Genomic DNA, 282,932 nt, shown 5'->3' on the forward strand with positions numbered 1-282,932 from the left:
CTGAGTTCAAGCCCAAGGATAAGAAAGAAAGAAGGAAAGAAAGAGAGCAAGGGAGGAAGGAAGGAAAGAAGGGAGGAAGGAAGGAAAGAAGGGAGGAAGGAAGGAAGGAAGGAAGGAAGGAAGGAAGGAAGGAAGGAAGGAAGGAAGGAAGGAAGGAAGGGGGGGGGAAGGAAGGGAAGGGAAGGGAAGGGCTCCACTGTAAGTCACATATGGGGCTGGTGGCAGAAAACTATCATCCTAGCACTCAGGAGGCTGAGACAGAAGAACTGTAAGCTCCTAGTCAGGGTTCAAGACAGATTTTGTCTCAAAAAAGGAAAAAGGAAAAACAAAACTACTACACACATTATAAGAATGAACATTGATGAAATTATTAAATGAAATAAACCAGCCACAAAATGACATGTAATATGCGATTCTACTTTTTAAAACTACCTAGAGAGGCAGGAATATAGCCTAGTGGTAGAGTGCTCACCTAGCATGCACAAAGCCCTGAGTTAAATTCCCCAGTACCACATACACAGAAAAAGCCAGAAGTGGCACTGTAGCTCAAGTGGCAGAGTGCTAGCTTTGAGCAAGTGTTCAAGGACAGTGCCCAGGCCCTGAGTTCAAGCCTCATAACTGGCCAAAAACAACAACAACAACCAAAACCCAACAGGACCAGGAGTTTGGCCTAGTGGTAGAGTGCTTGCCTAGCATGCAGAAGACGCAGGTTCGATTCCACGGTACCACATACATAGAAAAAAGCCAGAAGTGTTGCTGTGGCTCAAGTGGTAGAGCTCTAGCCTTGAGAAAGTCCAAGGACAGTGCTCAAGCCCTGAGTTCAATCCCAGGACTGGAAAAAACAAAAACAAAAACACCAATAGCTAATAGAGGGAAATGAAACAATAAAACTACTTGAACAATCCAAAAGTAAATAAAATAGAAAGAATAGGGAGCCAGGCTTCCTATTGCTGGCTCACACCAGTAATCCTAGCTACTCAGGAGGCTGAGATCCGAGGATTGCTATTCAAAGCCAGTCCAGGCAAAAGAGTTGCTGTGAGACTCTTATCTCCAATTAACCACTCAAAATCCAGAAGTGGTACTGTGGCTCAAGTGATAGGGTGCTAACCTTGAGCAAAAGAGCTCAGGGACAACAGCCAGATGCTGAGTTCAAGACACACAACCAATCAAAAAAATGGGGAGACAGCAGTTTTGCCTAGTGGTAGAGTACTTGCTTAGCATACATGAAGACCTGGGTTCAATTCCTCAGTACCATATATATAGAAAAGGCTAGGAATGGTACTGTGACTCAAGTGGTAGAACTCTAACCTTGACAAAGCCCAAGGGTAGTGCTCAGACCCTGAGTTCAAGCTCTTAGACCAGCAAAAAAAAAATTAAAGAATAGAGGTAGGAGCATAGCTGAATGGTAGAGTACTTGCCTAGCATGCGCAATGACCTGGGTTCGATTCCTCTGTACCACATACACAGAAAAAAAAATAGCCAGAAGTGGTGCTGTGGCTCAAGTGGTAGAGTTCTAGCCTTGTGAAAACCCAAGGACAGTGCCCAGGCCCTGAGTTCAAGCCCCAGGACAGAAGAAGAGGAAGGAGGAGGAGGAGGAAACAAAGAATGGGTAGGACAAATATAAAACAAAATAGTCTACCAGTAACTAAAACCTGGGAACAAAAATCTGGATATGTTCAAATAGTAAATATGTAAACATTCTCCTACATTTCTTAATAAACTGACTTTTCCCCAAAAGTTCTCTGGAAATCTATACCTTTCACTATTGCCTTTAAGACATTCTTTTGTCTTGGCTCTGGGGTCCAAATTACGCTACACCAGATGGGAGTTGTGGCTGGAAGGATGCTTATTTCAAATACACTGGAGGGAGCCTGGGCACTGCCCCAGGGAAGCTGGAAGCTTCACAATAACCTCTAAGATTCTATTTTAATTGTACCCCTTGAGAGTCACCCTTCCCTCACAAGCAACACTTTTCTGAAATCTCCTCATGTGGTTCACACCGCACTACTTTCAGTTACTCTTCAGCAAAAGTAGCTAGTACATAAAACTTGCTTGGGAAACTTTTACTGTGGAGGAGACAGTGAAAGATCTGGCTATCTGCAGGTGATTGAGGTCTTTTTATACAAATGCTCCTCCATTTACGTGAGGTTAAGTGCTGATAAAGCCATTGTAAGTGAAGAAAGTCCTAAGCAAAAAAAAAAAAAATGCATTAGCTTGACATCCATGGATTATACCTATAATCCTAGCTACTCATGAGGCTGAGCTCTGAGGATTACTGTTCAAAGCCACCCTGGACAGGAAAGTCTATAAACATCTTATCTCCTATTAATTAGCAATAAGCTGGAAGTGGAGTTGTAGCTCAAATGGTAGAGCACTAACCGTAAGGGGGAAAAAAAACTTACTCAAGGATAACCCCTAAGCCATGAGCTCAAGCCCCAGTGCCAGCATACACACCCAAAGTACTTCATTCAGCTAACCTGCCAAACAGCATAACTTAGCAAGTTTCAGCAGCAAGTCTTGAACACAGTTTATCTTCAGAATTCAGAGGCTTCCGAGGAGCTGCTACCCACTGCAGCCTGCTATACTCCTCAGATTCTCAAGGAAGTACCAATCCCATCTCAAGGATTTGTCACAAAACCCTAGCATGGGGAAAGATGAAAATCCAAAGAACAGTCTCTATGGTATACAGCTTTTGCATCATCATGAAATAGAAAAGTGTAAGTAGAACTCAGAGACTGTATAGCCCTAGGTGAAAATATTAGTCCAGCTTAAGGCCCACACCTCAAGGACCCTGCTTCTATTAGCTGTCACTGCTGTGCCACAGTTACCTGTTGACACACCTATGTCCTTTGAAAACTGCTGGAAGAAAAAAAAAGACATTCTTCAATGGTTAAACCTTATATAACCTTAAGATTCTCAAGACCAGGCCTTGGATCTGCATAGGATTCTCATGACCAGGTCTTGAGTCTGCAATTCTATGCTAAGAAAGAGAGGCTCCCTTAAGAAGATACAGGCTTGGTCTCCATTCTCAGAGCTATCCACACCTAACTCCATCATGAAAAGTAAGTAACTTTCTCCCAGTTTGAACTTCACTGGATTTTTTTCTGTATCTAAACATGGATACAGCCCCAATAGAATCCCTTATATGTTCCCATATAAATGTAATTTTTGCCTACATTTGTGTTTCTGGCTATATGCTTTAATCCAGATCATCTTCAGTATAATATGTTGATACTTAGCTACCCATCTCTCCCTCAACATAATGCTTCCTTAAACTTCCTTGATTAATAATTCATAAAATAATGCTTTATTGTTCAGAACTTTGATGAATTACAGAACTTGGTATTAGAAACCTGTTTGACTATCCTTAGTAACTTACTTTTTTAATTTTTCTCAATTAAATATGCCATCTTCCCGTTGTTCTTATGCCTACAGGGCAATAAAATGCCTTTTCTTTAATCATTTGTTTTCTGCATTTAGTGTTATTAATGTCAATGTGATTTTATAACTTTTCATTATATTAGCAAAGCGGTAGGGACGTTTTGTTTTGTTTAGGTGGCAGTACTAGGGTTGAACTCAAAGTCTTGCTTAGTTTTTCTTTTCCTCTCTCTCTCTCTCTCTCTCTCTCTCTCTCTCTCTCTCTCTCTCTCTCTCTCTCTCTCTCTCTCTCTCTCTCTCTTGTCAGTCATGAGGCTTGGACTCTAGGCTTTGGCATTGTCCCCTAGCTCTTCAGCTCAAGGCTACTGCCATACCCCTTAAGCCTCAGCACCACTTCTGGTTTTCTAGTAGTTAGTTGGAGATAAGCGTCTCATGGTCTTCAATGCCCGGACTGGCTTTGAACCACAGTCCTCAGATCTCAGCCTCTTGAGTACCTAGGATTACAGATGTGAGCCACCACACCCACCTTGGCTTTGTTCACTCAAGTCTGGTGTTCTATTTGGACCACACCTCCACTTCTGACTTTTTGCTGCTCAGTTAGAAAAGGGTGTTACACAGACTTTCCTGCCTGGGCTGGCTTCAAACCACAATCCTCAGATCTTAGCTTCCTAAGGAACTAAGATTATGGACGTGGGCAACTGAGAAGCTGTGAGTTTCTAAGTGATTTAAGAAGGTTACTAAAATAAACCTGAGTGACAGAGCCCTGCTCATAGCTTTGCTGTGTGATCATTTTTTTCCCAGTCCTTGGACTTACACTCAGGACCTGGGCACTGTCCTTGCATTTTCTGAAGGCTAGCACTCTACCACTTGTGCCACAACACCACTTCTGGCTTTTTCTGTGTATGTGGTACCAAGGAGTCAAACCCAGGGCTTTGTGCATGATGGGCAAGCACCACCACACTAGGCCACACTCCTGGCCCTGTGTGATACATTTGATTGAGTGACTTCAATCTATTCTTTTAGATCCATATAATTTCATTATTGTTTATTTACAAAGAAACGGATGGAAGCTGGGTATTGTGGCTCACAGCTGTAATCCTAGCTACTCAGGAGGCTGAGATTTGAGGACTGTAGTTCAAAGCCAGCCTGGGCACTAAAGTCTGTGAAAATCTTATCTCCAATTGACCACCAGAAAACAGGAAGTGGCATTGTGGGTCAAGGGGTAGGGTGGTAGCCTTGAGCTGAAGAGTTCAGGGACAACACCCAGGCCCAGAATTCAAGCCCCATGACCAACAATAAAAAAATGAAAAAAGAAAAGAAAAGGATGAAAGATGAAAAAAGTTCTCAGCAAAATAATGACTACAGGTTTGAAAATATGAATGATAAATGATTCGAAAGAAAGTGATTTGAACAGAACATGAGTACAAAGCCTAAGCTCAAACTCCAGAACCACCAAGGAAACAGCGAGGGAGGAAAGGGAAGGGAGGGGAGAGGAGAAAAGAGAAGGAAATGAGAGAGGAGTGAAGAAGGAAGAAGAGAAGATGAGGAAAGGGAACTAGAAAGAGAAGAAAGGGAGGCTAGAAAGAGAGGGAGAGATTTACATTTGTAGTGGATCTTTAACATGACAAGAACATAAGCAAAGGTGGGATAAAGGTCATAAGAGACATCACAAAACATACCCACATTTGTGATTCTCACACACTGCCTATTGATGATAACTAGAGATGGTGGCAGAAATATTCATAAACTCAGAAAGTTACCCTTTTGATGACAGGATTAGCAAGTCTAAAATTCATTCAACAGCTAAGTCACACAAATGCCTACTAGTCACTGAGTCATCTGCTATACTAAAAATAAATACGGGCCAGTTTGTGGTAGAGTGCTTGCCTAGCATGCACGAATACCCAGGTTCAATTCCTTGCTACCACATACATAGAAAAGACCAAGAGTGGTGCTGTAGCTCAAGTGGCAGATCACTAGCCTTGAGAAAACCCGAGGACAGTGCTCAGGCCCTGAGTTCAAGCTCTAAGACTAGCAAAAAAAAAAAATGACATTATTTGAAAGTTAGTTTTCAGTCTAAAGGAAAACATATAAACCCATGACAGTCTTTAGACATACAATACGAAAGCTATACATAATGTTCTATTGGAAATGGGCTTTGCCTTGGTTACTACAGTACAGGATAGTTTTTTTTAAGTATTTGAAAATCTCACAGCTGTAATTCTAGCTACTAGGGGGACTGAGATCCAAAAGATCAGAATTTGAAGCCAACTTAGGCAGAAAAATCCATGAGACTCCAACTCCAAAACACCAGCTAGAGATGTGGCTCATGTGGTATATCACTAGCCAAGTGAATGCAAGGGTCGAGTTCAAATCCTGTATTTGTCTATTAGTCTCTTTTCCACTCTTTGCCTCCTTCCCTCCTTCTCCCATATTCAAAACATGTTTCAGCTTCCTAATATTCCTTTTGAAAATGTTCATTTTAACATTCGAGAACAGAGGAAGACAGCTTTCCAAAAATAAAAAATGTATGTTCTGTTGGGGTTTGGATGCTTTCTATTTTTTCTATATTGTTATATTCTTCATTATTAAACATTTGTTTGTGTTAATTAATTTTGATCATTTGAGCACAGATCAATTCAGATGGCAGGGCAATGTTTTAGAGTATTTGACATGTTTTCCTGAATAACATATTGCAAATAAATTTCTTTGCTGGGCACAGTGGCTCATGCCTACAACCAGTAGCTGTTTGGGAAGCAGATCTGACAACTGCAATTTGAAGTTAGCCCAGCAAGACAGTCTGTGACACTCTTACATCTTATTTTGGTAATTTATTACTACCACAGAAACTGGAAGTGGAGCTGTGGTTCAAGTGGTAGAGTACTAGCTTTGAACAAAAGAAGCTCAGGGATAGCACCCAGGCTCTGAGTTCAAGCCTTCGGACTGGCACAAAAATAAATAAAATAAATGTCTTTTTATTTAGGGAAAAGGCATTGAATTTACTTTTTTATTGTTATTGTAAAGGTGACATACAAAAGGGTTATAGGATATAGATAGATAGATAGATAGATACATACATACATACATACATACATACATACATACATACATACATACATAATAACTCAGGTAATGAGTACATTTCTTTTTGGACAATATCACCTCTTCCCTCACTCTCTCTCACTCTCAATTTTTCCCTCCCATCTCCAACCACAAGTTATATAGTTTATTTTCAACACAGCTACATATGATTTTTTTTTATCATTGAAATGTTCCACAAGAGATACTCTTGAAGCAGGAGTTTGGCCTAGTGGTACAATGCTTGCCTAGCATGTTCAAAGACCAGGGTTCGATTCCTCAGTACCACATACAAAGAAATACCCTTAAAAATGAACTATGCGGGGCCGGGAGTTTGGCCTAGTGGTAAAGTGCTTGCCTAGCATGCACGAAGACCCAGGTTCGATTCCTTGGTACCCCACATACATAGCAAAAAGCCAGAAGTGGTGCTGAGGCTCAAGTGGTAGAGTGCTAGCCTTGAGAAAGTCCAAGGACAGTGCTCAGGCTCTGAGCTCAAGCCCAGGACTGGCAAAAAAAAAATGAACTATGCACCTCCAGAGTAGGCACAGGAGGGGGGAAACGGAGGGAAAGTGAAAGAAGGGGTGACAATGACTTATGAAATGGCAACCTCTTTGTACAACACCTCAATAATAACAATAAAACTTAATGTGAAAGGGTATCCTATCTGGCAAATAGCATGTAACCCTTCTATTAATTACAATAAAAAATATATGAAAAAATACCTCTAGCTGTGTTTAATTACATCATATTTGTGTTTGTTGATTCCTGATCACTAACCTTTTTAACCATTAAGATACTAAGTTTGTGTCTTTCGCAGCTCAGGGATTCATGAATCATTCAGAGCCAAGCTTTGTGACAGAGTTCATCTTCCTCGGCTTCCCTGGTAGTCAGGAGACACAAAGTTTCCTCTTCTCAATATTCTTTGGCATCTACATGTTTACCACTGTAGGAAATGGCACCATTGTCTGTGCAGTAGGGCTGGACAAGAGGATGCATACTCCAATGTATATTCTCCTGGGGAATTTCGCCTTCCTTGAAATCTGGTATATCACCTCTACTGTACCCAGTATGTTAGTCAACTTCCTCTCAGAGACAAAAACCATCTCTTTTATTGGCTGTATGCTCCAGTTCTACTTTTTTACATCTCTGGGTACAACGGAAACGTATTTCCTCTGCATCATGGCCTACGACCGATACCTAGCTATTTGCCGCCCACTGCATTACCCAACTGTCATGACCCCAAGACTCTGCTCCATCATGATATCTCTTTGCTGGGTGTTTGGGTTCCTGAGCTACTCAGTCTCCGCTGTACAACTCTCACAATTGTCTTTTTGTGGCCCCAACATCATCGACCATTTTTTGTGTGACATGGACCCGCTTTTGGCTCTGTCTTGTGTCCCAGCTCCTATCACAGAGATGGTTTTCTGTATCTTGAGCTCCATCATCATCATTCTCACTCTTCTCTACATACTAGGCTCCTATACCCTTTTACTGATAGCTGTGTTAAAAGTCCCATCCACAGCTGGCCGGAGAAAGGCCTTTTCTACCTGCGGATCTCACCTCACCGTGGTGGGTTTGTTCTTTGGATCTCTCTTAGTAATGTATGTGAGCCCCACAGCTGATAATCCAATTACAATACAAAAGATTATGACTCTGTTTTACTCTGTGGTAACTCCTTTCTTAAATCCCCTGATTTATAGTTTAAGGAACAAGGATATGAAAACCGCAATGAAGAAAGTCCTGAGGCTAAAAAAAACATAGTCATTTGCGTGAGACCAAGCAAGCCCACTCCCTACACATGAAACGTTGGTTTCCTGCTACTATGCCTTAATATAGAGTTTAAAGAAGAAATTCTTTCAGTAGAGTGTCTATTGTATTCCACAATTAACCTGACAGAGCTAGACCACAGTTGATTGAGACTATGTTCCCAAATGTAACAAATATAATTTTCCACTTCTGCCACTCCAATGGGGGCAAGGCCATTCTAGCTGCATTATTTCATTTTGTTTGAGTTCTGACTATAGGGAAATTGAAGTGGAAAGTAGAAGAGCAGTAATTCTAGGAGAATACTTAATGGTGGTTGGCCGATGTAAAATATTTAAAATTTAAGACGGTAATATAAATATGGGGGAGAATAATGAAAGAGGTGAAATCAATATGTATTGCATTCATAAACTGACATGTTGAACTGAAACTCCTGGTATAACTAAAGATAATTAAAAAAATTTAAATTAGCTGGACATTGGTGGCTCACGCCTGTAATCCTAGCAACTCAGGAAGCTGAGATCTGAGAATCACCATTCAAAACCAGCCTGGTCACAAAAGTCTGTGAGACTCTTATCTTCAATTAACCACCAAAAAACCAGAAGTGGTTCTGTGAACTCAGAGACAGCATCCAGGCCTAGAGTTCAAACCCCATGACAAAAAAACCTAAGAAGACACTCCAATATTATGGAAACTGAATAAGGAATCAATTAAAATGACTAATGGAGACCATGCATTCTGGACCATGCTAGACAAGCATCCTACCATCGACCTAAATCTCCAGCCTCCTCCTATTCATAACACTGAAAGGAACATGGAAGTACTGACATCTCTATGATATTCCAAATGAATCATATGACAATCCTATTTTTGAGGAACTTCCATGCCAACTTTTGTCATGAACAATACCAAGTACAGTGAGTTCTTTACACCTTTGTGTTTATATTTGTTCTTTAGATAATAGTCATTCTTACCAAATTACATTGTAATTTTAATACTTTCTCATTTTGAGTACTTTTGTGTACATCTGTTAGTCATCTGTATAACTTCTTTTCAGAAATGGCCTGTCAAGTCCCTTGTCCACTGTAAACACATTGTTTATACATTTTCTTCCATAGAGACATTTATGTTCCGATGGAGTTCCACATTTGTAAAGAAATCGAATGACCTGGACAAAAGTATATTAAGCAAAGCAAACCAGACCCAAAGAAAAGTACATTGCATGATTTCCTTCATTTGTAATAACTAGGCTATGTCTATGATATTCTTAACAGAGGATCACAATAGCTCAATTACTAAGTACATAGGACCATATATAATCAAACATATCAAAATCAACTCCAGGAATTGGAAATAAGAGGTTCTTGTTATATCCTGTATGCAATTATTCCTATTTTTTTCTGTTTTAGTTTTCTGTACTTGTATATAAGTTTATCTGATCCATGGAAGGGAAAGCAAATTACAGAAAGAGGAGGACAAAGGATGAACTAATGCAGCAAAGATACTCAGTAGACACTATGTTGGAAATGAACTTTACAACTTGTGGGGGAGAGAGTAGGAAGAGATATGTGAGAGAAAATGAGGGAGGTGGTAACAGTATTTAAAAAGAAATGTAAGCCAGAATTGTTGGCTCATACATGTAATCTTAGCTACTCATGAGGCTGAGATCTGAGGATCACGATTCAAAGCCAGCCCAGGCACTAAAGACTGTGAGACTCTTATCTCCAATTAACCACTAGAAAACTGGAAATGGTACTGTGGCTCAAGGGGTAGGGCAGTAGCCTTGAGCTGAAGAGCTTAGGGACAACGTCCAGGCCCAGAGTTCAAGCCCCATGACCACCAGAAAAAAAAGAGAGAAATGTACTCATTATCTTACTTATGTAACTAAACCCCCTGTTCATCACCTTTACAATAAAGATATAAAAATGAGTTATGTGTGATATATATACAACATACATATTGGATAGTGTATATAGGATACATATGTATTGGACATTAATCTTTTGTGTATTTGTGCCAATATTGGGGGCTTGAGCTCAGGGTCAGAGCACCACTGTCCTTTATCTTTTTGTTCAAAGAGTGTACTCTATCACTTGAGGTACATCTCCATCTCTGACTTCTTTTGGTGGTTAACTGGAGCCTGAGTTGGCATCAAACCTCAGTCCTGAACCTCCTAAGAAGCAGTAGTAGGTGTGAGCCACAGGCACCCAACTATTTTGGATATTAATTTTTATCCATGTACGGCTTGCAAATATTTTCAATTTATAGATTGGATTGTCACTCTTGTTGATTGTTTACATTTCTTGCTTTTGCTGCCTGAGCTTTAAAGCTTGTGAGTGTGTGTGTGTGTGTGTGTGTGTGTGTGTGTGTGTGTGTGTGTGTATGCATAGGTATTGGTGTTAGGGCTTGATTTTATGCCTCATATTCTTGCTTGGCTTTTTCTGCTCTACCACTGGATCCATAGCTCTACTTCCAGCTGTATAGTGAATAATTGGAGATAGTAGTCTCACAAATTTTTCTACCTAGCTGACTTCAGACTGCACTTCTTAGATCTCAGCCTCCTGAATATTTTATTGAACTATACATGCGAGCCTCCAGCACCCAGCAGAGATTAATTTTAAGAACTCTGTTTAGACCAATATCAAGTTTCTCCTACATTTTTTCCTAGTGGTTTACAGTGTGGAATTTTTGTTTGTTTGTTGTTGACAAGGTCTCACTATGTAGCCCAGACTAGCCTAGAACTCAGGATCCTCCTATCTAAGCCTCCCAAGTAGGTGGAGTTAAAGGCATACACCACCATGTCCAGCTATAGTTTGGGGGTTTATATTGGTCTTTAATCCATTTTTGATGATTTTTTTACATGGATGATAGCAAGTGTCCAGTTTCATCCTGTATATGGATCTCCAGTTTTACCAAGACACTGATCTTTACCATGTTTAGGGGAAATCAATATCCTCTACATATCTTGATATCATGAATGTTCTAGTCTATTCCACTCACCAACTGGTCAATTCTTCTGCCAGTACCATCCTGGCTCATTGTTATCATTTTGATTCAGAGTTTGAAATCAGGTAGCATGGGGCTTCAATCTTTTTGCTTTTTGCCCATGATTGCTTTGGCTCTTCTTTGTGTTTGTATATGAATTTTTTGCAAATAATATTAAAATAATATTCCTTTCTTGCGTAATACCTGATGTTTAATATGTATATACACTTAACAATTTTCAAATTAGGGCCAATATAGCTATATTATAAAATATATATCATTTCTTTATAGTTGAAATATTTGAAATCTCTTCCTCTACCTTTAATTACATATATATATATATATAATGTACTATGTTTTATCTATTGCCACTCTTCTCTGCAGTAGAGCTCCAGAACTTCTCTCTCCTATCTAACTATAACTTAGTAGCAGTTAATCAATCTTTCACTCTTTCCTTGGACTAAAACTCCACAGACTCTGGTAGCCACCATTTCAGTGTCTACTTAGATCAACTAGCTAGATAATAAGTTCATATGATTCTATGTATGAACTGGATAGTTTAATACCTGACCTTTGATGCCCACATTTCACTTGGCATAATGATTTCCAGTTCCATCCACGTTGCCCCAAATTATTTTCCTGGATAGACAGATTTTGTCCATTTCATGAACAGACAGTATACATACAATAATGTTTTTACTCTTCTATTAGTTAACATAAACTTAGGTTACCCTCACCTCCTGACCATTGTGATAAGTTTTTCAATGTGCATGGAACCAGGTATCAATGGCTTACCCCAGTTAACCTATCTACTCAGGAGGCTGAGATCTGAAGATCCAGGTTCAAAGTTAGCCTGGGAAGAAAAGCTATGAAACTCTTATCTCCATTAACCAACAAGAAGGTGAAAGTGTGGCTCAAGTGGCAGCCTTGAGTGAAAAAAGACTAAGGGAAAACATCCAGGGTCTGAGTTCAAGCTCCAGTACTGGCATACACACACACAAAATTGAAGATATCTCTTCAACATACTGGTTTCATTTCTTCATACATACATATATATATATATATATAGTATTTGATTACTGGATCATATAGTAGTTTTATTTTTTTAGAGCCATCCATTCTATTTTTCACAACTACTGTATTAATTTATATTTCCCCATAGATTCTTCCAGTCCATAAACATAGGATATCTTCCCACTTTTTTCAATAACCTTTATCAATATTAGGTAAACTTTTTTTAATGATCACTCAGTTCTTTGGTGAATTTCATTCTTAGATATTTTTTATAGCTGTAATATTAGCCACCCAAGAGGAGGAGCTATGAAGACAGTGGTTTACAGCCAATCTGGGCAGAGAAGACCATGATATTCATATATTTAATTAACAATCAAAAATCTGTACATGAAGACTTGGCTTGAGTTGTACAGCACAAAATACTCAGGAAGAGCTCCTAGGCCCTGAGTTCAAGTCCCAGGACTGGCAAACACACACACACACACACACACACACACACACATACACACACACACACACACACACACATACAACCATGTCATCTGCAGTGATCATTCAACTACTCCAATTTGAATGCCTTCCTTTCTCTTGGTTTATTGGTCTGCATCAGTCTTCTGTCACTGTATTGACCATACGTGTGAATGTGAGCATTCTTGTCTTGCTCCAGATTTTAGACAAAAAGCTTTCAGCTTTTTCTTACTCAGTATAATGTAGCTGTTGGTTTATTAGAAGTGGACTTTACATCATTTAGGAGTCCTTTCACATCTTCATATTTAAATCCAAAACAAGCATTTCATTATCATGAGCTATAGATCTTGTTTGTGACTATTCAGTAGTTGTGATTATTCAGTACTTGTCCCAAAGTCCAATCATGGTAAGCACAAATAAATGTTTGAGACTTGCATGGATTTTTTTCTTAAATTTTTATTGAAGTAATTAATTTTAAAAAGAAATGTGCATTTTTAGAAGAATGAAACAAGTCTAATTTGAGAACACACACATGCATGTCGGGATTTTTAGTCCTCACTCCCTCCTGACCTGCAGAAGGGATAGAGAGAACATGCCCCGGCCAGGACAAGCCGAGAAAGGAGAGAGCTGACTGACCGCCCGCACCCAGTCCTCCCTCACCAGAGGACAATCAGACACATCAGGGAGACCCATCAAGGCAGGAGCTCATTTATTGAGGAACTACATTCAGCTAATATAGGGTGCAAGAGCCTATCAGCATAAAGGTGGGCAGGGCTGGGGAGGTCCACGTGTTCACTCTCACTAAAGGTCTCAGCAGAAAGTGATAAAGCAGTAACACATTGGTACACAATGGTAATCAAGTCTCAGCAGAAAGTGATTCACAATACCAATGATATAGCTCAAAGTTAGGCATGGTGTTCATACATGACAGCTCATTTCTTTTTTTTTTTTTTTGGCCAGTCCTGGGCTTAAGCTCAGGGCCTGAACACTGTCCTTGGATTTTTCTCAAGGCTAGAGCTCTACCACTTGAGCCTCAGCACCACTTCCAGCTTTTTCTAGGTATGTGGTACCAAGGAATCGAACCTGGGTCTTCGTGCATGACAGGCAAGCACTGTACCACTAGGCCAAACTCCTGGCCAATGGCTCATTTCTTTGTGTGATTATCTTACTCAGTGATGCAGATTCATGGGCCAGCCTGACCCTGCACTCAGCTCCCAACACATGCACATACATACAATCACAGACATTCACACATGCACAAATGTACATTAGGTACACATGTAGTCTTTTTCCTCCTCTTCCATTACCTCCCTTTGCTCCCAAGTAGATCAGTTTCATTAGAAGGAAGATATATCTGCAAAAGAGAAACTTTCTCTTTCTTCTCTTAGCCGTGTATCCTCATCCCTGTGCCTCACTAGTCTGACCACAGGGGAAGACAGAAACAGATACAGGTAGAATTAAATATATGCACAGAAAAACAGGCACAGAGAAGGAAGTAAGAGCCTCCAGGCAAGCACACTTGGGAACTGGGGCTCTTATTCAGGAGAGATTTGTAAACTCTTAATAACCACTGCCTTAAACACATTTCCTTTGCTTCAGAGTGTTAAAGGATGCAAGTCCCAGAAGCCACGAAAAAATATTTTCCATCCAAGACTCAGCTTTTAGTGGATTTTCCTAAGGATGGAGTTTCTCTCACATCTTTCTGTTAGAGCCCGATGCACCATCAGGTATGTAAAGGTTCTGCCTGTCTCAGAATATCGGTGCTCCTGCCACACACAACTGCCAGATGCTGAGAACATGTAGTTCCCCAGATCCTTTCGTTCTTCTTCCTTTGTAGGAATAATATATTAGGTTTGTCTCCAGACATATTTCTAAAAGAGTGCCTGGGTGGTATTAAGGACTCATTCAGGAATAAAAAAGACTATCATATAACTCACTTATAGAAAATGCTGTTCAGATATCTTGGATGTTGCAGGGGGTGGGGTTATTTAATCCTTTTCAATAAGAAGGTAGCCTGAGTTTTGTACCACTTTATTTATAAAAATTAGTCCATGATACTTTAGCTGACACATTATCTTTTGACAGAAGCAATTAGAGAAAGCTGATATTTTTTTTCAGAGTTGTTGGCAAGTGACAAATGGTTACCTATAAGCAGAAAGAAACAGACCAGCACACTCTTTTCCTCTCTGTCTCTCTCTCTCTCTGTCTCTCTCTCTCTCTCTCTCTCTCTCTCTCTCTCTCTCTCTCTCTCTCTCTCTCTCTCTCTCTCTCTCTCCTCTGTCTCTCTCTCTGTCTCTCTCTCTCTCCCTCTCTCTCTCTCTCTCTCTCTTTCTCTTTTTCTCTCTTTCTCCCTGTCTCTTTCCCCACCCCCTCCATTCTCTAGGTTTTTTTCTTTACTAGTGCTGAACCTAAGGCCTTATGAATGTCAGGTAAGTGCTCTATCACTGAGCTATAATTCCCAGCCTCCAAAAACATACCTTAACTAAAAAAGAGGAACCTCTGCTCTTGCAATTTAAAAAGAGTTCTTCCCTGGGTAAGCCACTTAAATTCTCATAAGTGGCTGGAAAAGAGAAGAGTCCGGCTCCCTTATCAATTTTACAGGCTCTTTAATCTTCTCCCTACCTGCCCATTTTTACTTTTTCTTTAGATGAACAGATGACGAAAGAGGGAATTTGAATTTACCAAGAGCTGCTGATAGATGTTCTTTGGAAGATGAAGCAATAGAAAGGATGCAGTGAAATTTGAAATCATCTGTGAAATGTATCCATGCCTCTCTGACCCTATATTGTGTGTATAACTGCAATTTCACTTCAGCATGAATAATATCAGCAAGGTCTTGGATATTGTGAAGTCAAATAACTATATCAAGGTGGGAGGCGACTTGAGAAGAGTGGTTCCAGGACACATACCATGAACTGGAATTGTCTTTCTCTTCTTGGTTTCAAGAATTTCCTGGCTATAAATAGGGTAAGTTGATTCATGTCTTAGATCTCTGACTACTGTCTAGAAAAGCCTAAAACATCTATTTTCTGTCAAATAATGTGTATTATATCACCTGTACTACAGAAATTTGTTTTGTTATTTCAACTGGAATAAATACCACGTTGAGGCATACAGATGAGTGTGCTGTTGACACACAGTTCAAGGAGCTGTCTGGTTATATGACTATACAGATTGAGGGGCCTTCTCCATTGTCTTAAGAAAAAGTTCTAAACGAGTTATTTTATTTTTTATGACTTTAATTTTTTATCTTATCAAACCTCAGAAATTAGAATACTATGAGGAATGTAATAAACTATGAGTAATCAGTTGATAAATAACTAAATAATAAGTAAATAAAGTACAACAATTGGGGGTTGCCTTTTTTATGGTTTATTTTTTGGTACTGGGGATCAAACCCAGGATTTCACACTTGCTATAAAAGTACTTCGCCACTGAGTTATATCCCAGCTCAAGCGCAACAATTTATATTCGATATCCAACCTTTCCTTCTTATTACAAGTCTAATAAATTGTATTTTCCAATCAAGAAAGAAAATATAGCATGTTATAGAAAGTGTACCTGAAGTTATATTTCTCTTAGTAATTTTAGTATATATGAGCAACATAATTATAATGCGCTGAACTAAATCACTTGGGTCAAACACATATTTCATAATAATCATGTTTATTAAAAAGAATATTCAGCTGGCTGTTGGTGACTCATGCCTATAATCCTAGATATTCCGGAGGCTGAGATCTGAGAATTACAGTTCAAAGCCAGCCTGGGCAAGAAAGTCCAAGAGTCTGTTATCTCCAATGATCCACTAAAATGCCAGAAGTGAAACTGTGGCTCAAGTGGAGGAGCTCTAGCCTTGAGTACAAAATGCCAAAGACAGTATCCAGGCCTGAGTTTGAGCCCCAGGAGTGGCACAAAAGAAAACAAAAGCAAAAAAATGATAATTTTCACTATTCTACAAGTATTGTTAATATAAATAGCAAAAGTTACTCTGGCATTAAGATGTTTACTGCTCTGAGTTTGCTCCAGGTTTGATGAAGTACTAAGAAGCAGACCTCCTGGTCTCTATAGATTGCATAAATGGCATAAGGATGGAATTCTGTAAGTAACTTGACAGTGACATTAATATAAATACTATGGTTAATGACACTACTTTTTTAAGTTAATGTAGTTGGTACAATGAATGCATGACACTGATCAAGATGGCTTATACTCACAAACTGACATGTTGAATTGAAACACCTTTTACAACTCCTTAAACATAATAAAAATTACATTATTTTAGAATATATTATTTATTCTATTTTAAAATATGCAAAATATCTTATTGTGTTATTTAATTTTCAAATGAATGGAAGAAACATTAATGAGCTCTTACCCAGCCATATGTCCTGAACTTTAACCAGGATATATGAATGAGCCTAGGCCAACAGCTTCAAGAAAGTTGTTAGCAAAATATTCAAAGATTTAGTCTAGTTGCAATTTCTAATTCATTTAATGTAACAAAGACTTTTCTACTTTCTGCACATCTAAGGCAACCCTTCTATTCGTTATTTAATTGATACAAACGCAAGGTAATGACTGTACAAACTATAGAATTTAAGATCTAAGCCAGGTGCTCGAATTGCGGTTCAAAGCCACCCTGAGCATGAAAGTCCACAAAACTCTTGCTTCCAATTAACCACTAGAAAGCAGAAATGGCGCTGTGGCTCAAGTGGTAGAGTGCTAGCCAGGGTCGGAGCCCAAGCCTTTTAAGATGGACCAAAAAACATTTTTTTTAAGATTTAATTGCTAGCAAATTTAAAGCATAGAGTGTGTGTGGGGGGAGGGAGTGGTTGTGTGTGTGTGTGTGTGTGTGTGTGTGTGTTTGCCAGTCCTGAGGGTTGAATTCAAGGCCTAACACTCAAGGGTGGCCCTCTACCACTTGAGCTGCAGCAGCTTCACTTGTACCATTTTGCTGGTTTCTAGAATAAGTTTCAAGGACTTTCCTACCCAAACTATCTTCAAAACACAGCTCTCAGAACTCAGTCTCCCAAGCAGATCTGGGGTTTTTCTGAGACGTTGACAGGGAGCACATTGTCTGAGTAATGAAACCATAGTGCATAACAGTGCAGCGTGGCTTGTAGGAGAGAGTGCAGATAAACCAGGGAAAATGATATAGGCTTCAGAAGAAATCATGTGTAGAGAGCATCACATCTGCTGTCAGTTATTTAAGACTTCAGCATCGCTGTCATGAGAGGCAGCATTGACTTATCGTCAACATCACTGAATTTCTCTATTGACCTATAAAGTTCTCGGATCCGTATGTAGAAGTAAATAAAGGAGATAAATTTGTCTTGGTACTCTGAAAAAGTACTTTAAGAGAACCAGTGCTCCTAGGATGAGAAACCAGCTGGACTGCTCAACAAATCCAGGTGCTGGGGAGGAGGCTGTTGGAGAAGAAACTAGACAGGCAGATTCAAACATTTACAGATTGCACTGCCTCCCCAAAGAGACAAGACACCTGAGTCTCCTAACCACAGACTCATACTTACCTCCTTTTTTTTGGGGGGGGGACTTCTATGTATGAAACTCTGGCTAAGAAAGCAATTTAGCAGCTATCTTTCTTCCAATTTATACCCAGTTTTGTTTCAAAATGAAAGGGTGTGTCCAGAACTTATACTTGGGGTTTTTTTAACCACTTTATATATATTTTTTATTTTTTATTTATTGTTTTGGTTTTTATTGTAATGTATAGTTACAGTTACGTTCGACAGAGAGGGTGCATTACTTCTCACACATTGACACCCCCTCTCATGTTTTTGTCCCCATTTCCCTCCCTTCACCCCCTCCCAATCATCTTGTTTTCCCCCCTTCCCTTTCCTATTTCAAATAAACAAATAAACATACATGCAATATACCAGGTAACAAAGTCAGATACTGTAACAATATGAGATTAACCGGAGCAACAAAAGAGAAGAGAAATAACCTAGTACATTAAGAACAACAATCACATAATATAAAGCTCTTGTTTCCACATCCTGGAGATCCTTTCACTTAGCCTCATCCTATATGGCCTTTTGCATCTGGGTTTTGAGCTAATGTCCTCTGCTAGGAGAGTCCTAGGCTTGTACTAATTATTACAAATGAGGGAAACCATTGAGCCTATCAGAACTTATACTTGTATGTAGACTATCCCAGGAACAATGACCCATCCTTAGAGATAATCCATTACTGAGACTTAGAATCATAGGAATGTTTGAAATTAAATGGAGCTTATTCCAAACCCATCTCCAATACATCTGTGAGTTACTGTGTGAAAGAGGAGGATGACCTACACTTCCTTTTAGCATTTGCATCTAATGAGATAATGTCCAATAGAACATTCGCCAGAAACGTGTTCGCAAAATCTATGAATGGTGATCATCACTCATTTCTTCCTTCTTTCCTAACAGCTTTGGGATCCCAGAACAAAACAAAGCATTTTGTGACTGAGTTTATTCTCCTGGGTTTCAGTGCTCAAAAAGAGATGCAGAGCTTTTTCTTCTCAGTGATATTGATTCTCTACCTCTTGACCTTGCTGGGAAATGGCGCGATTGTCTGCGCTGTGAGATTGGACAGGCGACTCCACACACCCATGTACATCATCTTGGGAAACTTCGCCTTTTTAGAGATCTGGTATGTTTCCTCCACCGTCCCGAACATGCTACTCAACATTCTCTCTGAGACTAAGACCATCTCCTTCTCTGGTTGTTTCTTCCAATTCTATCTATTTTTTTCCCTTGGTACAACAGAGTGTTTCTTCTTATCAATTATGGCTTATGATCGATATGTCGCCATCTGTCGTCCACTACATTACCCCTCCATCATGACTGGAAAGTTCTGCGTAATCCTGGTCTGTGTGTGCTGGGTGGGTGGATTCCTCTGCTATCCGGTCCCCATTATTCTCATCTCCCAGCTTCCTTTCTGTGGACCTAACATCATTGACCATTATGTGTGTGATCCGGGACCACTGTTTGCACTGATCTGTGTCCCTGCCCCTTCCATTCAGCTTACATGTTACACTTTCAACTCCCTGATTATCTTTGGGCCTTTCCTCTCCATCTTGGGATCCTACACGCTGGTCCTCAGAGCTGTGCTTCGTGTTCCGTCTGGTGCGGGTCGAGCGAAAGCTTTCTCCACATGTGGGTCCCATCTAACAGTAGTGTCTCTCTTCTACGGGACCCTGATGGTGATGTATGTGAGCCCCACATCAGGACGTTCCGCAGGAATGCACAAGGTTGTCACTTTGATTTACTCAGCAGTGACTCCATTCTTAAATCCACTTATCTACAGTCTTCGAAACAAAGACATGAAAGCTGCGCTAAAGAAAGTCCTGGGATTAACAACTAACTGAACCTGAGACGGCGTCAACAGAGAACAGAATGGATGCCTTACATTTACTTTTTTTAAGAGTGAAAGAAGTATTTTTATTGCACCGATGAACGGAATTTACGGTGGTTTTTTTTCCATGTAGGGATACATTTGTGAATTGGTTATGTTCATCCACCTCTCTGCTTTGAGCCCACATCTTCTACTTTTAAGTCAATTTTGAAATCTAATTACTAGCTTCTGTTTATTGGGTGAACTTTTTTTCTTTTTAATTTCCACCCAGGTAAAATAACATGGAATAATTGGCCTTCTGTGTTCAGCTTACTTTGTTTTAACATAATGTCCTCCAGTTTTGTTGTAAATGACAAGCTTTCGTTCTTCTTTGTCTGAATATTCCACCATATATGTATCATGCATGTATGTATACATATGTAAACATACACGTGTGTGCATATGCCATATTTTTATCCATTTATCCATTAACAGTCACCTACACTGATTATATAACTTAGCTTTTGTGAAATTGTGCCACAATAAACATGGAAAAGCAGGTATCTCTTGTGTATGTTGACTCATTTTCTTTCAGTTTATACCTAGTTCGCACAACTAGATCACATGGTCATTTTATTTTTACTCATTTGCTTATTTTGTTGTTTGGTTGTTTTCTATTTATTTTTTCAGCACTGAGATTTGAATTCAGGACCCTGAATTCCTAGGGAAGCACTATACTACTGAGCCACGCCTCCAGCTCTACTTTTACTATAGTCTTCCATGGTGGCTGTACTAGTTGGCATTGCAAATGGATCACTTCTGAGTTTAGTTATTTATAAGACCAGTGGAGAATAACTTCTGTTAAACAGGATATTCTGGCTCACACTTACACAGTTTATGTTCAGCTCAGTTATGGTAAATGTTCAATAAATACTTGAACATGTGTGGCTTTACTGAGACATATATAAACAATAAATATATATATATACTTGTATATACATATATCTATATTATTGTCCTGTGACATATGCCTTTTTACTTGACAGGGTAATGTATAGAGGGGTTACAGTTACATTCGTAAGGTAGAGAGTACATTACTTCTTGAACATTGTTACCTCTTTCTATGTTTTTCTCCTGCTTTCCCTTTCACTCCCCCTTGCTGGTTTTAACTTTAGCTGGCATAAGGAACCAATTATATGCATACCTGACACCTTTCCAAAGAGTGCAATTTTTCAAAATCAGAAAATATTCCTAAAGGCAAGGGGCAAATGGCCACATAAATAAAACTAGCAATGGGTAAAATACATTCCATGGTTTCAGGTTATCTTTTACACCAAAATCAGAATAGGCTTCATACCTACAAACTTCATACCAAGAAATAAATATTTTTTTAAAAAAATCTTCCTTTTGATCATCCAAAACCCTCACTTAAAATTTCTCTCTTCAGTCTTCTGTCCTGTGGACTCATTATAGAGCTTCATGGTCAGCCTCTCATTCTATTTCAAACACATTTCTTTCTAGGCAGGATCATAGTCTAGTGGTAGAGTGCTTGCCTAGCATGCACAAAGCCCTGGGTTTGATTCCTCAGTACCACATAGTGGCACTGTGGCTCAAGTGGCATAGTGCTAGCCTTGAGCAAAATGTGTCCAACAACAGTGCCCAAGCCCTGAGTTCAAGCCCCAGGACTGGAAACACACACATACACACACACACACACCACACACACACACACACACACACACACTTATTCCCAACCATTTTACTCATGGTGCTTTGCCTCAAGTCATTATCACATCCCCAATATCACAGGCAATACAGAATAATGTATTTTTTAATTCTATACTACAGAGAATAACATGAGCCTCTCAGAAGACTCTACAGGACAAAGTTTTAGTCAGTAGAATATACAGAGAAAATGAGGACTAGAACAAGTTCTATTTTTGTAGCCAAAGCCTATGCTAAAAAAGGAAAATCAGTAGCTGAAAAACCAGCGTGCTCAAAATACGAGCACAACCTTTACATTCTGGCCACCTCGTGATGACTTAGAAGTGCAACACAGCCTGCCAGTGAGGAAGATGAAATACTTGAGTGTTTTCTTCCAACCATGTTTAGTAACTGGGGTCCAAGGACACTTACAATTTGGGGATTTTTTTGCCTAAGCTCCACATGGATGTACGAGAGTTATGATTGAACATGTCCATTTATATGTTTCCATTGCTTCTGATTAGTCACCCTTTCTCACTGTCCTCCATCCTGTCTGTCCCTTGCTTCCAGAGTGATCTCACATCTGACTTCCTTTATCACATTGAGTATTCCAGCTGCATTTGTTTCCTGTTCCCTTTTTTACTCAACCACCCCACTACCACCATCCCAATCACCACTCAAACTTGTCTCAGTTTCCTGTTACGAATTTTTTTTGCCAGTCCTGGGCCTTGAACTCAGGACCTGAGCACTGCCCTTGGGCTTTCTCAAGGCCAGAGTTCTATTACTTGAGCCACAGCACCATTTCTGGCTTTTTGCTATGTATGTGGTACCAAGGAATCAAACTCAGGTCTTTATGTATGCTAGGCAAGCACTCTACCACTAGGCCAAACTCCCGGCCCTGATAGGAAGTTTTTTTAACTGCTCATTGTTCAAAAGGCTTAGGCCATGGACTTTCGTTCCTGAATATGCTATTCTTTAATCAGTTTAATCCTGCATATGCCCCTGTTTATGTTTACATAAGAGGTTGTATTTGAAATCAAAGATCCATTTGTGAGCACAAACGTGTTGGTTGTCTTTTGGGGCTCAACATATTTTCCAGATTCATCCATCTCTCTGAAAATGACGTCATTTCATTCTTCCTGATGACTGTATAAATTCTGTTGAACAGCTGAGCAGTAGCAGCTCGTGTCTGTTACCCTAGTTACTCAGCAGGCTGAGGTCCTGAGGATCACAGTGCCAATCAAGCCCAGCTAGGAAAGTCCTTGAGACTCTTATCTCCAATTAACAACAACAACAAAAGCCAAACTGGAGGTGTAGCTCAAATGGGAAAGCGCTAGCCTTGAATAAACAATGCTAAGGGACAGGTTTGCAGGCCCTGAGCTCAGTAGCAACACCATTAAAACAAGTCCATTGTAAATCTAGATCAACAGGTAAGATAGAGCAATACTATATTGTTATGGTTCATTCATCTGTTGTGGGACATTTTGAATGTTTCCATAACTTGACTACTCTGAACTCTACTGCAATAAACATGTATGAATAAGCTCTTGTCTTTTTAGAGGACAATTGGAGGAGAAAATATAATCATAAATTATACTTTCTAATGCACTACATACAAAGTTATCTAAGTCAGGAAAGAGGCACTGTGGCTCAAAGTGGTAGAGCACTAGCCTTGAGCTAAAGAGCTGAAGGACAGCACCCAGGCCCAGAGCTCAAGCCCCACAACCAAAAACAAAAAACAGCAACAGAAAGTTATCTAAGTCAAATTGGAAAAACATTACTTGGGAAACTTATGGAGTCTCGGGCACAAAATCATATTCCTTCTTTGAAAACCACAAGCTTCATATACCCGCAGGGTATACACCTCTACCTACTTAATGTAACACTTTATTTTTAATAATCCCTACAGATCAATTTATCACAAACATAAGGAAAATGCAGGAAGCAAGAGGGTACCTAGGGATTACATGACAATTTAGAGACTCCTTTGAAAAGAGACCTGAGAATTCCTAACAGGCTAACAAGAGGCATAAGTTAGGAGGAATAATCCACCTCATTCTGGACAGACCACTGGAATCTGTGCATACACCAGAAGCAAAATTAGCTGTATCTAGCACCACCAGAGCCTCCACATCAGAGCCAGCAAAGGAGACAAACTCAGTGACCTCCATTCAGATTCATCCAGAATGGCCTAGAAGAACCCCTCCCCGAAGAAAGAGGAATCTCCTTTGCTGGACATGGCTGCATTTCTTCAGTCAATGTGGTATATTCACGCACTCCAATACCAGTGGACTAAATGTTAATGAGGTCTTCCCTTCCCAAGAAAGTGGCTGAGGCAACCAAAAAAAAGGCACAGCTTTTGTAGATCAAGTGAGCAGAATAGCTTGGGGACAACTGTAGCAACAGAGTGAAACCAAATAGAAAATTCCCATTTGCTACTGTTGTTGTTCTCCTCTCTGAGTTCTAACCCCCTTCAGATTCATCTCATTATTCATCTGCACTTTTAGGAAAAGTAAGATTAGGAAAAAGAAGAAAAGAGCCAGGCATGGTTGTACATGCCAGAAATCCCAGCACAGAGGAGGCAAAGGTTTGTGAGCCTAGACTATATAATGAGACCCTACTTCAAACACAGGGGGGTGGGGGGAGGAGAGAATCAAACGTGTTTTTGTGAAGACTAAGAGAACACACGCAACTTAGTTGTGAATGTACTTAAGATTCCATTGAAATGTAGCTATGAAATACATTCACTATGTTTTTCCTGCAAGGGTTTGTTGTTTTAAAAAGCAAGCTGTAGTTCAGACAGCATGAAGCTCAGTCTTTGGGTACATTAATTTGCATGCATGCTGTTAGTTGAGTGCAGAATCATAGCTCTTACTGCTCCCTTCCTTGAGTACCTGCTCTCTCCTTTTTCTTCTCTCCCTTCCTCTTCTCCCTCTCTTCCTCCTCCCCCCCCCCCATACCTTGCTCTCTTATCTGGCTTAGGAGAGGTTTGTGGGGGATCTGGAGACTGTAGCATCCTCTAGTGTAGAACTCTTCTTTCAGGATTATTTACCAAAATGACCATCGTTGTAGGTTAGTTTTTTCCCTAGTCCTCATCCTAATTTAAAAAATTAAGTCATCTTTCCGTTTCCTTCTCTTCATAGTTTTGCTTTTGTTGTTTGTTTGGGTTTTGTTTTGCACACTACCACCAGGACTTGAACTCAAGATGCTGTAGCTTTGATCGCACCTGGCACTCTACCACTTGATCCATGCCTCTACTTCCACTTCTTTGCTGAATAATTGCAGATAAGAGTCTCTGGATTTGTCTGCCCAGGCAGGCTGAAACTTCAATCCTCAGATCTCATTTTTGTGAGTAGCTAGCCACATTCAGCTCTTCTCTTCTGCATTCTGCTTTGGCATAAGCAGATCAACAGGGAGGCCACACTGCTTCTGGTGGGTACGTTCACAGTTCATCTCATACATCACCGATTGCTGACTCCGTCATAGCTGCATATTATAAATACATTTATCTTAATTAATATAACCTCAATAATAGAAGGACATTTTCTATTTAATTATGTGCAAGTACTATATATACACTTCTTTCTCAAAATGGCGTTTAAAGTAAATTTTCCTTTTTATCAATCAAAAAAGTTTAACGTGTTGTGCTGAAATCCTTTGGATATTACAATATGTTAAAACTATCATGGTGGCTGGGAATATGGCTTAGTGGTAGAGTGCTTGCCTAGCATGCATGAGGCCCTGGGTTTGATTCCTCAGTATCACATACACAGAAGAAGCTGAAAGTGATGCTGTGGCTCAAATAGTAGAGTTCTAGCCTTGAGCAAAAGAAGCTCAAGGACAGTGCCCAGGCCCTGAGTTCAAACTCTAGGTAAAATGTATAGATAGACAGACAGACAGATAGATAGATATTCCTTGATTATTAATCTAAATGTTTAGATATGGGTAATTTGGGAGGATAGTTATATTTGAACTTGGAGCCTCATGCTTGCAAGACAGGCCTTCTACCTCTTGGGCTATGCCTTAGCCCAAAATGTAGATAAATTAGTGTTTTAAACATCTTTTTTGTGTGTGCCACTTCTGGGACTTGAACTCAGGGCCTACTATTTTTTTTTAATCAGTCATGGGGCTTGAACTCTGGGCAAGGCTATCACTCTACCATTTGAGCCACAGTACCACTTCTGGTTTTCTGGTGGTTAATTAGAGATAAGAGTCTCACAGACTTCCAACTTCTGTGCCCAGGCTGGCTTTGAACCACGATCCTCAGATCTCAGCCTCCTGAGTAGCTAAGATTACAGGCAGAAGCCACCACACCCAGCTTAAATATTTAAGATTTTTAAGATACATTTTATTTTTTAATTAATTTTTTATTGTAATTGGTAAAAGGGTTACATGATATTTGCCAGATAGAAGGTGCATTAATTCACATACACTGATACCCTTTCACATGTCTTGGTACCCATTTCCCTCCCCCTTTAAGATACATTTTAATAAAGTATAATCTTCTAAATAATTAACTCTAAGGAGAAATTCTATAATAAGACTTTAGAATGTAATTTCTTGGTAATTGCAAATTCTCTCCTTAATATGTCATAGATGTATATTTACGTTCATCTTTGATGAAATTTTTTTTTTGCCAGTCCTGGGCTTGAGCTCAGGGCCTGAGCGCTGTCCTTGGACTTTCTCAAGGCTAGAGCTCTACCACTTGAGCCTCAGCGCCACTTCTGGCTTTTTTGTATGTATGTGGTACCAAGGAATCGAACCTGGGTCTTCGTGCATGCTAGGCAAGCACTTTAACCACTAGGCCAAACTCCTGGCCCGAAATATTTCTTTTTAAATAGAGATAAATCATGAGAATGTAACAGGTAAATGTAGCCACGGGGAAGTGAATAATTGTGGCTTCTCATTTATATAAACAAAGTATTAATTATAAACTTGTAAATGAGCTATAGTTGTTGGAGACAGGGTTCAGTGATAGAACCTCTGCCTAGCAAGCAAAAGGCCCTGAGTCAATACTCCAAAACCACCAGAAAATAAAAATCTGAATTAATGATCTGTTGTGTAAGTTTTATCAATTACCTATCCTTGTCCACTTTCTTCTATTATTTTTTTTGTTGTTTTTCTGGTCCTAGGGCTTGAATTCAGGATCTGGGTGCTTGAGGATTTTTGCTCAAATCCAGTGCTCTACCACTTGAGCCACAACTCCACCTTCAGGTTTTTCAGAAGTTGGAGATAAGAGTCCCAGAGGCTTCCATACCCAGGCTGGCTTTAAAGCACAATCCTCAGATCTCAGCTTCCTGAATAGATAGGATGACAAGCATGAGCCACTTTACCCTGCTATCATAAATAAATTCTCCTAGTACTGATGGCTCACATCTGTACTCCGAGCCACTCAAGAGGCTGATATCTGAGGGTGGCAGTTTGGAGCCAGCTGAGGGCTAAAATCCGCAAGAATCTTATCTCCAACTAGCCAGCAAAAACAAAACACAAAAAAAACTAGAAGCATGACAGAGCTCCTGAAGAACAAAGCCTTGAGCACAGAAGGAAAGAAAGAAGGAAGGAAAAATAAATTCTCCTAATGAAAATAGGTCCACAAATAATCTGAACTAATGTTAAAGCATAAATTATTCAAATTTGCAACAAGTCTTACACTGAAATCTATTTAAAAACAATAATATACATGCCCTCATATTTTTAAGTGACTAGCACCTAAGTAATTACCTTTGTGAGGAATGTTCACTCAAACAAAGAACTAGGTGTAAAGCAAACTATTTTCAAGATTTTTGTATGTTTGACTGCTGGATTTGGGGTTGTTGGTTTGGGTTGAGTTTTTACAGTGCCAGAGATGGAACTCAGAGACTTGAGCTTACTGAACAAGTGTGCTATCATTGATCTAAAGATTAGTTTAACTGATTTTTGTCTACCACCGGGTAAATTCAAACAACCTAGAGTTTACATTTTTAAAAAATTAAAGCCATTGTCAGGCACTGATGGCTCATTTCTGTTATCCTAGTTACTAATGAGGTTGAGATTTGAATATCAAGGTTCGAATCCAGCCTGAGCAGAAAGTCTGTGCAACTCATCTCTAATAAAGAAGCAAAAAAAATCTGCGCTGTGGAGGTATGTCAAGTGCTAGGATGCCAAAACAAAAGAAAAAAAAAAAGTCAAGTGAAAGCACAAGGCCCTAAGTTTCACACACACACACCCGTTACCAACACACCAAAACAATTGCCTAAAGGCAAATTCGAAATATAAGATTAGTTGAAGACATGTTTTAGAACATCCAATACATTCCCTGCAGGCATCAACCCTTGTCCCAAGGAAAACCTCAAAATGCTTCAGCAGCAAAGTACACTAAGATTATCTGTCTTTCTGTCTTCTCTCCACAGTCTGAGGACCATGAATAAGTCACAGACATCCACCGTGACGCACTTTATCTTGTTGGGCTTTGCTGGTTCCTGGGAAATGCAAATTACCCTGTTCTCACTGATATTCTTGGTCTACCTGTTGACTCTGACTGGGAATTTGGCCATCCTTTGTGTAGTATTGAGGGCCCACCAACTCCACACACCTATGTATGTGTTTCTGGCCAACTTCTCCTTCCTAGAAATCTGGTATGTGACCTGCACAGCCCCTAATATGCTGGTCAACTTCCTTTCCAAAACTAAGACCATGTCCTTCTCTGGCTGTTTCATGCAGTTCTATTTCTTCTTTTCCCTGGGCACAACTGAGTGCTTCTTCCTCTGTATCATGGCATATGATCGGTATCTGGCCATCTGCCGCCCCCTGCACTATTCCGCCATCATGACTGGACAGCTCTGTGGTATTTTGGTGTCTCTTTGCTGGCTTGTTGGTTTCTTTGTGTATTCAATTCCCATTTTCTTCATTTCTCAACTATCTTTCTGTGGTCCCAATATGATCGACCACTTTCTGTGTGATGTAGACCCACTGATGGCTCTGTCCTGTGACCCTACCCCCATTGTAGGACATGTCTTTTATTCTTTGAGCTGTCTTATCATCACTCTCACCATCTTGTACATTCTGGGATCCTATGCCCTGGTGCTCAGAGCTGTGCTCCAGGTTCCCTCTTCAGCTGGACGGCAAAAGGCCTTCTCAACCTGTGGGTCCCACTTGGTTGTGGTTTTTCTGTTCTACGGAACCATAATGGTGATGTACGTGAGTCCCACATCTGGCAGCTCAGCTGTTGTGCATAAGGTCATCACACTGATATACTCTGCAGTGACTCCAGCCTTAAACCCTTTCATCTACAGCCTCCGCAACAAGGATATGAAATATGCCCTCCGCCACATCTTCTGTGGAAGGAAAATTATCCAAAGCTCATGAATAGAGTTTCTGTAGCCCAGCTTCTTTCTTCAAGCAGAATAACCATAGGAAGGAAAGGAAGATTTATTAATCTAACTATTTTGATGAGCTTCCAGTGCTCGTCATGTGGCCCAGTAAAGAGCTTGACCTTCAACCCAATGGTAAAAATTGTTCTTAAAAATTGCATTATTTATTTACATGCTTTGTCTCTCAACACAATTTTGTAAAGAGATATTAATCAAATGGGTTCATTTATATGATTGTTATCATTTTAAGACATACAATACAATTTTTGGTGGTACACTTGAATTCAGGAGCTTCTGTGTGTTCTGCTACTACAATACCTCCACCCTTTCTACTTTAAGTATTTTTCGGATAAGAGATTCATGCATTTTGCTTGACCAGCCTTGGACCATGATCCTCCTGCATACTTGGAATTACAAATATACATTACCACACCTGCCTTATTTGTTGAGGTGGAGTCTTATTCATTTTTATCCAAATTATCTTTGTGATATTCCCAAGTGTAACATCCAGAGAAGCTAAGATTACAGATATGAGTCCCTGCATCTGATCCTGCCCTGAATTTGGGGCAATCCATCATTGCTGGATTGTGAATGAGAAGTGAAGTAAGAGACACATCTTGATCTGGGAAATGTTTAAAGACTGTGAAATTCCTGGCTCTGAATATAGAGCAGAAGGCAGAACACTACATTTCTATAAGGTAGAGAACACCATATATGCTAGTTATTACTTCAAGCAGGAAAACAATCCCACAAGTGAGTCTAAGTCAGGTAGGTTAACAAAAAACAAAGGTGGGTGGTAGAACACCACCCTTAAGCAAAAAAGCTAAGCAAGAGCATGAGGCCCTGAGTTCAAAGAAAGAAGAAACAGGGATGAAGGAAATGGTTAGTCAGCCAGGGAAGCATTGCCACGTCAAGGAACCATAGCTGGTGAACCCATCTGAAAAGGTAAGCCTATACATTATAAGAGAAAAGCCACTATTCAGACTTAGGTTAAACCCATAAGGAAATAATACCTGGTTATATCTACACTACCCAAGGAAAAATCTTTCTGCCTTACTACTCCCTGATCTCAAACCTAGAGAAGAGTAATGAGGGGAGGAAGAAGAAGAAAGATTCATTCTTTGCCATGGTGGCTCACGCCTATAATCTTAGCTACTCAGGAGGCTGAGATCTGAAGACTGTGGTTCAAAGCCAGCCCGGGCACTAAAGTCCACAAGACTCTTATCTCCAATTAACCACCAGAAAACCAGAAGTGGCACTGTGGCTCAAGGAGTAGGGCGGTAGTCGAGCTGAAGAGCCCAGGGACAAAGCCCAGGCCCTGAGTTCAAGCCCCACGACCTACCAAAAAAATTAATTCTTAGCAGTAAGTTTTAACTTGAATTAACAATTGAAATTCTAGGTAGGGCACTAGTGGCTCATGTCTATAATCATGTCTATAATCTCAGGAGGCTAAGATCAGAGGATCCAAATTCGAAATTAGCTCAAGCAGAAAAATCTGTAAGACTTACCTGCAATTAACCAGCAATAATCCAGAAGTGGAGCTCATGATAGAGAGGCAGCCTTGAGTAAAAAAGCCTTAAGTGAAAAGCACTTGACCCAGTACTGGCACAAAAATAAATTGATAAATAAGAATTGAAATTCTACCTTTAGACTTCCCAACATCTGTATATGGAGTTGAATGTGTCAATACTAAACACAGACATAAAAGCTATTATATTGGCCAAAAATGTGATTCTTAGGTGGAGCTAAATAGAGTATCCAAAAGTTGTTTTAAAATAAACATGTTAAAGCCTGGTGTCCATGACTCATACCTATAATCTTAACTACTCTGGAGAATGAGATATAAGGATCCTGGTTCAAAACTAGCTGAGGCAGACAATCCAAGAGAGATAATCTTATCTCCAATTAACTAGCCACAAAAAAAAAGTTGTGGTTCAAGAGATAGAGAGCCAATACCAGCACAATAAAATTAAATTAAATAGTCATGTTGAACCTGTTGGAGATCCTATTTCTTAGAGGTAAGGGTGCAGGGAGTTTGATAGGGATAAAATTGATTAGAATATAATGTAAACGAGTAGAGATGTAATAGTGAAATCCCACCCCTATATAACTGATATAAGCCAATATAAAAACACACATGTTGAGAAAAAAAGTAAGTTCTTCTATGTTTATTCTCTACCAAGTCCAAGTTATGCAATAAAATAGTTATAGGTACAATTTTTTTATTTTTAAATTAAAAAAAAAATAAATTAAAAGGGAAAACTGTCAAGTGTTCAAATTATGAAGAAATATTTGAAAACCCAGAGAGGTACACATATTTAAACATGGTCATACATTGAACTCGGGGCCTTGGGTCCATACTTGTTTTTTTCACCCAAGGCTGACACTCTACAGCTTAAGCCACAGCTCCACATCCAAACACTTTTCTTTTCTTTCCTTTTTGTTGCCTATCTTAGGGCTTGACCTCAGGACCTGGGCACTATCCCGGAGCTTTTTTTGCTAGCACTCTGCCACTTGAGTCACAACACCACTTTCAGCTATTTCTGTGTATGTGGTACTAAGGAATCAAACCCAGGGTTTCATGCATGATAGGCAAGCACTCTACCACTAAGCCATATCCCCAAGTCCCAAACACTTTTCTTAAGCAAACTTCAGCTCAGCATCACTACTGCTCGAAAGCCACTGTGCATGCCAACCTGATCTGTATCCTTCCATGAGACATCTGGAATGCACAGACCACGTTCCGGTTCTTCACCCTTGCGGATTCTTGTTGATAAGTCTGCTGTATGTCTGTATCTCTTGCCCTAGACTCCAAATCTTTGAGACAATGACAGTGTCATACCTTTTTGGTTTGTTTTGTTTTTTTCATATATTTTTATTGTAATTAATAGAAGGGTTACATTATATTTGCCAGATAGAAGGTACATTCATTCACGTACATTGATACCCTTTCTCATGTCTCGGTCCCCATTTCCCTCCCCCCACCCCCACCCCTCATCTTGTTTTCACCCCTTCCCTATCCAATTTCAAATAACCAAATACAAATATATCCAATATATCAGATAACAAAGTAAGATACTGTAACAATGTCTCATACCTTTTTTATCCCCAGAAAGTAGCATGAGCATGAGACTTGGCAAATTTATAGACAAATTTATAGAACTGAAGTGAATGACAACTCTTGAATTAATCCTCACTAGAATTAAATATATTCTATTTAATTCTAAATATTTTGCAGGACACGGTGGCTCATGCCTGTAATTCATAGCTGCTCAGGAGATTGAGATCTGAGGATCAAGATTTAACGCCAGCCTGGGCACAAAAGGACCTAACACTCTTATCTCCAATTAACCTCTAGAAAATGGGAAGTGGGGCTGTGGCTCAAGGGTAGGGTGGCCTTGAGCTGAAGAGCTCAGGGACAGTTTCCAGATTGGGTTCTAGCCCCATGACCCACAAAAAAATAAATAAATAAAGTAAATAAATGAAAAAAATATTTTATTGTATTCTACAGAGAGAGAGAGAGAGAGAGAGAGAGAGAGAGAGAGAGAGAGAGAGAGAGAGAGAGAGAGAGAGAGAGAGAGAGAGAGAGAGAGAGAGAGGGAGAGAGTCTGTCCATATGCAGGTCCTAGAACTTGAACTCAAGGCCTGGGTACTCTCCCTAAGCTTCTTTGCTCAAGGCAAGCCTCTACTACTTCAGTCCCAGCACCACCTATGGCTTTTAGCTGTTTTCTTAGAAATAAGAGTTTCATGGACTTTTCTGTCCAGGCTGGCTTCAAACCAGAAATCCTCAGATTCAGCCTCCTAAGTAGCTAAGATTACTAATGTGAGCCATGAGCACCTGGCTTCAGAAATATTGCTAAAAACTAAATCTAAAGAAGACAGTCTCAGGAGAAAAACACCAAATTATAATGTCCAAGCACCACTTCATATTACATAAAACATTTTAGAGAGTGAAAAGCAACTCCAAAGATAAGCGGGAGGAGCTTAATCTACGCTGGGTGCGGGTGGAACACACTTGTAATCCTAGCTACTCAGGAGACGAGATCTGAGGAACACAGTTCAAAGCCAGCCCAGGCCAAAAAAAAAAGTCCCCAGGAGATCACAGTGGCCCAAACAATAAGGGCATAGAGCCATATGTAATGAGGCTTATCAAAATCAACTCCAAGAACTGGAAACAAGAGTTTCCGTGTCCGGTATGCAGTCATTTCTATTTCTTTTCCTATTTTAGTTTTCTACACCCTTTGCCTTATATGTAAGTTTATCTGATTCCAGGAAGGGAAAAGGAATCACAGAAACAGCAGAGCAAAGGAAGAACTAATGACACAATGATACTCACTAGACACTCTGTTGGGAATGAACTTTACAACTTGGGGGGTAGGGAGGGCTAAACAGGAGAAAATGAGGGAAGATAAACAGTGTTTAAAAAGAAATGTACTCTGGGGGCCCAGAGTGTGGCCTAGTGGTACAGTGCTTGCCTTGCATGCACAAAGCCCTGGGTTCGATTCCTGGGTACCACATTCATAGAAAAAGCCAGAAGTGGTGCTGTGACTCAAGTGGTAGAGCTCTATCCTTGAGAAAGACCAAGGACACTGCTCAGGCCCTGAGTTCGAGCCCCAGGACAGTTCAAGAAAACAGAGAGATTGGAGGGCCGGGAGTTTGGCCTAGTGATTAAAGTGCTTGCCTAGCATGCATGAAGACCCGGATTCGATTCCTTGGTACCACATACTTAGAAAAAAAAAGCCGGAAGTGGTGCTGAGGCTCAAGTGGTGGAGCTCTAGCCTTGAGAAAGTCAAGGACAGTGCTCAGGCCCTGAGCTCAAGCCCAGGACTGGCAAAAAAAAATGTAATCCAAAAGAGTCACTATTAGACTGTCATCTCCAATTAACCACTCAAAAACCAAAAGTAGAGCATTAGCTCTATATATCCACACTGGTTCCAAACTGATCATTTGAAGTCAGCTGCTTCAAGCATATACATCATCTAGAAATTTATTGTACATTAGTTCATTATTGATTATGAGGTCTCTCAAGATAGCTCCTGCTAGTAGTTGATTTACAATCTGATCCTTATACTGAAGGACTCTGAAAAAATTAAATCACTCTAATTTATTAATGTACGTTTACTTCTTAACTGATAATAGAAAAAAATTAAATGTATTCATATTTATGGTTACTATGTGATATTCTACTTGTATAATGTATAATGTTCAGCTCAGGGTAAATCTATCTCCTCAAAGATTTCTCGTTTCTTTATAATTTTCTTTCTAGCTTTTTAAAAATATATTCTTCAAGCTTTTTAAAATATATAGTATATTCTTATTACTCATACAGTGGCCCAATGCCAGAACTTTTTGCCCCTCTCTAGTGATACTGAAAAATACAATGGTCAGGTCCTTTGTCTCAATAGCCTCCATGAGACACAGAGAAAGAAGTAAAAGGATTTATTAAAGAAAGAGCAAGAAAATCATTTTCCAGCCAGGAGGAGTTCCAGGAAAGCATACTGCCCAGTATATAAAGTTTCCCTAGAAAGGACTCACATGACCTAAAGATCATTGGACAATGTGGGGGCCAAAATCACAGCGCCACACAGCTTTCACAGGCTGTCATCTAGACTTTCTGATTGGATGTCCATTCTAATACTCTGCCCATTGTTCTTGTGCAAGTCTTCAGGGGCAATGGAACATGACATGATGCCCATTGCACTACTGAATGCACAACTGTTCACGACCATGGTATTGTGATATCCAGGGACCTTGTACAGGATCACTCAATGCATTATTGAGGAATGCAGAACCGCTGTAGGAGGGAGCTTTTGCCTTGATTGTCTAGCCAGGCTCTTTTCCTACTGTTGTTCATATACATTAACCAACTTTTCCCTTCCTCTTATTCTCTCCCAAGCCTTGAAAACTTACTTTTTTTTTTTTTTTGCCAGTCCTGGGCTTGAGCTCAGGGCTTGAGCACTGTCCTTGGACTTTCTCAAGGCTAGAGCTCTACCCCTTGAGCCTCAGCACCACTTCTGGCTTTTTTCTATGTATGTGGTACCAAGGAATCGAACCCGGGTCTTCATGCATGCTAGGCAAGCACTTTAACCACTAGGCCAAACTCCCGGCCCGAAAACTTACTTTTATAAGGTTTTGGTTTTTTTTGTTTTGTTTTTTTTGTTTTTTTTTTGTCTGTCCTGGGCTTGAGCTCAGGGCCTGAGCACTGTCCTTGGACTTTCTCAAGGCTAGAGCTCTGCCACTTGACCCTCAGCACCAATTCCAGCTTTTTCCTATGTATGTGGTACTGAAGAATCAAACCAGGATCTTCGTGCATGCTAGACAAGCACTCTACCACTAGGCCAAACTCCCAGCCCCAAGGTCAACTTTTATAGAGATCATACAGTGACTGTATTTCTGTGCTGTGGTTCCATTTACACTAGAGAAAGAAGGTTTTCTCACAAATTTATCTCAGCTTTGGAATTAGAGCCATAGCGAAAGGTGTTACTTATTTTGCCAAAGGGTAATCCCTTAATGCAATGCAGTCTCTTTCTAATAAAAAGCCTCCTTGAATTTGCATTTCCTCTCTTTTCTGAACTCTAAACAACATAGTGGCAACAGAATAAAATGATAAGCGAGCTTACACTCCCACCAACAGTGTAGTAGCAATCCCTCCTGGCCAAATCCCCGCCAGTATCTGTTGTTCCTGGATACATAGGCCATATAGGATGAGGACCTCAAGGACATGGAAAGAAGAGCTTAATTATGAGTGATTGTTGTTCTTAATGTACTATGTTCTTTTTTCCTCTTCTCTTGTGTTTCCTTTTGGTTAATCTCATATTGTTATAATATCTGACTTTGTTACCTGGTATGTTATATATATATATATATATATGTTTATTTGTTTATTTGAAATAGGAGGGAGAAAATGATTAGGAGAGGGGGAGAGGGGAGGGAAGTGGGGATAAAAACATGAGAAGAGATATCAATGTGTGAGAAATAATGCACCTGCTATCTGGAGAATATAACTGTAACCCCTCTATACATTAAAATTAAATTAAATTAAATAAAAAAGAATCTAGTGATAAAGATGTACTATATCTTAGGTGAGTCCCAAAGGTTGGAAAAAGAATGTGCTCCACTGAGACCACTTAGGGAGAGACTTGAGGGTTTTACAGCAATTCCTGAGAGGAAGCACAGATTTGCTATCAATTTGCATGCTAAATATCTGCAAAAACTCATGGAAGGCAAGCCTCTGAGTCTCCAAGCATGAGGAATTGCAATGACCTACTTATGTAACTGTCCCTCCTGGAGTTTCCTCACAGAGCCAGTGAAGAGAAGAAGGCTGGTGCTAAGGTGAGCTCCAGTCCCACATGCCCCTGCCTTACCAAAAGCTGATCCAGCCAAGACTTTCTTTAAAAAACAAAAAACAGGATTGGCCTGGAATTCAGGACTTCTATACTTGTGTGGCATTTTCACTTACAGCTGGTCTTTTGGGTATTTGAGCTATACTGCCAGTCTATCTTTTTGCTGGGTCATTGGAAATTCAATCTTGATGGTTTTTCTGCTGAGGCTAGTTTTGAAGCATAATGCTCAGATCTCAACTACCTGAATAGCTAGAGTTACAGGCATAAGGTTGTCTTAAAAATCACTAAGAAGAGTCTGGTACTGAAATCCAATTTTTTTTTTTGCCAGTCCTGGGCTTGAGCTCAGGGCCTGAGCCCTGTCCTTGGACTTTCTCAAGGCTAGAGCTCTACCACTTGAGCCTCAGCACCACTTCCGGCTTTTTTCTATGTATGTGGTACCAAGGAATCGAACCCGGGTCTTCATGCATGCTAGGCAAGCACTTTAACCTCCAAGTAACCAATAAAACACTGGAAGAGTTTAGCCTAGTGGTAGAGTGCTTGCCTAGCATACACAAAGACCCAGGGTGGATTCCTCAGTACCACATACATAGAAAAGCCAGAAATGGTGCTGAGGCTCAAGTGGTAGAGCTCTAGCCTTGAGAAAGTCCAAGGACAGTGCACAGGCCCTGAGTTCAAGGCCCAGGACTGACCAAAAAAAAAGGAAAGTAGAAAATGGTTTGTGCATAAAGTAATGCAAGCTTATGAGAGATATATTAAAAGCAGAGAGATCTGGGTTAAAATTATGCTTCTGTTCTTCACAGGCTTAAGCCCCATGAATAGATCAGCAACCCATGTTGTGACCGAGTTTATTCTCCTGGGGTTTCCTGGTTGCTGGGTGACCCAAATTTTCCTTTTCTCGTTGCTCTTGGTGGTTTATGTCTTAACCTTGCTGGGAAATGGAGCCATTGTCTGCGCAGTCAGATGTGACCGAGGACTCCACACGCCCATGTACTTTCTGCTGGGAAACTTTGCCTTCCTTGAGATCTGGTATGTTTCCTCCACTGTCCCCAACATGCTAGCCAACATTCTCTCCATAACCAAGACCATCTCATTTTCTGGATGCTTCCTCCAGTTCTATTTCTTCTTTTCACTGGGCACAACAGAATGCCTCTTCCTGGCACTCATGGCATATGACCGATATCTGGCCATCTGCCATCCCCTCCACTACCCTACCACCATGACTGGGAAGCTCTGTGGCATTCTGGTGTCTTTGTGCTGGCTCACTGGATTCCTTGGATACCCAATCCCTATTTTCTTCATCTCCCAACTCCCTTTCTGTGGCTCTAATATCATTGATCACTTCCTGTGTGACATGGACCCATTGGTGGCTCTGTCCTGTTCCCCAGCTCCCATTACTGAAACCATCTTTTATGCTCAGAGTTCTCTTGTCCTCTTCTGCACTGTTATGTACATTCTTCGGTCCTACATTCTGGTACTTAGAGCTGTTTTGCAGGTTCCTTCGGCAGCTGGTCGGCAAAAGGCCTTCTCAACCTGTGGTTCGCATTTAGTGGTGGTGTGTCTTTTCTACGGCACAGTCATGGTAATGTATGTGAGTCCTACATATGGCATCCCAGTATTAATGCAGAAGATCCTCACACTTGTTTATTCAGTCCTGACTCCTCTCTTTAATCCTCTCATCTATAGTCTTCGAAATAAGGACATGAAACGTGCCCTAAGAAATGTCTTCCTTCAAATGAAAGTTAGTCAAAGGTCAATGCATTAAAACTATGCCAGCTGAGTGAGGTAGTGGCTCACATCTGTAATTGTAGCTATTCAAGAGGCAGAGATGTGGAGGATTGTAGTTTAAAGATCTATCTCCAATTAACCAGCAGACATTCAGGCTGGAGGTGTGGCCCAAGTAGTAGAGCACTTCAGGAATGAGCAAGCAAGCCAAGCAAGCCCTGAATTCAAGTACCGTTACTACACCATGCTTACAAGTTCTTATAAGGAACTCGGCAGAGATGATGTTCTCTTCCTAGTCAAAGTAGCTGGAAGCTGTGTGTTTTACCTGGAACTGGACCTACCTTTTGGTACTGGCTACTTAAATGGCTATTTAATACACTGGGTATTTTCAACATCCAGTGAAACTCTTCCAAAGCCTGTCCTTGTTGGAAGGATGAATTGGGATATGAGATGCCCTCACACTGAGATATCTCGGATTCTTCCATCATTCCATCATTACAGATCTTCAGTGTAGCCAAAATAACTTTGTTCAACTAGGGATACAAACTTTACATGATGAGAATCTACAGTAGGATAATACCCGGCATCCACACTTAAAAATGTTTTGGGGAGGGTCCGGGAGTTTGGCCTAGTGGTAGAGTGCTTGCCTAGCATCATGAAGACCTGGGTTTGATTCCTTGGTACCACACACATAGAAAAAAGCTGGAAGTTGTGTTGAGACTCAAGTGGTAGAGCTCTGGCCTTGAGCAAAAATAGCTGAGTGAAAGTATAAAGCTCTGGGATTATATGGTTATAGCCCAGTACTAGCACAGAAAAGAAAAGCGGGGAGGGATGAGGATCCTAAAACAATGAAATCTATTGAAATTCTATAAGAGATGAGAAGAGTAAAGGAGTGATAGAGTCATTTTGATCATTGTATACATGTATGGAAATGGTCCCAATGAAACTTCCTTTGTACAATTAATGTATGCTAATAAAAATGATTGGCCAGGGGGCCGGGAGTTTGATCTAGTGGTAGAGTGCTTCCCTAGCATGCAGGAAGACCCAGGTTCCATTCCTTGGTACCACATACATAGAAAAAGCTGGAAGTGGTGCTGTGGCTCAAGTGATAGCGCTCTAGCCTCGAGGAAAGGCCAAGGACAGTGTTCGGGCCCTGAGTTTGAACTCAGAACTACCAATAATAATGATAATAATAATCATAGGCCAGGCACCAATGCCTCATACCTCTCACCCTAGCTATTTAAGAGGCTGACATCTGAGGATCAAATCGGCAAGCCAGCCCAATTAGAAGAGTGTGTGAGGTTGTTACCACCAGCTAATCAGCAAAAGCTGGAAATGAGACAGGCACTGGTGGCTCACACCTGTAATCCTAGCTACTCAGAAGGCTGAAAACAGATCTGAGGATTGTGGTTTGAAGCCAATCTAGGCAGAAAAGTCCATGAAATTCTTATCTCCAATTACCACCAAAAAGCCAAGGTGGTGCTGTGGCTTAAATGGCAAAACACTAGATGAGCAAAAAAGCTTGGAGACAGTATCCAAGCCCTGAGTTCAAGACCCAAAACTGGCACCAAAAAACAACAACAACAGAAGCTGAAAGTAGAGGTATGGTTCAAGTGGTAGAATGCCCGTGTTGAGAAAAATAGAAAGATAGACAGAGAGAAAGAAAGAAAGAAAGAAAGAAAGAAAGAAAGAAAGAAAGAAAGAAAGAAAGAAAGAAAGAAAGAAAGGAAGGAAGGAAGGAAGAAAGAAAGAAAGAAAGAAAGAAAGAAAGAAAGAAAGAAAGAAAGAAAGAAAGAAAGAAAGAAAGGGCCAGGAGTTTGACCTAGTGGTAGAGTGCTTGCCTAGCATGCACAAAGACCCAGGTTTGATTCCTCAGTACCACATACATAGAAAAAGCCAAAAGTGGTGCTGTAGCTCAAATGATAGAGCTCTAGCCTTGAGGAAAGCCCAAGGACAGTACTCAGGCCCTGAATTCAAGTCCCAGGAGTGAGAAAAAAAGCTGAGCAAAGGTGAGAGACCCTGAGGTAAAGCCCCAGTACTAGAACAAGATAAATAAATAAAAATAATTGTATATATTAATGGGGTAATGTGTGATATTTTAAGAAATATACACTGTATACATTTTGAGTTGTTTAAATGTATCTACTCCTTTTCCATTCCTTATAAGCTACTTTAGTTTATAGTATTTTGTTAAAGGAAATTGAAAACACTAAGACAATTCTCAGAACAAAAGAAAATATTTGATGAGTTTAGTATCTGGAATAAAGCACTTTTATAACTCAACAATGAAAGCTAATACAATTTTTGTAAATACATAAAGTATTTGAATAGGCATTTAACTAAAGAAACTACACAAGCAGGGCCAGGAGTTTGGCCTAATGATGGAGTACTTGCCTAGCATGCACTATGACCCAGGTTCGATTCCTTGGCACCACATACATAGAAAAAAGCTGGAAGTGGTGCTATGCCTCAAGAGGTAGAGTCTAGCCTTGAGAAAGTCCAAGGACAGTGCTCAGCCCCTGAGCTCAAGCCCAGGACTTGCAAAAAAAAAAAAAAAAAGAAGAAGAAGAAGGAAGGTCCATGAGATTCTTATATCCAATTAACCAGGAAAGAGTCAGAAGTGGAGGTGTAGCTTAAGTGACACCTTGACCAAAAAGCTAAGAAACAACACCCAGGCCTGAATTTACTAAAATAAAATAATGGCAGGAAATGCCAAGTGTAAGCTGAGATGTGGAAATTTAACCCTTCACTAGAAATATAAAATGGTACATACCTCTTCACAGAACAATTTGACAGTTCTCTGAAAAAAGAGAGAATTACCATGTGATCCAGTGGTGCTGTGGCTCAAATGGCAGAGCACCAGCCTTGAGCAAAAAGTGCTCAAGGACAGTGCCCAGGCCCTGAGTTCAAGCCACAGGACAGGCAAAAAAAAAATCCCAACAACATTCTTCATTCTTCAATGATACAGATGAAGTAATCCAAAAATTTATATGGAATAATAGAACACATCAAATAGCAAAAACAATCTTATCAGGAAGAAGGGTACTAGAGGAATATTAATACCAAACTTCAAACCCTATCACAAAGCTGTAATAAAAACAGCTTGGTACTGGCACAAGAATAGGCCTGAGAACCAATGGAATAAAATAGAAAAGCCAGAAATAAACCCACTGACCTATAGCCAGCTAATATTTAATAAGGGAGCCAAAAACACAGGATGAAAGAAAGATAGCCTCTTCAACAAATGGTGCTGCCAGAATTGGCTATACACATACAGAAAATTGAGGTTAGAGCCACCCTGCACCAGAATCAATTCTAAATGAATTAAAGATCTCAATGTAAGGCCGGATACAATGAAAATTGTATAAGAAGGGATAGAGGAAACACTAGGACACTTTAACATGGGCTGGCACTTCCTAAGATCCAAAATCACAACAAATTAAAGAAAGACTGGATAAATGGGATTGCATCAAACTGAGGAGTTTCTACATGGCAAAGGACATAATTAGCAAGATAAATATATAAAGCCCACAGATTGGGAGACATCGGACAAGGGCTTCATATCTAAAATATACTTGGAGCTCAAAAAAGTAAACCTCCAGGCTGGAAATGTGGCTTAGTGGTACAGTGCTTGCCTAGCATGCATGAAGTCCTGGGTTCAATACCTCACTACCACATACACAGAAAAGGCTGGAAGTGGTGCTGTGGCTTAAGTGGTAGAGTGCTAACCTTGAGCATAGAGAAGCTCAGGGACAGTACCCAGGCCCTGAGCTCAAGCCCTAGGACTGGCCAAAAATAATAATAATAATAATAAATATACCTCCCCCAAATGAATCCTTAAAGAAACAACCTGAGTAATAAGTTCTCTAAAGACTTAAAGAGAGACTTCTCCAAAGAAGAAATAAGAATTGCCAATGAATACATGAAAACTCGGGTTTGATTCCTCGGTACCACATACATAGAAAACCCAGAAGTGGTGCTGCATCTCAAGTGGTAGAGAGGCCTGAGAAAGCCCAAGGACAGTGCTCAGGCCCTGAGTTCAAGCCCCAGGACTGGCAAAAAAGAGAGAGAGGGGGGGAGAGAGAGAGAGAGAGATCGATCTTACCATTTGTAACAATATTGATGAATCTCAAAGACATGACACGGAGTGAAATAAGAAGCAGGTTAAATATCACATAGAAGAAAATGTAGCTGGAGCTGGATGTGGTGGCTCACACCTGTAATCCTAGCTACTAGGAGGCTGAGATCTGAGGATCAAGGTTCAAAGCCAACCTGGGCATAAAAGGACCTGAGACTTTTATCTCCAATTAACCTCTAGAAAACATGAAGTAGGGCTCGAGTCTAGGGTAGGGCAGTAGCCTTGAGCTAAAGAGCTCAGGGACAGTGCCTAGGCCGAGTTCAAGCCCCATGACCACACACACACACACACACACACACACACACACACACACACACACACACACACACAAAAGTAGCTGGGTGTCATTTGTCCACTCCTATAATCCTAGCTACTCAGGAGGCTGTGATCTAAGGATTGTGGTTCAAAGACAGCCCTGGCAGAAAATTTTATGAGATTCTAATTACCAATTAACCCCTACAAAACTGGAAGTGGCTCTATGGCTCCAAGTAGTAGAGTGCTCACCTTGAGCGAAAAGCATCCAGGCCCTGAGTTCAAGCCCCATGACCCCCTCCCCAAGAAGAAAGAAACTTTAAAAACTCATGGAATCAGGGAATAAAATGGCAGTTCCCTTGTTAGAGAAGGGTAAAATAGGGAAGTATTAGCCAAAGGGCAGAAAGTTTTGATTATACAAAATGAATAAGTCCTACAAGTTTAGTGTACACATACCTCTAGTTAACAAGATGGGCATTTAGAGCTTGTAAAGGATAGATCTTATATTAAGTGTTCATATCATATAATAATAGAGTAAAAGGAAACATTGTTTACTTTCGTGTATAAGCCAATACCAAGTCCTGCATTCAGAATTCTCTGCACTCACTTGGTATCTTTACTCAAGGCTGGAACTCAACCACTTGAGCCACACCTCCATTTCCCATCTTTGCATTCATTAATTAATTTTATTAGCACATATTGTTATTATAAGGGAGATTCACTATGATAATTTCATACATAAATGTGTACGTTATACTTTGAACAAGTCTACCAATTCTATCTCTTTAGCCCTTCTCTTGTCCCTTTTTTATATTTGGTAGGTTCCTTTTTTGCTATCTCCATACATACATGTAACATACTTTGACCTTAAGTACTCTCTCCTTCCTCCTCCATTCTAATGATTCTCCCACAATCCCCCCTTTTACACTCATGTCTATCGTCATTATCATTATCTTAGACCTAGATTCTGAGTATGGACCAAAACATTTGATACTTAACTTTTTTTAGCTTGGCTTATGTTACTCAACACATTCTCCAGTCCATTCATTTTCCTTTGAGCAACACAATTTAATTCTTGTTTGCAGCTGAATAATACTCTATTGTGTATATATGACACACTTTAAGGGGAAGATCTTGTGTTAAATGTTTCTAGCCATAATAGTAACATGGTAGAAGGAAACTTTTTCATTGTGCAAGTCCTGGGGCCTGAACTCAGAACCTGGACACTATCCTTGAGATTTTTTTGCTCAAAGCTAGAGCTCTACCACTTGAGCCACAGCTCCACTGTGGAGCTTTATGAATTCCTGTGGGGTGAAAGACTAAAGTATTTTCTACTTGTTATGATCTAAAAGTGGGAAATGCACATTTGTAAATGTATTCTTGATGTTTGAGTAATCAATGTAGAAAGTTCTCTGGCTCTCTCTGTGTTTGTCTCTGGCTCTCTTCTCCCCCTTCTCACTCTTCATCAATGTTCAGTCAAATATAAGATACTCTCTTTTCTGTATTACATTTAGGTGAGAAGAGTTGTTTTCCCTGTTTTACATCCAAGCATATAATGTTACTACACTAAGTTTTGTTTTGTTTTTGTGCATCTTGGGGCTTGAACTCTGGGCCTGGGCACTGTCCCTGAGCTTTTCAGCTCAAAGCTAGCACCCTATGCCCTGAGCCACAGCACCACTACTTATTTTCTAGTGGTTAATTGGAGATAAGAATCTCTCAGACTTCTGTGCCTGGGCTGGCTTTGAATCAGGATCCTCAGATCTCAGCCTCCTGAGTTGCTTAGGATTACAGGCATGAGTCCCAGGCGCCTGGACTTTTGTGTGTGTGTGGGGGGGGGGGGGGGGAGCTGTTAATTGGAGATAAGAGTCTCACAGACTTTTGTGCCATCGCCGGCTTAAAACCACAATCTTCAGATCCCAGCCTCCTGAATATCTAGGATTACAGGCCTTAGCTGCCAGCACCTGGCAGAAAGAAACTTTTAAAGGTGGTAGAAACAGGTTTGATTCTGATTCTTAGCTCTGTTTTCTGTTAATGGCAGACGGCTTTACCAAGCTACATGTGCTGCCCTCTAGTGGTCAGTATGCTCCGTAGTATGCCTGATTGTAAAACAGGGAAACAACTCTTCTTACCTAAAGCTAAGGAACAGTGCCCAGGCCCTGAGTTCTACTCCTAGGTCTAGGAAAAAAAAAAAAAAAAAAAAAAAAAACAACGAAACTACAAATGGAAGTATGGCTGGAGTCATAGTGTCAGCTTTGAGTAGAAATGCTAATCAAGAGCATGACGCATTGAGTGAAAGCCCCAATACTGGCAAAATAAAATAAAATGAACCCTAATATAATATATGAACTTTCAGTGGTTAATAATAATGCAGTGTAACTCATTAATTATGATGACACAAAATGTGATCATGGGAGAGGCTGGAAATCAGGCAAGGAAGGAGATATATAGGACTACTTTGTGCTTTCTGGGGTTTTTTTTTCCATAAACCCAAAACTTCTCTAAAAGTCTTGGGGCCAGGAGTTTGGCCTAGTGGTAGAGTGCTTGCCTAGTATGTACGAAGACCGGGGTTCAGTTCCTTAGTACCACATACATAGGAAAATCCAGAAGTGATTCTGAGGCTCAAGTGGTAGAGCTCTAGCCCTGAGAAAGTCCAAGAACAGTGCTCAGGCCCTGAGCTCAAGCCCAGGTCTGCAAAAATAAATAAATAAATAAATAAATAAATAAATAAATAAATAAATAAATAAATGTTTTGCTAGGCATGGTGGCTCATGCCTGTAATCCTAGCTACTCGAGAGGCTGAGATCTGAGGATCGTGGTTCAAAGCCAGCCTGGGCACTAAAGACCCTGAGACTCTTATCTCCAATTAACCTCTAGAAAATCAAAAGTGGCGCTGTGGCTCCAGGGTAGTAACCTTGAGCTGAAGGGCTCAGAGACAGCACTCAGGCCCAGAATTCAAGTCTCACAACTGACAAAAAAAAGAAAAAGAAAAATCCAGAAGTGGTGCTGTGGCTTAAGAGCACTAGCTTTGAGAAAGCCTAAGGCCAGTGCTCAGGCCCTGAATTCAAGCCCCAGGACTGGCAAAAACAAAACAAAAACAAAAGCAAAAACCTAATGTGAGACTTATCTGAAGAGGAAATAAGAATGGCCAAATAGGCACATGAAGAAATGCTCAATACCTCTGGCCATTAAAAAAAATACAAATCAAAACAACTTTGAGATTCCACCTCACCCCAGTGTTAGAATGGCCATTATCAAGAAATCTAATAAGAGATGCTGACCAGGATGTGGCCAAAAGGGAACACTGTTGGTGAGAGTGTAACTTGTTCAACCACTATGGAAAGCAATTGCTTCTCAAAAAACTAAACATAGAGCTCCCCTACGACCCAGCAATCTCACTCCTGGGTTTTATCCAAATGTCCACAAACAAGGCCATACTAAACATACCAGCAAAACAACATTCATTGCAACATTATTTAGCATAGCTAAGATATGGAACCAACCCAGATGCTCCTCAGTGGATGAATGGATCAAGAAAATGTGATTTTATAACACACTCACACACACACACACATACACACACACACACACACACACACACACACACAATGAAATTCTAAGCTGCCATCAGAAAGAATTACATGACCACATTTGTAAGGAAATGGAAAAGACTTGGAAAAAATCGCATTAAATCAGACCCCAAAAAACAGGCTGCATGGTATCCTTCATTTGTAATAATTAGTATATGTCTAGGATTTTCCTAGCAGAGGTTCACAATAGCTCAATAGCTATGTACATATGACCATATAGGAAGAGGCTAAAGGAAATGAATTCCAGGATATGGAAACAAGAAGTTATTTCTTTTGCTTTTGTTTTTCCCCCTTATGGCTTATCCTCTGTACCTGGTGTATTGTATATGTTTGTTTGAATTAGGGAAGGGAATGAGAACAAGACGATGAGACAAAGAACAAAGGGTGAACCAATGAAACAATATGTTGGAAATGAACTTTACAACTTGGGGAGGGCAGGGAGGGAAATGGGGGGAAAAAAGTGGGAGGAGGTAGCAATGTTTGAGAGGAAATGTACTCATTACCTTACGTATATAACTGTAACCCCTCTGTACATCACCCTGACAATAAAATTAAATTTAAAAATATATATGTTTTCAAATGTAACAACTATTGGCCAGAGCTACCCAGTCACATTCACTTTCCTCTGGGCAATGAGACAACTAGTTAAGTTTTCCACAAGGTCTGCTATACAGAAACAGTGTGTGGACCAAAATTTCTCCCATTATCCACCAGGACCACTCTGGAGATCCCATCTAGAATCTTCTCTTCCCTTCTCTGCTACCAGGAACAGGTGGTTTAGGGAAAATACAGTAGCTGGCAAAGCCTGTAAGCTCTTGGCAACAATTCAGGCGGCCTCTGAGAAAACAATACCCAAAGAAATCTTGCTCTCCTGGGCCTAATCCCAAAACAAAGTTATTTTAACAGATTAAAAAAGAAACCTCAAGAAGAAAAGTTGTAGCAGAAGAACCTGAGATTCCCCAGGCGCCATTTGGGGGCTTCTGTGCAGCAGTTCAGCCTAGGTTGGTAGGGGGCCCCCTGAGAGCCAATTAAAGAAGGAAGTCAGGGTGAGGGAAGGGAGAAGTGATTCTAGCAATTGCCAATTAAAAGTAAGTGGAAACCACAGCACCATGGGAGAGTGACTCAAAATATTACATCAGCCAAGTTCCAGAATCAACTCCCCGAGCAAAGAAGGGAGGGGAAAAAATGGGGGAGGCAGAGGCAGCCCACTTTCTAGCAAGTTTCCACTTCCATCCCAAGTGCATAGCATCTGACAATTAGGACATAACTGGTGTCTCTTAATTGATCATTAAGAAACCCCAAGTGGCTATGACAGGACATGAGAAACACTTCTTACAGAGTTAGCCAGGGGCTGTCAGCCTAATAGCTGCCCTGTCAACTCATAGTTGCTCAGGTCAGGTCGGATCCCATAAGACCCTTGACATTGTGTAGAGCAATAAACTTCCATGACTAACCCTCCATCCTGGAGGATGATTTACCTGATACAAGTAACTCAACAAATGTACATAAAATCAATGAATGATTCCTGAAAGAATATTTATTTCCATAGTACTTTTCTAGGTTAGCCACAAGAGCACACAAGAGAAGCAACTAGTGGAACAGGAATTCTGTTCCTGCTAGTTCCTTCAAGTCAGCAGAATGGCTTCAAAATTGGTATTTTTCCCACACACAAGTAATCAGCTCCTCTATATTAGCTTTATATGTGTTTTTCAATTACATAATCTATATTTGCCACCATTTATTATTGCATTGGGCAATGTCTAGCACTCGGGTGTATACAACAATGTGAAGAACACAAAGGATGAATTACTTTCTGCCTTCCTTTTATTATTATTATTTTTGATGCTGGTACTGGGGCTTAAACTTAGAGCCTAGGCACTGTCCCTTAGCTTTTTTATTCAAGGCAGGCACTCTTCCACTTGAGCGACAGATCCACTTCTGACTTTTTTTGAAAGGAGTCTCACAGATTTTCCTTCTCAGGTTGGCTTGGAACCTAGAGCCTCAGCTCACAGCCTCCTGCACAGCTAATATTACAGGCTTGCACCACCAGTACCTAGCCTAGGTATCATTTCCTAAATGTTCTCATCCTTAATTTTAAATACTTTTCTTCTCAGTTTGGGATGCCATTGTTTACACTTGACATCAAATCTGTAAATAGCTAATGAAGTTGCAAATGAATATTTAAAATAAAAATCATAATATCAGATATCTAAAAAAAAACATAGCCCATTTAACAAAACTCTCTAAAAGCTGTTGAATAAAAGGAGTGGGGTAATGGAAAAGTGCTAGTAATTTAAGGACTCAATCTGCTTAAAGTATCTATGTATATATTCAAGTAAAATCACTTTGAGCAATTAACATACACCTAAAAATGGACAACATGAGGGTAAAACTGATCCTGTCTGGGTGTGTACTAGTAAGTAGACAGAGAAGGTTGATACAGGAAAAATATGGTGATAATAGTTTATGTGCAAGTGTGAAAACACAATGGCTACCAGCAGAAGTGGAAGAAGATTGAAAGAAAGAGATGAACATGATCAAGTTGTATGCATATATGATATGTCAAAATTAAACTTCCTGTACAACTATACTCATTTCCTGACTTATGAAATGGTAACCCCTGTACAACTTACTAATAACAATAACATTATATATATTTATATATATATATATATTTTTTTTAAGGTGGAAGATACATCTCAGGACTGAGGAATGAAAGCCAGTCCAAGCACGAAAATCTGAGACTCTTATCTACAATTAACCAACAAAAAGCTCAAAGATACTCAAGAGGTAGAGCAGCAGCTTTGAACAAAAAAGCCAAGAGAAAGCACCCAGGGCCTGAGTTCAAGACTCAATACTAGCGTAAATAAACAAGGTTTTTAAATGGGCAAGCTGGGCCTAGTAACTCACTCCTATAACCTTAGCTACTAAGGAGACTAAGATCCAACCAGCCCAGGCAGAGAAGTTCATGAAACTCCATCTCAAAAAGTATAGGAAAAGAAAAAAGAAAGTACAGAAAGCTACTCAAGAGGCTGAGTTCTGAGGATCACAGTTTGAAGCCAGACTCATACCCATTTAACTACTAAAAATATGAGGAAGTAGAGCTATGACACACTTAAGTGGTACAGCACTGGCTTTGAGCACAAAAGCCCAAGGACTAACCGTTCAAGTCCTAAGTTCAGGTCCCAGGACCACTACAAAAAAATTTACAGGCTCATACTTGTAGCCCCTTTACAGGTTCATGCCTGTAATCCTAGCTACTCAGGAGGCTGAGATATGAGGATCACGGTTCAAAGCCAGCCCAGACACTAAAGTCCACAAGACTTTATCTTCATTAATCACTAGAAAACCAGAAGGGGCACTGAGGCTCAAGGGGTAGGGCGGGAGCCTTGAGTTGAAGAACTCAGGGACAGCACTCAGGCCCAGAGTTCAAGCCCCATGACCCACACAAAAGAAAAATTAAATTAGCTGGGCATGGTGGCTCATTCCTGTAATCCTAGCTATTCAGGAGGCTGAGATCTGAGGATGAAGGTTCAAAGGAAGTGGGGCTTGGCTCAAGGATAGGGTGGCAGCCTTGAGCTGAAGAGCTCAGGGACAATGCCCAGGCTGAGTTCAAGCCCCATGACCCACACACACATTAATTAATTAATTTTTTTTTAAATAGGGCCGGGACCTAGTGGTAGAGTGTTTGCCTAGCATGCACAGATACCCAGGTTTAATTCCAGAAAAAAAAGCCAGAAGTGGTGCTGTGGCTTAAGTGGTAGAACTCTAGCCTTGAGAAAAGTCCAAGAACAGTGCCCAGGCCCTGAATTCAAGTCCTGAGACTGGTAAAAGAAATAAAATTAAAAAATAAAGGTTTTGTGATGCATGTGGACTCCAGACTGCTACATGGCTTCCTGGAGGTGATGACTGGTAGATGTCAACCCCCAGTTGATGCATTTCACAATCATTTAAACTTCTTCACAATATCTTTTTCCCACTATACCAATGTAGCTGCTACTTAGCCCAAACCTAACAGCACCTTCATGAGCTTCCTTCCATTACTCAGGCTAGTTTGTATCATATCACAAGTTTCTACTATTAAGAACATTCCGATTTAATGATTTGTGAGGAATGGAAAGGGAATAGCAACATCACTGGAGTTCTACTTTATTCTTAGGACAGGACTGGTCATTTAATGAGGCATAATCCTCTATCCTACATGAGAGGGAAAAAAAAAAACACTCTTTAGGACCTAGAGCATTTGAATTTTTTTGCCTTTAAAAAGTTCTCTACTAGCCAGGTACTGAGGGTCACAGTTCAAAGTCTGGGCACCAAAGTCTGTGAGACTCTTATCTCCAATTAACTATCAGAAAACTAGAAGTGGTACTGTGGCTCGAAGTGGTAGAGTGCTAGCCTTGAGCCGAAGAGCTCAGGGACAGCCCCCAGACCCTGAGTTCAAGCCCCAGGACCGACCGAAAAAAAAAAAGGCTGAGCAAGAGTGAGAGACTCTGAGTTCTCTACTTAGAAATGCCAACTATGTGGGTAAGCAGCACCTAAGGATTTAGGAGAAAATAACAGCTGATTCTGAACATCTGTATTATTTTTTTGCCAGTCTGGCGCTAGAACTCGTGGCCTGGGCACTGTTCTTGTGCTTTCTCAAAGGTAGAGCTCTGCCACTTGAGCTACATCACTACTTTCAGCTTTTTTTGTGTGTATGTGGTACAGAGGAATCGAACCTAGGACTTTGTGCATGCTAAGCAAGCACTCTACCAGTAGGCCACACTCCCAGCCAGTATTAACATTTTTGGGGGGGGAGAGGGGTCTGGAAATGTGTTCAGTGTAGAGGATTCATATTCAACCCATCATTCTATCATTCTTCATTAGTCTAAGCAACAAGCCACAACTGAAAGCGATCATAAATCAACTGATGCCAGATACAGGACTCTCATTCCTTACCATGAAATGCAGACTCATTACCATGACTGATCATCAAATTACAAGTAGATGCTAGATTAAAAATAACTAAGAGACCCGGGTGGGCCTCCAGCCCTTTGGGGCGAAGGGAAGAAGGTTGTGATTTTGAGGCTAGGCTAGGCTACATAGCAAGACCCTGTCTTGATAAGCCAACAAACCAACCAAACACAGAAGTAGACAGGGAGCATTCGGGAGATTCATCCACTTACAGCAGAGGTGCCCAAGGGCTTCCACGGTTATCAGTGGTGTTCTAGTTTTTAAGGCAGATGGATATTCCAGAGATTCTAAATAGCTTTTTTTCTCTTTTTTTGCCAGTCCTGTGGCTTGAACTCAGGACCTGGACACTGTTCTCGACCTTTTTTAGCTCTAGGCTAGCACTCTATCATGTGAGCCACAGTGCCACTTCCAGCTTTTTTCTGTGTATATGGTACTGAGGAATTTAATCCAGAACTTCGTGCATGCTATGCAAGCACACTACCACTAGGTTAAACTCCCAGCCCTCTAATTACTCTTTAAACCATATATTTTGCATACTTATTTGTACATCCTTCTTCTCTAGTTACATTCACTGATTTTTTTAATCTCTAGGCCTATGTAGAATATGTCTAAAAGAATTTATTCAAAATCATCTCAGGACTTCAGTAACAGCTATATCTAAAGCTCATCACTCTCATTCCCCAAGTTGCTTTCGGCCATTTTTCAAGGTAAATTTATATTCGATGTAAGTTCCTAATGACTGTTTTTCAGACCATTTCAAGTTCAACTTATATATGAAAAGACCTTGTTTCATATATGCTGTTAAAGATACACTTTAAGAAATTAGTCTTTCATCTATGGCCACCTAATCTTTGATAAGGGAGCCAAAAAAATAGGATAGAAGAAAGACAGCCTCTTCAACAAGTGGTGCTGGCGGAACTGATTAAGCATCTGCAGAAAACTAAAGTTGGATCCTTCTAGGTCACCCTGCACCAGGATTAATTCCAAATGGATCAAAGACCTTGAGGTAAAAGCAGATACCCCGAAAACTTCACAAGAAGGTATAGGACATACACTAGGTCTCCTTGGCACAGGTCGACACTTTCTTAATAAAGACTCAGAAACACAACAAATTGAAGTTTGAACAAATGGAACTGCATTAAACTACAGAGATTCTGTATGGCAAAGGACATAGCTACAGAGTGGGAGATCTTCACTAGCCATACAACAGAAAAAGGCCTCTTATCTAAAATATATCTACAGCTCAAAAAGTTGAATCTCAATAGCAATGACTCAATATTTGGGTACCCAAGGTTATGGACACAGTCTTGGAGATATAAACATAATTTCATAGACATAAAAATCTGTGATGGGCTATATACTCTTAGACATAATGTTTTGTTACACATACTAACTTTAACCCTAACCCTAACTCTAACCCTAACCCTAAGTTCTAAAACTTTTGTGCCAGTGATTGTATATAGAGATTGCCTTCTTGAATACTTATTAGTTAAACATGACATTTGAATATGATGTAAAAATCAATGTGAATAAATTCTTGAATAAAAAATATTGAACCTCTCCAAAACAAATCTTCAAATAAACAACCATCCGATTAAAAGGTGGACTAAAGACTTAAAGAGAGACTTCTCTGAAGAGAAAATGATAATGGCCTATAGGGCCAGGAGTCTGGCCTAGTGGTTGAGTGCTTGCCTAGCATGCACAAAGACCTGGGTTCAATTCCTCAATACCACATACATAGAAAAAAGCTGGAAGTGGTGCTGAGGCTCAAGTGGTAGAGCTCTAGCCTTGAGAAAGTCCAAGGACAGTGCTCAGGCCCTGAGCTCAAGCCCAGGACTGGCAAAAAAAAAAAAAAAAAAAAAAGAATGGCCTATTGACACATGAAGAAATGTTCTATCTCTGGCCATAAAAGAAATGCAAATCAAAACAACTCTAAGATTCCACCTCATTCCAGTTAGAATGGCTATGATCAAGAAATCTAATAACAACAGATGCTGGCGGGGATGTGGCCAGGAAGAATCACTACTACACTGTTGGTGGGAGTATAAATAAACTCATTCAACCACTATGGAAAGCAGTATGGTAGCTCCTCAAAAGACTCCCTTATGACCCAGCAATTCCACTCCTTGGCATTTATCCAGAAACAAGGCCATACTAAAGCCGCCAGCACAACGATATTCATTGTAGCATTATTTACTGTAGCAAAGATATGGAACCAATCCAGATGCCCCTCAGTAGATGACTGGATCAAGAAGACATGGTATTTATACACAATGGAATTTTATGCTGCCAGAAGGACTAACATGCCCCATTTGTAAGGAATTGGAGAAACTTGGAAAAAATCATCTTAAGTGAAGTAAGCCAGACCCAAAGGAACATTGGCTCAATGGTTTCCCTCATTTGCCATAATCAGTACACATCTAGTACACTCCTAGCAGAGGATTACAATAGCGCAAAACCTAGGTTCATAAGGTCATATAGGATGAGGCTAAATGAAAGGACTTCCAGGATATGGAAACAAGAGCTTTATCTTGTGTGATTGTTGTTCTTAATGTACTCTGTTATTTCTCTTTTTTTTTTTTTTTTTTGCCCTTTGGTTAATTTCATATTGTATCTGACTTGGTTACCTGGTATACTGAATATAAGTTTATTTGAAATAGGGAAGGGAAGGGGGAAAACATGATGAATAGGAGTCGATGGGAAGACGAAAATGGGGACCAAGGGTTATCAATGTGTGAGAGGTAATGCACACACTACCTGGCAAATATAACTGTAACCTCTCCATACATTATCCTGAAAATAATTTTTTTTTAAAAATTAGTCTTTCAGGACCAAAAGGAAAACAACTTCAAAGCGTCATCTTATTATATTAAGCCCTTACAACTTTTTTGGCCAGTCCTAGGGCTTGAATTCAGGGCCTGAGCACTATCCTTAGGCTTTCTCACGGCTAGAGCTCTACCACTTGAGCCACACCATTCTTAGCTTTTTTCTATGTATGTAGTAGAATTGAACCCCAGTCTTCGTGAATGCTAGGCAAGCACTCTACCACTAGGCCAAACTCCTGGCCCCCTTATGACTTCTTTAATCAAAGTTACTCTACCCATTCTCTGAGCAGTCCTCTTCATTTTGCATTCTTTTGGTTTTTTTTTGTTGTTGTTGTTGTTGTTATTGTTGTTTTTGCTAGTCCTGGGGTTTGAACTCAGTGCCTGGGCAATGTTCATGAGCTTTTTTTTTTTTCATGCCAGTTCTGGGGCTTGAACTCAGGGTCTGGGCACTGTCCTTGGACTTTCTCAAGGTTAGCACTTGAGCCATAGCACCACTTACTAAGGAATCAAATTCAGGTCATTGTGCATGCTAGGCAAGCACTCTACCACTAGGCCAAACTCCCAGTCCTGCATTTTGCATTCTTTATCATTTTTTTGTTTTGTTTTGTTTTTCCAGTACTGGTGCTTGAACTGAGCCTCAACTCTTGCTTGGCTTTTTCTGCTCAAGGGAAGCCACACCTACACTTTCTGATGGTTTTTTTGGGGCACTCAGAGCCTGGGCATTATCCCTCACCTTACCTTACTCAAGGCTGGGCTCTACCACTTTGTGCCAAAACTCTATGTTAAGGCATTTTGCTGGTCAACTGGAGATTGAGTCTCACAGTCTTTTCTGTTTGGGCTGACTTTGGAGCCAAAACCCTCAGATCTTAGTCTCTTGAGTGGATAGAATTACTGATGTGAGCCACCAGTGCCCAATCATTCTTTATAAATTTCCATCAATGGCACCAAAGTCACAGAACAAGAGCCACACAGGACCCACCGGACCTGAGATACATCACTAGAAGTCTTCTATACACTCTACTGGTTATTATGTTGTATTTCCATTTTCCATAGATTATTAACAGAAACAAAAATAAAATCATCAGAACATAAAGAGAGGGAACAGAAGCCAGAAGCTGGTGGCTCACGCCTGTAATGCTAGCTATTCAGAAGGCTGAGATCTGAGTATCATTGTTCAAAGTCAGCCCCAGGTACGAAAGTCCATGAGATTGTTATCTCCAATTAACCACTAGAAAATCAGAAGTGGCACTGTGGCTCAACTGGTAGAATGCTAGCTTTGAGCCGAGAGAGGCTCAAGGATAGAGTCCAGGCCCTGAGTTCAAGCTGCGCAACTGGCAAACCAAAGAAAGAAAGAAACTTTTTTTTTAGCCAGTCCTGGGGCTTGAACTCAGGGCTTGAGCATCGGCCTTAAGCTTTCTCAAGACTATTACTCTACCACTCGAGCCACAGTACCACTTCCAACTTTTCCTGTGTACACACACAGGAATGGAACCCAGGGCTTGGTGAATGCTAGGCAAGCACTCTATAACTAGGCCATGCTCTCAGTCCCAGAAATAAACTTCTTTTAAGAATGAAAAAATAAGAGAGAGAGACTGATAATACTCCAAATCACTGAACAGATCCTGAAACCAAGAATCCAAGTCTAGAAAAGAATAAAGCAGACAAACTATAGAGTATTTTTTTTGTCCAAACAATTTTAATTTGGTTCCAACCCCAAAGAGGAGGCTAGAATCTTAAAAATGAAAAACTGTTCATAAACAAAGCCATTTGAAAATGAAGTCTCCACCCTTAACAATAAATACTTAACTGATATATACATATACATTAAAACTTGGGAAGGAGAAAAACCAGAAATTGGGGACTCTGTCCCATGGCAAGATCCCAAACTTCTACCAATTCTGTACTCTTTGCTTAAAACAGAGAGCAGTCAGAGACAGCACAGACCTCTCAGGGAGGGTGCAGCTCTGGAAGAGCTAGAACATGATCAGAGAAAGGACACAAGGTTTCTCACAGAGCAGAGGAGAGACAGCCCACACAATACACATCTCTCTCCCCTAACCCACATGAGTCACTGGTAGATGTGGCTGATCCAGCAGCTGAGTGCCTGGCGCTTGTTCTCCTGCCTCCACTCTCTTCTCCACATGAAGTCAGGAAGGTCATTCGCATTTTGGTCTCGAGGCCACTGTGGCAGCAGCCTGGCTGCTGGAGCCCTGAGGCTTACCATTCACCACCAACAGGAGAGGCGTCTCTACTCGAATGCTGGAAAAGGAGTAGTCCTATAAAAGACATATAATACACCAAGGTTTATTACAAGGACCTAGGTACAGTTAACTCCAGAAAGAGGGTATACCACCTACAACTTTCTCCCCTGCCCTCCCCTTAGCTCCATCTCACGTTAGAGGAAACTGAGCTGACAAAGACTGAATTTTCAGTCTTCACAAGGAAACCCAGGACCAATAGGGTACTGACAGTGCAACTCTAAAAACGGGGCAAGAGCCAGGTGCCAGTGGCTCTTGACTGTAATTCTAGCTCTTAGCAGGCTAGAGGATCACAGTACTAAGCCAATCCAGGTAGGAAAGGTTATGAGACTCTTATCTGCAATTAACTCCCCAAAAAGGCCAGAAATGGAGCTGTGGCTCAAGTGATACAGTGCTAGCATTGAACAAAAAAAGCTCAGGGACAGTGCCCAGGCTCTGAATTCAAACCACAGGATCAGAAAAAAATTAAAAAGGAACAAGATCTTGTAAAAAGCCTTGGTGTATGTGTCTTTTGTAGGACTACATTTATTTTCCCGTAACTTAAAAGAGCTTGCTTCATATTGCCATTGGAACAGAATGTCTGGGGTAAAGAGCTTTTTTTATCAAATATAATTTTTATTTATTTGGTAAGTACTCTGTTCAAATATTATGCTGGGTGGTTTTCTTAGGAATGAGGTATAGCTCTCATTATTTTAATGGAATGGAAAGGAGTCTCATCCAGTCTTGTAAAAAACCAACCACTCTGGAAAGCAAGCAGTATGGAGGTTCCTTAAAAACTAAACATAGAGCTCCCCTATGATCCAGCAATCCCATTTCTGAGCATTTACTCAAATGTCCACAAACAAGGCCATACTAAACATACCAGCACAACCATGTTCATGGCAGCATTATTTACCATAACTAAGATATGGAACCAACCCAGATGGATGCCCCTCAGTAAATGATTGGATCAAGAAAATGTGGTACTTATACACAATAGAATGAGAAAGAATGGCATCACCCCATTTGTAAGGAAATGCAAAGACTTGGAAAAAATCATATTAAGCAAGCCAGACCCAAAGAAACATAGGCTGCAGGCTTTCGCTCATTTGTAAAAATTAGTATATGTCTAGGATTTTCCTAGCAGAGGATCACAACAGCTCAATAGCTATGTACATATGACCATATATGATGATTCTAAGTTGAATGAACTCCAAGATATGAAAACAAGAGGTTTTTCTTTGTGGTTGTTGTTTGTTATGTGGGGTGAAGATCTTTTAGTAACCTATTTTACAACTTAAGTGTTTGGACAAGTACAGTGAGTGGATGTATTCCTTACAAGGAAGATGTCTACATGCTATTACAGTACAGTCTGTTTCCACCTCCTACTGTAAAAAGGGGAATTAACGGGGCTGGGAGTTTGGCCTAGTGGTTAAAGTTCTTGCCTAGCATGCATGAAGACCCAGGTTCGATTCTTGGTACCACATACATAGAAAAAAGCTGGAAGTGGTGCTGAGGCTCAAGTGGTAGAGCTCTAGCCTTGAGAAAGTCCAAGAACAGTGCTCAAGCCCTGAGCTCAAGCCCTGGACTGGCAAAATAAATTAAATAGATAAATAAATAAATAAGGGGAATTAACTTTAACTTTGTGTTTGGCATATGAATTGGGGGCCTTTAAACCACTTGGCCTATCACTTGCCCACAATGTCCTCTGGTCTAGTTGGGTATTATCTATTTCTAGTTGTATGTTAATAAGCATAGTGAGGAAGGTAGATCTATGAGGAGAACTTTCTTTTGAATGTCTGTGGCAATATGGGAGATTGTAAAGCAGAATTACACATCTATAGAACTTTAGTAAACTATTCAAGAAGTAATGTTGTGTCTCTCAAGAGACATTCATGTCACGACATATCAAACATCTGACTTATTCCAGTGCTATCTAGCAGACTTGTAAGTCGCCAACCAGGCCCTACCTGAGAAACAAACTAAAGGAAAAAATAAAAACAAAAAAAGGGGCCAGTAATTTGGCCTAGTGGTAGAGTGCTCGCCTAGCATGCACGAAGACCCAGGTCCAATTCTTCGGTACCACATACATAGAAAAAGCCGGAAGTGGTGTTGTGGCTCAAGTGTTAGAGCTCTATCCTTGAGAAAGCCCAAGGACAGTGCTCAGGCTCTGAGTTCAAGCCCCAGGATTGGCAAATAATAATAATAATAATAATAATAATAATAATAATAATAATAATAATAATAATAAAAAAGGTCTAGGGCTGTGGTTTGAGTGACTGATTAACAAATAATCTTTTAAAGATTTATTCTCGGTGTTGAGACGCCTATAGGGAACCAATTACTCTCTTGCTGCTACTCCCACTTGCACCTGGGCTACCCAGTGACAACTCTATTTCAAGAAGTAAAAAAAAAAAAAATTCAGAATTCTGCTTAGATAACCTTTGGACTCAAGATTTTACACTAAACATCCCTGGGCAGGGGGGAGGCCCTATCTATAACAAAGAAATAATAACTTTAACATGCCCTGTCTGGGAAGTGGATACAAGTGGAAGTGATGGGGTGAAGAAAGGTGGATATGGTCTGTGTGTGAGAATGTTGCAATGAAGCTTGTCGACACCGGTTTGGGAAGGGTAAATGGGGACTCGGAAGAGTGACCCAGTGGGTGAGTCTGATTGATAGATTGGATATATAGGTATGTCAAGATGCATAATCAGTAGGTGCTAATAAAATATATTTTTAAGCCAGGTATTGATGGCTCACACCTGTAATCCTATCTACTCAGGATGCTGACATCTAAGATCTCAGGATCACATTTTGAAGACAGGCAGGGCAGGAAAGTCCATGAGACTCTTGTCTCCAATTAACTACCAAAAAGCTGGAAGTGGAACTGTGGCTCAAGTGGGAGAGTGCTAACCTTGAGCGAAATTGCTAAGGGACAGCACCCAGGTCCTGAGTTCAAGCTACTCTACTAGCACCAAAAAATGCTCTAAAAGGATCACATTAAGCAGTATGCAGTGGCTCACACAGGAGGTTGAGATCTGAGGATCACGGTTCAAAGCCAGCACAGGCCCTAAAGTCCGTGAGACTCTTATCTCCAATTAACCACCAGAAAACCAGAAGTGGTGCTGTGGCTCAAGGGTTTGGTAGCCTTGAGCTGAAGAGCTCAGGGACAACTCCCAGGCCCAGAGTTCAAGCCCCATGACCTACCAAAAAAAAAAAAAAAAGGATCAGATTAGCCAATGGTGGCAATAAAACTCTCTGCAGTGGTAAGCATACAATAAGTGTTCAGTTAATGTTAGCTATCATTATTATCACCACCACTACATAGGGGTGATAATTCAAAAGGACCCAAAACATGTAAAAATATGCAAAATGTTCACAAATATTTCAATCAATTTTTTTGGCCAGTTCCAGGACTTGAACTCAGGGCCTGAGCACTGTCCTTGAGCTTTTCTCAAGGCTAGGGCTTTACCACTTGAGCCACAGCACCACTTCTGGCTTTTTCTCTGTATATGGTACCAGGGAACGTAACCCGGGTCTTGGTGAATGCTAGTCAAACCCTCTTACTATTAGGCCAAACTCCCAGCCCTCAATCAAATATTTTAATGATTCAAATATATATATATATATATATATATATATGCATATATTTCTGAAATGGCAAAAGATTCAAAGTATACATTACATACTAAAGTATTCACAGTAGTAATAGCTGAGTGATAATACTCCAGTCTATTTTTTTGCTTATTAATTTCCTTTTATACTAAAACATATATCCACATCCATCTATATATAGTATACACACACACTAAAGTATACAAGCATCATAGACTAACACTCATACATGTATCAACTACCATTTTGCCTATTTGGGGTTTTTTTTTTGCCAGTCCTGGGGCTTGAACTCAGAATACTGTCCTTGGACATTTTTTTTCTTTCCTCAATGCTAGCTTTCTGCCTCTTGAGCCACAGCACCACTTCTGGCTTTTTCTGCGTATGTGGTACCAAGGAATCGAACCCAGGGTTTCATGTATGCTAGTCACTCTACCACTAGGCTATGCTCCTAGCCTTCTGTCTTTTTTCTAAGACAGAAAAGCTTAAGCCAGGCACCAGTGGCTCACTCCTGTAATCCTCATCAGGAAGCTGAGACGTGAGAACTACAGTTCAAAGCCAGCCTAGCCAGGAAAGCCCATGAGATTCTTACCTCCAGTGAGCCACTGGAAGGGGAGCTGTGTCTCCAGTGACAGAGCACTAGCCTTGAGGGACAAAGCTAAGAGACAGTACCTATACCCTATATTTAAACCAAAAAAAAAAAAGAAAAAGAAAAAAAGCTTAGCTCTACTAGGTTGCAAGAGAATCCTAGCCATTACTCACTCACCTTTCCCTTATGCTGAATTCGATGGAGCCGAAGGCTGGGTTCAGGAATGGCTACAGAGTCTCCAATGAGCACTCCCCAGCTCTGCACTGTATTATACACCATCACTGCATAGCATGGTCCATCGGCATCGACTAGGCCAAATGTGCTGCCAGGTTAAAGTAAGGTAGGAGAGACAGAGACAGGAGAAGAAAGGTGTGTGGGCAGGAACAGACACAAACAGTGGCTTAAAAACACAGCAAAAGAAACATGCAGTCCATAACAGGCACCATTGTTTACTATGCAGATGTGAGTCCTCATCTGTCTGAGGTATTATATATGTCTTTAGAAAATACTCAATAATCTGGTACTCAGCTAAAAACTTAGGGCACAAGTATTCTGTAGTTGTCTCAAAAAAAAAAAAAAAAAACTCCTCTGGATTACACTGTAGGTGAACGGTACTGGCTTAACTAAGCCTCGAAACCATCATTGTAAATTTAGCTAGCTTACTCCCATAAACGTTCACTGAATTTTACAGGAAGATACCAATCTAATTATAAATGACCTACAATGTAGCAGAAGTCAAAACAACAAAACCATGCCTTGGGCTGAAATGTAACTCAGGCAGAAAGCTTGCCCTACATGTGCCAAGTCCAGGCTTTGCTTCCCAACACTGCAAGAAGAAAATTAGTTAACATCACTAACAGTCCAGTGAAATGGATACTCAAACAGTTTTTCCTTTATACTGAATTCAGTGAAACCACAGGTTGGGCTACAAGCCTAACTAGAGGGTTACCTGAGGAATTAACCCTCTACGTGGATATTTTGACTTTTGTACTGGAGTCCCAAGTCAGTGTCTCATGCCTGCTAGGCAAGCATTCCACCACTATAGCTCCACTTCTAGTCCTCAAAGCGGATCTTTTTTTTTTTTTTTGGTCAGGGGGTTTGAACTCTGGGCCTGGTCGCTGTCCCTGAGCTCTTCAGCTCAAGGCAACCGCTCGACCACTTGAGCCACAGACTGAAGTGTTTTCTAGTATTTAATTGGAGATCAGAGTCTCATAGACTTTTTTGTGCCAAGTTGGTTTTGAACCCATCCTCAGATCTCAGCCTCCTGAATAGCTCCGACTACAGGCATGAGCCACAGGCGCCCAGCTTCAAAGTAAATCTTAAAAGGAGAAAAATCATAACGAATGATTGTTGTCCTTAATGTACTATGTTATCTCTCATCTCCTTTGCTGTCCCTTGGGTATCTCATATTGTTACAGTATCTCACTTTGTTATCTGATATATTGAATTTATTTGTATTTGGTTATTTGAAATTTGATAGGGAAGGGGGGGAAAACAAAGTGGGAGGTGGGGGGAGGGTAATGGGTACCAAGACATGTGAAAGGGTATCAATGTATGTGAATTAGTGCACCTTCTATCTGGCAAATATCATGTAACCCTTTTATTAATTACAATAAAAAAATAAACATAAAAAATGGTTAAAAAAAAAAAAGAGAGAAAAATCATTTAGGTTTTCTGGATGTGGTGCCATCAGTCTATAATCCCAACACACTAGAGACTGAAATAAGGGATCTAGAGTTTGAGGTCGGTCTACTGTACACAGTGATTACGTGGTCAACTTGATCTACTTAGTAAAACACTCTGTCAAAAAAAAAAAAACACAAAGAAGGACTGGGGGTGTGGCCTAGTGGTATAGTGCTTACCTAGTATGCACAAAGCCTGTGTTCAATTCCTCAGTACCACATACACTAAAAAAGCCAGAAGTGGTACTGTGGCTCAAGTGGTAGACCACTAGCCTTGAGAAAGCTCAAGGACAGATCCCAGGCGCCCCAATACTGTCCAAAAAAAAAAAAAAAAAAGAGCTGGGTGCCATGGTTCATAGCTGTAAAGCTACTCAGGAAGCAGAGATTTGAGGATCACGGTTCAAAGCCAGCCCAGGCATCAAGATCTTAGAATTATGATTTGAAGTCAGCCCGGGCAGGTAAAGTCCATGAGATTCTTATTACTAATTAACCACCAGAAAAAGCCTAGCCTTGAGCAAAAAGCTCAGCAACAGCCATCTAGGCCCTTCACCAGAAAAAGAAAAAAAAATAGTGTAAAACTACTAAAATCAGTAGTTTAGTAGCTTGCTGAGCTATTTAGAGGAAAGCCCATAGATTTCTGAATTTACTCTGGAATGCAAGAGTAAGACAGATTGGGCTGGAGGTATGGCTCAAGTGGTAGCATGCCATGAGTTCAAATCCTAGTATAAATGCAAAACAAAAACAAAGTAAGACAGATCAATCAATAAATAGATGGAATAAAGTACTTATAGTGTGAATAACAGAGTAGAGGTAACTAACTACCTACGAATAAAATAAGGATTTAGAGTACATAGGTATAGGCATTTGCCAGAATTCTAAGAATTTTCAAATTCTTGGATTGAAATGTTGAATCATGAGTAATTATTCCAGAAGCTATATGATTAGCCAAGCAGATTAACTGAGTAAGATACAAAGATATAAAAATGGCTGTCCTGAAACTTACAAAACAGTTCCATGGTTGGAACAAAAGGCACGTTCAGGAAGTGACAGAAGATAATGAAGAGAAGCAAGGAATAAGCATGACAGCATGCTAAGCTATCCTTTATCCCCCAAACCACAGAGTATCCGTAAAATTTTTTTTTTTTTTTCCAGTCCTTGGCTTAAGCTCAGGGCCTGAGCACTGTCCTTGGATTTTTCTCAATGCTAGAGCTCTACCACTTGAGCCTCAGCACCACTTCCGGCTTTTTTTTCTAAGTATGTGGTACCAAAGAATCGAACCTGGGTATCCGTGCATGGTAGGCAAGCACTCTACCACTAGGCCAAACTCCCGGCCCCCCGTAAAATACTTTTAAAAGGAAGTGACTGTGCTCAGAAGAGCATTTGATTTCTCTATAATAAAACACTGAGGAAAAACCAAAGTTAGGAAAATATGTCTGGAGAAACAAGAGGCTAAGTAAGGTAATGGGGACCAAAAGAATAGACAAAAAGCAAACAAACTACACAATCTGGTAACTACTTCAATGCAGTTGAATGGAAAAGTCTAAAACAATTTCCAGAACTCTTAGCTTTATGACTCAAAAGAAAGGACAGTACCATTTTCTGACAAGAAAATCCAAGGAGTAATAGCAGGTTTAGATACAAAGATTTGATGAATCACTTTGAACAGAGGCAGTTATGTATGTTTGGCAATCTAAAATCTAGAATATGAGACACGGACCAGACCACTGCGCATAGAGACAGCAAACACCTTATATTTATATGACATCACCAAACAAGGTGATCTTATAAATGCCATGGCGAGGAATCAGAGCCATGGCACCCCCTGACATAGCTAAAACCCAGAAAACACTATGATTAAGTGTATATTATCCTAAAGAATCTAGTCCAAGCCTCAAAGCTTTCTACACACTGTAGAAAACTGATAGGCAATTCAAGTTGTCAACTATTGTCCCTCTGGGTTAAGAGAAAAGAAAACAAAAACCAAGTCCTAGGGACCTAATATCTCAAAGTTGGGCAGAAAAACAAAAATGAAGAGTGGCAAAGTAGTTATTTGCTCTCCAAGATTCCCTAAAACCAATACCTGTCAATATTCCATTTCAAAATTCTGTACAACCCATACTGCTCTATCTTCCTCTTCGACTCTTAAGAGTTCACTTTAGTTATTAACCCTTTCTCAATTTTCTCCTTGCTTTTCAAATCACCAAATACAAGGACCTCCCAGAGAAAGGAAGAGAACTATGTATAACTCTGAAGGAATCAGTAAAAGAAAATCAGAATGTCAAGAGCCATGTAACAGAAGCCACTGATTCGGGTGTCTCAAAAACAGCCTGGAAAATAGTCCACTTCAGAAGTAAACAGGAAAAAGAAATCAATCAGCCAAGGATTGGGAAGTGAATGAAGGATCAAGGACTGATAGAGTTAATAACAAAATCCTAAGTTTTCACTTAAAATTTTTCAAAGTAAATTTTCTTAATCCATTCCTCTGATAGACTGTGAGTACTCCTTGCTTAAGTTCTTTGAATTTATTTTTCATTTTTCCTCTCTCTATATATTATATAATTACATATTACAATATATAGACATGTATATGTGTGGTATGTATATATATACATATATATGTATATGTATAAATACACATCTATATGTGTACATATACATACATGCATACACATGCATGTACATAACATAAATATATATATCATGATCTCTGAGATAATTTCACAATCAGACAGTCCTTAAATTCTACCTCAAAGCTTACCTTCCAGAACTGCTAAAGCATACCTAAGTACAATCAGGACTGAATATATACTCTTTCAACTGTTATGGTCATCAAAACTCTAAAAGGCAGAAGTTTAGAATCTCTACAGAGATCCTGCAAAACCATGTGCTGAACTGGAGATGTTGCTCAGTAGTAAAGTGCACCTGGGGCCGAGAATTTGGCCTAGTGGTTAAAGTGCTTGCCTAGCATGCATGAAGACCCAGGTTCGATTCCTCGGTACCACATACATAGAAAAAAGCCAGAAATGGTGCTGAGGCTCAAGTGGTAGAGCTCTAGCCTTGAGAAAGTCCAAGGACAGTGCTCGGGCCCTGAGCTCAAGCCCAGGACTGGCAAAAAAAAAAAAAAAAAAAAAAAAAAAGTGCACCTGGCTAGTATGCACAAAGCCTTGGTTCATCTTTAGTGCCACAGAAAAACAAAGAAAGAAAAACTTCTTTGTAGTACAAAGGTACTACAACGCCTAGCTAAGAAGTTGCTAGAAGGCAGTTAAGACGATGAATTCAAGGCTAGCCTGGATTATGTAGCAAATTCAAGACAATCCTGAACTATATCTAAAACTATAATGCCAGGTGCTGGTGGTTCACATCTGTAACCCTAGCCACTCAGTAGGCTGAGATCTGAGTATCGTGGTTCAAAGTCAGCCCAGGCAGTGTAAGAGTCTTATCTCTAATTAACCACTAGAAAACTGGAAGTGACACTGTGGCTGAAGTGGTAGAGTACTAGCCTTGAGCTGAAGAGCTCAGGGACAGCTCCCAGGCCCAGAGTTCAAGGCCTATGACTGACCAAAACAAACCCTATACATGCCACACACACACACACATACAACTATATATGCCTCCAAACAAATAAGCCAAGCACTGGTGGGTCACACCTGCAATTCTAGCTACTCAGGAGGCTAAGAGTTGAGAATCACAGTTTTAAGCTAATAACCTGTGTATCTGACTTTGTTGCCTGGTATATTATATATATATATATATATATATATATATATATATATTGCATTTGTTTATTGAAACAGGGAAGGGAAGGGGGGAAATAAGATGATTGGGAGGGGGGGTGGGAAAGGGAGACAAAAACATGAGAAGGGAATATCAAGGTTCAAGAAGTAATGTACCCATTACTTAACGAATGTAACTGTAATCCCTCCATACATTATCCTGACAATAAATACCATTTTAAAAAAAGAAAGAAAGAGTTTGTGAGAGTCTTATCTCTAGTTAACCAGAAAAAAAAAAAAGCTAGAAGTAGAACTGTGACTCAGGTGGTAGAGTGTCAGCTTGCATGAAATGCTAAGAGACAGTGCTCAGGCCCTGAATTCAAACCCAAGTACGGCAAGTCCTATTCATAGAACAGTCACAGAAAGGAATCAGATGTCACTACTCTGTGATCGCTGTGGCTTCAACTGCCAGAGAAAGGCCAGGAAGTGAGAGGAATTTGGTTCACAAGGGAAAAATCAAAAAGGTAAGAGAAACTCACAAGGGGACTTTCTCCTCTGTGGTCAGACTAAACACCACCTTTCCTAGGATCACAACACCACTGTTGACACCAGACTGCAGCGCACTCAGTGGCTTGAGCTCCAGCGTCATCTTCTGCCCAGAGGCGGACTGATAGTGCCCGTCACCACAGGGGCCTAGGTGGGCTGGGCGCAAGTTTCCCAGCATGCTCTGCAGCTTTTTGGTCTTTATCTTTCCCTACAAAGGAAGCAGAGACAGGTAAAACACTAGAAACTAGATTCTCTTGGGGAGTCCAATCCTTCCCTTCTACCTACTCACTTCTGTGGGGTCATTTCCTACCAATTAAGCCTGTTCCCCCACCGCCAAAGTACTAGGGCTTGAACTCAGGGCCTGAGCACTTTTTGGGGCGTTCTCAAGCTAGAGCTCTGCCACTTGCTACACAACCATTTCTGGCTTTTTCTATGTATGTGGTACTGAGGAATCAAACCCAGGTCTTTGTGTATGCTAGGCAAACAATCTACCACAAGGCCAAACTCCCAGCCTTTAAGCCCATTCTTTTTGTTGTTGTTGTTAGTACCGGCCCTGGGTTTTGAACTCAGAACTTTGAACACTGTCCCTTAGTTGTTTTTGTTTTGTTTTTGTTGGTCGTGGGACTTGAACTCTGGACTTGGCGTTGTCCCCGAACTCTTCAGCTCAAGGCTACTGCCTTACCCCTTGAGCCACAGTGCCACTTCTGGTTTTCTGGTGGCTAACTGGAGGTAAGGGTCTCAAGGACTTTCCTACCCAAGATGGCTTTGAACCACGATCCTCAGATCTCAGCCTCCTGAGTAGCTATGACTATAGTCGTAAGCCATCACACCCAGCTGAGCTTTTTCCACTCAAGTCTGATGTTCTACTATTTGGGTCACACCTCCGCACCTCCACTTCTGACTTTTTGCTGCTCAGTTGAAAAAGGGTGTTCCTTAGTCTTTTCACTCAAGGATGACACTCTACCACTTGAGCCACAGCTCCATGTCTGGATTTTCGCAAGTTAACTGGAAATAAGAGTCTCACAGGCTTTTCTTCCCTGGGCTGGCTTTGAACTCAAATCTCAGCCTCCTGATTTACATGCATGAGCCACCAGCACTTGGCACCTATTTTATTATTATTATTAATTACTTGAGTGAATCACAAGAATAAAAGCAGGCTTCGGCCCCTTATATATCTTTACCTTGCTCTCCAGGAGGCTGGTTAATCTGTTGAGGAATTCCAGGAGTTGTTGCTCACGTTGATGAGGTTCTGGCCAGCCTGGGTCCAGAGCTGCAGCCTGAGAGAAGCCCTCCAGGGCCTCCCCATAATTCTCTTCATACTTATGTAACTGCAGAAAAGGAACCCAAACCTCTCAATGATATACAAACCAATGCAGAGGCAATGCTACAATGGGCTTGAAATCTAGAGAAATACAACGGCTTTTCTTCCCTAGCAGCTTCCTATCCTACGTGAACATTCATCCTGCCCAAAGGATAACAATGCCACAGAGGAGAGCAAAGAAGCTAATTTCTGATCTCTAAAATAAAAGTTGCATATACTGAAGCAATCTATTTTTATGTATATACATAACTTCAGAAGGTTTTTGTTTATTTATTTTTTTTTTTGTCTTGGGTCAATACTGATGCTTAAACTCAGGGCCTCAACATCCTTGCGTGGCTTTTTCTGATCAAGACAAGTGTTCTTACCACTTGAACCACAGTTCCACTTCTAGATTTTTACAGGTTAATTGAAGATGAGAGGCTCAAGAACTTTCCTGCTCAAAATGGCTTTGAATCACAATCCTGAGATCTCAGCCTTCTGAGTAGCTCACTCCTTACATCAACACCAGTGCCGAGTCACTTCAGAAATTTTCTAAACCATCATCTCATTCTTTTTTTTTTTTCTTTAATTTTTAAATTGTTATTATAAAGGCAATATACAGAGGGGTCACAGTTACAAAAGACACGTAAAAAGTGCACATTTTTTTTTGGACAAACTTGTCCCTTCTCTTGCTCTCTCCTAGTTTTTCCCTCCCATCCTACCCCCAAGTTATGTAATTCATTTTCAACAGCGTCCAGTCAGTACCACTCCTGCATTTGTTCACTTTGTCCCTCGATTTCTGTGCCACCCCTTATACTTAGTAATAATAAACATAATAATAAACAGAACAAAAAGGAAATAAAAGGGGGAAAAAACTTGTTTTCATTTCCTGGAGTTCATTTCAATAAACATCTTTTGTGAGATCAGAAGCACGGAGGCACTGTGCCTTTCTGTCCCTGTCCCCTCTTCCCTAGTCCCCTATCCTTTCCCTCCAGGGATGCCACCAGACACTGCAATCAAACTGAGCAAACCTTTCTTTCAAAGAATTTAGCTTTTCTCCCACAGTCACGACCCAACTCTGTCCCTAAGTATAATCAGTTATCTTTGCAGACTTTTAAGATTTAGATGTCTTCTTACTGTGGCCCTATTCAGATGAAGGTCAGGATTGCAGGAAGCTTTCTTGTCAACCTTCTCCTGTAATGGGATAAAAACATCATTAGTGGATCCTGCTCTAAATCCTAAGAATAGCTATGCCCAACATGTTCTAAGCCTCCTCGACTCAGAAAAATCTGAGGCTGTTCCTTTTCCAAATGTTACCTATGCCATGCACCGCCCAGTGAGGCGTGAGGCCCCATCACACCTGTAATCACAGGTACTCAGGAAGCTGAGATCTGAAGATTGAGGTTTGAAGCCAAACAGTCTTATCTCTAAGTATTAATCAGTCAAATCCAGAAGAAGAAGTGTGGTTTACGTGACAGAGGGCCAGACTTGAGCAAAATAAGCTAAGTAAGAGCACAAGGCCCTGAGTTTAAGCCCAAGTACTGGCATGAAGAAAAAATAAAAGCATTTACCTAGAACCACACTTATTCAGGAACTAATCAGAAGGGATATGACTCAATCTCTGAAACCTCAGGGATATAAAGCCGTCGCATTTGTGAATCTTTAAAGTATAACTATAACTAATCTACACAGTATTATAAAGATATGAGAAAATGCATAAAAGCATTTTTACTTTAAAAAATTAAATAATGGGGCCAGAAACATAACTTAATAGTGGTAGAATGCTTGCTAGTGTGCACAAAGCCCTGGATTCGATTCCTCGGTACCACATTCACAGGAAAAGCTGGAAATGGCACTGAAGCTCAAGTGGCAGAGCACTAACCTTGAGCATGAAGAGGCTCAGGGACAGTGGCCAGGTCCTGAGTCCAAGCCCCAGGACTAGCAGAAAACAAAACAAAACAACAACAACAAAAAACAAAAAAAAAACAAAAAAAAACAGTGACATTTCTACCCAGGGCAGAAATGACGTCAGTAGAAAGCCAAAGCCACTCCTCTTGCCCATGAGCACAGTTAGACACACACACACACACACACACACACACACACACACACACACAGAAATGCTGCAGAAGAAACTAGGTACTGCTTTGTCTTTTAGCCTATGGAGAAATCTAGAGTGATATTACCTAGTAATTAATTTGAAGATCATACTTAAAAGTGTGCACAATATTTTTAGAATTCCTTTTTTCTACTGAACCAAATAATTGGTTTCATTATGTCATTTTCATACAAGTGTGCAATGTAGTTCAATCATACTTAATCCCTCATCATTCTCTCTTATCTTTCTCTCTTCCCACTGTCCACACCCAATAGTCACATAATAAGCATTATTTTAATAGCCTTTTTCCCTATTAATAAAAACAAACCTGTTGGGACTGGGAGGTCTAGCCTAGGTGGTAGAGAGCTTGCCTAGCATGCACCAAGACCTGGGTTTGATTCCTCTGTACCACATACATACAAAAAAGCCAGAAGTGGTGTTGTGGCTCAAGTGGCAGAGTTCTTGCCTTGAGAAAGCCCAAGGGCAATGCTTGGGCCCTGAGCTCAAGCCCCCCCACCCCCACCCCGCAAAAAAAAAAACAAAAACGAACCCTGTTTAAGCTCTGTGATTTGGTTATACGCGCCTGTGAGCAATCTAGACCACTCAAGGAGGTATCTGGCACCAAGGTATCAAACTATATAATTAATTATCAAAGGTCAAGTTATAAGAAGAATGAAATCACCTCTGCAGATGCAAAAGCCATACCTACGAGATGCTAAAATCACTACCCATGCTGCTTGCTAAATAACCACAAGGAATGGGCCAGGTGCATGGCCTAGTGGTAGAGTGCTTGGCTAGTATACTTGAAGCCCTGGGTTCAATTCCTTGGTACCACATATAGAAAAGGCCGGAAGTGGTGCTGTGGCTCAAGTGGCAGAGTACTAGCCTTGAAAAAAACCCAAGGACAGCCCCAGGACTGGGGAAAAAAAAAAATAAGACTAACCCACGATCTTGCTTGTGTTGCTATCTCTATTTATTGTACCTGGTGATTCAAAGTACTTACTGCTTGAGCATAGGCACTGAGAGCTTGCTGGGAGATCTTGGGACTCTGGCCAGTATTGAAATAAAGAGAAAGGTAGGCATTCCCCAAAATATCTGAAAGAAAAACAATGGTAGATCATCTCAGAGCCCAAGTTCAAGATATGACTTACTTTTGCAACCTCTGTAAGTCAATTTGAAAGACCCAACAATTAAGCCCTATTATAACCCAACCTCACAACCTCCTGCCTCCACCTTCCTCAAGCTGGAAGTGTAAGCAGGACAGAATGATTATACATACTGTAATCCCAACATGTGGGATACTTATTAAAAGCCAGTGTGATCCTATCTCAAAAATTTAAAAAGAAGGCTATGGGACATGGTCTTGGAGATATATACATAGACATAAAAATCTATGATGGGCTATCTACTCTATAGACATAATGTTATACTATATAGATTGATATGTACCTATGACATACAAAAACCTCAGCTTAATTTTAATTATTTTCTAAAATCTATGTGCCAGTGACTGTATATAGAGATTCCCTTCTTGAATATGTGTTTGTTAAACATGACATCTGAAATATGATGTAAAAATCAATGTCAATAAAATCTTTTAAAAAAAATTAAAAAGAGGGCCCAGGAGTTTGGCCTACTGGTAAAGTTCTTGTCTAGCATGCATAAAGACCCAGGTTCAATTCCTTAGTACCACATATATAGAAAAAGCCAGAAGTGGTGCTGTGGCTCAAGTGGTAGAGCTCTAGCCTTGAGAAAGACCAAGGGCAGAGCTCAGGCCCCAAGTTCAAGCCCCAGGACTGGCAAAGAAAATGAAAAAGAATAGAGAAAAAAAATTTAAAAGAAGAGCCAGGCATCATGAAGTTTAGCTAGTCAGGAGACTGAGATTTTAGGACTGCAGTTCAAAGCCAGCCCAGACAGGAGAGTCCATGAGACACTTACCTCAAATTAACCACCAAAAACATGCCAGGAGTGGAGCTATGGCTCAAGTGGTAGAACACTACCCTTGAGCAAAAAAGCTCAGCAACAGCACCCAGGCCCTGAGTTCAAACCCCAAAGCTGGCACAAAAAAAAAATTAATTAATAAATAAGAAATAAAAGAGCCAAGCACAGTGGCTCACACCTGTAACCCTAGCTACTCAGAAGGCTGAGATCTGAGGATTGTGGTTCAAAGCCAGCCCAGGCATTAAGTCCATGAGACTCATCACTCCAGTTAACCACCAGCAAACTAGTAGTGGCACTATGGCTCAAGGGTAAGGTGGTAGCCTTGACCTGAAGACCTCAGGGACAATGCCCAGGCCCAGAGTTCAAGCCCCACAACCAACAAAATGAGAAAGAGAGAGAGAGAGAGAGACAGAGACAGAGACAGAGACAGAGACAGAGACAGAGACAGAGGGAGGGAGGGAGGGAGGGAGGGAGGGAGGGAAGAGAAGAGAAGAGAAGAGAAGAGAAGAGAAGAGAAGAGAAGAGAAGAGAAGAGAAAAGAAGAGAAGAAAAAGAAAGATCCCATACAAATCTGATTCGAACCACAGATAGCATGATAGTCAGTATAACCAAAATTCTACTGGGAGAGGGGAATAAATTGTTCTCATGGACTTTGGGGAAATAGACATCCCTGCTCTCCCCAGAATATACTGGATCTGACTTTACTGAAAGCCCCGCTCACTTATATGAAAACCAAAGTCTCTTCTCTTGAATCAACAGATCCAAGAGCTTCAATGGAGCATCATTGAAAAATCTTTCCACTTCTTTTACCCAAAGATGCTCTCAGAATCCAACTCAGTAGCTGTTAGGGACCGAGTGTGGGGTCAGAGCAACCTTGGACCGGCACAGAGCTATGTTAATCTCTTCTTGTTTTTAACGTATTCGAGACTTGATTGCTGTTTTGTACAAATGCAACACCTGGCAGTTTGCTGGTTTTAAGAAAAGTATTTAAGATTGGAACAAAGAAATAAACGAGGCTACAGTCTTAAGCTCACAGCCTTCTAGGACTGCTGACTTGAGCTGTAGACCTCCTGACCCCATCTTTTTCTTGTCTTCTTCTTCTTTTCCAAGTCCTCACCCCCTAAATCAGGAATCCTCATTTGCTGCCGGCTAGTCCCGGCAAATAGCCTGGCTCCAGACAATTCTGAAACACAGCTATGACTGAGAGCCACTATTCTAGAAGCTTATTGGAGGGCTTTGGGGAACACTCACACCAAGATCGGCCATCAAGAACATCCATCTTCACTGCCATCTTGGCTTTCTGAACACTTTCCATGACATAGCGAGAGTGTTCATCTAAAGATCCAGGTTGTAGTTGGCGAAGCACCATTGACAGGTTCTGCAGGGAGACTTTATTCTTACACTGTAAATACAAAAAAAAAACAAAAAACATACTCACCTTCCTAATTCTACCTTTCCCTTCCAAATCAATCTCCATTTTCCTCTCATTTCTCATCATAATTCTTGCTGCAATCTGCATGTTCAATGCCCATCTACAAGGTTCAGTTTGGCTCCTAAATTTGCCTTACCTTGCATCTACCCTAAACCTGTCCCATCTTCTTTATCCTTTCTGGGTCCCCTGTATCTTATTTCCTCATTTAGGTTTGCTCTCCACCCTGTCTCCCTTCTGATTTTCTTCTCTGATTTCAGATTCTGTTCGCATCTGTCATTCTTGTCCTAAGGAAGTTCACAGAAGCAAAAAAATCCCTTCCTACTGGAATGGTCCACTGGATAGTGCGTGGCTCACATGATTGAGGGCTCCAGAGAAGCAAGTGTGGGCGGAGGTGACATCCCCTTTCTTCCAAAACACCTCTCCCAGCTGGTTCCAGGCTTCCACCAATGCAGGTTCCAGCTTCACAGCCTTTGACAGAAGCTCCTCAGCCTTAGGACTATAATCATGAATCACATTCAGTGCCTTCCCTGTTAGCATGAGAGCCTGCGCTTTGCCCCGGACAGAACCTAGGAGGAAGAGAAAAAGATAAAGTGAAAGTTTAAAACCCAGAGGGCTGGGAATTTGACCTAGTGGTAGAGTGCTTGCTTAGCATGCATGAAGACCAGGGTTTGATTCTTCGGTACCACATACATAGAAAAAAGCTGGAAGTGGTGCAAAAACCCAGAATGTAAAAGAGCAAGGCACTTCCCTTCAGGAAAAGCTACATGCCAGCTGTAAGGATGGAGATAAGAAAAATCTTAGCAATAAACCATTTATTAAAAGCCTACTACTGTGTTGAGAATATTATGTTAGGTAATTGGGTAACAAAATACTATGGCTACTTGAGAGGGCTATCAACCTGGTAAAGGCAGAACATATAAAAGGAAAATTAAAATAACAACAAAAGCAAGCATATGGCATATACTCAGGGAATGAATTTATAGGAGTCAAAACAAGATAAGGTGCAAGGTGCCAGTGTCTCACACCTATAATCCTAACTACTCAGAAGGCTGAGATCTGAGGACTGTCCTTCAAAGCCAGTTCAGGCACAATTATCTCCAATTAACCACCAGAAAACCAGAAGTTGCATTGTGGCACAAACTGGTGTTGTGGTCCAAAGTTATAGGGCACTAGCCTTGAGCTGAAGAACTCATGGACAGAGCATAGGCCCAGAGTTCAACAACAACAACAACAACAACAAAATCAACAAAAATAAAAAAAGAAAGAAAAAGAAAAAAGAAAGAAAGAATGCCTTCCAAAAGCCAGCACTGTTGGCTCACACCAGTAATCTTAACTACTCAGGAAGATAGATCTGAGGATTGAAATTCAAAGCCAGTTCAAGCAGAAAATTCTTATCTCCAATTAAACCATCAAAAAGCAAGAAGTTAAGGTATAGCTCAAGTGGTAGAGCTACAACTTTGACCAAAAAAAAAAACAAATCAAGAGGATATCCCCTGGGTTCAAGCCCTAGTACCAGCATTAAAAGCCAAACTAGAATATAAATAACATCAACAACAAAAAGACATAAGTATGTGTGGCACAGGCATGGGAGAACGGAGAATGGGTAATCCACTCTCCCATAGACTGAAATCAAATTACTCAATAAGCAAGAGATAAGGAACAAAAACAATTAAACTAGGCCTCCTGATGCACACTTGTAATCTCAGTACTCTGGAGGTAGAAACAAGAGGATCATAAATTGAAGGTCATCCCAAAAATTTTGAAAATACTTTGTTTTAAATGGAGACTTGATTATTGGTTAAGAAGTTAGACATCAGGGGCCAGGAGTTTGGCCTAGTGGTAGAGTGCTTGCCTAGCATGCATGAAGACCCAGGTTTGATCCCTCAGTACCACATACATAGAAAAGCTGGAAATGGTACTGTGGCTCAAGTGGTAGAACGCTAGCCTTGAGAAAGCCCAAGGATAGTGCTCAGGCCCTGAGTTCAAGCCCTGGGTCTGGCAAAAAAAAGAAAAAGAAGAAGTTAGACGTCAGCTGTCAAACTTAAAACTTTCTTGCAAAAAGGTAGGCAAGCCAGGCACTGGTGGCTCTCAACTGTTTCCTACTTACTCAGAAAGCTGAGATTTGAGGATTGAGACTCAAAATCAACCTAGGCAATCAAATCTGTGTTACTCTGATCTCCAAAACACAGCAAAAAGCCTAAAGTGGAGCCCTGAGTACAAAAGCCAAGCAAGAGTTTGAGGCCCTGAGTTCAAGCCCTAGTAGGAGCACACAAAAATAAATAAATAAAAGGCAGGAAAGAAGATAAGATTAAATGCACAAAGTAATGTGCATATGTCCATCCATAGTACATAAGTTGACTCAGAAGTAAAAAAGTAAGAGGGAAGGCTGGGAACCAATGGCTCACACTTTAAATCCTAGCTACACAAGAAGCTGAGATCTGAGGACTCACGTTCAAAACCAGCCTGAGTAGAAAAGCCCATGAGACTCTAATCTACTTTTTTTTAAAAAAGCAAAAAACGAGAAGTAGAGCTGTAGTACAAGTGGTAGAATGCTAGCTTTGTGCACAAAAGTTGAGAGACAGTGCCCAGACCCTGTGTTCAAACCCCAAGACCAGCATACATGTACATGCGTGCGCGTGCGCGCGCACGCGCGCGCTCGCACACACACGCACACACACGCACACACACACACACACACACACACACACACACACACACACACGCAGAAAAGTCAATTGTAAAAATCTAGGTGCTGGGGCCGGGAGTTTGGCCTAGTGGTTAAAGTGCTTGCCAAGCATGCACGAAGACCCAGGTTCAATTCCTTGGTACTACATACATAGAAAAAAGCTGGAAGTGGTGCTGAGGCTCAAGCGGTAGAGCTCTAACCTTGAGAAAGTCCAAGGACAGTGCTCAGGCCCTGAGCTCAAGCCTAGGACTGACAAAAAAAAAAAAATCTAGGTGCTGGTGACCCACACCTGTAATACTAGCTATTCAAGAAAGACAGATCACCAGCCTGGGCAGAAGAGTCTGAGAGAGCATTATCTCCAATTAGTCATCCACACAGCTAGGAGTGAAGCTGCGGCTCCAGTGGTAGAGTACCAGCCTTAAGGTACAGCACTCAGGCACTAAGGTTCAAGACCTAAGACAGGCACCATAAAAAAAAAAAATAAATGAGAAGAAGAAGCGGGGCAGGAGCAGAGGAGGCTGGGAAGGTAGCTCAGGCACTTTACTGCGCTTGCCTAACATGTATGGGGCCTGGGTTCAATTCCTCAGTACCACATAAACAGAAAAGGCCATAGTGGTGCTGTGGCTCAAGTAGTAGAACATTAGCCTTGAACACAGAGAGGCTCAGGAACAGCACCCAGGCACTGAGTTCAAGTCCCAGGACTGGCCAAAAAATAACAACAACAACAACAACAACAAAAAACCAACAACATTGGGGCTGGGAGTTTGGCCTAGTGGTAGAATGCTTGCCTAGCATGCATGAAGACCCGGGTTTGATTCCTCGGTACCCCACATACATAGCAAAAAGCCGGAAGTTGTGCTGAGGCTCAACTGGTAGAGTGCTAGCCTTGGGAAAGTCCAAGGACAGTGCTCAAGCCCTGAGCCCAAGCCCAGGACTGGCAAAAAAAAAAAAAAAAAAAAAAAAAGCCATTGTAATACATGAAACAAGTGTTTTATTTCATATTATTTGCTACAATCAAGCTTTAGGAAAAGGAGCTCAGGGAGTGAAAGAATATTATTCTGCATAGGAGCCTTAAAACAACCACAAGCAAACAAGATGTGAAAGAGAGAAACTACCATGTCTCGATGAAGGACAAAGGGCTGCATACCCAGTATTTGTTCCATCTGCTCCACGGTCTTCTCCATCTCCTCCCGAATATCCTGATGCTTCCGCCCAGCATCCTCAACACTGTGGGTCTCAAAATAGCAATCTCGAAATGAATAGAGCTGATCTACCAGTTCCTAGAGGGTAGAAGAGCGGCATCATTAAGTGAAGAGCATCTGACAGGAAAACTGGGCGCTCACTAGCCATACTAGCTAGCTCTTGGCCTAGAAATATCGGTTCTTTTATCTCACCTAGGAATGGCACAATAAGCAGGTGGAAAGGTCTATCAAAATGCCATCAGTGTCCCAGGACTACTCTCATGGCCCCAAGTTGTCTTCCACACCACTCTCAGCACAGTAACAATTCTTTTTCCCAGCTCCAACAGGACTTACAATCGAAGCATTTTACATACTACCATTAGAAGGGTAACACTATACAACTGGAGATCGTCTAAGTTAACAGGATCATCATCTGGTTCTAGTCCCAGAAAGAATAAAATTTTCAAATGTATCCCTATAACTGGACTTCCTAAGTTCTGTGGAAGAGATGCAAGAAGCTCTAAGTCTACTACAACAGACTTTGTCTCCACTAGAGACAAAAAACTGAAGCCAAAAATGATGGGATTCCTGGACTGGAGGGTGGTCTCAAATGGAAGAGTGTCTGCCCAGCAAGTACATAGTCCTGAGTTCAAATTGTAGTATCACAAAAGATGGACTTCCCACAAAAATAAACCTATCCTGATTTTTTGTATCCGAACATGTACAACCTTTCTGAATTGGTAAGAGTGTGAGAAAGTCATGTCTTTCCACCACAAACAGACCAATTTAAAAATGAGTCTTCTTTTGGCTGTCTCATACTTTTTTGTATGTGTCTATGTTTTCTTTCCTCTTTTAAATGTCTTGAATTTTCTTGTGATGATACAAAGGCAAAGCCTGGGCCGGGAGTTTGGCCTAGTGGTATAGTGCTTGCCTAGCATGCACAAAGACCCGAGTTCGATTCCTTGGTACCACATACATAGAAAAAAACTGGAAGTGGTGCTGTGGCTCAGGTGGTAAAGTGCTAGCCTTGAGAAAAGTCCAAGGACAGTGCTCAGGCCCTGAGCTTAAGACCAGGACTGGCAAAGAAAATAAATAAATAAATAAATAAATAAATAAATAATGGGGTTTTAAAAAACAAAGGCAAAGCCTTTTCACTATTGTTTTTCTGAAAACAAATAGCAGAAACACACAGCTTAACCCCAATGAGTTTTTTGTTTTGGTTTGGTTGCCAGTCCTGGGGCTTGAACTCAGGGCCTGGGCACTGTCCCTGAGCTTCTTCTCAAAGCTGGTGCTCTACCACTTGAACCACAATACCACTTCCAGCTTTTTCTTTTTCTTTTTTCTTTTTTGCGGGTAGTGGATTTGAACTCTGGGTCTGGGTGCTGTCCCTGAGGTCTTCAGCTCAAGGCTACAGCCCAACCCCTTGTGCCAGAGTCCCACTTCCCGTTTTTTTCTAGTGATTAATTGCAGATAAGAGAATCATGGGGGCCAGGAGTTTGGCCTAGTGGTTAAAGTGCTTGCCTAGCATGCATGAAGACCCGGGTTCGATTCCTCGGTACCACATACATAGAAAAAAGCCAGAAATGGTGCTGAGGTTCAAGTGGTAGAGCTCTAGCCTTGAGAAAGTCCAAGGACAGTGCCAAGGCCCTGAGCTCAAGCCCAGGACTGGCAAAAAAAAAAAAAAATCTGAATTTGGGGCCGGGAGTTTGGCCTAGTGATTAAAGTACTTGCCTAGCATGCATGAAGACCCGGATTCGAATCCTCGGTACCACATACATAGAAAAAAGCTGGAAGTGGTGCTGAGGCTCAAGTGGTAGAGCTCTGGCCTTGAGAAAGTCCAAGGATAGTGCTCAGGCCCTGAGCATAAGCCCAGGACTGGCAAAAAAAAAAAAAAAAAAAAAAAAAAAGAGAGTATCACGGGACTTTAGTGCCAGGGGTGGCTTTGAACCTTGATCCTCAGATCTCAGCCCCCTGAGTCTCAGCCCCCTGAGTAGCTAGGACTGCATACAGGCATGAGGCACTGCACCAGGCCAAAAATTTCCTTTTGCCTTCCAATTGTATGACTGCAAATTAGAACTTAAAGAGTGTATACTGTCTTTAGTTATTAAAGCAAACAGGCAAAAATTGCTTGAGCTCACTGTTTTTGCCAGTCCCGGGGCTTGAGCACTGTCCTTGGGCTTTCTGAAGGCTAGAGCTCCACCACTTGAGCAACAGCACCACTTCCAGCTTTTTCTATGTATGTATTGAACCCAGGTCTTCGTGCATGCTAAGCAAGCACTCTACCACTAGGCCAAACTCCCAGCAGGTGATTTTTTTTTTTTACCGAACAATATCAATATATAAGTGGTTGAAATTCAAGCAAGGATTTACCAGGAGTGTGGCCTAGTGGTAGAGTGCTTGACTAGCATGCACAAAAGCCCTGGGTTCGATTCCTCAGGGCCGAAGAACGAAGAAAATCTCACTAATGTTTAAACTGTGTTGCCAGTCTTTATAAGCTTTTCATAGTTCCAATGTTTAAATTCCAAGATGTCTCAGATCACAAATGTTAATTTTCTGAGACGAAAGGAAAATCTTAGAAGTAGGATAACGACATAACTCCTCTCTACTGGGCACAACAGCCAGAGACAGGGGGTACTGTGGAGTGTGTTAAACTGCGATATGGCACTCAAAAACACCACCAACAAAAACCTATTAACTTGTCAGGGAAGCAACCCGGTGCAGGCCATTATTATGCTTGCTGCTCATCTCAAAGCAGAAAGATCCGAAGGACACGGGCGGGGATGAAAACGTGGTCACAGTTACAGCCGACCTGCCATGCGCCCACAGGTTTTGGAGAAATCCGGGGTGGGGGGGGGAGGTTCATGGGAATGCACGGAAACAGTTTGGAGCAACGAATCCTCTTCCGCGCAAGGCCGAGACGGAGCGCAGCCCCGCCAGCAGCCGCCGCAGGCCCCCGGCCGCCGACGCCGGCGCCCTCGCCCCCCGGGGAGCGGCGGCGGCGCCCTCCGAGTTGTTATAGTAACCGCGCCGACGCGGGCCGCGCCGGGAGCGCCGCGGGACTCGCGGGTACTGCCCACGCTGGATCGCCCCTGCTCCATCCTGGGAAACAAAGCGCGGAGGGAATCTAACCTGTGGCCTCACCTGTAATTTCTGCAAGAGGTGGTCAGCCTCTTCCTCATCAGCCATCATTCCCCCATCCACAGGGCTTCTCCGCCCCCAACTTTATAACCACAGAGACTCAGCCCCATGGCAGTCACGGAGCCACAGCGACATCTAAGGCCATGGAGGCCTAACTGCACCTGAAGGCTGTAGCTGCCAAGCTCAGATGATGGCTTTGGGAGAGGGGGGGCGGGAGAGGAGAGAGGGAGTGGATGGGTGGAATGAGATTCCAGTTGAGGGTCTGGCTTGTTAAGCACGCATTATCCACTTGGAATCCCACCGACCTCTACCGTCGCTTTTGATTTCATATACTTATATTCTGGAAGTCAAGTGTCTTCACATTATGATTACATGTATATGCCTGCTGTTTGCCCATTGTGAAGGGACTATAGAATGTTTTGTCTGTGCACAATGTCTGTGTGAATATATCACTTTGAATGCCCTCGATACATATACTATGCTTGGGGTGATGGCAAAAGATGACCATGTTGTATGTTCCTGTTTTGCATGAAACATAAGCCAAGAAAAGGCATGAGGCCCTAAGTTCAAGTCCCAGTACTGGCACACACAAAAATCAGAGCTAGGACTATGGCTTAATGGTAGAGTGCTTGCCTAGTATGCATGAAGCCCTGGGTTCAATGCCTTTGTACCACATAAACAGAAAAAACTAGAAGTGGCACTGTGGTTCAAGTGGTAGAATGCTCAGGGACAGTGCCCATACTCCCCAAGTTCAAGCCCCAGGACTGGCAAAAAAAAAAAATCCAAAACATTGACAATAGGAACTTTTCAAAATATGGAACTGAGTGGCTAGGTGAATAGAATTTCACCCTTTTATCTACATTATATATTTGTATAATACACAATATTTAACTGTGAGCCTAACAAAGCAAAATGATCAAGGCAGTAATCAAAAATGTACACAAAACCACTTCCTCAAACATACTCAGCAAAACTGAAGTGTTGTGGTTCAGAACAGTAATGGTACTCAGAAGGCTTAAATTTCAGGACCAATGGTGGGCGCAGTGCCCCATGCCTGTAATCCTTGCTACTCAGAGGGCTGAAAGCTGAGAATCTCGGTTCAAAGCCAGCCCATGCTTGAAATTCCGTGACTCACCTCTAACCACCAAAAAACCAGAAGTGGTGCTGTGGCCCAAGTGATAAGAGTTGAAGATCTATGGGATAGTGCTCAGGCCCAGAGTTCAAGCCCCACAACAACAAAAAAGTCAAGAACAAGGTTCAAAGACAGGCACACTATCCCCAATTAATCAGCGAAAAAGGTGAGTTAGAGATGTGACTCAAATGGCAGAGAGCCAGTCTTAAATGAAAAAGCTAAACAAGACCGCCAGACCCTGAAGAGACTACACAGGAAAGAATGCTTTGTATTATCATCTATAAAATCTCATTTGATTTATGTAATGGGGATGAATTTTTCTTTTTAGCTTAGGAGTACAAAAAGGTAATTTAAGAAATTTTCCAGGGCTGGGAATTTGGCCTAGTGGTAGAGTGCTTGCCTAGCATGCACTAAGGCCTGAGTTCGATTCCTTGGTACCACATACATAAAAAAAAGCTGGAAGTGGTGCTGTGGCTCAAGTGATAAGAGCACTAGCCTTGAGAAAGCTCAAGGACAGTGCTCAGGCCCTGAGCTCAAGCCCAGGACTAGCAAAAAAAAAAACGAAACAAAAAAATCTTCAGCCAGGTCCAGTGGCTCCGGCCTGGAATCTTAACTACTCAGAAGGCTGAGATCCGAGGATCATGGTTCAAAAAGCCAGCCTGGTCACATAAGTCTGTGAGATTCTTATCTCCAATTTCCCACCAGAAAACCCAAAGTAGTACTGTGGCTCAATGTGGTAGAGCATATAAACCTTGAGCTGGAGAGTTCAGAGATGGCATCCAGGCCCAGAGTTCAAGCCCTACAACCAACCAAAAAAAAAAAAAAAAAATCTTCCACTATAGTAATAAAATGGTAATCTTGTCAACAAGTTTCTATAGTAATGCATTTCCAAGTAAATCCATAAATAAACAGACCAAGACCACAGTTGACTTAAAATAACTGCAAATTTTATTTTAAAACAATGACAAAACTTTTAGAACTACCAGTGTAAATTATTTTTATATACAAAGAGTAACTGAACATACACATATCAAACATCATTCACTGGCATGAATACACCTTCAAAAAAATGCATCTATATAAACATATCAAATAACACACGGAAACAGTGATTCAATCAAATAGCCATCATTTTACAAGGCCAAACCTTCACATGTACTGGCAAATATTTACATATGTGCATAAATACCAGCATCGACCAAAGATACATAGACATAACACCGGTGCTAATACACATATGCGTTAACACACAAATGGGCCAAAACCTGCCAAGCTGAAACAGTGATTGATAAAGACATACAATGTTGTGACCTTTTCAGCAGTGATGAAAATTGAATTCAACAAGTGAAGAAAGTCTAATAGAATGCTCATGTTTTAAAGACAAGAAAACCAGAAACTACAGCCATCCTTCCCACTAACAGTGAATTTCTTGAAACTGAAAAGTAAAGTCAACTTCAAAGACTTAATAGCATAAAAAAGTGGGTTACTTCTATTGGGTTACTTCTATTTACAATAAAGATCATAAGGACTGAAAGCAGAGAAACACTCTATAAAGTAAGTTAAATTCTTTTCATTTTGAAGGCCCTACTAGACATTTGCTGCTGCTCTGACTCATGACTTTGAGATGCAAAACTAAAAAAGCTGTTACTGGGTTCAGGTGCTGTGGGAGAACCCACAAAAAATGGTCGGAACTGAAAATCTTCATCACCACCCCGATTTCGAACTGGTGTATTGTCCAAAGGAAACTTGGAGTTGTTCCCTAGGGAGAAAAAATTAGGGCAGGGAATAAACATTTATTTCCTCACAGATCTTTAGGAACAAACACAACATTCAATAAAATACTTACAGAACTCAATTATTATGACATGAATAAACTAAGACCTAGTTATCAGATGAAAACTACAATGTCCTCACCCCCCCCCACACACACACAATGGTTCTATCCCTACTATGTATGGTTCTCTACTATAAAGGTGATATAAAAAAGGGGGTTACAGTGACATAAGTTAGATAATGAGTACCTTTGTATTTGGATGTTACAACTTCCATTATTTGGTTTTTGCTTGTTTTGTAGAGTTGTGGTCAGTTGACTTGACCACAGGGCACTGTTTCTGAGCTGTCTTTTGCTCAGTTTGTGGTCTACCACTTTAAGTCACAGCTTCATTTCCAGAGGTTTCTTGTTTTTGGTTTATGTTTTTTGGTGGTTAATTGGAGATAACAGTCCACAGAGTTCTTTACCCAAGCTGTAATACCAGCAGGGCTGGAGATGTGGCTCAAAGGTAAAGTGCCCTGAGGTACCAAGCCCTGGTACCAGCCAATAAAAAAAGTAACCAAAGGAAAGTGCCTCCAGCAAGTGTGGCTAGAGGTGAACGTCTGCAAGACTGTTATCGGTAGTGGAGCTATGGCTCAAGTTCTAGTCTTTCCCCCGCCCCCCATCAGTTCCTGGGCTTGAATTCAGGGCTTGGCCTCGGTTCCTGAGCTCTTTTGCTCAAGGCTAGCACTCTACCACTTGAGCCACAGCTCCACTTCCAATAAAAGTCATGCAGACTTTCACCTCTAGCTCGAGGCACTTTCCTTTGGTTACTTATTTATTGGCCAGTATGTGGAAGCTTAGTCCAAAAACAATGACCCCGTTTTTTTGTTTTGTTTTGTTTTGGGGGGGGTCATGGAGCTTGAACTCTAGGCCTGGACCCTGTCCCTGAGCTCTTCAGCTCCTACCCCTGGAGCCACAGCCTCACTTCCCATTTTTTTAGTAATTAATTGTGAACCATGATTGTCAGAGCTCAGCCTGAGTAGCTAGGATTACAGGCGTGAGCCACCTAGCCCAGCTACAGCACCATTTCTAATAGAATGCTAGTCCTAAGCAAAAGCTCAGAGACAGTACACAGGCTCTGAAGGCAAGCCCCAAGACCTGCACAAAAAAAAAGGGGGATGGGGGTTGCAAATGGGAAATTGGTAAGAATAAGCTCTTGACCAAGTTACATGGCTTTTTTGTGTGTGTGGCCAGTCCTAGGGCTTGAACTCAGGGCCTGAGCTCTATCTTTGAGCTTTCTCAGGCTAGCACTCTACCACTTGAGCCACAGCACCATTTCCAGCTTTTTTTCTGTGTATGTGGTACTGAGGAATCAAACCCGGGGCTTCATGCATGGTAGTTAAGCACTCTACTACTAGGCCAAACTCTGGCCAGTTACATAGCTTTCTGTACCTGCTTTATTTGCACTCAGATCTTTGCCATTTACCTGAAAACATGTGAAACAGCAGAACTGGGCACTGGGCACTTAATAATCTAAAATATACAACAAATAAAAACAATGCTTCACAGCTGAAGACATGGATGAAACACAAGTAAGCCTACCATCACTCTAGATCCCTAGTCATCACTGACTACCTGGAACTAGGTAAGGTTCACTGTTCATTGACTTAAAACAGTCTTCTCTTGCCAGAAGTAGTACTATGGCTCAAGTGGCACAGGGCTAGCCCACGTCCTGAATTCAAGTTCCAAGACCAGCAAAAACTAAATGAAGAAAAAATTAAAAATAGCCTTACCTATTGGGAAGCCAAAGACACCAGACTGTGCAATCATAGATGGCTCAAGGGTGTTGTCTTGGTTAACAATAGTGATATTTCGCAGCCTAAGGCTATCATAGAGGCCCTGGAGCTTTTGATACTGGCGATTTCGCTCCATAAGTTTCTCAGAGATGTCACTAAATTTTTTCTTGTATTCTTCTAGCACTTTCTTCATAGAAGTGACCTCCCCTTTCATAGAGGTCAATTCTACATCCTTGCTCTGTATTTGCTGAGTATATATCTTCTCCATCTGTTTCAGATGGCTCTCAGCTTTGCTGAAATTGTATTCCTGATAGAGACGTTCCTGATGTACCTGTCCCAAGACCAAGAAAGACTTTTTAATATTAAAAAAGATATACTGTAAAACACCAAAAGGCAAAGATCCTGGCACAGAGATATCATAATATTTAGAACTAGGTTAAAAAAAAAATCAGACCAGAAAGATTATAAACAAAACATTATGCCGGGCACTGGTGGCTCACACCTGTAATCCTAGCTACTCAGGGAGCTGAGATCTGAGGATCTCAGTTCAGAGCCAGCCCAGGTACTACTAAAGTCCATGAGAGTCCATGAGACTTTTTTTTTTTTTTTGCCAGACCTGGGCTTGAGCTCAGGGGCTGAGCACTGTCCTTGGACTTTCTCAAGGTTAGAGCTCTACCACTTGAGCCTCAGCACCACTTCCAGCTTTTTTCTATGTATGTGGTACCAAGGAATGGAACCACACACACACACACACACACACACACACACACACACACGAGCGTGCGCACACGCTCTGTCTCTCTCTCTCTATGAGTCTGAGACTCAAAAGAAGTAGCACTGTGGCTCAAGTGGTAGAGTGCTATCCTTGAGCAAAAGAAGCTCAGGGACTATGCACAGGCCCAGAGATAAAGCACCATGACCAGCAAATAATAAGGCCTCTCATTCATAGAGGTCTTGTACCTAAATGTACAATGCAAAACTACCCAACTCAACCAGGGCAGGAAAGGCAGTGAGACTCTCATCTCCAAATAACTACCAAACAAACTAGAAATGGAGCTGTTGTTCAAGAAATAAGAGTGATATCCTTGAAGTGGGTGTGGTGGCTCACTATCTGTAATCCTAGCTATTAGGAGGCTAAGATCTGAGAATCAAAGTTCCACACCAGCTTCAGCACTGCTAAAAAGTCTATGAAACTCTTATCTCCACTTGATCATTAGAAAACCAGGAGTGGCACTGGGGTTCAAGGGGTAGGTAACCTTGAGCAGAAGAGCTCAGGGACACACCCAGGCCCAGAGTTCAAATCCCATGACAGACAAAAAAAAAAAAAAAAGTGATAGCTGTGAGCTCAAGAGGCTTAAGAACAGTGCCCAGGCGGAGACCAAGCCCAGGACCGACAAGAAAATTTTAAAAAGGAAACTACTCTGCAAAAGACAATATGAAATGGGGTACTGGTGGCTCAGGCCTATATTCCAAGCTACTATGGAAACTGAGAGGTAAGGATCACTTTCCAGCCAGGGCAGGAAAGTCTGTGAGACTCTAATTAACCACCAGAAAACAGGAAGCAACACTGTGGCTTAAAGTGGTAGACCACTAGCATTGAGCAAGAGCTCAAAGATAGTGCCCTGAGTTCACGCCCCACAACCAACCAACCATCCAACCAACAAAGAAACTCTGAAGAGCCTAGTTAAGAGTATGGAGGCTAGATCAAAAATACAACTGGACATGGTAACTTATATAGAACTCTAGGCATTCAGTCAGACTAAAGGAGGATCATCTTAAAGAACCCAAAGGAATAACTCCTCTGAGTATTTAAGATACTATTTACCAAGGGATGGAGAGTTTGGCCTAGTGGTAGAATGCTTGCCTAGTATACACAAAGACCCAGGTTGGATTCCTTGGTTACCACACATATAGAAAAAGCCAGGAGTGGTGCTGCAGCTCAAGTGGTAGAGCTCTAGCTTTGAGAAAGCCCAAGGTCAGTGCTCAGGCCCTGAGTTCAAGCCAGGACTGGCAAAAAATAAACAAAATACTATTTATTGAAGCAAATTCCAGAAAATGAAAACATGTTGTCTGCTTTTGCTTTGGGGATTTTTTTTCTTTTTAGGGTGGCAAAGGGGAGTGAAAAAATGGAGGAAGGATAAACAAATAAATGCTGTCATGATTCTCAATAGACACTATGTGTAAAATGAACTCTGTAACTTATGGGCAAAGACAGGAGGGGGAAACTGAGGGAAAGAGAAAGTGACATTGTCAAAAAAGAAATATACTCCTTACCTGACTGATGAAATAGTAATGAACATCTTAGCAACAATAAAAATAAAGTTTAAATTTTTTAAAATTAAATAAGGAACAAAAGTTTTACTCATTTCCTCAAAAAATTAAAATTAAATTCTACTGTGCAAAAGATACTGAAATATCTAGTATGGTGGAGATCAACTGTGACCCAGTTATACAAGAGACAGATGAGAGGTCTGAGATTCAAGGCCAGATACTGTCTGTTATTTTGGTTGTTTTTACTGGTCCTGGGGGTTGAACTGAGAGCCTAGGTACTATTCCTGACTGAGCTTCTTTTGCTTACTCTACCACTTGAACTACAACTCTATTTCTGGCGCTTTGGCAGTTTAGTAGAGTCTCTCAAGGCTTTCCTGCTTAGGCCAGCTTCAAACCGTGATTCTTAGATATTAGCCACTGAGTAGCCAGGACTGGCACCCAATTTGTCCTCTCTCTCTCTCTCTTTTTTTTTTTTTGCGCCAGTCCTAGGGCTTGAACTCAGGGCCTGAGAACTGTTCTTGGGCTTTTTTTCCTCAAGGCCAGCATTCTGCCACTTGAGCCACAGCACCATTTCTGGCTTTTTCCCATGTATGTGGTGCTGAGGAATCGAACCTGGGTCTTCATGCATACTAGGCAAGCACTCTACCACTAGGCCAAACTCTCGGCCCCCTCTCTCTCTCCTTTTTACCAGTCCTGGGGCTTGAACTTAGGGCCTGGGCACTGAACCTGGGTGTCTTTTGCTCAACTCTAGCACTCTACCACTTGAGCCACAGCTCTACTTTTGGCCTTTTCTGTGGTACTGAGGAATCGAACCCAGGGCTTCATGCATGCTAGGCAAGTACTCTACCATTAAGCCCAGCCCTTATTTTTTAGTTTTTAATTTGTGCTGGGACTGGGGCTTGAATTCAGGACCTAAGCTCTATTCACTGAATGCTGACATCTATTAATGTCAACACTGTACAATGCTATGCTTTAACTTAAAACATTTGTGCCACTTTAGCCACAGCTCTACTTCTAGCTTTTCAGTGGTTAACTGCAGATGAGAATCTAATGAGACTTTACTGTCCAGGCTGGCTTTAACCAAGATTCTCATATATCAGTCTCCTGAACAGTTAGAATTGCAGGTGAGCCACCAGTATACACTTAAAATGGTTTTTAATTTATTCATTTTGAGAGTGGTGCTAGGGACCAAGCCTAGGCGCAGCTCACTAGTTTAAGTGTTCCAACAGGCACAACAATTCCTACTCTTGTCAACTAAAAAGGGCATTAGAGGGCCCGGAGCATGGCCTAATGGTAGCATGCTCACCTAGTATTCATGAAAATCTAGGTTCGATGACCTGAAACTACATACACAGAAAAAGCTGGAAGTTGCACTATGGCTCAAGTGGCAGAGTGCTAGCCTTGAGCAAAAAGTATCTAGGCCTTGAGTTCAAGTCCAAGGACTGGCCAAAAAAAAAAAAAAGGCATTATTACACTTAGTGTTAAATCTGGCCTCTTCCTCAAGAAGCTTACCTTCCAGTAAAAGAAAAGTCAGCAAATAACAAAATAATAAGTACATTGACAGGGAAAAAAAATGCTTTGAAGGAAGAGAAAGTAGAATTGGGAAGAGTATGCTGGGGAGGGGGTAACCCAATATATATGCAATGACAAAAACCTGTCCCTATTTTTAGTAATTTTGTAAATAAAGTTCTAAATTTTCCATGCAATATATAAAAAATAAAAACTGGAGCCAAGAGTTTGGCCTAGTGGTAGAGTGCTTGCCTAGCATGCACGAAGACCAGGGTTCGATTCCTCGGCACCACATACATAGAAAAAAGCCGGAAGTGGTGCTGTACCTCAAGTGGTAGAGCTCTAGCCTTGAGAAAGTCCAAGGACAGTGCTCAGGCCCTGAGCTCAAGCCCAGGACTGGCAAAAAAATAAAAATAAAATAAAAACTAATGTATAACTGAAACTCTCAAAGAGGAATTAGCGAAAATACTAACCTGATACGTCCAGAAGGCCAGTGCTCGGGAGCTAATGTCCAACACGATCTCTGGTCTCAGGCCTGCTAATACCATAGCTTTATATTCCTCTGATGGACTGAGTTCTGTGCGGACAATATCTAGCTTTCCAGAAAGGGTACTGTTACAGGCAGGGCAAATAGCTGGTGAACGGCTAAACTCACCACTACCATGCTGATCACAGAAGATGTGAGAGCAGGCAGTAACCCATGCATACCCAGAGAGTTTGCAGCGGCACTTTCGATAATTACACAGCAGCATATCTTCACACAAAGACATGATAAGGAAGTTGCCAAATGCTGAGAAGTCCTAATAAGGGATAAAATGAAAAGGCATGTAGGTCAAATTGTAGTGAAAATATGCATGCTTTATTTTTCCTAAAGTGAATATTTTGTTCTTTTAGTATATTTACAATCAATGTATATTAACTTCAGTAACTTGTCTCTTTTGTACTAGCATGATTTTTAAAAAAGAAAAAGAGGGCCGGGAGTTTGGACTAGTGGTAGAGTGCTTGCCTAGCATGCAGGAAAACCCAGGTTCGATTCCTTGGTACCACATACATAGAAAAAAGCCAGGAGTGGTGCTGAGGCTCAAGTGGTAGAGCTCTAGCCTTGAGAAACTCCAAGGAGAGTGCTCAGGCCCTGAGCTCAAGCCCAGGACTGGCAAAAAGAAAAAATTAAACACATTAGGTGATCCCAAAATTTACCTGAACACAAAAGTGATTTATTCTGAATTTTTTCAAAAGGTTGTACAAGGAGTTACAATTTAATGTCTTCAGTACTTCCTGTACAGTCACGCTGTCCATAATTCTCAACACCCATCAGTTCCCTTGACTCTTCACATTTCCCACTTACATAGGTACATACGTAAGTGTATTTTTCACTGTTCCTTCTCTCATTGTGTTGTTACACTGTTAACTGCTATTTATCATTCACTGTCTAAACTGAACTATTATAATCATTCTTTGCTAGAATGTTTTAGTACTACATCTCAAAATTAGCAAACAAAATTCCACGCATGACTGGAGACATTTCTCTGGAAAAATTACTTGAAGCTACACTACTAGGTTTTTCATATTAGATGGAGACTAACCTAATTATTTCTACTAATTATCATCATGAAGCCTGAAAGTTCTACAGATAACCTGTCTGTGTAATTTCTTCACCAACAGTTAAATAATTTAGCTATTAATTTCAACACTATACACAACTAAGTTTTGACTTACACATTAAAAAAAAAGTTTTGTTTTAAGTCTGTAATCCTATTGGGGATCCTGATTCAAAGCTAGCCTAGGCAGGAAAGGCCATAACTCTTACCTCCAATTAACCACCAAAAAAAGCAGAAATAGAGCTGTGGCTCAAATAGTAGAGCACCAGCCCTGAGGTCAACTGGCAGAGCGCTAGCCTTGAGCAAAACAGCTCAGGTATAGCACTCAATCTGAGTTCAGGCCTCAGGACCAGCACCTAAAATAAAACCTGCATGCAGCCTTGCCCCCGGTGGGTTCACACCAATGCCTGCACCCTCCAGGCCTCACCCAGCAGCCCACGAGCGTGCCTGTACCTCCAGACCGTGGTGTTATGGTCACAGTAAGCAGAGAGCAGCTTTTCCGGGGGACCCCAGCCCCGACGTCTGGGAGTGACAGCTCATTTCCAATTTCCCACCAGTGGGGAAAACATGCTCGTGTTTCTTCACGGCCGTACGAACCAAGGGCCAGGGAGAATTCAACTCAACAGAAATCTGTGAAAAATCCTACCTGCTCTCCACCCGCTGAAAAGTCACAACCACAACAACACAAATAAAATAAATATTTGGCCTGAAGAGGAAAAAAAAAAAAACAACAACTTACGGCCAAACGACACCGCCTCAAGAGCTCTGGCTAACACGAGCTCGCAGCCTCAGAGCGCATGCGCAGAGCCGCGCGCTGCATGCTGGGCAGCAAGTATGCTGGGATGGATGGCTGGGGGGTGGGGGTCGCTAGGGGCTGGATCTCACAGAGCGCAGGCGCGGGATCTGATCCACGGAGTGCGGGTTGGAGGCCTGTAGGACGAGTGGGGCTCAGAGCACGGGCCTGGGCCCGGTGCTGCCAGCATGAGCTGCAGTTCCTGAGGAGTTTGCAGGCCGGCAGCAAAGGCTTTGTAAGTAGTTAAGGATGATTCCTAGAAGCTGGGTGACGCTTGAAACTTTTCCTTGAGTGAGCATTGCAAGCATTCAAAAAGTGCTTTGAGAGAAAGCCATTGGGATCCATTGGTTATACTTGAATTCACAGCCTCAGGCTTGCTCGGCTGGCTTGCTCGCTCAGGTGGTGTGTCACCACTCGAGCCATGGCTCCAGACCTGCTCTCTCTTGGTTATATCTGGAAATGCAATCTCCAGGCATCCTCTGCCCAGGCTGGCTTCCAACAGTGAGCCTCTGTAGCTGGCTCAGTATCCCAACATTAAGCTGGCATGAACCACCATTCTCATTTGGCTTATTGGTAGTCTTTAAAATGATGATACTGCTTGCTCAAGGCTAGCGCTCTGCCACTTGAGCCACAGCGACACTTCCCGCTTTTTCTGTGTATGTGGAACCCAGGCTTTGTGCATGCTCGCTGAGCACTCTATCACTGGGCTATGCTCCTGGCCCTTTTTGGATTGTTTTGTTTTGTTGTTGTTGTTGTTTGTGGGTTGTGGGACTTGAACACAGAGTCTAGGTAACGTTTGGAAGCTTTTACTCAAGCCTGGTACTCTACTACTTGAACCACACTTCCAATTTTCTGGTATCTCACAGAGTTTCCTACCTGGGCTGGCTTTGAACTTCAATCCTCAGATCTCAGCCCACTGAGTAGCAAAGATGACAGGGTGAAGCACCAGTACCCAGCTTCACTGTACTTCCCCACCTCCCGCCCAATCCTAAGGCTTGAACTCCAAGATCTGGCCACTGTCCCTAAGTTGCTTTTTCCTCTCTACCACTTGAGCACAGCATCACTTCTGGCTTTTCCTGTTTTTCTAGTATGAAGGAATTGAATCTAGGGCTTCATGCATGCTAGTCAAGGTACCAGTTAGTATCTATATTGCCATTAAAATAATTGCTATTTCCAAGGACATTTTTAAATCATGAAAAGAATGAATGAGTAAAGACTCAATTCAAATCTGTTATCTATTATGGGTCAGATATTATACTGGAAAATATTACTTTTTCTTGCCTCTTTTTATATGTTCACAGGGTGATTCTGTAAAGCCATTTCTAGTTAAGGACTCGGCTTTCATCTCTTTTTTACATTTTTATTATCAAGGTAATATATAGAAGGGTTACAATTACATGGCTCAGGTGGTGGGTCCATTGCTTCTCACACATTAATATCCCTTCTTACATTTTTGTCCCTATTTCCCTCCTCCCACCACCTTCAGCTTTCATCTGTTTTGGGGCTGGCAACGTAGCTCAGTAGTACAGCACTTGCCCACCAGATGTTTAATTCCCCAGCCACATGCAATCATCTACCTTTATGCTGTAAAGGAAATTACTTTTAAACTCCTTGAAATGTAGCATAAATAAAAAAATACAGTAAAACATTATCTTTCCTCCTTGGCTAGTTTCCAACCATGATCCTTAGATCTAAGTTTCTTATAGGATTACAGGGTCTGAGCCACCAGCGCCCACCTCAAAGGAACATTTAAAATGTACAGTTACTATCTGTGTTGTTTGACTCCGCAAAATTCAGAAGGCACTAATGGACAGACAGCCAATCCGTCCTCATGGTACCCTGAGTGAAGACAAGCCACTTTTGTATATGATGGACCAAAATCCCACTGCCTAGTCTCCAAGCAGTGAGAGGAACAGCCATCAAAGTTTATGTCCAACTTACCTTTGTTTATGAAACACAAAAAATAAAAACACCAAAAAGCACTTCTATGATAATTAGGAAGTAGAAAAGAGAAAGCAAGCGAGGGTGACATTGCTCGAGAAGCACTGTACTCACCGCCTGACTTATGGAATTTGTAACCCTTAGCACAATTTAATTATAAAGAATTAGAAGATAGCATTCTGATTGATTCAGCTAGTAAAAATAAGTTAATGTCAAAAAAGATCAACTAAGGCCAGGAGTGTGGCCTAGTGGTAAAGTGCTTGCCTAGCATGTACAAAGTATTGGGTTTAATTCCTCAGTACCATACACACAGAAAAAACCAGAAGTGGTACAGTGGCTCAAGTGAAAGAGTGCTAGCACTGAGCAAAAAGTGTCCAAGGAAGCAGGCATGGTAGCTCACTCTGTAATCCTAGCTACTGAGGAGGCTGAGATCTGAGGATCAAGGTTCAAAGCCAGCCTGGACACAAAACAACCTAAGATTCTTATCTCCAATTAAACCTCTAGAAAACAGGAAGTGGGGCTTGGCTCAAGGATAAGGTGGTAGCCATGTGCTGAAGAGCTCAGGGACAGAGCTCAGGCTGAGTTCAAGCCCAGGACTGGCACAAAAAACCCCAGGAAAATGCTTTTGAAACTATAAATATATATGTAATATCCTATTGCCATACAATCTCATATATATATGCGCTACAATGTTCTGTAGTATTCTAAATTCATACATTCTTTAATTCAACCTTACCAGTAATCACCCCTTAAGTAAGACTATATTTTAAGATATAGTTAGGAGAATAAGATGCTAAAAAGAAATACCATGGTTTTACAACTGTTGAGTAACAGTTTTAAACCAAGTCTGGCTCCAGAAATCATGTAAAATTGCTAGTCTACCTATCAACATCTTTAATTGACTTTAAAAATAAAATTTGCAGCATGTTAGCAGGTAGGCTTAAATTTACAAGGAACTGTACATCTCAGTTTCTCAAGCTCAACAGACATCTTACCATAAAAGAAAAAGTCAGTCATTGGTTCTGAACAAATCCATAATGGGAATGTGACTCATATGTGGTTCTTCCAGTTCTGGTCTCTTCTGCAAAAATTTAAAAATGTATTTTAAATTTAAAAAATTAATCCTTATACATCGCCAAATATTACTCCATATATTACTCCATATATTAATATCACATTGAATTATTGCCCTGACATACAATTCTTTGTCCACTGAAAATTCTGGCACTGGTAAACAATACAGGAGATATTAACCTCATGGTGGAGTATCTGGCTAGCATTAGCACATACAAATTCCAGGGCTCAATCCCCAGTACTACAACAATGCATGTGTATATAGATCTCTACTATATATCCCCTTTCAGCATCTGCCAAGCAATCATCTACATTAAAATGTGCTAATAAGCTGGAAACCAGTGCTCCGTCTGTAAATTGAAGATCAAGATGCAAAGAAAGGCCAGGTAAGAAAGTCTGTGACTCATCTCCATATAAGCACCCAAAAGTAAAAGTTCAGAGATACAGTACTATTGCTGGGTGCGGTGGCTCACACCTGTAATCCTAGCTACTCAGGAGGCTGACATCTGAGGATCAAGGTTCAAAGCCAGCCCGGGCACAAAAGAACCTGACACTCATTAACCTCTAGAAAACTTGGGAAGGGGGGCTTGGCTCAAGGGTAAGACAGTAGCCTTGAGAGGAAGAGCTCAGGGACAGCGCAGTGCCCAGGTTGAGTTCAAGCCCCATGACCCACAAAAATAATAATAATAATAATAATAATAATAATAATATTTATTTTTAAAAAAGATCCAGTACCAGCAAAAAGGAAAAAGAAAAGTTTAGGCAGAAATATTTTATTGGTCAACAGACCATTTTTAAAATCATATGTCATGAAAACTCCATTTCAATGAGCCTACTAACCTTTAACTATAGTATAACATTTATGATTTACAACTAATAATAGACTGATAAAATACAAACTGCCAACCTAAATAACTAATAGAATTAGATCAGTTACTAGTTAGTGGCTTTTCCTTTTTGTAGTGCTTACATTTTTAGACCTTAGCTGTATCACAAAGATTAAAGCACAAAGTCCTGGTCAAAGTGCCAGATTTATAATCAAAAGCTATAGGAATTTTTTGTTAACACAGGCTTAACTCCAGAGACTAACAAACTGAATTCAATTTCAGTCATTGCCCTTGGCTTTCGTCTGCTCAGAGCATGTGTTTAACATCAGGTAGATCAGCTGAAACACGGACTAACATGAATTTCATCATGGCAAACGAAAGGAATAAGGGCAAACACTCTGACATATCTTTCAGGGCAAAAAATGCAAGTGTGTGTTTTTATCCTCTTATAATTACCTCTGATAGCCAACGAATTCAGCTCCAGTCCAGAAATCAGGTTGAAAAACAGATAAGCCATCAAGTGTCATCTCTGGGGGGAAAAGGTAAATACACAAAGGTAAAGATTTCAGAATTCATACCAGCATGCTCCACATCAAAGCATGAAGAAAACTAAAATTACTGTCTTTCCTTTAGTTAAAATTCAATTTACGGGAGCATAACCTAGTGGTAGAGTGCCTATCTAACATGTACAAAGCCCTAGGTTAGATTTTTTAGTACCACATACTCAGAAACTAAGGCAGAAGTGGCACTGTGGCTCAAGTGGTAGAGTTCTAGCCTTGAGAAAGTCCAAGGACAGTGCTCAGGCCAAGTTCAAGCCCCAGGACTAGCAAAAAAATAAATTCAATTTAGCAATTAAAACTATTTGAATTGGATGAATATCAAGTGCCTAAGCTCAACACTAGGAAAATAAAATGATTGGTAGAGGGTAGGGTGAGGAAAAGGGGGACAAAAAAATGAGAAGGGGTATCAAGGTTTGAGAAGTAATGTATCCTGACAAATGTAACTGTAACCCCTGTACACATTATCCCAACAATAGAACACAATAAAAAAAAATTAAGCCATTTGTGGGGTGGGAGGGAGTCAGTAATGGGGCTTTGATCTCAGAACCTGGGAACTGTTCCTGAGCTGTTTTGCTCAAGGCTAGCCCTTACCCCTCAGTCCCAGTGACACCTCCAGTTTTCTGGTAGTTAATTGGATATAAGTCTTATGGACTTTCCTGCCTAGGCTGGCTTTGAACCATTGATCCTCAGATCTGAACTTCTTGAGTTGCTAGGACTATAGGAAATAAGCCACCAGGACCCAGCTTAAGGCATTTTTTAAGTTCAAATAAAACTGTACAGTAAAGCTATCCAACCTCTCCAAGGCTATAGAAGTCAACCATTTCAAAAGAAGCCAGAGGCCAAAATAGGTTTTCAAACATTTTATTTGTTTGCTTGTTTGTTTGTTTTTTGCCAGTCCCTGGGCTTGAGCTCAGGGCCTGAGCACTGTCCTTGGTCTTTCTCAAGGCTAGAACTCTACCACTTGAGCCTCAGCACCAGTTCTGGCTTTTTCTATGTATGCAATCGACCTAGTGCTTGCTAGGCAAGCACAAACACTAGGCCACACTCCCGGCCATCAAACATTTTAATTTCATCTAAGACAATATTGTTTTAACATTGTACTTTTAGTAATCCTGTCACTACACACTAATTCGCCCCTCAAAAAAAATAAAGTGCCTTCACACAAGGCACACCTTGATTTGAACTCAGGGCCTACCAATTTAACCATGCTCCTAACCCCCCCCCCCACATACCCCTTTTCTTTTTGCCAGTCCTGGTGCTTGAACTCAGGGACTGAGCACTGTCCTTGGTATTTCTCAAGGCTTGAGCCACAGCACCATTTCCAGCCTTTGCTATGTATGTGGTATCGAGGAATTGAGCCCAGGTCTTTGTGCATACTAGGCAAGCACCCTACTACTAGGCCAAACTCCCAGCCCCAAGGTAGTACCTTGATCAAAGTACCTGACTTTCTGGTCAGGTCAATGATTAGCACTTCCTGTTGAGGATGTTCAAATTAAAGCCCATGTGCCTTTTAAGGGATCCACATATATAGATCCCTTCCCAGGGCCACTTTTGGGCTGGCATACCAGGCACAGATGATCCAGGTCTTCCTCAGTAGTTTTCATCTTCCACCTGAAACAAAATAAATTGTAAACTGTTCCGTTGGCACAGTTTTCTAAAAGACATTGCTACCAAAACATCAATTTTTTTTACTATGTCATTACTATGTAATACTCATTTTCTAAATTCATCTTTTTTTTATAACTTTATCCTTTTTGATTGTTTTAATTGTAAAAAGGGGTCAATTCTCAATCAGTAAAACCCTTTTATCACCTAGCTCAACTCCACCCATCCTTAGTTACCTAGTTCTACCTACTGTCTTAAATACAGGACAAAGACTCCAAGCATGAGATTTAATAAGGGTGTAGTCAGAAACTTGGAGAGATTGCACAGCTCCCATCTCCACTGGTCCTGTTTCATGACTACTTAAAAATGATAGAGTGCATGGCAACTGAGTCAAGACAAGAAAGGGGCTGGGAATGTGGCTTAGAGTGCTCACGAAGGTCTGGGTTTGATTCCTTAGTACCACATAAATCGAAAAAGCCAGGAGTAGTGTTGTGGCTCAAGTTGGTAAAGTGTTAGCCTTGAGCAAAAGAAGCTCAGAGATAATGCCCAGGCCCTGAGTTCAAGCCCCAGGACTGGGGGAAGAAAAAAAAAGGTTTGAAAAAACTTATTTCATAACAATTTGCCATTGTGTAGATCTGTTTGCTTGGCTGATTAGGAGCCTCAATCCTCAGGTTCAGATCTCTGCTTCCTGAATAGCTAGGATTATAGGTGTGAGCCACTAGTATAGTATTCAGCTTACACACTTGTGCCAATTAAGTGAGGTAATGGGTATATTTCCTCTTTTTAGATAGATGCTAGTGTATTTATAATCTCAGCTATTCAAGAGACTTAAGATCAAGTTCTACCCTGGGCAAATGAGCAACAGCTAGTTCCTAATTACATTTTTATACCTGAGTGCTGCTTTTCTGCTCAAGGTTAGCACTGTCACTTGAGCCACACCTCTACTTCTAGCTTTTTTGGTGGTTACTTGGAGATGAGTCTCATGGATGTTCTTACCCAGGTCAGCTTTGATCCTCAGATTTCATCCTCCTGAGTAGCTAGGATTGCAGCAGGAGCACCTAGATGTCTCTATTCATAATTTTTAAAAGAACTGGAGGGATTCTAGGCATGGTGGCTCACACTTGTAATCCTAGCTACTCAGGAGGCTGAGATCTGAAGATAGTGGTTCAAAGCCAGCCTGGGCACAAAAGACTGACAAGTGAGACTCATCGCCAATTAACCACCAGAAAACTAGAAGTGGCGCTGTGGCTCAAGGAGTAGAGCCCTAGCCTTGAGCTGAAGAGCTCAGGGACAACACCCAGGCCCAGAGGTCAAGCCCCACAACCAACCAAAAAATAAAGGCAGGAGGGGGGCCGAGAGTTTGGCCTAGTGGTAGAGTGCTTGCCTAGCGTGCACAAAGCCCGGGGTTCGATTCCTTGATACCACATATATAGAAAAAAGCTGGAAGTGGTGCTGTGGCTCAGGTGGCAGAGCTCTAGCCTTGAGAAAAGTCCAAGGAGAATGTTCAGACCCTGAGTTCAAGCCCCATGACTGGCAAAAAAAAAAAAAGAACTGGAGGTGTAGCTTACTGACATAAAGGAGGCCAAAGGTTCAATCCCTATTAACAGAAGGGAGAGATGGAAAGGGATGTAAGGGCCAAGTAGAATTATCAGCCTTGAGCCAAAACACTGGTGAATTTTTGAAGTCAGACAGTTGAATATAAATTCTGACTCTGCATTTGGCTCTATTACTTAAAGTGTCCAGGCCTTGAGTTCAAGCCACAGGACTGGCAAAAAAAAAAAAAAAAAATTTGCCAGGGTTCCAGTTGCTCACATCACATCTGTAACCTAGGTACTCAGGTGGCTGAGATCTAAGATTTGGAGTCAGCCTGGGCAGAAAAAGTCCCCATAAGATTCTTATTGCCAATTAACCACTCAAAAAATAGATGTATGCTGGTGGTTCAGTCTGTAATCCTAGGTAGTCAGGAAGCTGAGCTCTGACAAGGTTCTAAGCCAGCCTAGGCACAGAAGAGTGTGAGATGCTAATCTCAATTTAACTATCAGAAAACTGGAAGTGACACTGTAGCTCAAAATGGTAGAGAGCTAGCCTTGAGCTGCAGAGCTCAGACAATGTCCAGGTCCATCCTGAGTTCAAGCCCCACACGCAACAGATACATCACACACACACACACACACACACACACACACACACACACACACACACACACACACACATAAACTGGAAGGAGCTGTGGTTCAAGGCTCCAACCTTGAACTAAAGATTTAAAGATCAGCAGAAATCCAGTGCCTTCTATATAGTTACCTTTTGACAGCAAAACCATGCTCTTGTTGGGAAGAATGGAGTATATAATCCTTTTACAATGTAGTTTTAGGGAAATTCCCAAAGGTCATTTGTAATATACTGCATTCTTACATCCACAAATAAAGGAACTTTTCCTAACTTAATGCTAAAGAGTTAGTAAACCCAGTAATCTCAAAAATCCTCCTAGCGTACTGGCAGGTGGCTTACACCTATAATCCTAGGTTTTTCAGGAAATCAAGATCTGAAGATCCAAGTTCAAAGCCAGCCCAGGCACTAAAGACCATGACTCTTATCTCCAATTAATCACTAGAAAACCAGAAGTGCTGCTGAAGCTCAAGGAGTAAGGCAGTAGCCTTAAGCTAAAGAGCTCACTGGGACAACACCCAGGCCCAGAGTTCAAGCCCCATGACCACCACCACCAACAAAAATCCTCCTAGCCATTTTTCTCAGTAAACATTGAAAACATGCCCCTCTAGTCCTCAGAATGCAATGGGCACCAAGGCACTTAAAACGAGATAAAACTACCTGCAACTTTGTACAGCTAAAAATAATCTTTAAGAAATAAAGATAAAACCATTACCTTATCAAGCCAAAGAGGATAGGCATAAAGGGCACCAGCATGGTTTTAGTAGGAATTCTTCTCATCAAGATATTCAGGGTGTAGTCAGTCTTCAATGACTAAATGCACAAAATATAAACAAATACTGAAAACTACCTGGAGTCCTAAGAACACAGCAAAATCTAACTAATATACCATCTCCCAACTCAAGCAGTAGTTATTCATGTTGAGTAAGATAAAGGACATAAAACTATTCTTCCCAGGAGTTACTTTACGAACATCTTGAAATCTACTAATGGATTGCTATGGAAGTCTATGACTTATTGTAACCTGATGCCACTTCGGACCACTTCCAAACCTGCTTGTAATTAGAGACTACTGTAACTATGGACACATTTCTTGTATACTGTCCCCAGTCCTCTCTCATTAACAAAAGGTCAATGCTTATACCCTGAAGATGGCTGAAGAGTAAGTCCCATCTTCTCACATAATCTTTGCATTCTCTGCATTATTTTTCTTAATAAACCTTATCACTTGTAATACATTCTTATCTTGCCTAAATGGATGAGGTAGATAATTTTCATGTACATACATTAGACAATAGGAATGTGGATACTTATTTTTTCAAAGAACTGTAGGAGATATAGGGCACATGTTTATTAAGTATTCACAGAAGTACACAGTAAGTACATCTGTTCTTACGTACATACTGTTCTCATAAAAATACAGTATGAAGCCAGGAGCAGTGGCTCAGGCCTGTAATCCTAGCTACTCAGGAGGCTGAGATCTGAGGACCAAGGTTCTAAGTCAGCCCGGGCACAAAAGGACTCTCCAATTAACCTCTAGAAAATGGTAAGTGGGGCTTGGCTCGAGGGTAGGGCAGTAGCCTTGAGCTGTAGAGCTCAGGGACAACACCCAGGCAGAGCTTAAGCCCCACAACCCGCAAAAAATACACTATGAAGTAAGCATTTACAGGGGAAGGGAAATGAAGTTTAAGGACAGGAATAACTTCACTGCATACTTTCATCCTAAATGCTATTATCTACTCAAACATAAAATTAATGAAAGTGACAAATGCCTGTTACTATTCATTTAAATAGTTAATGTGCCTTTCTCACACTTTCTGCCTGTAATACACATTATAGCCAAATTGACACATTTCCCAGGAAAATAGGAATATCACAATATTATTGCATATACATGTTGCTTTCTTCTACAAAATACTTCACCTGCGTTTTATTTGACTATTGCAAGTTGAGCCCAGAATACCTTAAGAAGTCTCCCAAGGTCACCAGAGTCATAAGCTGTAGTGCTAAAATCTAAATATAGTACTGAGGTACCTGATCTTTCTCAGTATATCAGAAGCTTTTGGGGACAGTCGGTGCGCAGCAACATTAAAATCGGGAGCTTCCTGGGGCTCACTGAAAATCCTGTCATCAGAGCAAGGAAGATGTCCCCACAGCGGCCCCACAAATTACCAGAAACCGAACTAAGGATGTAGGCCCTACAGATCTTTAACCTGACCATTAAAATAGGGCCGAGCTCGTCCTCCCAAAGCCTCCCCTCACCCCGGAGATAAAACAGAATTTTCCTCCAGGTAAAAATGAAAGCCGGGCATTTTCCAACAACACAGCATTCTGGATATAAAGCAAAATCTATACCTTCTGTGTCATCAGATCTTAGGGAAAACAGGCAAAGTCAGTACGACAGGCGCCCACGTGGAAACAAGCCAGGCAGCCTATTTGACTGTCTTCTCCCGGCATTCACACACAGCCGAAATCAACCTCCTTCCCACTAACACGCAGAACAGCAGCGCTCACGCCAAAGAAAGGCGTGCTGCCCGGGCCATAGCTCAAATGAAAGGCAAATCCCAAAGCACCGGAGACCAGAGCTAGGTTACTCACCAGCCCACCAAAAGCAAGAAGAGGACGAATGGAGACAGGAAGTTGCCTTAGTAAGTGGCCTCCGCACCGGATTGGCTAATTAGTTCAAAGAGGATTCCTTCCCCCCCTCCCCTCCCCCCTTACCTTAAATAGGGGCTGGAAAGATGCCACGCCCTCTTCCTGCCCAGTCTCCTGAATCTGAGATGCTTCCTGCCTAATTTTTACCTGGACCTGTTTTGTTGTTGTTTTTTTCTTGGTGCTTGTACTGGGGCTTGAACTCATTGCCTAGGACCTTAGGTCCTTCCTTTCAAAGAGGACAGCAGCTGCTCCACTTTCAACTGGGTGGTTAATTGAAGATAAGAATCTCCCCAGACCTTCAAATCCAATTGTCCTGCATACACATGGAACTTTTTTTTTTTTTTTGGCCAGTCGTGGGGCTTGAATTCAGGGCCTTGGGCTTTTTCAACACTAGGATCCTACCACTTGAGCCACAACACCACTTCCGGCTTTTTCTGTATATGTGATACTGAACCCAGGACTTTGTGCATGCTAGACAAACACTCTATCACTAGGCCACACTCTCAGCCCGCACATGGAATTTTTTTTTTTTTTTTGCCAGTCCTGGGCTTGAACTCAGGGCCTGAGCACTGTCTTTGGGTTTTCTCAAGGCTAGAACTCCACCTCTTGAGCCACAGCACCACTTCTGGCCTCTTTTTTTTTTCTATGTATGTGGTACCGAGGAATCCAACCTGGGTCTTCATGCATGCTAGGCAAGCGCGCTACCACTAGGCCAAACTCCTGGTCCCTTGTACATGGAATATTTTAAGACAACTTTTCTTATACATTAATGTAGTTACTCGAGAAATCACAACTAATCTCATTGGTATTATTTATACATGTTTTTGTTTAGGTGAGTCTGCTGCATTCCATTCGAAACACATTATATCCTTTTGGATAACGTCCTACCTTTTGTGACTTTGCAAGGTATTAGGTCCCATCATAAGCAATCTTTTCTTTTCTTTTTTTGTGGGTCATGGGGCTTGAACTCTAGTCCTGGGCGCTGTCCCTGAGCTCTTCAGCTCAAGGCTAGCATCCTACCCCTGAGCCTGGGCGTTGTCCCTGAGCACTTCAGTTCAAGGCTACCACCCTATCCTTGAGCTAAGCCCCACTTCCTGTTTTCTAGAGGTTAATTGGAGATAAGAGTCTTGGGTCCTTCCCTCACCCCTCCCCACCCCACTCCCAGCTGGCTTTGAACCTTGATCCCCAGAGATCTCAGCCTCCAGAGTAGCTAGGATTATAGACAAGAGTAACAGCACTGTCCCTGAGCTTCTTTTGCTCAAGGCTAGCACTGCCATGTCCAGCTTTTTCTGTCTGTGTATGTGATACTGAGAAATTAAACCCAGGGCTTCATGCATAGTAGGCAAGCACTCTACCACTAAGCAACATTCCCAGCCCATTGTAAGCTATGTTGATCCATCCAAGCAAGAATTAATCTTCAGGGTAATCTTCATACCAACAAGGCATAGTGAATAAAACAGAGTGACTAACTTCTGTGGCTTTAAATTCACACTTGGCTATGTATTTGTATATGTCTAAGCCCCCATTAGAGAGAGAGAGAGAGAGAGAGAGAGAGAGAGAGAGAGAGAGAGAGAGAGAGAGAGATCCTCTTCTGATATTATTCTGAGAATTAAGTAAAATAATTCATATACTATAACCAGCCTAATGCCTGCTGCAACCTCAACAGCCTAGCTATTATTGTTGCAAAGTGTGTGTTTATACAATTCTGAGAACATAAACACTTAATAGAGTACTGTAATTCTTCATATCCCCCTAACCAGAAAAATAGTATGCTCTTTTGTTATTATAAGGGAAATACACAGAGAGGTTGCATTTATATATGTCAGGTAGAGTACATTTCTTTCTTTCTTTGTTTCTCTCTCTCTCTCTTTCTTTTGTTCATGAGGCTTGAACTCAAAGGGGCTTGGACACTGTCCCTGAGCTTTGTCGCTCAAGGCTAGAGCTTTACCACATTGAGCCACAGCACCATTTCCAATTTACTGGTGGCTAATTGGAGATAAGGGTCTTACAAACTTTCCTGCCCTGGCTGGCTTCAAACCACTATCCTCAGATCTCAGCCTCCTGAGTAGCTAAGATTGCAGGCGTGAATCACTGTGCCTAAGAGTGCCTGCCTGTCTTTCTTTCTCTTTCTTTCTTTCTATCTTTCTTTCTTCCTTCCTTCCATCCTTTCTTTCTTTCTTGGGTCATAGGGCTTGAACTCTGGGCCTGGGCCTGTCCCTGATCTCTCCAGCTCAAGGCTACCACCCTACCCTGGAGCCACAGCCCCACTTCCCATTTTCTAGTGGTTAACTGGGGATGAAAGTCTCACATTGTTTTGTGCCTGGGCTGGCTTTTGAACCATGATCCACAGATCTCAGCCTCCTGAGTAGCTAAGATTGCAGGCGCAAATCACTGTGCCCGGCAAGAGTACATTTCTTTATTGACAGTGCCACCCTTTCCCTTGCACTGTCCCAGAACAATATTCCCTTTGTTGCGGTGGATTAAACCATAAGATAGAGGGCTCAGGGTGCTGGTAGTGTAATGCTCCAGTTCGGAATCGTTACCCAGAAGACCACCAGAGACCAGAACCAATGTAAAAGCAAAGGAGTCTTCATTGCAAGCTCAAGCATGGTCTCCGGCGTACATGGCTGCAACTGGTGACGCTGAGAGCCAGAGCCCAGAGTTACAGCACTTTGTATACACTTCTTTGGGGAAGGTAAGGGCTTTGCACACATCATAGCATCTTGTCGCAATCCATTACATACTGCAGGAAGGTCACAGAACAACTCTAAAACATAACTGGCATATCATAAAGCAGGGAGGAACTCAAAAAGAATCACTGGCTAAATCAAAGGGACTGGGTACTTCAAACTGATTGGTTAGGGACATCCTGCCCTAGGCAAACATCACCTGTGGGTCATCCTGCCCTGGGCAAACTTCACCTAGGGGATCTTCTGCCCTGGACAAACATCACCTGGGTCATCCTGTCCTGGCAAACACCATCAGTGGGATCCTTTGCCCTGGACAAGCATCACCTGTTGTACTTTCTGAGAATTGTTCATGCAAGGCTTTTTCTACCGTATTTCCTCGTATTAAGTCTGTAGTGGGTCAGGGATTTAGTTTCAGAAAGAGGTCTCAAGTAAAATGGGGTTGCTTAGGTTTCTCAGTAGCTTATACCTCCAATCCTAGCTACTCAAGAGGCAGAGATCTAAGAACTGAGGTTTTAAGCCAAGCGGGGAAGACAAATCTCAGAGACTCTTATCTCTAGCTAAACATCAAAACGCAAGACTAGGGGCTGGAGCTTGAACTGAGGGCCTGGCACTGTCTCTGAGCCTCTTTGTACTCCAGGCTACCACTCCACCTCTTAAGCAGCAGCACCACTCCCAGTCTCTCTGGCTGGGAATGTAGCCAAGTGGTAAAGTGCTTGCCTAGCATTCACAAAGTCCTGGGTTCGATTCCCCAGTACCACATATACAGAAAAAGGCAGAAGTGGTGCTATTGCTCAAGTTGTACAGCACTAGACTTGAGAAAGCCCAAGTACTGTGCCCAGGACCTGAGTTCAAGCCTCCAGACTGACAAAAAAGATAGAGAGAGAGAGAGAGAGAGAGAGAGAGAGAGAGAGAGAGTGTGTCTTACAGGCTGGTATCTGCCAGGTCTGGCTTTGAACCACAATCCTCAAGTCTCAGCTTCCTGAGTAACTAGGAGTACAGGTCTGAGCCACCAATGTCCAGCTAGCTGTGAATATTTTTGAAATACATAACCACAACATAGACATTCATCTTATTCCCACTGTCTCAAGCTTCATAAGGTAGAATGAACTCAACTTAGACATCACAATATCCAATTAATTGTAACTTATACATTTGCCTTGTCTTGTCTGTTTCTACCTTTCCAGGATCTAGTTCTCAGCCTTCTGAGTACTAAAGAAGCCTGCAACATTCTGACCTCTTGACCTCTTAACTCTTTTGTGATCTCACAGCTCACCCTCAATGTTCCCTTCAATAACTATCCATAGAAAGTAAATACAGTTCTAGAGTTTAAACAAGCTTATTCAGCAAGTACAAATGTCAGGATTCAAATACCAGACATTATGGTTAACATTGGTTGTCAATTTGCTTAGATTGAGACACGCAGAGGAGATTAATAAAGTATATTTCTAGATGTGTAAGAGTATTTCCAGAAAGGATTAGATCAATATGGCTCTAACAATCAATGTTCAATCTGGTAGAGGATTCTTGGAACTGTGGAAGGTGAAGCCTTGAACGAGGGCCTTAGCTTTTTCATTCAAAGCTAGAGCTCTACCACCTGAGCCACAACACCATATCCAACTTTTTAGTGGTTAGAGATAATAGTCTCATGTACTTTCTGCCTGGGTTAGCTTTGAAACTCAATCCTCAGATTTCAGCCAACTGAGTATATAGAATAACAGCTTCAGTTTGACAGAAATTACTTTGACTGTGATTTCCAGCTTAGTAAGTAAGCAATTTTCCTCCACCATGTTTTTTCTCCAAGATGTTCCTGCTGTCCCACAGGCCTTAAAGAAATAGAGCCACCTGGACGGAAACTTTGACCATGGGCCAAACGAAACTTTTCCTCCCCTAGCTGGGCACTGGTGACTCACACCTATAATCATACCTATTCAGGAGGCTGAGATCATGGTTCAAAACCAGCCCTGGCAGAAAAGTTCCTGTGAGCCTCTTATCTCCAATGAACCACTCAAAAACTGGAAGTATTGCTGAGGCTCAAGTGCTACTGCACTTGAAGAATTGATTCCCACAGTTTTCCCAGGTGCATACAGATAGCAGGCAAGTCACCAAGATAAGTGCAGACTGCCTGACACTGGCAGGGCAATTTGACTTGAGCCTGGCTGTAAACATCCCATTATGGGCCTAGCCTTTAAGGCTCTGAAGCCAGGAACGGGTTAAGAGGTTGGAAGAGTAAAAAACTATATCCTATTAGGTTCAAACCATCTAGGCAAGACAAATGGAGAGCTGTTTGAACATTAAAAAGCTTGAGACCTTGGATAAGGGAATAAAAATCCAATTCTCTGCCCACACACACCTGCAGTCACACCCTGTACTAAATTTATGTACCCCCTGTCTCCTTGCTCAGACCTATAAAATCCTTGACTCCAGGTCCTGCACACCCCACCACACACCACCATACCTATAGGAAGGTCTGTGTCCCTTGCTGGCAAGAAACAGTCCTAGCTTGTTGAGACTGAGTCCAGCCTGTTTCTTTCCTTTCTCCTCCATTTTCCTACCAGCACTAGCACAAAGAGGTTCAGGGACAGCATCCAGGCCCTAAGTTCAAGCCCCACAATTGACAAGAGAGAAAGAAAGAAGGGGAAGGGGTGAAGGAAAGAGAAGGGAAGGGATGGGAAAGAAAGGGACAGGAAAGGAAGGGAAGGGAACTTTTTTCTCTTCAATTGTTTCTTTGGACTGGGAATGTGGCTCAGTGGTAGAGTGCTTGCCAGTCCTGGGGGCTTGAGCTCAGGGCCTGGGCACTGTCCTTGACCTTTCTGAAGGCTAGCGCTCTATCACTTGAGCTGCATCACCATTTCTGGCTTTGTCTGTGTATGTGGCACCAAGGAATTGAACCAAAGGCCTCATACATGCTAGACAAGCACTCTGCCACTAGGCCACACTCCCAACCCCCACAGCACAAAAAAGTCCTATCAAATAGTGCAGAGCACTTGTCTGGTATGTCACCTTCTATGTCACCTTCTATCTCTACTGCAAAATGAAAGATAAGATACCATCGAGAGATGCTCCCCAGCTGAAAATTAAAAAAAAAAAATTCGTGAACCCAGGGAGTGGTTCAAATGGTAGAAAAGAACAGATGATCAAAAGAGGACGGGGGGAGAGTAGTCTGAATTGGGTTATGAGGACCCAGCGACGGGTGCCTCACCTCAGCCATTGAACTCACACTGCTGGCCGTGAGTCGGTTCCAAGCTCCAGCAAGGGAGGCATCCGCCGGGCCTTCCCGCAGGCGGGGTGGGTCCTCGGCATCTCCTGCCCGGTCTGCCCTCGCGCAGAGCCCCGCTCTCTGGGAACTCACCTCCCCGACAGTCAGGGAGGGACCTGCTAGGTCCGCTACTGGCCCTCATCTCAGACCTTCCCAAGGGACATGGGACGGAGTGACGCAATGCACTCAGCTCGTGGCCCCACTGATGAGCTTCCCTCCGCCCTACAAGGGGAAAGTGGCCCAGGCAGGATTTATAAGACTCCCGTGGGGAAAGATACTTTTCACTCATGGTGACTTCCCACAAGACACCGCGTCATGCAAATACAGCAGGATCGGCAGCTTCCTAGCGTGGACCCGTAGGGCTCTCCTCACCACGTGACCGTGAGCCAATGGTGGCGGGCGCGCGCCAATGACGTCAGCGTTTAGAATCCATGGCGGCGCGGCGACGGGGCAGTAGCGGGCGCGGGAAAACAGGTTTGGAACGCGAGGTTGGGTGCGGAATGTCGGAGGCTCCTGGAATCGTAAACGGATTGGCGCCCCTTGCTCTTCCCTCTCCTTCAGCTTCCTTGGACTTGGCTCCCAAACTTATCATTATTATTTTCTTTTTTTTTGCCAGTCCTGGGGCTTGAACTCAGGGCCCGGGCTCAGTGCTTGGACAGTTTTTGCTCAAGGCTAGCGCTCTGTCACTTGAGCTGCTTGCGGCTTTTTCTGTCTGTTGCCGGGGAATCGAACCCAGGGCATCATGCATTCTAGACAAGCACTCTGCGCTCCCGGCCCCCAAACTTATTTTTGTTCTAAACTTGTTGTTTTTCATATTGAGTCCAAAAAAAGGCTGCGAACCCCTAATAACAAAGGTAATGCAGTGCTGTGGCTAATCCAACTGAAAAAAAAAATGAACTTCACCGCTTATCCTTGCCTAAGATAATCGTGATTATTTAATCGTGATTGCTTACATGTCATCTTTCATAATATGCCCCCAACTCATTTCCAGAAAAGGTAAAATGCTATTCTTAGGCTCACTGGGTTTATAGTCCTCTGTATTAAGCATAGGTTACATGCTGTACATATGAGATTAAATACGATTGTTAAAGTAACTGAGGTACACACATCAAATAACTTCTCCAACGTTCCACAGCTACAAAGCACTCCATTAAGCCTTATTTCATATACAAATACTGGGGCTGGTGAGCAGTAGGCTTAAGCCAAAAGGAGAGACCCGTGCCTCAGTCTATGCATTTTGCTTTTATTTGCCTGAAACAGCAACTTAGTATGGATTGCTGAAATAGTTCAGAGTAGTGGTGTGGCAGTTACAAGTTTATATACTTACAAACCCATCTTAAATCATTCCTTTAAATTTTTCTTTTCAATATAGGAAGAACAGCAACAAAAGACTCTCCTCCTGCCAAGAAAACTCGAACATGCCAGACACAAAGAGTGAAAAGGGGGCCTGTGGCTGGAGAAAAGGTTGATGACGGGACAAAAGGCAAGCAAGATCATAGGCCAGAAAGGGATGTGGCCAGTAAAGGGTCTCTGAAAGGGCTGGAAGTGATACCTGTTTTTTTTCAACTCATTTCTTCCTCCCATAACCATATAGTTGAGTTTTTTATCATTTGTTCATATCACAGCACTTGCTGAATCTTCATTTTTTTTTGGGGGGGGGATGTCCTGTTGTCATTTTATTAAGCTCAAAGAAGAGTTAACATTGATCAGTTACACTAAGTTGTAAGTACAGATCTCAAATGCACCTGGATTCACATTAATATTCACGTGCAATACTTAACTCTTCATTTCGCATCAGGACCAACCCATGATTCAGAGGCAGCCAATTGATGAATCATACTCTGGGTCAGAACGCCCTACATGGGAAGAGGGGGAGGAGGAATAGGAGGAGGAGGAGACAAAAGCCTTCCCTTTGGTGTACTATAGCAGAATCCTAGGTTCTAAATCTCAGCACCCAGGCAAAACCCCTGATGCCCAAAGGACCTAACTTTCCTTTGTCCTCGGGAGGACATTTCCATGTGTCCATGTTTACTGAAGGTTTCTGGAGCAGAAATCATCTCCCCAAATAGTCCTTATCCTTGATATAGAAAAGGAACTACAGAACAAAAAACACTTAAGACACCATAGCTCAAAGTTTTCATAAGTTGACAAATCCCACTTGGTGTTGAGAACCATCCAAACCTACAAACCAACAAAGTTTCTCTGAGAATGATTCTAGTTGTTTCAAGATCCCAGCTTGGAATTCCACCTTTACTTTCTTTTTAACTGGGGTTACAGTTACATTCATAGGTATTGAGTACATTACTTCGTGAACATTATTGCCTCTTCTCATGTTTTTATCCCACTCTTCCCCCACCCAAGTTGTAAAGTTCATTTCCAACCTATTTTGTGAACATAGCTGTTGCACTGGTTCACCCTTTGTCGTCTGTCACATCATCTTGTCTTTCCCTTTTCCTTCCCTATGAACTTTTACTTCTTGATATATTTGAGATGCAGTGAGACTGAAGCAGATGACAAGGACTACTTAACATGACAGTTTTCTAGGCACTTTTCTAGCCACTTCTGATGCCTGTATTAGTAGTTACAGTACATATTTATCTTTCCTCAGAAACTGTGAAGGCCTTGCTGTTAAAAGGCAAAGTTCCTGTGGATCCAGAGTGTATAGCCAAGGTGGGAAAGGTGAGAGGCTCTGGAATTGATTCTTAGTCCACTGGTTTTCCAAGAAAGCAGTGTTCTTTAATTAGGATTTCTGTCAAGAATGTTATGTTCATTTTAGGAATGTTCTCTAAGAATTTTGCTAGTGATAAATTTTGGTAGGATCAGGAATAAGTGTGTTAGCATGGTTTCTTTTGAGGTTGCCATCTTCCACGCCTTTATTTATTTTTTATTTATTTATTTATTTATATCGGTTGTGGGACTTGAACTCTGAGTCTGGGCACTGTCTCTGAGCTCTTAAGCTCAAGGTTACCATCCTACACCTTGAGCCACAGCACCACTTCCCATTTTCCGGTGATTATTTGAAGATAAGAGTTTCACAGACTTTTTAGTGCCCAGGCTGGCTTTGAGTGCAAGCCTTTAGATCTCAGCCTCCTGAATAGTTAGGATTACAGGTGTGAGCCACCATGCCTGTTTGGGGGGGGGGGGTTGTTGTTTTTTTGTTTGTTTTGTTTTGATTTTTTTGCCAGTCTTGGGGCTTGAACTCGAAGCCTAGGAACTGTCCCTGAGCTGCTTTTAATCAAGGTTAGCTCTCTACCACTTGAGCCACAGTATCACTTCTGTTTTTTTCTGTTTATGTGGTCCTAAGGAATTAAACCCAGGACTTCATGCATGCTAGGCAAACACTCTACCACTAAGCCACATTTTCAGCCCCATACCTTTTATCAACTAGAAAAAGTCTTATTTTAATGAGTTGCTGATGAATGGGGAAAGGATTTAAAGAATAAAGAAGAAAAGCAAATTTCTTTTATGTTTGTAATTAGAAAAAGGCAATATATTTTCATTATAGTAATGATAAGCTGTGTGTAAAGTATACATTTCTATTTCTTTGCCTGTTGAAAATGCTGGAGAATGAACTTTGAGGCATAAGAAAATTCAGAGCCTTCAAATTTTAAGACTGAGAGTAGACTGAGTATACATAAATGTCATATTTCTCCTTCTCTAGGCTCATGTGTATTGTGAAGGAAATGATGTTTATGATGTCATGCTTAATCAAGTAAGTGGGAAATTCTGCTTGGTTACTTACTGTGCCCAAATCTTTTAACTCTGTAATCTCTTGTATTAGCCCCGACTGGTGACACTCATGAATACTCGATTGCAACACATTGTATCTGATAGTCCTTTATAAGAAGCAGATCTTTTTGCAAACTCTGTCTTTGGTTGAACCTGTCAAAATTCTTTTCATATCCTTTTGGATATTTTCTTTTTTTTAATTATTGTATTTTTTATTGTAATATATAGAGGGGTTACAGTTACATTCCCGGATACTTCTCATACATTACTTCTCACACATTGATACCCTTCTCATGTTTTTGTCCCCATTTCCCTCCCCTTTTGGATATTTTCAATACATTCTTAACTGGATGTCTGTGGCTCACACCTATAATCTTAACTACTCAGGAGGCAGAGATCTGAGAATTGAGGTTCAAAGTCAGCCCGGGCATGAACATCTGTCAGACTTTTTTTTTCCAAATTTTTTCTTTTACTGCCTTTGAGGGACTTTATTTTATAAGGAGAGCAACTTTTTTTTTTTCCTTCTTCTATTTCTTTTCTTTTCTTTTTTTTTTTTTTTTTAAGTCAGTTGTAGGTCTTGAACTGAGAGCCTGGGCACTGTCCCTGAGTTTTTGTGCTCAAGGCTAGCTAATGCTGTACTCTTGAGCCACACCACCACTTCCAGTTTTCTAGTGGTTAACTGGAGATAAGAGGCTGACAGACTTTCCTCCTGGACTGGCTTTGAACTGCAGTCCTCAGATCTCAACCTTCTGAATAGCTAGGATCACCATCAGTGTACCTGGCAAGAGTAGCTTCTTGTTTGTAATATAAACTATATTAATTTTGTCGTTTACCTTTTCATTTTCTGTACATAGTCTTTTTTGCCTATACTGAAGTGTTTTTTGTTGTTGTTGTTGTTTTATTTGCCACTCCTAGGGCTTGTATTCAGGACCTGAGCACTGTCCTTGGGCTTTCTCAAGGCCAGTGCTCTGCCACTTGAGCCACAGCAACACTCCTGGCTTTTTCTGTTTATGTGGTACCAAGAAATGGAACCCAGGGCTTCATGCATGCTAGGCAAGCACTTTCCCACTAAGCCACATTCCCAGCCCTAATAATATATTTACTTCATTAAATTTATTTTCTGAGTGTGATTTCATGTTAGAAACTATTGATCTAATATATATCATTTTAATTGCTCACTCATATTCCTCTGCTACTACTTCTTTTTTTGTGTGGGTCATGGGTCTTGAACCTCAGCCTGGGCGCAGTCCCTGAGCTCTTCAGCTCAAAGCTACCGCCCTACTCTTGGGCCTGGGCACTACCTCTATGCTCTTCAGCTCAAGGCTACCACCCTACCCTTGAGCCTAGCCCCACTTCCCATTTTCTAGATGTTAATTGGAGATAAGAGTCTCAAATTTTTTTTGTGCCCGGGCTGGCTTTGAACCTTGATCCTCAGATCTCAGCCTCCTGAGTAGCTAGAATTACAGGTGTGAGCCATCGCACTAGCAATCTGCTACTACTTCTATTTAAATTGCTATAAACAGTTGTTGTTGTTTTTTTTGTCATAAGGCCCCTTTTTGTTCTCACAAGCAGTGACTATCATATCAGCAGGCAAGAGGTAGTGCTAGAGAGCAGCTGTGCCTTGATAAGTAAGGCTCAGCCTTCCAGCAGTAACTGGAAGCTATGCCTAATCAGGGGTCACATGTTCCACTCTGAATGGTTTATATTCTCTCTCTGAATATCTCCACATTTGATTAGGTTAGTTAGGGATGGACAGATATGGCAGTTGTTTCTGTTGATCCTTCTTCCCCTGCTAATTATCCTGCTAGAGCTCTTTTTTTAAAATTTTTTATTGTAATTAATAGAAGGGTTACATGATATTTGCCAGATAGAAGGTGCATTAATTCACATACATTGATACCCTTTCAAATGTCTTGGTACCCATTACCCTCCCCCCCCACCCCCCTTCCCCCCTACCCCCCACCCCCCGCTAGAGCTCTTTATCCAGTTTCTGCATCCGACAAACTGAAGCTCAGTAAGTAGAACTATCACAGAGTAAGAAGTTATTGAAATAAACACAACAGTTGCAGACCTATGGCACATAAAAATGGTCTTCATGGGCTAGGAGTTTGGCCTAGTGGTAGAGTGCTTGCCTAGCATGCAGGAAGACGCGGGTTCAATTCCTCAGTACCACATACATAGAAAAAAGCTGGAAGTGGTGCTGAGGCTCAAGTGGTAGAATGCTAAGCCTTGAGAAAGTTCAAGGACAGTGCTCAGGCCCTGAGCCCAAGCCCAGGACTGGCCCCCCAAAAAAAAAAAAGGTCTTCATTTGGAAAGCAATAACTGGAATAGATTAGGAGCTAGAAAACAGCATAATATACAAAATATCTGTGGAGAGAGCTAAAGCAGAGGAACCAATCAGTATGGGATATTGAGGTGACATATGAGGTTTTAGAAAGGCTTTCAGGCTTCCACTTAATTCTAGGATTCCAACAATTATTCAGCTTTATTCTGTCAAGTGCAGGTGGATCATGCCCCTAATTCTAGCTACTCAGGAGACAGGTCTGCTGAGTACAGTTCAAAGCCAGCAAGAAAGTTAACATGATTCTTATCTCCATTTAACTATCAAAAAGCTAGAAGTAGAGCTGTGGCTCAGGTGATAGAGCACCAGCCTTGGACAAAAAGTAAAGTTCAAACCCTAGGCCCAGCATAAAATAAACAAGTAAACTCTGTTCTTTATATTTTTACTCTGGCAGTAACCTTTTTATTTTCCCCTCATCATGCCATCCTTTTCTTTATGGAAATTACTGGTAGCTGTAACTAAGGAAGAGTCACTAGTTTGTGTATTTACAATTATAAAACTATTATTTTCAGGCTGGGAAGTGTGGCCTAGTGATAGAGTGCTTCCCTAGCATGCATGAAGCCCTGGCTTCAGTTCCTTGGTGCCACATACATAGAAAAAGCCAGAAGTGTTGCTGTGGCTCAAGTGGTAGAGTGCTAGCCTTGAGAAAACTCAAGAACAGTGCCCAGGCCCTGAGTTGAAGGCCCCAGGCTGGGGGAGGGGGGGGAATAGGGAATACATACATACATATATATATATATATTATACATACATACATATTGACTAATAATTATATGTGATATAATTAATTATAATTTTATAATAATTATAATTATATGTAATTTTCTCACTTATCATAGACCAATCTCCAATTCAACAACAACAAGTACTACCTTATTCAGCTGTTAGAGGATGATGCCCAGAGAAACTTCAGTGTCTGGATGAGATGGGGTCGAGGTAATGACTTCTTTTAATTTTTTATTTGTTGGTCATGGGGCTTGAACTCTGGGCCTGGGCACTGTCCTTGAGTTTTCTCAAGGCTGAGCTCTGAGCCTGAGCTCCTCAGCTCAAGGCTACCACCCTACCCTTGAGCCACAGTGTCACTTCCCATTTTCTGGTGATTAATTGGAGATAAGTCTCACAGATTTTTTAGTGGCCAGGCTGGCTTTGAATCTTGATCCTCAGCTCTCAGCCCCCTGAGTAGCTAGGATTATACTCTGCCCAGCTCAAGGTAATGACTTCTGTGGAGTCTTTTATGAGTGGCCATTCAGAAAGCCAGAAGCGGTGTAGTGGATGGGTAAGTTGATGTTGGGAAAATAGAGGTTTTGAAAAGGACTTAGGAATCAAGGTAGCCTTCTTGAAGAAGTTTGGGAATGCCAGGCATCCTCAGTAGGAATTCCCATTGGGAAGACTAAAAACAGCCCCAGTCAGTCTGAGACTCTTTCTGCAGTTGCACCCCTGATCATCCGCATAGGCTAAGGCACTTAGCAGGGAATGTGTATCAGTGAGATTGGTGCTCTTAGCTCTTGGACCTTTCTTTTCACCTCTTTCTGCCCAGTGTCATGTCCAGTGTATGTAAGCAGAGAGACCTGGACAGTGTGCCTCACTGCTGTTAGAGAACTTCTTTGGGGTACAGTTCTGCAAGCCATCTTACATGGGTGTTTCCTTTGCAGTTGGGAAAGTAGGGCAGCACAGCTTGGTGCCTTGCTCTGGCGACCTCACCAAGGCCAAGGAAATCTTTCAGAAGAAGTGAGTGCTAAAAATGAATACTAACTTGTCTTCTTGAATCTGCATTGTTAATTTTTTTTATAAATGTAAGAAAAGAAGTTTATCAATTCCATTCCACATTAATTGCTTGTGATTGTTAAATCAATCTGTAACCTTGAGATTTACTGATATAATAATCTAATGTGTCTGAAAAGCAACAAACAGGACTGGTAATATGGCTTAGTGGTAGAGTACTTGCCTAGCATGCATGAAACCCTGGATTCAATTCCTCAGTACCACATAAATAGAAAAAGCCAGAAGTGGTGCTATGGCTCAAGTGGTAAAGTGCTACCCTTGAGCAAAAGCAGCTCAGGGACAGTGCTCAGGGCTCAAGTTCAAGCCCCAGGAAGATTAGAGATAAGAGTCTTGTGGCCTTTTCTGCCCAGGTTCACTTTGAACCACAATCCTCAAATCTCAGCCTTCTGAGTAGATGGGTGCGAGTAGGTAGGTCTGAGCCATCAGTACCCAGTTCCTGTTTTTTTGCTTTTGCTTTTGTTTTTTTGTTTGTTTGTTTGTTTTAAACTAATTTATTTATTTTTTGCCAGTCCTGGTGCTTGAAGGCCTGATCACTGTCCTTGAGCTTTTTCCTCAAGGCTAGAACTCTACTACTTGAGCCACAGCACCACTTCCAGTTTTTTCTATGTATGTGGTACAGAGGAATTGAACCTGGGTCTTCGTGCGTGTTAGGCAAGCACTCGACCAGTAAGCCTAACTCCCAGCCCCTAAACTAATTTCTTTATTCTAGAGTTTTCCCATCCATACATTATTCTAATGTAGAATTCACACCCCCCCCCCCCCACACACACATATTGTTTTATTTATTTATTTATTTATTTAGCCAGTCCTTTAGCTTGAATTGAGGGCTTGGATACTATCCCTGGGCTGTTTTTGCTCAAGGCTAGCACTGTACTACTGAGCCACAATACCACTCCTAGCTTTTTCTGTTACGTGATACTGAAAAATCAAACTCAGGGCTTCATGCATGCTAGGCAAGCACTCTACCTCTAAGCCACATTCCCAGGCTAGAATTCATGGTTGTGAAAAACAGATGTGTGAATGAACTCTGTAAGGGGAAATATTTTGGAAGCTTTATAAGGCAACAATTGTTTGTCCATTCCTGATCGCAGACCTTTATTTGTATTGTGGTTTTGTGTGTGTGTGTGTGTGTGTGTGTGTGTTTTTCTGCCAACACCTGGGGCTCTACAGATTCCTTGACAAAACAAAAAACAATTGGGAAGATCGTGAGAAATTTGAGAAAGTGCCTGGAAAATATGACATGCTACAAATGGACTATGCCACCAATACACAGGTAAACTGACCATAGCCATGGAGATAAAGTGGAGCAGGACAGCTTATAACAATCTAAGATCAGAGCAAACCAGAATGTCTGGAGATATTGCTACCTCAGAGGTAACCTCTTTCTGAATAATTTCAGGTAAGCGCAGGGCTGTTAGAGCCACTATGTGTGAGACCCTATGCTTGATCCCCACAGTGAAATAAAAAGGTAATTTTGTCAGGCTGTGGTTCACCAAGATGCCAAAATCACACATGTGAAAAATGGAGATGACTTAATGTTACTAAGCTCAGAAACGTTGAGGTATAATAACTGTATATACATACTTAAGGTTATCGGGAGGGCTTGTTAGACCTTGCTCTAAGTGCTTAACTGGGAGAGGCAGATCTAGTATTCTCATGATCACTCATACTGGCTGCTCTAACTAGATACCTAGTGAGAAGTGACCTGTGTTCAAACAGACATTGACTGATGTCACTCTGTGGAACCGTTCCTCACAGGGTCTCGACATAGATCCTTTCAGTTGTTATGGGTTTTATTTGTTTTACTGTAAGGAAGAAGATGAAACAAAACAAGAGTCTCTCCATGATGCCTTGAAGCCAGCGTCCAAACTAGACCTTCGGGTACAGGAGCTGATCAAGTTAATCTGTAACATCCAAACAATGGAAGAGATGATGATTGAAATGAAGTATGACACCAAGAAAGCCCCACTTGGTAGGACTTCAAATTGTCTTCTGCATCTCTTTTTCATATTTCCAAACTTATTTAATGGGATTTTTCATTGCTACTATGATTTAGAGCTTGCTGAAAGTACTGAATAAAGAAACCAGGATATGAAGGTGAAAGTCAGAGGGGGTGATGGAGGTACTATTTTGAAAGACTAGTTTGGAGTCTGATCTCTGCCTGGGCCTCCAGGGAAGCTGACGGTGGCACAAATCAAGGCAGGGTACCAGTCTCTTAAGAAGATCGAGGATTGTATTCGTGCTGGACAGCATGGACGAGCACTCCTGGAAGCTTGCAATGAATTCTACACCAGGATCCCCCATGACTTTGGGTAAGACTTGTGCAGCTGCTTGAGTTTGTTGTTCTTTCTGCTGATATTTCATGAAACAATCACTAGCTATAATCCTTTTCACCTTTATAGCTAGAAATTATCATATGAAATATGGAGTCAAAATTACTTGTAGATGGGGCTGGGAGTGTAGCCTAGTGATAGAGTGTTCGCTTAGCATGCACAAAGCCCTGTGTTTGATTCCTGGGTACCACATACTCAGAAAAAGCTGGAAGTGGTGCTGGGATTCAAGTGGCAGAGCGCTAGCCTTGAGCAAAAAGTGTCAAGGGGGCTGGGAGTTTGGCCTAGTGGTAGAGTGCTTGCCTAGCATGCACGAAGACCTGGGTTCGATTCCCTGGTTCCACATACTTAGAAAAAGCTAGAAGTGGTGCTGAGGCTCACGTGGCAGAGTTCTAGCCTTGAGAAAAATCCAAAGACAGTGCTCAAGCCCTGAGCTCAAGCCTAGGACTGGCAAAAAAAAAAAAAGAAGAAAAGTGTCAAGGACAGTGCCCAGGCCTTGAGTTCAAGCCCCAGGACTGGCAAAAAAATTACTTTTAGATAGCCGGTCTATTCAACTTAGGAATAGAGAATGCAATAGAAATATAGAATGCAGGACCGGGAGCGTAGCCTAGTGGTAGAATGCTTTCCTATCATGCACAAGACCATGGGTTCAATTCCTTGGTACCACATATACAGAAAAAGCCAGAAGTGGTGCTGTGGCTCAAATGGTAGCCTTGAGAAAACTTAAGGACCAAGCCCTGAGTTCCAGCCCCAGGACTGGCAAAAAAATAGAAATATAGAATGCAGTATATGCAGTCTCCCAGCTGGAAGAAAACTATATTTCTCAACCAATGGAAGTTACTAACTCCAGAGGCTATCAAACCAGTAGGCAAAATACCTGCAAGCCCCTTTCTTTTTTATGGTGACTTTAACCTTATAGACACCATTTCTGTGAACCCAAATGATTTTATTAAATGTATAATACATGTGCTCTTCTTGCTGATATTTTTTGATGGTACTACGGATCAAACTAGAGCCTTGCCCATGCTGGGCAATTGTTCTACCACTCAGCTATATCCCCCCAGCCTTTGTTGATTCATTTATTCAGCGCTAGTCCTGCGGCTTGAACTCAGGGCATGGACACTGTCCCTGAGCCTCTCTGTGCTCAAGGATAGCCGCTTTACCATTTGAGCCAAAATGCCACATCTGATTTTTTTCTTTTTGGTCAGTTGTGGGGTTTGGACTCTGGGCCTGGGCACTGCCCGGAGCTCTTCAGCTCATGGCTGCCACCCTATTCCAGGGCTTTGGCATTGTCCCTGAGCTCTTCAGCTCAAGGCTACTGCCCTACTCCTTGAGCCTTGGCACCACTTCTGGTTTTCTAGTGGTAAATTGGAGATAAGAGTCTCACAAGTCTTTAGTGCCTCCGCTGGCTTTGAACCTCGATACTCAAATCTCAGCTTCCTGAGTAGCTAGGATTACAGGAGTGAGCCAGCACAAGTGGTCCACATCTGGTTTTTGAGGGGTTAATTGGAGATAGGAGTCTCATGGAGACTTTTTTGCCTGTACTGGTTTTGAACTATGATCTTTAAGCTCAGCCTCCTGAGTAGCTAGGATTATAGGCGTTAGCCACCGGCGCCAGGCTACTTCTAGCTTTCCCACCCCCTTCCCCAGTCTTGGGGCTTGAACTCAGGGCCTGAGAACTATCCTTGGATACTTTTCTCAAGGCTAGTGCTCTGCCACTTGGGCCACAGCACCACTTCTGGCATTTTCTATGTGTATGGTAACCAAGGAATCAAATCCAGGGCTTTATGCATGCTAGACAAGTACTCTTCACTAGACCACGCACCCAGCCCACTTTTAGCTTTTTGTTTTTTGGCCAGTTCTGGGGCTTGAACTCAGGGCCTGAACACTGTCGTTGGGCGTTCTCAAGGCTATAGCTCTTCACATGAGCCACAGAACCACATCTGGCTTTTTCTTTTCCTTTCTTTTCTTTTTTGTGGGTCATGGGGCATTGTCCCTGAACTCTTCAGCTCAAGGCTACCTCCTTACCTTTGAGCACTTCTAGCTTTTTCTATGTATGTGGTACCAAGGAATTGAACCAGGTCTTTGTGCATGCTAGGCAAGCACTCTATCACTAGGCCAAACTCCTGGCCCACTTCTAGCTTTTTTTAGTGGTTAAAATATAAGAATCTTGCCAAGCACAGTGATTCATACCTGTAATCCTAGCTACTCGGGAGGCTGAGATCTGAGGATTGCCATTCAAAGCCAGCCCAGGCACTAAAGTCTGTGAAACTCTTATCTCCAATTAACCACCAGAAAACCAGAAGTAGTGCTGTGGCTCCAGGGGTAAGGAGGTAGCCTAGAGCTGAAGAGCTCAGGGACAGCGCCCAGGCCCAGAGTTTAAACCCCACAACTAATAAAAAAAAAAATATATATATATATATATATATATATACACAAATATGTGGGGATGGATAGATAGATGGATAGATAGATGGATAGATAGATAGATAGATAGATAGATAGATAGATAGATAGATAGATAGATACAGATCTCAGGGACTTTCCTGCCTGGGCTGGCTTTGAACCACAATCTTCAGACCTTAGCTTCCCGAGTAGCTAGGATTGCAGGTGTGAGCCACCAGCACACCTGGCTGGTTGGTTTTTAATTCTAGTTGTTATTCTTGCTTCCTTCTTCTGATTCATAGAACCCTATGATTTAACAGGTTTGCCTCTGCGTCTAGCCTGTGCCCATTCTGTCTTATTAATGTCAATATAACAAAAGATTTTAAAAAATCCAACTGTATTTTCAAATGTGAAAATCTGCATAACTTGTTTTAGTATACTCAGAGTATATATTTAATATCTCTATATATTTGGAAATTAAAGTTTTCATCAATCACACTCTTTCAATTGGAAAACACTAATTTCTTGTGTCTATTTTGTAAAACTTATTTTTAGTTGGCTGTTTTTAGTTATGTGGCTTTCAGACACATATCAGACAGCTGATTTTGGTTACATCTCTGTCCTTAGACTCCGCATTCCTCCATTAATCCATACAGAGAAAGAACTGTCAGACAAAGTACAACTGCTAGAGGTAAGCTATATACAGATTGGGAAGTAATGAACCATTTGTCCTGTGTTCCCTTATATTGGTTATGTATTTCATCTTCTCAGGCTCTGGGAGACATTGAAATTGCCATTAAGCTAGTGAAGACAGAACTCAAAAGCCCAGAACACCCTCTGGACCAGCACTACAGAAATTTACACTGCGCTTTGCATCCTCTAGACCATGAGAGTGATGAGTTTAAAGTAAGAAAAATGATCATCAGTTTTCATACCCTATGCCCTAGAAGACCTTCTCTCCCATCCCACTGCTCTCTGAGGATTTCCGGTTAAAAACAGAAATCTGTTTAGTACACAATTTCTATTTACTAGAAAATTGGAAATGAGCTTTTTCAACATAACTTCTGAGACTATTTGGGAACATAAATTGCTGTGAAGTTCACACAGAAGCCCTGAGTTCTGGGGCTGGGAGAGTGGCCTACTGATAGAGTGCTTGCCTAGCACGCATGAAGCCATGGGTTCCATTCCTCAGTACCACATATACAGAAAAAGCCCGAAGTCATCCTGTAGTTCAAGTGGTAGAGCACTAGTCTTGAGAAAGCCCAAGGACAGTGCCCAAGCCCTGAGTTCAAGCCCCAGAACTGGCCAAAAAAAAAGAAAAAGAAAAAGCCTTAGTTCTTCCATTCAGCCCAGATTCTTGTTGGGTCCACAGGGCATTTCTTCCCTTCTTTCCCACAGGTAATTTCCCAGTACCTACAGTCTACCCACGCACCTACACACAAAGACTATACCATGACTTTGCTGGATGTTTTTGAAGTGGAGAAAGAGGGTGAGAAGGAAGCCTTCAGAGAAGACCTTCCTAACAGGTCTCAGAATCTAAGTTGGCTTTCAGTTTTCTTGCCTAAAGTGCAGTTAAGGACTAAAATGCTGGCAGAAACAGCTATTAGCTTTTAAACTTTACAGCTTATATTTTCAGGACAGCAAGTGCAATCCTTTTTTTTTTTTTTTTTTTTTTGACCTTAGGATGTTGCTATGGCATGGTTCTAGACTGAGTAACTGGGTAGGAATCTTAAGCCACGGGCTTCGAATTGCCCCACCCGAGGCTCCCATCACAGGATACATGGTGAGTAGAAATTGAACTCTGGAAGCAAAAGTATAGATTAGGACCAGATGATATTCTGCCCCAAGAACGGAAGCAGCTCACTGCTATTCCCATCATTTCTTCCTGTGTACTTCTTTCCTTCAATTCTAAGATTTCTGTCCATTTCTCCAAAAGTTTCACAGACGTTCCTACCTCTCTGGGACAGTCTTGTTAAGGACAATAGTGAAGGATCTGAATTGTGTTTCTGAGAATGGAAAACCAGGAGCATGTTAAAGGTCTATCTATTGTATTTACAGGAATGGGGGAAATCAGGGTCAATGATATGAGCATTTCTATAATGGGCTCAGTGGCTAACCCTGGTCTCTGACTATTTCAGTTTGGGAAAGGAATCTATTTTGCTGACATGTCTTCCAAGAGTGCCAATTACTGCTTTGCCTCTCGCCTAAACAACACAGGACTGCTTCTTTTGTCAGAGGTGAGGCAAAAATACCTTTGTGGTCTCTGATAGGAACTCCTATTTTTTTCTAGTGAAAAGAGTTTGATCTCAGAACCAAAAACTTCACCTGGGATGTCTTGGGGAGAGCCAAGAAGAACTTCCATTACATTAGATTCCTATGTTACAGGAAGGGGAGAACTATAAATGGGAATGTTCTGGTTGGCTTTAGAGGCCACCTAATTCTCCTCAAGATGTGGGTCTGAGTTCTTCAGTTCAGCCCAGTTTCTCTTTGCAGGTAGCTCTTGGTCAGTGTAATGAGCTACTAAATGCTGATCCTAAGGCAGAAGGATTACTGCAGGGCAAACATAGCACCAAGGGACTTGGTAAAATGGCTCCTAGTCCTGCCCACTTCGTCACCATGTAAGTATTCAGAGCCAGAAGGCCAAACAGCTTATTTGTAACAGATAAGACTACTTTCTCCACTCAACCATCAGAACTAGAGACTAACTAATGTTAACACTTCTTCTTCCTTTCGGCAGGAACGGGAGCACAGTGCCCTTAGGACCAGCAGGCAACACAGGAATTCTGAATCCAGAGGGTTATACCCTCAACTACAATGAGTTTATTGTCTATAACCCCAACCAGGTCCGTATGCGATACCTCCTAAAGGTTCAGTTTAATTTCCTACAGTTGTGGTGAGTGTTGATATTAAACCAGAAAAGATACTCTCTTCAAGCAAGCAAACAAGAAGTGTCTTACTTTTAAGCTTTTTGATATTTTGTACAGTAAAATAATGGTATAAATCTACTGCTGGCTTCCACGAATTTTATTCCTTCTTAGATCACTATTCTTCATTTCCAGGACAGAAAGTAGGCACTGCTGTGTGTGTGTGTGTTCCACAGCTGGCTGCAGACCATGGGGACTCTTCCCACAGGGTTGTACGGGGGTGTTAATGGGAGGTGATGCTTTTCCCTGAGGAATTCTGTATTTCTGCAAACTAGAGGGAGCTTGTTGAGTACAAGCCCTAAAGTCGAATTGTTCTTGTTTCTCCCAGTCCCAAGCATGATTGCTTTTCCTAGTTACCAGGTACAGAACACGCCTACATTTTAGAATGCATTTCATATATTTTTTTTCTGAAAATAATGAAGCCCAAATTTCATGTATGATTAAATACGTATCAATTACCAAGACTTTTTTTTTTTTTTTAAAGTGACACTTGTACCATTGAAAACAACAGGAAGGCTAGGTAGAAGGTAGTACATGAGTCATGTACTGGTGGCTGATGCCTGTAATCCTAGCTACTCAGGAGGCTGAGATCTGAGGATGGCAGTTCAAAGCCAGCCCAGGCACAAAAGACAATGAGACTCTCATCTCCAGTTAACCACCAGAAAATTGGAAGTGGCGCTGTGGCTCAAGGGGTAAGGCAGTAGCCTTGAGCTGAAGAGCTCAGGGACAGCGCCCATGCCCAGAGTTCAAGCCCCATTATTTAAAAAGAAAAAACAAAACAAGGTAGCCCCTGACTGACTATACTGATTACTCATTTGATTGAGATGGCAGTTTGAGACTTATTGGGCAAAAAGAAAAACGTTAGCCAGACACCATCGAAATCAAGCTGGGTGAAGTAGTCACACACTGGATGAAGTAATCTCACTCTGTGGTACAGGGTGCATAGGTAGGAAAACCATGGTTCAAGTCCAGCCCCTGGGGTTGAAAAAACATCCACAAAACCCTATCCAGAAAATAAAAAAAGCTAAAGGGTGCCTCAAAACATAAGAAAATCTAGCAAGTGTGAAATCTAGAGTACCTAGAGTTCAAACACTGATACTACACAAAAAGAATAAGGATAAAAAAAAAAAAAGTATAGTTAAGGGCTGGAAATTTAGCCTAGTGGTAGAGTGCTTGCTTAGCATGCATGAAGACCCTGGTTCAATTCCTTGATACCACATATATAGAAAAAGCCAGAAGTGGTGCTGTGACTCAAGTGGTAGAGCGTTGGCCTTGAGAAAGCCCAAGAACAGTGTTCAGGCCCTGAGTTCAAGCCCCAGGACTGGCAAAAAAATAAAAATGTATTGTCAAGCTAGCATTTATTAAATACCAGGTGTCAATTTTACACCTCAATTTAGTTCATCCTTTTAAGAAACTCATGAAGTTGGGTTCTGGTGGCTCACATCTAATCCTAGCTACTTAGGAAGCTAAGATCTTAAAGATCACCACTCAAAGCCAGACTGGCCAGACAAATACCTGAGACTCAACTCTTAGCTCCAATTTAAAAAACTGGAAATTAAGGCATGGCTCAAGTAATATAGTGCCATTTGCAAGTTGAGTAATGTAATAGGCCTGGAGTTATAGCCCCAGAATTGATAAATATATGATAACTATATATCTATCTATACATAGCAATCATGTATGAATATGAATATATATGAGTGATAAGGAATTGAAGTAAAAATATATAAGATACAAGCCTCAATTTTTATTGAATCTGTCAATAAGCTTCTCAAAGTTCTATAGTTTCTAAATGCTTACTCCTAACTTCTGTTTCACTGTATTTATTGACTAGCACTAATCTGTGAGCTAAACTTTAAATATCTTTGTCCTAGATTTCAGAAGCATGTTTATGGATGTTAAAATAGACATATAAAGCTGAACATGGTGACATGCTAATAATCCCAGCATTCAGGGGAATCAAAAAAGTTGAAGGCTAGCCTGGAGTGGCTCACACCTCTAACTCTTGCTACTCAGGAGGCTGAGATCACAGGATTGAAGTTCAAAGCAAGCCTTGGCAGAGAAATCTGTGAGACTTTTCTTCAATTAACTACCAAAAAGCTGGAAGTAGAGATATCCTTGAAAAACAACAACAACAAAAAAAAAACCCTCAAGGACTAAGGCCCAGGACTGAGTCCAAACCCCAAGCCTGACACTTAAAAAAGATGTAAGGGTAGTCTAGATTATTTAGTGAACCCTGTCTTACAAACAAAGTAAATGTATGTAAGGGATATGGCTCAGTGGTAGCTTACCGGGTATATATAAGTTGCTGGGTTTGATTCCTAGCATAACAACAACAACAACAACAAAAAAAGGTAGGCAAATTTGGTATATAAAGGAGAAGGCTTTGTGGATAGGGAGAAGCAATGTCCTATGATACCTCAGTCCCAGTGGCTCTTCACTGTGGAACTTATCCAAGCATTAGAAGAAACTGAAATTCATGTGGACTGATAACAGTTGAAAGACTGCTTAATATAAAACACAACTGAATTGCCCTTTCAATTTTTGGATACTTGGGGTGTTCCCCCTCATCTGTGGGAGATACTTTCCAAGAGCCCAAGTGGATGCCTGAAACCACACATGGTACCAAGCCCCAAATACATAAGCACACACCTATGGTATACTTTAGTTTACAATATAACTGTGAACAGCAAGAGACACAAAACTAGTAATAAAATAGAAAACGGTAACAATGGGGCTTGCCTAGCATGCATGAAGGCTCAGGTTTGATTCCTAGGTACCATATACACAGAAAAAGATGGAAGTGGTACTATGGCTCAAATGGTAGAGCCCTAGCCTAGAGAAAGCCCAAGGACAGTGCTCAGGCCCTGAGTCCAAGCCCCAGAACTAGGGGGAAAAAAACAGTAACAATATACTGTAATGAATTATGCAATTTTACTCTCTACCTCCTCCCCTACTACACTGTGCTCATGTTTCCTGTGATGATCTGAGATGACCCACTACCTGCATGGTGAGGGGAGGTGCGAGGAAGGGTCAGCATTAGGAGGGAATGTTAGGTAGTAGTTAGTAGTCTACTGTATGGGACTACTTGAACACAAGCATATGACCATGATAATTGATCTTATTTATTTGTAACACTGGGATCTGAACTCAGGGTCTCAAGCACTATTGATTTGCTCGTTCATGGCTGGAGCACTACCATCTGACTATCCCTCCAGCCCTGCTCTATGTGAGTTAACTAAAGATGATGTCTCATAGACTTCTGTCCAGCCTCCTAAGTAAGTAGGAGTGCAGAAATCAGCCATTGGAATCCAATGACAGCAGATCTTTTTTTCCCCCAGTCCTGGGACTTGAACTCAGGGCCTGGGCGTTGTCCTTTCGCTTTCTCAAGGCTAGTGCTCTACCACTTGAGTCTCAGTACCACTTTCTGCTTTTCCTTTCTTTCTTTCTTTTCTGTTCTTTTTCGTGTGTGTGTGTGTGTGTGTGTGTGTGTGATGGAGCTTGTACTGGGCCTGGGTGCTGTCCCTGAGCTCTTCAACTCAAGGCTACCACCCTACCCTTGAGCCAAGTTCCACTTCCCATTTTCTAGTGGTTAGTTGGAGATAAGAGTCTTAGGTCCTTTTGTGCCTGGTCTGGCTTTGAGCCTTGATCCTCAGATCCCAGCCTCCTGAGTAGCTAGGATTACAGGCATGAGCCACCGTGCCCGGCTTTCCCTTAGTTTTTATATTCAAGGTTGGCACTTGAGCCACAGCTCCACTCCTGACATTTTACTAATTAATTGTAGGTAAGTCTCATGGACTTTTCTAATCAGGCTAGCTTTGAACTTAAACCTTCAGATCTCAGCCTCCTGAGTAGCAGGATCACAGGTATGAGCCACCAGAGTCCAGCTCCAGCACTTTACACACAGGTGTGTGTGTGTGTGTGTGTCATCTGATTATCTTTAACCTCTGGCTGGGGAATGGCAAAGGGCACTGGATAAAGGGTGAAGTCCCTTAGGTGACTTTTCCATGTAAGACATAGAATAGGGGCAAAATGAGCACAAAAGGCAATACAATTAAATTTCCTAGATCCTTAAAGTTTATCTGTACCCACAATGCAGTGATATTTGTCAGAGAGAATCCTACCAGCCCAAAATGACATCCCAGTCATAGTTCTGACTTATCTTATACAAGCCATTGGCTCTGGAGGCACAGAAGATGTTTCTCTCGTCCTTAACTCCTAATGACAGGTCCTAAAGGAATTACTTGCATAGGCAAGGAATTCAGGAAAATAAAAAGATACCAGCACTTTTGCCTAAGAGGGCCAAAAGACCATGGCAAACACATAAGTAAGAGTGATCCACTTTTCAATGTTACCATCAATGAACAATTCACCTTTGTGAATGCGCCCACAAGTAACAATGATTATATGAACTATTGCTTGCAAATCACATGGAAAGCCAGCAGACAATTCTGCTTCCCTTGCCTTGGCCTGCTCACTGGAGCACGTAGTTCTCAGGGCTGGTTCTATGATGGGACCCAGGGTTTCCTGGTTCTTCTAGCCATTCTTTCCTCTCATTCTTTCCGGATCAAATAAGAGTCCTGTGTGCTCTTCAAACCAAGTCCTAGCCAACATGAGCCCTGTTCATTCTCCTTAAAGGAATGAGTTCAAGTGCCCAGGGCAGAAAAGACAAGAGAATTCTAAACGCTGGTTTCAAAGAGTATCTACCAAAGATGTGGCTCACTTCCTTGCAATTATAATAAAAATATAAAAAAATTAAAAATACATTAGAATATACTTCCTTCCTATTGATCCAAACCCATACAAAGACACAGGTGGGGCTTAACTTAACTTTTTTTTTTGGAGAGGGGGCATCAGTCATGGGGCTGGAACTCCAGGTCTGGGTGCTGTCCCTGAGCCTCTTTGTGCTCAAGGATAGCACTGTACCACTTTAGCTACAAGTATCACTTCTGGCATTTTCTGAGTAGCTTATTACTGGAGTTAAGAGTCACAAGGATTTTTCTGCCCAGGCTGGCTTTGAACTACAATCCTCAGTATCCTGAGAAGCTAGGATTACAGGTGTGAGCCACCAGTGCCCAACAAACTTTATTTTTATAATCTTTTTTTTTTAAATCAACACTGATGTCTCCAGGCTTTGCATTATCTAGTAGAACTGATATCATCTTTCTTTAAGGAGTGTACTTTCACTCCCAGGACAAAAAGTACACATTGCCTTGCGTGTCTCCAACTGCAAGTTGCAGGATAGAGTTGGGGCCCAGCCAAGGTTCTAGACAGCTCACTGCTCCTTCACATCGGAACAGGCCCACCTAAAGGAGGAACAGAAACAAAGGTAAGGGCTATGGGTCTGGGTTGTTCTTCCTTCCTTACTAACTGGATTTTTTTTTTTTTTGGTCATGGGCCTTGAACTAGGCCTAGCCGCTGTCCCTGAGTTCTTCAGATCAAGGCTAGCCCCCTACCCTTGAGCCAAGCCTCACTTCCCTTTTTCTGCAGATTAAATGGAGATAAGAGTCTCAGGTCCTTTTGTGCCTGGGCTAGCTTTGAACCTTGATCCTCAGATATCAGCCTCCTGAATAGCTAGCATTACAAGCGTGAGCCCCAGCCTAACTGGATTTTCTCTCACAGTCATGCCTTTTATTTAGAAACAAATAAATCAAAGGGGATTGAAGACATTTTTCATCTAATTGAAAAGAGAAGTTTGTTCTTCTGCCTTTCCTTACCATAAATTTCTTTTTCCCCCTTCCTTCCTTCCTTCGTCTTTCTTTCCTTCCTTCTCTTTTCTTTCCTCCCCCTCTGTGTATATGTATACACCCAGTAAGGGGGCTAAAACTAGGGCCTGAGTGTTGTCCTTTAGCTTTTTCTCTCAAGGCTGGTATTCTGCCACTTCCAAATTTTTTATTTCCAAATTGGAGCTAGAGTCTCACAGACTTTTCTTGCCTAAGCTGGCTTTAAACCTTGATCCTCAGATCTCAGCTTCCTGAGTAGTTGACAGACATGAACTACCAGCACCTGGCTCTGCTTGCTTTCTTGTAACATCCCTGTATCACTCTATTGCATCCATGTGCGTGTATGAACACTAACACACACACACACACACACACACACACACACACACACACACAGTTACTTACCAGTTGCATGCTGGGTCTCTCCCACAGCTTAACATCTCTGTCCTTTGAAGCTGTCACCAGCAACTCAGGCAGCACATGGAGGGCAGTGACAGCACCTGAGTGGATCTCAAGGAGAAAGGGAACAGCAGAATGGTGAGTTCTTAGGGGATCTCTTGCTTAAGGAAGCATCAAAGGCTGCTGTTCCCGACTTTGAGCTTCCTTCTACCTTAGTGACCCTTTTCTCAAACTCACCTTTCTACGCTGACATGTTTTTAAGTGGGGCGGTTCTGACCAGAAGTCCATGCGAGTGACCAGCTCTGAGCACAGTGAGGAATCCAACCCTTGCAAAAGGGTTTTAGGTGTTTTCCTCTGCCAGATGTTCCCTGTGGGCCATTCTCCTTCTGGGGTACATGTAGCCAGGCGCCAGAGCATTCCATCAGAACCCGCACACAGAAATGAAGACTCTGCGATTGTAATGGCTGGATCAGAGCTGGGTCTCAGGCCCTGAAGGCTCTACCGGCCTCCTCAGGCCATTTCTGAACTTCTCAGTTCTTTCCATTCCCACTCACCAGATTCAGGTTTGGCTTGAGTTATTTGAGTTCTGGAGCTAGTAAAATTCTCTAAAGTCATCTTGAAGTCCAGGCTCTTTTCATACTCTCCTGATTCTTTTTGCTTCTGTAAAACAATAGGTAACTCTGTTCAGTCTGTTCATAATATGCAATGTACCAACAGTCTCTGGGAACTGGCTTCTCAGAAGGCTGAGAACTGAGGATTATGGCTCAAAGCCAGCTTAGACAGAAAAGTCCACTGTGAAGCTGTGGCCAAATGGTAAGTGCAAGCTGTAAGTAAAAAACTAAGGAAGTGCAAGAAGCCCTGAGTTCAAGTCCCAATACCAGCAAGTAATAGAGTATGCTCTTTGATGGACAGGAATTTTATTTTATTTACTTATTTTTGTCATGGGACTTGAACTCTGGGCCTGGGCGCTATCCCTGAGCTCTTCAACTCAAGGCTAGTGCTCTACCACTTGAGCCCCAGCACCACTTCTGGTTTTCTGGGGGTTAATTGGAGATAAGAGTTTCATCGACTTTGGGGCCTGAGCTGGCTTTGAACTGGGATCTTGAGATCTAAGCCTCCTGAATAGCTAGGATTACAGGAGTTAGCCACCAGAACCCTGCCAGCCAGGACTTTAAAAAAACTATAATGCAAATATAATACAGTACATTAAATGGACATCTGAAGGAACTTTCACAGTCACCCCAGATCAAGATGTAAGACCATTTCTGTCTCCCTAAAAGCTGCTCCCATGGCTCTTCCTGGGCAAAAGCAGACAACCTCCAGAGCTAGCAATATTCTAGTTCTGTTACAACAATTTTTTTGGCATTCAGTTTAAGAAAATCATACTTTGGGTTAGGAGAGTGGCATACATAGTAGAGCATCTACCTAGCAAGTGTAGAGCTCTTAATTCAAAGCCCAGTACTGAAGAAGGAGGAAGAGGAATAGAAAGAGAAAAAAAAAAAAAGCCAGGCACTGGTGGCTCACACTTGTAGTCGTAGCTACTCAGCAGGCTGAATTCTGAGGATCGTAGTTCAAAGCCAGCCCAGGCACGAAGTGAAAGTGTGAGACTCTTATCTTCAGTTAACCACCAGAAAACCAGAAGTGGCTCTGTGGCTCAAGTGGTGGAGCTCTAGCCTTGAGCTGAGGAGCTCAAGGCAACACCAAGGCCCAGAGTTCAAGCCCCACAACTGACCAAATTTAAAAAAAAAACAAGGAGGAAAGGAAGAAGGGAGGAAGAAAGGGAGGAAATAAGGGAAGAGAAAGGAGAAATAAAGAGAAAAGAAGAAAGGAGGGAAGGAGGGAAAGAAGAAAGGAAGTAAAGAAGGAAGGGAGAGAGGGAAGAAATTATTCATTCATTCGTTCATTTATTCATTTATTTATTTAGTCAGTTCTGGGGCTTGAACTCAAGGCCTGAGTACTGTCCTTAAGGTTCTTTTGCTCAAGGCTAGTTCTCTACCACTTGAGCCACAGGGCCACTTCTGGCTTTTTCTGTTTATGTGATACTGAGGAATCCAATCTAGGGCTTTGTGCATGCATGCTATACCACTAAACCACATTCCCAACCCCCATCTTTTATTTAAGTGAGATAGACATACACTTTAGACACCATGTATCTGGTTTCTTTTGCCCAGAATAACACCAATGACATATGTCTGTATTGCTCTGTGTCACATTTTTTTTCTATACCATGTAGCATTCCATGGTATAGGGCAAATTATTTATCCTTTCCCATTTACAGACATTTAGGCTGTTTGGATAGTGATCAATAAGGTAGTACAGACATACTGGGCTAATTTTTGGAGAACACGAGCATGAATATCTTAAGTACATATTTAGGAATGATATATCTGGGTCATAACTAGGCTTTGTGCAACTTTAATAGTAGCAGGTCATAAATCTGCTAAAGGTTAACAAGCTTTTCAGGAACAAGGGGCTTCCAGTAAGTTTTATCTACAGTGAATGTCTTGCTTCAGTACATCCAAATCAGCAAGAGAACACCTGTGTTATCTAACTGCTAAGCCAAAGGACAGACCAAGGGTCAGTCATTGTCTTCAGGAAATCACATTGGTGAGACAAGAAAGACACACACAACAATACACAGCCATGAAAACTCCTAAGACTATTTCCATAAGACCATCAGGCCAAGGGGTAGGATGGTAGCCTTGAGCTGAAGAGCTCAGGGACAGTGCCCAGGCTGAGGTCAAGCCCTATGACCCACATACAAAATAAATGAATAAATAAGAAAGACCATCTTCTCCTTTTCCTTTTTTGTGTGTGCTGGAGCTTAAACTCAGGGCCAGGGTTTTTTGTTTCTTTGTTTCTAGGCCTTGAACTCAGGGATTTCTCAAGGCTAGAGCTCTACCACTTGAGCCACAGCACAACTTCTGGCTTACTCTGCGTATGTGGTACTAAGGAATAGAATCTAGGTTTTCATGCATGCTAGGCAAGCACTCTACTACTAGGCCTAACTCCCACCCCCAGGGCCAGTGTTCTTTCCCCTCATTCTTTCCACTTTTATTTTTAAAGTACATTTCCACTTTTTTCCACTCAAGACTAGCACTCTACCAATTGAGCCATACCGCTACTTCTGGACTTTTGCTGATTAACTAGAGATAAGAATTGCATGGACTTTCCTGCCTGGGTTAGTTTCCAACCTTGATCCTGACTCTCAGTCTCCCAAGTAGCTAGAAATACAGATTTGAGGCACTAGTAACTTTTTTTGTACCTGCTGATTGGCATTGGAAATCCAACATTCAATGTTGTAGAATTTGTTCAGGCTGAGGGCCATGGCATTTTGAGCCAGCTGCTTTCCTTGTCCCTTACCTTCCATACTGGGCCCCGACATTTTTTGTTTGTTTGTTTTGGTCATAGGACTTAACTCTGGGCCTGGGCATTGTCTCTGAGCTCTTCATCTCAAGGCTAGTGCTCTATCCCTTGAGCCACAGCATCACTTCTGGTTTTCTGGTGGATGGAGATAAGAGTCTCATGGACTTTGTGCCTAGGCTGGCTTTGAACTGTGATCCTCAGATCTCAGCCTCCTGAGTAGCTAGGATTACAGATGTGAGCCACTGTGCCTGGTGATGGGCCCTGACATTTAACAACACTGGTCCTCGACCAATGTTTGTTTTAACATATAACCAAACAGGACTTACCAGTACGTAGAGATATCCATTGTCCTCTGGCTGCGTGCAAAACACACCATACTCCTTGTCGGTATGCCATACCATAGGATGGTTTGAATAGCGTGTCCTGTTTTATAACAAAGTAAGAAGCTAAGCTAAAGACCACCTTTCCTTAAGACTCCAGTGTTTTATTTTAAGTGAGGCTAAAATTCAGGGCAACCACCAAGCTACTTCTCTCCTTCCTGTAGCTCAGGAGGAAAAGCATGATGGATCTTACCACACCACAGATGGAACATCACCAGGCTTCATTTGTAGTAACTGCAAGTCTGCTTTGACCAAGATGAGGGACTGACCGTCAGGAGCCAGGCCCAGACCCAGCACGATCCCCAAGTCCTCCTGTAGAATTTGGTTCAGGTGAAGCCTGCAGCTCAAAACACGTATGCAGTCAGAAAAACAGGTTTACTTTAATTAACCTCCCTCAGACTCTTCATTTCCTTATGTGTTCCTCAAAGCAAAGTGACTGTGTGACTACAAAAACAAGTGGATTATGTGCCTCCTCTTTTGTTCATGTGGGTTTTTTTTTTAAAGTACTAGGGATCAAAGCCCAGGCCTTCTGAATATAAACCAATGCTCTGCCACTGAGCTACTTTCCAGCTCCTTCATTTTTCTTCTATCAGCATTCTTATATATATATATTTTTTTGCCAGTCTTGGGCTCAAGCTCAGGGCCTGGGGACTGTCTTTGGATTTTTCTCAAGGATAGAACTCTACCACTTGAGCCTCAGCCCCACTTCTGGCTTTTTCTAAGTATGTGGTACCAAGGAATCGAACCCGGGCCTCCGTGCATGCCAGGCAAGCACTCTACCACTAGGCCAAACTCCCGGCCCTCTATCAGCATTCTTTATCCTCTTCATCATCATTATCAGTTCCAAACTTGGTCAGACTAGTAACCTCCAACATTCCTTTTTTTTTTTTTTCCTATACAGGGGCTTGAATTTGAGGGGGTCTCCTGCTCCCACTTGGCTTTTTCATTTAAGACTGGTACTTTATCATTTTTTTTTTTGCCAGTCCTGGGCTTGAGCTCAGGGCCTGAGCACTGTCCTTGGACTTTCTCAAGGCTAGAGCTCTACCACTTGAGCCTCAGCACCACTTCCGGCTTTTTTCTATGTATGTGGTACCAAGGAATCGAACCCGGGTCTTCATGCATGCTAGGCAAGCACTTTAACCACTAGGCCAAACTCCCAGCCCTACTTTATCATTTTTTGAGGGGGGTGGTCATGGGGCTTGAACTCTGGGCCTGGGCACTGTCCCTGAGCTCTTCAGCTCAAGGCTACCACCCTACCCCTGAGCCATAGCCCCACTTCCCATTTTTCTAGTGATTAACTGGAGATAAGAGTCTCGTGTTCTTTAGTGCCTGGGCTAGCTTTGAACCTTGATCCTCAGATCTCAGCCTCCTGAGTAGCTAGAATTACTGGCATGAGCCACCTCACCTCACCCAGCTCACTTCCAGCTTTTTGGTGGTTTACTAGAGATAAGAATCCCTGGTTGGGTATGTAGGTTAGTGATAAGAGTGCTTGCCTTGAGTAAAAAAAAAACAATTCAGAGTCAGTGCCCAGGCCCTGAGTTCAAGCCCCAGAACTAGGCGGTGGGGGAGGGGGAGAAAAGAAAAGAAGAATCTCATGGATTTTGCTGCCTGAACTGGTTTCAAAGTAAAAACATTCTTATCTTTTGGTTATACTTTGTCTCAAACTCATAAGTAAGCCCCTTGATTCTACCTTAAACACACCTCTAAACCTCTTATCTTCATTGCCCAAGGAAGGCCTATAGTAAGGTATCCCTAAGCTTCAGCTCCAGCCCTAGATCTAACACATTTCCTTGCCTTTCATATCTCCCTACAAGTGTGAATCCTCTACATTGCTGGTATAATTATCTTCTAAAGTTCAGGTCTTGAAGTCTGGGAGTTTCTTAGTAGTAGAGTGTGTGTTTAGCATGTATAAGATCCTGGATTTGATCACAGCACCAAAAAAAAAAAAACCTAAACATTTGTAATCCTCGAGCTACTGGTTGGCTGTCTGAGGCAGGAGGAACTCACAGTGAACCTGGGCAATATATCAAGATTCAATCTCAAAGAAATTAGGAGCAAAAAGTCATTTGTATCTAGTTCATATTACCTGCCCTTGGGCTTTGTATCAAGCAGGCATTTGAGAATTAATCATTTAAATTGATATGGCCAGAAGCAGCAAACAAGTACCTGTCAATAATTAAGATCCTTTTGACCTAGTTCCAAAGAAATGGTGATTTGTATAAAACCCAGTTCCAGACTAACAGATGATTTTCTTAGGAGAGTGATGTTAAAATGAAAATGTAAGCCTAGCACTGGTGGCTCACAACTGTAACCCTATCTACTCAGGAAGCTGAGATCTAAGGATCCTGGTTCGAAGCCAGCTCAGGCAGGAAAGTCCATGAGACGCTTTATCTTCAATTAACCAACAGAAAACCAGAAGTGGCACTGTAAATTAAAATGGTAGAGTGCTATCCCTGAATGAACACTCAGGGACAGTGCTCAGGCTCTGAGTTCAAGCCCCATCACACACACACACACACACACACACACACACACACACACACACACACACACACACACAAGAGACTACCATTCCTATCACATTCATCCAGCTACTCGCTTGCTTCACCTGATATTTCTGGAGGTTGAACCTTTCAGCCATTCCACTTTCCACTCACTGATCTTTTCATCAGCACTCAGAACATAGAAGGTATGTGCGGAGAACCAGATCACAGTACTCACTCGGCCTGGAACCTGATGATGTAACAAATTCAATTCATTACTTCTGAGGCATCAGGATCAACCTTTCCCCTTCCAGACACATTTGCAACCAAGGTTCCATTAAGCACTTAGGGCAGAATTCACATACACACATGAACTGCAGTTTTCCTCATTTACCTGTGCTGTGGCCAACACCTTGGCATTTTGCCACAGAGTTAGTTCTCCAGCTTCATTTCCAGATACTGCCACAGAGCCATCTGGTGCCCAGGTCATAGCAGTGATGGCTGCAGAACACCTAGGGGTATAGGTGTCATCTAGAGAAGATAGGAAGTGATTCAGTAAGGGGTCATGCTACTGGCTGGCATTTAAGAGAAGAAATGAGGTCATTTTTTACCTTTATCTGAGTAGCACACCTTGTGTGTGTGTCTAACTCTCTGTCTCCATTTCTCACTCACCCATTTCTTTGGGTATCTGCCAGAGCCGTACAGAAGCATCCTCTGAGGCGGTCAGCAGGAGACCTGAAGTCTCCGAAGCAGCAGCAGCACAGATTGGACCACTGTGTCCCCTGAGGGTGTGTGTTCGACACACCTAGGAAGAAGGAACGCTGATGGCCCCAGGGGATTGACACAGTAGAAAGTTGTCCATCTGACTTTTCTACCTCCTACTCTCCATTCTTACAGGGAACTCACCAAGAGTGGATGCCACAAACGTGTAGACCCATCTAGTCCAACAGTCACCACAAGGAGCTCCGATCCAGACTGCCCAGCTATGACAAGGAGAAAAAAAGAGACTCAGGGGAGAGGGGAGGAGGTGTCAGGGGTTTTAGGAAAAGTTGCTATTTCTCTACCTGGGCATGGCTCCAGGACAGCGTCACAGTGACTGATGGGCTCTGAGTGAGCAGGGATGCTGGTCAATTCCACACCCTGCTGGTTCCACACTTTTAAGGTTCCATCCCGGGCCACAGATACTATGTGCTCTTCCTGTACCAGAGTGCAGGATCAACACAAGGACATATTGAACACCACTCCCCTTATTCCCCAAGAGGGCCCCACAGAGGTATGGGCTGACTTGGCAGTGGCAGGATGCATAGTTGTAGACACTGAAAGGAGGGAGATCTCTTATAGTTGCTGCTGTAGCCCTGAGAAGGCTTGAGATAGGCCTGCTTTGGGCAGTGATGTGAAGGAAAGATATTGATGTAAGTGAAATCCAAGGATTTATTCATGAGTTGGAGATACAGGAAAAGAATGAAAGCACCAAGCACAGGAAGCCTGTAATCCTAGCTATTCAGGAAGCTGAGATCTGAGGATCACAGTTCAAAGCTAGCCCGGGCAAAAAAAAAAAAAAAGTCAATGAAACTCGTATCTCCAATTAACCACCAGAAAACTGGAAGAGGCTCTGTGCCTCAAAGTGGTAGAGCTCAGGGACTAGGCCCAGACTTCAAGTCCCATCACCAATTAAAAAAAAAGAAAAAAAGAGTGAAAGATTCCTAGTTTGAGGAAGTAGTAGGGGAATGTGAAGAGTCAGATGGCTCCAGATTGCAATCCTACCGTCAAGTTAAGACACGAAGAAGCTGAGAACCCAAGTCCTCTCTCCATTTCCTCTTCATATCTGTCCTCCTCCCGCCACCCCCAGCCTCAATGCTTCATGTGAACTACTCCTTTCACCTTTGGGGTTAAACACTCAATGCACCTACTCTTCCAAAACCCTTTTGGTTCTCGGAGAAACACCCCCACCCCCCACCCCAGTGAAGCTTTTTGCCATCTCACCACAGCCACCACGGTGCTCACGGCACTCTGATGACCCAGGAACTGACCAAGTTGCTGTCCTGACTCTGGGTCCCAGAGCCCCACAGAACCATCACTGGAGCAGGAGACCTGTTAGAAGGTAGAGCAACTGTATTATCAGCAGTCCCCTAGCATTTGTTTGTTCATTATATACAGCGGAAGGCAGTAGGCCTTGTGAGTGAGAGCATGGACACTTAGGAGTTCAAATCTTAGCTGCAAATCTTAACCCTTTGTTGCTTTGTGATCTGGAGCAGGTTCCTCTCTCTGAGCTTGGGTTTCTCAACAATCCAAAGATAGTGACAATCTGATTGGTTGTGGTAGGGTTGGGCATGGCCAGATAGAGCAGACAGGTGGCCTGGTACACAGGGAACATTAACTGTCACTGTTGTCCTGCTTGTTCACAGTGTTGGCCAACGAGTGCAGAAAAGGCAGGAAATCTGTCATGTCCAGGATGCTGACTGACAAGAAGGCTCCCCTTGTTCCTTCTAGAAGACTGTGACAAATCTCCTCAATGATATTCCCTCCTTTCTCATCTCTTGTTGAGAAAAATAGGACTCTATGGACTCTATATTGGGGAAACGACACTCCATTGACCTGGGAGTATAATTCAAAGTTTTGTTTTTTTTTTTTTGCCTGACGTCCAAAGGAATAACAGCAAGATATTTAATCCTTAGGGCCAGAAACCTTAAACCCTGGAGAGACAGTGTTGTGGTGGCTTTTTTTTTCCCATACATAGATGCAATGTATTTTAATATTGTTATTGTCCACCATTCTCTCCCTCTCCCTTTATTCCCTTATGCCCCCATATTGGTTTTGCTGTTGTTTGGTGCCAGTTCAGGGCATTCCTTGGCTCTTTTGTTCATGGATGGTATTCTATCACTTGTACCACACTTGGATTTTTGCTGGTTAATATGGGATAAAAATCTCTCACATTCATATGTCCACGCTGGCTATAAATCGTGATCTTCAGATCTCAGCCTCTTGAGTGACTCAGATTATGCGCATGAGCCACCAGCACCTGGCTCGGTACTGGCTTTAGAATCTGGGCTTTCTTAGAATGTTTACTGGCTCAGTCAGCACCACCACTGACAGGACCTTGGAAATGTTTCTTATTCTAACTTCAATTTTATTGTCTGTGAACTACAGGCAAGAGTAGTATCTACTTCCAAGAGTTATTGTTTGGTGGCCAGATGGTCACATTTGGCAGAAAATACTCAGTAAATGTTAGCTATTATTATTACTGCTAGTATTTTAGATATTTTGAGACAGTATCTTACTAGGTAGCTCAGGCTGGCCTCAAATTCATGATCCTTTTGTCTCAACCTCTTGAGTACTAGTATTACAAGGATATACCTCTCCTTCTCCTTCTCCTTCTCCTTCTCCTTCTTCTTCTTCTTCTTCATTTATGCCAGTCCTTAGGCTTGAACTCAGGGCCTAGGCACTGCCCTTGAGTTTTCTTTCTCCCTACCCCCAAAGCTATAGCAGCTCTACTGCTCTACCACTTGAGCCACAGCATCATTTCTGGCTTTTTCTGTGTGTGTGGAACTGAGGAATTGAACCCAGGGCTTCACACATGTTAGGCAAGCACTCTACTACTAGGCCATAAAGTGTGAAATAAAAAGTGTTGTCCTCTTCCAAGAATCCTCAAGGCTCTGTACTATACCATTTCTCTGTTTGTTTTTTTTTTTCTTTTTGGCCAGTCCTAAGCCTTGAACTATGGGACTGAGCACTGTCCTTGGGCTTTTTTTTCTCAAGGCTAGAGCTCTACCACTTGAGTCACAGCACCATTTCTGGCTTCTTTTTCTATGTATGTGGTACCAAGGAATCAAACCCAGGTCTTTATGTATGCTACGCAAGCACTGTACCATTAGGCCAAACTCCTAGCCTACACCATCTCTTTACTCACCAGCAGATGGTCTTTGGTCCAGGCACAGCCAGTGACCCAGTCACGGTGACAGGCAGGGAAGGAGCGAATCAGAACAGGGGCTTGGGGTGTCCTCACATCCCAACAGAGGAAAGTCTGGAGAGGATCCAAGGACACGGAATAGTCAGGACCATCAAAAGGAGACTAGACAACAGCTATTTGGGGGAAGATGTTTTCATAATAGAGGGAGCACAGGAAAGGCAGGTGGACAGATCTGCAGGAGAGTTGGCAGAGAAATGATAAAAGAATGGGCCATTAAAAGAATCTAGGAAGCAAGGGGCTCTGGGTAGGATCCTCCCACAGCTCACCTGATCTCTGCCCCCAGTAACCAGTCTGGCTCCATCCGGACTGAAGCTACAGCAGTTCACAGGACCCGTGTGCCCCCAGAGCTCAGTGCCACCGGGAAAGTCATCTGCCTTGTGTGGCTGTGTCAACAACTGACTTGGCCACAGCCGCACAGCAAAATCCTCTGAATTGGAAATAGAAGAAGGTGGCTGGGCGCTGGTGGCTCACATCTGTAATCCCAGCTACTCAGGAGGCTGAGATCTGAAGATCACAGTTCAAAGCCAGTCTGGGCAGAAAAGTCCCCATGAGACTCTAATCTCCAATAAACTATTCAAAAAGCTGGAAGTGATATTGTGGCTCAAGTGGTAGAGGGCCAGCCTTGAGCACAAGGAGGCACAGGGACAATGTCCTGGCCCTGAGTTCAAGCCCCAGTACTGGCACTAACAAAAAAAGAAAGGAAAAGAAGAAAGAAAAGGAAACCTAATTACCCAGCAAAGTCTGCTACTAGCCAAAAACTCATAGGATTAATGGGACTTTAGAGGTCCCAGAATGAGAGCTAAGGAACAAGAATAATTACAGGATATATTCAAAAGCATTAAAAAAAAACCTTGCATGTGTGTATATTTTCTTACACCTCTGTACGTATTTGCACACATATATTGTATATAGACTACAAGGAGGTATATTAGCATAGTAAAAAGGAATGAGTAAGTAACCCCGCCCAGTGCTTAGAAGTACCTGAGGCTGAAGCCAAAAGCTCCTGGGAGGTGGCCAGGGCCAGCACCGGTTTCTGGTGTGTGGACAGGAGCCAAAGGGACTGCAGTGAGCTGTCCTTGAGCACCCAGCCCTGTAAGGACCCATCTTCTGCACCACTCACCAACACCTGGGGGCTGAGCCAGGCCAGTGCACTCACTGCCACCTCAAGTGCTTGACACCGAACCTGAGAACCTGGAAAGTAGAGAGGAACACAATAAGATATTTGTAAGCGAGGTAGGCTAAAGGTTCCCTCTTTCCAAAGGTGCAAAAATCTATCCACTCCTGCTTTGGTACCTGAAGAGATTCTGAAGATCTTAATGCCATCTGCTCGGTATCCAACAGCCACTTGATTACCAGCTGGGCTGAGAGCCACAGAGAGGGCAGGAGAAAGAGGAAGAGAGCCCAGATGCCCTCGGCGCTGACCCAGAGATCCTGACCACACCTGAACCTGGGGCCAAGGAAAGGGTTTAAAGAAAGCCTATCCCCCACACTTGATCCTCTCTCCTACCTCACTCCAAGCTACCATCACCCAACTAAAGTCTCCTTCCAAAGACTCTCCGTGAAAGCCGCAGATGCAGATGCCTATATCTCTCCTCAGAGATCTTGCATCTAAGCTCCTCCAGTCTTTTCAACAAAGGCTTTCACTCCACCTCAAATATTCTCAGGTGTTCTATTCCCTCCTCAAAAAATACAGTTGCCTGAACCTCATGCCTGCAATCCTAGCTGCTCAGGAGGCTGAGATCTGAGGACTGCAGTTTGAAGACAGCCTGACAAGAAAGTCTGTGAGATTCTTATCTCCATTGAATCAGTAAAAAGCCAGAAGTAGGGCCTGAAATGTGGCCTAGTGGTAGAGTGCTTGTCTAGCATGCATGAAGCCCTGGGTTTGATTCCTCAGTACCACAAACACAGAAAAAGCTGGAGATGGCACTGTGGCTCAATTGGTAAAGTGCTATAGCTTTGAGCAAAGAGTGTCCAAGGACAGTGCCCAGTCCCTGAGTTCATGCCCCAGGACTGGCAAGAAAGTAAAAGAAAAAAAAAAGCCAGAAGAGATGTTGCTCACGTGGCAGAGTACCACAAAACAAAACAGAAGCTGGGCAAGGTGGCTCACGCCTGTAATCCTATCTACTTAGGAGGCTGAGATCTGAGGACCTTAGTTCAAAGCCAGCCCAAACACAAAGTCCGTGAAACTCTTAATCTCTAGTTAACCACCAGAAAACCGGAAGTGGAGCTGTGGCTCAAGGGGTAGGGTGGTAGCCTTGAGCTGAAGAGCTCAGGGTCAGCACCCAGGCCCAGGGTTCAAGCCCCATGACCCACAAACAAATAAACAAACAACCCTAAGGGATAGTGCCCAGCCATGAGTCCAATCCCATATATATATACACACACACACGGCACCACACTCTGAAACCTTACCTTTCCATCTTCTCCTGCCGTCAGCAACTGGCATCGAGTATTTAGGAAAAGAGAAGCAGCAACAAAGCCACAGTGGGCAGGGATGGTGGCCAGTTTCGCCCCCTCTTGCCAAGCCCACAGCTCTACTGTCCCATCCAGCCGGCCTATAACCACAACCTGCCCAGAAGCATTGAAGACTAAAGTACGGACAGAGGCTCCTGGGGCCCCCAGTTCCTATGCCGGGAAAGAGAAATGGAATGACATCATAGAATGTAGATATCTGTTATTCTTCAGCATCTACCCCATCCTCTCCAAAAGCTATACAGGATCTCCTTACCTTGATGACTTCAAGTCCATCCACTCGGAAGAAGCTGATGCTGCCAGCCCAGCTACCTGTGGCTATGAGCTGTCCCTCTGGGTGAAAAGCAATACAGTTCAGGGATTTGGGACATGTGTGCTGGAATGCCAACTGCCCACGGATTGTGTCCCACAGCTGGAAGAGAGAGATCAAGGCCCTTAACACAGATTCCAAAGTATCTGAGACAGATTCAGGGTCACGTTGCTAGTTACTCGAGTGTGTGTGTGTGTGTGTGTGTGTGTGTGCTCCCACATGCGTGTGCCAATACTAGGGCTTGAACTCAGGGTCTGGGCTTTGATCTTTAGCTTTTTGAACGAAGTCTACCCCTTTAATCACAGCTCCACTTCTGGCTTTTTGTTGACTAGTTAGACATAAGAGTCACAAACTTTCATGCCCAGGCTGGCTTCCAACTGTGACCCCAGAGATCTTAGCCTCTTGAGTAGCTAGGATTACAGGTGTGTGGGTCACCATCACAGAGCAGTTACTTTGATCATTACCCGTGATCAACTATCTAACATAAACAACTTAATGGGAGCCCAGGACAAGTGATTCAGGCCTGTAATCCTAGCTACCGAGAAGAGGAGGATTGCAGTTCAATAGCCAACTCAGGCAGGAAAGTCCAGGAGATTCTTATCTCCAATAAACTACTTCCAAAAAGCCAGAGTAGAGCTGTGGCTCAGATGGCATAGAGCATAAAAGAAGCTAAGTTAAAAGCTGAGTTAAAATCCCAGGACCACCTCCCTCCCTCTCCCCCAAAAAAGCGAGGGGGAAGGGGAGGAAGTCCTCATTTTAGTTCACAGTTTCACAAGTTCCAGTCTACCATAGCTAGAAGGATATGGCAGAGCAGAGCAGCTCACATCATGATAGCCAGGAAGCAGAGCAGAGCCAGAAGGGGCTGGGGCAAGACACAGTCCGCAAGGCTATGACCCAAGGACCTATTTCATCTAGCTAGGCCCTGCCTCCTGCTAACAATTTCATAATGTTAGGAATCCACTAAAGGATTAAACAACTCCTTAGGTCAGAAACCACTGTATCTGGTAATCTCAAGAAATAACCTCTCAAGAAGTTAAAATAGTAGAAAAGCATATGAGAAAATGCTCATCATCCATGGTCATAAAGGAAATGCAAATAAAAACAACCCTAAGATACCACCTTACCCCAATAAGAATGGCCAAGATTTTGAACTCAGACAATGACAGAATCTAGCAGGGTTGTGAAGAAAAAGGAACCCTACTGCACTGCTGGTGGGATTGTAAGTTCAGCCACTCTGGAAAGCAGTGTGGAGGTTTCTTAAAGAATTGAAAATAGACCTTCCGTACGATCCCACCTTACCACTTCTGGGCATCTATCCTGAACATCATAACCCAAGATATGATAAGGACACCTGCTCAGCAATGTTCATCTCTGCACTATTCATAATAGCCAGGAGATAGAAACAATCCGGATGCCCTACTGCAGATGAATGGATACAGAAAATGTGGTATATATACACAATGGAATTCTACATAGCCAAAAGACAAGATAAAATAATGGCATTTTCAGGGAAGTGGATTAATCTAGAGCGAATCATGTTGAGTGAGACAAGTCAAGACCAAAGGAACAAAAGGCACATGGTATGCGGCTATTAGATCCAAACAGTACAAGAGCGAGGACTAAATATTTACGTACCCAATACTATGGACATGGTATTGGAAATATAAACACAACTACATAGACATAAAAATCTATGACTCTACAGACATGTTTTATTACATAGAAAAATATGTATCTATGACATACAAACCCTCAGCCTAATTTTAATTATGTTCTAAAAATCTAAGTGCCAGTGACTGTATACAGAGATTCCCTTCTTAAATACTTGTTTGTTAATTACATCATTTGAAATACGATGTAAAAATCAATGTTAATAAATTATTTAATAAAAAATCTTCCTGCTTGGCTGGAAGTTCCTCATCAAAGGATTACAAGATATCCTTAATAAAAATGGAATTTTATAAAAAAAAAAAAAGAAAGAACCTCTCAAACAGACACAGACACATGGATACACGTAGAGATGTCCTGTACTAATCTCGTAAGTGTGTCCCACTTCCAGCAAGTTGATGCTCAAGATTAACTATCATATCTGCTTCATCAGGTAAGCTTTCCCCAATCCAGGCAGTCAGCAGCTCTGCAGCTCTGGTGTGGCAGTCTGCAATCTGCCACACCAGGCAGACTCACATCTTTGGGGCACTTGGTCATTACCTTTACACAGCCTTCCAGGCACACAGTAGCCAGCAGTCGTCTATCTGGGCTCAGGCAACAGCCAGTGATCTGATACTGATGGGCCTTGGTCTGCAACACCCTAACCCAGAAAGACAAAGTCAAAGCCCCAGGACTACCTTTCCACAGCTCCCTCCTCACTCCTTTTCCTAGGAGTTTTGTTGTTTAGGGAAAGGCTTTCACTCAGGATCCTTACCGACAGCCATGCTGCAGGTCCCAGAGCTCCAGGAGCCCATCAAAGGCAGTTAGGAAAAGGGCATTGTCCGAAAGGAATGTACAAGAGGAGATTCCATCACAGCCAGTCACCACAGACTTCTCCTCCTGTGAAGCCAATGGGAAGTGTAGCTCAGACACCCTCTCTACCCTTAGGTCCAACCATACACGAGATTATGGTAAGGAAGAGCCCTACATTTCTGACCCAAAAGGGTCCAGCACTTCATGAATGAAGATTCATGATCCAAACAGGGCCCCCTCTCTTTTTTTTTTTCTTTTTTTGCTAGTCCTAGGGATTGAACTCAGCTAGGCACTGTCCCTGAGCCTCTTCATGCTCAAGGCTAGAGCTCTACCACTTGAGCCAAAGCACCACTTCTGGCTTTTTCTATGTACGTGATACCAAAGCATCGAACCCAGGTCTCCGTGCATGCTTGGCAGGCACTCTACCACTAGGCCAAACCCCTGGCCCATCTTCTTATCTTTTTTACTGAGGCTTCATACTTAACCTGGAAGGCTTGTGTTCATCCTAGGTTAGCAATACAACTCACACAGGTGGGTTTTTGCTGTTGCTGTTTTCTGGTACTGGGGCTTGAACTTAAGACCTCACATTCTTCCTTGACTTTCTTGCTCAAGGCTGGCACTCCACAACTTGAGACACAGCTCCACTTCCAGTTTTTTGCTAGCTAATTGGAGCTAAATGTATCTTAGATTTGTCTGCCAGGGCAGGCTAACATTGATCCTTAGATCTCAGCCTTTGAATAGCTAGGATTACAAGTGTGAGCCATTCAGCTCCTGACAACGTGCTCAGGCCTCTTCCTTACAATGCTTACTGTAGAAGTAACTATAGAATGCTTACTGTAGAAACTGCATAGTAAATATTTGATTTTTTTTGACAAAGCTTTTTGATCTGATGTGGGGGAGGGGTTAAGTTCTTATGTTTGGCTTGCCTACTCAGGGTTTATGGTCTCCTGCCTTCAGCCTCCAGTACCATACCTGCCAGGTTCTCAAGTCCAACAAGTAAACTGTCCCATTGGCAGTGCCCACAGCTGCTCTTTGTCCATTGGGAGAGAAGGCCACAGCAGTAGGGGATGAAGAAATTGCCAGTGTCATTCTAGAGCTAAAGAAAAGGTCAAAATAAAAGACAAATCTAGCACATGAGAAGAAAGCAACAGGAATCTCCAGCAGTCATTGAAACCCTTTCTCCATGAGGACTCTGGTCTGCCATCTTTCCTAGCTTCAGAAAGGACAGTGTGAATTCTCTGGCAGGCTTTCTTGGGCCTGTGGTGATGAATCTTACCTTTGCGGATCCCCCATGGTTTGGGGCTTATTAAGCCACTGGAGTGTGCACTGGCAAGGCCACCGCTGAGATAGCTGGGAAGCCTGGACGCAAAGAGGTGACTCCTCAGGCTGGTTGGCTGCCTGCTGGCGCAGAAGCAGGGGATACTGGCTGAGAATTGGAGCCTGTTGCCTCAGGAAGGTGCGGAACACAGCAACATCAGCGAGACTTTGGTCCTCTTCAGGAACTGAAGAAGCTGAAGCAAGGAGAGGCAGTAAGTGTTACTAGGGTACCCATCTGGAACCCACTAACCCTAGTACCAAATAAAATAATACAGTGTGTCTAAACAGTCAGTGTCGTCAAAGTTACTGGCTCACACCTTATAATCCTAGCTATTCAAGAGGCTGAGATTTGAGGTTCATGATTTAAAGCCTGATCAAGCAAGAAAAAATCTTTCTGTGTGTGTGCGTGCGTGTGTGTGTGTGTGTGTGTGTGTGTGTGTGTGTGTGTGTGTGTGTGTGTGTGTGGTTTATTTTAGATAAGAGACTCATGGATTTCCCACTAGGGTTGGCTTTGCACTGTAACCCTTGGGTCTCTGTCTCCAGAGGAGCTAGGATTTAAGGTGTGAGCCATCAGTATCTAATGTCATTTTCCACCTGAAGTGAAATTCACATGCTTTTCCATCACTGTTGCCCTGAGTAGGATCCTCAAGAGTTCCACATCTTAGAGAAGAAGGCTGATGACTCATCTCACCATAAAGTGCGTGGGCCTCCAAGAGTTGAGAGACAAAACCCAATTCCAGATGTGCAGCCATGACATGGATACTGGTAAGGAACTTTGCCAGAAGGTCATGGCTCCCACTCCAGAGCTGGAAAGGTCAGAGTACAGTCATTAGGTGATGGGGCTATAGCCCGGGGACAGAGTGCTTGCACAAGGGCCTGGGTTTCATCCCCAGTACCTCGGAGTGGGAGGGAGGGGGAAGTCTCTAGACTCATTAAGGAATGGAAGGGACTGACCTGCCTTCTTTCAAGTCCTATATGGCTAGTACCTAGGCCCTGGAGGTGGGGCAAAAAGAGCCTTAAAAAGGAAATCAGAGAAACTGAAAGGAAAATGGTAGGGGGAGTTGGTGAGGAAGGTAATGGTACTGGTAAAGGAGAAAGAAGGCCTAAGAATCACCAGAGAAGTTGTTTGGGAAAAGGTGCTGGTAGTTCACACCTATAATCCTAATTACTCAGAAGGCTGAGATCTGAGGATTGCAGTCTGAAGCCAGCCAGGGAAGTAAAGTCTGTGAGACTCTTATCTACAGTCAAATAGCAAAAATCCAGAAGTACAGGTATGACTCAAGTTGTAAAGCCCTGAGTTCAAGTTCCAGGATCGGTTAAAAAAAAAAAAAAAAGAGGGAGCAGAGAGAGGGGAAGGAAGGTCTATGGGATCTAGAGACTGACCAGGTGGTAAGGCAGGTCTGCCAGAGCCTCAGGAGGGCAACTTTGGAAAGTGCCTGAAGCATCAGGATCACACATCTTCCAGAGCTGAGCTACAAGCAGACATTAAGAAAGGGTCATCCCTGCAGCAGCCCAGATCACAGCTGTTATCTACCCACCGGCATCGTAGGTGAGGTGAACAGCAGAGGGGGAGTAAGTGTGGATGGTTCAGGCCTCCAGTCCAGGCTGACCTGGGCTGCAATCACCTGCAATGAGGATGTGTGCTGTGCTCTCCAGACCTGGTCTCTTCCCATAGCGACGCTTAACTGCTGTCTTCAGGGGACCATCTGGGAGGCAGAGGCGGGCACCAGGACGCTCCAGAGGGCCTTCCCCTAGCAAACTGTCCTCAAGAGAGAGGAGGAAAAGAACGGGGAAGGGGTGGGGGAGAGGGTAAGAGGGAGAGGGCGAGGGGGGTGGGAAGAAGACCAGAGTCTGTCAGTGGCATGCTGGCATTCACATGGCAGTAACTCAGCAAGCAATCCAGTCAAGTGATGGGAGACAGATGGTGGGGCTAGACAAAAGAAGAGCTAGAAAAAGCACCACATGGGGTTCTGAAGCTGCTGTACCTGCGCAGACTCTGGATGAGGTAGGTGAAAGGAGCCATGGGATAAGGATCCGCATTGTTACCAGCAGTCACTGCCTCTTCCCAGTTCTTAGTCCCCTTAGGTAGAATCTTCCATGCACTCAGCACTGCGTGCAGCTGGTCTACAGTCACACCTGAAAACCCCAGTTCTTGGAGGCCCAAACTAAACCACCCAGTGCCATCCACATGCCACCTGGTCCCTCCTTGCCCTTCAGAAGGGCTGAGATTCCACCTGATCAAAGGTCATCCAACCTGAGCCCTCAGCCACCCATCCTTTTCCAATCACTGACCACTACGTGTGACCTCCAGGGTGGCGAAGGCTTGGGGAAGAACATTATCACCATGCTCTTCTTCCAAGGTGTTCAGGATGTACTGAAGCAGCAGGGGGACCGTGGCTGGCAGGGCCCGCAATCTCTCAGATACCTGGAAGAAGGAGGCCAGGCTTCAGCAGCAGGTAGAATGAGCAGCAGGAAGAACAAGGATGAATAATAAAAACAGTAGGGTTGCAAATATGACTTAGTGGTAAGTGCTTGCCTAGCATTCATGAAGCCCTGGGTTCGAGTCCTCAGTACCATATACGCAGAAAAAGCTGAAGTGGCACTGTCCTCAAGTGGTAGAATGCTAGCCTTGAGCACAGAGAGGCTCAGGGACAGAGCCCAGGCCTTGAGTTCAAGACACAGTACTAGCAACATAAAAATGAGAAGAATAAAGTAAAGTGCGGGGAGTTTGGCCTAGTGGTAGAGCGCTTTCCTAGCATGCACGAAGACCCAGGTTGGATTCCTCGGTGCCACATACATAGAAAAAGCTGGAAGTAGTGCTGTGGCTCAAGTGGTAGAGTTCTAGCCTTGAGAAAAACCCAAGGACAGGTCTCAGGCCCTGAGTTCAAGCCCCAGGACTGGCAGAAAAAAAAAAAAGAATAAAGTAAAGGAAAACAGATAGAGCCAGGTACTAGCGGCTCATACCTAAAATCCTAGCTACTCAGAAGTCTGAAGATCAAGGTTCAAAAGCTAGCTAAGGTAGAAAAGTCCATAAGACTTTTTTTTTTCAGTCATGAGGCCTTAACTCTGGGCCTGGGCACTGTCCCTGAGCTCTTCAGATCAAGGCTAGCACTCTACTACTTTAAGCCTTAGCGCCACTTCTGGTTTTCTGGTAGTTTATTGAAGATAAGAGTTTTATGGACTTTTGTGCCCAGGATGGCTTTGAATTACAATCCTAAAATCTCAGCCTCGTGAGTAGCTAGGATTATAGGAGTGAGCCACTGGCTCCTGGCTCATGAAACTCTTATCTCCAATTAATCATCAAAAAAATCATAAGTGAAGCTATGGCTCAAGTGGTAGGACACATCCTTGATGGAAAAAAAAAAAAACAGCATTAGGCCTGCCTCAGCACTAGTTGGTGGGCAGCAGGGAGGGCACTGGTGGGAAAAATATACTGGCTGTAATGAGGTAAGGATGAGGGGGAAAGGGGAAGCACTGATGGCAAACAATGAGAGAAGAGGTGAGCTAAGAACTCTAGGACACTGGATAGAGAACCAGAGTGTGTTAGGACTGGAGAGGATGAGGATTAACTAACCTGTTCATAGAGGGTGAAGAGCCTCAGGTGATCGGTGACCAGGTGCAGGTAGAGTGGCAGAGCTGAGCCCTGCTTCACCAGCAGCAGTCGCATCTGATGAGAATGGAAGGATTCAGGGTAGAACCAGGAAGGCTGCCACGGCCTGCCGCCCCCCCTCCCCCTCGCTCGAAGCTCATTAAAGGCAGCTCCTAATCTCAGACACAGGCCCAAGCATCAGCTCCGGATACAATTACCACGCCCATTTCCCATGCAGTTTCCTGTCAGGGAAACCTCTAGGATTAAGTCTATCCCACTGCAGTCAGTTTCCCTGGTCCCTTTACACTGACAAGCCCTGAGAGGCCATCTATCACAGGAAAATAGCTGGATGATTTTCTAAGGAATAACAGTTATTAACAAATACCCTTGGTTTTTGTAGTTGTTTGTTGTTAAGGTGGAGGAGTTAATGGGGGCTCGAACTCTGGACCTGGGTGCTATCCCTAAACATTTTCATTCTCCCACCTTGAGCACTTCCCCTACTTCCAGCCTTTTGCTGGTTAACTGGAGACAGAAGTCTCACAGACTTTTCTGACTGAGATGGCTTTGAACTTCAAGCTTCAGATCTCCAGCCTCCTGAGTAGCTAGGATTACTAGCTTAGGATTGATTACCCTTGGTTCTTGAGAGAATAAAGATTTCCACACAGGATGGCTGGCAATCTCAGCACCTATGTCCTCACCCCTCCAAGATTCACTCCAACATACCCACCAGCTCATCACCTACAGACCCTCCAGCTCATCATCTACAAACCCACCAGCTCATCAAGGTCCAACCTGGTTGTTAAAAGGTGACTCCTCCAGCCGCTTCCCATACAGTGCTAGCTCTTCTCTCACCAGCTGGGCCCGGACAGATGGAGCCACCGGTCCCAGGGCCACTACATGAGCCCCTTGGCTCTGCTCAAGAGTCTCTCCTAGGACTGAGTCAGCTGACACACTCAGCACCAGATGTACCCACTACCATATTTGAACAAAGGGCCAGGGGTAGGGGAAAAAAACAAAAAAACAGAAAACAATATTAAAGAAGCTCTTCTCCTCTTTATGGCATCCTTCCTTCTCTCCAACCTGCCTTCCATCCCCATTTCCCTAAACCACTCACCCGAGGAAGGGACTTCGGGATCCAGTCTGAGATTAGCTGCCCATTCTGATCCACCAGTCTGTCTGCCCCATCGATAAGAAGGACCAGGGACTGGCCAGGCTGTAAGACCTGAGCAGAGTTGGGCAGGAGCCTCTCGTGCAGCTCCCACAGCAAGCCCCTGTGTGTGTGGAGGGGAGGTCAGGGTCAGTGGGAGAAGGTGCTGGAGCAACGAGTCTGGCTCATTGTGAGATACACACCGGTAAGTGCTGGGAAGGGCAGTGGGCTCTTGCAACTTTCTATGCAGATGGGAACAGAGGCGTCTGAGCAGACTGACAGCAAGACTCTGATCAGGTCGAGCTGTTGCAAAGTGAAAAAAGACCAAGGGAGCCACCTTGGCCTGACGAGCAGCCTGCAGGGCTGACACAAGGGAGGCCTGCAGGGATAGGAACAAAACCACCGTCCTGATTTATGACACGCACAAGATCCCAGTTGCAGCTCCACAGCTCAGACAGCCCTCCCCACCTGCCAAGGCCCCTGAGATACATACCAAGAAGGCAGTCTTGCCTTGGCCTGCCTTTCCAGTCACCAGGCTCAGCCTCCCGTGGGGTAGCAACAGCTGTTGTACTGTGTCCTGAAGAAGGCGTGGTCGGGCAGGACTCAGTGGGTTCTTCAGCTGTTGGAAGGTGGCCTGGATGGAGTCTTCATCTGGGATGGACGCTTGCTGCTCGAGCTGGGTTCTGGGCTGAGAGAACACATGACACTCATTATCCATGCATCTAGGTTCCCAAGGCCCCTTCCTTACAGAGCCTTCCCTGATTCTACTTCCACCCAGGACTCCTGACCACTTCCTGCTCCTCTGGGCACTAGCGTTTCTGCTCACCTGTACATAGAGCTTCTGGATCAAGTTCCACACATCATGAAGAACCAACTGTCCAAACTCCTCTAGTCCCCCAACATAGGGCCGGCCAGCTGCCACGCCGCCCCATTCACAGGAGTATCTGTGGACAGAGCGAGCTCAGAGGCAGCAGGCCTGTCTCCCCTCCCCAAAGCTCCACCCAGGTACTCCCTACTTCCTCTCGCTCACCTGCGACAGGTAATGTCGTCTTGTCTTCTCAGGTAGCTCTTCAGTTTCGAGATCCGATGTGCAGCCTCTTCAGACTCAGAAATAAAGTCAGATCTCCAGTCGTCTGGCACAGAGCTGACCACCAAAGACAGCCAAGAGTGAGCCAAACCAGGCCAGTCTTCCACCACCCCCGTGAGGCGTGGTTATGATTCCCTGCAGCCCCACAAGGGGGCTCTCCTCTCTTCAGCTCCAAGGCAACTGCTACTGAGGCTTGAACTCAAGGCCTCTAGCTCTTTGGCTTTTTTATTCTTCTCTCAAAGCTGGCCCTCTACTACTTCAGCCACACCTCCACTTCCAGCTTTTTGCTGGTTAATTGGAGGGTCTTATAGACTTAACCTCCTGAGTAGCTAGGATTATAGGCATGAGCATTTTCTTTCTTTCGGTTAACCATTCCTAGATTCTGCATACGGATAGAGAAGATTCAGCCTGTTTGGCCTTCTGGCCCTGTTGGCAACAGAAAGTACCTCAGGAAACTGGGATCCCGAAAGTAGATGAGAGCTGGGGCAGATGGCTGCCGACCCGGGTCTCGATTCAGGAACTGCATTACCTCCATCTCAGTCACAGAGCGCCCTGGAGGATATTGCTGGCTCTATAGGGAGAGGGTAGAGGCAGGCACCCTAGGTCATGCAAAAGCGCCAGAGTTCATCTCAGTAATATTCCTCCCTCCAGACACAAGTGGATGGCTAACATTTATTGAATGCTTGAAATGATACATACCTCCCTCTATGTAACTATATAACTATATATGTGTTCACTGTATATATGTATGCACACACACATACATCTATATATGACAAACAACAAAAAATATTGTTTTGTCTTTTGACTATTTGTTTTGTGGTACTGGAATTGAACCTGGAACCTCAGCCATGCTAGGTAGGTACTCTACCACTGTCCTACATCCCAGACCTTTTTATTTTAAGATGGGCTCAACAAGGTCTCCCAGACTAGCCTCAAACTTCCAATTCTCCTGTCTCAGCCTTCTGAGAAACTGGGATTGATGTGTACCACCATAACAGCTATGTAGATTTTAACATTCATAATAGCCCTGCAATGTAGACAAAGTTGCTCCCGTTCCATGTGTGGAAGTTGAGAACAGGTGCAATTAAGCTCCAAAAAGCTAAGGAGACACAAATGCCCCCAAAGAGAGCTGGAAACCATATCTGTTTAATGGTGAAGCCTGAAGGGCGCAGTTCTCATACCTGTATCCTTCTGCCAAAGGCAGAGGTTTTCTTCTTCTTTTTTTTTTTTTTTTTTTTTTGTCAGTCCTGGGCTTGAACTCAGGGCCTGAGCACTATCTTTTGGGCTTTTTCAAGGCTAGAACTCTACCACTTGAGCTACAGCACCACTTTTGTATGTGATACCAAGGAATCAAACCGGGGTTTTCACACATGCTAGGCACACACTCTACCACTAGGCCAAACTCCTAGCCCAGAGGTACATCCTGTTCTGCCTATGTTTTACATCATGTCTCAAGGTACTGCCTGTGCATAGTCTTTGAGTTTGACTGCCTGGGCTTTCCCCTAGCCCCTTTTCTTCCCAGCCCCTCTGCCTTACCCAGTGGAAGTGAGGATGGTCAGGAAGGTTATAATTAGGTGGCACGTAACCATAGCGGGAGCCCAGAATCCCCACGAACAGCTGTGAGTTCTCCACCTCCCCAAGGCACACTTCCAGTTGTCTACAGACAAAGTTGGGAGACATGGAGGAGACCATAAGGTAGTACAGGGGATACAGATACAGGAGAAAAAGAATTCTCACTCACACCAAGCAGACTGAAGGCAGCCTGCTTTTGTTTGAATATATATATTTTTTTTTTAATTATTTTTTTGTCAGTTGTGGGATTTGACCTCTGAGCTTTTCAGCTCCACAACGCCACAGCGCCATTCCAGTTTTCTGGTGGTTAACTGGAGATAAGAGTCTCACAGGTTTTAGTGCCCAGGCTGGCTTTGAACCGTGATCCTCAGATCTCAGCCTCCTGAGTAGAACCACCATGCCCAGCTGACTTCATATTTTGAATTCAGGACCTACACACTGTCTCTAAGGTTTTTTTGTTCAAGTCTGGTGCTCTACCTCCTGAGCCACAGCTCTAATTCCATTTGGGTTTTTTTTTGGTTGGTCGTGGAGCTTGAACTCAGAGCCTGATCCCTGTCTCTGAGTCTCTTTTGTACTCAAGGCTAGCACTCTACCACTTTTGCCACAGTTCTACTTCCAGTTTTTGAGTGGTTAACTGGAAAGAAGAGTCTCACAGGGACTTTTCTGCTGGGCTAGCTTCAAATGCAGTCCTCAGATCTCAGCCTCCTGAGTAGTTAGGATTACAAGTATGATCCACCAGCGTCTGGTTAATTCCATATTTTTTTTTGCTGGTTAATTGGAGATAAGAGTCTCCTGAACTTTTTCTGCCCAGGCTGGCATCTTTATGCACAACTCAGCCTACCTCAGTTCCTACACTGAGGGCCCTCATTCCATCCCTGTTCCGCTTAGCGGCCATACCTGTTTCTACGGGTCTCCTCCTCTGTGATGCCCCAGCGCAGGTCGATGGCATGAAGGCTGATACGGTGCGGGGCTACTCGGGCCTGAAGGGCTGGTAGCACAGATCTCAGCAGCAGGTCCCGCTCTCCATGCATGTCCCGGAAAGTGGAAGAAATGAAAATCCGGACGCTGTGCCATCTAGGGATAAATAGAAAATTCGACTCTGTCTAGGGATTCATGTGAGTACAGTCCACTCAAATCAATCAGCCATTACAAGGAACATTTCTCAGCACGGGGCCCTACCCCAGAACCAGACCATAAGAACAGCATCCTCTTGGGTGGCTAACACCTGTAACCCTAGCTACTCAGGAGGCTAAGATCTGAGGATCTTTGAAGCCAACCCAGGCAGGTCCATGAGACTCTTTTTCTCCAATAAACAACTCATTTAAAAAGCCCAGAAGTGGCACTATGGCTCAAGCAGTAGAGTGCTAGCCTTGAGCAAAAGAAGCTCAGGGACAGCACCCAAGACCTGAGTTCAAGCCTTAGGATAGACAAAATAAATGAATAAATAAATAAAGGCATCCCTATAGACCTCTAAGAAAATCACTACAATCTCAGCTGCAAACCCTGCAATTTAAGCCTCCTTTTGCCATTTAATTTGTTTTCTTATGACCATACTAAGATTTGAACTCAGGGCCTAGAAACTGTCCCTCAAGTTTTTTCATTCAAGGCTAGCATTCCACCACTTGAACCACAGATCCACTTCTGGCTTTTTTCTCTTTTTAAAAAATTATTTTATTGTTATTATAAATGTGATATACAGAGGATTCAAGGCTACATAAATCAAGTAAATAATACTTTTCTTTTGGGAAAATGTCACCCCTTCCCTTACTTATTTTTGCCTTTTTGCTGGTTAATTGGAGATAGAAGTTTCTCAGATTCTTCTGCCTGCACTATTGTTGAACCATGATCCGCAGATTTAAGCCTCCTTTTTGTTTTTTGGGGTTTTTTTGGTCAGTTGTGGGGCTTGAACTAGGGCTTGCGCACTATCCCTGAGCTCTTTTGCCTAAGGCCAGTGCTCTACCACTTTGAGACCCAACATCACTTCTTTTTTGTTTTGTTTTGGTTTGGGGTTTTTTTTGCCAGTCGTGGGCCATGAACTCAGGGCCTGGGCACTATCCTTGGCCTTTCTCAAGGTTAGAGCTCTACCACTTGAACCACAGCACCATTTCTGGCTTTTTTCTATGTATGTAGTACTGAGGAATCAAACCTGGTCTTTATGCATGCTAGGCAAGCACTCTACCACTAGGCCAAACTCCCAACATCACTTCTGGTTTTCATGGATTTTCCTGATCTTCAGATCTCAGCCTCCTGAGTTGCTAGATTTACAGGCATGAGCTACTGGAGCCTGGCATGATCTCAGGGCCACTTGAATAGCTAGGATTATAGGCATGAGCTAGAGGCACCTAGCTAGCCATTTCTTTTGCACCCCTGGTTGATCAGCTAATCATTATTCTGACTTCCGACCTACTCAGTACAACATTGTGAGGTAAATACCATCACCCTTATTTTACCCAACAAGAAAGTACATCTTGCTGGGCTCCAGTGGCTCACAGCTGTAATCTTAGCTATTCAAGAGGCTGAGACTTAAAGATCAAGGTTCAAAGTCAGGATTACAGGTGTGCAATCCTAGGATTACAGGCAGGAGCCGCTGGCTCATGCAAGAGGACTTTTTTAAGGCAAGAGAAGTAACACATGATATTTTCTCTGTCAAGTTAGACTGACTAAACAAAATAAAACAAGAAAACAGGCTCCTACCATTAATCCCAGCTACTCAAGAGGATAAGATCTGAGAATCACAGTTCAAAGCTAACTCGGGCAGGAAAATCTACAAGACTGTTATCTCCAATTAAGCACCAGTAAGCAAGAAGAGGAGTTGTGGTTCAGTTGGAAGAATGCCAACCTTGAGTAAAAAGCTAAGTAAGCTGGGTGCCAGTGATTCATTCCTGTAATCCTAGCTACTCAAGAGGCTGAGATCTGAGGATTGTGGTCCAAAGTCAGCCCCAGCACAACAGTATATGAGACTCGTATCTCCAATTAACTACCAGAAAGCCAGAAGTGAGTTCTGTAGTTCAAAGTGGTAGATTGCTACCCTTGAGCTGGACAGCTCAGGGACAGGGACAGCGCCCAGGTCCAGAGTTCAAGCTCCACAACTGACGACAACAAAAATGCCAGGATTTTGGCCTAGTGGTAGAGTCCTTACCTACCATGCACGAAGACCCGGGTTCGATTCCTCGGTACCACATATGTAGCAAAAAGCCAGAAGTGGTGCTGTGGCTCAAGTGGTAGAGCCCTAGCCTTTAGAAAATCCAGGGACAGTGCTCAGTCCCTGAGCCCAAGCCCAGGACTGGCAAAAAAAAAAAAGAAAAAGAAATATATTTTTGGGCCGGGAGTTTGGCCTAGTGGTAGAGTGCTTGCCTAGCATGCATGAAGACCGAGGTTCGATTCCTTGGTATCACATACTTAGAAAAGGCCAGAGGTGGTGCTGAGGCTCAAGTGGTAGAGTTCTAGCCTTGAGAAAGTCCAAGGACAGTGCTCAGGCCCTGAGCTCAAGCCAGGACTGGCAAAAAAAAAAAAAAAAAAAAAAAAAAAGCTAAGAGCTCATGGCCCTGAGTTCCAACTCTAGTATTGGCACACACACAAAAATTAGGCAACTATAAGACTATGGGCATGGCTCAAACAAGATCATGCTTAGCAAGTAAAAGGCCCCTAGTTCAAAACTCACACCAAAGAAAGAAAGAAAGAGAGAGAGAGAGGGGAAGAAGGGATGGGGGAAAGGAGAGAGGGAGGGAAAGAAGAGAGAAAGAAAGGAAATTAACTAGCCTAATGTTTGAGCTACTATTGACAAAACCAATATGAAAAAGCCAGAGCAGCTTTATGGTCCAGGCACCTGCAGTTCTACCTGCACTACGACCTCCTTCCTTTTCTTAGTAGGGTAAGAAGCAGGTTCATGATTTGCTAATCCCTGGCATTAGAGGAGGCCTTTCCTTAGGAAGGAAACAATTTGCCATCTTGATAACTTTAGCTACAATTTCACTAGGACTGAAGCCCTCCCCATTCACCAAGGCACAGAAAACTGGACTGACCTATGCTGGGAAATAGGAGCCATAGGGCTTGGGGTATCCTCTTCCAGTGGCCGGAGAGTCAGGACCTGTGTCTTTCCTGGAGGTGGTGGAATCTTGAATATTCTATCCATTTGATCCACATGTTCCAGAAGATGAGAGGCCCCATGCTCTGTAATGAACCTAACAGAAACAAACTCGAAAGACTCAGGAAGATCTCACAAGAAAAACAGAGTCAAGATATGGCCAGGTTCTCTCATATGTGGTAGCGAGATCTAAAATACTTAGGACATGATCAATTTACAGGACTCTAGGCATTCACACACAGGTGAGGACCAAAGGAGGACATCTGCAGGGAGCACAAAGGCTCCATGCCTATGTGCCTCCCATCATATAGAATAATACTTCTTCAAATGGACCAGGGAAAAGGAAACAAGAGGGGTTTTTTCTTTGTTGTTTTATTTTCTTTTTGTCTTATTCATTTACCTGTGTTTGAGATGGTATGGTGGAGGGGACACAGAAATGGAGGGACAAAAGGTAAACAAATGTAGTTGTGATACTCATTAGACTCTGTTGAAAAGGACCTATACAACTTGTGCGTGAAGACAGAGGGAAAAGCTGGGAGAGAGTGAGGGAAGTGGGGGTGGGGAGCATTGCGCAAAAAAGAAATGTGCTCAGGAGTGTGGCCCAGTGGTAGAGTGCTTGCCTAGCATGCACAAAAACCAGGGTTCGATTCCTCCTATCACATACATAGAAAAAGCCGGAAGTGGTGCTGTGGCTCAAGTGGTAGAGCTCTAGCCTTGAGAAAGCCCAAGGGCAGCGCCCAGGCCCTGAGTTCAAGCCCAAGGGACTGGCAAAAAAAAAAAAAAAAAAAAAAAAAGCCAGACGTGGTGGCTCATGCCTGTAATCCTAGCTACTTTGGAAGCTGAGATCTGAGGATCAGGGTTCAAAGCCAGTCTGGGAACTAGAGTCCATGAGACTCCAATTAACCATTAGAAAACTGGAAATGGCACTGTGGCTCAAGGGGTAGGGTGCTAGCCTTGAGGGGAAGAGCTTAAGGACTGCACCTAGGCCCAGAGTTCAAGCCCAACAACTGACAAAAAAAAAAAAAGAAAGAGAGAGAGAGAAACGTGCTCACTCCCTCACTTGTGTAACTGTAACCCATTTGTATATCATTTTTACAATAACAAAAAAAATTGAGATATGGCCAGTTGAGAACATTAGTCAACTAGACCTCCTTACAAAGATGACTATAAAAATAAAGGAGAAAGGGAGGGAGGGATGATATTTGTCAAAAAGAAATGTACTCATTTTATGACTTATATAACTATAACTCCTTTATATATCACCTTTATGATAACAAGAAAAAAATTAAAGATAGCCAGCCAGGCATGGTGGCTCATTCCTGTAATCCTAGCTACTCAAGAGGCTGAGATCTGTGGATCGTGGTTCAAAGCCAGCCCGGGCACAAAAGGACCTGAGGCTCTTATCTCCAATTAATCACTAGAAAATGAGAAGTGGGGCTGTGGCTCAAGGCTAGGGCAGTAGCCTTAAGCTGAAGAGCTCAGAGACAGCACCCAGGCCCAGAGTTCAAGCCCCATGACCTGACCCACAAAAGAAAAAGAAAAAGAAAAAGAAAAAAGATTAAGTTAAAAGAAGTAAAGCCTGGTGCTGGTGGCTCATGCCTATAATCCTAGCTACTCAGAAGGCTGAGATCTTAGAATTGAGGTTCAAAGCCAGCCCAAGCAGGACAATTCATGTAACTCATCTTCAAATCAGAAAACCAGAAGTGGAGCTGTGGCTCAAAGTAGTAGAGCTCTAGCCTTGGGTACAAAAGCTCAGGTACAGAACTCAGGCCCTGAGTTCAAGCCCTATAACCATCCCCACTCCACCCCACCAAAGAAAAAGACAGATGAAAATGAGACTACAGAAGTGCAAAAGTGAATGAAAAGAGAAGAAACCAGCCCCAGCCCCTCCTCCACCCCACCAGAAGATTTCTATTGACCCAGGGAAAACTGAGCTAAGCTTAGCTCCACACCAAGCACAGAAGCTCCCTGGAGAAGAGGTTGTGTGTTTGAGGCTTCCAAACAGGATTTAAGGAAATGAGTGACCACCAAAGGAAAAGATGGAGGGGGAAAAAGGCAATAAGTGAAAAGGCTAAGGTGGAGAGAGAAATAATATAAAAAGGTTTCTGTAATTAGGAGAAACAGATGGGGCTTTCTCTGGACCAAAATTTGGAGAGAAGGCACAGTAGCACAACCAATTTTTGAATAATTTCCTTAAAACAGTGCAATCTCAAGGTTGGGAGTTTGGCCTAGTGGTAGAGTGCTTACCTAGCATGCACAAAGACCCGGGTTCTAATCCTTAGTACAACATACATAGAAAAAGCCAGAAGTGGGGTTGTGGCTCAAGTGGTAGAGCTCTAGCCTTGAGAAAGCCCAAGGACAGTGCTCAGATCCTGAGTTCAAGCCCAGAACTGGCAATAATAATAATAACAACAATGTAATCTCTCCTCTCTCTTTCTTAGTGAATTTAATACAAATTTGGCTGGCTACAAAGATGGCTGGAGCTGATGCAGCCCCTTGACCCAACAAGCACAAGCCATTGAGGATGGTAGAGTGGTGACATAGCAAGTGCTTTGGTCTCGGAAACTCTATGCTGCTGCTGGTCTGGAGAGCCATGAAAGAGAAATAAAGTGTCTTGTTTTTTCTCTTTCTCTCTCTTCATATCTCTCTCTCTCTCTCTCTCTCTCTCTCTCTCTCTACCTCTCTCTCTCTCTCTCTCTCTTCATCTCTCTCTCTCTCTCTCTCTCTCTCAGGAGCCAGGAGTGTGGCCTGATGGTAGTTTGCTTGCCGAGCATACACAAAGCCCTGGATTCGATTCCCAGGAACCACCTACACAGAAAAAGCCGGAAGTGGTGCTGTGGCTCAAGTAGCAAGAGTGCTAGCCTTGAGCAAAAAGTGTCCAAGGACAGCACTCAGGCCTTGAGTTCAAGCCCCAGGACTGGCAAAAAAAACAACAAAAAGTGAGTCCTTTTTTTTCCATGTCTTGCATAAGGAGCAAGAAATGTTTCTCCCTCTTTTCCATTTCTTCCTATTTTAAACCTATGACAGTATAATTAATCCTTTCTTTTTCATTTAATACTTTTTTGTTGTTTTTACTAAGGTGCTGTTACCATTTTCTAAGTCAGGTGATGAGTACATTTCTTCATGACAAGGGCACCCATTCCTTTGCATTTCTCCCATTCTCCCCTCTTGTCCCTGCTCACAACTCACATAGTTCATTTTCTGGTGTCTATTACATATGACTGCATTTCCTCTCTCTACTTCTGCCCCATTTGCTCCCTCTCAAAAGACAAAAAAAGGGAATGACAACAAAGAAAGCCAAAACACCATCACAACCAACAACCAAAAGCTTCGTGTTTCCATTTCCTGAAATTCATTTCGATAAGAAGTGTTTTAAATATTCAGAGGAGTTATGCCTTTGTGTCCCTCCTCTAAAAGTATCCTCCTTCAGTGTCAGTGTGTGTGAATGTTTAGAGTCCTGGATAATTGACCATGCACTGTTGAATTTTAGATCTAGCTTCTGCATATGAGAGAAAAAAAACATAAAAACTGAATGAAATTGAAGGCACAAATAATCTCTTTAAAAATTCTAACAAAACTAGACCCCCCGCCCATGTCCATTTTCTACTCACTTCAGTATTCCATCAGTACAGCCTGAGAGTGTCACATCTTTGGGATTCAAACTTGGTAACCTGGCAAAGCAGGAAGCAATCACTAAGCATTAGAAACAACGCCTGAGATAGATATACTGGCTCATGCCTACAGCCAAGCACTTAGGAGGCAGAGGCAGGAGAACTTGCAGTTCCAGGACTGCCCAAGACATATAGTATTTGTTTCAGAACAAACAAACAGCTGGATGCTGGGGGCTTACACTATAATCTTAGCTACTCAGAAGGCTGAGATCTGCAGATAGAGGCTTGAAGTCAGCCCTGGCAGACAAATCCAGGAAACTCCTATCTCTGATTAACCACACACACACACACACACACACACACACACACACACACACACACACACACTATGCTAGGGTGATCCTTCACAAAAAGATACACAGACTTTAGAGAAATCTCTAGAATCTAAAATGCAAGTAAGAAGGCATAGACAGGAGGTGCCAGACAAGTGAGAACTTTGGCAGGAGGCAAGGAGGAAGATGGGGTAACAATCTCCTGACACTGGGCAGGGAGTTCAAGCATCCTTACATGTACTCTGCATTCCTTAGGACGACACCGACAAAGAGACATTTGGAATTCACATGCTGCCAAATCATTTGTTTGGCTGCATTGATAATTGTATCATTCATCATTTGGCCAAAGAGGATAACCCTGTCTACCTGTAAGATGAAAGATTGGGGCATTAGGAGAATATATAGAATGACAGAAGTTACTAAATTCTGACCTGGGGGTTACACCAAGTAGAGGTTGAGGTTGAGATAGTAGTAAATAGTTCACAATAGTAGTACATATTTATAATAGTAAATCCTCTAAATTTATTATTCTCAATAATCATTCTACATATTAACATTATCTGTTCTTGAATTAACTTACAACTCTATCATTACTATAGAAATACAATATAATATGCTACTAAGTCTTTCTTCCCAACTAGGTTCACTGCTTTAATATTGGCAGTTTAAAGTCAGCTTTCTTTATACTATGGAAATTGGCAAAAGCTATTAACCAAGTCATATTTTTCCATTTTTCATTAAACACTTCTCAGCAAACCACTGAGTCAGAGACTCCAGCCAGAAGAGAGCTGATCTGGAGATTGTACATAGTGTGAAAGATCAGACTTGAGGGGTCAAAACATAAGATACTATCAGTTGTACAGGAACCAAGTAATACTCACAGAGACCCTTCGGACAGCCAGAGACAGCAGGTAGTTCCCAAAAGTATACAGAGGACACTCATCATTTTCCTCCAACTCCTGAAAGACACTCTAGTCATATGGTTGTACATGAGGCGAGTAATGTTTCTGGTTTGCATACAGTTCAAGTGTGTCCCTCAAGGGTTACTAAATTAGAATCTGACCCCCCCCACACACACAATGTGATATATTAAGAGGGCAGATACTCGAGCTGGGTAGTGGTGGCTCACATCTCTAATCTACTCAGAAGGTTGAGATCTGAGGATCACTGTTTAAAGACCGCCCAGGCAAAAAAGTCCATGAGACTTTTTTTTTTTTTGGCCAGTCCTGGGGCTTGAACTCAGGGCCTGAGCACTGTCCTTGGACATTTTTTGCCTAAGGCTAGCACTCTGCCACTTGAGCTGCAGTGCCACTTCCAGCTTTTTCTGAGTATGTACTAGGGAATCGAACCCAGGGCTTCATGCATGCTAGGTGAGCACTCTACCACTAGGCTATGCTCCTGGCCCCCATGAGATTCTTTAATCTCCATTTAACCAGTAAAAAAGCCAGAAGAGGAGCTGTGGCTCAAGTGGTAGAGAATAGGCCTTGAGCAAAAAAGGAAGAGTGCTCTGGCCCTAAGTTCCAGCACTCAAGACAAAAAAGGGAGAGTGGTGGTTAGTGGTGTCTTCAGATCATCACACAAGCTACCTCTGCCGGACCTTACAGTAATTCAAATGAGACTCTTAAGTTCTTATAAGAATGAATTGTAAAAGCCAGAGCCTGACTCATGAATCACACTCTCAATTCCTATTTCAAATGGTCTCTTCCCTCTTCCTCCCACATGTCACAAGTCCTCACCAGACCTATGCTGATGGCAACCTCCAGAGCTGGAGTAAATTCTGCCTCCAGTAAGTTCTCTCTCTAGTTTCTTACTGTAGCATTTGAATACAGACTACTATAATCAAAAAAGAAGTACTAGCTGGGTGTCAGGGGCTCACACCTATAATCCTAGCTACTCAAGAGACTGAGATATGAAGATCTTAGTTCAAAGCCAGCCTAGGCATGAAAATCCATAAGACTCTTTATCTCCAATTAACCACCAGAAAACCAGAAGTGGTGCTGTGGCTCAGAGTAGTAGAGGACTAGCCTTGAGCTGAAGAGCTCAGGGATCAGGCCTCAGTCCAGAGTTTCAAGTCCTACAACTGACAAAAAAGAAAAGAAACATTAATCTTACTAGAAAAATCTTCAGAGCTGTATGCTTGTCTTTTTGAGATCAGGTCTCTTCTATAATGCCTCAAGCTAGCCTCAAGCTGACAATTTTCTTACCTCAGTCTCCTGAGTGCTGGGATTATAGGCTTGTACCATCAGGCCTAACTCTCTCTGTCTTTCCTATTTCGACTATTCTCTTCCTTGTGTCCCTTCGTGGTTGTGGATGGTAGGGTGAGTGACCAACCTGGACTTGGGCCTGGAGCTTGCCGGCAGTCTTCAGAATACCTTCGTCAGCCTTCAGTTCAGCAGTCTTCAGAGTTCCTCGCCCACACAACAAGAGCTCACACTGCTCTGCCCGTGCCATCATCATTGCCATCAGCAGCAGTCCGTAATTCAGCTGGGGCTGGTAGGGCACATGGGAGGGTGAAAGAAAGCTCCTTTATTTCATAATCTACCCCTGCCCCTTCCCTGCAGCTCTGGAGGGCCCAATACCTCTGCTGCTTTGGGAAAATGGAAAAAGGCCAAGTCTCCAGCTAGGAGGGGTTAGCTTCACAGCCCTTAAGAAGCATTGACAGTAGGTGAGGCAAAGCTAGAATCCCTTCCCAAATTCAATACTAGGATGGAGAAGTAGAAAGGTGAAAGTGAGATCTATTTTAGGGGACTGAAATGTAGTGTATCAAGTACTAGCCAAATGTGAAATGTTAGTGTTACCATCCCTAAAGAGAATTATGACCAAAGCCTACAGAACCAAGAACTGGTGGTTGGAAGCAAATTCATGTTATTTAGCTCAGTCTGTGTGGATCCCTGGGAAAACCAGATCTGGCTAGGCAAGAAGATGGTGAATTTGGGCCAGGTGTGTGGCTTATTGGTACAGTGCTTGCCTGGCATGCACAGAGCCATGGGTTTGATTCCTCGGTGATACATACACAGAAAAAGCTGGAAGTGGCACTGTGACTCAGTGGCAGAGCACTAGCCTTGAGAAAGCCAAAGGACAGTGCCCAGACCCTGAGTTCAAGCCCCATAACTAACAAACAGGACAAAACAAAACAGTAAAAAATATGAATGCATGATCAATCTGGGTTACATAGTAGGTTTCTGGCCAATCTGGGCTATCAATGCCAGAATTCTATCAATGACCTTAGAAAATGCTATTTATTTATTTATTTAGTGCCTGAGTGCTATCCCTGAGCTATGGCCTACCACTTGAGCCACATTTTCACTTGTGGCATTTTTTGGTAGTTAGAGATAATAAGAGGTCTATAGCCTACCCAAGCTGACTTTGAACTGTGATCCTCAGCTCTTAGTTTCTGAATATCTAGAATTTCAAACATGAGCCACCTTCACCTGGCTTATTTTTTGTTTTGTTTTAGTTCATTTTTTTACCCCTTGTCTATTGCTCTTGGGACATATTCGATCTGCACCAGAATTTGTCAGGTAAACCAGGAGAGTGCGGCCTGGCAGCGGCGGGAGGTTGTGTTTCACAGAGAGGTTCACAGCTGTTTCCAGGGCTTGGCGGTACCTATCCAGCATTTCCACATCAACACAACACTGTCTGCAAGGAAAGACATAGATAGGCATAAGTTCAGGCCCTTGTCTGCCGGCCACCTTGAGGCAAGTGGGAGGACAAGATCCTGTCACCACATAAATATTCAGATTTCTTCCTCCATTGCTTTAGCACTGTCCTTGGGCTTTCTCAAAGCTAGAGCTCTACCACTTTAGCCACAGTACCACTTCCAGCTTTTTTCTGTGTATGTGGTACCGAGGAATGAAACCCGGGACTTCATGCATGCTAGGCAAGCACTCTACCACTAGGCCAAACTCCCGGCCCCCCACGAAGGAAATTCTTGAAAATAAAATTGCTAAATCTAAATAGGTTTAAGTCCTTAGAGCTCATGCCAATCAATAAGAAACAGAAACAACCCTGGAACAGACAATTCCAGAACTTGAGACATTTTCTGGGGTCCTTGAACCTGGCTTCCACAACAATTTGCTGATGTATAAAGGAAGATTAAAATAAGAGATGAAACAACCAATTGCAATGCATAGACTTGATTTAAAAGAAAAAAATGATGAGCCAGGCGCGGTGGCTCACACCTGTAATCCTCACTATTCAGGAGGCTGAGATGTGAGTATTGGGGTTCAAAGCCAACCCAGACACTAAAGTCCTTGAGACTCTTACCTCCAATTAACCACCAGAAAACAAAGTGGGCAGCACCCAGGCCCAGAGTTCAAGACCCATGACTGACAAAAAAACAAAAACAAAACTGACTCCTAGCTCTGTTCACTGAGTGCTGGTGACTATTGCTGGGACAGTGCCAAGACCTGGAGCTTAAGCCCCAGACCTGGAGCTTAAGCCCCAGAACTGGCAAAAAGAAGAAAAAGGGAAAAAAAAAGAGAAAAGATGGTTTTGCTGTGCAGGAGATGCTGATAAGACCAAGCATATCTATCCTGGGATAAGTACAGGCACAGAAAAACTAAGCCCCTCCCCCGCCAACAAATGTCCTATACTCACTTGTGGCTTCCACATCTCTCTTTCTCTCTCTCTCTCTCTCTCTCTCTCTCTCTCTCTCTCTCTCTCTCTCACACACACACACACACACACACACACACACACACTCACACACACACACACACACACACACACACTCTTACCTGGCCTTGTGTATTTTCAGCTTCTCCCACTTCAGCTGCTGATAGATCACAGGTATCATCATAGCTGCCCGAAGCTGCTGACGACTGAGGTTGCGAAGGTGTTGTGGGTTAACAGGCCTCTTGATAGTTTTTGAGATTCTATTCATTATCCGCTTCATCAGTTTCATATTGGAGGGAAAAGGCAAGGCTGTGCGATGACGGGTAAAAACATCAGAGTCAGACAGCCTCTTGTTCTTCATCTTATCCTGCCCACTAATATGCCCTGATCCCCAGGTCTGGCAAGTGTCTGACCTCTGCTTATCACACACCCCAAGTCTACAAGATAAGGAGCTGAGAATACCAGAGGGCCTGTCTCCTTTAGACATGAAAGCCATGCAGACACTGGAAGAAGGAAGCTAATACTAATTAATACCTTTATTCTGGACTTGAGTCTCAAGGTTATCAATGGAATCGTGGGCATTCAGGAATCTGAATGGAAACTGGCGACTATGAATCACAGACTTCTGAAAAGCAAGGAAGGGACCATGAGCAGAGGACAAGGAAGGAGAGGAGTGCTGAGGAGGCCATGACAATGAAGCAACCACTTCATTCCTACCAACCAATTGTGAAGTGGACAGGAAGGTGAGGAAAGGGAAACAGTTACAGATACATGGAAAAGTTACCATTTTTGCATACAAGAGGTAAAAGATGAAGTAAAAGAAGGGCTCCCCCTTATTTTAGACCATGTTCCCTCTGGTCAGTTAAATCATAAAAAGGATTCCTGCTGGGCGCTGGTGGCTCTTGCCCTTAATCCTAGGTATTGAAGAGGCTGTATCTGAGGATCACGATTTGAAGCCGGCCTGGTCATATCCCAGAGACACTTATCTCCAATTAACCAGCAAAAAGCCAGAAGTAGAGCTGTAGCTCACGTGGTAGAATGCCAGCCTTCAGCAAAAGCTAACCAACTGTTCTAGGTCCTGCATTCAAGGCCCAGATTTGGAACAAAAAAGACGGCGGGGGAGGGGATTCTTTCTGGTAGTAATTGAGCTCAGAAATTAAAAATGAAAATTCTTAAATGCTACTGTGAATCTCAAAGGACTGGCTGAAACCTCAGACAAACCTTCCTTTGCATTTTCATAGCACATCTGTTACAGCACACAGTGAAACAGGCTGGTGCTCCTGGCATTTCTTGGGTACTCAGGAAAGCCTGGCCGCCACTATGGCAGCAGCAGTACTTTCATACTCGGCCTGTAAGTACAGCCACATGCAGCCCACCCCTCACACGTACCGAGTGCTGGAGTCTCTGCAGGACAAGGTCATGGTGGCGGCTACTGATGCCAACCCGCAGCAGGTTGCACAGGTTTCTAAGCATGGCCATGAAGGGAAGCTTCCCATTGTCTGTGGTGGGGGGGGGGGGGGGCAGGCAGAGATTAGAAGAAAGCAAGTGAGGGGCCAGGAGTGTGGCCTAGTGGTAGAGTGCATGAAGCCCAGGGTTCTATTCCTTGGTACCACATACACAGGAAAAAGCCAAAAATGGTGCTGCTGTGACTCAAGGGTAGAGCTCTAGCCTTGAGAAAACCCACAGACAGTGTCCAGGCCCTGAGTTCAAATCCCAGAATTGGCAAAGAAAGAAAGAATGAAAGAAAGAAAGAAGGAAGGAAGGAAGGAAGGAAGGAAGGAAGGAAGAAAAGAAAGAAAGAAAGAAAGAAAGAAAGAAAGAAAGAAAGAAAGAAAGAAAGAAAGGAAGGAAGGAAGGAAGGAAGAAAGGAAGAAAGAAAAAATAAATGAGGGGCCGGGAGTTTGGCCTAGTGGTTAAAGTGCTTGCCTAGCATGCATGAAGACCCGGGTTCAATTCCTCGGCACCACATACATAGAAAAAAGCCAGAAGTGGTGCTGAGGCTCAAGTGGTAGAGCTCTAGCCTTGAGAAAGTCCAAGGACAGTGCTTAGGCCCTGAGCTCAAGCCCAGGACTGATAAAAAAAAATGTTTAAAAAAAAAAAAAGAAAAAAATAAATGAACACCGAGAGAGAAGTCAAAGATCAGAGCAAGAATTCAGATTCCAACTGGAAAGTTCCAGATTGGGGGAATGGAAGACTATATATAATCTGTTCTATTTTTTATTATTTTTATTTTTTGACAGTCCCAGGGCTTGAACTCAGGGTATAAGCACTGTTCTTGGGCCTTCTTAAGACTAGAGCTCTACCACTTAAGCCACAGCACCACGTCCATCTTTTTTCTATGTATGTGGTACCGAGGAATCGAACCCAGGTCTTTGAGCATGCTAGGCAAGCACTCTATTACTAGGCCAAACTCCTGGCCACAATTTATTCTATTTTTTAAAAATGTATTGTCTGCAACCGGAACTCAGACTCATTACCTGATGCTACTTCTGCTCACTGACTGATGCACTACCATTTAAGCCATGCACCCAACTTACTTTTTATTTCTACTCTGAGACCAGGATTTGAATTATTGATCTGACACTTTTTGTTCACTGGCTGACATGCTACCACCTGAGCCACACTGCCAATCCCCACTCAAAATAGTTTAAAGAAGCTAGGCCCAGGGTTCAAGCCTGGTATCCTAGCTATTCAGGATGTTAAGCTGTAGGATCGAGACTCAAAATCAGCCTGAGCAGGAAAGCCTGTGAAACTCTTACCTCCAACTAACCACCAAAAAGCCAGAAGTGGAGCTGTGGCTTAAGCAGTAAAGTACTAGCCTTGAGCAAAAATAAAAGCTCAGGGACAGTGTCCAGGACCTGAGTTCAAGCCCCAGGACTGGCAAAAAAAAAAAGAGAGCTGGGCACTGATGGCTCACACTTGAAATCCTAGTTACTCAGGAGGCTGAGACCTGAGGATTATGAAACAAAGCCAACTAGGAAGAAAAGTCCATGAGACTCTTCTCTTCAAGTAATCACCAGAAAACCAAAAGTGGAGCTGTGGATCAAAGTAGTAGAGTGCTAGCCCTGAGCAAAAGAGCTCAGGGACAGTACCAGGCCCTGAGTTTAAGCCCCATTATTGACTCCCTTCCTGCCCCCCCCCCCAAAAAAAAGAATGAGAAGAGATACCTGGGTGCTGGTGGCTCATACCTGTAATTCTGGCTACTAAGGAGACAGATCTGAGGATCACAGTTCACACCCAGCCTAAGCAGAAAAGTCCACAAGAATCATTTTTCCAATTAACTAGCAAAAAGCCAAAAGTGGAGGTGTGGCTGAAGTGGCAAAATGCCAGCCTTGAGTAAAAAGGCCAAGCGAAAACAAGAAGTCCTGAGTTCATGGCTCAGTAGAGGCACAAGAAGAAGAACAAGAGAGGGAGGGAGGGAGGGAGGATGGATGATTAGCTGGTCAAGGTCCTCATACCTATGAGGTCCTCCCAGACAGAAGCTTTATTGCCCCGAAGACTCAGTACTCGCTCCCAGGTCTCTGGTCTAGACAGTTTCATCCGCTGCCCAGCTTTGCTAGAATCCCATGGCCCCGGGAGGTGACTTTGAGAAAACTGCTGTAGGCTAGAGGGGTACCTAGAATAGAGAAGAAAATGTCTATCATTTCCAAGCTACCAGAAAATAGAAAAGGAAAGTTACCCAAAGCCAGTCAGTCATGTTTACAAACAGCATCTGTCCAGGCTTACATTGCCCAAGCTTGTGCCGCTGTACATTTAGAGCTACCAAGATTGGCTGAACTGTAATGGAATCTCCTTGATGAAGCATGTGTGCAGTGTGTACTTTCTCACCTGTAGCCCAGCAGAGCCTGGACATGCTGGGCAGGCTTGCTGATATGCAGTCGCTGTACTAACTTCTTCAGGGTGAACCTTGGCTGGTTGTTTTTCTTTGGGACTGTGTTGTAGGCTGCTTCAAACTGTGAAAACAACCCAAGTCCCATAGGGGCCATTTCAACAATGCTTTTTTTTTTTTTTGCCAATCCTGGGGCTTGCAATTCAGGGTCTGAGCTCTGTTCCTGAGACTCTCTGCTCAGGGCTAGCGCTCTACCACTTGAGCCACAGCACCACTTCCAGGTTTTTCTGTTTATGTGGTACTGAGGAATCCAACCCAGGGCTTCATGCATGCTAGGCAGGCACTCTACAACTAGGCCACATTCCCAGCCCTCAAGTACGCTTTCTTCAGAAAACAGAACCCGAACATCTTCCACCTGTCACATAATGTCTTTCCATAAAGTAGATTTGGACTGCCAGGTACCAGTAGTTCACACCTGTAATCCTCGCTACTCAGGAAGCTGAGATCTGAAGATCACAACTCAAACACAGGCAGGAAAGTCCTGGAGACTCTTACCACCAATTAATCATCAAAATTCTGGACTCAATACTGTGGTTCAAGTGGTAGAGCTCAGCCTTGAGGAAAAAAGGCAAAGGGACCATTCCCAGGCTCTGAGTAAAGCCTCAGTATTGGCACAGGAAAAAAAATTGGATTTGGAGAAAGAACAAAATGTAAGATATGCAGCAACAAGATCCCTCACAATAAATGTAAGACAGTGGCTCATGTACTCCTAAAATGACATGCTGCATTTATAACTCTTTGTTGTACAATTTCTTAATTTTTTATACCAGTCCTAAGGGCTTGAAATCGGGGCCTAGGTGCTGTGTCTATGATTTTTGGGGGGGCTGTCATGGGACTTGAACTTGGCCGGGGCGCTGTTTCTGAGCTCTTCAGCTCAAGGCTACCACACCACCTTTGAGCCGAGCCCTACTTCCCATTTTCTAGAGATTAATTGGAGATAAGTCTCAGGTCCTTTTGTGCCCTTTTGATCCTCAGTTCTCAGCCTCCTGAGTAGCTCTGGTTACAACCATGAGCCACTGCATCCAGCTGTGTCCACACTTTTATCTTTTTTTAATCCTTTATTTATTTATTTGCTTAAAGCTAGCACTCTACCACTCAGGGCACATCTCTACTTTCGGCTTTTTGGTGGTTAATTGGAAATAGGAGTCTCACAAACTTTCATGCTGGGGCTGGCTTCAAAACACGATCCTTAGATCTCAACCTCCTCAGTAGCTAGGGTTACAGGTAATGAGCCACTGATGCCTGGATTTAAAGGGGGGGGGGGAGAAAAAAGACAAACTTATAAAGAGAGTGCAGTTGCATACCTACACACTAAGCTAATTGGGAGGATGAGATAAGATAATCACCCAAACCCAGTAGTTTGAGAGTAGCCTAGGCAATGACAGACTTCAAAACAGAAACAAAAGACCTGGGTGTACTGGTGTATTTCTATAATTTCAGAACTCAGGAGGCAGAGAGTTGAGGGTTGAGAATTACAGGCCAGACTGGACTACAAGGGAAAACTGTCTCAAAAGAGAAAAGGCAAAACCCTCTGAAAGGTGGATATTTCATACATTTTGAACTTGTTTACCCTACTGAACATGTAACCTAAGAGTAGACTCGATATTATGGCTAATAAAATAGAAAAAAATTAAACCTCATGCTTGAACTCCTTAGTAATCCTGGCTGAGAATCTTGAGGCAAGAAATTGGCATATATCTATCGCTGTTTATTTTTGGTTATGTTTTATGTTTTGTTTTTGTTGATGTATTGTTTGGAATCAATTCCAGGGCCTTGTATGTACTAGATAAATATTCCCCTATTGAAGTACACCCCAACCCTATTATTATTTTTTTTATCTTGTCAGGGTTGAACTCTTTTGCTTAAGGGTAGCGCTTGGCTCTACCACTTGAGCCACAGCTCCACTTCGGGTCTTTGAGTGGTTTATTAGGGATAAGAGTCCCGGAAGTGGCGCTGCAGCTCAAGTAGTAGATGCTGGCCTTGAGCTAAAGACCTCAGGGACTAAGCCCAGACCCAAAGTTCAAGCCCCATGACCAACAAAAGACAGAGACAGAGACAGAGACAGAGACTGAGACCGACAGGAGAGGAGAGGAGAGGAGAGGAGAGGAGAGGAGAGGGGACAAGGGGGAGGGGAGGGGAGGGGAGAGGAGAGGAGGGGAGAGGAGAGAGAAGTCTCACAGGGATTTTGCTGCCCCAACCCTCTCAGATCTCAGCTTCCTGAGTAGCTAGGATTACAGGTGTGAGGCACCAGTGCCAAGCCCCTATTAGTAGTATTTTTAAACCTAATAGAATTCTGTTTATAGGAAACAGCACCTGGCTCAAAGTGGTAGAACACTAGCCTTGAGCGAAAGAGCTCAGGGACGTGCCCAGGCCTGAGTTCAAGCCCCACTACCAACAAAAAAAAGGGGAGCAGGAAGGAAGAATTATGTTTATAAATATCAGCTCAGGGGCCAGTACTTTGGCCTAGTTGTAGAGTGCTCGACTAGCATGCACAAAGACCCTTGTTCAATTCCACCATATCACATGTATAGAAAAATCCAGAAATGGTGCTGTGGCTCAAGTGGTAGAGCTTTAGCCTTGAGAAAATCCAAGGCTCAGGCCCTGAGTTCAAGTCCCAGAACTAGCCCCAAAATAAATAAATAAATAATAATACATAAATACCAGCTCAGAAAACATTACATGCACATATACAATTCTAGACCAAAGGACTTACCTCAATCTGCTGATTTTTAAGTGGCCAAAGGCTCTTTGGGAAACATCTCTTAGGAAATGAACGCTCCATCTTCTATAGGAACAAGAGAAGCTAGTTCAAGGAGGGAAATTGAGGCTCTCCCTGAAGAAACCATTCCAATAGCCTGAAGGTCTATTTCTATCGAAAAGGAAACCAACTGAGGAAGAACCCCACTTTACCCTTCCTGCTCCTGAGCTTTCCCAGTGCTCCTGGACATGTCTGACTCTTTCAGTAGCTTACTGTCAAATCCCATTCTCCACCCCCGATTCATTTAACCCTCCCTTCCCAGAGCAAAGAGGCCTGGGTTGTGAATGACAAGGGCTGAGGCAGGGACTGACTGGAGGGTGGGTCAGGCGACGGGGTTTTTTCTTGGCACGGTGCTTCCGTGGGTTGTACTTAGCTAGTTGGTACTCATCAAACTGGGCAAATTTATCAGTCATTGCAGCACGGAGGCAGGCAGGCAAGGGCACCAACTTGTTCTCATCTCCTTTAACCAGGTGCTGTCACAAAGAGAGAAAACCATGAGATGGCCTGGTGCTGGTGGCTCATGCCTGTAATCCTAGCTACTTAGGAGGCTGAGATCTGAGGATCTTGGTTCAGAGTCAGCCTGGGTACTAAAGTCCATGAGACTCTTATCTCCAATTAACCACCAGAAAACTGGAAGTGGCACTGTGGCTCAAGAGATAGGATGACAGCCTTGAAAACTGTAGTTCCTGGGGCACTGACTAAGTCACCGGTATTGTCTGGTCTTCATTCTCACCATTATAGATATCCAGAATAAAATAAGATCAACTCCTCTAACTTTGGTTCAACCCTCCTTCCCCCAGCCCCTCGTATTTTCTCTGTGGGGCAACCCGACATCATACAGGGAGTGGCTGTCCTGAAACATCTCAGAATTGTCTAGAAGAATTTCTCCTCAGATCCCAACAGCAAAAGTGAGGGAACTGAATGTCATACCTGGTAGAACTCTGCTACCTGGATCCAGTCAGAAGGCAGGTGCACAATGGCACAGAAATACCGTCGTAAGTGGGGGCGGCAGGCTGGCAGGAAGGCGGCAATGGCCAAGACTTTATTGGCCACAGTCCGGGTATTCAGCTGCTGCCTGGCATACAAAGAGGCCTGGGGCACAGGGTGGTAAGGGTTAGCATCTCAGCCTCTCCACCTGTAGCTCTACACCTTAAACTAACTTAAATCTGCCTGCTAAAATCTTTCCTGAATACTCTATAATGTCTATAACAGATGTAGCCCAAGCCCTTTGGCTTAGCAAGCCCTCCATAATTTAGTCGTGTGTGTGTGTGTGTGTGTGTGTGTGTGTGTGTGTGTGTGGTGTGTGTGTGTGTGTGTGTGTGTATGTGTGTGCCCAAGTATTGGGACTTGAACTCCGGGCCTTACGTGGCTTTTTTGCTCAAGGAGGGTCCTGTACCACTTGAGTCATAGCTCTACTTCCCACTTTTTCTTAGCTGACTGGAGATAATGAGAATCATTCACATTTGCTTGCCTGGACTGGTTTTGAACTGCAATCCTCAGGTCTCAGCCGGCCAAGTAACTAGGATTACAGGCATCAGCCACCAGTGCCCAGCTCAAATTTTAGTCTATATCCACCCACGTTTCCAACATGTCTTCTTCTGAGTTTCCTGACTGCCTTCTAAGTCAATCAAGTCCTTTTCCTATTTGGAAGACTACGGATATCAACATCTACCAACCAAAACCTTATCTAAGAGTTCAAATTGCTAATTAAACCTACTCTTCTAAATCCTCAGAAAATACTGTCATCTTCTCTGCTTCTAAAACACTATCTGTCGATCGAGTTGCATTGATATATTGATATATTTGCTTTCCTGGTAATACTATAGCTCCTTAAGAGCCAGATCGTGTTTCATTGTTGGTTCTCACTATGACTCTCACAGCCTAACACTGTGGATTTACCTGTGCAAATCAGCTCTGTGCTCATTCCGGAGTTCATCTTTCTCTTCTCGTGTGTGTGTGTGTGTGTGTGTGTGTGTGTGTGTGTGTGTGTGTGTGTGTATGTGTCTGTCTGTCTGTCTGTCTGTCTATGCTAGGGCTTGAACTCAGATCCTGGCCACTGGTCCTTAGCTTTTTTACTCAAAGCTAAGTGTTCAACCACTTGAGCCACAGCTTCACAGCTTTACTTCTGACTTTTTGGTGATTACTTGGAGAAAAGAGTTTCATGGACTTTTTCGTTCCAAGGCTGGACTAGAATCACAATCCTCAGATGTCATTCTCCTGACTAGCTAGGATTATAGGCATGGGGTACTAGTACACAACCTCTTTCACTACTCTTTTCAGCACCAGGGATTAGATTAAGATTCACCTAGAATCCTATTCCCTTACTAAAGTTTCTTCTACCTGTCACATACACAGTAACCACATTCTCTGTCTCCCAATTTCCTGCTTCCATCCCTCCTTCACTGAACAATACCTTGAGGATGAACTCAGGCTCCAAAGTGGCCAGTTCTCTACAGACTTCAAGGATGAAACATTGGGTGGAGTCATTTGCATTTTTTATGTTGACATTTGAGGCCACAGTACAACACAGTACGCCCAGTAAAGCCATCTAGACGTTGGGAGAAGGAAGAAAAGAGAGAAGAATCCAAATAGACCAGTTTAAGAAATAAAGGACAAGCCAAGTACTGGTAACTTACACCTATAATCCTAGCTACTCTGGAGGCTGAGATATGGGGATCAAGGTTCAAAGCCAACCTAGCTAGGCAGGATACTCATGTCCAAATGATCACCAAAAAGGCAGAAGTAAAGCTGTGGCTCAAGTGGTAGAGTGTCACCCTGAGCAAAAAAGCTAAGGGATAGTGTCCAGGCTCTAAGTTCAAGTTGCAATACCAGTACCCCCCCACAAAAAAAAAGAAAAAAAAGAAAGGAAAGAAAAAGGGATAGAGGTAATAGACTTCACATTCAGAAAGGTTGACTATCTAATCAACTTAGAGTTTAGAGAAGGGATTAGGAAGTAAGTACAGAAATTAGGTCATATCCCCTTCTTTCCCTTCTATTTGGGGTAGGGTCATGTTTCTCTCCTTTCTCTACCCCCACCACCATCAACTTCTCCCAACTCTGAATGTTTCACCTTCTTTTCTTGAAGAAGCTTGTCAGTGGGCTCAGGATGAGATTCAGAATCCCCAGATGTGAGCTTCAGGGCCAGAGTCTCCATGTCCTCTTCCTCTCCCAAACTTAGACTATAAAAAGGCATCTGGGCCTCTGCTTCTTCCTTTTCTTTTGGCTTTTCCTTTTCTTCTGAATAGCACCCAAGCCCCTAGAAGAGTGGTAGTTATAAATCATAGCATGCACTCATGGTCATTCAAACACATGGATGAAAGTGACTCCTAGAGATAGGAAAAGATACATATCTCTGTGTAGCAGTGGTTTACACCTCTCTGCTTCATATCCCAGCATTGATCAGCCTTGGTCTGGCCTATATGCTTCAGTGCTCTCATGGTCACACAGCTTTTCCCTATATAATCTTCTGCTGAGTCTTTACCCGGATGCTTCATGATGTTCCTTCCTCTTCCATTTCCTTACTGATCTCACAACCTGGGAGCCTAGAGCCCCTCTCACCCCTCCTTAAGGCTATAAAGATATTTTTAGAGCCAGGTATAAGTCACCACTCATGTCTGTAATCCTAGCTACTCAGAAGGCTGAGATCTAAAGATCACAGTTTGAAGCCAGCCTGGTCAGGAAATTCGATGATACTTTTTTTTTTTTTTGGCCAGTCCTGGAGCTTGATATCAGGGACTGGGAACAGTCCTTGGGCTTTCTCAAGGCTAGAGCTCTACCACTTGAGCTATAGCACTGTTTCTGGTTTTTTCCTATGTAGGTGGTATGGAGGAATCAAACCCAGGTCTTTGTGCATGCTAGGCAAGCACTCTACCACTAGGCTAAACTCCCAGCCCCTGTGATACTCTTACATCCAATCAATTAACAAAAAAGACAGAGGTGAAGATGTGGCTCAAGTGATAGAGCTAAAATTACAGGTGCGCCACCACTGCCCAGCTCTGTCCAGAATTTGAACTAGATATGCAGTGAGAACAGGGTTGCTATCCAGGAGCCAGTGGCTCACACCTGTAATCCTAGCTACTCTAGCCTGGGCATGAAAGTCTATGAGACTCATCTCCAATTAACCACCAGAAAACTGGAAGTGGAGCTATGGCTCCAGGGGTAGGGAGGTAGCTAGAGCTGAAGAGCTCAGGGACAGTGTCTAGGCCCAGAGTTCAAGCCCCATGACTAACCAAAAAAAAAAAAAAAAAAACCTGAGGAGAAAAGGTACCAAATACAGAGTACTTTAGCACGACATACAGGCATAAGCTAGTGATAACAGTACATAACAGACAAGGATGGAGTCCAGATGGGTGTATAGAGCTATTACCAAAGTTGCTTCCTGAAATCTTCCTGTACTAGAGATGGATTTCAGAGTCTTGGGATAGGTGGGAAGGTCTAGTCCCTCAGAGAGATGCTCAGTCCTCCTGCTTGGCAGCTCAGACAGCAGGTAATTGTGGGTATTCGAGCTGTATAAATTAGCTTGCATCACGTGAGATGTCTGAAGACACTGGAGCAAGGGGCTGGCAGACAAGATGCTCTTTACACTGGGAAGGGTAGCTAGGCACCGATTCTCCAAGGAAAGGATATCTGACTGGACAGACAAATGCCCATGTGATTTTTCCATGGTCTTCAGATCAGGAACCATACAACGGTTCTCTAAGGAGAGGATGTCTGATCGGGCAGGCATATGGCTATCTGGTTTCTTCAAAGGCTGTAAATCAGAGAGCATGTCCAGACACCGGTTCTTCAAGGAGAGGATATCCGAGCGGGCAGATACATGCCCATAGAGTTTCTCCATGGCTGGAGCCCAACCAGTATATACCTGGAAGGAAAGAAACACAGATGAGGACCTGCCACCTAAAGAAATATATTTAAGCCAGAAGCTTATGGTTCATGCCTATAATCCTACCAACTCAGGTAGCTAAGATGTGAGGATGGTAGTTCAATACTAGCCTGGACAGGAAAAGACATGAAACTCCTATCTCCAATTGAACACCAAAAGCCAGCCAGAAGTAGAACTGCAGATCAAGTGGCACAGTACTGGTGTATAGATAGCACTCAAACCCTGAGTTCAAGCCCCAATATGGGCACTCAAACAACACAAAACAAAGTCAAATCAAATGAAATAAAAATAAAAACAAAGTACGACAGAACTGACTTTGAATTCTAGTTTCTCTACCACGAGACCTTGGACAAACTTTTTTTGGCCAGTCCTGGGGCTTGAACTCAGGGCCTGGGCACTGTCGTTGGGCTTTCTTCAAGGCTAGCGCTGTATCACTTGAGCCACAGCACCACTTTCCGCCTTTTCTGTGTATGCGGTACTGAGGAATCGAACCCAGGACTTCCTGCATGCTAGGCAAGCACTCTACCACTAGGCCTCACTCTGGGCCCATTGGACAAACTAGTTCAACTCTCTGTGTCTCTGCTTTCTGCCTTACAAAAAGGCTGATAGGAATAAGGGAAAAATATGAACACTTGGAACCAGTGCCTGACACTTATAGTTAAGGGTTCAGTAAAGGGAAATAATTCTTCGTTAGTATCCAGTACATCTCCAAATCCTTTTTGCTTTGTTTGGGCAACAAGAGGTCCTCTAGAGCCCCTAATCTCATAATTCTGTCTCCCCAGAGACAGGATTAGAAGTGTACATAACCTTACATGGGTACTCCTCCCTCCATGCCTCCCAGATCCATTCTTATTGCCATTCTTCTTGCTACCACTTTTGCTGAAACCTTATCATCTACTTGTGATGATTGAAACTGTGTTCAAATCTACCTAAGGAGCTCCCCTGATATCTACCTCAGCTACCATGTATAATATCACTGCTTATTAAATGAAAAAATAACTTCGTTGGCATATTTGCCTGTTTCTCCTTCCTGAAATAAAACTCCTGGAAGGCAGGGCTCCTTTGTCCTCAGCCTCCTACACAATCTAGCTTCTGTCCACTTAACAGTTTCAATTCTTTTCTTTTTCTTTTTTCTTTTTTTTGTCAGTGATGGGACTTGAACTCTGGCCCAGGACGCTGTCCCTGAGCTCTTCCACTCAAAGCGAAAGTTCTACCACATTCAGCCACAGTGCCACTTCTGGTTTTGTGGTGCTTAACTGGAGATAAGTCTCAGGGACTTTCGCGCCAGGCCTGGCTTTGAACCTCAATCTTCAGATCTCAGCCAACTGAGTAGCTACGATGAGACAGGTGTGAGCCACGAGTGACAGCTGACAGTTTCATTTCTTACTGATGCTCCAATTTAACTCCCTACAGTTTTATGTCTAGTGGTGCATAGGTAGAATCCCAGCATTTGGGTGGCAGAAGCAAGACCATTGAGAATTCCAGTCAGGCTAGACTACAGACCAAAATCCTGTCTGGATACAAAACAATGGTAGTTTGTGTACCCTGCACACTTCCTTCATCTTGGGAAGGAAGCAAGGAAGAAAGGAAGGGAGGGAGAGAGAGTAGGGAAAGAGAGAATGAGAGTAAGGTATGGTTGGTTCATACCTGTAATTCTAGCTACTTAGGAGGCTGAGATCTAAGGATCACAGTTCAAAGCCAGCCTGGACAATAAAAGTCTATGCAACTCTTATCTACAAGTAATCACCAGGATGCTAGAATGAGAGATATGTCTCAAATAATAGAATGCCAACCTTTAGAAAAAAAGCTAAACAAGAAAGCAAGATGGGAGCGTCGCCTAGTGGTAGAGTGCTCACCTAGCATGCATGAAGCCCTGGGTTCAATTCCTTGGCTCCACATACTCAGAAAAAGCCGGAAGTGGTACTGTGGCTCAAGTGGCAGAGTGCTAGCCTTGAGCAAAAAGTGTCCAAAGACAGTGCCCAGGCCCTGAGTTCAAGCTCCAGCACTGGCCAAAAAATAAAAATAAAAATAAGAGCTGGGCACCAGTGGCTCACAACTATAATCCTATCTACTCAGGATACTTAGATGTGAGGATTAAATTTTGAAACCAATGGGGAAAGAAAGATCATGAGATTCTTACCTCTAATTAACTATCAACTCAAACAAAAATAAAACTGGAAATAGAGTTGTGGCTCAAGTTGCAGAGTGCTCAGGCACTGAGTTCAATATCCAGGACCTGTACCAAATAATAATAATAATAAATCTCAGAAATAATCTATTTTTTCCCTAAAGAAAGAGAGAGTGCCAGATGCTTCTAGCTCATATAATCCTAGCTACTCAGAAGGCTGATATCTGAAGATCTCATTTGAAAGTAGCCAGAGTGGACAGATCCTAGGGAGTCTTATTTTCAACTAACCAGCAAAAAGCACAAGGTGGACTTGTGGCTCAAGGGGTAGAATGTTAACATGAGAAGGGGTATCAACGTTTGTGAAGTAATGCACTTTCTATCTGGTGAATATAATGTAACCTTTCTATTAATTACAATTTAAAAAGAGGTAGAATGCTAGCCTTTATCGAAAAAGCCAAGTGCATGGGGGGTGAGGAATGAAATTATATTTAATGCATATCACATGAAACTAGGAAAACTGAGGTGATACATTTGGGAGGAATGGAAGAGAAGGATTAAAGGAGTGATACTGATACGATGTATTGTAATCCTAAACAGGCATGTTGAATGGTGGCCCCTTTGTATAAGTACTTAAAAATAATAAAACGTAATTTAAAAAGATAACCTTGAAGCCAGGCGCAGTGGCTAACACCTGTAATCCTAGCTACTCAGGAGGCTGAGATCTGAGGATGGCGGTTCAAGGCCAGCCCCGGCACTAAAGTCCCCGGAAGACTCTTATCTCCAATAACCTCTAGAAAACAGGAAGTGACTCAAGGAGCAGGGCAGTAACCTTGAGCTGAAGAGCTCAGGAACAATGCCCAGGCCTAGAGTTCAAACCCCATGACCCACAAAAATAAATAAATAAAATAAGCTTGGAGGGCTGGGAGTGTGGCTATTGGTAGAGTGCTTGCCTCACATTCACCAGGCCCTGGGTTCAATTCCTCAGTACCACTTCACAGAAAAAGCCAGAAGTGATGCTGTGGCTCAAGTGGTAGAGTGCTAGCCTTGAGCAAGAGAAGCTCAGAGACAGTGTCCAGGCCCCAAGATCAAGCCCCAGGACTGGCAAAAAATAAATAAATAAAAATAACCTTTCCGGCGCACAGTATCCTTAATATGTGGCTATTAGATCCAAACAGCACAAGAGCGAGGACTCAATATTTGCTTACCCAATGCTATGGACATAGTATTGGAAATATAAACACAACTACATAGACATAAAAATGTATGGCTCGGGCCGGGAGTTTGGCCTAGTGGTTAAAGTGCTTGCCTAGCATGCATGAAGACCCGGGTTTGATTCCTCGGTACCACATACATAGAAAAAAGCCAGAAGTGGTGCTGAGGCTCAGTGGTAGAGCTCTAGCCTTGAGAAAGTCCAAGAACAGTGCTCAGGCCCTGAGCTTAAGCCCAGGACTGGCAAAAAAAAAAAAAATGTATGACTCTACAGACATAATGTTTTATTACATAGATTAATATGTATCTATGGCATACAAACCCTCAGCCTAATTTTAATTCTGTTCTAAAATCTAAGTGCCCGTAATTGTATATAGAGATTCCCTTCTTGAATAATTGTTAAATATGTCATTTGAAATATGATGTAAAAATCAATGTTAATAAATTCTTTAATTAAAAAAATAACCTTTTGCCAGGTGCCAGTGGTTCGTGCTTGTAATCCTAGCTATTCAGAAGGCTGAGATCTAGCCAGGAGAGGAAAGTCTGTGCCACTCTTTAGTTCACCAGCAAAAAGGTTGAAGTGGAGGTGTAGGTGTAGTTCAAGTGGTAGATTAGTAGCCTTGAGCAAAAAAAAAAAAACCTCATCAACAGAGCCCTGGCCCTGTGTTCAAGCCCCAGGACCAGCACACACACTGGCGCCAAGAAAAAGATCATAAAAACAAAACTTTGATGATTCCTAAGTACACAAATGACACACGTATATTCATTAACTAGAAAACGATAAAATGAAGGGGAAAAGGAACAGCCAAATGAGAGTGTGAGGCCTGAGTTCAAGCCCTAGTGCAAGCAGAGAGGACAGACAACAGAAAAGAGGGGAGGAGGAAAAGAGCAAGGGGAGAGGGGTTTCAAATCAAAGATTAATTTTAAAAAATGTCATGTAAACTTTTTCCACCCTGGAGTTTGTGTAGAGAAGTTCAGCTCCCTACAGAACTGAAAAGTTAAAGCCCTTCCTCGCTTGTAAGTCCTTTCCCAGGGGTAGCCATGGCTAGCATAATTCCACACACTTTCGGGGAGCGCATGTCGTGCTCACCTCCCACACCCCTCTTTTGCTTTGGACCACTTTAGGCACCTAAGAGGCTGTAAGCCAGTTTAGCACCCCGAGTCTCCACCTCAGGTGGCCCCCAGAACCCTCCTCTCCTGGCGAGGAAGGCCCCAGGCCGGGAAGTAACTCGACTTTCCCTCACCTCGGGCCCTGCGGCCCTGCGCGGCAGGACAACCCTGCGGAGGGACGCGCCCCACCCGGCTCCGCCCAGGTCCCCGGGAGCCGCCAGCTGGTCCCAGTCCCCCCACGGACTCCCGGGTGTAGAGCCCCAGACCCTTGGCCCGCTCACTCGTTCCACCAGCACTCCGACCTCCCGCAGCGCCTGAAGCCCGCAGAAAACCGGTGCCAGGCGCTGGGCGCGTCTCCCGCAGGAAACCCTACTCGGACGCCGGGCTTCCCCAGCACCCAGGAGTGGGCCGGGGAGCGGGGCGGGGCCGGGCCGGGGCGGGGCCGGGGCGGGGGGCGGGGCGGGGCCGGGGGCGGGGTTTCGAGGCGTCGCCTAGAGGACATTCGCAGTTCTTGCTGGGCCCTAATTTCTGAGTTAGTTTGTTTTTCTTCACGCATCGTGTTACTTTCTGTTAGGAAAATGGAGGAGACCAGAAAAGGAATAGGCCAGACTGGATCGTGGACCTGCTGGGACTGTTTATTGAGGAACATCGAGGGACGCGCACACACACACACACACACACACACACACACACACACACTCCTTCCCATGGGATTGGAGGTTGTGCGAGGGAGTGGGTTTTGGAGTGGGCTTAGGTAGGGTTTAACAAGGAAGCAGAAAATTTTAAAAACGGGTTATATTTTTCTGGGGGCCCAGGGCGGTGTCAAGCCTGTTCCTGTACCCCTTGTCTTGCTAGACCTGTTTTGTTTTGTTTTTTTTTTCCAGTCAGTCCTGGGGCTTGGGGCCTGGGCATTGTCCTTGGGCTTTCTCAAGGCTAGAGCTCTACCATTTGATCCACAGCACCATGTCCACCTTTTTTCGCCGTACGTATGTGGTACTGAGGAATGGAACCTGGGTCTTTGTACATGCTAAGCAAGCATTCTACCACTCGGCCAAACTCCGGGACCCCTACTTTTATTTTTAGCCTGGTCTGGGCATTGTCTCTGAGCTCTTCCCCTCAAAGCTACCACCCTACACCGGTTTTCTAGTTGTTAATTGGAGATAAGAGTCTCCTGGACTTTAGTGACCAGGCTGGCTTTGAACCAAGATCCTCAAATCTCAGCTTCCTGAGTAGCCAGGTTTACAGGCATGAGTCACCACACCAGGCTCCTTCTGTCATTTTTATTTAATAAGTTTAGGAAGAAATGCACCTGCCACTCCTGAAATCGATATGTATTAAACCTGACCCAATTTACAGGGATTCAGACTCACGCGTTTGGGGTCTTTTGCTGACTCACTGTCAGTTGATTGACAAGTGATGACTGGTTTCAGGCAGGTGAAGAGAAAGGGGCGGGGGAGCTGTTCTCCAGCTCCCTCCAGGCTTTTGATAGTTATAAATGGGCAATGATTTTCTTTGGCTACTTCCTGCTGGCAAGGGGCATTGACATTGGGGGTAGAAGGTGGAGTTATCTGGTCTGGGAGAAGGCAGCAAGCAGCAGCTTGGTGGTGAACATGTGTATCTGTGCTTGGATGAAATCTGAAAGAAATCTTACAAGACAGGGATTGAGCAATAAGAAAAAATATTAGAGAAAGGGCTCAGGGCAGAAAAATTAAAAATTGGATGACTTGGGTAGTTCATATTTGCATTCCAGGTGTTCCTGGAGTTAATGGGAAATGTCCTTAACTACTCTGACATCTGGCAACTGTAGGGGAGGGCATGGTAGACTGGTTAAGAATTAGCAGTCAGGGGGGCTGGGAGTTAGGCCTAGTGGTAGAGTGCTCAAAGCATTCATGAAGACCCCGGTTGGATTCCTAGGTACCACATACATAGAAAAAGCCAGAAGTGGTTCTGTGGCTCAACTGGTAGAGCTCTATCCTTGAAAAAGCCCAAAGACAGTGCTCATGCCCTAAGTTCAAGCCCCAGGACTGGGGGGGAGGGGGAGGAGGAGAGGAAGAATAAGCAGTCAGAAGCTGGGGCTAGATTGGAGTAGTTAAGGGACCCGATGGTAGATTACAGAGTATGTATGGAGGACCAATGCTAACTGTCCTGAATCTTAGCCTGAATCTAAGACTCTTTTTAAGCTTCTGACCAGTTAGAAGACAGATGTGAATATTAGCTATGCTCATTAATTCCTTCGATCTGCTGGCTCTGGTTAATTTTGAAAAGGCAGGCACCAAGTGGCTCCATTTAGAATGAAACATCATCTCTTATTCCTCTTCACTGTCCTTTGTTCCCTGAACTGGTTGGGTCTTGGGGGTTTAGGTGCTTGGGATAGCCTGTCCCAGTTGCCAATTTTGCTTATTGGCCTGGGCGCTGCCCCTGAGTTCTGCTCAAGACTAGCACTCCACCACTTTGAGCAATGGCATCACTTCCAGTGTTTGGCTGGATAGAGATAAGAGTCCCTTGAGACATGTTTCCAGCCTGAATAAGAGGAGATGAGGTAGGAAGAGAAAACAAAAGGTTCAGCTTGGGGAGGAAGAGCAGAGTCTTCAATGTTGAATAAGGGATCAGATAGTTCAGGTTAAGGAAGAAGCTCCAGGTTTTCTTTAGTGATTTAGCAGGGACAGATTGCTCCTGTGCCCAGAGGCTAGGGGAAGTTGGGTAGGATTGGCAAAGAGAAGGGCAAGCAAAGAAAGCCTGAACATAAAGAGCATTTGGCCATTTATCTTTTTTTTTTAATATTATTGCCAGTCCTGGGTCTTGAACTCAAGACCTGGGCACTGTCCTTAGACACTTTTTACTCAAGGCTAGCGATCTTCCACTTGAGCCACAGCACCACTTCTGGCTTTTTCTGTGTATATGGTACTGAGGAATCAAACCTGGGTCTTTGTGTATGCTAGGCAAGCATTCTACCACTAGGCCATGCTCCAGGCCCCATTTACCTTTTGTTTTGTTTTTGTCTGTTGTGGGGCTTGAACTCTGAGCTTGGGTGCTGTTCTTGAGCTCTATATCTCAAGGCTAGTGCTCTACCACTTTGAGCCACAATACCACTTCCGGTTTTCTGGGGGGTTAATTGGAGATAAGAGTCTTATGGACTGTGGTACCTGAGCTGGCTTTGAACCACCACCCTCAGATCTCAGCCTCCTGTGTAGCTAAGATTACAGGTGTGAATCACCAGTGCCATTTAACATTGCAATAGCAGAAACTGTCTCAATTCCTGAGAATATTATTATCGAAAGTCCCAGTTTGGGGACCAATTATCTAGCCTATACTTTGGCCAGACTTGATTACAATAAGAGATGAGCAGTTTGGGCTTTATGGAATCCTTGAGTGAAAGAACATCTAGAGCAAATAAAAGATATCCCAATGGGGTCTCCCAGATTGGGAGAGACTGATGAGACCCCATTATACTAAGAAACACTAAGGTGAAGTGAGAAAGTCTGGTAAGGATGTGGTGGGGGGAGTTAGTGACATATGGGAAGCGGCCAACAATGGCAAAGGCGGGGATATCTCAAGGGAGTTTCCTTCATGGGGATCAAGGGGAGCAGGCAGCAGATTGACCCTTGGAAAAACACGGGATCTGGCGACTCCTGACCCTCTCCCATCCCAAGTCAAGGCACCAAATGTAAAGGTTGCCAAAGGGAAATCTCCATGCAGTTCCAAAGAAGAGGATTTATTGGGGGGGGAGGGAGGGGAGAGCAAACTGCAAGCCCAGATGTAAGGCGAGGGGGAAGGAAAAGAGAAAAAGAGGCAGGGGATTATATAAGGAAATGTGGGAGGTGGGACTACAGCGGATGTGGAAGTAACCTCAGAGCCTGGGATCCTTTGCTGACTCAGTTTGGTTATTACTGGTTTCAGACAGGTGAAGAGGAAGAGTGGAAGGGCTGTTTGCTCTCCTGGGCAGAACGAACACCAACCTCATCTTCAGATCTCAGCCTTCTGAGTAGCTAGGATTTGCAGGCATGAACCACTGGCTCCAGGCTGGATTCAAATCCTGATCTGAATCTCAGCCTGTTGAATAGCTAAGCTGATAGGAATGGGCATCCTGTTCATTCAGCTCATAGCAGGTCTTGTTTTCCTTATTTACAAGTTTTTAGAGAACCACTTACTTTTTTTTCTTCATAGGTAGCTGCACCCTGATTGTAGGTGAATGTGACTGAACTGCAATGCCCATTGAATATTCATTCAATAGTACCCAAATTGACCTGGCTCTGAGACCAAGAAGTGTCATCCCTTCCATCATTTGAAGTCCTTTTGGGAAGAGCCATATTAAAATTGCTCATTTTAGCTCGGTGCTGGTGGCTCATGCCTGTAATCCTAGCAACTCGAGAGGCCAAAATCTGAGGTTCAGAGTTTCAGCCAGACTGGGCAAGAAAGCCCATTAGATTCTTATCTGCCATTAACCACCAAAAATCTGGAGGGAGAGGTTTGGCTCAAGTGCTAGAAGGTCAGCCTTGAAAGAAAACAAATTAAGATGAGCATGAAGCCCTAAATTCAAGTCCCAATACACACACACACACACACACACACACACACACACACACACACACACAAATAAATAAATAAAAGGTAGCTCATTTCTGGCTTATTTTCTTTTTTTTTTTTTTTTTTTTTTTTTTTTTTTTTTTTTTTTTTTGCCAGTCCTGGGCTTGAGCTCAGGGCCTGAGCCCTGTCCTTGGACTTTCTCAAGGCTAGAGCTCTACCATTTGAGCCTCAGCACCACTTCCGGCTTTTCTATATATGTGGTACCAAGGAATCGAACCCGGGTCTTCATGCATGCTAGGCAAGCACTTTAACCACTAGGCCAAACTCCTGGCCCTGGCTTATTTTCTAGCACACCCATTTGCCTTCTACTTTGATTCAACAAACTAAGGAATTATCAAATGCAGAAGATGAATATCTGCATAAAATGTGTAAAACATACCTCCTTCTAAAGTATTTATGGTCTCACAGAGGACATAAGAAGAAGTCACAAAATTACAAGGCAAATAAAAAGTCCTGTACTTAGGAACAAAGTTTAAACTATGGGAGGGGAAAGAAAGTGATCTCTAGCAGCTCTCAGGACTGGGTGGACTTTGTACAGGGAGGGGCAGGCTAGGGGAGAAACCTTTTGGGGAACAGAAAGGGCTTCTTGATTTTACTTGGCTTTTTTCTTTTAAAAAAAAAACCCTACTTTAGGGGCAAAAAAAAAATAAAACAAAACAAAACAAAAAAAACCTACTTCAGTTACTTGAATAACTGTCTTTAGAGTTACAGTGGGTGTTTCTGTATAAGTATGGCCAATTTCATTTTCAAAATTTTGCTAACACATTAAGAAACATTCACTTCTATTTACTAAAAAATTAAGTTCACATATAATCTCAATAAAGTCTTCAAGTCCACTTTATGGTCTTGGTGGGGGGGGGGCGATGACAGTAATTATAAGTCTCAGGAAGCAGCCTTGTTCTTCTTATATAATAGCTTTATGTGAGAATGGTTTGTCCAGACTTAAAAATGAAGCATGGATCTGTGGCTCATGCCTGTAATTCTAGCTACTCAGGAGGCTGAGATCTGAGGATCATAGTTCCAAGCCAGGCAAAAAAATTTATGGAATTATTATCTCCAATTAACCTTCAAAAAGATAGAAGTAAAAGTGTGTTTCAAGTGGTAGAATGCCAGCTTTGAGTTTCAAAGCCAAGGGGGAATGTGAGGTGCTGATTCAAGCTCCAGTAGTACCAACAACAACAACAAAGAAGGGAATAAAAGAAAAACTTATCCATGTTTTTGTTCTTTTTTTTATTGTATTTTGTTGTCAGGGTAATGTATAGAGGAGTTATAGTTACATTTGTCAGGTAGTGGGTGTATAACTTCTTGAACATTGATGCCTCTTCTCATGTTTTTCTCCCACTTTCCTTCCCCTCAGTTTTACTTTTTTTTTTGCCAGTCCTGGGCTTGAGCTCAGGGCCTCAGCACTGTCCTTGGACTTTCTCAAGGCTCTACCACTTGAGCCTCAGCACCACTCTGGCTTTTTTCTATGTATGTGGTACCGAGGAATCGAACACGGGCCTTCGTGCAACTAGGCAAGCACTCTAGGCCAAACTCCCGGCCCCAGTTTTTACTCTTTTGATCAGACATTGTTGCTGCTGAGTATATCTTTGAACCCATTGCTAAAACTCCACCTGGGTCAAAGTCACACCCTCTTGGACACTGATTTATTCTTCGTGGCTCACCTTACAGTTGGCTCATGCCTGTAATCCTAGCTACTCAGTAAGCTGAGATCTGAGGATCATGGTTCAAAGCCAGCCCCGACAGAAAAGTCCCCCTGAGACTCCAATTAACTACTCAAAACTCAGAAGTGGAGCTGTGGCTCAATATTATAGTGCTAGCCTTGAGCAGAAAAAGCTCAGGGACAGTCCCTAACTCCTAAATTTAAGCCCCACAACCGGGGTGCGTGTGTGTGTGTGGGTTGGGGGGAGAACTACAAACTGCTAGGTCTGTCCAAAAGAACAGTCCCCTCTCCTTCCTCTTTGTGGTAGTGAGTAGCCTTACCAGAAATCACCTGCCTGAAACCAGAGGTTCCCCAGGCTCTGAGATCACTTCAGCATCTGCTGTGATCTCCCTCCCCCATCCTCCTCCTCACCTTTCCTTGTATAATTCCTCTCAACCACAAGTTCTCTCTCTTTCCTCTTCTTCCCTTTTTGTCTTCTCTCTCTGCACGCCTCCATCTGGTATGGACCAGCAGTTTGCTCTCCCTGCAATAAACTTTTCTGCTTGAACCACATGGAGGGCTTTCGATGAACCTTGCGCAACGAAGGCCCTCCAGAAGTGCCATCTCTGGAGCCAGGGGAGGGGACATCTTTAGGGTAAGAGCCAGTTTTCAAGTCATTTATTCAAGAAGTAGAAGGGAAAAGGAGAATGGCCACAGGTGATTATAGTCCCTGAGAAGCAGGTTATAGCAACAAGGGAAAGAAGATGGCAACTGAGAGAAGATGGCAACTGAAGCCCTATTACAAGGCATTTAATTTAATTTATTTGTTTGCTTCTTTTTTTGGGGGGGGGGGGGCTTGTCCTGGGGCTTCAACTGAGGGCCTAGGCATTGCCCCTGAGCTGCTGCTGCTGCTGCTCCTTCCTCCTTCCTCCTTCTTCTCCTCTTCTTTTTTTCTTCTTCTTTTTCTTCTTTTTCTTCTTCTTCTTCTTCTTCTTCTTCTTCTTCTTCTTCTTCTTCTTCTTCTTCTTCTTCCTCCTCTTCCTCTTCTTCCTCTTCTTCTTCTTCTTCTTCAGCTCAGGATCTGAGCACTGTTCATCTTTGGACTTTCTCAAGACTAGAGATCTACCACTTGAGCCACAGCACCATTTTTGGCTTTTTCTAAGTATGTGGTACTGAGGAATTGAACCATGGCTTCATGCATGCCTAGGCAAGCCATTCTACCACTGAGCCACATTCCCAGCCCTTGTTTGTTCATTTTTGTGCTGACACTGGGGCTTGCAGTCAAAGTCTGGGTTTTGTCCCTCAACGTTTTCTGCTCTACTGCTTGAGCAGCACCTCCAGTTCTGGCTCTTTGCTGGTTAATGAGACATGAGAATCTCATGGATTTATTCACACTTGTAATCCTAGCTTCTTGGGAGGCTGAGATCTGAGGATCGCGGTTCGAAGCCAGCCTGAGTAAAAACATCCCCATGAGACTCTTATCGCCAAGTAACCACTCAAAAATCAGAAGTGGCACTGTGGCTCAAGTGGTAGAGTGCTTGCCTAGCATGCAGAGAGCCTCAAGTTTGATTCCTCAGTACCACATACATAGAAAAAGCCAGAAGTGGTGTCTGTGGTTCAAATGGTAGGGCTCTCTAGCATTGAGGAAAGCCCAAGGACAGTGCTCAGGGCCTGAGTTCAAGCCCCAGGACTTGCAAAAAAAAAAAGTTTAAGGTTCACCTAGGTAGTTAAGTACAGTAAGATATTATCTCAACAACATTGGAAAATAATAACGGAAATGGATTTTAAAAACTCTAGAAGAAAAGGACTGACAAGAAGAAAGGGTTTTTCTGAATCTTCTCTGTATTTTAGTTCTCTCAGGCAGTTCTTCTTATACTTCTGGACCTCCCACCACAACTGTCTCATTTCTACTCCTGATAGCCTCAGTTTACCCAAAAGGAAGGAAAGAAGCCAGAAATAGATCGTGCATAATAGTGTATACATCTGTAACACTAGCACTCAGAGAGAACAAAGCAAGATGCTTTTTTTGATGGTTAACTGGAGATAAGAGGCTTACAGACTTTTGCTGCCCAGGCTTGGAACTATGATTCTCAGATCTCAGTCTCCTGATTAGTTCTGATCACAGTCACGAGTCACCAGCACCCAGCTCTTCTCTCGATACTTCTTATCCCTTCCTCCCCGCATTGGTATTCCTCATTCACCCAGCAGGCTTGGTCTGGTGCAGGGTAGGAATCAAGGCTAGGTGTTGCACTGTGGGCAGGGTGAGGATACAGGCAGGCATCTCGGCCCGTGGTCTTGGCAGAGTCCCCAGGCAGAGCCATCGGCCTAGACCAGGGCAGTAGGCATGGACAAGGTGGGAGAGGGCATAAGTACGGTGGCTGTAACCCCCCAACACCAGTAGCTCCCCCTGCAGTACAGCACTGGCAGCCCCCACGTGGGGGGAGGGCAGAGGTGCCAGGTGAGTCCACATACGAGTCTTTGGTTCATAGGCCTCAAAGCTCAGCAGATCTCCAGTCTCTCCTAGCCCACCTGCCACATACAACCGCCCACCCACCGCAGCCATGACATGGCCAGCCCGAGGTACCCCCATAGGGCTCAGAAGTGTCTCTTGCTTCTCCAGGTTGGGATCATAATGCAGCAGTGTGGCCAGGTATTGTCCAGTGTTGCTGCAGCCACCGCTCACATATATTCGGCCCTCTAAGATGGCAGCGGCGTGGGCAAAGCATGGCATTGGCAGCGCAGGGGCAGGCCTAGGAGAGGACAGATGGCAAGATCAGTAACTAGCAGCTTCTCCTGGTCTCTCTTAGTTGCTCAGACTGGCCTCCATTTTTTATTTTATTTTATTTTGTCATAGGGCTTGAACTCTAGGCCTGGGCACCATCCCTGAGCACTACTTCCGGTTTTATGGCGATTAATCAAAGATACATCTTACCAACATTTATGCCCTGGCTGGCTCTTAACTGTGATCCTCAGATCTCAGCCTCCTGAGTAGCTAGGATTATAGTTGTGAGTCACTGGTGCCTGAAGGGGTTTTTTTGGGGGGGCCTGTGTGTCACTACTGGGGCTTGAACTCATGGACTGGATGCTGTCCCTGAACTTTTCATTCAAGATTGGCACTCTACCAGTTGAGCCACCCCCTCCCCCCCATTTCTGGCTTTTGGGTTAATTGCAGGTAGTCTTATGGGCTTCCCCCCCTCCCTTGGACTGGCTTTGAGCCTAGACTCTCAGCTCTTAGCCTTTCTGAGTAGATAGGATTACAGACAAGAGCTATCCACTCTTGGCCTCAATCTTGAGGTCTTCCTGCCTCCGCCTCCTGAGTGCTGGGATTAACTCCAGCTTCAACTTTCTTTGTGCCCGAGTCTAGTTTCTCTCTGCTGCCCCTTTGCCGGCTTACCTCCACACGTTGAGCTCGGGGTTATAGGTCTCTACAGAGCTAAGAGCAACGCCATTGTCTCTTCCACCCAGGGCATAAAGTTGTCCATCTAATGCCACCAGAGGGAAAAAACTCCGCGCCTGACTCAGCGGTTCCATCTCTTCCCAGCCCTCTTGACTGGGGTCCCACCTGGACTTGGGGGGGGGGGTGGAGGAGGGGGGAAAGAGAGGTGGGAAGAATGAGTCTGGGAACCTGTGGTCGGCTGGATGAGCCATTTCTGTCCCCTGACAGTGGATCGTACCTGAGAGTGGAAGCCAGCGTGTTGGAGTGGCTGTAGAAGTCCTGGCCCCCGCACACATAGAGCTCACAGCCCGCTAGGCTGGCAGCGCCGTGCCGGAAGCGCCCCGGGGCGGGCAGAGGAGGCAGCCACCCCCAGTCCACAGAGCGTACCAGGCCTATGCCACAGCGGAAGGCCCGGGCCCACCACACCTTTCGAGAAGGCTGTCTTTGGGCCAGATCAGGAGTGAGCCCGTCTCCACCAATCACCACCAGGGCTCGATCCGGCTCCCTCCTCCGCTCCTGACCCGGGATCTCGGCCTCAACCATCAGCTGATGGAGCAGATCTGGGGACAGGGGCGAGGGCAGCCCCGCTGCTCGCACTTTCCGAAGCTCCCTGGTAGACATGCGGCCGAAGCGGACACAGCGCAGCAGGGCCTTGGCATCGGATTCCTGGGTCTCGGGATTGGCCGCCAGCCAACATCGTGCTGCCACAAAGGCCTCAAACTCTTCCTGCACGTGGAGCTCATCGCTGTCCAGAAGGTCAGCCAGGCAGACGGCTGGTAAAGAAGGGAAAGCGGGGCACAGAGCCACGGCTGGCAGGTGGGTGAGGAGGTAGTGACGGGCCTTGCCCCAGAGTCTTTCCAATCCAGGGGCTTCGGCCATGGCAAAGAGGGCCAGGCAGCGGGCAGGGTTGAGGTTTCGGGCCAAGGCTTTCTGACACAAATCCAGACAAGAGGGGCTTTGATACTGCAAGGCAGCTTGGGCAGCTCTTAACAGACCTGGCCAGCGAGCCCGGACAACCCCAGAGTAGGCAAAGGAGACGAGCAGGCGCAGGTCCTGGCTAGAGATGGTTTTTAGGGTCACCTCTGTGCCCTGGGACTCTCTCATCCCACTAAGGAGCATGGCCCTGAAGAACTCACTACCACAGGCTAGGGCTGCCCGGTGCACTGCAAGGAGAGGAGAAAGCAGAGGACTCTGTCACACAGACCCAGCCACCCAAGACCACAGGCCAAACTGTGGCATGCACTGCAGTAACACCGGGTTCTTGGTTTTTGTTTGGGGGCGGGTGTGCACATGCATGTGTGTGCATGTGTGTGCACCTTTCACTCGAGGCTGATGCTCTGCTACTTGAGCCACTGCACCACCTTGGTGGTGGAATGAAGGTAAGAGTCTCACAGTTTCCTGACTTGGATGACTTCGAACCTCAAGCCTCAGATCTCAGCCACCTGAGAAAGTAGGATTACAGGTATGCGTCACTGGTGCCCAGCTTGTTAAAATGCAGTTTTGAGGACTGAGAATGTAGCTTTGCGGTACAGTGTCTACCTAGCAGGTACAAGTCCTTGAGTTCTGTCTCCAGCCTCACAATAGATACATACATAGATACATTTATAGCTACCTACATACAGCTTTCAGGGCTCACCAGCAGGCTTTTGATCCAGTAAGTATGTCTGAATGGAAGTCCTAGAAATCTATATATTAAGATTTGTATTTTAAGACTTTATATATTAAGCCTGGCATTGGTAGCTCCTACCTGTAATTCTAGTTACTCTGGAGGCTGAGATCTTAGAATCCTGGTTCAAAGCCAGTATAAACAGGCAAATCCAAGTTTTTCTTTTTTTACCCCTCGTCCTGGGATTTGAACTCAGAGCCTGGGCATTGCCCTTGGACACTTTTCGCTCAAGGCTAGCACTCTGCCACTTGAGCCACAACACCACTTTCACCTTTTTCTGAGTATGTGGTACGGTGGAATTGAACCCAGGGCTTCGTGCATGGTAGGCAGGCACTCTACCACTAGGCTAGGCTCCTGATCCAATCCAAGTCTATAAAAGTCTATAAAATATAAAATTCAATGAACCAGCAAAAAGTCAAAAATGACTCATATAGTATAATGCCATCCTTGAGCAAAAAAAAAAAAAAACGAAGGAAGAGCAACCTGGCCCTGAATTCAAGTTTCAGTACCAGAATGCACAATAACAAAAATAAAAAGAAGGCTGGGAGTTTGGCCTAATGATAGAGTGCTTGCCCAGCATTCATGAAGACCTGGGTTCAATTCCTTAGTATCACATACGTAGGAAAAGCCGGAAATGGTCTCAAGTGGTAGAGTGCTGACCTTGAGGGAAAGGCCCAAGGGCAGTGCTCAGGCCCTGAGTTCAAGCTCCAGGACTGGCAAAAAACAAAAATAAAACATTTTTTTTTTTTGTCAGACATGGGGCTTGCATTCAGGGCCTGGCTGCTGTTCCTGAGATCTTTTGCTCAGGGCTAGTGCTCTACCACTTTGGGCCACAGCGCTACTTCCAGTTTTTGAGTGGTTAATTGGAGATAAGAGTCTCATGGAGACTTCTCTGCCCCAACTGGCTTTCAGTAGTGATCCTCAGATTTCAGCCTCCTGAGTAGCTAGGATTAACAGGCATAGACCACCACACTCAGCTTAGCGTAAACATCTTTTTAAAGCACATGCCAAATATGATGAGAAATTATCATTAATTTACATTAAACTTCAGCCCCAAGTAACAAGATGAAATAAATATAATGAAATACTAGCTAAGTGTAGGTAAAGAGTGTTTGAGTCTTGGAAATGAGTCTCATGGACTTTCTTGTCTGGGCTAGCTTCAAATCACAGTCCTCAGATCTTAACCTCCTAAGAAGCTAGGATTATAAGTATAAGCAATCGGTGCCCAGATCTTTATTTTGTAATATGTTTGAAACACTTCATAGTAAAATGAAAGAAAATGCTGCTAGAAGGCAGGTTACAGAGGCCAAACCACCAATGAGACTGGCTAGTTGTGATACATGTGGTTCTCTTCAAGGATAATTCATGGTGATTTACATTTTCATGCACTCACTAAGAAGTAAACAGCAGTGCTAATTTCTCATTATATATTTTCTGAGAAAATCTACATTCCTAGAAACAAGCTATACTCTGTCCCTAAGAGTTTAAGTAATGAATTCCAAGATATTGATGTGAATATATTTATTTTTATTTTTTATTTTTATTTTTTTGCCAGTCCTGGGCTTGAGCTCAGGGCCTGAGCACTGTCCTTGGACTTTCTCAAGGCTAGAGCTCTACCACTTGAGCCTCAGCACCACTTCCGGCTTTTTTCTATGTATGTGGTACCGAGGAATTGAACCCGGGTCTTCATGCATGCTAGGCAAGCACTTTAACCACTAGGCCAAACTCCCAGCCCCTGATGTGAATATATTTAAATCCCAAATTTTAGAAGAAGTGTATAATTATGAAATTTTGGTGTGAGAAAGGATTATTTCTCCATCTGGTGCAATGAGAAATGATCATGAAAACCTTTGGGATAGTATTTCTTCTGGAAATTCCAGAAGTTATTGATTCCCAGCCATTACTCTAATGAACAGTAACAGTAATATTTTGACTTTGAATATGTTTTTGTTTTGTTTGGATTTTCATTATTTTTGTTTTGTTTTGGTGCTCCTCGGGGCTTGAATGAACTCAGAATGTTGACCTCTTACTTAGCTTTTTCACTCAAGACAGTGCTGAGCAGAATTAAACCAAAGTGCCTGGACTCCTCGTTTTATTTATTTATTTATTTAGGCAGTACAGGGACTAAACCCAGGGCCTATCCTTTGCCTCTATATTACCTGAATTGCATCTAGATCTGGTAGCCTTCGATTCTGGCAGACTCTGTCATGAACTGCAAAACCTGCATGGAAGGTATTTGGGTAGAAGGACATACCAGAAGCTTTACAAATCATTGCTCTGCCTATTGCTACGTGCTGGATAGAAGATTCTAAGAGGAGCCTTTGATCAATCTGTTTGAGTCAATCACTTTCTGCTTGTTCTAATGCCATGGATTGTACCCTTATCTCAGCCAGCTGGCTGGAATTTCCAGTCACTGAGCAGGAAAATGCTCAGGGCCTGAAGGGTCAATTTAAATCTGTCAGGAGGGCCTAGGTAAACAACTCAACTGCGCATGTGCTGACAAAGTACCAAACTTTACCTCAGGGAATCCTGACTGAAACTAGTACTGGAGCACTGGGATGTAGCTCAGTGATATTGGTTGCTTAGTGTGAACAAATCCCTGGGCTCCATCCTCAGCACCACAACAAAACAAGCAAGCAGCTAGAGTACATGACATATTCCTGTGACCTTAACTATGCAGGAGGCTGAGATCTGAGGATTGCAGTTTGAAGCCAGTCCTGGCCAGAAAGTCCATGAGACTTTGATTGCCAATTACCCACCAAAAAGCCAGAAGTAAAGCTATTGACTCAAGTAGTAGAATGCTAATATTGAGCAAAAAAACTCAAGGGCAGGGGCCGGGAGTTTGGCCTAGTGGTAGAGTGCTTGTCTAGCTAGCATGCACAAAGACCCGGGTATGATTCCTCAGTACCACATACATAGATAAGCCAGAAGTGGTACCTGACTCAAGGGGCCATGAGTTCAAGCCCCAGGACTGGCAAAAACAAAACTAGAAACAAAACAAAACACTCCACAAGCAAAAAACAAACAACCAAACCAAACCAAAAACCCTGCTATGGCGCAGATCAAGCCGTCTACTGTTGGCACACAGTATGCCAGTGGCATGAGCATCTGCAGACATGTATCGAGCACCCCACAGACTCACCCCACAGCCGGTAGCCTTCAGCCTCCAGCTCCAGGTCACACCCAACACCATCTCGATACAGGAGTTCAATGGTGTGCAGATTCTCCCTCTGCTCCTCTGCCTGGCTCAGCTTCTTCACCTCTTCCAGGGCCTTTTCAGACTGGGCTGCAGCCTTCACTCGGGGAGCTCCTAGGGCCTCCGCTGCAGCCAGCACTTCATTCCATGAGGCAGGGCCTAGAATTCCTTCGTAGGCAAAGCTCACCATTGCCTCCCAGGCCCCCCGGGTCACATCCAGGCTGAAGCAAGGCTGTGGACCTCTGGCGTGCTGCAGCCTGTCTCGGAAGAAGCTACTGACTGCAGCCATGATCACCAGATGCACCCCATATACACGTCCCCCAACAGACACTTCTTGATCTAGCAAGAGCCTCTGCTCCCGCAGCCACAGGGCTTCGGCAAAGAACTGGCTGGCATGCTTCTCACTGTACAGCTCCTCAGGCTGAGCTGCGTCTCCATCTTCCTCTTCCTCTTCCTCCTCCTCCTTCTCCTCCAGGGTCAGAGCTGGAAAGGGAAGGGTACCTGGGGCCAGGGGTCTGGGGCCAGGCTGTTCCAGAGGAAAGGGAAGCAAACCAAGATCCTCAGCAGGGGATGGAGGCCAGGAGGGGGCTCTTCGAGTAGGCAAAGGGAGTCTAAGGCTATCCTTCTGCCCCGGAAGAGAGGCTCGCTCCAAGTCAGACAGAGGATGTGTTGCCTGGGGAATGCTCATGGCCATCATTTGCTGGTTTACTGCAAGTGAGTAGACAAGGTATCTTAGCTGTGCCCAGAAAGGCCAAAGAACCCTCTTCTACTCAGAAGTCCGATCCTCTTTTCTGTGCCATCTTCCTATCTCCACCTCAAGGCTGGAGTAATACGCACTATTGAATGCCACCTGTCAGGGCATCTAAGAACTATGGGTACTACAGACCCAGTACTCAGGATTGAATCCCTCCCACTCTCTCCTCCTTGTAGTCTCTCTCACCAGACGCCAGCCTTCTGCTCACTCTCTCCCTCGAGTGCCTGCTGTTGTCTGGGACTGCTGTGTACAAAGGGAACGCGTGGTATCTCATCAGTGCTCCCCCACTCCTGTCTAATTATAGCTGGCTTGGAGGACTAAACACCAGGCTGTGAGTGAAGAATGATGACACCCAATCCCCTGGGCCCCGTCCTGGGATGACCCCCTTTTCTATCTGTAGGTCACAAGGGGGTGCTGAGTGAGGGGAATTTGGAAGCCAAGGAGAATTCGGGCATTGGGTAGAGTGAGCTAGGCTGAAAGGCCTGGGCGGTTGTAGTGATGGTGGGTGGTGATGATAAGATCTGGAAAGTCTAGACTATGCTGAGCTGGGCAAAAAGAGGAAAATGTGTTTGGAATGAGCCCTGGGCTTTGCCTGTTGATTTTTTGGTGCACAGTAAAGCTGGGACCTTAGGCAAATGATACTGAAGAGAGTGAAATACAAACAGCCCAGCCCAGTCCACAAAAGGCAGAAGAGAGGTACTTAGTGAAAAGTTACAGACTTAGGGGAGTCACCTGGCAGGGCATTCTCCCTGTCTTTAAGTGAAAACATAAACCACAACTCTGAGTCTTCACAAGCCTAAACTTGAGCCTCTGGCCTGAGGACTAACCAGTGATTTGTCCTCAGTGGTTGATGTCCCTGCAGTGGGACCCAGAGTTTGGGACTAGTTGGTTTGGAGGCACATAGGTATTCTTGCTTTAGGTAGAACATCAATAGCAACTTCTTTGCTAGCAATCATACTTGTTTGTTTGTTTGTTTTCTTGCCAGTCCTGGGGCTTAAACTCAGGGCCTGGGCACTGTCCTTGAGTACTTTTGCTCACTCTGCCACTTGAGCCACAGCACTACTTCTGGCTTTTTCTGTGTATGTGGTACCATGGACTCAAACTCAGGGCTTCATGCATGGTAGGCAAGCACTCTATCATTAGGCCACACTCCCGGGCCCTCATACTTCCTTTCTTATCTTGAGATTTATGCCTGGATGAAGCCCATAAAACAACAAAATCACATTAAAAGGAACTTCAGGTGTCATCCTTGGAAAAGGATTAAGGGAGATAGACCACTTTTATTTTGCCTATTTTATTTTTATTATTTCTATTTCTTAAGGTGGAACTCATGTTCTTGAGCTCACTAAGTTTGCTTGCTTGCTCACAGCTGGTGCTCTACCACTTGAACCATACCTCTGGCCTTGATTTTAATGCATTAACTTTTTAATTGGTTTGTTTATATGTCTATGGGAAGGTAAAGCAGGGGCAGAGAAATGGAGGGACAACAGTTGAGCAAATACAGCAATGGTATTCATTAGACACTATGTTGAAAATGAGCTATTTAACTTGTGAGTGGAGACAGGAGGGGAAAAGTGAGTGAGAGCAAGGGAAAGAGTGATACTGCCCAAAAAGAAATGGACTATACCAGACATGTAATTGTAACCCCTCTGTCACTTTTATAATGGTAAAAAATGTCTAAATTGAAGAATTAAGACCATTTGCATTTACAGTTATTATCCAGAGCTATGGACTTGTGTCTACCATTTGTTTGTTTTTTTAAGTTGTCTTTTTTTTTTACTCATTTCTTCCTCTCATTCATCTTTATGGTTTTATTTGTTTTTGCTTCTCCTTTGTGTATCTATTCTTCTAGAGGGAATTATATTTTCACCGGCTCTTGGGATGGTATTATCTTTTTTTTCACTCTAAACTGGAAGGATTATACCCATAGTGCCTTTATAATGCTTTCTTTGTAGGATCTTTATTTCTCCTTCAGTTCTGTGGATATAGTAATCTTGCTTAGCAGTTATTTTCTCTCTGTGCTCAAAATATATCATTATATTCTTTCTTTGCTTATAAGGTTCCTGCTGAGAAATATGCTGGCAATCTAATGGGGCTGTCCTTAAATGTGACTTTACACTTTTGTCTGACAGATTTTAAAATTCTTTGTTCAGTATTTAAAAAATTAATTGTACAATGTAAGAGGTTTCATTTGACATTTCCATAATGAAATGCACATTATGTACTTTGATCATAGTTACCATCTTGATTACTCTTTATTATCTTCCCTTCCCTCTTTTCATGTCTTTTTCTCCCTACCTCCAGATTCCACATATGGGGAAAAAAACATTCGTCTTTGTGAGACTGGCTTATTGCACTTAACATGATGATCTTAAGTTCCATTCATTTTCCTAAAAGCAGCATAATTTCATTCTCCTTATACTTGAATAAAATCCCATTGTTTATATCAAAAAAAAAAAAAGCCATTTGGCCATTGCAGGGGCTGGGATTTTGGCCTAGTGTAGAGTGCTTGCCTAACATGCACCAAGAGCCAAGTTCAATTCCTTGGTTGAATGAATTTCCATCCCATCCCTCCATCCCTTAATGGGCAAAACCTCAAGGCTGGCTCTCTACCACTTAAGCCACAGCGCACTTGTAGCTTTTTGATAGTTTGTTGGCGATAAGAGTCTCATGGAGCCAGCCCGACACTGGTGGTTCACAGCTGTGATCCTAGCTGCTCAGGAGGCTGAGATCTAAGGATCATAGTTGAAAGTCAGCTTGGGCATGACAGTCTATGAGACTCTTATCTCCAATTAACCACCAGAAAACTGGAGGTGACGCTGTCGTTCAAAGTGGTAGAGAGCTAGCCTTGAGCTGAAGAGCTTAGGGACAGCACCCAGGCCCAGAGTTCAAGCCCCACGACTGAGGGGTAAAAAAAATGTCTTATGGACTTCTCAGCCCAGGCCAGGATGGTTTCAAACTTTTACCCTCAGATCTCAACTCCATCAGTTCCTGGTCAGTACTCCTTTTTTTTCATTTTTAAATTATTAGAAAGGTGATATACAGGGGTTAGTTAGGTAAACTCAGATAAAGAGTATATTATTTTTTTTTGTCAGTCCTGAGGCTAGAACTTAAGGCCTAGGCACTGTCCTTGAGCTTTCTCAAGGCTAGCACTCTACCACTTGAGCCACAGCACTGGCTTTTTCTGTGAATATGGTACTAAGGAATTGAACCCAGAACTATGTGCATGCTAAGCAAGCACTTTACGACTAGGCCAATAGTACGTTTTGGGGGGACAGGGTCACCCCTTCCAGTTTTTCTCCTCCTACCCCTACCCACAAGTGGTATCATTCATTTCCAGTATTCTGTCAAGTGAGTACCACCACTGTATTCATTCACCCTTTGTCCTTTCCATTTCTGTACTAGCACTCCTTTTATGGGAAGAGGCTGGGAAGAGAGAGCTATAAGGTGGAGGGAGGTCATATTATGAGATAGGAGAGCAAGGAGCTGGAGCAGTCACCCCTTTTCTACTCATATTTCTTCTGCCTTTCCTTTGTCACCCATGGTATTTCATGTTCACATCTTATTCTTCCTGACCCTCCTCTCTCTCTCTGTCTGTCTCTCTCTGTCTGTCTGTCTGTCTGTCTGTCTCTCTGTCTCTCTCTCTGTCTCTCTGTCTCTCTCTCTCTCTGTCTCTCTGTCTCTCTCTCTCTCTCTCTGTCTCTCTCTCTCTCTCTCTCTCTCTCTCTCTCTCTCTCTCTCTCTGTATGTGTGTGTCAGTCATGGGGCTTGAACTCTGGGTCTGGGCCGATATCCCTGAGCTCTACAGCTCAAGGCTACTGCCCTACCCCTTGAACCACAGCACCATTTCCAGTTTTCTAGTGCTTAACTGGAGCTAAGAGTCTCATGGACTTTCATGCCTGAGTTGGCTTTGAACCTCAGTCTTCAGATCTCAGCCTCCTGAATAGCTAGAATTATAGGCATGAGCCATCAGCACCCAGTTTCTCCTCCCTTTATCAACTACCTGTGGAGGACTCTGCACACACACCCTAGTCAAGAAACCGCTGGCTTCTTGGGTACGAAAGTGAGACAAGGGAAGCTGGTTGAGAAATATATTAAAGGCGATGAATGCTTCAGAATATCATTACGTCTTGGAGCAAGAGACCTTCTTATCACAGAGAGGTCTCAACAATTAGTGTTTGACTTCTAATCCTATATGTTTACAAACTGACCCAGACTAGTCATGCACCCTGTAAGTTCCTGGGCTGTGTAGTTTATAATATTCCCTTATTTTTTCTAGCTTAACCTAAGTCACTGGCTCTAACCTAGGTGAGGGAATAAGGAACCTGGCTAAGTGATGGGAAGCCAAGAGATCCTCTTCCAAACCCCATTTCCTCAGTTTGTTATTTTTGTTGTTGTTTGTTTTGTTGGGGAGAGGGTTGGTCATGGGACTTGAACTCTGGGTCTGGGCACTGTCCCTGAGCTCTTCAGCTCAAGGCTACTGCCTTACCCCTTGAACCACAGCACCATTTCCAGTTTTCTGGAGGTTAATTGGAGATAAGAGTCTCCTAGACCTTAGTGCCTGGCTTTGAACCGATATCCTCAGATCTCAGCTCTCAGCCTGCTGAGTAGCTAGGATTAGAGGCATGAGCCACCGCACCCGGCTTCCTCTCTTCTTTCATACAGAAAACATTTTATTTTGCCAGTCTTGGGGCTTGAACTCAGGGCCTGAGCACTGGCCTTGGGCTTTTTCACTTGAGCCACAGCACTACTTCCAGCTTTTTCTATGTATGTGGTACTGAGGAATTGAACCCAGGTCTTTGTGCATGCTAGGCAAGCACTAGGCCAGACTCCCAGCCCCAGAAAACATTTTCTTGGACAATATGGTCCCAGTGTGGTGTGACTGAGAGGACAGTGTTTCAGGTATGTTTTCTACATTCTTCCCCTCAGCCACTGGGGTCCTGGCTAGAATTAATATTTCTGAAGACCTCAAGATGAAAAGCCTGTCTGGGCAAGGGGCACACTCACTGCACCCTTTTCATTTGTACATTTGTTCCCAGGGTCCTGCCACAGCTATCCCCAGAGGAACAGTCCTTGACACCACATCCACTACTCATTCTGCCATCTTTGCTCAAGTTTTATCTCCCCGCTCTGTCCAGAACAACCAGGAGCCCTGGCTTCTGTTCCCCAAGTGATGAAACAAGCAAGAGTAATCTACAAGCACAGCTAGCTTCCCACCCGCGTCTCTCTTCATGAACTGTCATGGTGATCTTTGTCCAAGTTGGTCCCACCTCCTTGCATACACTTTGACGCTGGTGGTACCTAAACAGCGCCTGCTGATGACAATGACATTCTTTCCCTTAAGGAATGTGCATTCTCCATCTCATTGCCAGGCTCCCGTATGGTAAGAGATGCTTCAGGAGACAGAAGTGACATGGTGCAGAAAAAATGAGAGCTTTCTGGAGCCAGAATGCCTGTGTGGCTGGGATTTCAGCAGTTGTCAAAAGCAACTTCTATGCTTCTATGGGCTTTCTAATTACTACCAGGTAAGTGGAACAAAGGACAAGATTGGAGAGATGAGTCCACTGTCAGATAAAGAACAGATGCTTAAAGCCATCAATGGCTTAGGTGGATTCATGGGAGGGGTTAAACCTGTTCAATAATGTAGTTAAGCCAGATGCCTGAAGGATTAGATCGAGTAGTAGAATACCAGGTGAGCAAGCCCAGCGGGTGTGAGGTCCTGAGCCAAGCCCTAGTACTGGGGAAAAAATGATAGGTAAAGATTTATTATGGCACAGGGGCTGGGAGTTTGGCCTAGTGGTAGAGTGCTTGCCTAGCATGCACGAAGACCGGCTTTGAGCCTCAAGTGGTAGAGCTCTAGCCTTGAGAAAGTCCAAGGACAAGAACTCAAGCCCAGGACTGGTAAAAAAAAAAAAAAAATTACTATGTCCTGAAATTTCTGGGAAAGCCATGTGAAAATCTGTAAATCTGTGTGGAATGCACAGATTTCTATTGGTCTGCCCTCATTTTCAGGCCATAAGCTTGGGGTCTGACTTCAGCTCCCTGATATCTGCTAGAATTTTTAGCCACCATGTTCTCTGCCCTTTCCTGATTTGTTTCAGGCTCCAAAATCTTCCAGGTTAGTTGTTATCTTAACAAGAGGCTTGGGGAAGACTATAAGAACGCAGGAGTATCCCAGGACTACACACAAATATACACACACACACACACACACACACACACTGAGAAAAGACAAAAGAAAACCCAGTTCTCTGTATCCAGGATTTAGATGAGGATTTAGGGAGATGGAGAGGACAGTGGTTGGTTAAGAGATAATCCACATGTGCTGGATCCACAGAAAACTGGAGATTGAACCTGGGAAAGGGAAAGTCTGAGGGGGGGGAGGATGAAATGAAAAGGGAGAGAGGGAGAAGGGGGAGGGGAAATTGACAGAGAAATTGAAAGAGGAAGAAAGGAAATCGAAAGAGGAAAGGAAGGAAGAGAGGGGGAAAGGAAGGAAGCAAGGAAGGAAGGAAGGAAGGAAAAAGAGGAAGAAAGGTGAACAGAAGAGGGAGGATGGACAGAAGAGGGATGAATGACGGATCCAAGTCCAAACAACAATATTCAGTCTGCCTATAAAGCAAGGAAAGAATGGAGGGAGCTGCACTTGCTCTACAGTTCTGTCATTCCCACATTCCCAGGGGCTCTGCCATATCTCCTCCTTCCTTCCTTTCTTCTTTCCTTCCTTCCTCCCTCTCTTCCTTCCTTACCTTTTCCTTTCTTTCTTTTCTTCTTTCTCCCTTTTCTTTCTCTTCTTGCCTTCTCTCTTTCTTTTGCTCTTTCTTCCTTCTCTCTCTTCTTGCCTTCTCCTTTTTTCTTTCCTTCTTTTCTCTCTTTTGCTCTCTTCCCCCCTCTCTCTTCCTTCCCCCCCTCTCTCTCCCTCTCCCTCTCCTTCCTTCTTTCTTACTTTCTCTTTTTTGGTTCTGGTCCTAATTCAGGGCCTAGTGCTGTCCCTGAGTTTTCTTTGCTCTAGGCTGGTGTTCTACCACTTGAGCAGTCAGCCCTGCTTCCAGCTATTTGGTGATTAACTGGGGATAAGAGTCTCACAAACTTTCTTGACTGAGCCAACTGGACTGAGATTCTCAGATCTCATCCTACTGAATAGCTAGGATTATAGATAGGTGTAAGCCATTTGTTCTTTTATCCTTTTCTTCCCATAGCTTCTTCAACTCTTTCTTTTGGGCTTCCCACTCTCCTTCCTCTCAGGGGAGCTGCAGGTTCTCCTCCTTCTCCTTCTCTTGGGACCCTGCTGCTGATCACATGCTTCCTGTAGAGACTGGGCCAGGATAAACGCTACACTGTCACTGGCTTCTTTTGAGAATGACCAAAGTCTTCTACAGGGCTATCTGTTCATCTCCATTGCTGTAGGCTTCTTGTCATCTTCACCACCACTTTCCTCTACTCCTGTGCTGTCATCAGCTTCGGCTATTTCTCTGCCTCCTTTATCCAGGTTAATATATATGAGTGGGGGGGGGGAAGGGGGAATGGGGAGCGAATTACAGGTATAAGAGTGTAAGTACCACAGCTGAACTAGAAATGAGTTGCATTTGCTTTCCTCTGCAGGTTGGCATCCTTCTTCCTGCCATTGGTCCCAGGCTCTCTCTGCCAGACTCTGCCTGCTTATCATGTGGGCAACACATCACGGTGTCACTTCACCTTTCTGCTGATGCTCTACACAAAAGAAAGCTGGTCACAGACAGGGCAGGTAGTAAGGACATGAGAAAGTGAGATACAAGCAGACTTGCTCTTCCGTGTGGGAGGACCCTTGCCACAGGACATTGTCCCATTTACTGAGCCTCAAAGACCAGGACCATCTCAAAACCTTCCGGTAAAGATCTCTCCATCAGAGGTTGAAACTAGTAGCTTGTGGGTTGGAGCTTGTCTGCAGATGAGTTTTGTTCAGATTGAACAAATTATTTTTTGCCAGTCCTTGGGCTTGAACTCAGGGCCTGGGCACTGTCCTTGAGCTTTCTCAAGGCTAGCACTCTACCATTTGAGCCACAGCACCACTTCCAACTTTTTCTGTGTATGTAGTACCAAGGAGTTGAATCCAGGGCTTCCTGTATGTTAGGCAAGCACTGGGGTACCACTATGCCAAACTCCCAAATTAAAAAAAAAAAAAATTTTTGGCCAGTCCTGGGCTTGGACTCAGGGTCTGAGCTCTTTGTTTTTTGTTTTTTGTTTTTTTTTCCTCACAGCTACAGCTCTACCACTCAAGCCACAGCACCACTTCTGTTTTTTAATTTATGTATATGGTACCGAGGAATCGAACCCAGGTCTTTGTGAATGTGAGGCAAGTACTTACCACTAGGCCAAACTCCCCACCTTAAGCAAAATTTTTTTTAATAAAATTAATTTCAACGTTAGGGCCGGTGATGAGAAAGGTACTTTCTGGTTTACCACCGTTTATCCACTTCATTCTTTGATACTACATGACTTCTTCTTGCAGACTATTTATTTATTTACTTGGTGCCAGCACTGACGCTTGAACTCAGGGGCTGGGCATTGTCCCTTACCTTTTCCGTTCAAGGTTGGTGTTTTACACTTGATCCACTGCTTTTTTTGTTGGTTAACTAGAGGTAAGAGTCTCATGGACTTTTCTGCCCAGGCTGGCTTTGAATCAGGATCCTTCGATCAAAGCTTTCAGAGTAACTAGGATAACAGTATGAGTCCTACTGTAGGCTTTTGAGTTTTCAAGCCGTATTTACAGAAAGAAATCAGGGAAGGGCAGTAGAGAAAGAGGAGAGAACCAACTTAAAGAGGAATAAAGGGGAGATAAGACACTGGCGTTCTCTGAGGAGCAGCAGACTCCATGGGAAGTCAGCAACCACCGCAATGAGTTTCCAGCTCCCCTCATCATGCTGAGGCAGGGAAACATTCCTAACACCCTTGGTCTTACCCTAAAAATTCCTTTGTAGGTGGGGAAGAACTACTGTCCTTAACAGACCAGTGTCTTTTTTTCTATAGACCATAGTGCCTCTCTCTCCCTCCCTCTCTTTTCTTTCTTTCCTTCTTTCTTTTTATTCTTTTCTTTTTGCCAGTCGTGGGGCTTGAACTCAGAGTCTGGGCTCTATCCCTGAGCCTTTCTGTGCTCAAGGCTAGCACTCTACTACTTGAGACACAGTACCACTTCTGGCTTCTTCTGCGTATGTGGTACTGAAGAATTGAACCCAGGGCTTCATGTATGCTAGACAAGTACTCTAACACTCTACCAGCTCCCCACAGTGCCTGTTTCTCACTGGTTCTTCAAACCAGTGTCCGGCCCTGATGGCTTCTGTGGGAGCTTTAACTAAGAACACAGTCTCGTGATCTGTGGGAATATGGCCCAGGTACGACAAGTAGGAACAGACACTTAGGCTTGAAACTCTGCTAGAGAAAGATAAAAAGAGGTGGAAAGTAAGACATGCTGGCACATGACTGTAGTTCCAACATTCAGGAGACAGCATCCGGGAGATCATGAGTTTGAAGCCAGCCTGGCTACGTAGTGAGACTGTCTCAAAAGGCAAGGGGATAGAGGAGACAAGTAGAGAACAAGAGGACAGCAAGTAAGCTCAGGAAACCTGAAGAAAAGCGAGAGGTTAGGATGCTTTAAAGGAGACTCAGTCCCTACCCTACATTTCTGTTTTCCCCTTCCTAAGAGCTCTAAGCCATTCAAGAGTCTAAGAATCATGTCAACTGGCTGAACAGAAGAGTCACTTTTCCTGTACAGCCATGTCTCTACACTTCAATCTAGAGCCCAGTCTCATCCAGATCTGCCTGGCAAATGGGGTTACTACTTGCTACTGTCTTCCTAGTATATTTTAGCTCCACATTTTTTTTCTCATTGTCTCTCCATTCAGGTCGCAGGTTTGGGCCACCTGAACCCCAATTTGCTTGTCTTGGGATACAAGCAAAATTGACCAAAGGTGCCCTTCTCTGCTGTGGAGGACTGTGTGAGGTGGGGAGGGGACGGACGAGCACAGAATTGGTCTGGAAACTAGGATGACAAAGAGCTATCGTAATGATAAAGGCTATTTCCTCCAAATGCCCAGAAGTGGTTGGCTCCCCAGGAAGTGGACATTTCATTCAGCTTTTCCTCTTATAATTCTTCCCAATAGAAGAATGTTTTTGACTACAACTATTGTGTGTTCCTTAAGAATGTCAGGAGGTGATGCTAAATGAAATGAATTCCAAGATATGGAAGCAGAGATTTTTGTGTTTTTTTTTTTTGTTTTCAGTTGTGGGGCTTGAACTCTGGGCCTGGGCACCGTTCCTGAGCTCTTAATCTCAGGGCTAATGCTCTACCACTTTGAGCCACAACACCACTTTCAGTTTTCCAGTGGTTAATTAGAGACAGAGTCTCATGGATTTTTGTGCTTGGTCTGCTTTTAACTGTGATCCTCAGATCTCAGCCTCTTGAGTAATTAGGATTACAGGCATGAGCCACCAACACCTGGCAAGTGGTTGTTTTTAATGTACTATGTGAAGTTCTTTTTCTTTCCTTTTTTTGCCCCCTTATGGCTTATCCCCTGTTGTCACTGTATTTGATTTTTGGTACCCTGTGTATTGTATATACGTTTATCTGAATTAGGGAAGGGAAGGAAAGGGAACAAAACGATGAGACAAAGGACAAAGGGCAAACCAATGCAACAGTGATACTCTCAAGACAATATGTTGGAAATGAACTTTACAATTTGGAGGGGGGACTGAGGGGAAGGAAAGTGGGAGAAAAACAAGGGAGGGATAACAATGTTTAACAAGACATGTACTCACTGGGCTGGGAATGTGGCCTAGTGGTAGAGTGCTTGGCTAGCAAGCACAAAGCTCTGGGTTGATTTCCTTGGTTACCCCATACACAGAAAAAGCCAGAAGTAGTGTTGTGGCTCAGGTGGCAGAGCATTAGCCTTGAGCAAAAAGTGTCCAAGGACAGTACCCAGGCCTTGAGTTCAAGTCCTAGGACTGGCAAAAGAAAGAAGGAAAGAAGGAAGGAAGGAACTCACTATCTTACATATGTAACTGTAACCCACTTGTATATTACTTTGATTAAGAGTGGCTACCTAATGTCAAGCTCAAATAAGGTTAAGTCATAGGAGGAATAGAAGTTGATCAACAGTCTGGGAGCGAAAGTAAGATCTGAGATTCAACTAGAAACCATGATGTGACAGCAGGAACTTTGCTCTGAAGAGTCTACCTATACATTTAGTTCTCCTGAGACCGAGGGGATGGGGAATGCTTTTAAAGTATCTTCTAAATTCAGGTAAGTGAAATTTCTATCAGGAGATATAAAGGTGCAGGATGGACTGGAGGGAGTACTGACGAATTGTAGAGCAAAGTTTCTAGGACTATCTCAATTCTAGCCATGTGACACATCTTATCAGTTTATACTTGTGGGGCTTCGATAAGTTGGTAGGCTCAAGGGTGATGCAAAATGATGCATTCTTGACCCAGGTACTCTTGGCTCAAGCTTGTAATCCTCTCAACTCAGGAAGTTGAGATCTGAAGATCACAGTTTAAAGCCAGCTGGGGGGCCGGGAGTTTGGCCTAGTGGTAAGAGTGTTTGCCTAGCATGCACAAAGACCCAGGTTCGATTCTTTGATACCACATACATAGAAAAAGCTGGAAGTGGTGCTGTGGCTCAAGTGGAAGAATGCTAGCCTTGAGAAAAGCCCAAGGACAGTGCTCAGGCCCTGAGTTCAAGCCCCACAACTAGCAAAAAAAAAAAAAAAAAAAAAAAAAAGCCAGCTGGGCAGGAAAATCTTGAGAGATTCTTATGTTCAATTAACCACAAAAAGGTAGAACTTTGGCTCCAGTAGTAGAGCATTAGTCTTCAGCACAAAAGCTCAGGGATAGTGCCCAGGCCTAGAGTTTAAGACCCAGGGTGAATACCGAAAATCCAGTATGTTTAGTCGCCATAGGAATGGACACTCAGCAAGGAAAAGTATGTTTTAGGGAAATAATGGGAAAGGAAGAAAAAGAAAAAGAAGACACCAAAGAAAGTAAATGGAAAAGGAAAGTGAGGCCAACTGACAAAAAATTTTAAAAAAAATGCAGAAAGCAGAAATGGGAAGGAAAGAAGAGAGAAAGAGAGGGAGGAAGGGAAGGTGGGAGGAAAAGAAGGGAGGGGCCAGGCACGGGGGCTCATGCCTATAATCCTAGCTACTTTTCCTAGCTACTTAGGAGGCTGAGATCTGAGGAACACAATTCAAAGCCAGCCTGGGCACAAAAGTTCACGAAATTCTTATCTCCAATTAAACACCACAAAACCAGAAGTGACGCTGTGGCTCAAAGTGGTAGAGTGGTAGCCTTGAGCTGAAGAGCTCAGGGACAGCGCACAGGCTCAATGTTCAAGCCCCACAATCAACCCCCCAAAAATAAAAAAAATGAAGGAATGCAGAAGAGAAGATATTAAGTCTCTATAGATGGAAGAATAGTGAAATGTAATGAAAAATAAGGTGAAATGTTCAGTGTGCAGGAGGGGATGCTGGGTTTCACCCCCAGAATCACTAAATAATAAAAAGGCCAGTTCCTGTCTTTCCTGTTGTGTCTTTCCCATCCTCTGAAGCTTCAGGTTTGCTTTCCAATGTGACAGTACCGCCTGAACTCATAAGCAAAGCTCAAAAGAAAAGGTCAGGGGGCTGAAAATGTGGCTTAGTGGTAGAATGATTACCTGGTATGCACAAAGCCCTGAGTACCACATATACAGAAAAAGTCGGAAGTGGCACTGTGGCTCAAGTGGTAGAGTATTAGCCTTGAGCAAAAAGTGTCCAAGGACAGTGCTCAGGCCCTGAGTTCAAGTCTCAGGACTGGTAAAAGAAGAAAAAAGAAAGAAAAAGCTCAAGGACAGTGCCCAGGTACTGACTCAGCAGAATTCCCTCTTCATTCTCATAACCAAATGTCTTCTGAGAGCAAAGCCAGCTCCAGCTGAGATCCTGTGTTTTTTTTTTTTTGTATGTATGTGGTACCGAGGAATCGAACCCGGGTCTTCATGCATGCTAGGCAAGCACTTTAACCACTAGGCCAAACTCCCGGCCCCGATCCTGTGGTTTTTAATGACAGAAGGGAGAGCAGAGCACACAGAAGGTGGTCATTGCTTCTGTTTCTCATGAAAAAGGAACCAAGGTTAAGAGCAAAAACATGGAGGGAGATGTTAGATAGTTAAGGATCAGAAGGTATGAAACAATTATCAAATGAAAGGATTCAGGAGATGGAATGTTGCTAGGTGGCTTAAAGGACCCACTGTAGTCTCAGGGTGATGAATGTCAAGTAATACCAGTAAGCATGGCTGTGCTTTGCTTGCCCTTTCAACCAAATGGATCTGGATAGAGGATAAGATTACTAGAAGCTAGGGTGGTGGCTCACACCTGTAATCCTAGCTACTCCGGAGGCTGAGATCTGAGGACTGAGGTTCAAAGCCAGTCCAGGCACAAAAGAACGTGAGACTCTTATCTCCAATGAACTACTAGAAAACCAGAAGTAGTGCTGTGGTTCAATGGGTAGGGCAGTAGCCTTAAGCTGAAGAGCTCAGGGACAGTGCCCAGGCCCAGTGTTCAAGCCCCATAACTGACCAAAAAAAGATTACTAGAAGAGTGAAACAGGGGGAAAGGAAGTAAATGTACACAGAAAAATGAAGGTCCTGGAGAAGAGAATGCTGGCTTCAGCATATAGAATGGAATAATCTGGAAAGAGAGGGGATAAACAGTAGAAAAGCAGGATGTTTGATATGGAAGAGGGGAATTATCTATCTAGAATATGACTGAAACGGATATCAACAGGATGACTTCTCTGGGCACTGAAATCAAGGCTTACTAAAACAGTGATGTAAGTGTGGCAAGACACTTCAGAGCAGAGGTATCAGGGATGAGAAGGCCAGCAAACAATATAAAGAAAAAAGAACCTCTGTACTACCTACAGGCCTAGTAAATGTCACCACCATGACAATAGTGACGAGAGTAGCAGATATTAAAAGGATTCATGGAATTTTGACAACAAATAGCTATTAATTCCAACAAGCACAGGAGTTTCAGGTGTTATAAGACAAGTAGATGGGAATTAAAAAAAAAAAAAAAACAGGGGGGGGACTGGGAGCGTGGCCTAGTGGTAGAGTGCTTGCCTAGCATGCAAGAGGCCCTAGGTTCAATTCCTTGGTACCACATACCCAGAAAAAGCCAAGAGCCTTAAGAAAGCCCAAAGAAACTGAGAGCAGTGGCTCACGCCTGTAATCCTAGCTACTCAGGAGGCTGAGATTTGAGGATCAAGGTTCAAAGCCAGCCCAGCACAAAAGGACCTGAGACTCTTATCTCCAATTAACCTCTAGAAAACAGGAAGTGGGGCTTGGCTCCTGGGACAGGATGGTAGCCTTGGGCTCAAGAGCTCATTGTCCCTGGACAATGCCCAAGCCCAGGGGAGGGGCAGTCTTTCTCTTGTTATATATTTGACCTATCTCTGGGCTAGTCTACTTCAAAGAATTTAAATGAGATGAACACAAGGCAGAAGCATAGGGACTGACACTAACATACTATGTGTTTTGGTACTATTACTGTTAATGGTATATTAAGATGGCATTTGCACTTTTCCATCATGCTTTACTTCTGAATAGCAGCTTCAGAGACCACACATAAAGTCAGCCAAAGCTTTGGCAACTTTGCTCTTTATCCACTGATAAGTTAGAACTTATCCAGTCTGGATTCCATATTGGTCCTCAACAAAATCCAACTGGATGTACAAAACCAAAAATATTTTATTGCTAAGTCATAAGATTCCCCAGGAGACTGCAAGTCTTGTGTAGAGTCCATATCTTGGCTACTGGAGAGAAAAGTCCACAGAACTGCCAAGTTTCCCACAGTAGGGCAGAGATAAAGACTCGGGTTCCTCTGAGCTTCACTCAGGGAACTATCTATCCTCATCTTGTTACTCTTGTCAGTCCCTCCATGTCACTTCTACTTCATCTGTCCGATACCTGTAGAAAAACAGGAACATGTGGTTGAGAACTATCCCTTAGCATCTTCTATCATTTTCTTCCCTGTTTGTCCTAGACTTTCTTACCTACTGGTGTTCTGCTCATCTTCCAAATCTGTCTACCTCTTCTAAAGAATAAATGAATCACTCACCTCTGCGTCACCCCAGAATCACTGAGGGGTGTACTGAGTCCAGCCTGAAACATCTCCCAGCCAGCCTGAGCTATCATGGCTCCGTTGTCAATGCAGAATCTAGGAAGGAAAATTGACGATGTGATTTAAAGGCAGAAAAACATATAGGAGGAGAAGAAATCACAAAAGGGAAAGGCCTTCACCTTTCATCTGTAGCAAAAAGCTGGGCCCCACGTTCCTGACACATGGTCTCCATCATCTTCTGTAATCTCATATTACCTATGAACAGAGAGGGAATAAGGTTAGCTTGATGTCATTCCAGTCACCTCTCCATGGTCTGGCTTTACGTGCATTCTTAGGATACTGAATTGGGAAGGGCAAACAAGGATGAGAAACACAGGATGAGAAGCATGCAATTTCTCCAAACACTTAGCAATTTAGAATAGCAGGAGAATATATGCAATGCCAAGACTGGGAAAGAAGAACACTGTTCAGTGGTACATACATCCTACTCCTCCCACGATGAGAGCTTCCTGAGAGCCACAATGTGCCATGGCTCGCTCTGTAATTTCTACCAGCATGGCAAACACAGTTTCCTGTGGAGAGACAAGGTAAAACAGTGTATCACAGCTATTTCTGCTCTAACGATAGGATAGATCCTCCAGCCTCAACTTCCCATCCCGGCTTTCCACTCCATTACCTGCAGGGAGAAACATAGATCCTCAGGAGTGCACTCGCCCATGGCCAACATCCGCTCGGCCGCATCCTACATTCATTCAACGGGAAAACAAGCCAAAGAACAAAGAGTGTTGTTTTAGGATTTCAGGGAAGCCAGGATCACTGTGTTTTATCCTAACTCAAATTATCAGCCACATCCCATCCGAAACATTGCCCTGCACTGCACTCAGCCTAAGATGTAAGACCCAGACACACAGACACGGGCACACTCATACACCACACTGGGGTTTAAATTTAAGGCTACATGGTTGTTACTCCTTCTGCCACATCCCCATCTTCTGCTTTGCTTTATTTCTCAGATGGGGTCTCATGCTTTTGTGTATGCTCATCGAGGTTGCAATCCTACTCACTCCCCACGCAGCTCAAACACATGAGTCCTTTTGTTGCAATGAGATCTCTTAACTTTTTTTGGATTGGATGTCATCAAACTGTGATCTTCCCAGTCTGGCACCAGAGTAGAAAGGATGACAGAGGTATGCCATCATGCCCAACTCTTGACATTTCATAATTAAGCTGGGCATCAGTACATAATGCATATAACCCTGAGTTCTTCTGAGAACTACAAGAACTCAATCCGGAGCCAGCCTGGGCAGAAAAGTCCACAGAAGACTCCATCTTCAAAAATAACTAGAAGGGGCTAGGAATGGGGCTTAGTGGCAGAGGGCTTGCCTAACATGCATGAAGCCCTGGATTTGATTCTTCAGTATCACATAATCCAAAATAACACAGAAGTAGTGCTGTGGCTCAAGAGGTAGAGTGCTAGCCTTGAGCAAAAGAAGCTCAGGTACACTACCCAGACCATGAGTTCAAGCCCCAGGAGAGAGAGAGAGAGAAAGGGTAGGGGGGGAAAGGGAAGGGGGAGGGGGGAGGGAGAGGAAAGGGGGAGAGGGAAGGGAGAGGGGGAGAGGGTGGGGGTAGGGGGAGAAGGAAGGAGGAGGGGAAGAGAGAGAGGGAGGGAAGAAGGAAAGAAAAGGTAAGGCCAGTTTGGAGGTGTGCTAGTAGAGCACCAGCCAAACAAGTGGGAGGCCATGAGTTGAAATCCCAGTATAAGTCAGGCAAAAGTGATTTACACTGTAATCCTAGCTAACTTAGGAGGCTGAGAATCTGAGAATGGAGGTTCAATACCAGCCAGAGCAGGAAAAAAGTCCATGAGACTCTTACTGCAAATACCATCAGAAAACCAGAAGTGGAGCTATGACTCAAAGTAGCCTTGAGCAGAGCTCAGGGACAGAGCTGACACAACTGACTGCCCTCCCCCACATTCCCACAGGCAGGCAATAATTATTTCCCCAATGTTTTCTCTGATATTCCCACCCATAACTTAACTACCGTAAACTTTCTCCATAGCACCCATTACTACCTGACACATTATATATATTTTTCTCTTTTTCTCCCTCCCACCACCTCCGTTTTCCTCTATTAGAATCTTAAGCTCCATGTGGGCAGTTTCTTGGTTTGCTCATGCTTTGTTCCTAAAGTACTAAAACAGTACTTGACACATAGAACATATCTGATGGGGTCCTGCTGTGCTATGTGCAGGAAACACAATGATAACAAAACAGATATGCATTATTAAAAAAGCAAGGCTTCCCTTTCCTCTTTCACTTACCTCAATGAAAGACAGAATCCCTGAAAATGAAACATCCATCCCCTTTACTGTGTACGGCAGCTCGACTAGCTTCTTGCCTCTATGTAGGAATGAACGCAGGCACTGAGCCGAGAGTTAGCTGGTGGTGCACCCTCCACATTCCCTCCAGCCAGCACTGTTCCAGCTCAGATCCTCTTACCGCTTTGCCATCTGTTCAATGTTGTAGCCTGGACTTGGGTCATTGGAAATCTAGAAAAATAAGAAGTAGATAAGCATGCAAAAATGCACAACACAGACTATAGAAATATATTATTTGTTTCTTTTTTGTGCTGGTCCTGGGGCTTGAACTCAGGGCCTAGGCTCTGTACCTGAGCTTCTTTCTAACATTTGATCCACAGCTCCACTGTGACTTTTTTGGTAGTTTAGTGAAGATAAGAGTCTCAAAGTCAGCCAGGTGCTGGTGGCTCACACCTGTAATCCTAGCTACTTGGGAGGCTGAGATCTGAGGATCATGGTTCAAAGCCAGTCGGGGCATGAAAGTCTGTGAGACTCTTATTCCCAATTAATCACCAGAAAACTGGAAGTGGCACTGTGGCTCAAGTGGTAGAATACTAGTTTTGAGCAAAGAAGCTCAGGGACAATGCCCAGGTGCTAATTTCAAGCCCCAGGACTGGCAATCCTATAAGCCTGGCATTCTGGAGGCTGAGATCTGAGGATCATGGTTTAAAGCCACCTGGACACTGTCCTTGGACATTCTCAAGGCTAGCACTCTACCACTTGAGCTATAGCACCACTTGCAGCTTTTTCTGAGTATCTGAAACTGAGGAAAAGAACCTAGGCTTTCATGCTAGGCAATCACTCTACCACTAGGTCACATTCCCAGCCCCCATTTTTTTTTTTTTTTTTTTTTAAGGCTAGGCATGAGGCTGGGAATATGGTCTAGTGGTACAGTGCTTGCCTAGCATGAATGAAGACCTAGGTTCAATTCCTTGATACCACATACATAGAAAAAAGCTAGAAGAGGTGCTGTGGCTCAAGTGGCAGACCTTGAGAAAAAGAACCCAAGGACAGTGCTCAGGCCTTGAGTTCAATCCCTAGGACTGGCAAAAAACAAACAAACGAAAGGCTAGGCATGGTAGTATACTCCTATAATTTCAACACTCAGTAAGTGGAGGCAGAAGGCTAACAAGTTCAAATCAGCCTGTGCTATAAAGTATGTACAAGGTCAGTCTCAACACTAATGACCACCACAGAAAGTAACTGGAGGAGGATAAAGTTGGATATGTAGGAAGCATAAGATGCTATTTATTACTTCTCTCCATTTCCATTGCTCTCTAGAAATTCACCTACATCTTAAGTTTTCTGCAACTTCAATGGCTCACCTTCAGCACTCGAGCAAAACGATCCAAACAATTGCCCACAGCAATATCAATGGTTTCCCCAAAGATTCGGTAACGATGCTCTGAGTAGGCGATCACCTAAGGATGAAAGTGTCTGTGAAGCCTGAAGTCCACAAAGAGGAGTATTAAGCACTGGAGAAGAAAGTCGTATTGTCAAAATGTCCACTAAACAAACCACCATTCCAGTAAGAAATGGAAAAATGTGCCAGGCTTGATAGTGCACACTCTTAATTCCAGCTACTCAGGAGACAGTGACAAGAGGATCTCAAGTTTGGTGCTAGTCTGGGATATATAGCATGGCCAACTTTGGCTATATAGCCAGACCCTGGCTTTACAGATAGAATATTGCAAGTGGGGGGGGGGGCGGGGAAGGAATTTTGCAGGTGAAATCTATTGTTTCTCATTTTCTACTTTGTAGGTTCCATATATATATATATATATATATATCACTCAAAACAGCCTTGAGTGTGAAGTAGGAAACAGGGTTTCCTGCTTAGAGGTAGGGAGTCCTTCTAGATTAATAAATCAGTTTAGTTAGTCAAACAAAAGTAGAGGCAAAGTAGAAGAACTCAAAAATCTCTTACAAGACTATTGATTGCACACTGACCCATACATATGCTCTATACTGACACTGAGATTCCAGGACCATAAACAGCTTCTTTCCTTTCCCAGTGCAGTAGGCACTTCCTTCCATAACATAAAGCTTATTCTGCTGCTTAAAAAAAAAAAAATCTACAAACAAAGAGTAGGTTTGCCTTTCTGTCTTCTGTTACTGACTTCTCTCCACCTAACCATCATCCTTGTTTTACATCTAAGATTAAGGTTTGAGGCCAGTCATGGAAGGTCTGTGAGGCTCTTATGAATAATAAACTAACAAAAAGCCAAAGTGGAGGTATGGCTGAAGTGATGAGTGTCAGTCTAGTGTGAAAAAGCTAAGCAAGAAAGTGAGGCCCCAAATTCAAGCTTCATTACTGGTACCAAAACTTCTCAAAACTATACAAAATATCCCAAATTACTTCACCCATAAGTTTAATTTTGCTATATTTATTTGTATTTTTACATTCTTAGACTAACATACAGTTAACAACGAAAAAAAATCTATGTACTTAGCCACAGTAACATAAAACAACACATATGGCTATTTTAATGAAATTAAAGTAGGCCCTTAGTTGAAATTAAGTATCATTTTAAAAATAAGCTTCAGGGCTGGGAGTTTGGCCTAGCTATAGAGTGCTTGCCTAGCATGCACAAAGACCCGGGTTCAAGTTCTCAGTACCACATACATAGGAAAAAGCTGGTGCTGAGGCTCAAGTGGTAGAGCTCTACCCTTGAGAAAGTTCAAGGACAGTGCTCGGGACCTGAGCTCAAGCCCAGGACTGGCAAAAAATAAATAAATAAATAAGCTTCAAAGGCCGGGAGTTTGGCTAGTGGCAGAGTGCCTGCCTAGCATGCACAAAGACCCAGATTCGATTCCTCAGTACCACAGAAATAGAAAAGCCAGAACTGGTGCTGTGGTACCAAGTGGTAGACTACTAACCTTGAGGAAAGCCCAAGGACAGTGCACAGGCCCTGAGTTCAGTCCCTAGGACTGGCAATAATAATAATAATAAGCTTCAAAATAGAAGGTTTTAATCCTTATTCTTTCCTTTTTTAGAATTAGAAATTCCTAGTTACCATCCATACATAAAAATTGTCTTATTGCTCTCAGGAGGCTGTTACAGGAGGGTCCTGAACGCACGGCTAGCATGGTCTACATCACGAGACCCTGTTCATTCCCTGCAAATCTACCCTTTGAGTCACACCTGCAGCTCTGAGATGAGACCCTATCTCAAAAAGCAACGAGAACAAAAACAAACAAAAAACCCACCCTCATCTAATATTCTAATTGTCTTGCCCAAATCTGCAAAGTTATTAACTATACTGTGGATTTTCTACAATAGCTTAGGTCTAGACAAGCCAGGCTTTGTTCTTCCTACAACTTGGGGAGAAGATGACTGGCTAAATGCCTGAAGGCAGGATGGGTAGAATAAGTAAGTACCTGGGTATTTCCTCCGCTGACATACAGCACAGTTGGGTTAGTGGCTCCAGTGATGAGGCGGCCCATTTCAATGTGCCCTATACAATGGTTCACTCCTACCAACGGTTTGTTCCACAGCTGAGCCACAGTCCGGGCAACAACAGCTACAGAAACCAATGGCGCACCCATGCCAGGACCTACGAGGGAATAAATGGGGACTTGGAATAATAGACATTAAAAAAAGAAAAATAATAAACATGTAGAGGTGACTCACACCTATAATCCTAGCTACTCAGGAAGCTCAGATCTGAGGATCTCAGTTCAAAGTCAGCCCAGGCTCTAAAGTCTGTGAGACTCTTATCTCCAATAAACCACTAGAAAACCAGAAGTGGTGCTGTGGCTCAAGGGGTAGGGCAGTAGCCTTAAGCTGAAGAGCTCAGGGCCAGTGCCCAGGCCCAGAGTTCAAGCCCACCCCACGACCAAAAAAAAAAAAAAAAGAAGAAGAAATAAATAAAAAATAAAAAGCAAGTAAAAGGAAGTAAAAGATGTGAGTGGAAAGGCAGCTGGGTGCTGGTGGCTCATGCCTGTAATCAACCTACTCGGGAGGCAGAGCCCTGAGGGTCCAGTTTAAAGTCAACCCCACAGGAAAGTCTGTGAAACTCTTATCTCCAATTAGTTACCAGAAAACTGGAAGTGGCACTGTGGCTCAAAGTGGTAGAGTGCTAGCTTTTAGCAAAAAGAGCTCAGGGACAGAACCTAAGCCATGAGTTTAGGCCCCATGACTGACCAAAAAAAAGAGGCTGGGGCTAAAAGGGCAGAGGCAAGGTGAAGACTAACAGGCTCAGGTAAATTCTGCCACACTTTACTCTTCTCCCAGCCATACCTTTAGTATAAGCAATACAGTCAATGTCCTGGGAGGTTAGTCCAGCTTCTGTCAGTGCTTCCTGCAACAGATCCAGGATAACAGCTCTATGGTGTCTGGCAGTATCACCTGGAAGGAAACCTAAAAAATAGACACATATCAAAGATTCTGTAACAAAAGCAGGTAGAAGTAAAAAACCAAAACAATTAGTAACACAGATGAGATCCTTTCACTCTCCCAAGCGTTCAGAAATGCCCCTCTTCATATTCAACTACTATTACACCTTCAGGTCTCAGTATTTTCCCTGTGATCTTACAGAATCCTACAAAATCAGTGTTTGCATTTACCAATTTTACATATAACAATTATATCAACTAACATGTTGAATGGTGAGACCTTTGTATAACTAAAGATAATTTAAAAAATTAAAAGGAACAAATTATCGCACAATTATCTTTAGTGTCCCCACTTTAAACACAAGTATCTCACAACATTTGCTATTTATTTCTGTATCCTGGGTTCCCAAGTACCTAGATGAATTTACATGTTAATACAGCCAGGTGTTAGTAGCTCATGCCTGTACTCCTAGCTACTCAGAAGGCTGAGATCTGAGGATGGAAGTTTGAAGCCTGCCAGTGAAGGAAAGCCTAGGAGATTCTTTATCTCCAATTAACTAGGAAAAAAAGAGGTAAAGCTGTGGTTCAAGTGGTGAAATACCAGCAATGAGTGCAAATGCCAAGCCAGAGTGCAAGGCCCTGAGTTCAAACCTCAGCATAAAAATAAACAGAAATAAGCAAAAAAAATTAAATGTACATTCCTATAATAGATATATATTCCTAGAATATACATCGCCTATCAATACCTGACAAATTCTAGTTATTCAAGAGGCTGAGATATGAAGATAGGAGCCAGCTCTGGGAAGGCAAATCTTTCTGTTATCTCCAATTAACTAGCATAAAGCTGGAAGTGGAGATGCTGCTCAAGTGGTAGGTGCAAGTTCAATTCCTCTTCACACACACACACACACACACACAGAATTATATAGTATCTGCTATTTTCACTTAGTACACAAGATCTAGTAAAAACTAATAATGTAGTTTACTCTCAATTTGAGAGTAAAGAACAGTGCCCAAAACATTATCAAGCCGGGCACAGTGGCTCATGCCAATAGTCCTAGCTACTCAGGAAGCTGAGATCTGAGAATCAAGGTACAAAAGCCACCCGGGCACAAAAGGACCTGAGACTCTCATCTCCAATTAACCTCTAGAAAACGGGAAGTGGGGCTTGGCTCAAGGGTAGGGTGGTAGCCTTGAGCTGAAGAGCTCGAGGACAGTGCCAGGTGGAGTTAAAGCTCCATTACCCACCAAAAAAAAAAAAAAATACCAACACAAGCACTGAAACCGTTCAGTTCTAATGCTTTCTTCCCTCTTATGGAGCTTGAACTCAGGGCCTGGGTGCTGTCCCTGAGCTCTTTCATTCAAGACTAGCGCTCTACTTCGAGCCACAGCACCACTTCTGGTTTCCTGGTAGTTAACCGCAGGTAAGAATCACAGACTTCGCTGCCCAGGCTGGCCTTGAACCATGGTCCTCAGATCTCAGCCTCCAGAATAGCTAGGTTTACAAGCGTGAGCGGTTTCTAAAATATTTTTATTCCATTTTTGTACACTATTTATCCTGTTTTTAAAAACCCTATTATGCTCAACGGCCCAGCAGAGTCATACATTTCTTTTCGGATGTTCAGCACACACACACACACACACACACACACACAGAGGCGCTCCAGAAAATCCTGAGCAAACCCAGAAGCTCCTGGCCTGGACCGCTGATTGTGAATATTATGAATCCCAAGCTGTCGAGGGGACGAGTGTTGTAGTGTGTTTCTGGCCGCGGCCCTGAGGCCAGCCGGAGCTGTAGAACCAGACGGTCACCAAAAAAGCTGTGACAGGAGACGAGGCGTGGCAGCGCCGGATTCCTCGGCGTCCGGGGAGCAGGGCGGCGCCGGGCAGGCGCCCTCGGCCGGGCCCCCACCGGGCCGGCGCCCAGCCCACTCACCGGTGCCCGGGGGCGTGACGTAAGTCCGCCGCGGGTTGGACAGCACGCGGCCATCTCGCACCACGCCCACGCCGATCTTGTTGGCACTACCTTCGAACCCCAGTACCGCCGGCATGGCGCAGCCCCAGGGGAGCGGGGTCCGCGCCTTCCTTTGGCCGAATGCGGGGCCGGAGGCCAGGGCTCGGCGGCTGAAGACGAGCCCAGCCGGGGCCGCACGCCCGCGAAGCTGGGACCGCGGCCTCAAGGACCCAAGGATGTCTTCCTAAATGCCCGGGGCGCCGACTGGGCTCCGTACAGTCCTACACTCTCCTCTGCCTTCCCTGGCCCAGCCCAGCTCTGCCCTCCGAGTTCCTTCCCCGAACTGCGCCCGGCTCTTCAATAGAAAGTGACAAAATGAGCTGTGAATCAGGCGCAGAGACGGACACCCGAGAGCGGCGCGTGAGGGCCTCCCGGGCCCGCACAGCTCCGGAGGGCGGGCTTTTTTGGTCACGTGGTGCCCGACGAGCCAATCATCCCATTCCTCGACCTCGTGACCAAGCCAGTCACCCACGTGAGTGCGCGGCGTGCTCCCTTCTTTGTGCTTGGGGCCAGGGTCTGCCTGGCGTCCGAGTAGGTCGCGATTCGCCGTGCAGGTCTGTACCGGCGCCTCATTGGGGGCTGTGACCTGCTAGGTTGAGGCGGCGCTGTAACCCAGGACCTCAGCTGGCCGGAAGGCAGCTACTACCCGGAGGGCGACGGCGCTTGAAATAACCTAAAGTGGGTGAGGGGCTGGAGGGCTCGTGATACCCGGAGATGGAGAACTGCGGATCACGTTGGGACGGCGGGCGCTGGCTCGGGACACCCGGCTGAGGAGCCTTCACCCCACCCGCCATTGATTTCACGGGATTTTTTTTGTGTATGTGTTTGTAGGCAACACCGTAAAAATACTGGTTCAGTGGGCGACGTGGTCCTGGTGCCGAAGGCCATTCATTACAGCGATGCCAAAGCGTGGGAAGAAGGGAACGGTGGCAGAAGACGGGGAAGAGCCCAAGACAGGTAGGGAAAGAAACGAGCCCTCGACTCCCTGTCCCGATCTCTTCATAAACCCTGCAGCATGGCAGATTGGAACCGACTCATAACTGCGTGCGGGAGTTTGAAAAGTTATTTTTGTGGGTCCGCAGTACACTGTCGACTGAGGTTGAAAACCAACATTTATTCTTACGTTTTATTCACTTCATAGAGCCAGAGCCTAAAAAGAGTAAAGCGGGAGCAAAGAAAAATGAAAAGGAAGCAGCAGGTGAGGGTCCAGTCCTTTATGAGGACCCTCCAGACCAGAAAACCTCACCCAGTGGCAAGGCTGCCACACTCAAGATCTGCTCCTGGAACGTGGATGGGCTTCGCGCCTGGATTAAGAAGAAAGGTTTAGATGTGAGTGGAAGTAAGGGAGGGGAAAACAGTGCTTAATAGGATTTGGAAGATTGATTCCTCTGCCTGTACTTTTCTTGTGTGGCAGGTGTAAAAGAGGCTTCAGCTCTTCCCCAGTGGCCATTCCTTCAATTTCCCTGCTGTTTCCCCTTCTCCAGAATGTATCAAAGTTTTACTGTACTTTGATTTTATCTCCACCATGCTCAGTATCAATTACTTTAAAAGCTTAGTTCATTGTCCATTGCCTCTAGGAAAAAAATTCCCTACATAGTACTGCATGTTAAATTTTGTTTTTACAATATTGGAGGTTGAGCACTTAACTTACTGCTTGAGCCCCATCCTCTGCTTTTCCCTGTTTAAGCTAGTCTGCCTAAACTCTAACTCCCTAAGTAAGTAACTGACTATATGTTTTTTTTGTTTTTTGCCAGATCTGGGCTTGAGCTTAGGGCCTGAGCACTGTCCTTGGACTTTCTCAAGGCTAGAGCCACAGTACCATTTCCAGCTTTTCTGTGTGTGTGGTACTGAGGGATCAAACCTGGGTCTTCATGCATGCTAGGCAAGCACTCTACCACTAGGCCAAACTCCCGGTCCCAATTTATAATTCTTTAAGTGCCAAGTGTTGACTTAAATTCTTTATGACAGAAACTGTATTTTTGTGTAGCTTATTTCTACCACAGATTGTTACAAATATACTATTTTTTCCCCACTTTTCTTTCTACCTAGTGGGTGAAAGAAGAAGCTCCAGATATCCTGTGCCTTCAAGAGACTAAATGTTCAGAGAACAAACTACCAGCTGAACTTCAAGAACTGTCTGGACTCTCACATCAGTACTGGTCAGCTCCTTCAGACAAGGAAGGATACAGTGGTGTGGGTCTGCTTTCCCGCCAGTGTCCACTTAAGGTGTCTTATGGCATTGGTAAGGACCTATTGATTCCTTCTGCCTATTTTTTCTCTGCTTTCCTTGTAACAGGCTCTTGACTAGCTAGGGTTTCAGCCATGAGTTGCTGGTGCCCAGCTTTTTTTTTTTTTTTTTTTTTTAATGCTGGCTGTTTGGATCTTTCTCTAGGTGAGGAGGAACATGATCAAGAAGGCCGAGTGATTGTGGCTGAATTCGACACGTTTGTACTTGTAACAGCCTATGTGCCTAATGCAGGCAGGGGTCTGGTAAGACTGGAATACCGGCAGCGTTGGGATGAAGCCTTTCGCAAGTTTCTCAAGGGTTTGGCTTCCCACAAACCCCTGGTGCTATGTGGGGATCTCAATGTGGCTCATGAAGAAATAGACCTTCGTAACCCCAAGGGAAACAAAAAGAATGCTGGTTTCACTCCACAAGAGCGCCAAGGCTTTGGAGAATTGCTGGAGGCTGTGCCCCTTGCTGACAGCTTTCGGCATCTCTATCCCAACACGGCCTATGCTTATACTTTCTGGACTTACATGATGAACGCTCGCTCTAAGAACGTTGGTTGGCGCCTTGATTACTTTTTGTTGTCCCATTCTCTTTTACCTGCATTGTGCGACAGCAAGATCCGTTCCAAGGCCCTTGGCAGTGATCACTGTCCCATTACCCTGTACCTAGCGCTGTGATACCTCCCCAGAATCAGTGAGCTGTGAAACAGCCTTCCTCTAACCACAAGTATTCCTTCTTAATAGTTGTCTAGAGAAACTATTCTGAGTTTCTCTCCTATAAGAATAAACATCTTAAGCTCTCTGTTTTGTGGATGCCTCCCCATATTTTTTTAAATACTGAGCAAAAGCCATTATGTTTGAGTAATCCGTGTAAAAAAAAATAAAAGGCCACAGTTTGAGCTTTGTTGTCTTTGTGTTTTACCCCTTTGTGGACTGCTGTATTTTTTTATTATTTTATTGTCAGATGTGCGGCTTGAACTCAACCTCAGCACTGTCCGTGAACTCTTCAATTCAAGGCTAATGCTCTGCCATTTGAGCCACACCACCAGTTTTCTGGTGGTTAATTGGAGATAAGAGTTTCAGACTTTAGTGCCCAAGCTGGCTTTGAACTGGAATCTTCAGATTTCAGCCTCCTGTGTAGCTAGGATTATAGGCGTAAGCCACCAGCACCCAGCTCTACTGTATTCTTTATACATACAAGACTATAAAAGGTTACAGTCACAATCTTATTTATTTACAAGCACAGGATGAGTCCCTGACCTCCCCCCAAGACACAGCAACCCTACTCAGCCCAGTTAAATACTGCAACCGGGGTAAGGAAGGTTGGAAGGAGGAAATAAGGGAAATAGAGGATTAGGGGAATGTACCCCCACATTAAATAGTTATATACACATCAGTTCCTGTGGTTCTGTACAGAGCAGCGGCTGATCCCACCCCCACAGGACATGGAATGTGGGGAGAGGAACAGGGTACTGAGGCCAGAGCCAGCCCCTGGTGAAGTGCAATAGCAGCAAGGTCCTAATGGTGCACAAAAGGGAGGGACCCCCCTCCCCAGGGCTGCCCATCCTACCCTGCCCTGGAATGTGTAAGGGACAGGAATGGCTCTCAGGAAGCACACAGAAAGAACCGGCTTTAGGACCCACGTTCCAGGGCAATGTTCTGCCTACTTCACTCTAAACACAGCAACCCCGGGAGGAAAACAGCCAGCAGTGATCTTGTCTACCTCTCCAAACCTAAGCAGGGGCCTGGTTCATTCCTACCTCTCCCCAGGAAAAAGGAAGGCAATTGCTTGGCTTCCTTAAAGAAGCCTTGGAAGCCTTTTACCCCAGCTCCCTTTGTAGTGTCACTGTCCCCACCAGGGAGGGGCCAGGTACAGTCTGTGAATCACTGAGGGGGCTCAGAAGTTCTGGACAGGGTGGCTGACCTTCATACAAGCCCAATAAAGAGCCCGGCCCAAACACAACACAGCCAACAGGATGACAAACGCCCAGGCTGCATAGATACCTCCGTATTGCTGTGCATGCTCCCATGTGCCAAACTGATAGATGAGAAAGAAGAAAAAGAAATGTTAATGTTTCACTACTTCCTAGAAACCCTAGGAATAGTAACTCAACTGTGGTCTATTCCTTACCAACATACAACCACCTTCAGGAACATTTCAAAATGTCAGGTTGTTCAGCTAGTTCCCTTCCCCAGGCAGAAAAATACTCATACCATTCCAGACTGCCAGAATTTCTCATTCCTTCCCACAGAACCAGGCTTCCTTGCAGTAACTCAATTTAAGCCACTTTTCCACTGACTTAATGTTTTCAAATAGGACTCTTGCTATTTTTAAATAAAACTTATTGCAGTTTTTGTTTAGGTGCGCTAGTACTAAGGCTTGAAATCAGGGCCTACGACTAGTATTCTTACCAGATTTTCGCTAAATAGAGTAAAAGTGTCTAGGATTTGTCTGCCTTGACTCAGATCTCCACCTCCTGAGGAGCTAAGAGTTCAGGTGTGAGTCAGCGGTAACGAGTTGTTCAGTTTTTGACTAATCGCTTTAAGAACCAACTCCCATGGGGGGAGGGAAATGGGTACCAAGACATGTGAAAGGGTATCAATGTATGTGAATTAATGCACCTTCTATCTGGCAAATATCATGTAACCCTTTTACTAATTACAATAAAAAACAAAAAAGGAGAAAGAAAGAAAAAAAAAAAACCAACTCCCAGTTTTTCAGCTTTTTGGAAGGAAACTAGGCAGATTACTATGGCCCATGTTGGTCTCTAACTGGTGGTTCTCACCTCAGCCTTTCAAGTGCTGGGACTGAAGGTGTGTGCCACCAGGCCTGGCTCTTTCACTATCTGTAAGGATACCAATTTCTCAAACCTTAGTCTATGATGAAAGAAAAGGCTACTCACAGCAAGGCCAGTGGCAGTGACTGCCAAGAGTAAGCCAAGCAAAAAGCAGCAGATACATCTCTTCCTTGGATACCTTCGCCCAATAGATGACCTGTGGAGAGGCAATGGACACTTGGGACAGATCTCTTACTCCATGTACCATTCAATCACTGGTACACTCCTTGGTCACTTACACTTTCCTGCAGTGCGGGCATCGTGCTAAGGTTCGGTCGGTGAATTCTGTCCACTATGGGAAAAGAAAAAGAACCTAATTGTAGACAGGCTTTCTTCTGTGAAAACCTTGGGGTAGAGGAAAGATGGGACAGATGTCCTTCTGGGACAGACTTCAAAAGTATTCATGATCACTATTCCTAGTGGACCCCCAGGGTTCTCCAATTCCTCCTCACCAGAAAAGTGTTCTTGCAATGCCCACAGATGACCCTGACACCCATTGGCTGAGGCTCTGGACTGAGAGGTCCTGGATGCACAGGTCCCAAGTTGATGATTCTTTTGCTACATAGGAGAAAAATGCTATCTTTAAAATGAATCTTATTCTAAAAACATTCCCACACTCTGTTTCCTTCACATCTTCCATTACTTACCTTCTACTAAGTTCTTTGCTTCCGTGCTCATGAGAGACAATATGTCCCCTGGGCTAGTCCTACCACAGAGAATCTCTGAGAGAGAACTACTTAAAAGTCTCTAACTCAGGGGCCGGGAGTTTGGCCTAGTGGTTAAAGTGCTTGCCTAGGATGCATGAAGACCCGGGTTCGATTCCTCGGCACCCCACATGCATAGCAAAAAGCTAGAAGTGGTGCTGAGGCTCAAGTGGTAGAGCTCTAGCCTTGAGAAAGTCCAAGGACAGTGCTCAAGCCCTGAGCTCAAGCCCAGGACTGGCAAAAAAAAAAAAAAAAAAGTCTCTAATTCAGGGGTCAGGAATTTGGTTTAGTGGTAGAGTGCTTGCCTAGCACGCATGAACAGATTCCTTGGTACCACATACATAGAAAAAAGCTGGAAGTGGTGCTGTGGCTCAATTGGTAGAGCTCTAGCCTTGAGAAAAGTCAGTACTCAGGCCCTGAGTTCAAGCTCCACAACTGGCAAAAAACAAAGTCTAACTCATCCTAACCTCATCATAATCTAGTCAGAGGTTCTCTCCTAAAGAACACCATTTTATCCCAATCTTTCCATTGAGAATCAAGGAAGATAGTTTTAAGACCCGATGCTATCATAGCCCACCCTCTTCCCTCCACCCCGTATTTTTTTTTTTTTGTGCCAGTACTGGGACATGATCTTGGGGCCTGGGCATTATCCCTTAGCTTTCCCCTCAAAGAAAAGCTTCTCCTTCACTTGAGCCACACCTCCACTTCTAGCTTTTTGTGATTAACTGAAGATAGTTAACATGTCTCCCCAGCTTTTCTGGTTAGGCTAGTTTTAAAACCTTGAGCCTCCTGAGTAGCTAGAGTTATAGGCACAAGCCACTGGCACCCGCTGCCTTTTCTCCTTAATAAACATCAAGCTCTCTTATCTATACATACTCTATAAATCCTTTTTTTTTTTTAAATTTCCCATTTCCTCTATCATCTTCCCTACCCCCCTGCCTCTTACCAGTAGGGACGAGGACAGGCAATCCTTTGGGAAGTCACTTTGCAGATAAGAAGACAGTTACAAGGACATCGAACATACTTTTTTCCTGGAGGTGCATTCTTGATTGGCTGGAAAATAATGGGCACCTCAGCAAACAAATCTCCACTCCCACTCTCTTCCATATCCCTCCCAAATACACTTTGAGATCAGAGATAAGTGCCCCGCTCCAAGGAATAAAAAAGAGAACGAGAAAGAGAGAGAGCGGGGTCTGAGGTTTCTGTATTAGAACTAGACTTCAGTATTCAGAACAGGTGTGAAAACGAGGACCGATGATATTAGCAGTGGCAAGTAGCTTGGGAGGAAATGGCTGGGCGCGACTCCTGGAACTGAAACTGACTGGATTTCAAGAGTTCTTGGTCAGGGTCCAGAATTAAAAGGGATCAAAAAAGAGGATGCAGGAAACAGAGCCCATTTTATAGTGTATATAACTCACAGTGGCTTCATTGCAGACACCACATTTGACTACATGCTGATGCATCTTGCCTTCCACGTTGATGAGAGACTGGCAGACACGACAGGTGATCATGGGGGCATTCCCACTGTCCGGGCTGGTCAGGGGTGAGTAGGGGGGTGGGTCCTCCCCAGGCAATACGGCTGGATGCCCCTCAGGGAACGGGGGAAAGGCTAAAAAGAGAAAGCAGATAAAAAGAAGGGCTAGATCACCTCCAGACACTCCCTGCGGATGCTTCTCGGGAGTGGGACATTCTAGGATCTTCAGCCTTTCTGATCAAACTCGGTGCGTTCATCTCACTTAATGCTTCCGTGGGGCCCCTCTCAGTCCCACTCTCTGCGCCCCGGTCGCTAGGGAGGTGGCCGGAAGGAGGCTCGGCCGTGACAGGTGCCCTGGGCTCTCACCTGGCGCCGGGCCCCGCCCCCGCCCCCGGCCCCGCCCCTCCTCGCCTCTGGGGGTTCTCCCGGTGCACCCGAGACCCGCCCCGGCTTACCCTGGGGTGGGGCATGTTTACCGGCTCCGTACGGTGGTGCGGAGGGGGTCAGGCCTCCCCCGGGCCCAGCCCCACTCCCGCCGGGCCCTACTAAACCGTTGCCTCCGGCGCCACCATCGATGGGCTCGGACAGCAGCGGAGAACGCTCTCCATCTGCCGCCATGGCCGCCACCGCCACCTCCCGCTTGGGCCAGAGATCCGGTTCCTTCCACCGCTGCCGCCGCCGCCGCCGCAGCTGCCGCCACCGCCGCAGCCTCCACCGCCGCTACCGGGTCCCCAGGGCGCTTGCGCGCCGCGCGACCGGCGCTCCCCCCTCCCCCCGGAGCCAGCGGCCTCCCCGCCCCGTCCCGTCCGGCGCACGTGATAGGCTGTCCTGCCCCCGCCCGGCTGTCATTCGCGGAGAAAACCCAGTTCCCAGTTAGCGAAGGCAGCTCTCCTTTTCCATTGGGCACCGCCGCGCTGACGTCACTCACACGTGACGGGCCAGGAGCGGCTGAGCTTGCAAAAACTGCACGTGACTGGAAGGCCTGCAAGCCATTGGAAGCGTGGCCCATCGCGCTACCTCCAGACCAGGAGGTGGGGCTGAGCTGCCGCGGCTCATCCGTCACGTGCTCCGGGCAGCGGCGCGCCCGGTCGGCGGCTGCCTTACGGTGGCGCATAATCTGCGGCCATTGGTGCCGAGGCATCACTAACGGGCGGCTCTCTGCGATACAACTGGCTCCCCATTGGATGATGGCGATCCCTGCCGCGCAGCTTGATTGGCCCACAGTTAGCGCCAGAAGATAGGGGGCGTGGCTGAGACCTTCTCGGATGAGAGGCGCCGAAGGGAGGACCGAGGCGGAAGCTTGGGCTGCCGAAAGCTGCTGGCTGAGTACCGGTTGAGAGGCTGTGGACCATGTCAACCGCTGTCAACCGGAAAAGGGCCCACACCGGAAATAACGAAGAAGCCAGAGTGAATTTGCCAGGTGTGGTGGTGCAACTCGTGTCACCCCAGCACTTGGTTGAGGCAAGAGGATTGAAGGGCCGCCTGCGGTTCCGCGTTACTCGGCCTTTCAAAGGAAAAGCATGCCTGGCATGGCTAGCAGCTCCAGAGGCTGAAAACTGGAGCTGGAGGCTAGCCCCAACAGACACAATTCCCGCGAACCTCTTACGATTAACGGGCAAAAAGATGGAAGTGGAGTCGTGTGGTAGAGCATCAGTCCCGAGCAAAAGAACCAGGGAGAGTGTGTGGCTTTGAGTTCAATCCCTATACCAACACAGATAAAGAAGGGAAGGAGAGGAAATACAAACTAACGAAGTGTACCAAGAAGAAAAGTATCACCAGCCTTACAGTTCAGGAGACTGGGTCCTCCTAAAACTTAACAAACTGTCCCCTGTTCAAATGGTGCACTGGGTACAGTGAGAGCTTGGCTGTCTTATCATTTGTGAGAACCTAGGATCCATCCCCAGAACTGTTTAAAAAGAACGAAAAGAAAGTGGAGATTGAAGATTGTGTTTCCACTCTTTGGAAGGAGAGCTCATATTTTTACTCGGTTTTTTTTTTTGTTTGTTTTGTTTTCATTTTTGCCAATCCTGGGACTTGAACTCGGCCTGAGCACTGTCTTTGAGCCACAGCACCACTTTCAGTTTTTTCTATTCATGTGATACTGAGGGATTGAACCCTGGTCTTTCTGCATGCTAGGCAAACATTCTACCACTCGCCACACTCCCAGCCCCTATACTTGGTTTTATACAGACCAACCTGTAACACACATATGCCTAAATGTAGTTGAATATGTTGATCATATCCAAACACATTCTAGTCCCATTTGCTAAGTAGGGCACAATCTAGTCTTTGTCCTCAGCAATGAACTGTTAATGGAGGTCATTCTAATGAGTGTTGGATAATAGGTTTAGGCTATAATCCTAGCTACTTAGGCTGAGATCTGAGCATCCTGGTTTGAAGTCAGCCAGGGAATAATTGTTTGGCTGGTACTCAAATAATCTCTCTTCAAGCGTAGGAAGGGCACCAAAGTAACAGGAAGGAGTACTGAGAGGTCAGGAGATATTTCTGAGTTCATGCTCTTGGCTAAACATCCAATTGTTAAGAATAGAAACAATTTCACTTTTTAAAGTATGGCTGTGAAGTAATTCTGGAAAGTTGCCTTTTCCTGAAGAATTCAGATTGTTAACTATTGGTGTGGTAATCATAGATAGGTGAGAAATTCTTTTAGTGCTGGTTGTCCCAGTCTTTGAATGTTTAAGGCCTAGGAGCTCAAGTGGCACACTAGAAACATCTCCTGAGACACAGGGATCTATGACTCCAAAGCTCAGGGACAGAGTTCAGACACTAAGCTCAAGCTTACAAAAAAAAAGAAAAGAAAAGAAAGAAAGTAGTGTATACCCAGTGGTTATACTATGTATGTGGGGAGAAAGAAAACTTAAGTGAAGATGAGGGAGAAGGGAGGCGAAGACACACACATACGCATTCTCTCTCTCTCTCTCTCTCTCTCTCTCTCTCTCTCTCTCTCTCTCTCTCTCTCTCTCTCTCTCTCTCTCTTTCTCTTTTTCCTGGGGGGGGAGTGAATGATTGCTCTAAGTATTTGTGTTGGAGTCATATTACTCTGGGCTTTAACTACCAGCAACGCAAGTATTTATATGTTATTAAAATGCTCAACTTCCAGCAGCAGTTCAGTGGTGTCTGTAGTATTACAGCTCTCCTATAAGCCTTAGGTGCTGAGAAATATAGTCCTGCTACAACTAGTGTTGCAGGCAATGTTGTAGATATCCTGTCCTTGACATGGCTCATGTTACAGATGTGAGGCCTAGGACCTCATGGCTTGGGTTCTTCTCTTTTTTACTGATTCTTTTTTTTTTTTTTTTTTTTTTGCCAGTCCTGGGCTTGAGCTCAGGGCCTAAGCACTCTCCTTGGACTTTCTCAAGGCTTAGCACTCTACCACTTGAGCCTCAGCACCACTTCCAGCTTTTTTTCTGTGTATGTGGTACTGAGGAATCAAACCCCGGTCTTCATGCATGCTAGGCAAGCACTCTACCACTAGGCCAAACTCCTGGCCTTTTTCTGATTCTTTAAGGTTCTTTTTTTTTTTTTTTTTTTCAACATCCTGTCATCTCCTGACTCTTCTCTCTCTTTTTTTTTTTTATCTGCTTGTTACTAGTTCAGCCACATTATTTACTAATATAGATCACAGGTATATAAGACTGTGGAAGAAAGGTGATTTTGTTTTGTGCTGGGACTAGAGCTTGAACTTAGGACCAACCTGAGCAGGAAAGTATATGAGAATTTTTATTTATTTATTTATTTTGCTAGTCCTGGGGCTTGAACTCAGGGCCTGAGCATTGCCCTTGGGTTTTTTTTTTTTCCCTCAAGAATAGAGCTTTACCACTTGAGCCACAGCACCACTTCCAACTTTTTTCTATGTATGTGGTACCAAGGAATTGAACCTGGGTGTTTGTGCTAGGCAAGCACTCTACCACTAGGCCAATCTTTTGTGTGTGTGTGTGTCATGGGGCTTAAACTCGGCCTGGGCACTGTCCCTGAGCTCCTCAGCTCAAGGCTGCTGCACTACCCTTGAACCAAGCCCTACTTCCTGTTTTTCTTGAGGTTAATTAGAGATAAGTCTCAGGTCCTTTTGTGTGAGGGCTGGCTTTGAACCTTGATCCTCAGGCCTCAGCATCCTGAGTAGCTAGTATTACAGTCATGAGCCACCGATGTCCCCAGCCCCTACATGAGAATCTTATCTCCAATTAACCACCAAAAAGCTGAAAGTGGAGCTGCGGCTCAAGTGGTAAATTGCTAGCCTTAAGCACAAAAGCTCCAGGACAGTGATGGGCCCAGGCTGTGTGTGTGTGTGTGTGTACATATGACATGCATAGAATATAGAGACATACTTAGATATATATACAGATGTATATAGAATGCATATATGTACATAGTGAAAGAGACTACATGGAACATGCGTCTAAGGGATTGCTTAGGAAGAGTAGGGAAAAGGGAGAGAGAAAGTGTAAAGATTTAGTCGAAAGGAAACAGCCATACAGCTCAGGCAGAAAAGAGTTTATTAGGGGTAGAGCATATTGTTGGCCCACACCAGATGGAGGTGTGAGGAGAGAGGAAGGGAAGGGAAGAAGGGGTAAGAAGGGAAGAGGAGGATGTACATGTAACCTCAGAGTCTGGGAACCTCCCACTGTCTGAAGGAGGCATAATGGGGTGTCCTCAGAGAAAGAGGAAGTAACTGCCACCAGGTGTGTGGCTTAACGCAGGTGCTGGGGGATGGACTTCTAGGGAAGATGCCTGTTGTCTGCATAGAACACAAAGGGGGAGGGGCAAGTCCATGTGTAGACTGGCAAGGAGAAAACGGCCATTTTCCAGGGCAGATCTAACAGAAAGATGGAGGTAACTGGGCGCTGGTGGCTCATCCCAGTTATCCTAGCTACTCAGTAGGCTGAGATCTGAGGATCACTGTTCAAAGTCAGCCCTGGGGCTGGGAATACGGCTTAGTGGTAGAGTGCCTGCCTAGCATGCATGAAGCCATAGGTTCGATTCCTCAGTACCACATTAACAGAAAAGTCTTGAAGTGATGCTGTGGCTCAAATGGTAGAGTGCTAGCCTTGAACATAAAAGAGCTCAGGGACAGGGCCCAGGCCCTGAGTTCAAGCCCAACTGACAACATTTAAAAAAAAAAAAAAAGACAGAGGGGGCCAGGAGTTTGGCCTAGTGGTAGAGTTCTTGCCTAGCATGCACGAAGCCCTGGGTTCAATTCCTCGGTACCACATACATAGGAAAAAAGCCAGAAATGATGCTGTGGCTCAAGTGGTAGAGTTCTAGCCTTGAAAAAGCCCAAGGATAATGCTCAGGCCCTGAGCTCAAGCCCAGGATTGGCAAAAAAAAAAAAAAAAAAACCAGGTGAATATGTTGGAAATACATTGCAGCTGTATATGAAAACAGCATAAAGCACTTCAATGAAATCTGCTAATCAGTAGGGAGAGTTAGGGGGATGTAAAGAGAGAACTAGGTTTATTGTGGGAGTGTGTATTGGTCGGAGGAGGTTGAGCTAATGAGGAAGGTGAATGAGGTAGAGTAAGTTTGAGGTTGATTGTGTGTATGAAAAATAGAACAATGAAACCTGCTGAAATTGTTTGGAGTAGGAGGCAAAGGGAGATGGTAGGGTGAAAGGGGGTGAGGTTGATTGAAATGATTTGTATGTATTTGTGGGAATGCCACAGTGACAACCCTCCTTGCAGCTATATATATTAGTACAACTAATAAATGCTGTTATTTCTTAGCATATTATTACATACAATTAGCTCTTATTATCCATTACTTATTAGTTTTATTATCAGACAGTTAATATGTGCTACTAAACATGAAAAGGCAAGTTCTAATAAAGGTTTACTATTAATGGTGGTTAAATACTATTTTAACAGTGATTCATAATGCTTAATTGCATTGGATCCCTTTAACCTGTCTCTAGGTGAGGATTCTGTCTTTGTTCTTCACAGCTACCTGTGATATCCCAGCCTTTTCCGGGGGTGGGCATGAACCCCCCCCCCCGGAGTAATAAAGTCAGCACTCAGTGAACCCAGCTAGGAGTTATTTTACTAGCAGTGCAGAAGCTCCTCTCCACCTTCAGGCTGATAAAGAGCAGCCTGGGGCTTCAGTGGGGCTGGGCTTTTAAAGGTAAACACTGCACGCAGGGGATCACATCCAGCCACAAGTGGTAGTCACTCTGTGACATCACCTTATCATGTTCCTAATCAACCACAAAGATGAAACCACACACAGGTGATCATAACCACACAGGTGGTCCAACAGGTTAAGCATTTTACAAAAACAAAACCAGCGTTTTGCAGCTCAGCTTGCCAGATTACTACACTACCAAGCATAACCAGGAGGGTTTAGCAGTAAGCAAAGTAATAGTGCCAGCTTTACCAGCTCTCCTGCCCTGTATTTTCGGAGCCTGAACTACACCTCGGTTTTCACAAGTCATAGTCCAAATTGTGCTGCCAGGGAAGCTATGGGAAACTGAAGAAGAGAGAGAGAGAGAGAGAGAGAGAGAGAGAGAGAGAGAGAGAGAGAGAGAGAGAGAGAGAGAGAGAGAGAGAGAGAGAGAGAGAGAGAGAGATGGATTTTCTTTCTTGCCTAGGCTGGCTTTAAACCTCAACATTCAGATCTTAGCCCCCTGAGTAGCTAGGATTACTAGCATAAGCCAATGGCACCCAGCAGTTTACTTATTAATGTGCCAGTGATAGAGCTTGAATTCATGGCCTAGTAGCTGTTCTACAGTTTTTTTTTTTTATTGTTACAGGCTGAGGCTTTACCTGGTGAGCCATATTTACATTCTGGCCTTTTTTACTAGTTAATTGGAAATGTGAGTCTCATGGACTTTCCCGACTAGGCTGTCTTTGAACCATGATCCTCAGATCTCAGCCTCCTATGTAGCTAGGATCAGAGGCGTGAGCCACTGGTGCCTGGTGTCTTCGTGCCAGATGAGCACACAGATGTTCAAACACTCACTCTAAGGTTAGAGTAGATTTTGTTCGTTGCACTGTGTTTATGCATAGAATCTGAGATCTGCACTTTTGTGATTTTTACCCATCTTGCCATCCTACCTGATGTTCATTCAATCTTAGCCAGGCCTAGTGGCATATACCTGGTATCCCAGCAGCTGAGAGACTGAGGCATAAAAGTCATCTATTTGAGCCAGCCTGGGCTAGATAGTGAGTTCTACTACATAATAACCAGCAAAATGCTTGACTGGAGACCTGCTTAAAGTAATAGAGTTGCAGCCAAGCAAGCATGAGCCCTGAATTCAAACTCCACTACCACAAAAAAAAATCATAATTAAAACATGTTCATATCTGCACTCATTTGATTACAGAACCCCTCTGTGACATGGATAGGAAAGGCAAAACTATATTTTGTGTGGAAACTGTAGGAAGGGAGAGGCCAAGCAGGTTGATACATGGTAGTAGTTATAGCTACTTGGGAAACTGAGGCAAGAGACTGTTTGAGTCTAAGAGTTTGAATCTAGTTTGGGGATAGGGAGGGATAGAATGTGGGATATATGTATGTTAATTGCACTTGGCTTTTATACTTTCCTGTTTTGTTTTGTTTTTGTCAGTCCTGGGTTTTGAACTCAGGGCCTGAACGCTGTTCTTGGGCTTTCTCAAGACTACTGGTCTGCCACTTGCACTACAATACCATTTCTAGCTTTTTTTCTACATGTGTGATACCAAGGAATCGAACCCGAGATATGCTAGGCAAGCACTCTACCACTAAGCCAAATTCCTGACCCTTTCCTGGGTTCTTACACTCACCTTTGGAGAAGTCAGCGTCTTTCTCTAAAAGCAAAATCTAGAATTGGAGATTATAGGCCAATTAATTCTTCCTGGGACTCCAGTATCCAGTATCTCTAGCTACTGAGTGACTCATAGATAAGACATGAAAGTGAAGTAAAAGGGAAAGTGATCTTTTAACAGATAAATAAAATGTACACTAAAGCAGTGTGTGTATATGTGCACATGTGCACGTGCGCCCACACACGCCAATAGTGGAGTTTGAACTTAGGGTCAGGGAGCTATTTCTTAGCTTTTTCACTCGTCTGGCACTCTGGCACTTTAACTTCTGGGGTTTTGATGGTTACATGAAGATTGTTCGGTGAACTTTTTTTTGGCCCAGGCTGGCTTTGAACTGAGATCTCAGATCTCTGCCTCCTGAATAGCAATGAGTGTTAAAGCAATATTTTAAATTGAATAATTGGATAAAACAAATGAAAGATTAGTGATGAGTGTAGAACTACGTATTTACACAAGGGGAAAACCTACTTGTGATCCAGAAAAAATAAGATATTCGAGTAGAGTGCAAGAAGAAAGCAGGCTCCTCACTAAGATTCTTCTAGGACAATTCTGAGAGAAGTATAGAAGCTGAAACTACTTTTGTAATTGCTGACAAGAGAGTCCCTGTCTTAGAAACACTGTCCATTTTTAGAACCTGCCTCTGCAGCTTCCGTGTTTCAGTTTCTTTGATCTTGAGAGCAGAGATAGGTATTTTATTAAGTATATGTTGGTCAGAGAAGTCCCTTTGAAGCTGGAAAAGTGCTAAGAACACAGAAGGAAGAGTAATAAGCAATAACAAAGTGTTTATCTGGAGGGCCATAACTTTTGTTCCTGATTCTAGGAACCCTAACGATACTTTTATTTTACCCCATAATTAATGTTAAAACACAATTGTAGCTTCTTTTATGTGGTTATAATGACTAGAAAGATTAGGACGTGCTATAGAACTTCATTATTTACCAATCTGTCTATCTAGGTAAGAGAGTTTAAACCCAGGGCATGTTGCCAGACCCAAGCACTCTGCCAGATCCTTTTAGTGTTGATTGTTTTCAAGATAGAATCTGGTGGGGCTGGGAGTTTGGCCTAGTGGTTAAAGTGCTTGCCTAGCATGCACGAAGACCCGGGTTCGATTCCTTGATACCACATACATAGACAAAAGCCGGAAAGGGTGCTGAGGCTCAAGTGGTAGAGTGCTAGCCTTGAGAAAGTCCAAGGACAGGGCTCAGGCCCTGAGCTCAAGCCCAGGACTGGCAAAAAAAAAAAAAAAAGATAGAATCTGGTTTTATATCCAAGCCAACTTGAACTGCAATTCTAATGTGTGCTTCTTCCCCCTGCCCTCATGTTTCTTCTTGATTCAGATGGGAATTTCATATTTTAGGGCCCAGGCTGGCCTTCAATCACTAGCTCCCATTTCTATGTCCCAAGTAGCAAGGATTATGAGTTTGAGCCATAATAGAATGATAGAATATTCTGTGATGCCAGCAGTGTTTGTGTGGTATGCTGTGTGGATATGGCTACTACACAACTGAACTATAGTTAGTATAACTTAGAACTACAGAGCCGCCTGTGGCTTACTCCTATAATTCTAGCTACTCAGGAGACTGAAATGTGCAGATTTTGTACAAAGCCATTCCAGGCAATAAAAAGGTCTATGTAACTTTTATTTCCAATTAAAAAGGTGGAATTGTAGCTCAAGTGGTAAAACATCAACCTTTAATGAAAAATTCAAACTACATAAGACCCCAAGTTTAAGCCCTTGTACTGGCATAAAACCAAACAAGTAAACAGCAACAACAACAAACAAACAAACAAACAAAAAACACTAAAGACAGTCATATAGTCAGGCACTGATGACTCAAATCCTAGCTATTCAGAAGACAGATTTGTAAACAGGTGTTCAAAGCCAGCAGAAGAAGATAAGTCTGTAAAATGCTTATTTCCTTTCTTTCTTTCTTTCTCTCTTTTATTCTCTCTTTCTTTCTTTTCTTTTCTTTTGTTGGTCATAGGGCTTGAACCTTGGGCCTGAGTGCTGTCCCTCAGCTCTTCAGCTCAAGGCTATCACCCTACCCCTGGAGCCACAGTGCCACTTCTGGTTTTCTAGTGGTTAATTAGAGATAAGAGTCTCACAGTCTTTAGTGCCTGGGCTGGTTTTGAACTGCGATCCTCAAATCTCAGCCTCCTGACTAGGATTACATCCATGAGCCACTGCGCCCAGCTTAAACTGACATTTTTCATTTGCAAGGGAAATACAGCAATATTTGATTGTTCTGTACATTGTATACACTATTAGCTTGAGATAATTCATAGTTTCAATATTAGATTGTGTTGTATTCCTTTTGATGACAAACCACCTTTGCAAAGATGTCTTTAGGAGATCCCTTAGATAAGAACTAAGTATTAGCCAGATGCCAGTGGCTCATGCCTATAATTCTAGCTACTCAGGAAACTGAGATCTGGGGATCACAGCTCAAAGCCAGCACAGGCAGGAAAATCTGTGGAACTGTAATCTCCAGTTAACCACCAGAAAACTGGAAGTGGCTGTGGCTCAAGTGGTAGAGTGCTAGTCTTGAGCTGAAGAGTTCAGGGACAGCACCCAGGTCCAGAGTCCAAGCCCCACAACCAACCAAAAACAAAACAAAATGAAACAAAAAACAATATTGTGCAAAACTCTCCATGAAACATTAATGGTAGCAACATTCCATTTCAATGTCTGAGAAGCTGTGTGGTGTCCTAGAAGTATGCATACCTTATTACTAATTATTGTTGGTATTTAAGAATAAAATTTAAAATAGTTTCAATTTGTTTCCTTCCTTCCTCCCTTCCTTGTACTAGAGTTTGAACTCAAGGCCTTCTACTAGAAGACAATCACACTTACCACTTGAGCCTTGTCTCCAGTCTTTATTGACTTATTTGGGGGATGGATTCATGAAGTTTTCCTTGGGCTGGCCTTGAACCACAGTCCTTCGGATCTCTGTCTCCAAGTGGCTAGCATTATAGGCATGAATCACGACGAGGCCTTTTTACCTCCCAAATGGTTACTGAATTGCTGGGAACCAGCAATTGCAAAAGCAAAGCTAGAAATTAAAAAACAGCCAGGTGCAGTGAGTCATGCCTGTAATCCTAGCTACTCAAGAGGCTGAGATCTGAGATTCAAGGTTCAAAGTCAGCCAGGCACTAAAATTGAGAGACTCTTTTTTTTTTTTTTCTTTGCCAGTCCTGGGCTTGAGCTCAGGGCCTGAGCACTGTCCTTGGATTTTCTCAAGGCTAGAGCTCTACCACTTGATCCTCAGCACCACTTCTGGCTTTTTTCTATGTATGTGGTACTGAGGAATCGAACGCGGGTCTCCATGCGTGCTAGGCAAGCACCTTAACCACTAGGCCAAACCCCCGGCTGAGAGACTCTTATCTCTAATTAACCACTAGAAAATGGGAAATGGGGCTGTGGCTCAAGGGTAGGGTGCTAGCCTTGAGCTGATGAGCTCAGGGACCCAGAGTTCAAGCCCCATGACCCACGAAAGAACGAAAGAAAGAAAGAAAAGAAAGAAAGAAAGAAAGAAAGAAAGAAAGAGAGAAAGAAAGAAAGAGAGAAAGAAAGAGAGAAAGAAAATGAAATTAAGAAATAAACAAACAAAAATAAACAGCAGAAATACCCAAAAGGCTGTTAGGTATTCCTGTTTTCCTGTTGATCTATAGGTAGTATGAAGAGCTGTTGTGAATATATGCACACTGTGAACTGAGAAACTGGGAACTCTGGACTTTGGTGTTGAAAACTGACCAAAGTCATCATCATTTTTGGCTTGCATGCATTTTTTTTTTTTTTGCCAGTCCTGGGCTTGAGCTCAGGGCCTGAGCACTGTCCTTGGACTTTCTCAAGGCTAGAGCTCTACCACTTGAGCCTCAGCACCATTTCCGGCTTTTTTCCTATGTATGTGGTACCGAGGAATCAAACCTGGGTCTTCGTGCATGCTAGGCAAGCACTCTACCACTAGGCCAAACTCCCGGCCCCTGTCCTTGAGCTTTCTTAAGGCTGGCAGTCTAGCCACAGCACCACTTCCAGCTTTTTCGGTTCCAGCTATGTGTACCAAGAATTTGAACCCAGGGCTTTGTGCAAGCTAGGGAAGCACTCTTTTACTAGACCACACTCCTGGCTCCCTGGGTTTTTTTTTTCTTGTCCTACCACTTGAGCCATACCTCAGACTTATTTTTCAGATAATTTTTTGTGTTTTTATCTGGGTAGACCTATGATTTTCATACCTACAGTCTCCAGAGTAACTGGAACCACATCTGTGAGCTAACACACCCAACCTGTTTGTTTACTTTTTATTTATATACTTATTTTTTTGGTTCTGGTCTTGGGGCTTGAAGTCAGGCTCTGGCTGCTCTCTCTTGTCTCTTTGCTCAAGGTTAGTGCCATGGATTCATTTTCCACTCTGTGTGTGTGTGTGTGATTAATTGGAGGTAAGAGTCTCCTGCACTTTGTTACCTGGGTTGGCTTCAAACCACAACTCTTAGACCTCAGTCTCCTGAGTAGCTAGAATTACGGGTGTTTACTGGCATCTAGCTTGGGCATAATTCATTACATCACAATTTTTTTTAGCTTTACAGTGATTATTTCACTCTTATCTCTACAGCATAACAGTTCTGCTCCACTCCATAATTGATGTTCAGTAAACATTTGTTAAATGAATACAAGCAAGGGGACTGGAAAACTAGCTCTTCCCAAAGTGATGAGCAAAGTGCCAGGCAGTGTTGAGTTTAATAGAGGGAACAAGTAGAGAATTGCAATAGCTACGCAATGGCCCTGGTATGAGACAGGGTTAAGTTTGTAAGTGTGGGAGTTGAAAAAGCTGAATGTCTACAAAGATGTTATATTGTGAAATTCTAGAAAAAAAGTGCAATTCTGTTTCAGTAACTTTTGTCTTGGCAGGAGTCTTTTTCCAGTTATCAGAATTCCTTGAATTCAGCACTGTGTACCTACCTACACAACCTGTTCCTATCCTGTCTATATCTAAGACACTAAGAATTCTTCCCTTTGAACTTTTACTTCCTTCTCTGGATCTGGGTGTGTTTCCCGAAATCCTGCAATTTTCAAGTCATACTCTTGCCAGTGCAACCTGCTTCCTTTGTCCAAAATTAGCAACACCACCAACACTGACTCAATTCATTTATTACAAACTAGTTGTATTACCAGGCGCGGTGGCTCATGCCAGAAATCCTAGCTACTCAGGAACTCAGATCTGAGGATCAAGGTTCAAAGCCAGCTGGGGCACAAAAGGACCTGAGACTTTTATCTCCAATTAACCTCCAGAAAACGGGAAGTGGGGCTTGGCTCAAGGGTAGGGTGGTAGCCTTGAGCTGAAGAGCTCAGGGACAGCACCCAAGTCGAGTTCAAGCCCCGCGACCCACAAAAACAAAAAAAAAACAGCAACAAAACCCCCCTAGCTATATTAATTGTATCAAAGGTTTTTCACCGTGGTATTTCCATACTCATGTTTATGGTCCCTTGATCAGGTTAACTTCCTCTATTGTGACTCATTCCATTTTATTCCCGGGTTGCATGATCTAAAGTTTGAACATTTCATTTGTCAAATTTGTTAGGGTTTGCGATAGACACCGCCCAGAATTGGGGCTGCAGATTAGACAGTTCGCAGGTTCTCCACCCTTCTTCTGGCCCTCCAGGGTTGAAACTGTGGATGCTCCTGGATAGGGAGGGCGGGGCCCAGAACCCCAGCGCCCGGAGCGGGCTGGAGAACCCGGGCTGGGTTTACGGCCTGGCCTGAAGAACACCGAATCCGGGCGTGTCTCCATGGAGACGGGGCCGGCCCGCGAGCTCCGCGGCTATTGGCTGGCAGCTCCCTGACCAGGATATAAGCCAGCCGCCCCGGCGATCCGTGCACTAACTGTGTGGACCAGACCGGCCGAGCGCAGCGCAGCCCGGCGAGCAGCATCTGCCCAGCCATGGAGAACCGGTAAGGCGGGCACCGGGCCAGGGAATCCCCTAGGCCTCTGGGGGAAGGGAACGACTGTGGCGGAGACCTGAGAACTTGGCCTCCCCGGCCCCTAGGGCCCCGGGAAGGAAGCGTTAGCCTTAGAGACACAGGGAGGCCTGGCACGGAGTCTGGTGCCAGGGTGAGGGCGGCAGGATGGCGGGGCAGCCGGCGCGGGCAGGAGCCCGCGGAATGGAGCCGCGCTGGCGCCGCCCCGGCAGGAAGGGGACAGGTTGTACAGTGTGAACCACTCGCAGAGCCACGGCGGTGTCCGCGTGTGGAGGCTCGTGGGTGTGCACGAGGGCACATCCCCCCAGCCCACGGCTCTAGGGAAAGCCAAGGAGGTTCTTTGGGGCGCCCACTCCACATCCTGCCTCGACTCGCTTCTTTGGGGGGCTCTTCCCTCCCCTCCAGATTGGAGGGGCGATTAACCAATTGCAAATGGAGACGAGGGTTCTTAGGTGAAGCGGAGGGAAAGGTGGCTAGACATCTACTTCCCCCTTTTTGGCGTGGCTATCTCTCTGTCTCTCCCTCCCCCCTTTCTCTCTCCCCTCTTTCTTTGGCTTGAACTCAAGGCTGGGGGTGGGGGGCAATTCGCTTTTTTTGATCCAGGTTGACACTCTACCACGTGAGCCACACCTCTGCTCCTGGCTTTTGTGTGGGTTCAGTGGAGGTTAAGAGTCTCACAGGCTTTTTCTTTTCTTTTCTTTCTTCTTCTTTTTTTTTTTGCCCAGGATGTCTTCGGATTTACTTGCAACTATGAGGAAAGTTTCTGGGTTTATTCTTCACTAATGAAGTAGTGTTTCTGAGTTTAGTGTACGGTGCTGTAAGCTCCCTGGAGGGCAAATAGAGAAAGGAAGACAGGAGCCGGCAGGGAAGGAAGGGAGAGGCAGGCAATGGGGAAAGCAGGAGAAAAGGTCAAGTCCCGCATGCCACAGAGTCATAGGTAGGTCTCTGGAGCTCCTTCGAAAGCATTTTAAACTTGATTTTTTTTGTTTGTTTTGCTGTGATGCCAGGACTTGCTATGTGCTAGGCAAATGTTATAAATGTTGCAGCAAATTTTTTTTTATCTGTAGGAGTAAGTCTAGCTTTTTTTTTTTTTTTTTTTTTGTAGCTTGTGGGGCTTGAACTCTGGGCCTGGGCGCTGTCCCTGAGCTCTTCGCTCAAGGCTAGCTCTCTACCATGTGGAGCCATAATGTCACTTCTGGTTTTCTAGTGGTTAATTGGAGATGAATCTCATGGAGTTTTGTGTCCAGGCTGGCTTTGAACCCCAATCCTCAGATCTCAGCCTCCTGAGTAGCTAGGATTATAGACGTGAGCCACTTACACCTGGCTAAAATTTTGTTTTTAATTTTCTGATAGTTAGATGGCATTATGCCATTTGGGCCATGCTTCCAGGCTTGCTGTTTTGCTGGATAATTAGAGATGGACTCTTCTATTTGGGCTGTTTTTGACTCTTTAACCTTCAAGTTTCAGCCTCAGAGTAGCAAAGAGTATAAATTACAGGCCATCACATCTATAATAATAATTATTATTACATATAATAATAATTGCTTTTATTATTACATTATTATTTTGGTGCCAATCCTAGGGCTTTAATTCAGGGTTGGGCACTGTTCATGTGCTGCTTTTACTCACGACTAGCATTCTACCACTTGAGGCACAGCTCTTTGAGTAATTAATTGGAGATAAGTAACTCACTCCTTCTCAAGCTGGCTTCAAAACTTGACTCTCAGCTCTCAGTTGCCTGAGTAGTTAGGATTACAAGTGTGAGCCACATGTGCCAGCTTAATTTGTATTTTTTTAACAACTCTGATTATAATTTATGCTATCAGCCTTCATTTAGCCTTTGCTAATTAGTGCAGATTTGGTCAATTTTTCCAGGAATACTTTAGTCTTTGGTCTTTTTTTCTTTCTTTCTTTCTCTCTCTCTCTCTCTCTCTCTTTTTTTTTTTTTTTTTTTTTTTTTTGTGGGTCATGGGCTTGAACTCAGCCTGTGTGCTGTCCCTGAGCTCTTCAGCTCAAGGCTACCACCCTACCCTTGACCAAAGCCCCACTTCCCATTTTCTAGAGGTTAATCAGAGATAAGATTCTCAGGTCCTTTTGTGCCCGGGCTGACTTTGAACCTTGATCCTCAGATCTCAGCCTCCTGAGTAGCTAGGATTAGACAAGAGCTACCACACCCAGCTGAGTCTTTGGTCTTGAGTGTCTCTGTAATACCATATGATGAGAGTCCGGCCCAGCTTAGTCTTTGGTCTTGAATGTCTCTGTAATACCATATGATAAAGGTCCATGTGATTCTGGGAATTCCAGAAGTGGAGATCTAGAAGAGTTTCCACTGCCTTTCCTTTACTTTTGAAAATTTTCCTTTCTTTTCTCCGTCCCTCTGCTCCCTTCCCTTTTGTGCCAGTACTAGGGGCTTGAACTTAGGGCCTTGGTTAGCTTGACTTCTCTGTTCAAGGCTGGTGGGCTACTACTTGCCCACCACTACTACCTCCATTCCTAGCTTTTTTTCTGGATAAGAGTCTCGTGGTCATGGACTTTTATGCCAGGTCTGGCATTAAACCTTGATTCTCAGATCTCAACCTCCTGAATGGTAAGGATTATAGGCCTGAGTAACCAATACCTGGCTTGCTCCTTCATTCCTTCCTTCCTTCCCTCACTCCCTCCTTCTCTTCCTCTCCCCTTCCCTCTTTTTCTTTTTTTGAGGTAGTAATCTTCCCAGGCTAAGCTGGAATTCCATATGTAGCCCAAGTTGATTTCAAACTTGTGATCCTCCGACTGCAGTTTCCTATTGCTTTCTCTTGCTCACTACAACCTCTAGCACTGAGCGCTTCCTCAAGTCCCAGCTAGGTGGGAGGATCATTTGAGGCCAGGAATTCAGGATCAGCGTGGAGAACAGAGAAATTGTGCTTCATGCAAGAACAGTATACAAGATGGGCACCAGTGGCTCACAAGTTATGAGCCACCGTGCCTGGCAAGTCTCCAGTTAACCACCAGAAAACAGAGCCATGTGGCTCACTGTGGTAGAATGTTAGCCTTGAGCTGAAGAGCTCAGGGACAGCACCCAGGCCCACGCCCAGAGTTTAAGCCCTCAGACCAATCGAAAACAAAAAAAGAAAGAAAGCCCAACAAAACAGTATACAAGTTAAAAAAAAAAAATTAAAAGCCAGCAAAAACCAACAGTACTGGATCACACCTATAATCCTATCTATCCTGAAGGCTGAGATCTGAGGATCCCAGTTCAAAGCTAGCCCCAGACACAAAAATCTGTGAGACTCTTCCACTAACCCCTAGAAAACTGGAAGTGGCGCGGTGGCTCCAGTGGTAGAACCCTAGCTGAGTGAAGAGTTCAGGGACAGGGCCCAGGCTCAGAGTTCAAGTCCCACAACAGACCAAAAACAAACAAAACAAAACAACAATAACAAAAAAGTTTTAAAAAGGCTGTGGCTGGTGTAACTGAGCGTTTACCTAATCTGGGAGGCCCTGAATTTCCTTTCTAGCATGATCAAAAGAAAGAAAAGGAGAAAATGTAGCTCTCTTAATATTTGGTTAAAGGAAGGAGCTGAATGAGGACCCAAAAGAATTTATTCCTGCCTTCAGAGTCTTAGCTGTAGTTTTGAATGCCTTTAGGGAACTGGTAGCTGAGGAAGATTTTATCTCTGCTCTCAGTAAGCTTTTCATTCCATTTTCCTTAGACCTATTCTCCTTGACTTGATTATTTCGCTGTACTCCTCTGAGGTAGGCCTCTCTTTAAATCTTTCACATATGAAATAGTAACCTAGCTGGGTGCTGGGGGCTCACGCCTGTAATCCTAGCTACTCAGGAAGCTGAGATCTGAGGATCATGGTTCAAAGCCAGCTCAAACAGGAAAGTGCATGAGACTCTTATTTCCAGTTAACCACCAGAAAACCAGAAGTGGCTCAAGTGGTAGAGTGCTAGCCAACGTTGAGTGAAAAAATTCAGAGATAGTGCCCAGGCCCAGAGTTCTAGCCCCAGGACTGACCAAAAAAAAAAAGAGCAAGAGAAAAGGAATAAAGAGGGTCCAGGAGCTTAGCCTAGTGGTAGAGTGCTTGCCAAGCATGCACGAAGCCCTGAGTTCGATTCCCCACTACCACATACACAGAAAAAGCCAGAAGTGATAGCTCGCTAGCCTAGAGAGAGTTCAGAAGGACAGAGCAAGCCTCAGGACTTGCAAAAAAGAAGGAAGGAAGGAGAAAAAAGAGAAAAGAAAGAATGTTAACCTAGTCCTGAGGGTGTATCAGGTGTGGAACACTAGCCATAGCATTTGGGGGACTGAGTTCTATCCCTAGTACCCCCAAAATAAAACAAAATATGTTAGTGTTAACAAATATGCACTTTGAGGTTGTTAGTGGGAACAAGCTTCCCTCTCACCTTTGCCAGACTTTAGTATAGAGGGAGTTTCATATTAGACTTTTAGGGAGCCTTAATTTAAATGAAAGTGTGTGAATGGGTTGGTCACCCCCATGATGCTTCATTCAGCCTTTCTGCATTGAAGGTCTTCTGGTCCGTGTTGCCTTTGAATGGTAGCAAAGTTTGTTTTGCTTTTCTGTTTATTTCCTAGATTCACCTATGAAGATTATCAGCACACTGCAGAATGGCTTCTCTCTCATACCGAGCACCGACCCCAGGTGGCAGTGATCTGTGGCTCTGGGTTAGGAGATCTGACTGAGAAGTTAACTGAGGCCCAGACCTTTGAGTACACTGAGATACCCAACTTTCCCCAAAGCACAGGTATACTCCCCAAAGCCAAGGGGTGTAGGAGATGTGATGGAGGGACATTGGTGGAATTCTGTGAAATCCAGTCAACAAAGAAAAAAGGCCAGGAGCCGGTGTCTCACACCTGTGTTCCTAGCTAGTCAGGAGGCTGAGATCTGAGGATCACCATTCAAAGCCAGCCTGGCCCGAGAAAGTCCATGAGATTCTTACCTGCAATAAACCAGCAAAAAAAAGTTAGAAGGTGTGACTCAAGTGGCAGAGCACCAGCTCCACCAGCAGCACTAGCTGAGGGATAGTGTCCAGGCCCTGAGTTCAAGCCCTAGCACTGGCAGAGAGAGAGAGAGAGACAGACAGACAGAGATAGAGAGAGAGAACAATGAGTTCAGAAGAAACCTCCCATGGTAGAAATCCCAGAATAGCCTGGGCACCATGGAGATTGTGAAGACTCCTTTCATGTGCTTTACTGATTCCGAGCTCTTTTATTTATTATTTATTTTTGCCAGTCCTGGGCTTGAGCTCAGGGCCTGAGCACTGTCCTTGGGCTTTCTCAAGGCTAGGCGCTCTACCACTTGAGCCACAGCTTTTTCTGTGTATGTGGTACCGAGGAGTCAAACAGAGCTTTATGCATGCTAGGCAGGCACTCTACCACTAGGCCAAACTCCCAGCCCCTACACATACATTAATACAAGTTCTGATTCACATCTTTGGGAAAGAGAAAAGGGTAGATTTTTCTCCTGGAACAGTTGTTTTCAGCAGAATCTGAAGATAGCCTGTCTAGAATTCTAATAGCAGCCAGAAAGCTCTTATACTAAAACTTAGAAAGGGGCCAGGAGAAACAGGGTCAAGTAAGGACAAGAGTAGTTTGCTTGACTTATTCTCAAATAACTTTTTCCTTGGTTATTTATTAATTTTTAGATTCCTTTCTTTCTAACTCTTTCCCTGGAGAGTTAATACTTTAATGAATATCTAAATTCCCTTCAGAACAATTCTGGGAGACTAGAGAATGGAGAGGTATAGGAACAGGAATTACAGGAAGAAATGAAAAGAAAGGAGGGGAAGGGAAAGCACAGTTCTCTAAGGGAGATAATAGCGACATTTGGCTTCAATGCCACTTCCTCCAGTGAGAAGGGCATTGTACTGAATAAGTTTGTTTTATGCTTATCAACTTATTTACTTTTTCTATTCACTTAGGTTTTTCTAACCATGTCAACTTTGCTCTTTTGGTGGTATTTTATTTATTGATTTGGACTTTTCTTTTTTTAGAGGCTCCTCCATTTCTGAGAGTCCATCAACATTTTTTCTTGGTTCTGGACCTTCTTCTAGGCCATGCATTCCCTAAGGAGGAGAGGTTGGAGGAGATGAGGGACAGATTTAAAAACTCCTGTACCTCTATGTGGGCATGCTTTCCCTCAGGCCTGTTTGAGTATTCAGAAGGAAGGGGAGCTACATGATTCTTAACCTTGTTTAGTAGACTAATCTTTGGGAAACAGAGTTCACCTTCTGGGGTGAGGAGGCACACAGTTCATTTTAAGAATTTTGAAAATTAAAAAAAATCAGTACATATAAATAAAGGGAGATCTTGCACTGTGAAAAATAAGTGACAAAGTTTGGAAGGCACCTCTAATTATTAAATTCATTATTGCCAACTTTATTTTTGTTCATTTTCGTGCCAGTTGATAAGAGTCTCATGTGTCTGCTTGGTTTGGTTTTGAACCCAGAACCTCTGATCTCAGCTTCTGGAAGCTAGGATTATAGGTGTGAGCCACCTGGACCCTAGGTCAACTTTAACTCATTTATACTCTCTTGAAGTATGGCTTTCTCAATATTTTGGAATTTTCTACTAAAGGACTTTCTCCCCAGAGTTTTCACCTCAAGTTGGATTGTATGATTGTGGTTGTTAGCTCTCCACTAAATCACTATTGTTTATTTATTTATCAATAATGCTGGGTTTGAACTCAAGGCCTCCAATTTGCTAAGCAGGTGCCTTACTGCTGAGCCTTCCCTTTAGTCCTCTATCTGGTTTTTTTTTTAATGTATTTTGTTTAATGATGTCCTTATATGTAAAGCCCAGTAATTAGTACCTCTTAGCAAGCACTTACTGGGTGTATGTTGTGCAAAAGCCTAATTGTAGCTAGGTGCCAGTGGCTTATACCTGTAATCCTACTCTGGAAGCTGAGATCTGAAGATCAGAGCCCAAAGCCAGCCCAAGCAGGAGAGTCCATGAGACTCTTCAATCAAACAGCCAAAAGCTAGGAGTGGGGCTGTGGCTCTCATGGTAGGGGGAGAGGACCTTGAATTGACCCATGGGAAAAAAAATAATAAAGCGTCATCCCTTTCTTTTTTCCTCTTTGCATGTAGTGCCAGGTCATGCAGGCCGACTGGTGTTTGGGATCCTGAATGGCAGAAGCTGTGTGATGATGAAAGGCAGGTTTCACATGTATGAAGGCTACCCACTCTGGAAGGTAAATCAGGGCCATGGGACTGGTTTAATCTGAAAGAAGTTGGAGAATTTATCCAATTTAGGCTAAGTAGTTGGGGGGGGCTTTCTCAGGATATATAATCTTCATATTTTAAAGTAAATGGAGGAAATTTAAAAAAAATAATAATACTAGGATTTGAACTCAGTACCTTGGCACTCAACCTTCACTAAACTCTATAACCTTTTGCTTTTGAGGTTACATTCCCAATAAGGGTTTTCCGGCTCCTGGGTGTGGATACCTTGGTGGTCACAAATGCAGCTGGGGGGCTCAACCCCAAGTTTGAGGTTGGAGATATCATGCTGATTCGTGATCACATCAATTTACCTGGTTTCTGTGGTCAGAACCCTCTCCAAGGGCCTAACGACGAACGGTGAGTACCTTTGTGTCTGTGTTTCTAGACGTGTAGGGTTTAAAGGCTCGTCTAGCAGGTGGGAAAAAGCTCATCTAAATGCATTTATCTGAAGTAATCTAACCAGGTTTGTGTCCTAGGTTTGGAGTTCGTTTCCCTGCCATGTCTGATGCTTATGACCGGAGTATGAGGCAGAAGGCTCTCAGTGCCTGGAGACAAATGGGGGAGCAGCGAGAACTCCAGGAAGGGACCTATGTGATGTTGGCAGGCCCCAGCTTTGAGACCATAGCTGAGTGTCGCCTGCTTCGGAGCCTGGGGGCAGATGCTGTTGGTGAGAAAAGGAATTTGCCTGGTTGTTCCAGTGAGGGATCTGGTAAAATACCTATAATGGGAGTAGATAACAAAGTTGTGTTACAAGAGGATCTGAGTCGGGCACTGAAAGCTCATGTCTATGAGCCTAGGAACTCAGAAGGCTGAGATCTGGAGAATCACAGATCAAAGCCAACTGAGGCTTGATTCGTGAAGGATCATGGTTTTAAGCCATTCCAGGAGACTTCATCTTTAAGCGAAGCTGGAGGTGTGTGGTTCAGGTGGTGAAGTTTCAGTCCTGAGTTAGCAAAGCCAAATGCGAGGCTCTGAGTTCAAGCTCCAGTACCATACCAGCACGCATACACCTCCCCCCCCAAAAAAGTTAGGGGGAAAAATAATTGGAATTCCTAACAGCAGCTCTCTCTTTCTCCCTGTCAGGAATGAGCACAGTACCAGAAGTGATAGTTGCCCGACACTGTGGACTTCGAGTTTTTGGTTTCTCCCTCATCACTAACAAGGTCATCATGGATTATGAAAATCTGGAGAAGGCCAATCATGAGGAAGTACTAGAGACTGGGAAACAAGCTGCACAGAAATTGGAACAGTTTGTCTTCTTCTTAATGGGCAGCATTCCTCTCCCTAGCAATACAAGCTGACAGCTCTGGAAGGATTTTCTGCTTCCCTGACTGGATCCAAGTAGCTATTACCTATCATTATACCTATTGCCTATATCGCACCACCCTAGCCTGGGTTGTGTGCTTCTTCCTTTAGTAGCAGGAAGGAAAGATGAGGACAATAGCCTATACCTTCCCTTTCTCACTTGCCTTCCTTAGACACTTCCAGTACTATGTCCTCCTGCACAGTTGCCTTCACAGCAGTTTATCTGAACCTCTGTCCTCTTAACAACTGAGCCCATGCCCTATCACACCTAGGATCGTCTCCTGATTGGGTGTTCACCTTTGAACTTCTAGCTTTGTGCCCTCTGATCCTGAGTGGCTCAATTCTACTTCATTGGACCAAACAAACGCCTCTTGGATTTTTTTTTTTAGCAATGTCATGTTTTGAATAAAGAGATGAAATGTCTTCATTTTTGTGCAGTTTGGATGAAGCTGAGACATAAGCCAAGCTTGGCATGAAAGGCGATGAGACCACAGGTTGGTGGGGTTGGTTTTATGTCAGCACTGAGGTTTGAACTCATTGTCTCGGTGCTGTCTTTTAGCTTTTTCTGCTCCAGGCTGGAAATCTTACTATCACTAGAGCTATCCTCCACTTTCGTCTTTTTGCTAGGATTTTCTTTCCTAGGCTGGTTTCAAACTGCAGTCCTCAGATCTCAGCCCACTGAGTGGCTAAGAATTCAGGCATGAGCCACATCCTCTGGCTGAATTCACAGGTTTTATGTGTTTACTTCTCAGACTGGAAGATGAAAATTGGGATAAGGAGGCCAAAAGCTGTGGAGGATGGAGAACAGGCATGGCACAACCAAGAAAGCCTGACTCCTGGCACTCAACCACTTCTGAAGACCAGTGTCATTCATGTCCCTTGACTTCATTCATGTCCCTTGACTTCATTCATGTCCCTTGACTTCATTCATGTCCCTTGACTTCTGCCTGCCTCACTTCCTGTCTACCTATCTGAACTTCCGGGAGCTCAGCATCCACTACATTGCCACGTCTTTACTAAGGCTCTAGTTCTCTTTTCCCTTGACCATTCCTTTTCTCTCATTAGCTCATTATGCAGTGTTGTCCATCACTTTCTCTTGGGGGGGGAGCAGTGACAAGTACCCCTTTGTCTGTTGCCAGGCAACCCACGGCTGATTAGATCCCTCCAGCAAGCCTCAGGCTAGCCTGTGAAGTATGAAGCAATTATTTCCTTCTATTGTGGGCTCAGGTCCTTTTAGGATAGCTTGGTCAAAAGCTGCCGGTGATGCAACATTCAGGCATTGCTTTTGGCTTTACTATCTTTTCTTTCAGCTAGCAGTAAGCTGGCTGGAATATTTGCAAATGCTATCCCCTCCTAAGGCTATGCATTTTTTTAACAAAGGACAGAGCTGAGTGAACCTCTAATAATGATGCCAGCTCCTTAGTTAGTAATGGAAGATGAAAGAGACATTTTGAACAGGATGATTCCCCCCCCCCTCTTGTGTTAATATTAGGGCTTGAATTTGGCCTGGTGTTGCCCCTCAGATTTTTCACTCAAGGCTGGTGCACTCCTACTTGAGCCACACCCACACTTCTGGCATTTTGGTGGTTAATTGGAGATAAGAGTCTCGTGCAGCTTCCTGCCTGGATTGGCTTTGAACTACAATCTCCAGATCTCAGTCTTCTGAGTAGCTAGGACCATAGATATGAGCTTCTAGTGCCCTTCTTGGAATGGAAGCTTTTGAGAACTCTTTCAAATTATCCTTTGTTGGGTAACTGACCTATTTAGCTGAGCCTGGCCAAATGGAAAAGCCCCCTATATCGTAATTTCCCAGATGCTATTCTTCCTCTCATGACTTCTTCCTTAGTCTCCACTAAAATTCTCTGACCTTTGGCAATCCATTAACACCTGTTGTCACTCATTTAGAGGTAAACGTGCATTATATATAAAGAGATAGAGAGATAGATAGGTAGATATAGATATAGCTTGTTTATCTGATGAGATGGCTTATAGAGACTTCTGTTACATTGTTATTGAATGTTTATAGAGGATTTAATGACAATATGAAAAAGGGTCCTCAAGTACCCTAGGTCTTCCAGATACATTTAGAAAGCTTACACTTTCACTTGCCAAACCTCTGTTTCTTTCTTTATTTTTGCCAGTCCTGGGGTTTGAACTCTCAGCCTGGACACTGTTATAGAGCTTCTTTTGCTCTACCACTTGAGCCATAGCACCACTTCTGACTTTTTCTTGTGTATAGTGTACTGATTAATCAAACCCAGGGCTTTGTGTATGGTAGGCAAGCACTCTATCACTATGCCACACTTCTGGCCCTTCAATTTTTTTTTGGTAATTGCTAGTTGGGCTGGGAAGGTGGCTTAGTGGTAGCGTGCTTGTCTAACAGGCATGAAGTCCTGGGTTTGATTCCTCAGTATCACATACACAGAAAAGGCCAGAAATGGTTCTAAGGCTCAAGTGTAGAATGCTAGCCTTGAACAAAAGAAGCTCAGGTATAGTGTCCTGTCCCTGAGTGGCAAAAAAAAAAGTTAAAGAAAGAAAGAAAGAAAGAGCTAGTTAATTGGAGATAAGACTCTCATTGATCTATTTGCCTGGGCTGACTTTGAACCATAATCCTCAAATATCAATCCTCTAATATCAGCTTCCTGAATAGCTAGAATTACAAACATGAGCCACTGGTGCCAGCCTTAGAAATAATTTATAAGGCCAGACGCAGCAGTTACATGCCTGTAATCCTAGCTGCTCTGGAGGCTGAGATCTGAGGATCATGGTTCAAAACCAGCCCAGGCACAAAAGAACCTGAAACTCTTCGATCAATCATTAGAAAACAAAACGTGGGGCTGTAGCTCCAGCCATAGGGTGGTAGCCTTGAGCTGAAGAGCTCTGAGACAGCACCCAGGCCCAGAGTTCAAGCCCCATGACCGACAAAAAAAAAAAAAAGAATTAGTAAGGGTTGTATGATAGAAGGTACCTGTAGGTTAAGCTGAGATCTGAGGATCGAGGTTCAAATCCTGCCCATGTAGGAAAGTCTGAGAAGCGTGTGTGTGTGTGTGTGTGTGTGTGTGTGTGTGTGTGTGTGTGTGTGCGCTTGTGTGTGTGCTTGTGTGTGCGCACATGCTCATGACAATCCTGGGGCTTGAACTCAGGGACAAGGCACTGTCCCTGAGCTTCTATTGCTCAAGGCTAACACTTTACCATTTGAGCCACAGCTCCACTTTTGGCTTTTTTGGTGGTTAATTGGAGATGAGAGTCACAGGCTTTCCTGACTAGGCTGGCTTTGAACTGTGATCCTCAGATATCAGCCTCTTGAGTAGCTGGAATTATAGACATGAAAAAGCTGAAAGTGGGGCTCTGGCTCAAGTAATAGAAAGAGCTAACACTGGAAGAATAAAGCTCGGAGACAGAATTCAGGCCTTGCATTCAAGCCCTAGTATGGTGTCCCCCCAAAAAAATAAAAAGCAAAACTTTCCTGTCTCAAACATCTCGTCCATATTATACCACTAATAACAAGATGTCTTTACAATCAGAGGCTACCCAGCTCTATCCTTAAAAGATACTTAGCCTGCCGGGTACTATTGGCTCACACCTGTAATCCTAGTTTCTTAGGAGGCTGAGATCTGAGGATTGTGATTCAAAACTAGCTCAAGTAGGAAAGTCCTGGAGACTCTTCTCCAATTAATCCCCAAAAAAGGTGGAAGTGGAGTTGTGGCTGAAGTGGCAGTGTGCTAGCCTAGAGCATAAAAGTTACAGTACGGTGCCTAGGCTGTGTTCAAGTCCCAGGACTGGGCCACACACACCACGTACATACATAGATGCATAGCCTAGGAAATTAGTAGTTCAAGCCCCATTAACACCAGAGACATAGGGGACAGGGGAGAAATAGGTACAAGTCATGGGACTGTAAATTATATATATATATCATATTGGCTAGAAAAAGTTGTAGAGAAAGCTCGTGTGTGTGTGTGTGTGTGTGTGTGTGTGTGTGTGTGTGTGTGTGTGTGTGTGTGGTGTGTTGCATTGCTGGAGATTGAACCCATGTGCCATATCCCCAGCTCTTAAACTTAGTCTTGAGGGATTGCAGGAAGAAGATTTCACAAGAGAATTCAAAACATAGACATGTGAGAAGCACGGGGTATGCTTGTGGGTAATTGTCATAAGTGGGGTGACTAAAATGGGTACCAATGTGGGCAGAAAGATAATGGGAGGTGGAGTATATTTGGTGCTTATCTTTCCTACTTCTGATCAGTTAGGAACCCCGAATGCTGCCACCCAAAAAATACATGCCAGAAAGCCTTTGGTGAAATATTTGGAAGCATAAGCTGGCGTGGTTGCTCACACCTGTAATACTAACTACTCAGGAGGCTGAGGTCTGAGGGCCAAGGTTCAAAGCCAGACCAGGCACTAAAGTCGTGAACTTCAGAATAACAGGTGTCTTTTTTATTTTATTTATTTATTTATTTTGCCAGTCCTGGGGCTTGAACTCAGGGCCTGGGCAGTCCTTGGACACTTGGCTAGTGCTCTGCCACTTGAGCCACAGTGCCACTACCAACTTTTTCTGTGTATGTGGTAGCAAGGAATCAAAGCCAGGGCTTCGTGCATGCTAGGCAAGTGCTCTACAACGAGACTATGCTCCTAGCCACCCGCCCTTTTTTTTTTTTTAACAAGTCCTTATGTACTTAGATGAAGATCAACTGTCTTCAATTCCTTTTCTTAAAAATGGCCAAGATTGGGGGTGGGGGAGGGAAATGGGGACAAAACATGAGAAGGGGTACCAATGATTGTTAAGGAATGTACTTTCTATCTGGCAAATATAATGTGACCCTTCTATTAATTACAATAAAAAAATAAAGGAGGGCTGGGATTTGGGCCTAGTGGTAGAGTGCTTGCCTAGCATGCATGATTCCTTGGTACAACATACATAGAAAAAGCAAGAAGTGCTGTGGCTCAAGTGGTAGAGCTCTAGCCTAAGAAAACCCAAGGGCAGTGCTTAGGTCCTGAGTTCAAGCCCCAGGACTGGCAGAAATAAAGGGAGGGGGGGATTATATTAAAGCAGGGAACTGGTAGTTCCCACCCATAATCCTAGCTATTTAGAAAGCGGAGATTTAGAGGATTACATTTTGAGGCCAGGGGGAGCATAAAAACCAGAGAGACTCCATCTCCAAAATAACCAGCTCAAAGTAAAGTGTCAGTTGAGCAAGCATGAGACCCATATTAAACCCCACCATTAAATAAATAAATAAAACCAGAGCAAACTGAAAAACAATTTAGCATAAATTGATTATTACAGCATGCATGGGCCAGGTGCCAGTGGCTTATGCCTGTATTCATAGCTACTGGAGAGGCTAAAATCTGAGGATCCTGATTCAAAGCTAGTGTGGAGTTGTAGCTCCAAAGCTCGGAGACAGCACTCAGACCCTAAATACAAGCTCCAGCACACACCCAGAAGATAATATAAGCAGTAAAACTGAGTTAGTTTTATATTCCCTGGCTCTAATTACTATCAGTCTTTCTAGTACACTATGTGTGTGCGTGCGTGTATTGGGGCTTAATCTCATTTGGCTTTTCTGGCATGCTGCAAGAATCCAAAGGGGGAAACTAACAGTTGTGAGAGTGGGGGACAGAAAAGGACTGGTGAGACTTGAATCAGGAATGATAGGGGAAAGGGGTGTGGTGGAAATGTCACTGGCGAACTCAGGAATCTTATGACTTAGCATATCAAAATGACAAACCAGCTTTAACAACAATAAACATTAGGAATGGGGTGTGGATACTACTTCAAAGTGGGGAGGGGAATAGAGAGAGTGAATAAGATCAAAAGAATTTATGTAAATATGTGCAAATGGGGAAATGAAGCTTGCTGATTTGGGTTTGGAGAGGGGAAGGGTATAAAGGAGAGTGACTGAAAGAGGTGAATCTGGGGGCCGTTATTTGGCCTACTGGTAGAGTGCTTGCCTGGCATGCACAAAGACCCAGGTTCAATTCCTTGGTACTATATATATAGTAAAATGTCAGAAATGGTGCTGTGGCTCAAGTGGCAGAGTGCTGGCCTTGAGCAAAAAGTGTCCAAGGACAGTGCCCAGGCCCTCAGTTCAAGCCATAGGACTGGCAAAAAAAAAAAAAAAAAAAAAAAAAAAAAGTCGGTTGTGGGGTTTGAGCTCAGGACCTAGGAATAATTGTCCCTGAGCCTCTTTGTGCTCAAGACTAGCTCTCTACCACTTGAGCCATAACACCACTTTTGGCTTTTGAGTGGTTAATTGGAGATAAGAGACTCACAGGGACTTTTCTGCTCACCTGGCTTTGTACTCTGGTTCTCAGATCTCAGCTTTCTGAGTAGGTAGGTGTGAGCCACTGGCATCTGGATTCTTTTTTTTTTTTTTTGTCAGTCCTGGGTCATGAACAGGAGGCCTGAGCACTGTCCTTGAGCTTTCTCAAGGCTAGAGCTTTACCACTGGAGCCATAGTACCATTTTCAGCTTTTTTTTTCTATATATGTGGTATGGAGGAATTGAACCGGGGACTTCGTGCATGCTAGGCAAACACTCTTACCACGAGGCCAAACTCCTGCCCCTGCATCTAGATTCGTCCCCTTCCTTCCTTCCTTCCTTCCTTCCTTCCTTCCTTCCTTCCTTCCTTCCTCCCTCCCTCCCTTCCTCCTTTCTTTCTTTCTCTTTTTTTTGGGGGGTGGGGGGATCATGGGCCTTGAACTCAGCCTGGGCACTGTCCCTGAGCTCTTCAGCTCCTGGCTACTGCTCTACTGGGCGTTGTCCGTGAGCTCTTTAGTTCAAGGCTACCGCCCTACCCTTGAGCCAAGCCCCTCTTCCCCTTTTCTAGACCGGAATTGGAGATAAGCATCTCAGGTCCTTTTGTGCCTGGGCTGGCTTTGAACCTTGATCCTCAGTTCTCAGCCTCCTGAGTAGGTAGGATTACAGGCATGAGCCACCGTGCCTGCTCTTCTCTTTTATTAATGCACGTATTTTGAAGGTCTTCTCTTGATGACTACAGTCAATGGTTTACCTCACTTTTTTTTTTTTTTTTTTTTGGTCATGGGGCTTGAACTCTGGGCACTGTCCCTGAGCTCTTTAGCTCAAGACTACCCTCTGCCACTTGAGACACAGTACCATTTTGGTTTTCTAGTGGTTAATTGGAGATCAGAATTTCGAGGCCTTTCATGGGCAGGCCTGAGCCACTGTGCCAGGCTCGGCCCTGACAATTTAGGTTCTAATGAAAGTTGAACTTATTTTAATTTTGGCATACATTAGAACTGATACTTTGCCAAGGCTCATTGACCTTTGTTCTCTTGCTTTCAGCCAGGAACCTGGACTATGTTCTGATTTCACTTTCCTTGGGAGTTGTTTACTTTTCCTTTTATGAGGGTTGTTTTAATTTTCCTCCTTTTTATGTCTTGTTATCGTTTTTTCTCATGTGTCATATGTATGTGTGTGCATGTTATTTTGCCTATAAGCCACTTGACTTTGATCTTGGTTTTTCCTTTTTAAATTTTGTTCTAAACTGTTTCTACAAATCTTTATTAATTTATTGCCTATACTAGGCTTTGAATTTAGAGCCTGAGCTCACACTTGTTCAGCTGGTGCTCTAGTACTTGAGTCATGCCTTCAGCCTGTTTTTTTTTATGCCAACCCTCGGACTTGAACTCGGGACCTGAGCACTGTCCTTGGGATTTTTCAAGGCTAGTGCTCTACCACTTACGCCACAGCACCATTTCCAGTATGTATGTGGTACTGAGGAATGGAACCCGGGCCTTTATGCATGGTAGGCAAGCACTCTACTTACCACTAAACCAAACTCCTGTCCACCAGCCCATTCTGTTTGTTTGTTTGTTTGTGTGTCATGGGGCTTGAACTCTGGGCCCGAGCTCTTCAGCATAAGGTTACCAGCTGAGCCCTGAGCCACAGTCCCACTTCTGGTTTTATAATGATTAATTGGAGATAAGAATCTCGGAATTTGGGGCCGGGAGTTTGGCCTAGTGGTAGAGTGCCTGCCTAGCATGCACGAAGACCTGGGTTCGATTTCTTGGTACCACATACATAGAAAAAGCCAGAAGTGGTGCGGTGGCTCAGGGTAGAACACTAGCCTTGAGAAAGTCCAAGGACAGTGTTCAGGCCCTGAGCTCAAGCCCAGGACTGGCAAAAAAAAAAAAAAAAAAAAAAAAAGAATCTCAGGAACTTTAGTGCCTAGTTCCGGGACTGGCTTTGAACCTTGAGTCTCCTGAGTAGCTAGGATTACAGGCATGAGCACTGTGCCCTGCTCCAGCCTGGTTATTTTTGAAGATGGAGTTTTGAAGACTTTTCTGTCCAGTCTAGGCTTCATGCTAGGTAGGAATTACAGACATGAGCCATTAACCTCAATGGATCTTTTTATATAGTTTATAGCAGAGGTAAGGTAGAAGCAGTTTAGAACAGCATAGGAACAGGAAAAACTAAGTTAAGAGCACAAGACCCCAAGCTCAAGACCCAGTACTAGTAAAATACAATTAGATAGATGATAGATAGATAGATAGATAGATAGATAGATAGATAGATAGATGATAGAAAGAAAGAAATCTCACCAGGTGCTTTTTAGAATCTCAATGTGAGTAGTCAAATTTAACCAAAAAAGCCAAATAGACAAAGTCTTAATTTATGATAGAAAATAGGACACTGAGCTAGTGTTCCTGTTGTGTGTGTGTGTGGGGGGGGGGTTGTGGGTTCAAACCTATGACTGACCACAAAAAAAAAAATCTGTCTATCCAAAATAAGATATTTTTGAGCAACATTCCTACAATATTGAAGAGTGAGCACAGTTGTTGACAAGGCCATAGAACAATTTGTGTGGTTCTTTTCCAATCATGTTACCTAAACATTAATTCTTTTAGTAAGAGCTTGGATAACAGCAATGCAGTGTCACAGCACTGTCGCTGGACAGAAAAGATGAGCTGTTATTCTATACTTTCAAGTTACAATAATTCGGTGTTCATAAATAAACCTCCATTTCTGCTGGTTTCTGGGTGTGATCTGAGGATAAGATAAGATTGTGCTAAATGCTGCAGGTTCACACTTATAATCCTAGCTGCTCAAGAGGCTGAGATCTGAGCATCATGGTTCAAAGTAGGCAAGACAGAAAATTTCATGAGACTGTTATATCCAAAAAAACACCAGAAAGCCAGAAGTGGAGAGCTATGGCTCAAGACGTAGAGTGCTAGCCTTGAGCAAAAAAAGCTAAGGTACGGTGCCATAGTACTTGCACAAATAGAGATGAAAGGAAGGAAAGAAAGAAGGAAGGAAAAGAAAAGAAGGTACTGATGAATTCCAGACAACAGTAGAAGCATTTTACCACTTGATCAATCAGGAAATAACATAACTTCACAATTGAGCAATTTTAAACCTCAAACCAGGGGGAATTTAAGTTGCCAACAGGCAAACCTCAGAGGTCAGAAGCAGTCAGTGGGTATGAATTATGTTAAGGGAAGCTTTGGTAGAAAGCTGTGCATGTAGGGACATTTAAGGCTAAAGGAAGCCATTTGTTCCAGGAGAGCAGTTTAAGGAGGTCTGCTTTGTGTGGGCAATGAGGGAAAGTGGGTGAGGGCAGGTTATAAAGCTAGTTATGCATGGCAACACTACCTGAAAAATGGGGTTTGTAGGAGGCTGAGGCCAGAAACAAGAGGATGTAGTTCAGAGAGAGATACCAGAGCACATCTGGTGGAGGGTCCAAGTCAGAAAAAGATGTATGTAATTCCTAACTTCCCTGCCAACACACCAAATATGGTACTGGGAAGTTTAGGGCAACTAAATAATTGCAGCTCTTGCGTCTAGCAAGAGAAAAAAAATTCAGGCAACACATACATAGTAAAGGAAAGCCTATTGTCAGAGAAATATGGCAGATGGAGGGCTGGGAGTTTGGCCTAGTGGTCGAATGCTTGCCTAACATGCACAAAGACCCGGGTTCGATTCCTCAGTACTACATACATAGAAAAAGTCAGAAGTGGTGCTGTGGCTCAAGCGGTAGAGTTCTAGCCTTGAGAAAGCCCAAGGACAGTGCTGAGGCCCTGAGCTCAAGCCCAGGACTGGCAAAAAAAAAAAAAAAAAAAAAAAAAAAAACTAAGCACATATACACTGGTTTCTTTTCAGATCATATAAATCTTTTGTCTTTTACTAAAACTAAGCATATTTGAGCTATTCAGCCCACTGTAGTTTGTGTGTGTGTGTGTGTGTGTGTGTGTGTGTAGTGGATTTTTTTGTTGAAGGCTGGTGCTCTTACCACTTAAGCTACAGCTTTACTTCCTCTTTGTTGCGAATTAAGTGGAGATAAGAGTTTCTCAGATTTTCCTGGCCTCGCTGGTGTGGAACCTTGATCCTTAGATCTCAGCCACCAGAGTAGCTAAGATCACAGGCTTGAGACATCAGTACCTGATCTCTTATCTCAAACTTTATTTATTAATCAATAATAACGGGAAAATTAAGTAGTTGCTTATTAGTATAACCTCAAAATTTCTCTAAATTTTGAAATTGGTACTGTCTGCAAATTAAATCAAGTGAAACAGCACTGAATAAGTGATCAGCTACCATTCATAATATTAAACCATCTAAAGTTTGAATTTATCAATGAGTGGCTAAGAATCCAAAATTTAGGCTTTGGAAAATATAATTTTGGCCTGTATAAACGAAAACATAATCAATTGCATATTGCCTGCTTTTTTTTTTTTCCAATCCTGGGCTTGAGCTCAGGGCCTGAGCCCATCCTTAGACTTTCTCAAGGATAGAGCTCTACCACTTGAGCCTCAGCACCACCGCTGGCTTTTTTCTATGTATGTGGGTACTGAGGAATCGAACCTGTGTCTTCAGGCATGCTAGGCAAGCACTTTTACCATTAGGCCAACTCCCAGCCCCCTTGCCTGCTTTTTTGTTTTTGTTTTTCTTAAGTTTATTTGTGGTCTATTGTAGAAAGTCATGATTGGTGTATTTGCCAGTACTGAGTTTTGAACTTAGAGCTTTCAGCACTTGTTTAGCTTTTTCTCTCAGGACTGGTGTTGTGCCACTTGTGTTACAATTCTACTTCTGGCATTTTGATTGTTAATTGGAGATAAGAGTCTCATCTACTTTTCTGCCTGGGCTGTCTTTGAACCATGATCCTCAGGTCTCAGATTGCTGAGGAGCTAGAGTTACAAATATGAATCACTGGCATCAGGTTATGGCTTGGCCCTTAATTTCAAATCAGAAATGTTTCCAGACTCTCATCCAGGCTTGAAGAAACCTGTCAGCACTCACCATGTCTGCTCACGTAGGCAAGTCTCTCTTTATACTTTGCTCTCCAACTTAAGTCAGGACAAGACTGTGTGAAATAAGCTCTTTTTACACTGTACATGTTGTATCCTTGTTATTTTTTCAGTGAAGCTCTTATTTATAGTTTCCTTTTGGAATTGTTTGATGTGAGTCACTTCCATGAAATTGTAAAACTGCTGTACAGTTTTGTCTGATGCCCAGATACGATCAAGTTTAGACTTGGATGTTGAAGATAGGAGCCCAGGAATCCTGAAAAATCATCTTCTTCCACCAGTGGGAAGCCTGTCTGGGTAGAACTTTGGCTTTGCTGAACAGGTTTGTTTTCTCATCCCAATGCAAGTAGGAAGATCACTGAAATCCCTAAAATGTACCCTGTGAGGGTGCTGGTAGCAGATATCCAGGGAAAATTACAAAGAATCCTGATGGTGAAAAGGATTAGAAGTTACCAGTTGACTTCTGAGACTTTTTGTCAGTTGGATTACTTTCCCACTAAAACAGGTCTGGCTACCATGTCAAGTTGAAATATCACATAGTGACAGTTGTTTAAAACTTTAATTTTTTTTCTCTATGAAGTTAATTTACTACTTCAGTATTTTGTGTCCATTGTCTTTTTTTTTTTTTTTTGCCAGTCCTGGGCTTGGGCTCAGGGCCTGAGCACTGTCCCTGGATTTTCTCAAGTCTAGGGCTCTACCACTTGAGCCACAGCACCACTTCTGGCTTTTTGCTATGTATGTGCTACCGAGGAATCGAATCCAGGTCTTCGTGCATGCTAGGCAAGCACTCTACCACTAAGCAAAACTCCCGGCCCCTCCATTGTCTTTTTTAAGAAACAAAAATTTATAGCCAGGCACTGTGGGTCACGCCTGTAATCCTAGCTACTCAGGAGGCTGTGATCTGAGGATCATGGTTCAAAGCCAGCCCGGACACTAAAGAATGAGAGACTCTTATCTCCAGTTAATCACTAGAAATTGGGAAATGGGGCTGTGGCTCAAAGGATAGGGTGGTAGCCTTGAGTTGAAGAGCTCAAGGACAGCGCCCAGGCAGAGTTCAAATCCCATGAAACCCTCCCCCTCACCCCCCCCCACACAAAAAAGCCAGAAGTGGCTCTTGCTCAAGTAGTAGAGTGCTTGCCTTGAGCAAAAGAAGCTCAGGGACAGTGCTTAGGCTAAGCCCCAGGACAAATAAATAAATAAATAAATAAATAAATAAATAATAAAAATGTAAAAAGAGATCTCATTTTTATATCTTGGAGTCATATATATATATATATACATATACATAGAGAGAGAGAGAAAGAGAGAGGGGGAGGGAGGTAGAGGGGAAGGGAGAGGGAGGAGAGAGAGCTACAGGGAGAAGAGAGGGAGAGAGAGTCACATAGAGATTGTACCTTTCTGTTTCTCTCCAAAGACTATCTTCTTTTTGTGGCTATTTAAATAAAACTTGTGCCCATTTTTCTTTGTCTTTTTTCCCGTTCTTTCCTTCCACTTCCTCCTTTATTTTTTTTGTTGATCGTGGGGCTTGGACTCTGGGCCTGGACACTGTCTACCACCCTACCCCTTAAGCCACAGTGCCACTTCTGGTTTTCTAGTGGTTAAGTGAAAATAAGAATCTTATGGACTTTAATGCCCAGGCTGGCATTGAACCGTAATCCTCAGATCTCAGCCTCCTGAGTAGCTAGGATTACAGGCGTGAGTCTGGCTTCCTCTTCTTTCTTGAGGATTGATCTAAAACTCTAAATCATCCTGCTTCAAATTCCTAGGAGTACAGAGCTTACAGCCTTATACTATACTACCATGCCAAATAAAGCACTGTGGCTTCTTTGCTTTCTCTGAATATGTGTGTGTGTGTGTGTGTGTGTGTGTGTGTGTGTGTGTGTGTGTTTGCCAGTCTTGGGGCTTGAACTCAGGGCCTGAGCACTGTCCTTACGCTTTTTCCTCAAGACTAACACTCAGACACACACACACACATATTTCTTCTTTTTTCATATCTTTTTATTGTAATTAATAGAAGGGTCATATTACTTCACATACATTGATACCCTTTCTCATGTCTTGGTCCCCATTTCCCTCCCCCCAACACACACATACTTCTTTTCTTTGTTTGTTTTATTGCCAGTCATGGCTTAAGCTCAGGGCCTGAGCACTGTCCTTAGACTTTCTCAAGGCTAGAGCTCTACCACTTGAGCCTCAGCACCACTTCTGGCTTTTTTCTATGTATGTGGTACTGAGGAATCGAATTTGGGTCTTTGTGCATGCTAGGCAAGCATTCTACCACTAGACCAAACTCCTGGCCCTTCTTTCTTTTTTCTTTTTGTTGGTCATGGGACTTGAACTCTGGGCCTGGGTGTTGTCCTTAAGCTCTTAATCTCAAGGCTATGGCCCTACCCCTTGAGCCACACCCCCACTTCTGGTTTTCTGGTGGTTAATTGGAGATATGAGTCTCTCAGTCTTTAGTGTCCGGGCTGACTTTGAACTGCAATCCTCAGATCTCAGCCTCCTGTGTAGCGAGTATTACAGGCATGAGCCACCGCATCCGGCTCACACATTTCTTTCTCAGCATTCTTTCCTTAACTCTTAGGCCAAGCACCACCAAGTGTCTCCGTGGATAGCTAGCTTTCCTCACACAGGGTCCTCTGATATTCTAGCTGCTTGTTCTTGTCTCTGCCTCTCTCTTGCATCAGAACATGGAGCTTGAGTCCAACAAATCTGAGTGCAAATACCCTAGTGCTGTACTCTTGGGTATTTTCCTTAAGATTCCTCATACTTTATGTCTAATTTATAAAATGAAGATAGAGAAACACCTCACAGTGTTAGGACTAGATAAATAAATGCAGTTCTCTGGCAGTTAGTCACCACTTCAAACGTGCTAATTACTCCTTTGCTTCTTCCTGGACGAAACTTCTATTATACGAAATCATTCATAATAAATGGTCTTGACTCTAAGCCCAATTGAGTCTATGTTTATATTTCAAGAGTATTTTTTTCTTTCTTTCTTTCTTTCTTTTTTTTTTTCTTTTTTTTTTTTGCCCATCGTGGGCCTGGGCACTGTTCTGGGCTTTCTCCAGGCTAGTGCTCTATCACTTGAGCCATGGCACCACTCTGGCTTTTTCTGTGGATATGGTGACTAAGGAATCCAACCCAGGGCTTGCATGCTAGGCAAGTACTCTACCACTAGGCCAAACTGGCCCTCAAGAGTAATTTCATTAAAAACAAAAGGTGGGAGTGTGTAGCTTGAACTCAGGGCCTCTAACTTTCACTCAAGGTAGTATTCTAGCCCTTGAGCTATACTTCCACTTTTTGTTGTTGTTGTTCTGGTTAATCTCCTGGATTTATCTATCCCAGCTGGCTTTGCACTTTGATCAGATCTAGGCATACAAGAATGATGCCCCAGTGCATACCTAGTTATTGGAGTGTGATGGGAAGAAATCTCAAAGACGTTATGTTAACCAATGATGTGTGTGTGTGTGTGTGTTTCCTGGACTTGAGCTCAGGGCCTTAGCACTGTCCTTGGATTTTCTCAAGGCTAAAGCTCTACCACTTGAGCCTCAGCACCATTTCCGGCTTTTTTCTATGTAGGTGGTACCGAGGAATTGAACCCAGGTCTTTGTGCATGCTAGGCAAGCACTCTACCACTAGGCCAAACTCCAGGCCCATACGCAGTGATTTTTATCTTGTGCTTTCAATAAGGCTGACCCTATGTGCACTATGGAGATGAAAGGGTGAGTGAAAGGTACATTGTAGTCCAATGCAAAGGAGCATAACCAGTCTCTCCGGTAAGTCAGGCTGACTGACTTGTCCCTGGTCCCTCTCAAAGTCACTGTTAGGATAGAGGATGATCAAAGACTGCATAGTGCTCCCTACCGTCCTGGTGTATCTCTAGTGCTCTCCATCCCGTGCTCTTCCCTGCACTCCTACTCTGTCTTCTCTTCAGAATTCCATTACTGTCTGTCTACTCATGGCTGACTCTGGAAGCTGCATGATTGTCTCAGACCTCCGCGGAAGAACAGCAGGGAACACAAATGAGAAGCTAAATGAAGTACAACAGATCCAAAAGGAGTCCAATGACAGAGCAGCCCCTTAGTTAAAGGAGATTAAGAAAAATAGAAACAAGCTAGGTGCAGTGGCTGGCTCACTCCTGTAATCCTAACTACTCAGGAGGCTGAGATCTGAGAATCACAGTTCAAAGCCAGCCTGGGCACTAAAAAGTCCATGAAACTCTTATCTCTAATTAATCACCAGAAAAGCAGAAGTGGTGCTGTGACTCAAGGGGTAGGCCTTGAGCTGAAGAGCTCAGAGACAGCAGCCAGGCCCAGGGTACAGGCCCCACGACTGACAAAAAAAAAAAAAAGCAATTCTTAGCGATTCTACAATAAGACTTCAAAAAAAGCAGCAGCAGAAGAAGATTGTTTACCAGCTATGTATCAGACAAGGCCTCGTTTCTAAAATATACTTAGAACTCAAACCATCAAGCCACTAAAAAATAAACCCTCAAAAAACCAACATCCACATTAATAAATGGGCTAAAGACTTAAAGAGAGACTTCTCCCAGGAAGTGAAGTGTAGATACGTACATTACACCACGGATTCGTGTCCCACCTCCTGGATCCTGGTTCTTCTCTGGTCACCATGGAATCCCACTTCAGTTCTCCATTACAGCTGAACTGGTTTGTTGGTGTTGGTTTTGTTCTTTCTTTCCTCTCTAGCCTTCACGGCTCAGTTTCCTAACAGTGTTAAGTGTACTTGTTAGCTGCTGGTCTTTGAGAGAGGAATCCATCATGCTGTTGCCTGTGTTTGAATAAAGAATCCAAAATTCAACTTCTCAAAATGTGGTGTCTCTGTTTTCTCACTGTTCAACACAAGAACTATGAATGCCCCATAGACACATGAAGAACTGTTCTGACAACATCAAAATGTTGTTCAAAACAACACTGAGATTCTACCTCACGAAGTTAGAATGGCCATTATCAAGACAATTAACAATACCAGATGTTGGCAGGGATGTGGCCAAAAGGAAATGCAAGGACACTGTTGGTGGGAGTTCCATAAAAGACTGAACACAGAGCTCCCCTACAACTCAGCATTTCCACTCCTGGGCATTTATCCAATAGAACACAAACAATGCCACATTAAAGCAGCCAGGACAACCATGTCATTATAGCATTGTTTACCATAGCCAAGATAGGGAACCAACCCTGAAGCCCCTCAGTGGATGTATGGATTAAGAAAATGTGGTGTGTATAATATACAATTAAATTCTATGCTTCCATCAGAAAGAATGACTTTGTATCAATCATAAGGAGTTAGAAAGACTTGGAAAAAAATTAAGTGAAGTAAGCCAGATCCAAAGAAACACAGGATGCCTAGTTTCCCTCATTTGTGCTACCTAGAATGTGCCTATAAATCTATAAGTAAACACACTGGATGGTAAAAAGAAAAATCCACTGGGCCATGATGAATTATACAGGTTTCTAGACAATCACACAGTAAGACCAAGGGGGGATCATCATAGGAACAGATCACAAAGGCTCAATTACTATGTGCATAAGATCATATAAAATATTTTATGAAATGAATTCCAAGAAATAGAGCCAACAGATTTTTAGTTTTGGAGAAGAAGAGGACCATAGAAAAGGTGGGACAAAGGCTGAGCAAATACAGCAGTGGTATTCAATATACACTCTGTGGAAAATGAACTATACAACTAGTGGCTGGGGACAGGAGGGAAAAACTGGAGAGAGCAAAGGAAAGGGGGACAATGTTCAAAATGTACTCATTACCTGACTTATGTAACTGTCTATAATAACAAGAAAATGTATTTTTATTTTTTTAATTTTTTATTGTAATAAAATGCATTTTTATTTTTTTATTTTTTTTTTTTTTTGCCAGTCCTGGGCTTGAGCTCAGGGCCTGAGCACTGTCCTTGGACTTTCTCAAGGCTAGAGCTCTACCACTTGAGCCTCAGCACAACTTCTGGCTTTTTTCTATGTATGTGGTACCGAGGAATCGAACCAGGGTCTTCAAGCATGCTAGGCAAGCACTTTAACCACTAGGCCAAACTCCCGGCCCCTAAAATGCATTTTTAAAGAAGCCAAGTGAGAGTGAAAATAACCAGATTTATCAAATCCAGTTGTTCATATTGGCGAGTGATAAGGATGATGGTGACTTCCTGACAGTACTGGGGGCTTGAACTCACAGCCTGCATGCTGACCCTTAGCTTTTTTGCTGAAGGCTGGCACTTGACCTCTTGAGCCAGAGCTCTACAGACTTCCCTGCCCCAGCTGGCTCTGACCTCCGCCTTTGTGGCTAGAGTCACAGGCATGAACCTTGGGCACTCTGTGGCATGTGGATTAGTGGTGAGAGGATGGAAAAAAAAGGAGTGGAGAGTGGAGGGCTAGGGAAAGGTAATAAATGCATGTGACAGTTTATGATTCACTCAAATATTTCAACTCATTCAGTAGTCATGAAAGTGAAACGCAAAACAATCATGTCGGAGGGATGTAAACAAAGGGAAACAATCTTTTTTCTTTTTCTTTTGTCTGTCGTGGGACTTGAACTCTGGGCCTGGGCACTGTCCTGAGCTCTTCAGCTCCAGGGATATTGCCTTGTTCCTTAAGCTACAGGCCACTTCTGGTTTTCTAGTGATTAATTGGAGAAAAGAGTCTCTTGAAATTTTTAGTGCCCTGGTTGGCTTTGAACCGGGATCCTGGGGTCTCAGCCTCCTGACTAAGTAGGATTACAGGCATTAGCCACCTCAGCCAGCTGGGAAGCAATCTTAGCATTGCAGAATGACAAGGAATGGTTAAAGGAACAATAGATTGAGAACAAGGCTTGAAAGAAGACAATGCTTGAAACTTAGGCACAAGTTCAGACTTCTGTAAACCACAGGCTGGTTGGTGGGTGTAATGTATGATTGAAATGAGTTATAGATAAAATAAAACTGTCTGTCATTTCCCAGGCTGGAGACATTTCCTGGGTTGAATGTCTGGTTCTGTTTCATTGCCCCAGATAGCCTTACTTCAAAGTTTGGGTTCGTGGGTGCAGGAAAGCACATTGATTCTGGGCTGAGTGGGACAGAGGGGGCGGAGTGGGCTAAGGAAGTTGGTCTGTGTTTAAGACCCATGGACTGCAGAGATCCCATGTCTATGCACACAGGTAGCTGGGGGACTGCGCACAGGGGAGAAAGCCTTCGAGGGAAGAACTTAAAGAACACGAAGATTCTAGAACCTCTGAAGTGCCTTAGGTGTATAGGTAAGACACAGTGGTGTTGGGTGGGTGTCCCAGGGGAAATTCTCAGTTGTCTTTATTTTTATTTATTTTTGTCAGTTGTGGGACTTGAACTCTGAGCCTGGGCGCTGTCCCTGAGCTCTTCAGCTCAAGGCTACTGCCCTACCCCTTGAGCCACAGCACCACTTCCAGTTTTCTAGTGGTTAATTGGAGATAAGGCTCTTAGATAAGTCTCTCATGGACTTTAGTGCCCAGACGGGCTTTGAACTGTGATCCTCAGGTCTCAGCCTCCTGAGTAGCTAAGATTACAGACGTGAGCCACCACGCCCAACTTTATAATTTTTTTTTATATTTTCAATTGTATAGGAAAGTTACAGTTAAGAGAAGCTAGGAAGTCCTGAATGCTGTTTATCCAGATACATAATTCAAAGCTATTTTTCTCAAGTTTATTTTCTTCATATTCCTGTAGGCACCTGCAATACACATATATTCATCCACTATCTATCTATCTATCTATCTATCTATCTATCTATCTATCTTTTGGGGCCCACTCTGGGGCTTGAGCTCAGGGCCTGGTTGCAGTCCTGTTCTATGTGTGTGTGTGTGTGTGTGTGTGTGTGTGTGTGTGTGTGTGTGTGTGTGTGTTTGTGTGTGTGTTTTGCCAACCCTGGGGCCTGAACTCAGAGCCTGAGCACTGTCTTTGGGCTTTCTCAAGGATAGCACTCTACCACTTGAGCCACAGCACCATTTCCAGTTTTTTCTATGTATGTAATATCAAGGAATCGAACCCAGGGCTTCACACATAGTAGGCAGGCACTTTATCACTAGGCCAAACTCTGGGGCCCTGTCTCTGAGTTTTGTTGCTCAAGACTCATGCTCTATCACTGGAGACACAACTCTATTTAGGGTGTTTATTTTGGTGGTTAGTTGGAGATAACACTCATGAACTTTCCTGCTTGGATTGGCTTCAAACCATGACCTTCTGATTTCAGCCTCTGGAGTAGATAGGATTCCAGGCATGAGCCACGGGTGCCCAATATGTCTGCATTTTATGTTGAGAGTAGCTGCATATATAGGGCTCCTTTAGATTTCAATACACATTTTTGAATGTGTGTGTGAATGTGTACAAATACTGGGACTTGAACCCAAGGCTTTGGCTCTCACTTAGCCTTTTCTGTTCAAAGCTGGTGTTCTACCACTTGAGCCACACCTCTTCTTCTGGCTTTTTGCTGGTTAATTGGATGCATAGTCTCTCAGATTTGTCTGCTTGCGCTGGCTCTAAACCTCAATCCGCAGATCCTTGAATAGTTCAGGATTATAGGCATAGCCATCAGCACACAGCTTCAACATGCGGTTTTTAAAAGCAAGGGAATTCTTTTAATCAGAATACATTGTTAAAATTTAGTACGTCAGACACAGATGTAATAGTCTCTGGTTCTGTACAGACTTCTCTGATTTCAGTAATGCTCTTCGTAGCTTTTTGTTGTTGTTGTTTTCTTTTGGTTCATAGGTCTCTCAAAAGACAGTGAGGTACCTCTCACCAGGGTGTGTGTGTGTGTGTGTGTGAAGAACCTTCAGCCTAGTGCATGTGGAGCAAGCTCTCTACAAGAGCTCTAGCCCAGTTCTCTCATGAGAACTAGAATTTTTTTTTTTTTTGTCGGTCATGGGGCTTAAACTCTGGGCCTGGGTGTTGTCCCTGAGCTCTTCAGCCTAAGGCTACCACTCAACCCCTTGCGACTCAGCCCCACTTCCCATTTTCTAGAGATTAATTGGAGAAAAAAGTCTCAAGATTCTTTAGTGCCTGTCTGGCTGTGAACTTCTGAACCTCGATCCTCATATCTCAGCCTCCAGAGTAGATAGGATTACAGACATGAACCACCTGGCTAAAACTTTTTTTGTTGTTGCTTAGACATGGGGCTTGATCTATGGGCATGGGCACAGTCTCTGAGCTTGTCAGCTCAGAGCTAGGGCTCTACCACTTGAGCCACAGTATCACTTTCCTTTTTTTTTTTTTTTTTTTTGTCTTTTCCTTTTCGGTACTGGGGATTAAACCCAGGACATTGCACTTGCTAGGCAAGCACTTGGCCACTGAGCTACATCCCAGTGCATAGAATCTTATTTTTTTTTTTTTTTTTTTTTTTTTTTTTGCCACTTCTGGGCTTGGGCTCAGGGCCTGAGCACTGTCCTGGGACTTTCTCAAAGCTAGCACTCTACCACTTGAGCCTCAGCACCACTTCTGACTTTTTTTCTGTGTATGTCGTACCGAGGAATGGAACCTGGGTCTTTGTGCACGCTAGGCAAGCACTCTACCACTAGGCCAAACTCCCGGCCAGAATCTTAATTTTTTTAATTAATTAATTTATTTATTTATTTTGGTGCCAGTCCTAGGGCTTGAACTCGTGGCATGGGAGCTGTCTCTGAGCTTTTCCCCCTCAAGACTAGCACTGGCTACTCTTCTGGCATTTGGGGCAGTTAACTGGGTATAAGGGGATCACTGGCTTTCCTGCCAAGTTTGGCTTTGAACCCCAATCCTCAAATCTCAGCCTCCTAGTTACAGGCATGAACCACCAGTACTCAGTACAAATTTTTAATAAGGGAATTACAAAAGGGTCAGCTGTTAAATTTTCTTTGGCATTATTCTTACTGTGTTTCTTCCTTGAGGTACAAAAGTAATGGGTATGAATAGTAAGATGTCTTTAGTAGGAAAAGGAATATGGTAAGTGGAGATAAAACTGGACAGAAGGGCCGGGAGTTTGGCCTAGTGGTAGAGTGCTTGCCTACCATGCATCAAGACTTGGGTTCAATTCTTCGGTACCATAGTAAAAAAGCTGGAAGTGGTGCTATAGCCTTGAGAAAGCCCAAGGACAGTGCTCAGGTCCTGAGCTCAAGCCCAGGACTGGCAAAAAAAGAAAGAAAGAAAGAAAGAAAGAAAAGGAAAACTGGACAGAAAGCTTCAGCTTAGAAATGAGAATAAATGATAGTACTTTTCTATTCATTTTTCTTTTCTTTTCTTTGCCAGTCCTGGGGCTTGAACTCAGGGCCTGGACTCTGTCCTTGGACATTTTTTTTGTGAGTTATGAGGCTTGAACTTGGCCTGGACGCTGTCCTTGAGCTCTTCAGCTGAAGGCTACCGCCCTACCCTTGAGAGATAAGAGTCTCAGGTTCTTTTGTGCCCAGGCTGGCTTTGAACCTTGATCCTCAGATCTCAGCCTTCTGAGTAGCTAAGATTACAGGTGTGAGCCACCGCTCCGAGTAGCTAAGATTACAGGTGTGAGCCACCGCTCCGAGTAGCTAAGATTACAGGTGTGAGCTACTGCTCCTGGCCATTTATTTATTTATTTATTTATTGGGCTTCAACTGTGGCCTGGGCACTGTCCAACTCTAGGCTACTGCCCTACTCCTGGGCCTGGGCACTGTCCCTGAGCTCTTCAGCTCAAGGCTTCTACCCTACCCTGGAGCCAAGCCCCACTTCCCATTTTCTGGAGGTTAATTGGAGATAAGAGTCTCAGGTCCTTTTGTGCCTGGGCTGGCTTTGAACCTTGATCGTCAGATCTCAGCCTGCTGAGTAGCTAGGTTTACTGGCGTGAGCCACCGGGCCCAGCTACTTGGACATTCTTTGCCCAAGGCTAGCACTCTGCCACTTGAGCCACAGAGCCACTTCCAGCCTTTTCTGTTTATGTGATTCTGGGAATCAAACCCAAGGCTTCATGCATGTTGGGCGAGTTCCTCTACCACTAGGTCACACTCCGGGCCCCTATTCATTGTTCTTTTCTTGAGGAGACTATTAACAATGGGTAAAGTAAGTTTTGCTTAAAATAGATACATTCTTTCCTATGATAATTCTAGTCCTTTATCAAGAATAAGGCTTTCTACAAGAATTTCTCTGTGTTCACTTATCTTTGTAACTGTTCTCTTTGATGATTTAGAAATAATTTAAGAATTAATTCATGTACTCAAACACTGGTGGTTCATGCCTACAACCCTAACTACTAAGGAGGCTGAAATCTGAAGGTTGTGGTTCAAAGCCATCTCAGGCACAAAAGTCTGTGAGACTCTTATCTCCAATTAACCAGAGAGCTGGAAGTGAAGTTGTAACCAAAGTGGTAGATTTCCAGCTGTGAGCAGAAAAATAAAGAGAGAATGTGATCTTCAGTTCAAGCCACATACAACACACACACGCACACACACACACACACACACACACACACACACACACACACACAGAGTATTTACTGATGCCAACTTTTCTCCTTGATTCCTTATATGTAAACCAAATACAGAATTACTTTCCAGCCAAACACTAGTAGCTCCTGCCTGTAATTTTAGCTACTCAAAAGGCTGAGATATGAGGGTCAAGGTTCAAAGCCAGCCAAGTCAAGAAAGCCTGGGGGACTCTTATCTCCAGTTAAAAAGCTGGAAAAGATGCTGTGGCTCCAATGATAGAGTACAAAGCTAAGGGACGGGGGCTAGGCCTAAGTGGCCAAGTCCCTAGTACCAGCACAACACACAAACACACAAACTAAAACTAACCTTGGTCACTTTCCAATCACGAGGACCCACCGCTTAGGCAGTCATGGGAAATGGTGAGAAGGATGGGAGACCTGAGAAAAGACTGCTGGAGAAGGGGGAAGTCCTGTGAAGACATAGAGGAGATCCAAAGCACATGCCGGTGGAATGGCTCAATAATGAGGTCTCTCTTGCAGCCCCCTGAGAGCCAGTTTGCGTTTCACAATGTGTCCTTCCATTTCCCTCTCCCCTCCAGGTAAAATGAAGGCCACGCTGGTCCAGACCTCTTTCCTGCTGCTTCTGCTTCTGTTGGGCCTGGGGCTGGGCCTAGGGCTGGGTCTCCATATGGCTGCAGCAGTCCTGGAAGATAGTGATCAACCCCTAAATGAGTTCTGGTCCAGTGACTCACAAGACAAAACAAGGGCCGTGGAAGAGAGAGGGGGCTCTGAAACCCCAGAAATCGTGGTGCTTAGCCTTAAAGAAATGGTGCAGCCTGGTGAACCGGAAGAGCCCATTCTCAGTGGTAATGAGGGAGAAGGAAGCAAGATGATGAAGGCAGAGGCTCTTTTCCAGAACCCTGAAGACTATCTTAGATTTGACTTGAATGATAGGGAATGTAATGCTATGATGGCATCCAAGAACCAGAGGCACAATCAGAGCTGCATAGCTCAGTACACATTTATCCATGAAGATCCAAGTGTAGTCACGGCTGTCTGTAAGAGTCCTGTTGTTGCCTGTGCCATCAAGGGGGCCCAGTGTCACAGAAGTCCCCGTCCTTTTGACTTGACAATATGCAAATTGTCCAAACCAGGACTTGTGACACCTAACTGCAATTATCTGACGTTCATTATGGAAAAAGTCATTCTCATAGCCTGTGATCACATGAAGAGTCCACTGTCCTTAGGGCAGTGAAGTAGCTCATTTCTCATCTGGTGGTCTTCCTTTGCCTGTTGCTTCCTTTTTTTCCTGTTGCTCTTCTCCTCTTTGAATATAGCTGAGAAGGTTCTAGAAATAGAGGGGGGATTCTTTCCTTTTTTTTTGTTTTAACCTTAGCCTACGTTACAAGGGGGTTCACTGTGATATTTCCACAGCTGTATACAATGTATTTCTTTCAACTTTAACCACCAACCCACCCCCACCCAAATTACAGCCTTCCTTCCCATTCCTCCTCCTCCTCCTCCTCCTCCTCCTCCTCCTCCTCCTCCTCCTCCTCCTTCTCTCTTCTTCTTCTTCTTTTGCCAGTCCTGGGCCTTGAACTCAGGGCCTGGACACTCTCCTTGGGCTTTCTCAAGGCTAAAGCTCTACCACTTGAGCTTCAGTACCATTTCTGGCTTTTTTCTATGTATGTGGTACTGAGGAATCAAACCTGGATCTCCGTGCATGCTGGGCAAGCACTCTACCACTAGGCTAAACTCCCGCCTCATTCCTTCTTCTTATAAGCAATTTTGATCTGCTTCTTTGCTCTACTTTTGTACCTGCAGATAAAGGATGGACTATTCTTTATCATTGATACTGAAAACATATGTCTTCTGTGCCTCAGGGTTCATTCAACTTGTGTTTGGTTTCTGGGCTCAGAATGGACAGAATAACTAGTTTCTCTGTCTCTCCTTTCCAACTCCTCCCCTCCAAAGAGAGAAAGAGATTAGCAATGAGCTGTTCTAGTGATGAACATGGTCAGTTCCCTGGTCTCGGTTGGCATTAGGAGGAAACTGGAAGAGTTGAATGCATTCTTTTCCATTTCCTTCCCTGCATCTAACCTTGAGCTATGGAACTCACAGTCTTGGGAAATAATTCTTAGGCTTTGCACAATGTTACTGTTCCCAGTGAATGCAATAAAATGATTCTATGTCTGCATCTGGAAAATCATGTGGATTGGATTCTTTCTGCTTGCCTGGGAACACACAGGCTTGGAGGTCTGCTGATAAAGACCATAGGTGCGCATGTACAGGGCAAGGCCATCACTCTTCCACCCTTCTCCATGCCTTTTGTCCTTCCTGCCATCTTCATTCCCTGACTCCTGACTTCGTTCTTTTCTGCCTCTTCTTTTGCTTTTTCTCTCCTATTCCCTCCCCAATCTCTCCTCCATTTTCCTTTGCTTTTTCTTCTTTTATTTAGGCCACTTTCTTTCCCCTGGATCTTTTTGGGGGGACTGGGTCAGTCAATAGTGATCACTTTTGCTATGCCTGGTTAGCAGAGGTGGGTCCCATAATCCTTCCAGTCCAGAGGGGTTGGAAGGAAAGGTGGGTCAGAAGAAAGATGGAGCTGTTCCCAAAATAAGCCCTTGAGTCAGGCACTAGTGTCTCATGCCTCTAATCCTAGCTACTCAGGAAGGCTGAGATCTGAGGATTGTGGTTTCAAGCCAGCCCAGATGGGAAAATCAATGAGCTTCTTATCTCTAATTAGCCAGCAAAAACTAGAGCTGTGGCTCAAGTAGTAGAGAATCAACCTTGAGAAAAGAAAAAAAAAGGTAAAGGACAAGACCCAAACCCTGAGTTAAAGCCCCAATACTAGCACCATTTTTTTTTTAAATTAGAGAGTTGGAGGAGTGGCTGAGGTGGTAGAGTGCCAGCTAATGAGAATGTGTCTGATACTGAGTTCAAGTCACAGTCTCAGAAAAAAAAAATAGGACAAGAAAGTAGAAGATATATCACATAGCATTTCTGATGTGGACTGAATGGTGTGGAGTCTTATTCTCTTTCAGCACCTTTCCCCCTTTCTTGTTCTGACGAACAAGAAAATTGATGAAAGAATCATTTCAACAGAGAAGGATTACTTAGGGAGGGATAAAGCTTTAGGGTTGGGTAGAAGATGCACGTGACTTGAACTGGTGCTGTGGCTCAACTGGTAGAGTGCTAGCCTTGAGAAAAACCAAGAACAGTGCTCAGGCACTGAGTTCAAGCCCCAGGACTGGCAAAAAGAAGAAGAAGGAGGAGGAGGAGGAGCAGCAGCAGCAGCAAGTGACTGCCTCGACCTATTTCTTAATTCAGTGTATCCAAATTAAGTGCAAGCTGGGCTCTGGTGGCCCACACCTGTAATCCTAGCGACTTAGGAGGCTGAGATCTGAGGATCACGATTCCAAGCCAGCCTGAGCAAAAAAGGGCATGAGACTCCTATCTCGAATTAACAACCAGAAAACTGGAAGTGGTGATGTGCTTCAAAGTGGTAGAGTGCTAGCCTTGAGCCGGAGACTCAGGGACAGCACCCAGGCCCAGAGTTCAAGCCCCAAGACCTCTCCCATCACTGCCCCCCCCCACAAAAAAAATTAAGTGCAGTTGGAAATGATTGAAACCAAGGGGAATCTTGAGAAAATGGGTTTGAAGTTTCCTTCCTTCCCTTGAGGTATTTCTAAGCTGGACCTTCCTACATTATAACAGTCTCATGAGTCAGGGACATGCATACATGGAGACTGTATTTGGTTTACTCTGATCTGGATTTTATTTTCCTCTCCTGTCCTTTCCTTTCCCCTCCCCTCTCCCCCTCCCCTTCCCTCCCACAACTTTACTCCCATTTCCTTTATCCTTCCTGTTTCTGGCATGGCTTGAACGTGATTATGTGTGGTGTCTCTCAGTGTAAACATTTCCTTTAACAGCTCTGACTCACCTCTGCTGGCAATGACCTCTTCCCACAGGCTTGTTGGTTTAGGAAGTCTGTCTCTGTTTTGTGTTGACTTTTTGGGAGTGAGAGTAATGTTAACCTAGCTAAGACAAGCTTGTTTTTCTTCTTTTCTGCCAGTCCTGGGGCTTCAAATCAGGGCCTGGGCCCTGTCCTTGAGCTTTCTCAAGGCTAAAATTCTACTACTTGAACCATAGCACTGCTTCCGGCTTTTTCTGTGTATGTGGTACCAAGGAATCAAACCCGGAGCTTCCTGCATGCTAGGCTAGCACTCTACCACTAAGCTACACTCCCAGCCAGGCTTCTTTTTATTTTTTCCCTTCTTTTCTTTCTTCCTTCCCTTTCTTTCTTCCTTCTTTGCTTCCTTCCTCTCTCCCACCATCCCTCCCTCCCTCCCTCCCTCCCTTCCTTCCTTCCTTCCTTCCTTCCTTCCTTCCTTCCTTCCTTCCTTCCTTCCTTCCTTCCTTCCTTCCTCTCTTTTTGTGCCAATCCTGGGTCTTGAACTCAGGGTCTAAGCACTTAAGCCTCTTTTGCTTAAGACTATCACTGTGCCACTTGAGCCCTAACTTTTCTGGCTTTTTCTGAATAGTTGATTGGAGATAAGAGTCTCATACTTTTCTGCCTGGGCTGGCTGCAATCCTCACATTTCAGCCTCCTGAGTAGTTTAGAATTACAGGCATGCGCTAGCAGCTCCCTGTTTCTTTTTATTTATTTATTTTAATTTTCATGCAGGCACGGGGCTTGAACTCAGGATTCATGCTCTCACTTGGCTTTTTTCTCTTGAGGCTGGTGCTCTGCCACTTGAGACACAGCTCCACTTCTAGCTTCTTGCTAGTTAATTGGAGACAAGACTCTCATGGATTTGTCTGCCTGGGCTAGCTTTAAATTACAATCATCAGCTCTCAGCCTCCCGAGTAACAATGATTGCAAGTGTGCAATACCAGCACCTGGCCAGACTCCTTTTCTAACTCTTAGAGACAGAAGATTACTTCTGGCAAGGGAGAAAAATGAGAAATGGGAAGAGAAGTGGAACATGCGTATCAAACAAAACAAGCCGTATAAGGAATCTGTCTGGTAGGTAAACCCAGAGCATTAAGATTGAACATGAAAAGCATCCATGTCTAACTTCACTTCAGCCAAAAGGTAATGGGTGGAGGGGGCGGATTGGAAGGAGACTGGAATCCTAGGAACAGGAAGCAGCATTCTGCATTCTCTCACCTGCAGATATGACTAACTCCTCTCCTCCGAGTTCCCATAGTGTTCAACAGTGGGCCCGGCACCAGGCGCTCACACTTGTTATTCTAACTACTCACAAGGCTGAGATCTGAGGATCGTGGTTCAAAGCCAGCATGTAAGTCCATGAGACTCTTTTCTCTACTTAACCACCAGAAAATTGGAAGTGGCACTGTGGCTAAAGGACAATGCCAGAGTTCAAGTCCCATGACAAAAAAAAAAAAGTTACCTATCTCCCACTCTGATTTCCACTCTGGACATATCTCAGTGGTCTGTTTTTAAGCTGACGGTGGAGTTCAGCTTGGGAAAGCAATTTACTCCATGACTCCAGGTGACTACAGCATAATGTTAAGATTGCGGATGGCTCACCTTCTCAGGGCAAAGAATTAACTCATCACAGCTTATCATCCTGCAGCCGGGGCCCTTATGCTCTCAAACACAGTGCTTTACTACTTGACCCATATCTCCAGTATTTTGCTGGTTAAATAGAGATGAAGGTCTCTCAGATTTTTCTTCCCTGGCTGTCTTTGAATCCTCAATCACAGCCTCCTGAATGAGGCATGAATCACTGGTGCCTGGCTCTTTTCTTTGCATTAGCATGCTTAGTTGTACAAAGTTATACAAATGGTACATTGTTTCACTGTGACATGTATACAGTGTAATCTAATCAACATCAGCTCCATCATTTTCCCCTCCTCCTCCTCCTCTTCCTCTTCCTCTTCCTTCTTCTCCTCTTCCTTCTCCTCTTCCAATTTATACTCATTTATTTATTGCTGTACTAGGGTTTGAATTCAGGGCCTTGTGCTTGTGAGGTGAGTGTTCTATTGCCTGAGCCACACTTCCAGCCCCTCTTTCTCTTCCTCCTTCTTTGTTTTCTTTTTTTCTTTGCTGGTACAGGGGATTGCGTTCTTGCTTGGCTTTTCTTGCTCATGGTAGACACCCCATCACTTGAGCCACACACACCTTTACATTCAGCTTTGTGCTAGCTCAGATGTGTTCATCTGGGCTAGCTTTGAATCTCAATTCTTAGCCTCCTGAATACCCCATTCCCCTTTCTTATACCTTTAACAGGTTTCACTGTTTTATTTTCATACCTGCAAATTAACCATATGGTCTGGCCCTCAGGGATTCTTACACTTTCCAGTGCCTCGGGCTATACAGGAAGATACCTGGATCCCATTACTCTTGAACTCAGGGCCTGGGTGCTATTTCTGAGATTCCTCTGCTCAAAGCTAGCATTCTACCACTTGAAACACAGCCCCACTTCTGGCTTTGTCTGAGGAGTTTATGGGAGAGAACAGTCTCATAGACTTTTCCACCTGGGCTGGCTTCAAACTGCAATCCTCACGCCTAAGCCTCCTGAGTAGCTAGGATTACAGGTGCGAGCCACCAACACTCCCTTTGTTTCTTTGAGCAGGATTTTGAGGTTGGCCTGGCAAGTGGAGTTTGCTCTACCTGGCTGAGAGGGATTTTGTGATCATATGGAATCCTATTGAATACTGTGAAGTGGATCACCGGAATTGTGCTGATCTACTGATTTTGGTGACAGATTTCCTCCTAGACTCTGGAGGAAATTGGCACTCTGGGCTATCAGTGTAGGAGTCATGTGTGTGGAGTCTTGCCCTGACCCTGAGCTCTCTGCTGTGGGCATTCTGGCCTGAAGCCTGATGGTGGCAGAGATAGAAGCAACTTAACCCACTTCTGCTGGTACCAAGAAGAGTTTTTCCTTGCAGGAGAAGCAATTCTAATTTGTAGGGGTCTAGAGACTGTAGCTATGCAGCTACAATGGGGACATTTCCTATTAGAATACCCTCTTTTTTGCAATCCCTTTGTGTTGACAATTAGTTGATCTGTTCAAAAGGAGAACGCAGGAAGTGGCACTGTGGCTCAAAGCACTTACTGTGAGGTGAAGAGCTCAGGGACAGTGCCCAGACCCAGAGTTCAAGCCCCACGGCTGACCTAAATAAATAAGTAAATAAATAAAAGGAAAAAACGGGGCCCCAGAGGCTCATACACCTGTCATTCTAGCTACCCAGAAAGCTGAGACTGACGATAATAATTCAAAGCTAGCCTGTGTAGGAGAACCCATGAGACTCTTACCTCCAATAAACCAGCAAAAAAGCCGGAAGTAGAGGTGTGGCCCAAATGGTAGAGTAGCCTTGAATGACAAAAGTCACCCAGATCCTGAGTTAAAGCCCCAGTACCACATAATCTGAACTGTTGGTCCCCCCTCCCCCCTTTCTATTCTGCTGATGGATCCTTTGCCTATTCTGTTTGCTGTGGAAGAGTAGAAGGATGATCTGTTGTGAAAGAGGTTGTATTGTAGGAATGCTGGGATCCCTGGAAAGTTCCAGGGCAGATTATGGGATATAATGGTTTAGATTTATGGTATAAGGTTGCAAATGGAAAATTCCTCATGACTAGGAACTTAATTACTGTGATCATATTTTCCTGCATACTCTGATTAAGACTTGCTTGTGGTTAGCAACAGCTTGTAAAATAACTAGGTGACATTGGGTGTTTTGTTTTGTTGGTTGTGGGGCTTGAACTCTGGGCCTGGGTGTTGTCCCTGAGCTCTTCAGCTCAAGGCTACTGCCTACCCTTTGAGCCATAGCAGCACTTCCAGTTTTCTGGTGGAGGTCAGAGTCTCTCTGACTTTAGTGCCTGGTCTTGCTTAGAACCTCGATCCTCAGATCTCAGCCTGCAAGAGTAGCTAGGATTACAGTTGTGAGCCACCAAGCCCAGCTAACAAGGTAACTTTTGAGAGTCACATGGCATGATGAATTCTGAGTGAAAAAACTCAGGGATAGTACATAGGCCCTGAGTTCAAGTCCCAGGACTTAGACACACACACACACACACACACACACACACACACACACACACACACACACGCACGGTGATAATCTTTTCTATTATATAAAAAAATTTTTTTTGCTTGAACTCAGGGCCTGAGCACTGTCCGTGGGCTTTCTTAAAACTAGAGCTCTACCACTTGAGCCACACATTACTTCTGGCTTTTTCTATGTATGTGGTACCAAGGAATTGAACCCGGGTCTTAGTGCATGCTAGGCAAGCACTCTACTATTAGGCCAAACTCCTGGCCCCTATTTAAAATCTAGATTGCTAACTTGCTTTACTTCAAATAGGTCTAAGAATTCTGTAGCTAAGAACAAGATAACTAACATTCAACACATCAGGTCATCGTCAAGCTTTTGGTATGGACTCTCCTCCAGGGTTCACGTGTCTGGGAGAGCAATCTCCAGCCGGTATATCTTCTTCACTGGCATCAAATCTCAGCTTCTTTATGTAGCTACAAATACAGGTATGGCCCATTGGTGCCTAGTCAGTCTGACTTTTTTGACTTTTTGTTGGTTATTTTGCGGTGGAACCTTGAGGGCTTTTCTGTCTGGGCTGGCCTCGAACAATGGTCCTTCAGATCTCAGCCTCCTGAGCAGCTAAGATTATAGGTGTGAGCCATGAGCATGTGGCTCTCTAGTCCTTTCATAGTCATAGAGCTCAAGAGGAAGGGGGACAGAATGCCTCTCTGTAAATAGTCATCTCTTGATCATCTGAGTCTGTTACAGCTTTTACGGTTTTGTGGTTGCTTTAAAGGTTGTTTACACATTCCTTGATATATTATTCCTTTCCAAAGACGATCTTCAGAGTTGGGGGTTGGAGCTCAGTGGTAGAATACAGACCTCCCATGAGTAAGGGCCTGCTTTGACCTTTGGCATTTAAAGAAGAAAAGCAACCTCAATTATTGTCTCCTTGAGTTTGGCTCACCTTACTATTTTACTTGACTTCTAAAGGAGAGTAGAGTGTAGCCAGCTTCTGGATTTGGGAAGTCAGAAAGATCTGTAGTAGCCGGGCATGGTGGCTCACGCCTGTAATCCTAGCTACTCAGGAGAGTGAGATCTGAGGATCATGGTTCAAAGCCAGCCAGGGTACCAAAATCCATGAGACACATATCTCCAATTAGCCACCAGAAAACCGGAAGTGGCTCTGTGGCTCAAGGGGTAGGGCGGTAGCCTTGAGCTGAAGAGCTCAGGGACAACTCCCACTCACAGAGTTCAAGCCCCATGACCTACAAGAAAAAGAAAAAGATCTGTGGCTTCCTGCTTGTGCCTCATTATGAGCCACCCAAGTGACACCATGGAAAGAGCTAAGGTCCCCGGCCAACACCAGGAAGTAATGCAGGTCTCTCCAAGGTCAGTGATGGAGCCATCAGTGCAGCAGAGACTGCAGCCCTGCCCAACACCTGGACTGCAAAACTCACACAGCACCTGAGCCACAGCCTCTCAACCTGACTCCCAACTCCTGACCTTTAGAAACTGGG

General features: G+C 43.6%; 14 protein-coding genes and 3 non-coding genes across 21 annotated transcripts; 8 read left to right on the forward strand and 9 right to left on the reverse strand.

Moving 5' to 3' along the window:
* The first annotated feature begins 7,266 nt into the window (after positions 1 to 7,266).
* Positions 7,267 to 8,217, forward strand: LOC150066417 (olfactory receptor 11H6-like). Its single transcript, XM_090354777.1, has one exon. The coding sequence runs from the start codon at positions 7,285 to 7,287 to the stop codon at positions 8,215 to 8,217; it is 933 nt and encodes a 310-aa protein (XP_090210903.1). The 5' UTR covers positions 7,267 to 7,284.
* Positions 8,218 to 16,775: 8,558 nt separating this feature from the next.
* Positions 16,776 to 20,059, forward strand: LOC150066418 (olfactory receptor 11H6). Its single transcript, XM_090352914.1, has 2 exons — positions 16,776 to 16,785; positions 19,119 to 20,059. The coding sequence occupies exons 1-2, from the start codon at positions 16,776 to 16,778 to the stop codon at positions 20,057 to 20,059; spliced, it is 951 nt and encodes a 316-aa protein (XP_090209040.1).
* An 8,066-nt stretch (positions 20,060 to 28,125) lies between these two features.
* On the forward strand, positions 28,126 to 29,073 carry LOC150066419 (olfactory receptor 11H7-like). The gene has a single exon (XM_090354790.1). It carries the CDS (start codon positions 28,129 to 28,131, stop codon positions 29,071 to 29,073), a length of 945 nt encoding a protein of 314 aa, XP_090210916.1. The 5' UTR covers positions 28,126 to 28,128.
* Positions 29,074 to 37,226: 8,153 nt separating this feature from the next.
* On the forward strand, positions 37,227 to 41,737 carry LOC150066420 (olfactory receptor 11H4-like). Its single transcript, XM_090354803.1, has 2 exons — positions 37,227 to 38,159; positions 41,717 to 41,737. The coding sequence occupies exons 1-2, from the start codon at positions 37,233 to 37,235 to the stop codon at positions 41,735 to 41,737; spliced, it is 948 nt and encodes a 315-aa protein (XP_090210929.1). The 5' UTR covers positions 37,227 to 37,232.
* Positions 41,738 to 55,574: 13,837 nt separating this feature from the next.
* On the reverse strand, positions 55,575 to 80,135 carry Ttc5 (tetratricopeptide repeat domain 5). The gene is made up of 10 exons (XM_090320159.1): positions 80,060 to 80,135; positions 76,885 to 77,017; positions 73,406 to 73,617; positions 72,871 to 73,021; positions 70,682 to 70,773; positions 68,718 to 68,774; positions 67,462 to 67,608; positions 66,274 to 66,488; positions 60,517 to 60,661; positions 55,575 to 56,174 (listed from the first exon to the last, which is right to left on the reverse strand). Exons 1-10 carry the CDS (start codon positions 80,105 to 80,107, stop codon positions 56,055 to 56,057), a joined length of 1,320 nt encoding a protein of 439 aa, XP_090176285.1. The 5' UTR covers positions 80,108 to 80,135; the 3' UTR covers positions 55,575 to 56,054.
* A 1,978-nt stretch (positions 80,136 to 82,113) lies between these two features.
* Ccnb1ip1 (cyclin B1 interacting protein 1) lies at positions 82,114 to 99,886 on the reverse strand. 3 transcript variants are annotated; one of them, XM_090354833.1, is made up of 8 exons: positions 99,797 to 99,886; positions 96,751 to 96,921; positions 95,207 to 95,279; positions 93,845 to 93,930; positions 89,226 to 89,317; positions 88,991 to 89,129; positions 84,735 to 85,068; positions 82,114 to 82,947 (listed from the first exon to the last, which is right to left on the reverse strand). In XM_090354833.1, the coding sequence occupies exons 4-8, from the start codon at positions 93,845 to 93,847 to the stop codon at positions 82,748 to 82,750; spliced, it is 768 nt and encodes a 255-aa protein (XP_090210959.1). In that variant the 5' UTR covers positions 93,848 to 93,930; positions 95,207 to 95,279; positions 96,751 to 96,921; positions 99,797 to 99,886; the 3' UTR covers positions 82,114 to 82,747. The 3 variants fall into 3 exon arrangements, with proteins under 3 accessions (XP_090210959.1, XP_090210950.1, XP_090210942.1); XM_090354824.1 differs by having other exon boundaries at positions 88,991 to 89,317; positions 96,876 to 96,921; XM_090354816.1 differs by having other exon boundaries at positions 88,991 to 89,317.
* Positions 92,681 to 92,830, reverse strand: LOC150066423 (small nucleolar RNA SNORA79). The gene has a single exon (XR_016534663.1). It is a non-coding gene; the product is annotated as a small nucleolar RNA SNORA79 (small nucleolar RNA).
* LOC150066424 (small nucleolar RNA SNORD126) lies at positions 95,050 to 95,127 on the reverse strand. The gene has a single exon (XR_016534698.1). It is a non-coding gene; the product is annotated as a small nucleolar RNA SNORD126 (small nucleolar RNA).
* A 7,683-nt stretch (positions 99,887 to 107,569) lies between the features above and the next one.
* LOC150066425 (Nuclear RNase P) lies at positions 107,570 to 107,904 on the reverse strand. Its single transcript, XR_016534710.1, has one exon.
* Positions 107,905 to 108,110: 206 nt separating this feature from the next.
* Positions 108,111 to 123,649, forward strand: Parp2 (poly(ADP-ribose) polymerase 2). 2 transcript variants are annotated; one of them, XM_090320180.1, is made up of 16 exons: positions 108,111 to 108,156; positions 109,055 to 109,165; positions 110,291 to 110,361; positions 111,344 to 111,394; positions 114,592 to 114,688; positions 115,405 to 115,480; positions 116,705 to 116,807; positions 117,347 to 117,506; positions 117,708 to 117,846; positions 120,877 to 120,940; positions 121,021 to 121,155; positions 121,648 to 121,775; positions 121,933 to 122,032; positions 122,388 to 122,486; positions 122,743 to 122,867; positions 122,987 to 123,649. In XM_090320180.1, the coding sequence occupies exons 1-16, from the start codon at positions 108,114 to 108,116 to the stop codon at positions 123,144 to 123,146; spliced, it is 1,662 nt and encodes a 553-aa protein (XP_090176306.1). In that variant the 5' UTR covers positions 108,111 to 108,113; the 3' UTR covers positions 123,147 to 123,649. The 2 variants fall into 2 exon arrangements, with proteins under 2 accessions (XP_090176306.1, XP_090176297.1); XM_090320171.1 differs by lacking the exon at positions 108,111 to 108,156 and adding an exon at positions 108,317 to 108,536.
* Positions 123,650 to 128,044: 4,395 nt separating this feature from the next.
* Tep1 (telomerase associated protein 1) lies at positions 128,045 to 182,432 on the reverse strand. The gene is made up of 55 exons (XM_090320193.1): positions 182,350 to 182,432; positions 177,106 to 177,600; positions 175,810 to 175,995; positions 175,153 to 175,287; positions 173,670 to 173,831; positions 173,051 to 173,212; positions 172,695 to 172,766; positions 169,921 to 170,045; positions 169,551 to 169,708; positions 167,482 to 167,591; positions 166,627 to 166,717; positions 166,215 to 166,401; positions 164,946 to 165,114; positions 163,807 to 163,965; positions 162,357 to 162,434; positions 161,711 to 161,841; positions 161,144 to 161,203; positions 157,471 to 157,629; positions 154,346 to 154,522; positions 153,413 to 153,533; positions 152,320 to 152,444; positions 151,817 to 151,930; positions 151,613 to 151,730; positions 151,280 to 151,474; positions 150,990 to 151,165; positions 150,754 to 150,910; positions 150,432 to 150,611; positions 149,625 to 149,717; positions 148,343 to 148,475; positions 148,036 to 148,186; positions 147,676 to 147,809; positions 147,434 to 147,522; positions 146,742 to 146,856; positions 146,010 to 146,244; positions 145,706 to 145,829; positions 144,696 to 144,820; positions 144,482 to 144,581; positions 142,220 to 142,375; positions 141,904 to 142,116; positions 140,785 to 140,938; positions 140,473 to 140,682; positions 139,758 to 139,918; positions 139,432 to 139,545; positions 137,508 to 137,615; positions 136,589 to 136,721; positions 136,431 to 136,507; positions 136,197 to 136,329; positions 135,919 to 136,055; positions 135,650 to 135,774; positions 133,235 to 133,378; positions 132,988 to 133,084; positions 129,850 to 129,955; positions 129,533 to 129,744; positions 129,302 to 129,406; positions 128,045 to 128,479 (listed from the first exon to the last, which is right to left on the reverse strand). Exons 2-55 carry the CDS (start codon positions 177,574 to 177,576, stop codon positions 128,357 to 128,359), a joined length of 7,785 nt encoding a protein of 2,594 aa, XP_090176319.1. The 5' UTR covers positions 177,577 to 177,600; positions 182,350 to 182,432; the 3' UTR covers positions 128,045 to 128,356.
* An 8,059-nt stretch (positions 182,433 to 190,491) lies between these two features.
* Positions 190,492 to 197,280, reverse strand: Klhl33 (kelch like family member 33). Its single transcript, XM_090354844.1, has 4 exons — positions 196,539 to 197,280; positions 191,969 to 192,893; positions 191,689 to 191,856; positions 190,492 to 191,044 (listed from the first exon to the last, which is right to left on the reverse strand). The coding sequence occupies exons 1-4, from the start codon at positions 197,278 to 197,280 to the stop codon at positions 190,492 to 190,494; spliced, it is 2,388 nt and encodes a 795-aa protein (XP_090210970.1).
* A 14,803-nt stretch (positions 197,281 to 212,083) lies between these two features.
* Positions 212,084 to 221,526, reverse strand: Osgep (O-sialoglycoprotein endopeptidase). The gene is made up of 11 exons (XM_090320216.1): positions 221,108 to 221,526; positions 219,077 to 219,196; positions 218,215 to 218,390; positions 216,159 to 216,254; positions 214,976 to 215,025; positions 214,798 to 214,876; positions 213,151 to 213,216; positions 212,956 to 213,046; positions 212,654 to 212,729; positions 212,472 to 212,570; positions 212,084 to 212,320 (listed from the first exon to the last, which is right to left on the reverse strand). The coding sequence occupies exons 1-11, from the start codon at positions 221,220 to 221,222 to the stop codon at positions 212,281 to 212,283; spliced, it is 1,008 nt and encodes a 335-aa protein (XP_090176342.1). The 5' UTR covers positions 221,223 to 221,526; the 3' UTR covers positions 212,084 to 212,280.
* Positions 221,527 to 221,622: 96 nt separating this feature from the next.
* On the forward strand, positions 221,623 to 224,316 carry Apex1 (apurinic/apyrimidinic endodeoxyribonuclease 1). Its single transcript, XM_090320205.1, has 5 exons — positions 221,623 to 221,657; positions 222,017 to 222,142; positions 222,327 to 222,514; positions 223,235 to 223,427; positions 223,578 to 224,316. Exons 2-5 carry the CDS (start codon positions 222,085 to 222,087, stop codon positions 224,093 to 224,095), a joined length of 957 nt encoding a protein of 318 aa, XP_090176331.1. The 5' UTR covers positions 221,623 to 221,657; positions 222,017 to 222,084; the 3' UTR covers positions 224,096 to 224,316.
* Positions 224,317 to 224,629: 313 nt separating this feature from the next.
* Positions 224,630 to 229,171, reverse strand: Pip4p1 (phosphatidylinositol-4,5-bisphosphate 4-phosphatase 1). 2 transcript variants are annotated; one of them, XM_090320226.1, is made up of 7 exons: positions 228,888 to 229,171; positions 228,377 to 228,567; positions 227,905 to 228,011; positions 226,707 to 226,812; positions 226,494 to 226,546; positions 226,321 to 226,411; positions 224,630 to 225,455 (listed from the first exon to the last, which is right to left on the reverse strand). In XM_090320226.1, the coding sequence occupies exons 1-7, from the start codon at positions 229,048 to 229,050 to the stop codon at positions 225,315 to 225,317; spliced, it is 852 nt and encodes a 283-aa protein (XP_090176352.1). In that variant the 5' UTR covers positions 229,051 to 229,171; the 3' UTR covers positions 224,630 to 225,314. The 2 variants fall into 2 exon arrangements, with proteins under 2 accessions (XP_090176352.1, XP_090176362.1); XM_090320236.1 differs by having other exon boundaries at positions 228,909 to 229,170.
* A 12,914-nt stretch (positions 229,172 to 242,085) lies between these two features.
* Pnp (purine nucleoside phosphorylase) lies at positions 242,086 to 251,170 on the forward strand. The gene is made up of 6 exons (XM_090354859.1): positions 242,086 to 242,191; positions 246,795 to 246,964; positions 249,308 to 249,411; positions 249,624 to 249,799; positions 249,919 to 250,109; positions 250,526 to 251,170. The coding sequence occupies exons 1-6, from the start codon at positions 242,181 to 242,183 to the stop codon at positions 250,741 to 250,743; spliced, it is 870 nt and encodes a 289-aa protein (XP_090210985.1). The 5' UTR covers positions 242,086 to 242,180; the 3' UTR covers positions 250,744 to 251,170.
* Positions 251,171 to 274,009: 22,839 nt separating this feature from the next.
* Positions 274,010 to 274,660, forward strand: Rnase10 (ribonuclease A family member 10 (inactive)). Its single transcript, XM_090354873.1, has one exon. It carries the CDS (start codon positions 274,010 to 274,012, stop codon positions 274,658 to 274,660), a length of 651 nt encoding a protein of 216 aa, XP_090210999.1.
* The last annotated feature ends 8,272 nt before the right edge of the window (positions 274,661 to 282,932 follow it).

Source organism: Megascapheus bottae, chromosome 2, assembly GCF_031878675.1.
Source record: "Megascapheus bottae isolate mThoBot1 chromosome 2, mThoBot2.hap1, whole genome shotgun sequence".
NCBI classification, from domain to species: Eukaryota; Metazoa; Chordata; class Mammalia; order Rodentia; family Geomyidae; genus Megascapheus; species Megascapheus bottae.

Excerpts from the sequence above, each read along its gene's own strand:
- LOC150066417 (XM_090354777.1), top strand. The coding sequence starts at position 7,285 with ATGAATCATTCAGAGCCAAGCTTTGTGACAGAGTTCATCTTCCTCGGC.
- LOC150066419 (XM_090354790.1), top strand. The coding sequence starts at position 28,129 with ATGAATAAGTCACAGACATCCACCGTGACGCACTTTATCTTGTTGGGC.
- LOC150066420 (XM_090354803.1), top strand. The coding sequence starts at position 37,233 with ATGAATAGATCAGCAACCCATGTTGTGACCGAGTTTATTCTCCTGGGG. Across the intron at positions 38,160-41,716 it reads ATGTCTTCCTTCAAATGAAA|ACTTGGAGCTCAAAAAAGTA; the intron begins GTTAGTCAAAGG and ends TATCTAAAATAT.
- Ttc5 (XM_090320159.1), bottom strand. The coding sequence starts at position 80,107 with ATGATGGCTGATGAGGAAGAGGCTGACCACCTCTTGCAGAAATTACAG. Across the intron at positions 66,489-67,461 it reads CCAGCCTCCTGGAGAGCAAG|GGAAAGATAAAGACCAAAAA; the intron begins GTAAAGATATAT and ends CTTCCTTTGTAG. Across the intron at positions 60,662-66,273 it reads ACAGAGGAGAAAGTCCCCTT|CACATTTGGCCTAGTCGATG; the intron begins GTGAGTTTCTCT and ends TTAACCTGGCAG.
- Ccnb1ip1 (XM_090354824.1), bottom strand. Across the intron at positions 85,069-88,990 it reads TGGCCTTCTGGACGTATCAG|GTACATCAGGAACGTCTCTA; the intron begins GTTAGTATTTTC and ends GTCTTGGGACAG. Across the intron at positions 82,948-84,734 it reads TGTCTTTGGCTTCCCAATAG|GGAACAACTCCAAGTTTCCT; the intron begins GTAAGGCTATTT and ends TTTTCTCCCTAG.
- Parp2 (XM_090320171.1), top strand. The coding sequence starts at position 108,425 with ATGCATTCTAGACAAGCACTCTGCGCTCCCGGCCCCCAAACTTATTTT. Across the intron at positions 116,808-117,346 it reads ACTATGCCACCAATACACAG|GAAGAAGATGAAACAAAACA; the intron begins GTAAACTGACCA and ends TTTTACTGTAAG. Across the intron at positions 121,156-121,647 it reads ATGAGAGTGATGAGTTTAAA|GTAATTTCCCAGTACCTACA; the intron begins GTAAGAAAAATG and ends TCTTTCCCACAG.
- Tep1 (XM_090320193.1), bottom strand. The coding sequence starts at position 177,576 with ATGGAGAAACTCTATGGGCATGTATCTGCCCGCTCGGATATCCTCTCC. Across the intron at positions 173,213-173,669 it reads AGGTAGCAGAGTTCTACCAG|CACCTGGTTAAAGGAGATGA; the intron begins GTATGACATTCA and ends TCTTTGTGACAG. Across the intron at positions 148,476-149,624 it reads TCTTCACCCTCTATGAACAG|GTATCTGAGAGATTGCGGGC; the intron begins GTTAGTTAATCC and ends TCCTTCTTCCAG.
- Klhl33 (XM_090354844.1), bottom strand. The coding sequence starts at position 197,280 with ATGAGCATTCCCCAGGCAACACATCCTCTGTCTGACTTGGAGCGAGCC. Across the intron at positions 192,894-196,538 it reads TGAAGGCTACCGGCTGTGGG|TGCACCGGGCAGCCCTAGCC; the intron begins GTGAGTCTGTGG and ends CTCTCCTTGCAG. Across the intron at positions 191,045-191,688 it reads CCCGAGCTCAACGTGTGGAG|GCCTGCCCCTGCGCTGCCAA; the intron begins GTAAGCCGGCAA and ends GTCCTCTCCTAG.
- Osgep (XM_090320216.1), bottom strand. The coding sequence starts at position 221,222 with ATGCCGGCGGTACTGGGGTTCGAAGGTAGTGCCAACAAGATCGGCGTG. Across the intron at positions 213,217-214,797 it reads GGATTCTGTCTTTCATTGAG|GATGCGGCCGAGCGGATGTT; the intron begins GTAAGTGAAAGA and ends GAATGAATGTAG. Across the intron at positions 213,047-213,150 it reads ATCTATGTTTCTCCCTGCAG|GAAACTGTGTTTGCCATGCT; the intron begins GTAATGGAGTGG and ends GTCTCTCCACAG.
- Apex1 (XM_090320205.1), top strand. The coding sequence starts at position 222,085 with ATGCCAAAGCGTGGGAAGAAGGGAACGGTGGCAGAAGACGGGGAAGAG. Across the intron at positions 222,143-222,326 it reads CGGGGAAGAGCCCAAGACAG|AGCCAGAGCCTAAAAAGAGT; the intron begins GTAGGGAAAGAA and ends TTCACTTCATAG. Across the intron at positions 222,515-223,234 it reads TTAAGAAGAAAGGTTTAGAT|TGGGTGAAAGAAGAAGCTCC; the intron begins GTGAGTGGAAGT and ends CTTTCTACCTAG.
- Pip4p1 (XM_090320226.1), bottom strand. The coding sequence starts at position 229,050 with ATGGCGGCAGATGGAGAGCGTTCTCCGCTGCTGTCCGAGCCCATCGAT. Across the intron at positions 228,568-228,887 it reads TAAACATGCCCCACCCCAGG|CCTTTCCCCCGTTCCCTGAG; the intron begins GTAAGCCGGGGC and ends TTCTCTTTTTAG. Across the intron at positions 226,412-226,493 it reads TGCCCGCACTGCAGGAAAGT|GTCATCTATTGGGCGAAGGT; the intron begins GTAAGTGACCAA and ends GCCTCTCCACAG.
- Pnp (XM_090354859.1), top strand. Across the intron at positions 249,412-249,623 it reads AAGGCTACCCACTCTGGAAG|GTTACATTCCCAATAAGGGT; the intron begins GTAAATCAGGGC and ends TTTGCTTTTGAG. Across the intron at positions 249,800-249,918 it reads CAAGGGCCTAACGACGAACG|GTTTGGAGTTCGTTTCCCTG; the intron begins GTGAGTACCTTT and ends TTTGTGTCCTAG.
- Rnase10 (XM_090354873.1), top strand. The coding sequence starts at position 274,010 with ATGAAGGCCACGCTGGTCCAGACCTCTTTCCTGCTGCTTCTGCTTCTG.